This window comes from Schistocerca gregaria, chromosome 5, assembly GCF_023897955.1.
Source record: "Schistocerca gregaria isolate iqSchGreg1 chromosome 5, iqSchGreg1.2, whole genome shotgun sequence".
NCBI lineage: Eukaryota > Metazoa > Arthropoda > Insecta > Orthoptera > Acrididae > Schistocerca > Schistocerca gregaria.
Window position 1 is genome coordinate 442,445,593 of NC_064924.1, and position 288,358 is coordinate 442,733,950.

Here is a 288,358-nt window from a genome sequence, read left to right on the forward strand (position 1 = left end):
ACCAACTCCTGCATTACCCCTATTTGATTTTGTGTTTATAACTCTATAGTCACCTGACCAGAAGTCTTGTTCCTCCTGCCACCAAACTTCACTAATTCCCATTATATTAACTTTAACCTATCCATTTCCCTTTTTAAATTTTCTAACCTACCTGCCCGATTAAGGGATCTGACATTCCACGCTCCGATCCGTAGATCGCCAGTTTTCTTTCTCCTGATAACGACATCCTCTTGAATACTCCCCGCCCGCAAATCGGAATGGGGGACTGTAATAGGAACAAAAAATAAATGTATATTGTTATCCTGGAAACGATCGCATACAGCCTTGAAAATACATATTTGGCACGATTTATAACATCTCAGTTTCTTTACAGCCAGGACATATACTAACTTTATGCTCTCCACGTATAGAACGATTACACTTGCTACAAAAAGCATTCCCCTTCCTATCTTTTGATCTGTGACAAAAAACACATCTTTTCTTTAGTTGCTGTGCTTGGGTAGGCTTGTCTAATTCGATTGGTTCTTTTTCTATAAGTTTTCCAATAGACGAATGGAGCTCACGGGGATGATGTGTGTTATTCAACCTCTTTTGCTTTGGGGTAAATGACACCAAAGTTTATCGTCCTGATACATAATTGTTGAAGAGCATACTGGATCGGAAAGCAGCATTGATGTTGGTATTTGCGGTTTGTTCCTCCTCAATGTACCTACAAATGTGAGCTTATTTTGGAGGAGTGTCAATCACCTCCGGTCAGGAGAACCCCTGATAGATTCCGTCAGGTGCAAAACATACTGGGTAGGTAAAGGCAAATCCCCAGGTCTCCTCTTTATTCTGTTGTACTTGCCAATGTATGGGACGCCACGCAAAAAAATTGGATGTCTTAGCGTCGCATAGTGACATTATTTTCAACCCACATTAGTCGGGTTTCGATGGGATATACGTTTTGAATGGACAGGCACCCCAAAAACTCAGTAGAGTCTCATCTGCTGTGACATATTCAGACTGACTTTAATTTTTTTCGCTGTTAGATTCAAACATGCCCCACACTTCTCTGAAAGCCGCAAATTTGTCATTGATTTTTCTGGCCTCTCTGGTGGTTTTATGATCTAAGCGGAGGTTTTATAGAAGAAATACAAACCTTTCCTAGCACATAGTGGAACGGAATACCGGAGGTCCATAGGTTACTGAGAACATCTCATATACACTGGGTATAGAATTTTTTAGGACACCATTCATGAAGAGAAGGCCCATTAACCCTTTTATTTCAACGCTCTCTGTTGGTGAATGAAACCACCGGACCGTATGGTACTTTTGCCTAGATTTCTCGATTTCAAGATTTGTGTAGAAAACAATTGTTTCTATAATTTTCGTATTTGTAAATAATAAAAATATTTCTAATTCACTAGCGACCCACCTTGCTTCCCCACGTGGACCAGGAAGATGAGTAATAATATTTGGTGTCCTAGAAAATTTGGAATGGATGGGTTTGTTGGTCCATATTGTCTCCAAATCTTTACTTAGCTCACACTTTCTCTCATCATCTACATCTGACTGAGAATTATCACACTTGACTGCTCCTGCCGCACAATGAAATGCATCATCCTCGTCATCAGTATTAGATAATGCATCATGCTCGGTTTCTGAGCAGTTTTCTGCATCGATATTGTCGCCATCCTCTGACTCAGCCTCCTGTCGGAGAAACTCGTTGCCTATATCCTCATGAGTTCTAAGGAGTTGATGCGTCAATTTAGTGCGATACTAGAAGAGAAAACAAAACTTAAATGTAATATAAACATCAATATTGGGTTGAATCCTCCCCACAAAAGAAACTAATAAGTGTGACGTAAACAGTAAGGTGGGGTCGGATGAAAACCCGAGCGCGGGTAATGTAGGTTTCGGATAGAGAGGGTAGCTGCAGGCCACTCACCAGACCTGACGTGGCCTCCTCGGCGTTCTCGGGACTACCGGCTGGTAGGGTATCTGGAACCACAGCGCTCTCAGAATAGGGAGTGGGGAGTTATAAACAAAACAGACTCGCTGGGGTCGGATCCAGCCCCAAGAGGGTTAAGCATATCATTGCCTTTTACTTCCAGTGTACGATAACCCCACTTGGCGAGCGAATATGACGGCTGCACGCCAGGGCTAACGTACGACTTACATATTAAGGTAGTTTTCTGCACTACGCGTTTGCTACAATAAATGTAATGCGATGCTATAATAAACGTACTGTGATGCTTTTGGTCATAGGATCGCCTGATGATGGAACTTTGAACAGAAACCGGGCCCCTAGACAAAATAAAAGAAAACTGCGTGTATAAATTTTTTTTCAAATTGTGTTGGTTACTGTTCCAACCGACAGTACGTCGAGAATATTCTTATTTTATTGATCGTTTGCGCCGCCTCTGTTTTGCGAGCAGTGAACATTTTGGAATTATGGCGATGTGGCTGCAGAGACTGTTTCCAGAAGACGAGTTTGTTTATGCATGCTGATACGGGATATCCAGAGTACAGTGTCGTCTGGAAGCAGCTTTTGTTACAACTATTTAGAAATGGTTCAAATGGCTCTGAGCACTATGCGACTTAACTTCTGAGGTCATCAGTACCGTAGAACTAATTAAACCTAAATAACGTGAGGACATCACACACATCCATGCCCGAGGCAGGATTCGAACCTGCGACCGTAGCGGTCGCCCTGTTCCAGACTGTAGCGCCTAGAACCGCACGGACACTCTGGCCGGCAACTATTTAGAAACTTCGGTACAAAATTATTACAGCATTCACAATAAACGCACCATTTTCTGCATTTTTCTGTCGTTCTTCGTTTACAAATTATTTAATTTTAAAATCAGGAAGACCTTTGTTAACACTCCGATGCTGGCGCCGCTGAACTCACACGGATGCTGGCGCAGGATCTTTGAGATCCATTCACTCAAAGTAACAATACTTTACAAATAAAACGTATGGATGAGCTCCAGGATCGCATAAGGTACTATATTTATTTTTAATAATTTTCCTAGTGAATTACTTCATAAACATAGGCATAAGGAACAACGCTTGGAAAAATTTAATGTTCAGGAAATGTGTCACGTGGTATATACGTCATGCACAGACCTGGAAAGTAACCCACAACTAAAAATATACCAGATAAGAGACGTTTTCATGTTTCTTCTCGAGTAGCACCCGATCCACAACCTACGCGTCAAACAAAATCATAGTTTTGAAGACACAGCTATTGTCCGCACAATTTTCACGAGTATTTCGTCAGTCGTCTTCTACTAGTTGTGAGGAAGGGTTTGCAACGATTCCTTCTTCCTTGATTGGTGTCGGCATTGTCGGCTCTCTCACCAAAAAGACCGAAAGGTCGGCTATTTTGCGGCAGAATTTAAATAATGCGCGTAGTCAAGGTCCGACCTAGGTTGGAAAGCTGGCTTCGTTTTACCAATTGATCTTCCAAGGGATCCCATCCGAGATGACGAAGAAACAACAGTCGGCGGTGACTTTCGTTGCCATTTCCTATATAAATTATCTGGGAATTTATACGAGCAACATTCAGTACCGAATAAAATACGACCATGGCCCATCGTCCTGTACGCCTCTGAACGTTGTAGACAGAGCACAATTTGTCAACCACATCAAGATCAATAAAACATTTCTTCTTGTTTTTTTGTGGGACGATCGCACCTTATTTTCTGTAAGCAAATATGCTATAATTTGCAGCCCTGGTGTTTCAGGGTTCCAACATATGACAGCTGGTGCTTCTCTGACAAATCACGGAGCAGATTTACATCGCTGAACCAGTTGCCAGCACAGACATTGCATCCTGAATTAGTGAGGGGGACCACCAAACGTTCAACCATGTCACTTCTTTTATTACTAAGCTGAAAAGGGTCATCTGGCTGTGTGTCAGCATAGATCTCTATGTTCCAGATGTAAAACAGTTTGGAATCAACTGTAGCAAATATTTTTATTCCATATTTTGCCGGCTTCGACGGTATACATTGGACAAAAGAGCAACGTCCCTCAAGGCCTCCAGTTTCCTGTCAATGGTGACGTTTTGGCCTACAACGTAACAAGATTGGCAGTTATTCACAAACTTTTGTAACAAATCTCTACTACTCTGCGTTCACTAAGTGATTGTCTATCATCAAATCGCAGAACTTCTAACAGGAGATGTGATATATACATTAAAGGCATCTTGCGTAATAATACTACAGGCAACGGTGGTTCTAAATCGGTTCAATCCTTTAAAACTTAACGTTTACATCTGTTTCCAAAATCTTCAAATGAGTGTGTATTCCTAAAGGATCAACTTGCTGAAGTCATTGGTCCCTAGAGGTATACACTACTTAAAGTAACTTATGCTAAGAACAACACACACACACTCATGCCTGAGGGAGGACATGAACCTCCGGCGGGAGGGGCAGCGCAACCCGTGACATGGTGCGTCAAACAACGCAGCCACTCCCTTAACTGTTATTTGTTGTGCGAAATTTCTTCTCGATTTATTTGTAACTCCTTACTGCTTGCTCAGTGTACAGATTGAACACCACTAGGATACGCCACAAAATTTCACTTCCGTAAAAACTACTTTCTGCATTTCATATTTTGCTGCTCTAACGCAGAAAAATGAGGCCTCTGAGGTATTTCACGTAAGTTTTTTGTTTCCACTTTTATTAATAGTGAAGTTACTGAGAAGTGGACGTGTCAGGCAAATACTACATCCAGCCATCGCACTGATGAGTCTACGAAACTGAGCAGCCATGGCGGTAAAGTTAAAAAGCCTCAGAAATATTTCTGAGCTACTGTGAAGCAATACCGCTACAGTTTACGCACATAAATCAGTGATTTAACGGTCTTTCAATAAGGGCATATACTTCGGTTCTCAAGTCTACGTGCCGCCCGAATGTCACTGATCACAGATAAGAATCGATGACACCGTTAAGGGTGCTGAAAATAACGCGATGAATGATTTTCCACTCGTACTGTCGGACTGTCGAATGTCGAGCGAACAATACACTGGGCGAGGTAACACAATCGGAAGACACTGGATTTGGGAGAATGGCGATGCAAAACCCTCTCCACAGATCAAGATTTACGTTTTCCATGATTTCTCTAAATCACTTGACCTCTTCAGTCCTTATGTCTCATATATGCTTCATCCAACTTGCCGTACACCTTAGAGCACGTGTTTTCCGTGCATCAGTTGTTTTCGCATCTGCTGTCTTCGAGAAATGGAGTTAATTTCGGTTTGTTTTGGTAATTCTGAACTAAAATTTGTTTAGAATATGCTGCAATATGCTAATATACCCTTCTTTGTGCAATAAGTGACTGTTTCATGACAGTAATACAGCGATGCACTGTATTCAGATTACCGATTTTCGCAAAATATGTTACTGTTTTGGGATCTTACGCACTAATGTACTTTTATTTTCACAACGATATATTTTGTTCGATATGACACTGGGTCTAAATTGTGCAATAGTTTCGCATGGCAGTGGCATTGTTTTATCTTAATTTTTTGGTGTCCCATGCTGATTTTCCTGAATATTTCATATATTTAAGCTATTTTATAACCCAATTAGTCGAACATGTCCTAAACTGTCGTGAATAACATCATTCATTTTTTAAAGAAAATAAGAATTTTAATCTTATTTCGTGCATGAACAATGTGCTGATTTGTAATATTAACTTCTCATCCATAAAATATAAGTTCAGGATTGAAGAGTTTGAGGCGAATGCTGAGGTCGTATCTAAGAAAGGGCGCTGTCATTTTCCCTGTCCCTCCTCAATAACTTCGTCGTCGACGGACGTAAAAACCTAATGTTTCCTCTATCGAAAGATATTCACCTGCATATGAGAACAGACAAATTAGGTGGAGATTTTTTTTTTAATTTGTTGGTTTTCGGGCCGTGCCCATTCAACCATCCCAGCAGCGTAACGTTAATTATAACGATGTGAGCGCACCACCAAGTCCTAGAGCAGAGAAAATCTCCGACCCGGCTGGGAATCGAACCATGGCCTCTTCGTTTAGCTATTCACAACGTTGACGATGCAGCTAACGAGGCGGACGTAGGTGGAGCTGTAACATAATGTCTTCAGTTAAAGATACGGAAACGCTTACCATGAGCTGCAGTGCCGGCTTGGTAATCAGTTGACTGCCGCTTCATTTGGCTTACCCTTTCTGCTGACAATGCCGGTTCACTCTGGGATGGGCTTTTTATATCATAATGCAGTCAAAAGATTACACGAGGAAAGAAAGAGTTGATAATGTTTTATCTCTCGTACGCTATTAGCCAGAATTTGTTTCTTGAGTACCTAGACGGGGAATATAGCGCAGCTGCGGTTTGGTTAAAGACACGACAGTACAGGCAACGAAGCGAACAACGATAGCACGGCTATCCAGAGACGTTTCCAGCACCTGGGCGGAGGTCGTAACGCGAACGGCCACGGACCGGAACTCTTCAAATACCTGCACCACAATATCGCAGCACGTCACTAGAGAGGCAAAGACAAAAGCAAAACGATACTTTATCAACAGACTGCGCCATTTTGTGGTGCGTCCTCTAGAGACGTGATACGGTACTGTGGTGCGGGGATTTCAATAGGTACCATGACTGCCGACATGTACTTGCGAACGTAAGGTAAATTTTTCGAGGTAATAATTAAAACTTTATGATAGACCTTCGTACGTGCTTTGATCCACAGGAAGTCGAGGTGGTACTCATTTTTATTGGATCACCTTTTCCTTGTTTCGGCGGCACAACTTCTCTTATAAACTCTGTCTTTCAATTCTTTTTCTGCCTTTGTTGATGAAACAAATGATAGAAAATGTGTAACCATGTTATACGAAAATATACTTTAAAATAAATTTTAAAGGTACACAAAATTATCTTATCTAGTCCTGGACTTAGTCCTTTGGTTGTCTACATTATTTCAGTTGGAGTGCCTTCTAACATTTTCTATGGAGTACCTTTCGTCTCGTACGAAGCTATCCTGTGCATAGTCTCCTAATAGGAGGTTCCACGGCTTCCAACACGGTCTACTTTGCACCTCGTGCTACCATATGTTGCCCCAAATTTCTTTCTGTTTACAATGAATAAAATGGCTATAAGATAATTACGAGTGTGATGACACTCCTTCTTCTGTATGGTTAATTCTGAACAGAGACCTTAAGTTGTGACATAGTGTTATTCAGTAGTTTGTATTCAAGTTCATTTTAAAATACGGATTCGTATAGTTCAAGATCGCGTCATCTCGAAAAGTCTAGTGCTTTTATCCAGCAGAAGATATCGAATGGATGATGACGACTATGATGATGATGATAATAATGACAGTAATGTAAGCTAAGGTTGTACAGAGTACGTTCGGTAGGAAATCTGGAGACGCTTGTCACGTACGATAGCGTATCTACACGAAATTCTCAACATAGTGCCACACAGCCTCTAAACTCTGTTGGAATGATTGCTTCCCAACCATTATTAGCAGGGGTTGTGTGGCGTGGGCTGGGCGGTTTTTTAGGTTAGATGGCTTTGGACAAGTACAGAAAGGGCAACAGCCTCAACGGGTGCGGGGCAAAGTCAGGACATGTATGGACCAAGCAGCAATCGGTATTGTAATTGTAAACTGTCGAAGCTGCGTTGGTAAAGTACCGGAACTTCAAGCGCTGATAGAAAGCACCGAAGCTGAAATCGTTATAGGTACAGAAAGATGGCTGATGCCAGAGATAAATTCTGCCGAAATTTTTACAAAGGTACAGACGGTGTTTAGAAAGGATAGATTGCATGCAACCGGTGGTGGAGTGTTAGTCGCTGTTAGTAGTAGTTTATCCTGTAGTGAAGAAGAAGTGGATAGTTCCTGTGAATTATTATGGGTGGATATTACACTCAACAACCGAACTAGGTTAATAATTGGCTCCTTTTACCGACCTCCCGACTCAGCAGCATTAGTGGCAGAACAACTGAGAGAAAATTTGGAATACATTTCACATCAATTTTCTCAGCATTGTATAGTCTTAGGTGGAGATTTCAGTTTACCAGATATAGACTGGGACACTCAGATGTTTAGGACGGGTGGTAGGGACAGAGCATCGAGTGACATTATACTGAGTGCATTATCCGAAAACTATCTCAAGCAATTAAAGAGAGAATCGACTCGTGGAGACAACATCTTGGACCTACTGATAACAAACAGACACGAACTTTTCGACTCTGTAAGTGCAGAACAGGGAATCAGTGATCATAAGGCCGTTGCAGCATCCCTGAATATGGAAGTTAATAGGAATATAAGAAAAGGGAGGAAGGTTTATCTGTTTAGCAAGAGTAATAGAAGGCAGATTTCAAACTACCTAACAGATCAAAACGAAAATTTCTGTTCCGACACTGACAATGTTGAGTGTTTATGGAAAAAGTTCAAGGCAATCGTAAAATGCGTTTTAGACAGGTACGTGCCGAGTAAAACTGTGAGGGACGGGAAAAACCCACCGTGGTACAACAACAAAGTTAGGAAACTACTGCGAAAGCAAAGAGAGCTTCACTCCAAGTTTAAACGCAGCCAAAACCTCTCAGACAAACAGAAGCTAAACTATGTCAAAGTTAGCGTAAGGATGGCTATGCGTGAAGCGTTCAGTGAATTCGAAAGTAAAATTCTATGTACCGACTTGACAGAAAATCCTAGGAAGTTCTGCTCTTGCGTTAAATCAGGAAGTGGCTCGAAATAGCATATCCAGACACTCCGGGATGATGATGGCATTGAAACAGAGGATCACACGCGTAAAGCTGAAATACTAAACTCCTTTTTCCAAAGCTGTTTCACAGAAGAAGACCGCACTGCAGTTCCTTCTCTAAATCCTCGCACAAACGAAAAAATGGCTGACATCGAAATAAGTGTCCAAGGAATAGAGAAGCAACTGGAATCACTCAACAGAGGAAAGTCCACTGGACCTGACGGGATACCAATTCGATTCTACACAGAGTACGCGAAAGAACTTGCCCCCCTTCTAACAGCCGTGTACCGCAGGTCTCTAGAGGAACGGAAGGTTCCAAATGATTGTAAAAGAGTACAGGTAGTCCCAGCCTTCAAGAAGGGTCGTCCAGCAGATGCGCAAAACTATAGACCTATCTCTTTGACGTCGATCTGTTGTAGAATTTTAGAACATGTTTTTGCTCGAGTATCATGTCGTTTTTGGAAACCCAGAATCTACTGTGTAGGAATCAACATGGATTCCGGAAACAGCGATCATGTGAGACCCAACTCGCTTTATTTATTCATGAGACCCAGAAAATATTAGATACAGGCTCCCAGGTAGATGCTATTTTCCTAGACTTCCGGAAGGCGTTCGATACAGTTCCGCTCTGTCGCCTGATAAACAAAGTAAGAGCCTACGGAATACCAGACCAGCTGTGTGGCTGGATTGAAGAGTTTTTAGCAAACAGAACACAGCATGTTGTTATCAATGGAGTGACGTCTACAGACGTTAAAATAACCTCTGGTGGGCCACAGGGGAGTATTATGGGACCATTGCTTTTCACAATATATATAAATGTGTATACAAATGACCTAGTAGATAGTGTCGGAAGTTCCATGCGGCTTTTCGCGGATGATGCTGTAGTATACACAGAAGTTGCAGAATTAGAAAATTGTAGTGAAATGCAGGAGGATCTGCAGCGGATAGGCACTTGGTGCAGGGAGTGGCAACTGACCCTTAACATAGACAAATGTAATGTATTGCGAATACTTAGAAAGAAGGAGCCCTTATTGTATGATTATTTGATAGCGGAACAGACACTGGTAGCACTTACTTCTGTTAAATATGTGGGAGTATGCGTGCGGCACGATTTGAAGTGGAATGATCATATAAAATTAATTGTTGGTAAGGCGGGTACCAGGTTGAGATTGATTGGGAGAGTCCTTAGAAAATGTAGTCCATCAACAAAGGAGGTGGCTTACAAAACACTCGTTCGACCTATACTTGAGTATTGCTCATCAGTGTGGGATCCGTACCTGATCGGGTTGACGGAGGAGATAGAGAAGATCCAAAGAAGAGCGGCGCGTTTCGTCACAGGGTTATTTGGTAACCGTGATAGTGTTACGGAGATGTTTAACAAACTCAAGTGGCAGACTCTGCAAGAGAGGCGCTCTGCATCGCGGTGTAGCTTGCTCGCCAGGTTTCGAGAGGGTGCGTTTCTGGATGAGGTATCGAATATATTGCTTCCCCCTACTTATACCTCCCGAGGAGATCACGAATGTAAAATTACAGAGATTAGAGCGCGCACGGAGGCTTTCAGACAGTCGTTCTTCCCGCGAACCATACGAGACTGGAACAGAAAAGAGAGGTAATGACAGTGGCACGTAAAGTGCCCTCCGCCACACACCGTTGGGTGGCTTGCGGAGTATAAATGTAGATGTAGATGTAGATTATTCACCAGAATTTAGTTATCTGGAGATTCTGCCGTGTATTTCAATCTATCAAACATACGCGGTACTAGAATGCTAAAATTGGTGACATATTTTAGAGCATTCGTCGGTTTTCACCAGAACGCTCTGGAGTCCGCTACGATACGGCGCATGGGTTTCGTACCAAACTGTAATACAAATTTTGTTCCGAAATAATTGTTTCAGGTACTTAGTTGGTGTAGGAAACAAAGACGTTACTCCTTGAACAAGGAAAGCAAACATTTTGATACCATTATTCCTAAATTTTCTAAGTTGTTGACTGTTATGTTAATTATGCAGGTAAAGACGAAGGGAGCTTGTAATTGTGAATAGTATGTATTGCGGCTCCACATAACAGTAATAGTTATATTCAAGGAATAATCTTTGATAAACAATTATGTAAGACTCGAACGTAAGCACTACTCTTTTTAGTCATTCTGATGATTAGTGAAAGTTTCAGTAACATTACGTCGACGTGGAGTTGGAGAGACCCTGGGGAGATTGGCGAACGAACCTGTGAATGGCGACTTTCAACGGACTCAAGAGCAGGCAACAAGAAATCTGCCACAGCATTTTACCAACATATTACCACACGGCAAAACACACACAAGGCGAGTCTAATTTCAAAGGACGCTTCAACAAGGCATTTGAAAACAAAGAATGCATGATAATATTGGCTATAAATCCATAAAATATAGCAAAAATAACAATATATTATCCACAGTTACATGCCTGGATTGGAGCATAGCCTGATTCTTAAAACCTATCAGCGCAGCTCTCACGGTTTCTATTTAAGACTCTTAAACGTTTTTGGTCAGTCATGTCAGATTTATGTTAAAAACTGATTCAAAGCCAGCTGAGTTTTTGAGAGGTACTTAGATTCTTTTTCTCATGAAATATTTTTTTTATACTGGATATTTGGTTGCTAAGTGAAGTAGTAACTTCTGGAATTCTGTGTTCCACACTCATACATTACTTGACCTTTCAGGAGTTGTAGCAGTTCTAGGGCAGCAATGGAGTCACATAAATATGTTTTGATGTATGAATCTCCTACACCAGTACGTTTATAGGACATATTCGTTACCGGAATTTATTTAATTCTAACCATAAGGCAGGCCTTATAGTAAGGGTAACTGATCATTAAATAGTTAAAGATAAAAATAGAGCAGAAAATGCATTAGGAAGTTCATTTTAATACATTACTTTGTTACATGTTGAAAAGAAATTATATTCTTTCCGCCGTCAAAATCACCTAATGTTTCTACTAAAAGAGGGCATTAGGCTTTTGTCTAGACACGTTAGCTGTATGTTGTATTTCTCTGAATAATACAATCATTTGAGACACACAACAAATTCTGCGATTAGTATTTCCATCTAATGGTGCCGTATACTGGCTTAAACCCCTTATCAAAAATATAATAAGAAAATTGTAACCTAGACTGTGATATTAAGATGCTTAACGTATCAGTAAATGTGTGTGGTAGCAGTCTCGAATACTACCGTATTCCTGTGACTCTTCAGGTAAAATATTAAACCCAGATGAAACTACGATCTTCATCATTAACATGCTAGTAAGCAAAATGCGATCCAGAAAGGCTCAGAGTGAATAAAGAATGCGCCATGAAGTAAGCGATCAACCTACAGCCTACAATTTAACATGCTGTAACAGTTAGACGCTAGATAATAACGTAGATAGTAACTGGTGAGAGCGATAGTGTCTGTGAGATAGTTCGAGGAGAAAGTTAAATCAGATGTTCGTTTTCAGAGAAAGGAAGCAAAAGTCAAGTCAAAGTTTTATTTTCTGCTGACCTCAAGAGAAAAAGTTTTCCATTTCCATGAAATTAGAAACGCCAGAGGCAGCGTGCTGCGAGATAAGATCTCGGCTGCCTAACAGATTGTAGTGGCCGTGGCCGCCTTGGCAGCAACGGGCGGAGCCGGTTTTCGGAGAGGCGCCAGGCGTACCCGTAGCAAAGTGTGTGTGTGTTTTTAGTTATGTATATGTGAGCGTGAGCGTGTGCGCGTCTCTCTCTCTCTCTCTCTCTCTCAACAAACACACACACACACAAACACACACACACATACACGCACTATTTCGTGTGTTCATGTGTTTGTGTGCGTGTGTGTGTGTGGACGGGCAAGGTCGGCAGGCACCTTACCGTCCACTGGCCGCCACGGTCAAGGTCTCTTCGTCACGAGTTGCTCTTCTAACCGCGCGTTGGAGTCTCCAGCCAACGCCCCGCCACGGTGAGTTGTAGTGCCATTTTTTAACGCCTCTTCGTACCCGGAGACACAGCGCACTTTCCATCTCAAATATCTTAGCGTGTTACATTTGAGCAGCCTTAGCAAAAACCCACAGCAAGATATTCGTGGCAGGCCTGCTGAGAACTGTAATAAATACCTAAATATGCGGTTCAGCAGGTTTTACGTTATGCAGAGCACTGCTCCCTGCGGTTTCTGCGCACGTAAGCCAGTTACGTAAGTTCTTTTTTTGAATGACTTAAGCCCAGATTACCCAAAAACTTCTAATGAGTCTGTCCATTAAGGCCACATAATAATGAAATTCTATACTGTCCTCAACAAAATCCGGTCAAATGAATGAGATCAATGGGGATGAAGAAAAAGTGATTGCCGTGGAATAAAACCATATTAGCGACCTCGGTTAGATAATGCTTAGCAAGCAATATATATCGACAGTTTCATTCAGTTATAACGACTTATCAGTAAGAAGATAGTCACAATAGTATTTTATTTACATTATATATTGACTAAAACTGTGGATCAGTGACTATAAATAATGAAACAATGCATCTTGCCTGAGTTCATACTGGATGGTTTTCATATCGTCAGTCAATCGAATAGTTTCTTCATCTAAAATTATGTCTCTGTCTACATTGGTATAAATGGCTGTAAAATGTGAGCGAGAGTATACTTTTCATTGTACCGTAGATTAAACTACATATTTCATTATGATGCAAAACGACAGCCAGAGTTGTGAAATAATATATGTTTATTCGATAGCAGGCCAGTTTCGAGTCGATACACAGTTTCGAACCAACCAAAACTTGCAAAGTTAAACATTAATGAAGTTCGTTAACACGAAACCCGGTATCTACTGAATAAACATTGAATTTATTCGCAACTCTGGCTGTTCTTTTGCATCATAATTCAACACCAGTTGCCGTCCCATAACACCCAGGTTGTTGGAAATACAGACACTTACTTCAGTTCTACTTGCGATTGGTTCTCGAAAAGTCCATGGCTCATATGCCTTGAATGCAACTAATCTTCATCGTCTTTACAGAGCACTTTTGCTATGGGCCCAACAATGTGTGTGAATTTCACGCTAACAAATGATTCTTGGAACTTTCCGAGAAAGTTTCCGATAAATAATTTTCTTTCTTCACGTGTTCTTGAGTTCAGACTTTTCAGATTTTTTTACACTCTTCCACAAGGAAAAAACATATGTTTATGTGCAGGCTGTATTTGCAAGGGCTCTATGTGTCCTGTTACTCTCTGTCTCCCTCTTTCTCTTGTATCCCTCTCCCTTCCCCCTTTCTCTCAATATCCCTTCATATTTATCACTCCCTTCATCGCTCCTCCCTCCCTCTGACTCTGCCTCTCCCTCCCTCATCATGCATTTACTTCCCTCCCTCCTTCTCCTTCCCCTCTTTCCCCCCTCCATCTCTCTCCTTCCCTCCCTCTGCCTTTCCCACCCTCCTACTCCCTTCCCCCTTTCCCTCCTGCTGCCGCCTCCCACCCTCCCCCTCCCATTCTCACTCTCTCTCCCTCCTCCCCCTCGACCTCTCCATCTCCCTCTCCAATTTGTCTTGCTCTTTCTCTTCGTTTTCCCCTTCCTCTTTTGGTTCCTCTTCATCTTCGTCTCACTCTCAATATAACTCTTACTCTCTCTCGTCCTCTCCCTATGCTCTCTCTATTTCCTCTCTCTCTCTCTCTCTCTCTCTCTCTCTCTCTTCCTCTCTCGCTCATTTTATCTTATCCCTCTCTTTCCTACTCTCTGTCTCATTCGACATCTCCCTCTCAGCATTTTCAGATAACTTCTGACGTCTCACTGGACAGCAGCTGTACTTGATTTTTGCTTTGGTGATAGGAAAGATATATTTCTTGATGATTTTAGAAGTTTAGAAATCGATCGAAGTTGAATCATCTCTGCCGGACTTGATTAACTCTTAATTTATTCAGCTGTGGTTGCTTTTATTAAAGCCTATTTTTTTTTCAAGATCATTTTATACCAACATCAAGATTAAAAATGTAGACCATTTAATTACTGTGTGATGCAATTTATTTTTTCCTGACGAAGCATGAACATTATATCAGGAAATTGGCAGTATAGGAATTATTTAGGCGTTATCGGAGATTTTTGGAAATCATTGAGTATCAAAATTAGGATAACTCTGTGTTTCAACTAACTCCTCTAAATTTCCAACCCATCTCGCTTCCTGAACTGCTGCCTGGCTCATGCGTGTTGAAGAAAACAACGCTTTCTGTCCGGCCATGTCATCAATATTGGACTGCGTCCCAGTTAGAGATTTAAAACGCGTCTCGTCACATATAATCGAGCCCAACTAGTGACCAACACTTAATGCACTCGGATAGACCTGCCGGATCGGGTGATATGTGGGGACGACGGCGTCGACTGCTGACAGCATCGACGTTTCGGTGGCCATCCGTCTGACAGCTGCGGGGCCGACGAGTGGCTGACATGATGGTCGCCATTTCGGCAGGAGACCGGCCTATCTGCGGCGGAGCGCTCTGCACCATTACTCAGCGCGGAGGGCAGGGAGCGGCCAGGGACGTTGCCGGCAGTCAATTACGAGAGCGGCGTATCGGGCGCGCATTGTTCTCATCTGGTGGCATCCATCAAAACGGCCGGCCGCGAGAGCTACTGGGCGGCCAGCTCCACGGAGCCGGCTGCCGACCCCCAGCAGCTCGGCTGCACCCGTCCACGCGCCCACGTCTAGCTGCTGTCTACACTCGTGTTCCACGGATGTCTCGAAAATGTTTGTTCCGACCAGACCAAACAACCCACACCTACAGGAAGTGAATCCATCAGAAAAATAAGCAGTCCATTACCCGAGGTGGAATGACACGTCCAAGCAGACCAGCGGACAGTTACAAGGGGAGATTTTTTTCCACCGTGTACAAACTCGAGGGACTGATCGATGATAGGATACGGAACAAAAAAGATCTAATGAAGTTGCGTCCGGAAATGCATGTTTTACATGCTAGAGGCCATTTATTCAGTCATACATTGTTACAGAGACTGCGGTATAACACGCACTGTACCATTCAGCCACAGTTATAGTACGTGTTGAAAATGGTTTCCATGTGCCTCAACGCATGCGTGTAGTCGCCGGAGCATGTACTGTCGCAGAGGTTCACATCGCCCAGGTGCATCAGAAGAGTGTCAAAGGCAGCATGAATACGCTGGCCTCGTGCCTCCAAATCTGGAATGGGCTCTGCGTACACTGTACTATTCAGGAGTCCCCATAACCAGAAATCTCACGTGTTGAGCTCAGGTGAACGAGCAAGTCATGCAACTAGACCTCCTTGTCCGATCCATCGACGAGGGAAGACACGATTGAGGAATGTCCGGACGTTAACGGCGAATTGAACTGGGGCACCACCATATAGCAGCCAATTAACCCTTTGAATCATCAATGGAAATTTTCCAACAGGTAAGGCAAAGTCACCCTAATGAAACGCCTATAGTTCCGGCCTCTTAGGCGAAGTGAAAAACTTGTCCCAAAATACGGTCGCCAAATATCCCCGACCCCACATTCCTGCTGCACCGATCTGGTGATTCGATGTCACCGTTCCATGGGGGTTCCGCATACTATCTCACAGATGACTATTAGGAAAGTTGAAAATACCACTCTGCATAAAGGTCGCCTCATCTATGAATAGGATGCATGACACAAATCCCGGAGTCATGGTTGCCTGGTGAAGAAACCAGTAACAAAACTGCTCCCGATGTGACAAGTTTGTCGCTAACAGGACCTACACACGCTTTAAATCGTAAGGGTAGTAACGACCGTCACAGAGAATGTTCCACACGGTCGTCTGGCTTACACTGTATTGGGAGGCCACCGGCTTGGTACTGACAAGGCGGTCGCCTTCCAAAGTCTGGTGTCCGAACATCTCGGGTACGACCTTCATGATTGCCTGCTTCCCGAAACGACCCTCTCTCTGACAAACGGCGAAACACTGTTGCAGACATTGAATGCTGTGGTGATTGTCGGTGGGGATAGGTCTCCTGATACAATCTTGCTGCCCGCCGCACATTGACATTTGCCTTCCCGCAAGTAAACACCATGTAGCAAGCTCTCGGTTCGAACACGGAACCGATGTGTACAGCGCTGTATCATGTCCACTACAAGGTGAGTCAGCAAATGAAATGAATCGGACGCAACATTACCAATTACGATGGCAGGGGAGGGCTCTAGGACACGGCGTATGAGGAACAGTAATACCCTCTAGAAGGAAACCATGCATTCTGTAACTGTGGCTGCATGGTACAGAGCGTAGTAGACAGCAGTCCCTGTAACAAATTATGATGAAATAAATGGTCTCTAGAATGGAAACATGCATTTCCGGGCATATGTTCATTAAATCTCTTTTGTTCCGTATCCTCTTATAGCTCAAACCCTACAATTTGTAGACGGTGGAAAAAGTCATCCTGTATGACGGGAGCCCTTGCTGGACTCAGCAGAGAGTTGTGGAGACTCAGACCTCCAGGTCATTCATGTTTCTAAAACGGATCAAAGGAACAGCTTTACAGCGTTATAGACCAATAACGGCAACCTATATCACTGTTGCATTATCCTAGTGGAGACTTGCGGTTCAAATTTAACGATATGCTGGGAGTGAAAGGAAGCTCTGTCAAGCAACTGACACAATTTCTGGACAAAACAACTGTTCCGGCGTATCGACATGAGCCGGCACGAAGAAGAAAAACGCAAGAGCAAATGAAGGCGGTGAGACGACTTCGGCAAATGGAGCACTGATCTGGACTGCACCACGACAGGAGTGACCTCTAGCCGAAGAGAATATAAGCGCCGCTCCTGCGAGCCACGGTCGGGCAGTATTAGGAGAGCAATATGGTAGCAGTGACGTGTGATCCATATCAATTACTTATATGGACGTTGTATAGAGCAAAGGACTCTGATTGTTTGCATGTTGCACATCGCTTGCGATACCATTGAAAATTTTAAGTATTGTCAATCTTCTTTATTGAAATAAAACTACTACTGTGATTTGCTTGAATTATTGTATAGCATTCCGAGAACTCAGCATCCCTTAGGCACCCTATAAGTGACGAGTGGGCAGGACCCCACAAAACCAGCATGATACACAGAAAACTTCGTACTACCACGATATTTAGAAGTGACAGTGAATATGACACAAAACACCCACCTTGGGTTACCAACAAAATTCGGAAAATGATGTGGAAGCAAAGGATGTTGCACTCTCGGTTCAAAAGAGAACGCTCAAATGACGACAGCCGAAATATAGTAGAGATTCGTGCATCTTCGAAAAGGTCTATGCGCGAAGCATACAACAACTACTGTAAGTAGGCTGTTTACGTTTGTATATTGTTAACGCCACTTAGCGCTCTATACGAAAATCACTGACTATGCTGTGTGAAGTCTGTGGCTTGTTTGCATTGTTGGAATATTTGCTATTGCAGTGTTGGGCAGTTGGATTTGAACAGCGCGTAGCGTTGCGCAGTTGAAAGTAAGACGCCAGCAGTGGTGGACGTGGGGAGAGAGATGGCAGCATTCTGAGAGCGGACCATGTGGACGTGTGTCCATTAGAAAAAGTAAATTTTTAATACTGCATATCATGAACTGATATATATATATATATATACTCCTGGAAATGGAAAACGGAACACATTGACACCGGTGTGTCAGACCCACCATACGTGCTCCGGACACTGCGACAGTGCTGTACAAGCAATGATCACACGAAAGGCACAGCGGACACACCAGGAACCGCGGTGTTGGCAGTCGAATGGCGCTAGCTGCGCAGCATTTGTGCACCGCCGCCGTCAGTGTCAGCCAGATTGCCGTGGCATACGGAGCTCCATCGCAGTCTTTAACACTGGTAGCATGCCGCGACAGCGTGGACGTGAACCGTATGTGCAGTTGACGGACTTTGAGCGAGGGCGTATAGTGGGCATGCGGGAGGCCGGGTGGACGTACCGCCGAATTGGTCAACACGTGGGGCGTGAGGTCTCCACAGTACATCGATGCTGTCGCCAGTGGTCGGCGGAAGGTGCACGTGCCCGTCGACCTGGGACCGGACCGCAGCGACGCACGGATGCACGCCAAGACCGTAGGATCCTACGCAGTGCCGTAGGGGACCGCACCGCCACTTCCCAGCAAATTAAGGACACTGTTGCTCCTGGGGTATCGGCGAGGACCATTCGCAACCGTCTCCATGAAGCTGGGCTACGGTCCCGCACACCGTTAGGCCGTCTTCCGCTCACGCCCCAACATCGTGCAGCCCGCCTCCAGTGGTGTCGCGACAGGCGTGAATGGAGGGACGAATGGAGACGTGTCGTCTTCAGCGATGAGAGTCGCTTCTGCCTTGGTGCCAATGATGGTCGTATGCGTGTTTGGCGCCGTGCAGGTGAGCGCCACAATCAGGACTGCATACGACCGAGGCACACAGGGCCAACACCCGGCATCATGGTGTGGGGAGCGATCTCCTACACTGGCCGTACACCTCTGGTGATCGTCGAGGGGACACTGAATAGTGCACAGTACATCCAAACCGTCATCGAACCCATCGTTCTACTATTCCTAGACCGGCAAGGGAACTTGCTGTTCCAACAGGACAATGCACGTCCGCATGTATCCTGTGCCACCCAACGTGCTCTAGAAGGTGTAAGTCAACTACCCTGGCCAGCAAGATCTCCGGATCTGTCCCCCATTGAGCATGTTTGGGACTGGATGAAGCGTCGTCTCACGCTGTCTGCACGTCCAGCACGAACGCTGGTCCAACTGAGGCGCCAGGTGGAAATGGCATGTCAAGCCGTTCCACAGGACTACATCCAGCATCTCTACGATCGTCTCCATGGGAGAATAGCCGCCTGCATTGCTGAGAAAGGTGGATATACACTGTACTAGTGCCGACATTGTGCATGCTCTGTTGCCTGTGTCTATGTGCCTGTGGTTCTGTCAGTGTGATCATGTGATGTCTCTGACCGCAGGAATGTGTCAATAAATTTTCCCCTTCCTGGGACAATGAATTCACGGTGTTCTGCTAACTATGCCTATCAGTAGTTAGTGCCTTTAGTACTTAGAATCTTTCGTTCAGCTGGCAGAATTGGCGCACGCTGTATTGCAGTAGGTTGAGTAACGAAGATTTTTGTGAGGTAAGTGATTCACGGTTATTGTTAGTCAGGGCCATTATTTTGTAGGGATCTTTGAAAGTCAGGTTATTTGCGCTAAAAATATTGTGTCAGTTTAGTGTTGATCAGAATAAGCAAAGAGAGTAATGTCTGAGTACGTTCAGTTTTGCTCAGCTGTATGAAAATCAAACAACGTAGAAGTTTATCAGCACAGTCATATAAAATTGTTCTAAGTGGTTGCTTCACTACGACTGTTATACCTTTGCACAAAATCTGGTCGAGAACCTGAGACAAATCTGATCCTACGTAAAATCACTAAGCGGATCTAAGGCTTTCATCCAGTCACTCATTTCCCAATCTAGTGCTGCAGTTAGCGAAATGAAATTTGAAGTTAAAAACCCTAGGTTTAAGAAGTCTTTCATGCAGGATAATCGTACAAACATACAGTCGCTTGACCATCGCTTGACGCTGTTCCATAAGGACGATACAGGTATAATCGTCCCTGGCGTGGAGAAACAACTGAAAGAGATGAAAACAAATAAGTCACCAGGTCCGGATGAAATCCCAACTCGCTTTTACAAATAGGACGCTACGGTATTGGCCCCTTACTTACCTTGCATTTATTGCAAATCTCTTACTCAACGCAAATTCCCAAGTCACTGGAAAAAAACGTAAGTGACTGTATAAGGTACCCGCATATTACAGACCAATATCCCTGACATCAGTTTGCTGCAGAATTCTAGACCATATTTTGAGTTCGAATATAATAAATTTCCTAGAGACCGAAAAGCTTATGTCAATGAATCAGCATGGTTCTAGAAAGCATCGTTCGTGTGAAGCTCAACTAGCCCTTTTCTCACATAATATACTGAGAACTATGGATGAAGGTACGAGTCTACGGAATAGATTCCCACATACGTGTTACATGAGTTCTTAAGTAATAGAACCATGGACCTTGCCGTTGGTGGGGAGGCTTGCGTGCCTCAGCGATACAGATGGCCGTACCGTAGGTGCAACCACAACGGAGGGGTATCTGTTGAGAGGCCAGACAAACGTGTGGTTCCTGAAGAGGGGCAGCAGCCTTTTCAGTAGTTGCAGGGGCAACAGTCTGGATGATTGACTGATCTGGCCTTGCAACATTAACCAAAACGGCCTTGCTGTGCTGGTACTGCGAACGGCTGAAAGCAAGGGGAAACTACAGCCGTAATTTTTCCCGAGGACATGCAGCTTTACTGTATGAATAAATGATGATGGCATCCTCTTGGGTAAAATATTCCGGAGGTAAAATAGTCCCCCATTCGGATCTCCGGGCGGGGAGGATGTGGTTATCAGGAGAAAGAAAACTGGCGTTCTACGGATCGGAGCGTGGAATGTCAGATCCCTTAATCGGGCAGGTAGGTTAGAAAATTTAAAAAGGGAAATGGATAGGTTAAAGTTAGATATAGTGGGAATTAGTGAAGTTCGGTGGCAGGAGGAACAAGACTTCTGGTCAGGTGACTACAGGGTTATAAACACAAAATCAAATAGGGGTAATGCAGGAGTAGGTTTAATCATGAATAGGAAAATAGGAATGCGGGTAAGCTACTACAAACAGCATAGTGAACGCATTATTGTGGCCAAGATAGATACGAAGCCCACACCTACTACAGTAGTACAAGTTTATATGCCAACTAGCTCTGCAGATGATGAAGAAATTGAAGAAATGTACGACGAAATAAAAGAAATTATTCAGATAGTGAAGGGAGACGAAACTTTAATAGTAATGGGTGACTGGAATTCGAGTGTAGGAAAAGGGAGAGAAGGAAACATAGTAGGTGAATATGGATTGGGGCTAAGAAATGAAAGAGGAAGCCGCCTAGTAGAATTTTGCACAGAGCACAACTTAATCATAGCTAACACTTGGTTTAAGAATCATGAAAGAAGGTTGTATACGTGGAAGAACCCTGGAGATACTAAAAGGTATCAGATAGATTATATAATGGTAAGACAGAGATTTAGGAACCAGGTTTTAAGTTGTAAGACATTTCCAGGGGCAGATGTGGACTCTGACCACAATCTATTGGTTATGACCTGTAGATTAAAACTGAAGAAACTGCAAAAATGTGGGAAATTAAGGAGATGGGACCTGGATAAACTGAAAGAACCAGAGGTTGTACAGAGTTTCAGGGAGAGCATAAGGGAACAATTGACAGGAATAAGGGAAAGAAATACAGTAGAAGAAGAATGGGTAGCTCTGAGGGATGTAGTAGTGAAGGCAGCAGAGGATAAAGTAGGTACAAAGACGAGGGCTGCTAGAAATCCTTGGGTAACAGAAGAAATATTGAATTTAATTGATGAAAGGAGAAAATATAAAAATGCAGTAAATGAAGCAGGCAAAAAGGAATACAAACGTCTCAAAAATGAGATCGACAGGAAGTGCAAAATGGCTACACAGGGATGGCTAGAGGACAAATGTAAGGATGTAGAAGCTTATCTCACTAGGGGTAAGATAGATACTGCCTACAGGAAAATTAAAGAGACCTTTGGAGAGAAGAGAACCAAGTGTATGAATATCAAGAGCTCAGATGGCAGCCCAGTTCTAAGCAAAGAAGGGAAGGCAGAAAGGTGGATGGAGTATATAGAAGGTTTATACAAGGGCAATGTACTTGAGGACAATATTATGGAAATGGAAGAGGATGTAGATGAAGACGAAATGGGAGATATGATACTGCGTGAAGAGTTTGACAGAGCACTGAAAGACCTGAGTCGAAACAAGGCCCCCGGAGTAGACAACATTCCATTAGAACTACTGACGGCCTTGGGACAACCAGTCCTGAGAAAACTCTACCAGCTGGTGAGCAAGATGTATGAGACAGGCGAAATACCCTCAGACTTCAAGAAGAATATAATAATTCCAATCCCAAAGAAAGCAGGTGCTGACAGATGTGAAAATTACCGAACTATCAGTTTAATAAGCCACGGCTGCAGAATACTAACGCGAATTCTTTACAGACGAATGGAAAAACTGGTAGATGCAGACCTCGGGGAGGATCAGTTTGGATTCCGTCGAAATGTTGGAACACGTGAGGCAATACTGACCTTACGACTTATCTTAGAAGAAAGATTAAGAAAAGGCAAACCTACGTTTCTAGCATTTGTAGACTTAGAGAAAGCTTTTGACAATGTTGACTGGAATACTCTTTTTGAAATTCTAAAGGTGGCAGGGGTAAAATACAGGGAGCGAAAGGCTATTTATAATTTGTACAGAAACCAGATGGCAGTCATAAGAGTCGAGGGGCATGAAAGGGAAGCAGTGGTTGGGAAAGGAGTGAGACAGGGTTGTAGCCTCTCCCCGATGTTATTCAATCTGTATATTGAGCAAGCAGTAAAGGAAACAAAAAAAAAATTGGAGTAGGTATTAAAATTCATGGAGACGAAGTAAAAACTTTGAGGTTCGCCGATGACATTGTAATTCTGTCAGAGACAGCAAAGGACTTGGAAGAGCAGTTGAACGGACTGGACAGTGTCTTGAAAGGAGGATATAAGATGAACATTAACAAAAGCAAAACGAGGATAATGGAATGTAGTCAAATTAAATCGGGTGATGCTGAGGGAATTAGATTAGGAAATGAGACACTTAAAGTAGTAAAGGAGTTTTGCTATTTAGGAAGTAAAATAACTGATGATGGTCGAAGTAGAGAGGATATAAAATGTAGACTGGCAATGGCAAGGAAAGCGTTTGTGAAGAAGAGAAATTTGTTAACATCGAATATAGATTTACGTATCAGGAAGTCGTTTCTGAAAGTATTTGTTTGGAGTGTAGCCATGTATGGAAGTGAAACATGGACGATAACTAGTTTGGACAAGAAGAGAATAGAAGCTTTCGAAATGTGGTGCTACAGAAGAATACTGAAGATAAGGTGGATAGATCACGTAACTAATGAGGAGGTATTGAATAGGATTGGGGAGAAGAGAAGTTTGTGGCACAACTTGACTAGAAGAAGGGATCGGTTGGTAGGACATGTTTTGAGGCATCAAGGGATCACAAATTTAGCATTGGAGGGCAGCGTGGAGGGTAAAAATCGTAGAGGGAGACCGAGGGATGAGTACACTAAGCAGATTCAGAAGGATGTAGGTTGCAGTAGGTACTGGGAGATGAAGCAGCTTGCACAGGATAGAGTAGCATGGAGAGCTGCATCAAACCAGTCTCAGGACTGAAGACAACAACAACAACATGTTGTCCTCGATGGCGAGTATTATAGACTATGGTATCGCCTGAAGTACGCCAGGAATGTTTGATGCAACTTTTATTATTTCGATACACGCATACGTCTAAGGCGCTGCAGTCATGGACTGTGTGGCTGGTCCCGGCGGAGGTTCGAGTCCTCCCTCGGGCATGAGTGTGTGTGTTTGTCCTTAGGATGATTTAGGTTAAGTAGTGTGTAAGCTTAGGGACTGATGACCTTAGCAGTTAAAAAACAAACAAAAAAACACACACACAAACACAAATGATCTGGCGAAAATGGTGGGCACCAGTCTGGCATTGTTTGTTGCGGTGTACGGGGTGACGTTGAAGGTAAGTGACTGTACGACGATACAAGACGACTTCGGACTACAAAGAGTGTTTAAATCATGCTGCTGCAAAAAACTGTAACATCAACTTATCAAATATATTCTACAGAGATTTAATGCTTGGGTTTGCTGTATTTGAATGCGCGTAGTTACTGCCGTACATAAAATAGAGAAGTCAGTGAAGTTACACTGTTACGTAAAATCCAAAATCGAGTGCAGTTATGAGAGCGGAGGCGCCAACAATAACAGTGAAAGCGTTTATACAGAGCAACATTAATATTCATCCAGAGTTGAACTGTCGGTGTGAGAAGAGAGCTCCCATTTATACATCGACTGAAAGGTCTAGTAATTTCCAATTGTCCACAAATAAAGGACAGAATCTTGCGTAATGCACACAAATCAGTTAATAAATAATTGCAGAATGTAGGAATCGGACAGATGAGCGAACACCGCCAGCCAGCGACTGTAAATCAGCCAGCTAGGCCGTGGTGGAAGTCGAGAAACACCGCCAACCTCTCTTCTTCCTCATAAAATAGAGACCAAAGTAGTACCTTCCTCCAAATGGATGTTCTAACTGACCCTAAAAGTATGGGAGTCCTGGAGGATGCCCTCGTTCAGAACGTATTTTCAAATGCTCAGGGCTAATGCGACGATCAAATGGAGTTACTACTTCCGCTGAGACATCGTGATCTTTTTAGGTCTTCACGTTCGGTAACCGAAGCACCCTTCGTCCACCTGCGTATTAAGACCGTGATAGGACCATTTGCATGACATAAATGCATTTTCCACAGTCCTGGGGGTAACAGGTTCAAGTTCGGATGCGGGTAGAGATTTTTCCTCGCACTACTCTCTCCAGGACTGTCGCAGGTCCACTAAGACATCAAATGAGTCTACTGGTGATCCTCCCAGCCGTGAAATGCAGCCAGGCACTGGGCGTACCACGCTCCCCCTCCTTGTGCCACGGCGAAAAAAGCCTGCACATTACCTACAGTCGGGTCAGTGGTCCACTCTTTGGCTTGCACCATAGTTTTACTTTTACATAAGAATACACTGAAGAACCAAAGGAACTGGCACACCTGCCCAATATCGTGTAGGACCCCCGTGAGCACGGAGAAGTGCCGCAAAACCGACGTGGCATGGAGTCGGCTAATGTCTGAAGTAGTGCTGGAAGGAACTGCCACCATGAATCTTGCAGGGCAGTCCATCAATCCGTAAGACTACGAGGGGTATAGACCTCTTCTGAACAGCACGTTGCAAGTCATCCGAGATATGCTCAAGCGCAAGGGTTGAAACTCAGAAGAGTGTTCCTGGAGCCACTCTGTAGCAATTCTGGACGTGTGGGGTGTTCCATTGCCCTGCTGGAATTCATCAAGTCCTTCGGAAGGCATAATGGGCATGAATAGATGCAGGTGATCAGACAGGATGCTTACGTATGAGTCACCTGTCAGAGTCGCATCTAGACGTATCAGGGGTCCCAATCACTCCAACAGCACGCGCCCCTAACCATTACAGAGCCTCCACCAGTCTGAGCAGTGCACTGCTGATATGCAGTGTCCATGGATTCATGAGGTTGTCTCCATACCTGTACGCATCCACTAGCTCGATATAATTTGAAACGAGCCTAGTTCGACCAAGAAACATACTTGGAACCATCATCAGTCCAAAGCCCGTCCAGTCTAACGCACGGCTTTCCGGGCGGGAAGCAGCGCTGGTCCCCGGTACGAATCAGCCCGGAGGATTTGTGTCGTCGGCCAGTTTGTGGTTGGTTTTTAGGCGGTTTTCCATCTGCCTCGGCATATGCGGGCTGGTTCCCCTGATTCCGCCTCAGCTACACTATGTCGGCGATTGCTGCGCAAAGTTCTCACGTACGCGTACACAACCACCATTACTTACCACGCAAAGATAGGGGTTACACTCGTCTGGTGTGAGACGTTCCCTGGGGGGGTCCACCGGGGACTGAACCGCACAATTATCCTAGGTTTGGAGTGGGGGCGGCAGAGGGGTAATGTGGACTGCGGTAGTCGCTGTGGGGTTGCGGACCATCGCGGCTGCGGCGGGGACGGAGCCTCTCCATCGTTTCTTGGTTCCCGGTTAACATAACATAACATCAACAGACCAATGTCTCTTTTGACGGGCATAGGCGGTTCGTAAAGCTTTGTGTTGTGCACTCATGAAGAGTATACGAGTGGGCCATCGGCTCCTAAAGACGGTATCGATAATGTTCGTTGAATGGTTCACGTGCTGGCGCAGCATTGAAATCTGCAGCATTTTACGGAAGGATTGTACTTCTGTCACGTTGAACGATTACCTTCAGTCGTCGTTGGTCCCGCTCTTGCAGGATCTTTGTCTGGCCGGAGTGATGTCGGAGATCGGATGTTTTACCGGATTCCTGATATTCACGACACTCTAGTCGTACGGGAAAATCCCCTTCATGGCTACCTCGGAGATGCTGTTTCCCATCGCTGGTGCGTCGACTATAACACCACGTTCAAATTCACTTAAATCTTGATAACATGCCATATAGCAGCAGTAACAGATCTACCAACTGTGCCAGACACTTGTTGTCTTATACAGGCGTTGCCGACCGCAGCCCCGTATTCTGGTTGTTTACATATCCCTGTATTTGTATACGCACGCATATATCAGTTTCTTTGGCCCTTCAGTGTATAAGCGAAATGTGTTTATTACTGTCATCTATTTTACGGTGTTACTCACAAAACTAGAAACAAGTGAATGGAAACCAACTAATATGTGTACTTCGCGTTGGCGCGGCCACGCAGTGCCGCACCGGACTGGTGGCGGCGGCGCCTGGAGGAGAAACGTGGGGTCGACGGCCTGGCGCAAGGCGCGGTGCGGCGCGGCCGTTGGGAGTCTCCCGATGTCGTGATGTATGGGCGGCGGGGCCGGGCGACGATGCTATCTGGCGCCTGCCTGCCTGCCGTGTCACAGGCGCGCTCCGTCAGCCGGCCGGCTCCGCCGTAGAGCGGCCCGTCCACCCGACCAGGGCCGGCGTCACTGCGTATCGCGGCTCGCTGTCGGCCGCAGCGCTATTACGTTCTCAGCCAAACTGTTGCCTGACGTCACTATGTCCCACCAATAAAAGAGGAGAGAGCTATATAGTTCCTAATAGGGCAACGGAACGTCAGGAATAGTAAGGGTCTTGAGCCGGTTGCACGATCCTAGAGCACAAAAACTTTTGAGTTCCCGAGGAAGAGAAGCTTCTCTCGCAAGGATTCAAAAAATATATCCTAGCTTTTATTTACAGGATTACATTAATTTTGGGGGTTCAGGCTGTTCTGAGGCGATTTGCTGAAGGTATCCAGCACTCCTCCACAGTGCGAACTAACAGCGAAGGTTTTACGAAGTGTCGTCACAGATACTCTACTGCCTGTGAAACAACAGTACAGTATGTTGAACGGCGAATGATCAACGAAAATGAAAGTAATAACGAATGTGCCCCACAGAAGCTTAGTAGGACTTTAATGGACAGTTTATCATATTGGATTAGCAGCTGTTGTCTACAGGGAAGTATCGTCACTGGACAATCGCAATGAATCGCAGATATTCTTGAACATAATTTCCGCCGGTCGCGGTGGTCTAGAGGTTCTAGGCGCTCAGTCCGGAACCACGCGAGTGCTACGGTCGCGGGTTCGAATCCTGCCTGGGGCATGGCTGTGTGTGATGTCCTTAGGTTAGTTACGTTTAAGTAGTTCTAAGTTCTAGGGGACTGATGACCACAGATGTTAAGTTCCATGGTGCTTAGAGCCATAATTTACGCTTAGTGTGTTGAGTACAGTTCTCTTTAAACGGATGTAAATGAAAGATAATGACCTTTACGGTGAGAAAGAGCACACTGGCATCCGATTACAAGATTAGGGGTTAAAATCTGGAGTATGTCACATATATATACTTACGGGTAATACTAAGAAGCTATATGAAATTGACTGAACAAGCAAAACCTTTAATAGACAAGATGATGCAGACTTATATAAGATGATGTATGACATGGACTTGTTAAAAGAGCTGTCAGATACAGCATTACATCTTACACGAAACTGCTTGCAGCAAGGCTTCATACAAGTGTATATAAGACGCTAATGAACTTCCCAAGCGGTTGGAGTAGCCATCAAGCACGCAAGACAGCGCACATCGAATCAGTTCAGAGACGGGCAGCTAGGACCGTAACAGGCCAGTGCAGCTCATACGAATGAATGGTGATCCTGAAACTCAAACGGGGAGCTGTATAAGAAAACCCTGTTTTTCACCAAAAACACTCAACATTAAATGATCATTGAAAGTATCATTAAAATTATTGCAAATAAAAAGTCGATAGTGATGTGCTACCAAAAGCCGTGTAGCGGTATGAAGGCGCTTTATTCGCAAGTACCGGAATAACGTCAGTATAAAAGAACCTTCCGGTTTGTCTGTCAAGAAAAATCACTGAGACAAATTTTATGAATCGAGTGTACTCAATGTTATTTTGACAACCCACCAATCTTGTTTGACTCTTAACGCGGATAACTTTCCGAATGCTGAGACTCCGTAATTGTCCACCTACATTATCAAAATATCGCCATTGTAAATACACGTCACTGTTTCTAGTTGAATGCCAACACTATGGTTCTGCATTCCTACCATTCCATAAAACTTCACATAATGATTTGTATTCTTGGCCAATAAACTTGAAGATACGTCTGCACTGACGTAAACCGTTAGTTACGAGTAAGTCTATGTGACTTTTGGAAGCACCTCATCGTCCTAGACTTTCTCATTGTAATTACTTTTATGATAATGTGAATATTTATTGATTCCTGAGTGTTTGTTATTGTTTTTTATAATGTCCCCTAGCTGTGGTTGCCTTTTCCAGAAAGCTGCTTTTATTTTTAAAAAGGCTGAGAATCTGGATCTGGGGGTTACTGTGTTACACTTCTGCTTCGATCATCGCATTTTTCTACGTTGAGGTCACAGATCTTCGACGCTGTACTTGTCGTCAAATCTTTGGAGTCTTGAGAAGGGCCATTTAATTTGATGTTGCAGTGACCGTGCTTTTTGTGTTGCAGCAGCAGCTAGAAGTAAACCATAGATACTCTTCGAATTTCTAAATTGGAATTGATTTGCTCTACGGCAGAGTACTGTGCTACAGCATGGAAAAACAGTACACATGCCTGCGGAGTTGATGTTAAGCTCAGTCAGGAAATGAGAGCAATTAGTGGCACTACTACCAACACCCCAGTATTGCACGACCATTTATTAGATGAGAAGCAACAAGTGTAAGAGAGTTCTTAAAGTGTGCTACTCACCGCAGCTAATTTCTGTTCAACCGGCTGTGGAATATAACTGCCCACAAACTTCAATCCATAAAACCTCCCTCGCCAACACAAGATGCACCTCTTAAATTCCCTCCAGCATATTTTTTCCTTATTACTGATCCTACAAAACGAGTAAATGGACTTTTTCTACCTAGGAAACTATAGAAAGCTCGGAATCGATTCCATATAGGGTATGGAAGGTGTGGTACCACTTTGTATGAATGGAGGTTCAAGGATTCCCCGACGTGCCACTGTGGGGTCGTTGTGAAAGCTATACAGCACCCCACTGAAGAGTGTTTATTACGAAAATTTCATGGTACACTCGGTGAACTACATCTGGTTAACCAAGATCTGTGATATGTAGAGACCTAGATACTCAGTTATAAAATTTTCGAGTGTTCTTTATGTTATTTGTTTTTACACTATGTAGTTTTATGTCTATTTAATCATTTACATAAGTATATAAAACGTCTATGTAAACCATGCAGTTTTCGGACAGGCATCATGAGCATAAGATAAGAAAAATTAGGATGAGTAACGAGGCAAATAGTAACTCATTTTTTGTCGCCCGTAACGTGAATAGAAAAGACAGATAAAACTTCTTTAGTACGAAGTACTATGGCTTGAGAAATATATAGACTGATTACGGAAACCATAATCACTGCCCACAATGAGATTAAATTCCACCTAGTAGCGTTGACGTTATATGAAGAAGTAAATAATCGGAAGAAAGACGAATGGGGTACCATTTTAGTCACGACACGAGCTGCAATCGGAAAAATCCTTTACATAGCCAACACTGACAAACTGAGATTCTTGCGGGCCGGCACTGAGGAAAGGGCGTCTTGGAAACTGCGAGGCTGGTGAGGTGTGCTACTGTCATAAGCATCTACGAAAAGTGTCTAAGGACCCACATGAATCGCCATGGTAGGTTTGACTACGACACAGGAATTTCCCTGGGAAGCCCTTACACATCCGCCAAACAGTTTCAATCTCTCCTCGTGTGATTTCTATACTTTTTGGAGCCCTGAAGAGAGACGTTCGTGGCAGCAACGTGCTTTGTCCAGAGACATGCACATCTGCTAACAATCATGGTTCCATAGAAAACAACATGCATTTTTCCATACGGCACTGATCGTCTAGCTCACAGTAATATTAACAGTTATAGGGATTACTTTTGAAGTAATGAAAAGTTTACTTATATTTTTCCATAGTCTCGTTTTCATTTGACTACCCCTTGTAAATCTGAGATTCCTGGGAAATTGTCAAAAGTGGCTTGACTACTGACATCTATTGAAAAAGAAACAACAGTTGATGAGTAGAACATTTTTGTTCCCCTATTGGCAAATCTGAAAGCAAATCAGCATATCCGTGTTGTGCTGTCGACCTGAATTCAATACATCGTAGTAAATCGAGAGAAGTAGCATTCAACGCTGCAAAGGTTCAGATGTCCGTTTCGGAACAGTGTTATGCGGTCCAAAGATGACCACTAAGGGTGTGTGGTTTGTGAGGAGAATAAATTAACAAATATAGATATAATCATCAATTTGTTCCACTTCAAATATAATCACAAGAGCTTCCGTCTCGATCAGATTGTAAATTCTTTGTGCCACTGTCGAAATCTTTGAATTAAAGGCATTTGGCCGATCAAAACAATAGTGGCTATGTGACAGAACGGCGTCTAGCCAGAGAGCGTTTTGTATGGATAATACGTCGTAACGGATTTGGCATCAAGTAGAAACTGGTTTAATTTTATTAGATACACGTTGAAATTCACTGTTCCAGTTCCATTTGGTACTTTTACATAACAATTTATGCGATGGTTCACTGATGGAACGTGCATTGGCGAGCCGTTGCCAATAATAATTTATTTGCCCTAATACGGCACCTAGCTGCTTGACGTCGTTGGGAAACAGAAAGATTTTGGTGTTGTCAATAAGTCGCGGCGTCCCCTTCATGTCATGTGCAGATGTACCCTACGTACTGCTGTTAACTTTGAACCAAGATGCACTGGTCGTTGTTGCGTTTAAAATTTGCTGCTTTTAGGATTCTAAAAAAAGATTTAAGGTCCTATGAAAGTTCTGTTGTAGCAGTTTCAGACAGTTCTGTTGTCGAGGTGGTTCACAGCATTCGGACACATCCAACATAATCTCTGCAAATACCACTGAAGCAAACTTGATGCAGTGACTATTCCGAAGAGCAACCATTTGTAATGGTGTGAATCACATGACACTTATATCACCATAAAGCTCTATGCGTCTTCATCTCAATGTATTTGAGAATTGGCTTCTTTCAGATCCAGTTTGGGAAAACGCGCAACACCAACTAATTTTGACATCAGTTCTGGTTTCGTAATGGGATATGGGCCAATAAAAGATTCAATACAAGATCAAAATACTCCTCTCTCCTCTGACTCCTCCTCCCCCTCCTCCATTGTTCCAGGCCAACTGGGTAAATAAAAAATGGCGGCCAAGTCAAACGTCCACTACACTACTAGTTGGAGCAACGATCCCAGCCTGCACGGCTGACAGGTTTTCTTATTTAAACAAAAGAGTCAAGTGATCTATTTTCGAAATGTAAACATTCCCATTAATAATGCAGATGAAATTCCCACTTGTCTGGTGCCTTTATGTGAACAAAACGCCAATCCACTCCTTTGATCTTTATGCAAGCAAGCTATACACACGTGCCCTGAAGTTATGTTCATGCAATTGTAATTTATGTCCCTAATGTAAACAAACTGGACTCTTTCAAGATGCTGCCTCCCACCTCCCGTCGCCCTTTCTCACACTCCTCTTCTCCTGCTGGCAAAAAAATGAAAGGTATTCCAAAGAGCACATTATCTTATAAAATGAAGCGTAGTAACATCCACCAACAATTTATTGCTCAATTAGATAATCGTTACAATTTGTTATCATTGACTTAATTACTATAAATTACACTACTCCACATATCTTAATTAATATAATATATGATGAAAATCAAAATGTGGATACCTGCGTATTTATGTAGCTATTATATTGATTATTATGATTTAATGCCCCAAAAAATTTCAGTCATTTTGTCAGGATCGCGTATGCATGAAAAATGGAGGGGCATTAACGTATCAGTTGATTTACCATACTTTAATGGTGCCACAGGTCGTCAACGACATTTACTGCACAAATATAAACGTCTTGATTTTATGTCTTAAGTTTTGGGGCAATCTGTTTACAGTTTTTCAGATTTTCTCCCAGTATTTAAATGTTGTTGTTGTCTTCAGTCCTGAGACTGGTTTGATGCAGCTCTCCATGCTACTCTATCCTGTGCAAGCTGCTTCATCTCCCAGTACCTACTGCAACCTACATCCTTCTGAATCTGCTTTGTGTACTCATCTCTCGGTCTCCCTCTACGATTTTTACCCTCCACGCTGCCCTCCAATGCTAAATTTGTGATCCCTTGATGCCTCAAAACATGTCCTACCAACCGATCCCTTCTTCTAGTCAAGTTGTGCCACAAACTTCTCTTCTCCCCAATCCTATTCAATACCTCCTCATTAGTTACGTGCTCTATCCACCTTATCTTCAGTATTCTTCTGTAGCACCACATTTCGAAAGCTTCTATTCTCTTCTTGTCCAAACTAGTTATCGTCCATGTTTCACTTCCATACATGGCTACACTCCAAACAAATACTTTCAGAAACGACTTCCTGATACATAAATCTATATTCGATGTTAAGAAATTTCTCTTCTTCACAAACGCTTTCCTTGCCATTGCCAGTCTACATTTTATATCCTCTCTACTTCGACCATCATCAGTTATTTTACTTCCCAAATAGCAAAACTCCTTTACTACTTTAAGTGTCTCATTTCCTAATCTAATTCCCTCAGCATCACCCGATTTAATTTGACTACATTCCATTATCCTCGTTTTGCTTTTGTTAATGTTCATCTTATATCCTCCTTTCAAGACACTGTCCATTCCGTTCAACTGCACTTCCAAGTCCTTTGCCGTCTCTGACAGAATTACAATGTCATCGGCGAACCTCAAAGTTTTTACTTCGTCTCCATGAATTTTAATACCTACTCCAAATTTTTCTTTTGTTTCCTTTACTGCTTGCTCAATATACAAATTGAATAACATCGGGGAGAGGCTACATCCCTGTCTCACTCCTTTCCCAACCACTGCTTCCCTTTCATGACCCTCGACTCTTATGACTGCCATCTGGTTTCTGTACAAATTATAAATAGCCTTTCGCTCCCTGTATCTTACCCCTGCCACCTTTAGAATTTGAAAAAGAGTATTCCAGTCAACATTGTCAAAAGCTTCCTCTAAGTCTACAAATGCTAGAAACGTAGGTTTGCCTTTTCTTAATCTTTCTTCTAAGATAAGTCGTAAGGTCAGTATTGCCTCACGTGTCCCAACATTTCGACGGAATCCAAACTGATCCTCCCCGAGGTCTGCATCTACCAGTTTTTCCATTCGTCTGTAAAGAATTCGCGTTAGTATTTTGCAGCCGTGGCTTATTAAACTGATAGTTCGGTAATTTTCACATCTGTCAGCACCTGCTTTCTTTGGGATTGGAATTATTATATTCTTCTTGAAGTCTAAGGGTATTTCGCCTGTCTCATACATCTTGCACACCAGCTGGTAGAGTTTTGTCAGGACTGGTTGTCCCAAGGCTGTCAGTAGTTCTAATGGAATGTTGTCTACTCCGGGGGCCTTGTTTCGACTCAGGTCTTTCAGTGCTCTGTCAAACTCTTCACGCAGTATCGTATCTCCCATTTCGTCTTCATCTACATCCTCTTCCATTTCCATAATATTGTCCTCAAGTACATCGCCCTTGTATAAACCTTCTATATACTCCTTCCACCTTTCTGCCTTCCCTTCTTTGCTTAGAACTGGGCTGCCATCTGAGCTCTTGATATTCATACACGTGGTTCTCTTCTCTCCAAAGGTCTCTTTAATTTTCCTGTAGGCAGTATCTATCTTACCCCTAGTGAGATAAGCTTCTACATCCTTACATTTGTCCTCTAGCCATCCCTGTTTAGCCATTTTGCACTTCCTGTCGATCTCATTTTTGAGACGTTTGTATTCCTTTTTGCCTGCTTCATTTACTGCATTTTTATATTTTCTCCTTTCATCAATTAAATTCAATATTTCTTCTGTTACCCAAGGATTTCTAGCAGCCCTCGTCTTTGTACCTACTTTATCCTCTGCTGCCTTCACTACTACATCCCTCAGAGCTACCCATTCTTCTTCTACTGTATTTCTTTCCCCTATTCCTGTCAATTGTTCCCTTATGCTCTCCCTGAAACTCTGTACAACCTCTGGTTCTTTCAGTTTACCCAGGTCCCATCTCCTTAATTTCCCACATTTTTGCAGTTTCTTCAGTTTTAATCTACAGGTCATAACCAATAGATTGTGGTCGGAGTCCACATCTGCCCCTGGAAATGTCTTACAACTTAAAACCTGGTTCCTAAATCTCTGTCTTACCATTATATAATCTATCTGATACCTTTTGGTATCTCCGGGGTTCTTCCACGTATACAACCTTCTTTCATGATTCTTAAACCAAGTGTTAGCTATGATTAAGTTGTGCTCTGTGCAAAATTCTACTAGGCGGCTTCCTCTTTCATTTCTTAGCCCCAATCCATATTCACCTACTATGTTTCCTTCTCTCCCTTTTCCTACACTCGAATTCCAGTCACCCATTACTATTAAATTTTCGTCTCCCTTCACTATCTGAATATCGACTTCTAAAGTCTGTCATTCGAACGACACTCATAAATACGAGCTTTTAACTGTTTAACAGTGCATTGTTAAAATAAGTTACACTGATTTCTCACATTTATAATTTTTAGTATTGTTACTACCCTCCAGTCAAATAATTTCGCCCTCCCATTCATTCTGCTACACCACTAGGATAGGAAGAGAAGAGATACACAGTTTACGTACACAAACAAAACACAAGGTGGTCGCACACACCTCTGACAGTGCCGTGTCGATTTGCGTTGCTATCAGCACCAGTCCAGTGTGAAAAAGATGCCCACATTTTGCATCTGAGACACCACCAATAAGTGGTCACCAGTGACAACAGAACTGTAGCGTGAAGCACCCCACCACCCAGCTTCACCCTTCATGAATGGATGATCTCTGTAGTTGTACAGGCAGAGGATCCACTGTATGATCTGCAGATACTTGTCTATGCAACGGCAAACAAGCTCTACAGAGACAAAGAAGTGCATAGTGGACATTGTATGTATGTAGGGAAACTCTAAGAGCTTTTTATATAACTTGTATCTCAGTCGTAGGCATTATTTCCAGAAGTGAGACGTTATAAACATCCCATCTATTCCATCACCCTATCACACTGTCTCGATACCAAGACTTGTACAGTAACCATTTTACACTTAATGGACTGTGCGCTAAAAAACTAGTTATTTTTTATGGAAAACTGATAGAGGGTGTCCCTGTGCAAAGTTGTGTATGGTGTTGCAATACCAAATTGTCAGGTTGTTACCGTTACGAACAAATGATTGTAAAGTGGAATTTCATGTCGTCATTTGACAGAGTGGTAGCAAATTAGTCTGAGAAAAGAAGTATCTGGGTACAAATATGTTATTAATTTTTGAATACACATTTAAACACAGAAAACAACTCGTTCTTTATGTTTGCTTGGTATATTTTTAATTACATCCAGCTCAATGTTTAACTATTTAAATATACATTTCAATCACGTAATTCTTTCTACAACCAGTAATTTGACTAACACAAAGCAAGTACATTATCGAATTCTGGTACATATGTACCTTTATCTGTATACATCTGTATGTATCCCTTTTATCTTAGTCTTATGTTCACTTAACCATGTATACAATGTTGGTGGATGCAACTTCCAATACTATGCACTGCATCACTTATACAAGAAGTTTGAAAATAATTAGTAATGATGCTAAACCAGTATTTGAGAAAAGAAATGTGGTAAGTTTAAAAGAAAACTAAGGAATTAGTCGAGTCATGATGATAGATCAACTTAATTTCATATTTATTATTAAGTGTGTGACAGTTATAGAGAAGATACAGCCTTACACTCTTCATAAAAATCAGCACCAAACTCTTTAGATTGAAAATGAAATACTTCCAGAAAAAATGCCTTTATAGAAATGTTGGCACAAAACAATTATCCACACAGATACATAAAAGAAAATGTCAGGTGTAACATGAACACCTCGTATATTACAGTCCTGAAACAGGAAGAACAAAATATAAATACACACACAACACATGCTAAATGAATTGCACAATGCAATCATGTCTCCAGTTCACACACTACTTGGAGCAGTCATGTTTCAATTTGTGTAGTGGGAGAAGGACCATTTCTTCAGGGGATGACTTGGAGGACAGGATACAAGTCTACCATCATAGTTTCTTGTTGCTTATCAGCAGCAAATTTTGCACCCATCGCGACCATTTTTGCATCTCTTGATATTTTCAAAATACCTTCACTGCATAGGCTGCATTTTCAGCCAGTCACACTTCAGCAGCCCCCATTAGTGAGCATGGGGACTGTATTTAAGTACTGAACTGCATCCACATTAGCAAATTACACCATCTCGCTGATGGGATAAGGTGCTTGAGAAATCAATCATTAATGTATTGTCTTATTTCTCCATGTGACCAAGAACACAACCAATGATTAAGTTTCCAAAATTGGCCGCCAGCACACAGGCTGTGTGGTGTCCACCGGGTACAATTGTTATCATGGGATTTGAAACTCTGCCATGCTTTCAGATTCATGGCACTACTTATATTTGCCGCAGATGTCATGATGTGCTACAATGGAGCTCCAAGGAGGGCGCATTCACACGAATCTGTTTTTGATGTATTGTTGTATAGACGTAAATTTTGCATCTCCCGAAAAATATAAGGTAGTAGCAGACAGTTTCCAATCCTCTGTCGTGACCTGATGATTTGCTTACTCACTGCTCCGCCTTTGGGGTGAATCTATGACCGTAACTCAGCACTATCGAAACACAAAGGGCTTCAAGTTCAGTCAACCACCTTGTTGAAAAACGGTATTAGTACGTTAATGGGATTTCTTGTGCATTTTAGATAACTAATTGATATGCTAATTAAATAATTCATCAATTAATTCCTCTTACCCTAATGACAACATGGGATTTCCATGTCACCCCCTACCACTCCCCTTACTGTATTGTGCCATTTGTCCCCTCTGGCACCACCTTTGACACAGAAGAGAAATAGCTCAAATGCGCTACAAACAGATTGGCTAATTAATTATTGTTCTGTTCCATGGCATCGCTTAACCTATTGTACCACTCCTCCCAATCCCCTTGGTAAATAACTCAGCCTTCTTCCCTGCCTCCACAAACCCTGTGCCATCTTCATATAAGTAAATTGATGATTAATGGGTGATTAATTACATAAATCGATATTTTTCATTTGTGTGTGACAGTTTCATTTCTTTCCTTGTGTTCTATAAATACAGTTAGCTTAAAATCCATACTGCTTGAATCCCACAACCCACAGTTCATATCCACCCATTTCTGGGTAAAAAATATTTATTACTGCAAACAATGTCTTGTTGACTATTTTTCAGAATGTTTAAACACACGACGGGGCCCTGAATCTCAGATACATTGCTTAAAATATATATGCCGAAGTAAAAAACACACCGATAACTACACACTCCACCCCCACCCACTGACAGTGCTGACTGCCAGGCTCTCACCACTGGACCATGTGCCTTCATGAGGCATGAGTGAGGAATGGGGTGGTTGCCATTATTCAGTGCATACAATCTAATTCTGTCACTGGTACTGTTAGGATTGTTCAGGTGCTAGCACATCCAAGAAGTCCTTCTGAGACAAATGACATGACAAAGCATGTAAGTATTGTTCCAATGTAACTGACTGCACCTAACTGATGTTCCTTTCATTTCAGTGCAACATTCCTCCTGAGTAGTAGTTTATGAAACAACCACCCAGAGAGTGCCACCACTCGGACCTGTCCCCCACATCTGCAACTCAAACCTGTAGATTAAAGGTACCCTCATCCTGCCCCTCCCCCCTCTTAACGAAATGGTATCTTCCATTGGCAAGTAGGGTTATGTACATGTGTTTGACAATTGTTTACAAATATTCCTTTGATAGTCCTTTCATGTTGCTGGATTCCGCTCTGCATAATTGACCCAGTATGGTTTCCAGTTTACAGTCATCTCAGATTATTGTTTGAGATCAACAGATTACAAACACATGATACATGACTACTGTTCAGTCACCAGTAACTGTACTCCTTAACAGAAATCTACACAGCGATTGTGGTATCCTTCGCCTCCCATTAAGTTTTCCGTGGTCTTAACCGGCATATATCAGTTCCATATATTACTCAAATTCCCATCTTCAATACCACAATTTTTAAACTGCTTAACTACAGCAACCTCCTGGTTCAGCGAAATATCACTACAAGGACTGACTGACAGGCGCGACCAGCCACCCACTCTGGAACTTACATCCACAACACTTGACATCACTCACTACTTTCCAATCTAGTCATCTGTCATCGCCCAACATAACAACTCCTGTATCTACATTAATGAAAAAAAATCTTTCATTACACAAAAGAGCAAAGCATGTCTATCTCAGACAGGTAGTCACTTCTGTATCACCGCACTAATATGCTCACAATAGTGTGAAAAGTAAATATTCAGTGATTATTCATTATCATTACCTCAGCTGCGAACGACACCTTCAAATTTCGTTTCTTCCAACAGTTCCGCTGGTAGCAGAAACATTATTTTTACCGCCGGCCGCGGTGGTCTCGCGGTTCTAGGTGCTCAGTCCGGAACCGTGCGACTGCGACGGTCGCTGGTTCGAATCCTGCCTCGGGCATGGATGTGTGTGATGTCCTTAGGTTAGTTAGGTTTAAGTAGTTCTAAGTTCTAGGGGACTGATGACCACAGCAGTTGAGTCCCATAGTGCTCAGAGCCATTTGAACCATTTGAACCATTATTTTTACCCAGATCATAATTGACTTTTTGACTCGGTAAGATACTAGGCTAATCTGTTCCCACTTTCCTCACTTGATCCTGTTCGTTCCATACTGTCGTTATTGGTTTCCTGTCTTTGTAAACTTCACTTAATATTGCTCGACATTGTTCCTTAATGAATCCCATCATTGAAACTTTAGAACATAATTAACAGACATGAATAATTATAAACCTAAAATTTATATATACAAAATAATGCACACAAGAGTACTTTAGTCTAGCAGTTGCAAAGTCTAAATGGATCTAATGAAAATCACTTACATATCATCAAGTAAACAATATACTCAAAAGAAAACTCATTGTTTTTACTATAACGTTATTGTGGCAAAATTATGGCACCTTCCAAGCCATACTTGGGACAAACTATTTCACTAATGGTATCGCATGTGATGTATGGAGTGTCTCTCAAATTCGCCATCTACATAATGTCTCCACCTCGGTGGTGTTGGGATTTGGAATTGGGCTGGTTAGAAAGCCCGAAAAAGTTCTTACAGGGTGCACTTTATTTATTAGACAGCTTATACAAAACACAAGAAATCCTAGTCATACATGGAAAACAATATGTGTTTTCCTCTTATGATCAGTGTTCTTCCTCACATCAGCCACTAGGTTCATATTCCGAAGAGCCAGATCGTTAGAGTAAAAGCTCCTTATACCCTGATATTATTTCTTCAGTCACGTTTGTGGGCTCCACATTCTTTAGTGCAAAGTTGGAGGCAGTAAAGTAGACACATTAGTCAACTTGTTCAGGTGTTACAAGACCATTTTTTTCAAAAACTGTTCCATAACTAATACAAAATCAGAGTTAAAAAGACCAATGATATTAGAACAATCATTCCCTACTGAATGAGACGTATATCAATAACTGTGTTTGCCAGCAGCTAAATAATGTACTTCACTTTCTCATACTGTATTAGACGGTTTAAAGTAAATAATAGGCCATTTGAATAGGGAGCAGGCTTGGTTAGGTAGAGCAAGCAGATAGAAGTGGCCTGCCCTGAATGAATGCGTGGAAAGGACCAACCATGAGCCACGCAGGTCAACATCAGTGTGCTGACTAACTTTCCTTTGAGAAGACGGCACAGGGTTTCGGTAACAGTAGTACCTGCTGTAGGGACACCAGAGGAAACTGTTTTAAAAGTCAGATGTGGAATAAGGAGAAACAGCATTTTTTAGGTCTTAATGGACACTTCTGTGAGCAGTGCGCAAGAAACAGGGCTCTCTTCGAGATACTCCGACCCAAGGAGACAAAGATCTAAATTGGGAGGCAAAATCCACAGTCAAGCCACTTCCGTGAGCTTAAGACACTGCCAAACACTGGTACTACAAAAACCTAATGTTCAATATAATGGAAAAATCACCAGGACTTCTTTATGTCAGTGAATTAGGATTTAGAAAGAAAGACACACCTGTGTTAACAAGAACTTACCTCACTGGTCATAGAAAATATACACAATGAGAGAAGAGCGCAGTTTTTTTAGCATCAAATGTTAGAAAACGTTTGACTGGTTAACCACTTGAAGGCAGAGATTGAAAGAGGTTGAAACAAAATTGCTTCATTACCAGATACCACTGCAAGACTTCATCTTCTTCACTAGACGCTCACGACAGACTTCTACTCCACACCACAGCAGCCAAGCAGCCAGGCGACTCTGAGCATATGAGCTGTGGAACTTAAAATATTTTAGACTATGTTGCATTTAGCTTTATGTGCAGATAATTGGTGCGAAACGAACAACTGATTTTGCAGCCCTGCAGCCACTACTTGCAGATAAACATGGTGGGATCTAGCCGCGACAGCGAGGTTTAACGTAGCAACAGTACAATTATTACCACTGATCTGCTGAAACTATACCGTATGCTGTTCGAGTCTGGAGGTAATACCAAGTTGATTTAGGCATGAATGGGAATTTGGATTCTGGTCAGGGTGACGTAGTGATTAGCGCATCTGCCTAGTGAACAGAAGATTATGGTTTGTATCCTGGTCTTGGTACAAATTTTCGTTCGTCGCTTCGGTTTGCATATATACATTATTTACTACTGAGTTTCAGTAATTTTCATGTTTCACTCCGAATACTTTCTTGCAGATTTTTGTGATCAATGTGCTTTTAATTCTGGCCACAGATGCCAACACATACCCTTCTATGGTTCAAATGGCTCTGAGCACTATGGGACTTAACATCTGTGGTCATCAGTCCCCTAGAACTTAGAACTACTTAAACCTAACGAACCTAAGGATATCACACACATCCATGCCCGAGGCAGGATTCGAACCTGCGACCGTAGCAGTCGCGCGGTTCCGCACTGAGCGCCAAGAACCGCTAGATCACCGCTGCCGGCCTATACCCTTCTATAGTGCCATCTATCTTTTAATACTAACATTTCAGCAATCAAGTTAAAAGCTTAGTAATATTGTTGCTTTATATGGAGACACGATTATCAGCATCAGACCCCTGATATTTGGTCCAGATTTGCCAAGTTCATGCTGTCAATATTTATCAGATGACATAACTTGAACTTTTAATGAATTAAGTGTGGTTTCTTCGTTATTTTGGAGAAGCTACGATTTATTTATGTCAGATTAATGGAACCTCTTTTTCACAACTTTATATCAAAAATTCACGCAATACCTAGCACAGGATATCCTGAAATGATTCCAAATACGAATCCTATGTACGGCATCTTCTATGACAGGCTCTTCCAGACTTTGCTCCAAGGGCGCTAGCGCCCCGGGCGAATACGTATGTTGTTGCAGTGGCTGAGCCATGCCGCTTAGCTGACCGAAATTAATTTCCTTTGTACTGCTGTCGAAAATTATGCTAAATGTTTAATATGTCATAAGAACTTCATGTATTTAAAAAAGTACTGGACTGTATTTTAAAAAGTGCTTTAATACGTGTCACAAAGGTCAGTTCGAAATTTTGTCGCATGAGGGGCGCCAGTCAAAGCTTGAAGAACAGAAAGAGAATTTCAAGCAACTATACGGTGAAGTAACTGTTTCCTATCGTATGCCTGTATTATTTATAAAGGTGGTAAATAAAATGGTTTAAATGGGTCTGAGAACTATGGGATTTAACTGCTGAGGTCATCAGTCCCCTAGAATTTAGAACTAATCAAAAGACATTATACACATCCATGCCCGAGGCAGGATTCAAACCTGCGACCGTAGCGGTCGCGCGGTTCCAGACTGTAGGATAAATAAAACTATATTTCGTAATCTGATATGTCACTTATCAATGTGCTAGTTATCTAATATCAGAGTGTCAGCAACAAGGAATATTTATTTTCGGTAGATTTTTACATTTGGGTTGCATTAAATCGCGTCGAACAGACACAAGAAAAAATCCAGGTGCCTTATTTTTTGCCACCCTCTGAAAATCCGTCACGAACGCTCTCTCGGACAACAAAGTGCCATTAAGAGTCATTCTTTGTTTTTGTGTATTTATGTTTTAATGGATGGTAAAATATATGTTTTAGTTTGACATATGTTTTCAATTAATTAAAACGCAGATACTCAAATAGATAAGGATTTATTTTGCGACTACATTTCGCTGTCCTTGTTAGCGACTTTAGCCGCTTTTCCTACTTTTCAGAGGGACTGGGGAAAAACGCACCTAAAACCAATCTTCTTTCTTTGTTAGCTTTTTATCTGAGTCTCAATGAATGAAATAGGTCTACATCTACATATCTAAATATATACTCCGCTAGCCACCAAGCGGAGGGTGCTATTCACTCCAAAGTCATATCCCCCCCCCCCCCCCCCACCCCTCCCTGTAACCCGTCGGTTCCACTCGAGGATTGCCTCAATACGAGATCCCATTTTCCTTATCTTTGAATGGTAATCATTGCTCGATTTGAAACTTGGTATTAATAATATGTGCTCTAGATTCTCGGCGAAGATCGTATTTTGGAATTTAATGAGCAGCCCTTTCCGTTTAGCGCGTCGTCTATCTGGAAGTATGTCCAACTTCAAACTTTCTATGAGATTTCTAACGCTTCCGCGATGGCTAAATGTATCAGTCGAGAATCTCGCCGCTCTTCTTTGGACCTTCTCAATCTCTTGAATCAGAAACTATTGGCAGGGGTCCCAAACAGACGAAGAGTACTCTAAGACTGGACGAACTAACGCATTGTAAGCAATTTCTTTTGTTGAAGGGCTGCATCGCTTCAGCATTCTACCAATAAACCACAATCTAGAGTTAGCCTTACCCATGGCGCTAGCAGTCTTTGGCGCCCTGTAGTGTAAGAACAGAGCCGGAGTTATGGCAGTACCTAGCTTGCGCTTCTATGTGATGGAGACACTTAACATTTATAATGCGATCTCTCTGGGACGCCTATGTGCTACTTACGACAACTTTGTAAGGCCTGCGTGTTATAGGCAACTATTAATATCATCATTATTTGTCTTAATGTTGTAACCTGTATGTGTCCTAAGATCAGATGACAACGGCTTTAGTTTCGCCGAAACCGGTGTTCATGGAATAAAAAAGATTCCTGCTATCATGACTGCCAGTTTATTGTTTTATAGTTACTTTTTTTCTTTATTTATTTATCAGAAAGCACATTGGTGCAAGGCTACTGGCCGTGACATTTAAAGTTAAGAAGTAAATTGTATTGGTTCTATGTAAAAGAATTTAACATTTATTATGTAATGGATATTATTGTTAATTTATTTAGAACGCGAAAGTGGTCAAGCTTTGATTATTTAAATACCTTAAAACCTAAAATAATACAGAATAAGCTGTAGCCGGTCAGATGGACGGCTTCAGGAAGGGGAACTGCGCTAGTCAGTTGAGCGGGGATATCCAGCGCGCGGGAAGCGCGGCCGGGGACGGTCAAAGACAGTGCCGGTGCAGACGCGAAAGCGGGCAGTTGGGCTGCAGGCACCGAAGTGGACAGTTCGGATTGAAACGCGAAAGCGGACAACAGGTCTTCAGGCAGCTATGAAGTGAAACGACAGAAAATTTTGCGTTGTGTATGATCGCGGGACTTAGTCTCTGAGCAGTGAACAGTCGCGTAGTTAATGAGGTGGAGTATTGGACTGGTAATTCGCGATGAGATTGTGATGATCGAACAGTGTCATATGGATAGGCGCTCTAGTTTAATAGTCATTCTAAATACGACCACTTTTTCTATTAGTTTTCTTTTTGAATAAACATGATTCTAACGAAATCGCAACTGTGTAGCCTACATCATTTATGGCTCGTTAATTTAGTTCACGATATTATTATCACTGTTATTATATGTTACATTAACTTTGTGTCATACAGTTTCGAAAATTTGTTATCAGCCAGAAAATTTAACCAAAGGGTCACAAGTGTCTAATTTAGGGCGTGCAATGCAACACATGCCGTTCAAACCCTAGACGAGTTTGAGCCAAGATATTTCGACGAAGAGAAACTCCATGTGACCCCGAACATCTATGGGATGTTAGCTCGCATCTTGTACCTTGTTACACTCAGCGCTGCCTCACCTCCACCCAAGTCCTATAATGCTTAATGGAAATTCAGAAAATAATCACCTAAAGAAAGGAGAAAAATAAAAAGGTATAATTTTTTCTAAGCCTTGTAGTTTTCACCCACTGTTCTAAATTTGGTTCAAAGGTGCCTACAACGCCATTGTGGACGTGTCACACTATGGGCAGTCGGCACACTTCCTCTTACCTACAATTGAGCCCTTCTTTCGAAGCTTCTGCTATGGAAGTCAAACCCAAGAACACAAGGTTTCCTTATGTATGGCCGGAGCAGACATTTCAGTCACACTGTCGCTCAGAATATACACGAAAAGCCCTTAGGATGTGGCAAAAAAAGGGCGTCAATGAAACAACCCCTTCCCTTTGGGCATTCATTCCCACACATCTCATGGTCGGAATTGGAGGTTCATAGTGCTATGAGTAACAGGGCGACGTTCTTGACGGCTTGACACTGCTTGCGCCTCCAGACGTCTCAGTCGTACTCTGATATCGTGAGGCAAATAGTCCCTCTGGAAACTCCATTTCAGCAACACTCTCGGTCTCACCCGCGCATGTTGTTGTGTGTCTTAGAAATATAGCCGTGTGAGAATTCGACACCCATCCAGCTTTCCAGCTGTGCCTAGAAGTTGCTCTAGCGCTTGAGGGCTAGTAACTCCACCTAAGAGATGTGGAGGGTTTGCGCTGAGGTTTGTACATTCCCTAATAAAAAATCTCTGCCCATGAAACAGGTTGGGATGCAGGAAACTCGTCAGTTTCACTCTCTCTATTCTTCCTCTGCTCTCCCGTACGTTCGATCGCACTGGACGTCTCTACATTAATACCATTACTCCACCTCAAACTGAGATCTGAAACCAGTGAACTGGACAGCACTTCTTAAAGACTACTGTCGACTTCGTGGAAGACAACGAGGCCTTTTATAGATAAATGAGAAGGAAGAAGAGTGGTTCTTACTCATTTTGCTGCTGAAATTCTGCTGAAAGATATTACCATTTATGTTTACATCAACGTGCCACAGCCGTGACATGTATTACTAAGTAAAACATATTTAAGGCAGTTAGGTAATTCTTCTCAAGTTGCTGATTTCGTCAAATTGATGTCAGGCAACTCCCTACTTTCTCTGATACTGTTGTTTCCTGCTCAGTTCATTGGAAGAAGTTTTGTAATGGATAGAGTCAGTAATTTAGAAGCTCATCCCAGCAAAATGTAAAAGAAATTCTTAGACACTGGTACAGCATAAGTGTCAGTAAAATATTCTTCAGCAAGTCTTTGAATCTACATGGTTCATTTCACAACCCGGTGGCGGTCCCTTCCGTTATGTGGTAACCGCCACATTTGCGTTTGAATCTAGACTTTGCAAGCTGGCTGAGCCCGTGATTCATTATAGTCTTGAAGCGTTGCCTCCGGTGGGAACCTCAGGCTGAGCTGGGTTCGCGTCCATTGCCAAACCGCGTCGTGGAACCAATGCAACTGCCATCTCGCCCGCACAGATACATACAGTCGCTTCCGTGCCTGGCATACTTCTTCTGTCTCAAAAAGGACGAACTCTCCTTTCGCTTCTCTTCCACCATTCCAGGCCCCATCAAGAAACGCTTCTATTGGCCATCTTCCAACATATTTATTTACGTTAATATTTAGATCCTTTCGTGGTTGAGAATACCACAAAAATATTTTTTACTGTCTACCTTTAACATAAAACATTACACTCTTATCTGGTGATAATGGCAGAAGAGTTTACTGAGTAACATTAAAAGGTGCTGTTTGAATTTGCCTCTCGGCTTTTGCACCAATGACAGGCTTCTTCCATTATCTTATTGACACTCGCCCCTCTGTCTTTGTTGGCTGCGTAAAAGATTATTTGTATCCTTCAAAAGTATTGCACCATATTAAGTAGCTCTGAGGAAAATGTGTGACATCAGTATATATCATAATTGTCACAAGCTTTATTAGCAATAATTAACTTTTACGTCAGATTACATAAGGTGTAACTGAATGTGGAGGAATTGTATGTATGGTACTCGACTCACATTCTGAGGACCGTGGGACCGGGGGCACAGTCGATAAATCCCAGGGGAGTCATCCAAATTTAAGTTTTCTGTGGCTTCCCCAAATCCCTTAAGGTGAATGTTGTGATGTCCCCTTTGGAAAGTACACAGCTGATTTCATTTCCTACCCTACCCTAACGAGTCTGAATTCCATCTCTAGTGACCTCTAAGTAGGCCGAATGTACGACTGCCACGTTTTCAAAACTAAAAATACCAGAAATTTTGGCAATGGTGGCCAAAATAGTCCCATCGTCGCATAATCGACAGGTTTTACCTTTAGAAGGCCGTTACAAACCACTGCTCACAAATAACGTTTCCCGAAAAGTTTACAAGGTGCAATTCCCTTTACAAAACAGGTTGAAAATTGCGTTACTTTCCCTTCCCATAGTTAGTAGATGTTCTAGTTAGCAGATGTTCTAAATACAATACAGACTGCATACTGAGCCGAGATCGAGCTGTGCGTCTAGAAGCTACCGAAACAGAAACAAGAGTTACGTCATGGAAGCTTCAAGATTGTCAACATGAAAAAGAGACAACTCAAAGAAGGTATACCGTAAATATCAATTGTTTATTTGGGAACTATGATCTTTGAATTGCAGGGAAATGTTAGCTTAAAAAAATAAAACTTTATAAACATGGACAGAAAGGTATCAAATATTGTAAATACGAAAGATGGGTAAAGTACTGCAAAACTCTTAAAATAACAGAGATCTGTCGAAAATACGGGAGACAGGAGAAAATATGGGTAAAATACGGGGGAACCCGTTAAATACGGCCTACCCGGCAACCTTAGTGGAATGTTAATCTCTGATCTTCCTCCCTGCATTTCCCTAACGTATGGGTGGGAGAATACTTTCGCATATTACTGAAGCAGCACTCTGCAACAAACGCCTTTAAGTCACAGGAGAGCTTTGGACACAAAACAACTCAGGAACAAACTCAAGTAGTCTTTCATAACGTCACTGCAATAAGAACGCTCAGAACATCTGACAGCCTTCGCTGCCATTGGAAAACTATGGAGAACACTGCCTATGGTTTACCAGCCTGTACTTGTTCAGAAATTTTGCGTACGAAAACATAGCTTGAGACTACTACAGCAACTCGCGGCAATGCAGAATCCACGTTTCTTTTAAAAGCCACAATTCAGTCTTGTCTTTTCATTCCTGTACCGGCTGATAATACTAGCCTAAAGCGACGCTACAATACCTACATGTAGTTGCTGTTACGTGTTGGAGGGCCTGTATGTTTATACTTTGCATACTTCTTGTAGAGGAACTAGTCTACTCCTTACTCCATTCCTCGAGATCTACAATGGACTCGCGCCTCTACGTAGCCGTTACTGGTTCTGAATCCGATGAGTTACGGCAGCAGTGCGTCAGGTGGTGCCTCCAGAACGGTATGTGTGCAGCTGAATAATAAGCCACCAATCAATATTTTCTCGAACATTCCGGAGGGTCGTAACATGAGACATATTTCTGTCACAATAAATGCTCCAACCGTTGGCTTTAAAGTGTATGTTTGTAAAAGCAGGTCCATTAATTTTCACTACCTCTTATGCGTGTGACTCTTGCAGAAGCCGGAGCTTAAACGTACTAACATCACTGTATAAAACCGTTTCATGGCCTTAACATAATGTCGTGAATTATGGTTATGTTCGAGTGTGAAGAGAGCGAAGTGTAAAGAATTTTCCAGATTTTGAAATCAAGCGTAGTCGATTTAAGAAGACGCTTTAAAGAATGCCTGTCGTTGTATATTACACTGATCCTGCAATGCTCTGATTATACAACTTAGTGGGCCGAATCGCAATGTACAGAAGTAAAGACGTGAAATAGTAGCGGCCCAGCGGAGTTCTACCGAAGTTAATAACCTGCAGCATGTTGTAGTGTCCGGGCTATACGTGGCTTCTTCATAAATTACTTGTTTTTTTCCTTTGAATTCGCTTGAGTAAATTGTAGTTTGATTTCTCATGGGGGTAAAATACAGGAGACGCACATTATGACAGTCAACCACGCAACTGAAAAAGATAGCACAACAAGCAAATGTGTAATCTGGACGTTGTACAATCTCAAAGGCATCTGAATATTATATCTTTCCCCTCCATTTGGAATTAATGAGCCATTCTTGATTCTTTTCTATCCATGATTGGTACCAGTAAATTTCATATACCTTTTTCTAATATTATTAGTGATATGCTCGCTCTCGTCCTACCGTTTTTAGATGCCTTTATTTTGGCAGTGTGCATATCTAGTCCCTTGTGTGTAACAGTTTAATGCAGACCATAAATTGAGACAACGTAGTCTGTGGAGAGCAGCCACTTGATGCTATATTTAAGTTAAAGTAAGTAAAAATCGTGGTATCACGTACTGAAAGTACGATCGTGGTTTCACTAGAAATTCGAGAAGCCGCCAGCACCAGCCATAGGGGACCAAAAACCCTGAAGATGGCTTGTACATAAGCCGAATCCGGTTAATAAAGAAATATTATTGCGATCTAGACTGTTCATTTTAACTTAAAGTTTAATGTATCTTTCCGAAGAATGAAGCACCGAGTTTCTTTTGCTAAGGGTGGGAGAGAAGGAAAAGGGCGAAAACAGGTGTTAGTGTACAAGTAACATCTCTCCATCATACGAACCACCACATTCCTTGACTCCATAAGGTACAGGTATATATTAGTCCCATAATATGGGATTTTTTATGTATTTTGGCTTTGGGTCCAACAATATAGAATAAAGTGCTGTGTTACGATACAGAAAGTGGTTACAAGAAATTTTTCACCACTACCCCTCGTTTCCTTGCCAGCCAATTACTACCACTATGATACAAACTGACTACATCCATTGCACAATCACACGTAAACGACGTCTGCTTCGAAAGTCTTACTCAAACAATTCACGCCACATAATTTTCCTCTCTGTACTTCTTATCCCTAAACGGCTTCGGCGTAGGTTTACTGTGAAACTACACCGTACAGTAACATTAACGTAACCACCTACGGAAACCGTGAATAACCATCTTTTACAGCGAGGAAACCTGCGAGATGTAAAGGAAGAGCGTCAATGAGGTACCGGAAGGTACCGACAACTGTGCTTAGGTCTCATGGTCGAGGATCTATGGTGCGATCAACCCGATCGAGGTGGTCCCAGATATTCTCGATTGGGTTTTAACCCGTGCAGCCTGGTGGCAAGGGACGCACAGTGAACTCATGCTGGTGCTCTTCAAACCACGGGCGTTCATTGCGGACTTTATGACACTTTAAATTGTGTTACTGCTGGATGCTATCGTGCTGAAGAAGAACTAATCACATGTAAGGGTGGACATGGTCCCCACTATATATGCACACTTCTGTTGATTCAGTGTGTCTTCCTTAACGTCGAGATCACCCAGAGAATGCCATGTCAACATTTCCCAGACGACTGTTGCAGGGAGTTTGCTTTCAGACGTGTCACGCTGTACACGGCAGCACCCGTCTGGCCGGTGGAGCATAAAATGTGATTCAACTGAAAAGGCCAACTGTCGCCGCTTAGAGGATGTCCGTTTGCGGTACTGGAGTGTAAATTCCAGCCTTTGTCGCCTATGAATAGTAGTCAGCATGGGCGCGTGAACCAGGCGCCAGCTGCGGAGGTCAATATGGAGCATACGGCCGTTGAGAAAACACTTGATAGCCCCTTCGTTCATTTTGGTTGACAGTTGGTCAACAGTTGCATCTCTATTGGTCCATACACACCTCCGCAGCAGTCATTTACACGTATCATCTGTGGCTCGTTGTTCACCACAGTCGACTTGGCGGTGATATTAGATAGCGTCGTTTTGCCATGCGTCATACACAGTGAATTGCCAAAGGAACTGGTACATCTGCCTAACATCGCGAGGGTACCAGCGAGCAAGCGGAAGTCCCACAACACGACGTGGCATGTCTGAAGTAGTGCTAGACGGAACTGACACCATGATTCCTGCAGGGCTGTCCATAAATCCGCAATAGTACGAGGGGGTGGAGATCTGTCTTGAACAGCACGTTGCAAGCGACCCAGAGCTGGTCCGGGAAGTTTGGTGGCCAGTGGAAGTGCTTAAACTCAGGAACGTGTGATGGAACCTCTCTGTAGGAATTCTGTAAGTGTGGAGTGTCACATTGTCCTGCTGGAATAGCCTAAATCCGTTGAAGTGCACAGTGAACACGAAGGGATGGAGGTGATTAGACAGGATGTTTACGTACGTTTCACTTGTCAGAGTCGTATCTAGACATATTAGGGGTCCCATGTCACTCCAACTGCACACGTCACACACAATTAAAGAGCCTCCGCCAGCTTGAACAGTCCCCTACTGACATGCAGGGTCGCTGGATTTATGAGGTTGTCTCCATTTCCATACAAGTCCAACCCCTCGATACAATTTGAAACGAGATTCTCCGACCACGCAACATGTTCCCAGTCATCAACAGTCGAATGTCGGTATTGACGGGTCCAGGTGAGACGTAAAGCTTTGTGACCTGCAGTCTTCAGGGGCTCACGAGTGGGCCTTCAGTTCCGAAAGCCCATATCGACGATGTTTCGTTGAAAGTCTCACACGCTGACACTTGTTGATGGCCCAGCATTGAAATCTGCAGCAATCTGCGAAAGGGTTACACTTCTGTCTTGAGCGAGAAAGTGGGACTGGTTGGGGCACACATTGAGAAAACCAGATGGAGCCAACGAGAAAAAAGCATTGGAATGGAATCCCCAGGGAATAAGGAAGAGAGGAAGACCAAGGGGCACATGGAAGAGGACAGTGGAAGGGTAAGCAAAAGGAGTTGGCAAGACCTGGGCAAAATTGAGGCAAATGGCCAAAGACAGAGACGGATGGCGAGTTCTCCTGGACGCCCTCTGCCCCATAGGGGCCAAAGGAATTAAGTCAAGTCAAGTTAAACTTCTGTCACGCTCAACGACTTTCTTTAGTCTTCGTTGGTCCCGTTCTTGCAGGGTCTTTTTTACTGCAATGCCGATGCTGGAAATTTGATGTTTTAGTGGATTCCAGATATTCACGAATACACTCGTGAAACGTCGTACAGGAAAATCCACATTTCGTCGCTACCTCGGAGTTGCTGTGTACCATTGTTCGTGCACCGACTATAACACCGAATTCAAATGGTTCAAATGGATCTGAGAACTATGGGAGTTAAGTGCTGTGGTCATCAGTCCCCTAGAACTTAGAACTACTTAAACCTAACTAACCTAAGGACATCACACACATCCATGCCCGAGGCAGGATTCGAACCGGCGACCGCATACTATAGCGCCTAGAACCGCTCGGCCACTCTGGCCGGCAACACTGCATTCACTTACACCGTGGTCCGAAAACGCGGCTGCTGCTATGGTCGCAGGTTCGAGTTCGGGCATTGAAGGGTGTGGTGTCCATAGGTTAGTGAGATTTAAGTAGTTCTAAGTCCAGGTGACTGATGACCTCAGATATTAAGTTCCATAGTGCTTACAGCCATTTTGAACTTATATCTTGATAACCGGCCATTGCAGCAGCAGTAACCGATCTAACAACTGCGCTAGACACCTGTTGTCTTACATAGGTGTTGCCGAAAGCAGCGTCATATTCTGACTGTTTACATGTCTCTGCATTTGTAAATGCATGCCTATGCCAGTTTCTCTGGTGCTTCAGTGTACTTTACGGATGGCGGCAAGCGAACTGTTTAAAGACAGCCGTTTCGGACGTGGTTGCTCCCTTGGTCTGAAAGCCAATGATGACGCCTTTTTGGACCGCAGATAAATCGCTAAATCGCTCCGTTTTCGAGTTACGACGAAGACTGTACTGTTTTCCGCGTCCCCCAACAAGCTTTATAAGCGCTCCACTTTGAGTGCTGCCACTTTCCGCCTGAGAATGGTTACTGCACGCGGTGATCGGGCTAATGTGACTGTTCCGTGTGTACTTTCCATTTCAGCAGTCTGATGCTGTTGGGAGTGTAAAGGAAGAGATGAGATCAGTCTGAACTAGGGCAACCGTTCAATGGGCCCGAGCTTACGGTGAAACACTAAATTCTGCAACGGCTCTCACGTGCGTAGTGGAAGCTGTCGATGTGAACGGAAGAGATGACATGTGGGTTTAACGGGTCTACGCTTTATAAGCCTTTCTCGAATTACCCATTGAACTCTCCGAAACGGTCGGGAACAAAAGGAGGATACGGCCACGTGAGAAGCACAATAGGACGTATCGCACAATGTTTAATTAACGCGTGAGAAATGGATTTTAAACGCAGCGTGAGAAGCGGCGCCACGTAGCGTGTGCACGCACAAAACTGACAGACGGAACAGGGGGCGGTGGAGAGCCGGTGCTCACGCGGACAAAGCGAGACAAATGCGAAACGCTTAACACCTGCCGTGAATCACCGGAGCGGAAGGTCGCGGCTGCGGGTGCTGGCGGCGGGAAGCTGTGAGGGGCCCGCGGCTGGCCGGGTTCGCATGGGAGATGCGGGATGCACCAGCAGGGGGGTGCGGGGCTCTCCACGCTCACGCCGGGGCTGCGGCTCTGGCTGCTGGGACACGAGGTCTGCGGATTGCTGCCTCGGTACAAAATTCTCAATAATGTTCTCACAGAATATGGAAGAGTAGTCATCCCAGGAAACACAGTTTAATACTGCATTACATCGTCTCTGGCATAAGATTTTTTTATTTCACAATCACAAGCAGCGACATGGTCGTGAATTGAACAGCACCCCGAAAATGGAATACATTTCCTCTGCTTCGCGTTTATGATCGTAAATTTTTATATAATCAAACAACCGGTTTCGGTCCGTAATGGCCATCTGTAGATCTGTTTCATAAAAGCGTGTCCTAATATACTGGAGCCATAGTGACATTGTCGACTGCTAAACACAAAATCAGCGCCAGCATCGTCAAACATATATAAATAATAGTATTCAAAAGAGACATCTTGTCAGCAGTACTAACGAGCAGCAGTGGTAGAGTCATCTCTAGGTAATTTATATGCTGTTGTTGTTCTTGTGGCCTTCAGTCCTGAGACTGGTTTGATGCAGCTCTCCATGCTACTCTATCCAGTGCACGTTTCTTCATCTCCCAGTACTTACTGCAACCTACATCCTTCTGAATCTGCTTAGTGTATTCATCTCTTGGTCTCCCTCTACGATTTTTACCCTCCACGCTGCCCTCCAATGCTACATTGTGATGCCTTGGTGCCTCGAAACATGTCCTACCAACCGGTCCCTTCTTCTTGTCAAGTTGTGCCACAAACTCCTCTTTTCCCCAATTCTATTCAATACCTCCTCATTAGTTATGTAATCTATCAATCTAATCTTCAGCATTCTTCTGTAGCACCACATTTCAAAAGCTTCTATTCTCTTCTTGTCCAAACTGTTTATCGTCCATGTTTAACTTCAGTACATGGCTGCACTACATACAAATACTTTCAGAAACGACTTCCTGACACTTAAATCTATACTCGATGTTAAAAAATTTCTCATCTTCAAAAACACTTTCCTTGTCATTGCCAGTCTACATTTGATATCCTCGCTACTTCGACCATCATCAGCTATTTTGCTCCCCAAATAGCAAAACTCCTTTGCTACTTTAAGTGTCTCGTTTCCTAATCTAATTCCCTCAGCATCACCGTACTTAATTCGACTACAATCCATTATCTTCGTTTTGTTTTTGTTGATGTTCATCTTATATCCTCCTTTCAAGACACTATCCATTCCGTTCAACTGCTCTTCCAAGTCCTTTGCTGTCTCTGACAGAATTACAATGTCATCGGCGAACCCCAAAGTTTTTATTTCTTCTCCATGGATTCTAATACCTACACCGAATTTTTCTTATGTTTCCTTCATCGCTTGCTCAATACACAGATTGAATAACATCGGGGAGAGGCTACAACCCTGTCTCACTCCCTTCCCAACCACTGCTCCCCTTTCATGTCCCTCGGCTCTATAACTACCATCTGGTTTCTGTACAAATTGTAAATAGCCTTTCGCTCCCTATATGTTTCCCCTGCGACGTTCAGAATTTGAAAGAGAGTTTTCCAGTTAACATCGTCAAAAGCTTCCTCGAAGTCCACAAATGCTAGAAACGTAGGTTTGCCTTTGCTGAATCTAGCTTCTAAGGTAAGTCTTAGGGTCAGTATTGCCTCACGTGTTCCAATATTTCTACAGAATCCATTCGTTTATAAAGAATTCGCATTAGTATTTTGCAGCCGTGACTTATTAAACTGATAGTTCCGTAATTTTCACATCTGTCAACACCTGCTTTCTTTAGGATTGGAATTATTTATTCTTCTTGAAGTCTGACGGCATTTTGCCTGTCTCATACATCTTGCTCACCAGATGGTAGAGTTTTGTCAGGACTGTCTCTCCCAAGGCTGTCAGTAGTTCTAATGTAATGTTGTCTACTCCCGGGGCGTTGTTAGACTCAGGTGTTTCAGTGCTCTGTCAAACTCTTCACGCAGTATCATATTTTCATCCTCATCTGCATCCTCTTCCATTTCCATAATTTTGTTCTCAATTACATCGCCCTTGTATAGACCCTCTATATACTCCTTCCACCTTTCTGCTTTCCCTTCTTTGCTTAGAACTGGGTTTCCATCTGAGCTCTTGATATTCACACATTTCGTTCTCTTTTCTCCAAACGTACTGCAACTTTAAAATCTTTACAGCCAATTCCTGTGATATGTTCTCACAAGGGTGACGATTATGAATCTATATGAAAGAAATGTGAATTAGTTACAAACTACTGCGTGCACACACTTCATTCAACATGTAAACATCACTATAGATATTTGGACTTAGGCTATAACATGTTCGATATGTCTGCCATCGTTGGTTATGATGTGGCGCAGACGAATAGCGAAATCCTGCATCACCCGCTGAAGTGTCGGAACATCTATGCTTTCGAGGACTTCTTGAATGGCAGTTTTCAGCTCATTAGTGGTTTGGCGTTATTACTGTGCTCTATAGATGAGAAAACTCGTTCATCCTTGGGAACTAGTTCACTGGTGATCACTCCTTTTTGGGAACCGTTCATTTTTACTCGTTCACCATTCATTTGTGATTGGTATACGGTTCTTATGAAAAACTTAAAATTTGTATCATAGGTGACTGAAGATAGAAGGCGCCAAGAGGGGGTACTTGCCTCTGCCCTAAAGTACAGACTTTTTGTTCATAACAGAATTCTCACACACTTGTTATTTTCGTGATTTTGCAAAACCCTGCTAGGAGCAGAATAGATAAGCACGTAATAACTAGACAATGAAGGAATAACAAATAAACTAATGCAAACAACAACTTCGAAACAATGGATGACGATTGGTAGATGACAATGAGCAGTCTAGTACTCGGGGACGACTTTTCGTGTGCCACCTTGTACCACTGAAATAATATTGTAGAAGTTATCACATTCTCTTTACAAAATGTGACACCAGACACTCGATTATGGAACGCGGACTTCATTCGGTTGTAAGTCGGTCTGCCTTCCATAGCAATGAACATGTTCTTTTACCTTGGATTTAAAAAAAAAGGGAAAATGGCCACTCGTATGTGCCGTGCCGACTTCCTTTCCATGTCTAATAACATAAAATCTTGCCTTGTTACAAGTATTTCTTCTGCTGTTTATCGAAATAGTGAAGTAAGCTGATATGCCGTTTTTTACATGAAAATATGTATGTATTACATGCGACGTAATTTTATGTAATTTATGTAATTACAAAATACATTTTAATTACCGGTCATGGACGCTGAATACAATACGAAAATAACCAGAAGTTCAGAGTTAAATAAAGGTTTGAAACAAATCTAGAATGGGCGTGCGCAGCGTACGAAACGAAAAACTCTATACTGAACTAGCTATGAGCAGTCGGCAGTGGAACTGCGACGAGTGGCCAGCGAAGAACGACGAATCCGGCCGAGCGAGACCGAGACAGATGGGAACGGGACCGAGGCTGGAACGAGACCGGCCGACGTGCCGTTGCGGGAACAAGACCGACCGTTTCCCGTTCCTTGGAACTATAAGTAGAAAGCCGTGACTGAAATGAACTATAAAAGACCGTTCCTCAGAATTTTTTCTGTGCTGATTTCGTTCATCCTGATGAACCGTTTCTTTGAACCTGTTAGATCGCGAACGACCCATCTCTACTGTGTACTGTGCACCGTGCCTTTAATGTAGCTCCACAAAAAGGAGTCGCATGAGTTCAGATCCAGAGGACAATGTGACAGTCAATCAAGGCCGATGCCAGTGGCCTCTGGGAACCTCAGAGCCAGAATCCGGTCCCCAAATTGCTCCTCCAGGACATAAAATATTCTCCTGCTTCAGTGGGTTCGACTCCGCATTGTATGAACTTGGGATTATGGGATGAAATAATCTTCCAAACCCTTCACGTACCGTTCGGTAGTCACCGTGCCATCACTGAATATCGTACCGATTATTCCGTGACTGGACATTGCACACCACCTTGTCATCCGTTGAGGGTGGAGAGACTTATCGATCGCTAAGTGCGGATTCTCAGTCTCCCAAATAGGCAAGTTTTGCTTATTGCCGTACCCAACCAAATGAAAGTTGGTTTCGTCGGTTAACCAAACCATACAGTGCACACTAATTCCCATCATTCTCCGTGGCCAATTGTGCTGTTTTAACGTCCTAACGCAAACCTTTCAGAAGTTCTGACGATTTTATTTCATATAGTTCAATAACTGTCACGCTTTGTCTCTGTTTTATCAAAAAACTACGAATTTATCTATAAGAGTAGTACATGGCGGCACATTAAAATTGCAAACAACAGGAAGGGTACTAAATAACGAAATTTTCTTATTGGCTTTCACAGTGCAATAGAGCTGATGAATTTTTATGTAATTTGGGTGTATACAGGTAGTAAATTTTAGCACACGTAGCTGTACTTGTGGCGACAACAAGACCTGTCTGGACATCGAGTGTAGCTCTATTTGGATGGCAGGTACGCGTACGTCATTCCGTGCTGCTTACACTCTGTGCTAGATTTCATTAATCGTTGTGGTGGGCAGCTAGTGGAGTGCCAGTCTCTCGGAAACCCATAATCAGTCGTTCTCAGTGGGTGAGAGGTGTGGGAATATGCTGGCCGGAGTAACAGTCGAACTACCTCTGAATCGAAGTGGGTTAAGACAGCACGGGCAACAAGTGGTCTTGCATTATCTTGCTAAAAGATAAGGTCACAGAGACCACGAAAATAAGGCACATCAACTGGCCTTAACACATCGGAAATGTAACGGCCGCTGTACAAATCACTGAGCACGGGAACCATCAGGCAAAGTGAATGATCCATATGACGATGACGTATCCAATCTGGCAACGTTCATTGTCGATACAGAAACGTCTACTGTGATGCTCTGCGCAGAACTGAGACTCATTTGAGCAGACTACACACCACTGTCAGTAGTCTGGGACTTTCTGCTGCCGCGTCAATGGAAACAGCAACAATTTTCACTGTGATGACTGAAACCTGGTAGATAAGGAATGCAGGATTCGGTTAAGATTGTGGACGGGGCCGTAATCAGTACCTATTGGTTGCCTTTTACAGTTACACACTTTTATATTTTAAAACAGTAGTTCCAGACTCAACAATAAGTAAAAAATGTCACACATTATTGAAACAACTGTGTAAATAATATTGTGTTCTGTGCATTACAATTTAGTGAATCACCATAAAATACAGATATAAATAATGTTTTAAGAAAAACAAGCCACTGTGATCACGGCTGAAGGCCTTACACACCAAGAATGGCAATAAATTATGATGTTTAAGAACTCACTGCAATTTACAACTTATGGGCATTGAATTATTAAAAGGTAAGTGGCCACAAACACAGCAGAAGGTATCAGAGGCCTGGTTTGGCAGTAAATAAGGTTTTAAGGCTTACTACTAAAATACAAATACCAAAATATTTTTCTTAAAGCAAACAACCAAAATCACTGTTGAAGGCCCTACACACCAGGAACGACAATTATCTAAATTTAAAAAAAAAACCTGCTGTAAAACAGCCAATACAATAGCAAAGGTTAATTTAAAAGGAGAAGCAACTGATCACCAGCCGGCCGAGGTGGCCGAGCGGTTCTAGGCGCTTCAGTCTGGAACCGTGCGACCGCTACGGTCGCAGGTTCCAATCCTGCCTCGGGCATGGATGTGCGTGATGTCGTTAGGTTAGTTAGGTTTAAGTAGTTCCAAGTTCTAGGGGACTGATGACCTCAGAAGGTAAGCCCCATAGCGCTCAGAGCCATTTGAACTGATCACCAAACGTGTGATGGTAGACTGGTAACACAACCATTTAAAAACCTGCTGTAACGTAAAGAATGATAATTATATTAAAAATTTAAAACCTTGCTGTAACACAGCAAATACAGTGTTGTAGTGGTCTTCAGTCCTGAGACTGGTTTGAAGCAGCTCTGCATGCTACTCTATCCTGTGCAAGCTGCTTCATCTCCCAGTACGTACTGCAGCCTACATCCTTCTGAATCTGCTTAGTGTATTCATCTCTTGGTATCCCTCTACGATTTTTACCGTCCACACTGCCCTCGAATACTAAATTGGTGATCCTTTGATGCCTCAGAACATGTCTTAACAACCGATCCCTTCTTTTAGTCAAGTTGTACCGCAAACTCCTCCCCAATTCTATTCAGTATCTCCTCAGCCGTTATGTGATCTACCCATCTAATCTTCAGCATTCTTCTGTAGCACCACATTTCGATAGCTTCTATTCTCTTCTTGTCCAAACAATTTATCGTCCATGTTTCACTTCAATACATGGCTACACTCCATACAAATACTTTCAGAAACGACTTCCTGACACTTAAATCCACACTTGATGTTAACAAATTTCTCTTCTTCAGAAACGCTTTCTTTGCCATTGCCAGTCTACATTACACATTACAAGAGCAAAGGTTAATTTACAAAGACAAGCAACTGATCACCACGGGGGGAATAAGTTAATAGATAATGAAACACAAGAACCAAGGGGCCACAGACGGTGCTCCAGGAATCGACCTCTAAGAGGATCTGGCAAGAAACTCATTCGCGAGCGATGAGATAGGTGGCAAAGAGGTGCATTCACTTCACAATATGGAAACTCAGACTAGTGGCAACGAATGACTATGACAATCTTACTGAGGCTACCTGACATCCGATAAACTAAATGCAACGATGGAACAATACACTAAAAGCGCTCCACTCGCTGCTCTTCGCCTCGGCGACACTACGAGCAGCATCACGAACCCAAGTCACTGGAGAATCGCGAGATATCACAGTAGTGAAGGTTTCTGTACTTGGATTGAAATGCACTCATCTTAAAGCTTTCTGGATTTGGTTTACCACGAGGTCGTGCTCGCTCGCGACCACAGTCCTTCCATGAGGCAGCCCCTGCGTGCCGCCAGCGGTCCCGTCGTGTTTTGCACACTGAGCAGACCTGGCTCCTCCTGAGTCCCCAATCTAACCACCACATTCACACGACACGGACAAACAACCATGTCACCCCAAAGATACGACAACAGCTACTTTTTATTTTGTTGGTCATCCGTCTACTGACTGGTTTCATGCGGCCCGCCACGAATTCCTTTCCTGTGCTAACCTCTTCATCTCAGAGTAGCACTTGCAACCTACGTCCTCAATTATTTGCTTGACGTATTCCAATCTCTGTCTTCCTCTACAGTTTTTGCCCTCTACTGCTCCCTCTAGTACCATTGAAGTCATTCCCTCATGTCTTAGCACATGTCCTATCATCCTGTCCCTTCACCTTATCAGTGTTTTCCACATATTCCATTCCTCTCCGATTCTGCGTAGAACCACCTCATTCCTTACCTTATCAGTGCACCTAATTTTCAACATTCGTCTATAGCACCACATCTCAAATGCTTCGACTCTCTTCTGTTCCGGTTTTCCCACAGTCCATGTTTCACTACCATACAATGCTGTACTCCAGACGTACATCGTCAGAAATTTCTTCCTCTATTACACATTAATAAATGCTGCTGCTGCCACTGGCGGAATGGCAATGCTTGCGAAACGAGTGGCGCCAGTCAACACGACAAGAAGACAAACAAACGCAACCATGCCAGCTAAACGATACGGTCTGGCCTCCAACAGAGGGCGGAAACCTACCAACAGAACCAAGACGAGCAGCTGCACGACTGTCCGTGCTGCTACAGACATTGTTACGCTGACGGTGTGGATTCCCTTCTTGTTGCAAACATGCGTATTTCCTGACTCGAGATACGTAACGTGGCTGTACGATCCTGCATGTCCGTCCAAAATGTCTGTAGGGCGCTTCCTGCTTGGGGCAGATTAGATGCTGCATAGGTTTGAGTTTGATCATCCTGAAGCCAGAGCTCCCCTATTTTCATGACGGTCGTGGGATCCCGCAACGTGAGCAGCTATATCTCGGGCCAGTAGACTACAGTCTCATAAGCATTCGGCACACGGATCGTCCACTCGAACGTTGGGCTTTGGGTGTGTCGAGTTTTGAACGTCACAGCGTGGAAAATGCATGATGGGGGGTCTCTCCGACAGTGTAGAACAATATCTAGCATGTCATATATTATGGAAGAGAGTTTGAACGTAGACCAAAGAGATGGAAGGACACCAGCAACGCCACATGGCTCCATCTCTCTCCAGTAGAGCACCCTCTTCAGTTTAGTTGAGACCCATACGTTTATAAATACATTTATATGTCGTTTCTAAGCACCAGGAAATTGAGACTCTCTCTAAAACTCGTCGTTAGATGTGAAGTCAAGATTAGGTATTTTGTGTGTGTGATAAATTTATTAAAAATGCAGACCTATGTTTCATTGTGACAATGTATTTAATTCTGTAAACGTTAAAAACTCCTGTTTACTGTAATATATTCCCCTATTTAGACGATCTCCTGACAACTGATCACGGTAGTGAGTATTATATTAAAATGCTCAGCTACGAGAATCATCTCGTTTTTGGGTCTATGGAACGAGAACTGAATCTAATCTAATCTTGTAATAAAATGACAGATAACTTTGTATTGTTTGTTAAAGAGTTATTGTAACTTCTCTATTATGAAAGTATTTCATTTGAAGGGAATGGTACACATAGGATACATCAAAAACCTATTTTTCTCGGTACAATTTGTTATAGTTAAATGTCAATTAATAACATGAAGGATTAGAGTTTTAATGAGATCGTAAGATAGGACGTATTGTTGTAAGTCACTCATGGTCGATGTGGTATGATGAGCACAGATGCAGATCTGGAATGTAGCAGGTGATGTGTTGCTGGATGAAGCCTCACTAGATCTAAATACATATTACTAACACTCGCGTTTTCTATTAGGTTGTCATACATTCTTAATAGGTTACTTGAAGTATATTCTACAACATTTGATGTTATGTAAATACAATTTCGCTCCGTTTCAGGAGTGATTTTATTCGACTGTCTTCGTCTACAGTACAGCTTCAAAGATGTTCAAATGTGTGTGAAATCTTATGGCCTTAACTGCTAAGATTATCAGTCCCTAAGCTTACACACTGCTTAACCTATTCTAAGGGCAAACACACCCACACCCATGCGCGAGGGAGTACTCTAACCTCCGTTGGGACCAGCCGCACAGTCCATGACTGTAGCGTCCCTGACCGCTCGGCTAATCCCGCGTGACATACAATCACGGGAAACCTAAATCACAATGACCGGACGCGGGTTTGAACCGTCGTCCTCCCGATTTCCCAAAAACCGGAATTCTTCTGTTAATACAGAAGACCGTCACTACATACGACACATAGTTCTCCTTAGACGCGCACCAAGAAGCAGCCCACATTCAATCTCTAAGTTCTGACTCTCATATTTGAAGTGTTTTGTCATGAATTCTTTATGTGGTTGGTCTCTCTGTTCGTCATGTAAGTGGGGGTATTAGAAATAAATTTTAAACCTCTATTCGTGAAGAACGCACTACTATGAAACCCAAAACAGACTCTGTTTAGGAAGGGAAAACCTAAGTGCGTGGAGCTAATAAGCACAGTACAGTAGTAACTGTTGCGCTACTCTGAAACATGTTGTGCCCTGTTAAGGAACAGACGATCGAAGAGGAATGCAACTAAGTTGATTCGTATGTACCGTTCTGTGAGCACTATTATGGTGTCGATTCGCACAACTATCTTGTTATTAATTTTTATCAGTTATTTGCTATTTTGGTGGTTCTTTGGTATTTTACAGAAAAATCTGTTTCGTTGCACACAAGATTTTTGTCATTATTTTTATCAATTATTTTCTATTTTCGTGTTTTTGGTATTTACAGAAAAATCTGCCGTCGCTCTCTATTCGCTGTGTGAGAATATAACTTGAAGTACTCATTGCTACGAGGATAATAGTTTGTTAAGCTGCTTCGGTGATGAAGTACTATGTCGAGACACGCTGGTTACCTTTGGGGTGCATTCTGCTGGGACGATGTGCGTAGTCTAGTACACGCATCGGAAGTGCAGGAAACCGATCAGCCGTGCTGCCGGTCGGGAACGGAAACGCTGCGTTCTCCACGGTGCGCTGAGGGCCTGTGATGCTCGCCGCTCCCACCCCACGTGCTGAAGCTGCCCGTCATCGCTTCCTGGAAGCTCGGCCAGGCGGTGGACGGCCGCCACACCAAATATTTTCTGGATCGGCAGCACTGTTTACCATCCCCCTCGTTCTCGTATGGCCAACAACTATACTGGGAAAAAACACAACCCTTATGGAAGTAGCTGATACGACGTAACTGACAATAATTTCAGGTGAATGGCAGTAACCCACCACCTCGCAATCAGTTGTTTAGAAAACAACCCGTGAGATGTCTGCTGCATGTCACCTTAATGGTGTTGTAATTTTAGTGGCTGCAAGTACAGACCTGGTGAAAGACAGCGTTGAGAAATATCCTTCCTCACGTTTCCTGGAACCCTTATCTCGAAAGTTCATAACGATGTCCTGTGTTCCATAAGCATTACTGCATTGCTAAATTATTAATGATGTAACTGAGGCTAAATTATTTAATCGGCATCAGAAACGCAAACGAACAGAGTCCACATAAATGGTCATACGTTGCACTTCAATGTAAACGTGAAAAACATCCACAGTGCGCCTAAACGGCAGTTGTGTCGTTCTTTCGGAGTAAAGATCACTTGCTCCAACACGAGCGCTGCTCATTTTCAGTTTACAGACTACACCTCCGCTCTAGCAGGTGGATGATGGTATAATGGTAGTGTTGGTAAAGAACCATCGAAAATAATCTTTGTAATAGCATTTGCTATGTGTGAGGATATGCAAAGGACTAAATTACAAACTTCCCCCCATTATACATTATACAGAGTAAGTCTAAAAGGAGTTTCCTACTTCGGAGTGGTATAGAAATTTATTGAGAGAATTTACAGAGTCCGTATATGCAATTCTGTGGCAAACAACCTCAAGTTTTACATAAAAGTGTGAAGCGCTTTTTGATTTGATGTGAGTACTGTGGTGTCACCGCCAGACACCACACTTGCTAGGTGGTAGCCTTTAAATCGGCCGCGGCCCGATAGTATACGTCGGACCCACGTGTCGCCACTATCAGTGATTGCAGACCGAACGCCGCCACACGGCAGGTCTAGAGAGACTTCCTAGCACTCGCCCCAGTTGTACAGCCGACTTTGCTAGCGATGGTTCACTGCCTACTTACGTTCTCATTGGCCGAGACGATAGTTTAGCATAGCCTTCACCTACGTCATTTGCTACGACCTAGAAAGGCGCCATATTCAGTTACTATTGATATTGTGAATCATGTACCGTCAAGAGCGACCTTCACCATTAATGGATTCAAGTTAAGTATTCCACCAGCTACGTCCGTTTTTCTAAATTCTAATTTCCTTATCCTGTTCCAGACCTCACGCCAGCCTGCGTGAGCTAAAACGCGTGCATCTCGGCCTCCTCTAGTAACACGGTGTTGGCTCTCCTGCCAACCTCAACAACTACCATATGTGATTCGACAAACATCCTTGCAGTCGTCAATTTCTTCCCACACTCATTGCAGCAAATCAGGCATAACTTGTGCAGAGGCAGCGTAGATTCTACTTCTTCATGTCGACTAAATTGTTTGGTAGGGGTGGACCGTACACACGGCGTTTAATAAAACCGTAGAGAAATAAATCCAGTGGAGCGAAGTCTGAGGAGCGAGGTGGCCATACGTTTGCCCCTCACGGTCAAACACCGACTAGGGAATTCATTGCCGAAGAAACCTCAAACACTCCTAAAGAAATGAAGTGGTGCCCCGTCTTCCTTGTAGTAAGTCATCCCATTTGTCTTCTTCATCGACCTGTGGAATTAAAATGTTTCCGAGCATATCCACATACACATTACCAGTGACAGTTTTCCCCATTAGGAAGAAAGGGTCATCCACTCTGAACTTGCTGAGAGCAAAAAGCACATTAACTTTGGGGCTGTTACGAACGAGTTATAGCATTACATGTGGATTTTCACTGCCCCATATTCTGCAGTTGTAGTTGTTCACCATGCCATTGATATGAAATGTTAACTCATCGCTGAACATTATTGTGTATATTCATCACTAATGTGCTGTGCCATTGTTAATCTGTATGGTTTCAAGAGTAAAACGTCTATGTAACACTCGCCAAATACTCTTGTGAAATGCCAGAATCGCGAGACGCACATCGCGTTGAATTTTTGTCGTCTGCGGGCGAATCTGCCTCCAACCTCGTCGACATAATCACCAACGCGCGGGCCACCTGGTGAATTATCACGTCGTAACAGAGTTCTTGTGCCAAAAACAAATTGTAGGCCTGCGTGGATGATCTGTAGTGTTTTCGGTGCGAGATTTACGCCGAACAATTGTTGCAGAGTTCTTTTCACGAAACCAATCTCACAGCGACCACGCTCCGCACAAGTGAAAGTAGCTCCTGGTGGCGGAATTGGGTACTGCATGCACTACCTGAATCAAACTTGCGGCTGTTTACTACAAAATGACACATCTAATGATACTGTAAGCTATCTCCATAAATTCCTATATCATTCCAAAGTTGTAAAGTCCTTTTTGACTCATCCCGTACATAGTCCAGAATATGGAAGTCTTCGTTTACTGCACTGTGTATAATGAAAAATGTCATACCTTGAGCCAATTATGAGACTTTCACCTCTACATAGCCTTGCAATAGAAGTTTAATATACGTTCTTATTTTATTATAAATTAACGTCACTCACTTTTCATTTCCTGCATTGTTTTTATCTTTTTTTTAAAAAAAAATCTGAGAAATTACCTCGGAAAACTGACGGTTTTCCAAGTGTAAAACATGTTCTCATGTGCTGCAAGGTAATTTAGCTAGAACCAAACATTCAGTTGAAGTTTAAAAGCATTTTTCCAAACGTAAAACATGTTCTCAGGTACCGCTAGGTGATGTAGTTAGAACCACACTTCCAGTTCAAATTTAAAAGCATTGCTATCGAGGGAATCTTACCAGTAGGGTGCCTACTCATTTACATGTTACACCATTACTTTACAACACACCAATAGGCAGCAAGGGAAATTAAATTAAGATAAAGTATTATCAGGTCCCACGCACAAGTTAAATACGTTTTGAATTCGAAGCTGTTGGAAACTAACACAAATTTCCATTTCCAAGAAAGGCAAAATTCGGAAGACAATAACGAAACTCAGTTAATTAGAAATATCCCATCTTAAATGGTAAAAGACCCTGTGTTTCGAGGTACAAAATGATGCAAGAGCGAAGAAGTACAGCTTTAGCTTTACATGACATACAATTAGTTTTTGTGAATATGGGATTTATTTGGCATAAAATTCTGTTATTGAACTTTGATCAGTACATCACAAATAGCTTTAATACACCATACAACATTTAAATGTGTTGAATCCGAAACACAAATATTGCACAAAACACAACCTCATATCTAACAACAACCAAATCCACAGAAACTAGTGGAAAATATTTCTGGCAGTCTGTAGTGCGCATTACTCCATCACTAGACTGATTTATCGACTAAGAAAAATCCTATAGGTACAACAGTCTCCACTATTGCTACGTCTGAGCTGGCACGTTATTCGAATTTTGGCTGGTTTTATATGTATGGAAAAATGCCGCTCGGCTACCTTTGTCCTCCGGAGGTTAGTACCATTGACCTGGTACCATGAAACGACACGCACATTGACTTTTAATAATTTACAATATCAGATGTGCCCTGACAAATTTTTTCGTCCGCAAAGTTTAATATTACAAAGTTGCTATCGGGCACGTTTGGCCTGATACTGTAATGATAAAGTTCCTACATGGAAACCGAAACATTACATGATCGAATTACAGTCGCACAACTGAATTTTTTGGTCTGCCTTTAACCCTGTCTCATCTCACAGTGATGTGAACATTCCCCAGGAATGCATCTTGGTTTTGATACCACGTTAAACTGGTGGTTCCCTTTCCCAAGCAGGACTTGTGGAGCAGGCTAAGGGCTCTTCAGTCGACGAAGTGATATCCAGTTTAAACACCAGCATTCCCTATTGAACCACATGGACCTATTATTATTATTATTATTATTATTATTATTATAATTACTGCTATTAGCTGGCTTGAGGTGTACGCACACTACCTCATACTGGTACATGAAGATCAACGGGATATCCGGCCATTACTCAGATCGAGAAGTACAATCACAGATGCTATTTGACGACCGATATGAACCGCCGGAAAAGTGGTCATCTTTATGGCCACTTGACTAAAATACTCGGACAATCAGACCATATGTTGCAACTGAATTGTGAAGGCATACCTAGATCGAAGGGTGAGTACATTATACGAATTGCTGAGAATGGGTACACCGACACCATCGGCTTCCAATCGCTCCACACAGATAATGCCAATGAGATGAATAACAGGGTAAAAAATTGCGGGTTTCAAGATAGCAACACATGCCTTATCTAGCACACATGGTTCGGCAATCTACGGAAAAGATAGTCTGATTGAATTTTGTGTAGGGTTTGTGCTTTGTACTGAATATGGCCTGGAACTCCAAAACATAAGTTTCCTAATGTAAGTTGACCCGGTAACTTTATCATCACACTGTCTCACCCTGCTGTACGTATATAGGCCACTTCAGCAGCCACCAGTTCTCCTGGGGATACGCATCTAACAACAGAGATGGTGCGACAGTGATAGTACGGGTGGAAGCTAAGAACCAGTATCTACTATTAGACGCTAAAGGCAGCAAAGCTTTCCACGTACCTAGGTGCCAGAAAGACTATAACTCAGACCTCTGTTTCGTCACTAGAGATCCATCTGATAGCCCAATACCCTTTTGCCGCAAAGCGTTGAACAGTTTCCTTAACAGGCAGCATAAGACTCTCTGCCTGAAGATGGGCGTTCAAGTGACACACATTAAAACGGCCAAACTAAAACGATGGAATTATAGAAAACCAAGCAGGGGCCTGTTCCGTAAAGACGTCGAACTGAACATTCAAAATATTACTTCTGTAGTAGAAAACTATAAGAGATTTGTAGCCTTCCTGAAAGATACAACGAAAATAATGTACTTCGAGGTCTTTGTAAGGATTATATACATGATTGTTCGAAAGATACGGAAGTATTGCTAAAGAGATGCAAAGAAACTGGAGATCCGCTGATTAGTAAACAAATAACAGAATTATTAAATTCCACCAGAGCCCAGAGATGGAAAGGGACTACAGAAAAAATAAACTTTACACATTCCAGTAGGAAGGGGGGAGCCTCCTCAGGCAGTGAACAAAGAGCACATAAACCCTAAAAGAATCTGGTGATTATCCGGTGGAAATTTGAAAGTGTTCATCTTTAGACAAGACATTCAGCAGAAAGGAAAAATCTACTATCCATAAAATCTTGTTCACTCACATATGATTCCCAATGGCTGCAATCACTCTTAGTGGAAGATCTAAATTATACTCTGAAACTATCAAAACGTAGAAAGACAGTTAGCCTGGATGGTGCGTTCCCTAAGTTCTTGAAAAACATAGATGGGTCCGAAATACAGTGGCTGCTGATTTTCTACAACGATATCCTTCAGACCGATGACATCCGGCATGATTTTAGGAAATCCAAAATCCTTGCTTTTCTCAAACCGTGAATACTAGCAGATAGTCCATCGATCTATCGGCCCATCGCAGTGCTAAGTATGTGCTATAAACTTCCAGGGAGATTATAATATAACAGAATTTCCCACACTATCGATAAATTAATCACTGCATGGCAGGGAGGCTCTAGAAGTGGCCGAAGCTGTGCTGACCAATTTCTGGCACGAACCTCATTTATAGAAGCTGGTATCCAAAAAGGAATTTAAGCCACATCTGCATTTACAGATTTGCCTCCGGCGTATGACACAGTCTCGAAAAGGGGGATGATATACGAACTACAACACGCAGTTCCATGCAAAAAGATCACCAGATTAATCCAGAATATGCTTAGTAATAGAAGAATCCCAGTATATTTTAATAAGATCGAGTTCTACTCGTACTATCAAAAATTGCCTCCCACAGGGGTCAGTCCTGGCACCGCTTCTTTTTAATATTTATACGAATGACGTACTACATACAACATAAATAAAATTTATCTACGCTAGCTATATGGCACTGGCAACCCAACAACAAACACTTGTTAAAGAAAGTGACCAACTAACAGAAGACCTAGAAATAATGCACAAATACTATACGAAATGGTGCCTCAAACCTAATTCTCAAAAATCAGAAGTAAGCGCTTTCCATCTTAGCAACAGGTTGGCTCACAAAAAGTTTTATATACACTTTGGCGGAGAAAGAGTAGGGCACAATACCTGCCCCACATACCTAGGAGTCACTCGGGACAATCATTGATGTATAAGCAACATGTGACAAAAACTGCCCAGAAAATAAAGTCTAGGAAAACATTCCCAGCAAACTAGCTAAAATCTCGTGGGGAACAAACGGGAAAACATTCAGAAGCGCTGCGCTGGCCTTAACCAACTTCGCCGCAGAACACTGCGCTCCTGTGCGATTACGGGCAGCATGGGGTTCACGCCTGAGCCTCAGGACGTGCGCTAGTAGCGCATGTCGGGTGTTTCAAGCGTCAAATTCACGTCTCAATATCTCGGGATGTAATGGGAATATTGCTATGCAATCAGCGCCATTGTGTATGTGCTATGTCATGCTGTGGATTGCTGAAGAAAAAATATAGCAGGTCCAATAAAAAAAAACATAAGTTTGTTTTACAAAACACACATGCTTTCGTTTTAGAATGTTTCCAAATACGTACATTCATGGGCCCCAGCCCTACATTGATACCGGTGAAACTCGTTTTCCAATAGCTGTTATTGTTCCAGAGATATTTTGGGTCGAAAAGATAGCTGGGACACCCTGTAAATGAATATTCACGAAAGACAATATTACTGGTTTCTATGATATTCACTTAAATGTGCGATCGATGGCAGTGTGCTTTAGGCTCATATGAATCTCATCGCCTCATTTGTATCGTAGTCAAGTGACAATGTTGGTAGACATTTCTACTTGAGCTTAATCATTTCCACAAATGGCAGCTTGTGTTTGGAGTTGGTTTTTTACTGTGCGGTATTTTGCTTTCGTGTGAACTATGTTGAACCTGTTTGAAATACTAACAGAAAAGTAAAGCTGTGAGGATGCGTCATGAGTCGTGCTTGGATATCTAAGTCGATAGAGCATTTTCCCACAAACCGGAAAGGTCCCGAATTCGAGTCTCGGTCTGGCACACAGCTTTCATATCAGCGCACACTCCGATGCAGAGTGCCAATCTCATTCCAGGAACATATCAGGACAAGTTAGCCGTAAAGGAACCAGAAAATAAACATGAAATTAGGGGAGAATGGGAGTGGGTGAAGCATGGAAAAAGCACTTTTCTTACATTTAACAAGAGAATTGTACAGTTAGCACAAGTTGTTGTGCGGTTGCAGCGTAAGAATATCTGATATTCAGCCTAGATGTAAATTAGTGAACTAATAATTTTGTCAGTGATCTTGTACACTTAATCAAAAAATGGGAATGCATGAAAACACCCACTTGCACAACAATACGAAATCGAGAGTTGCAAAAGCTTTCACATTATTTAGTTATTGCCCTAAATTGTATAGAATTATATACAAAACATAAAATTTCACAAATAAAATTCTTTCTTTTGCCAGATAAGTTACGCATCTTATTATTATTATTATTATTATTTTTGAGGGAATTTTTGTTTTATGGTTGCAACTTCAAAAATGCGTAATTTTTTCACCAGACGACTTTCACTTTATTGAGATAAAGTATCATCAGTTATCTGTAATTAAGTTATTCACATTTTGAATTGCTTTTAAATCGAAAAGTAATTCGTTAAGAATAAGTTTATTTGTACTTACGGTGATTTTTCGGCTGATTTCTCGTTTACATCGGGAAATGCCATCTTCTAGCAAATCGTTGTTTTTCTGCGTTAGACATTGGCAACTTTGGTCTAAATTTTAGAGGCACTGCAGCACTACGCATTTCTTTTGTTTTTCACAACACATTCTTATGCAAACCACTGTGTTCTGTTTGCTTTTGTACTTCAAGTATGTGTTGTTGTTTGTGTTTCGTAGTGTTGCCAACATAACCTTTCCTCTATTCTGTCTTTGACCTACAATATAAAAAAATAGATTATTGTTCGTATAATGATATTTAATTATATTTCTGTGTGTAAGTAATGTAAGACTACAGAAGGAATAGCGATGGAGGTTTCTTTTTGGGGTGGGGGAAGGGGGAAACCATGATGACTAAATGTAAGTATATAATAGTGTGATGGAGTGTGAGTTAGAGGAGACGAGGAGTAAGAAGTGAAATGAAACTGTGAGTGGGGAGGAGGGGGTCGGGGAAATTAGAGGAGAATGGGAGTGGGTGAAGGATGGAAAAAGCACTTTTCTTACACGTAATTTCGTAAATTATTCTATAACAGTTGCTCAGTGACTAGATGAATATTGGAAACCAGACTCTATATGTAATGTAAGAGTATATAGAGTCCAATTTCCAATATTTATCTGGTCATTGAGCAACTGTTAGCACAAAACAAACAGTTGCTCAGTGACCATATAAATATTTGAAACCAGACTCTATATAGAATAATTGAGGAAATTACATTAAAAAAAAGAGTCCTTTCTTTCCTTCACCGCCTCCTGTTCTCCCACATCTCCCCCCCCCCCCCCCCCCTCTACCACCCATCCCGACTCTCAACATTTCATTTCACTTCTCGCTCCTCACCTTCTCCTCTAACTCACATTCCATCACACTGCTATATACTTATGTCTACTCATAGTGGTTTCACCCTCCTCTAAAAGAAACCCTCCATCGTTATTCCTTCTCTAGTCTTACAGAAACATAAGCAAACATAATTACACACATACAATAATCTAATTTTGAATAAAAGTTATAGGTCAAGGACAAGGTAGTGGAAAGGTTATGTTTGCAACACTACGAAACACAAAGAACAACACATACTTGAAGTACAAGAACAAACAGAATACAGGGGTGTTTATAAAAGTGTGTTGTGAAAAACATAAGAAATGCATAGTGCTGCAGAACATCTAAATATTAGAAAAAAATTGTCAGTGTCTAACACAGAAGAACAACGCTGTGCTAGCAGACGGCATTTCCCGATGTAAGCGAGAAATCAGCCGAAAAATCACCGCAAGTACAAATCAACCTATTCTTAACGAACTGTTTTTCAGTCCAAAAGCAAATCAAAATGTAAATAACTTAATTACAGACCACTGATGATGCTTTACCTCTATAAACAGAAGGCGCCTGGTGAAAAAATCACGCATTTTTGTAATTGCAACGACAGAACAAAAATTCAATCAAGAATTATAAATCAACTACGGATACTATGTTCACACAAATGAAGAATTTCCTATTATCACTATTATTTTTATTACCGTTGTTATTATAATTGGCAGTGGCTGTACTTGTATAAACTTGTCGGTAAGTATAACTGTTGTACAGCAGATGCTATTAACTCCACACTCTCAAGTTTATCTGAATCTAAAAATTTGCCCAGAATGTATACTCACGAACCGCTACTGCTACAAATTATAAGTAAAAAAGTAAAAGATCTTACCACAGTTGAAAGAAACATGGACGTTTAGTGAAACTAATGGAAAGGATAAGGATAACAGTAAGTTTTCTACGCGCCTCGTGTAATGTCTCCAATTTAAGTTACATGTGACTCGATTTAAAATTGTATCCTGCAAGCATCAAAGGTTCACCAAGAGTGTTAAAGCAAAAACCAGCCTTTTCAAACTTTCCGCTGACAAGATATGATAGGCCGACGCTCCAAAGTACTCTTCGAGACTTTACTGTCATCTCAAAGATGACGCAAGGTGTGTTCTCGACCTAAAGAAAAAGGCATCTTTGGGACTCATTGTGTTCAGGAATGAGAGGAGGCCAAATGGCAACCATAGTTGAAAGTTTCTGACCATAATTTTCAGTGTAGCGTGAGGTGAGAGGGTGAGAAATTTGAAATAGTTAAAGAGCTGATAAATTTAGAATTAGAACAAAGGATTGCCTGATGAGGAAGTGAATGGAGAAATCAAGGACAGAGAACGCTTTATTTGTAGGAGCAAAATTCGATCTTGGAAACTAAAGGAGAAATTAGTGTGAGGCACGAAAGTAATAGTAATAGTGCAGTTTTGACCTATTGGTGGATCGAGGAAAGTAAGAAACCCATAAGCAGGTTTAAGAGAACGAGTCTGTCTATGTAAAGTTATGACGGCAAAACATCCGCTTCTTCTTGTAGATCAGTTACTTTAGCCTGGAGTCTCATTCAGAGTAGCGTGATTAGAAGGCTGGAATTCCCGACGGACGTGTAGTAGTGGCGATCGGCTGTCGTCACCCGTCAAGTCGGAATTCCTGGCTGGGAAACGTGACGGCTATAGGCTCGCGTGCGGCCGCAGTAACGCAATACGACACGGCGCACACTTATTTGCTCGGTGATTAATCAGCCGGGCTCCCTGCACCAGGAGCAAAACGCGGCGCCATTGTTGCGGGCGAGTCGCGTGCTGCGCGGCAGTTCCGCCGGCGCGGCCGGCCTGCCGGCTCTGCTGCGCGGCTCCGGGCTCTCTGCAGGCGCTGCTGAGTCACCGGCACCGGCCGGCGGCGATCAATTCCGCCTAATGTCCCCGGCCGCCTTCTTCCGCGCTCTGAAATACAGCCCGGCCTATCGGCTATTGGATGCGATGTTTCCCACCGGCAGCACGTTCCACTGGAAATTCCTGCTCACTCTCAGCTACAGAAACACTAAATTGTACTGCAGGATTTTTACTGAAAATGTAGGGGGCGTGGAAGTAGGCACGCACGCAACAAGATGAACACGTAAGCACACACACACCAGACACTGGCGTAAAAAGTGAATCGCAGCACCAAAAAATAATTAATATAAAGTAACAAAATTTTGGAAATAAATTTGTCTGGGTAACATATTTAAGTGATTAACATTGCAAGGTCACAAGTTAATGCAGTCTCTCGCCAGACAAGCCACTGCAAATATGAAACGCTGGTACATTAATAATCGGTGCAACGGCCAGAAAGTTGAATACAAACATGCATACGCGAATGTTGTACAAGTGCTGTACATGAATGGCAGCACAACGAGTCGAATCACCAGATTAACGAACAAATGTTGAACTCAAGGTGCGTCGGATAACCACGAGATTGCTCCTGCCTGCTGTATGTCAGTTTGCAGGGTGGAGTTCCATATCTGTTGCACTTGGTCGGTCATTATAGCGACGTTTAATGGTGTCTGTGGTTGACGCTTAAGTTTTCTTTCGATGATGTCCCATTGGTGCTCGATTGAAGACTGATCTGGCGACTGAGCAGGCTAGGGCAATATGTCAATACTCAGTAGAGTAAAAAATCAGAATTATATTAACACCTTCAGCTACTAACGGGCGTTGATATACACTCCTGGAAATGGAAAAAAGAACACATTGACACCGGTGTGTCAGACCCACCATACTTGTTCCGGGCACTGCGAGAGGGCTGTACAAGCAATGATCACACACACGGCACAGCGGACACACCAGGAACCGCGGTATTGGCCGTCGAATGGCGCTAGCTGCGCAGCATTTGTGCACCGCCGCCGTCAGTGTCAGCCAGTTTGCCGTGGCATACGGAGCTCCATCGCAGTCTTTAACACTGGTAGCATGCCGCGACAGCGTGGACGTGAACCGTATGTGCAGTTGACGGACTTCGAGCGAGGGCGTATAGTGGGCATGCGGGAGGCCGGGTGGACGTACTGCCGAATTGCTCAACACGTGGGGCGTGAGGTCTCCACAGTACATCGATGTTGTCGCCAGTGGTCGGCGGAAGGTGCACGTGCCCGTCGACCTGGGACCGGAGCGCAGCGACGCACGGATGCACGCCAAGACCGTAGGATCCTACGCAGTGCCGTAGGGGACCGCACCGCCACTTCCCAGCAAATTAGGGACACTATTGCTCCTAGGGTATCGGCGAGGACCATTCGCAACCGTCTCCATGAAGCTGGGCTACCGTCCTGCACACCGTTAGGCCGTCTTCCGCTCACGCCCCAACATCGTGCAGCCCGCCTCCAGTGGTGTCGCGACAGGCGTGAATGGAGCGACGAATGGAGACGTGTCGTCTTAAGCGATGAGAGTCGCTTCTGCCTTGGTGCCAATGATGGTCGTATGCGTGTTTGGCGCCGTGCAGGTGAGCGCCACAATCAGGACTGCATACGACCGAGGCACACAGGGCCAACACCCGGCATCATGGTGTGGGGAGCGATCTCCTACACTGGCCGTACACCTCTGGTGATCGTCGAGGGGACACTGAATAGTGCACGGTACATCTAAACCGTCATCGAACCCATCGTTCCACCATTCCTAGACCGGCAAGGGAACTTGCTGTTCCAACAGGACAATGCACGTCCGCATGTATCCCGTGCCATCCAACTTGCTCTAGAAGGTGTATGTCAACTACCCTGGCCAGCAAGATCTCCGGATCTGTCCCCAATTGAGCATGTTTGGGACTGGATGAAGCTTCGTCTCACGCGGTCTGCACGTCCAGCACGAACGCTGGTCCATCTGAGGCGCCAGGTGGAAATGGCATGGCAAGCCGTTCCACAGGACTACATCCAGCATCTCTACGATCGTCTCCATGGGAGAATAGCAGCCTGCATTGCTGCGAAAGGTGGATATACACTGTACTAGTGCCGACATTGTGCATGCTCTGTTGCCTGTGTCTATGTGCCTGTGGTTCTGTCAGTGTGATCATGTGATGTATCTGACCCCAGAAATGTGTCAATAAAGTTTCCCCTTCCTGGGACAATGAATTCACGGTGTTCTTATTTCTATTTCCAGGAGTGTATATCAACGGGGACAGGTGTACATGTGTGCTCCGACCGATATCTCCGACCTGGATACTTGAGCCGCCTTTTTGAGTAGCTACAAGAACCGCCACAGCCATCATCATCCTCTTCAATAATCTGAGTGTTGTGTAACTGCATAGATGAGTTACGCGGTTTCTTGTATTGAGCACTCGTATTTTCATAAAATGATAGTTTAAGTTTCACCAAAGAAGAGCTGCAAGAAAATGATTTATAGTGTTTTTTAACGTATCTCTGATTAAAATGCAGTACAGCATATAAATTATTAGCATAAAATTGTGATCAGTCAAAGTAGTAATGACTAGTAAACTTGAAGGGCCAACACAAGGAATAATTATTGTACAGGTTTGTTTAGATTTTCGTTTATACATAGTTAAAAGTGTTTTTCATGTTGTGTATTAACTAAAATTTTCATTTTTCAAATGAATTAGTTTAAAGAATAGTTTCTGGGCCTCCATGAAAATTATTGAGCCAGCTTTGCTTTCCTAATTACAATTACTCTACTAATGAAGTGCAACTGCCAGTTTTATAATATTTGCGGGTGTTACAATAAGTAGCTGGTTACCATTATTAAATCTCCTACAAAGATCCCATGTCTCACGTATGTTCTACACACATCAAAAAAAAGTTTTGCGTCATCTCTATTAAGAAAGTTCCGGAACCTGCATAGAAAATTGGATAGAAATCAACGTAAACTTCATTTTTGGCCTTTTTATTGCTCATGAAAACCACTCATTCCATGTTGTACCGCCATACAGCGAGACCTTCGGAGGCGGTGGTCCAGATTGCTGTACACCGGTACCTCTAATACCCAGTAGCAAGTCCTCTTACATTGATGCATGCCTGTATTCGTCGTGGATTACTATACACAAGTTCATCAAGGCACTTTTGGTCCAGATTATCCCATTTCTCAATGGCTATTCGGCGTTGATCCCGCAGAGTAGTTGGTGGGTCACGACGTTTATAAACAGCCCTTTTCAATCTATCCCAGGCATGTTGGATAACGTTCATGCCAGGAGAACATGGTAGCCACTCTAGTCGAGAGATGTCGCTATCCTGAAGGAAGTCATTCACAAGATGTGCACGATGGGAGCGCAAATTGTCGTCCACGACGACGAATGCCTCGCCAATATGTTGCCGATATGGTTGCACTACCAGTCTGAGGATGGCATTCACGGACCGTACCGCCGTTACGACGACTGCCATGAACACCAACGGTGTATGTCGGCCTCACATAATATCACCCCAAAAGCAGCAGGGAACCTCCACCTTGCTGCATTCGCTGAACAGTGTGTCTAAGGCGTTAAGCCTGACCGGGTTGCCTCCAAACCCGTCTCCGGCGATTGTCTGGTTTAAGGCATGCGCGACACTCATCGGTCAAGAGAACGTGATGCCAATCCTGAGCGGTCCATTCGGCTTGTTGTTGTGCCCATCCGTACCGCGCTGCATAGTGTCGTGGTTGCAAAGATGGACCTCGCCATGGACGTCGGGAGTGATGTTGCGCGTCATGCAGCCCATTGCGCACAGTTCAGGTAGTAACAAAACGTCCTGTGGGTGCACAAAAAGCATTATTCAACATGGTGGCGTTGCTGTCAGGGATCCTCCTAGCCATAATCCGTAGGTAGCGGTAATCCACTGGAGTAGTAGTCCTTGGGCGGCCTGAGAGAGGCATGTCATCGACAGGTCCTGTCTCTGTGTACCTCCTCTATGTCCGAACAACATTGCTTTGGTTCACTCCGAGATGCCTGGATACCCCTCTTGTTGAGAGCCTTTGCTGGCACAGAGTAACAATGCGGACGCGGTGGAACCGCAGTATTGACCGTCTAGACGTGCAGGAACTACGCACAATACGAGCCTTGTACCTCCTTCCCGGTGGAATCACTGGAACTGATCGGTTGTCGGACCTCTCTTTCTAACAGTCGCTGCTCATGCATGGTTGTTTACATATTTGGGCAGGTTTAGTGACATCTCTAAATAGTTAAATGGATCTTGTCTGTGATACAATATCCACAGTCAACGTCTATCTTCAGGAGTTCTGGGAACCATCTTGATGCAAAATGTTAAAAGATCGTATCCATGTTAATAGTGCTCGACCACTAATAACCATTTCAATATAATGACCATTAGTTTTCTGCTACAGTACACACATAGTAAGCCTTTCTGAGAGCCAGTTGTTGCAAAAACGGTTAGTATTCGTTGTCTGCCGGCCGGTGTGGCCGTGCGGTTCTAGGCGCTTCAGTCTGGAACAGCGTGACCGCTACGGTCGCTGGTTCGAATCCTGGCTCGGGCATGGATGTGTGTGATGTCCTTAGGTTAGTTAGGTTTAATTAGTTCTAAGTTCTAGGCCACTGATGACCTCAGAAGTTAAGTCGCATAGTGCTCAGAGCCATTTGAACCATTTTCTTATTCGTTCTCTGTTGTTCATGCCAGCCTATTATCACCTTCTTAAGAGATTTGGACATTGATTGGTATGTAATTTCCAAAACAGAATTTGAGAGTCAACTGAAGTCACTCCCCATAGTTAACTTTCTCGTGTGAACAGTGCCAGTACTTTGTTCAACTTTGCCTGTTTAGACTGGAGGTCGTTTACTTTCGAGTAATTGCCGTTTACTTTGCTACTCATAAAACCATGGTTCGATTCCCATTTATTTTGCTATTTCTTCCTTCCAACAGGTATCTTTAGTGAAACAAAAGCAGTTCGACACTTTACCATTACGCACGATCACGATCAAATTAGAATCCTTACACAGGAGTAACGTTATCGGTGTACTGCTAATTTAGTAGTAGCCGGTAGTGCGTGGTTTCTTACTCTCAGCCGAGACTGAAGTGGACCGAAGAAGAGTGAAGTCGCATGGACCTCTCGGACGAAAGCAGATTCAGTATTATAAGTCTAGACGTACCCTCATGTGGTTGGAGGTGGGAACATGTAATGCACCCAGGAACATTGTCGAAGATGATCGTTTTGATGGTCCAGATGTTATGGTGTTGAGAGGCTCTCAGAATGGCTTACTATGTGTGTACTGACTTCCAAATCTTTGAACACGATGCACTAACCAGTAAACGTTACTGTGACACTGCACTGCTTTCCCAATAGCTTCTTTCCGGGGAACATTCTGCCCTGACTTCATTTTTTTTTTTTTTTTTTTTTTTATAATAATGCGCGACCGCATCGAACAGTGCAGATGAAGGAAGGCTTGTAACCAGAAGATATTTGGCAGGGGGCTGACCTGTCAGTTCTTTTGACTTGAATCCCATCGAGTACATGTGGGATACGGTGTGGAGACTGCACCACGTCCACATGCACCAACCTTGAGCCATTGGTTGTCAACAGCGATGACTGAGGAACGGAACGCCCCACTACAATAACTCCTTACCAGAATTGTGACCAGCATGGGAACACGTTTCTGAGCATGCACTGCAGTCCATGGTGACCAAACACGGTGTTAAGTACCATGCCTGCATTTTTAACGTCTAGGTGACCACAAAAACTCGTGGTGACTTAAGTGAAGTTGAGGCCTTTGAATGAAAGTGTCTCTTCGTTTCTTTTCGCTGGGATTTCTTTCTGTTCCTTTCTGTTCTACATTGTGGCCGTTCTTTCTATGTATGGTCCAATTTTCACAGAGCTATGTGACTTCGTAGTGACACATCACGCAGAAGCTACTTTCATCCTTAAGTTTTGCACATACGTGAATTTCCTTTAATATTCTTTAAATTACTTCTGTACTCAATAGCAGAAATAAATATATTTTAATAAATCAAATGGTTCAAATGGCTCTGAGCATTATGGGACTTAACATCTGAAGTCATCAGTCCCCTAGAAATTAGAACTACTTAAACCTAACTAACCTAAGGAAATCACATATATCCATGCCCGAGGCAGGTTTCGAACCTGCGACCGTAGCGGTAATAAATCATAAATCTGCCTTAAATTACGAAACACGTCAAGAAATAACACACTTAGCCACCGGTACTACTACACTCTTTTCCCCTCAGTACCAGTCTCTGAGTATAAAGTTCCCTACCATAGTACCTCTGCGCAACACTGCCACTTTAATCTACATCTCTACTTTCCAGATACATTATGGAGTATACCACTGTCACTTCCCCCCTTTCCTTTTCCATCCGCTAATGGTCTATGGGAAGAGCGACTGTTAGTGAGCCTCCGTGTCAATTCGAATGCCTCTAATTTTAGCTTGATACTACTCTCACACAATTTTATCAATAACTGAAACAGTTAAGAACAACACCTCTTTTGTACTGTATGCCTCTGGACTTGAATGAGCATCTCCGTGGCACTTTGTACTTACTGAATTATACTGTGACGAAATACTTAGCTGTTCTTTTGATCTTGTCTATTTCTTTTACCTGTCCTATCTACTACAGATCCCAGATTGGCAAGTAAGTTAAACGTACTTAACGAGGGTTTTGCAAGCCACCAAGCGACTTGCGTCGTTGGTGGGTTACATATTCTAAGGATACTTCAAATCAATCTCAGTCTGTCATCAGTGTTACTTACGATTCATTTCGGGTGTCGTTAAACTTTCAATCGCACTGTACGGATACTCTGAGATATGACATCTTCCAGTGATTGTTTTACAGAGGACAACGGTTCTTTCCGCATGTTACGCGCAATACGTTACATTCTGTTTATGTTAAGTGTCAACCGCCAATCCATGCACCAAGTGTGGACCCTCTGCAGGTCTTCCTGCATTTCGCTACAGTTTTTCTTATATTGCGACTTTACTGCGTATAACAATGTCATATGCGGAAAGCCACATGGAACTTCCACCGTCACCCACTAGATCATTTACATACAGGGTAGTGAAACAATCTGAAAGCTCGTATGTTGCAGGGTAAGTTGTGCTGAGAAATAATTGTTGCGCTGCATCCTAGTTAGTTAGCCAATCAGCCATTGCTGCGCGTAAATTCAAGCGATCCGCCAGAGAGTCAGTAATTGTTCTCATAGCGTAAATAACATTGCACGATACTGCTCAGCCTTTGGCTCAGGTTCGATCCTTGCCATCATCCCAATTTTTTTATCGCTTTCTTTTTCGGTGTTAGGAAACCAAATGAATAACAGGTCTGGCCTTACCATCTCTGCCGGGTGGCTTGAATCTGCACGCGCAACGGCCTGATTGGCTAAGCCACTGAACTTTTTTTCTTAACAATTATTTCTCAGCAGAACCTACCCTACAACGTCCTTACAAGCTTTTCACACTGTGTACTGTGAAAAGTAATGCTAATATAACACTCTTCTGGTGCATGCCCGAAGTTAATTTGACGCCTGAAGACATTTCCCCGTTGCGAATGACTTGATGAGTTTTGTTTACTACGAACTCTTCCACCCAATGATATAGTTAATCACTGTTAAAAAGGTCTCTTGTAATTATTACCCCATACATCGCTCTTTTACTGGATGAGTATTGTTGTTTAACAAACTATTAAACGACTACGGTGTTCAGCTTGTATTATCAAATGCAGTAATGTTTAGTACCTCAGCCATCTTTGATTTTCAATCTCCATAGTGATTCTGTTACTGTGGAGGTAAATCCCCCTTTTTGCGCAGCTTCTCCCTGCACAATGGACATGCACTTCCTTGTACACACGCAGTGAATATTAGATTTTACATTAAAATCTAAAGCCATTATCTAAAAAAAAAAATTGTTATGAAGCTTGAGTATCCATCTCTCTCTCTCTCTCTCTCTCTCTCTCCATGTAATACAGAGGTATCAGGATGTAGATTGTTAACTAACTGGTAGCCCTTAAATACCACAAAATCCAGACAGGGCAGGACTCTATTCATGTTGTGTTCCTCCTACTTTCAGCGCAACTACAACCCGACACGACGTTCCGCTAAGCTCTGTGGGTTTAGTACGATAAACGGCTGTAAGCTCACAGCCATACATTGCTATCGCTCCAATATTACCTTCAGAATTAACGGGGATAAGCTCAAGTGATCTCAGTGTTGCTTATTATTTATTTTGCCTTCTGGTTTCCTTGGTAGCCGTTGTACATAGTGCAGTTTAAATTTATTACTGACGTGCGTGCAACGAGAATGTTAAGCCGGCTAGCGGCAATAGTATTACTTGCTGTTTTTTTTGTTTCAGAATATTAAGCCAGTGATCATAAACTATACTTTCCCTGCTTCGTAAAATTTGTGTAAATCTCACGGAACCCGAATTTGTTGCATCTGACTGCGTTTTGAAAGCGGTTACTACTACGAAAAGTGCCTGTTATGTATTGTAGAACTGATTTTCCGGTTGAAACGAGTGAGCATTAGAGATAGCTTACTATCAGTTTGGTTGGACGTGACTTTTTCTAATTGCCCTGCCTCCACGACGAAGTGAACTTTTAACTAATATAATAGCAACTATCTGTATCTTGTTTTAATGAAAATAACAAGTAATGATCACAAATGATGCTTTATTTCATTACTGGTAATCGGTTTCACTCTTAGTAGACCATCTTCAGACCGGAGGACTGTGCGGCTGTTCCCGGAGGAGGTTCGAGTCCTCCCTCTGCCATGGGTGTGTGTATTTGTCCTTAGGATAATTTAGGTTAAGTAGTCAGTAAGCTTAGGGACTGTTGACCTTAGCAGATTTCACACACATTTTGAACAGACCGGAGGATAACAACACTGGTGGCTCGCATAGACATAGAGTGTAGCTGTGGGATTTGCTGGGAGTCACCAGTCTTCAATTACGGAGACTGAAAGCATTCGTTTCAGGACAATTATTCAAACACGTATTTTTATTATATGGAGTTTGTTATTAGTTACAAGAATATGCATATACCCCTTATGTGTGAATACAGTACAAAAAAGAGCCATTTCTTCATTCAAAACATTACTGGAAAATCTGTACACTAATCTTCCATTATAATAAGAAACTTTTGACATATTAGTACAAATAATGCAAATGTAAGGTTGTAAGTAGGCTGTTTAGGTTTTTTTATTGGTAACGCCACGTAGCGCTTTGTAGAAAAATCACTGGCTGTGCTGAGTGCAGTCAATGGCTGGTTGGCATTGTTGTAATACTCGCCATTGTAGTGTTGGGCAGCTAGATGTTAGCGGCGCGTAGCGTTGTGCAGTTGGAGGTGAGCCGCCAGCAGTGGTGGACGTGGGGAGAGAGATGGCAGAGTCTTTAAATTTGTAAGAATTGATGTCATATATATATATATATATATATATATATATATATATATATATATATATATATAATGACTATTAAGGTAAACACATTGTTTGTTCTCTATTAAAATCTTTCATGTTTTAATGATGTATTTTGTACCTTTGTTATTGTATTCTTATGTTATAAAATTGTAATTGACACCAGTTCATCAAATGAAGTAACTTTTAAGTTACATTTCACTGCACACGTTTCTGTTGGCCATAGTATATGGACAATATGTGAGAAGCAGGGACTGAGTGTTTGCACGTGTGTTAATAATTCAGCAAGGGACTGGATAGCAGCATTGCTGGTTCTAAGGACATTTCAAACAAATTATGGTGGTTTATGGACTTGTTATATTCTCTGCAAGACTCTTCAATGGTGATTGTGCACCTGCACACTTGCAACAGATGGCTGCTCGCCGTCTCTACAAGGACTACAGTGGGTCTGCACCTTTGATGACCCACCAATACCATTATTTCTACAAGGACTGCAGTGGATCTGCACCTCTGGTGGCCCACCAATAGTAATCTCTACCAGGACTACAGTGGGTCTGCTCTGTGATGACCTACCTACCAATAGTCTTCAACTTCGACTGACTCTGCTGTGGGTTTGCTCTGTTGTGGCCCATTACCTGTCTGCATGTCAAGAGTCAGCACTGTCTTTCCGTTGGAAGGACAACACTACTTCTTCAAGACTGCTTAGAAATCCACTACTTCCAAGTGCAATTTCTTTTATTGCTGAGACTTTGAAAAAAAAACACTGCAATTTTACTGTGATGAACGATCAGGACTGTCTTTATGGACTGTGAGAAAATTTTAGCTTTTGACCAAGATTGTATCAATAAGTGTGTGCATTTGATATCTTTGTTATTGTAATTATGAAAAAAAATTTCAAATATGTATTGGCCACTGCCCAAAACAATTTGTAAAATTTTTTGTGGGGAGCATGGGGGCTATGTAAGTAGGCTGTTTAGGTTTTTTTTATTGGTAACGCCACATAGCGCTTTGTAGAAAAATCCCTGGCTGTGATGTGTGCAGTCAATGGCTGGTTGCCATTGTTGTAATACTCGCCATATATATATATATATATATTAAGGTAAATACATTGTTTGTTCTCTATTAAAATCTTTCATTTGCTAACTGTGCCTATCAGTAGTTAGTGATTTCCATAGTTTGAATCTTTTAGTTATCTGGCAGTAATGGCGCTCGCTGTATTGCAGTAGTTCGAGTAACGAAGATTTTTGGTGAGGTAAGTGATTTGTGAAAGGTATAGGTTAATGTTAGTCAGGGCCATTCTTTCGTAGGGATTTTTAAAAGTCAGACTGCGTTGCGCTAAAAAATATTGTGTGTCAGTTTAAGCACAGTCATGTATAATTGTTCAAAGGGGACGTTTCAAGGTAAAAATGTATTTTCTAATGACTATAAAGTTACAGTGTCAGATGAGCGACGTTCTTGGCAATGTGTACGAAGTACAGTTGGCTGTGAAGGGTTCCATGAGTTTGAATGATGTTTTCTTTACTACTGCATTTATTTGTTAAGACATTTTGAAGCTTTCCACGTTGGCAGATTTTTACAAGTATTCAGTGTATTATTCCTTGCACGAATGGCCAATTTTTGTCTTACAGGGCATTTTCCGGCGCAGTAGTTGTCGACATGACGTACTGTTATCCCGTTGGTTAACGGCGATTTTGCCGATCTGAAAGCGAGCACAGACCGTGCAAGCGCGAGATCTGAACCAGAAAGCTTGATGAGTGCAGTAATACTCATCTTTAGTACGAATGTCACGTTGTAGGACCCAATATGTGCTCGTCTTCGTTGGCGAATACCAACTCAACTCGAGTGTCCGACAACGTGGCATTAATTATAAAGTTGTCCGCTCCTGATAGCTGAGTGGTCAGCGCGACGGAATGTCAAACCTATCGGCCCGGATTCGATTCCCGGCTGGGTCGGAGATTTTCTCCGCTCAGGGACTGGCTGTTGTATTGTCCTTATCATAATCATTTCATCCCCATCTACACGCCAGTTACAGAAGTGGGATCAACTCGAAAGACTTGCACCAGGCGAACGGTCTACCCCTAGCCACACGGCATGTCCAGTTACAAAGTTGACTATTACTGCACTCAACAAGCTTTCTGGTTCAGTTGTGACGCTTGTGCGTTATGTGCTCACTTTCAGATCCGCTGCATCACTTTTTTTAAAAGTAAAAAAGGTGGCACGCCACTCTCTCACTTTAACAACACTTTCGCTCAGATTAATATTGGTATTTTACGTCATGATCTCCGTATTCCCCAGTGCTATATTTGGTGCATGTGGCTTATGACTTTTCCCATGAGGAAGTTGTGTACAGAATGTTCATGTAACTGCATGAGCAGCCTGTAGAGATGTTGCACCCTAGGGGCTGTAGTGAGGGCGAAAGAGAAAAGGTAGAAAGGTGGATTGCAGGCCATAAATGTTGTGTCCAGTGACCTGGCTCTGTGAGTGATTTGGGGAAGCATCAGTCTGTTAATTGTATCTGCAGAGGGACCTCGGGCTGTGGCACATCACTCTTCCAACTTAGGGTTGGAGCAGGAGGGTGTCGGCTCGTAAGACATTTTAACTGAGCCAGGCGACAGTCCGACGCGAGAGCAGCCAGTTGGCGGAAAAAGGATGGAGGAAGCCATTTAAGAGAGACTGCTGTAATCCGAGTTTTTGTAAAACTGCGGGATGGTCATAAGACTATAAGTATTCTCATATTAGGAACTGGTATGATACGAACGGAGCGGTAGCTGCACGTATTCAGTGGAGGCAAGACTGCAACTGCCCTGACGCCAGGTTCTTTTAGTGTGCGACCAAAACTTTTATCTCAAGGGCACAACTACCTGGCAAGCTTAACAGCCTTCTTTCATAAATTGGAAATGGTCAACCTGGAAAGGTTAGATCCCTCCGTACATGAGGGACTCTGGTCCTGCCTAGGTTCATGTTTTCGGCCGAAACATAGTCATGCTTACTGTGAGAACGGTGCCTACCTAATCTAATATCGTCTTTTTCAGACAAGAGAGTTTTTGAGTCACTGATTGGCCAATCTCAGGATATGCAAAGCGAGGCTCCCCCCCCCCCAACCCCCTTCACCGTTGGAGCGCAGGTGGTGTGTCTGGATTGGTTTCTACGCCAGCAAAACAATCAAGAGGGAAGAATCAATAAGTAGAGGATGGTCTGATTTGTTTGTACAACGGATAGAAGAGTTCTTTGTGCTAATGCGACTCTCTTAGCAAGGCTTGGTAGTAATTGATTGTGATTCTTTGCCTTCTATGTTTTCTGGTCCTCCCCTGGTGGAGAACTTAGGTGTTACCATAGTGGTAGAGACTTGTAGTCTGCAACTTGAGGTTGACTAAGAGCGTTACAGCTGCTGCAGTGCTGCACTCTTCGCCCACAGCATGGCCTTTCTGCTGCCACTTGAATCAAAGTGGAATAAGTATTGGTGCATTGGTGTAGGATTGTTAAATGATATTCACAGCTCCCTGTTCTCCTTAAACTATAGTTTGTGGTGTCTTGGTCATAGTTGATTCCATTTGAATACAATTTGGCCTCATGGTGTGTTCAAATAAAGAAAGTCAGATTGGATTTTAAAGGGGACAAATTCAGGGGAGAATTTGTATTGTTTCCACCCCCAGGAAATATTTTCACAATGAACCTCCCTTTTCTAATTTACGTTTGTAAATTTTTTTGCAAGTTTTATCAACTCGATTGTAGTTATAAAAGGATGAATAAAAAGTTGACATTATTTTTGTAAACGTAATACGCCACTGTTCTCATTCATATTCATCCCACCATCCACAGTTTTTATTTTATTGTAATGATGCATGAATACACCAGAAATTAAAAATGCAATTACACTGAATTAATTAATTCGATGATTAATTTGAGTTCTGAAAGTGACCACAGACACAGGCAACTAAAGTGCACTAAGTAAATTCACTAATTTTAAATATAAAAATTAAACGTGCGGCTCACAATTTGAAGAAAGTAATATTTGTGTTGGGTTGTTTTGAGAGAGGAGACCAGACAGGGAGGTCATCGGTCTCATCGGATTAGGGAAGGACAGGAGAGGGAAGTCGGCCGTGCCCTTTCAAAGGAACCATCCCGGCATTTGAATGGAGTGATTTACGGAAATCACAGATAACCGAAATCGGAATGGCCGGATGCGGGATTAAACCGTCATTCTCCCGACTGCGAATCCGGTGTGTCTACCATTGCGCCACCTCGCTCGGTAAGGTAATAATTGTCTTTATGTAAACAATGGTTCAAATGGCTCTGAGCACTATGGGACTTAACTGCTGAGGTCATCAGTCCCCTATAACTTAGAACTACTTAAGCCTAACTAACCTAAGGACATCACACACATCCATGCCCGAGGCAGGATTCGAACCTGAGACCGTAGCGGTCACGCTGTACCAGACTGTAGCGCCTAGAACCGCTCGGCCACTCCGGCCGGCTTTTATGTAAACATAATAATATTTAAAATCACTTAGAAATATATTTACGGCTAAAGCAACCGACCTCTCGCAAGGATTATTTCACAACTGATCGATACTTGCTGCACTTCAAAATGACCTGTAAGTCCATGTTGGTCGATAGTGCAAGGTAAAACAAACGGAATGCTTAGGAAAAACAGCTGAGGTTGAAAACTGCAAAACGTCCTTTAACTGAATTCTTTGTTATTGACAACAATAATGCATTAATCTGCAGTTTATGTGGGGCATTTGAGATGACTTGAAGGCCTGCCATGCAGCATAACGCGCACACTGTGTTGTGCGGCATGGAGGTAAGCCGAGCCGAATCGAATCCGTTCAACTGATTGGTATGGTACAATGGATAGAGAGTCTCATTTTTAGGCGATTTTTCAACCTTCGTCAAGGCCTATTCTGGGCTGATGATCACTCTACATCTCAGAAAATACTGTAGACAAAGAGCTAATACAGGTAAAACACTAAATAATATTTACACGGTTCACGTTTAGATAGCGGACGTGACCTGTGTGTGTGTGTGCGCGCGCGTGTGTGTAAGTGTGTGTGTGTACCTTCAGCGCCCAAACTCCAAAGAAAAGTGGTCAGAGGTGACGCGATATTTTGAAGGAAGGATAAATTTGCCGTACTGATAGTGGCCTTGGAAGATAAATATGTGGTTGAGCAGTAGTACCCATACAACGGCAGAAGCAGCTAGCTTAGTGTAAGTTGATTTCAGTATAGCAAAACAGAAAAGTACCTCATTATTCTAGTAGTTCTGACTCTCTCCTGATATAACAGTAGGAACAGTCGCAGAAATATTAACTTCCAATGTCAGTAACGTCAACAATTTTACAAATGACATGTATACATAATGTCGACATTTTTACTGCTCTTCTTAAGAAATATTTTTATTCCAAGCTCTAAATGTTTCTAAATAATTTGTAACATAATCGTTTCCTCTTGTGAACAGTGACTTATTGCAGATTATCAATAATAACATAATGGGGTTACACTGGCGCCACTTCTGTAAACAACGAGCCACTTATCTTTGTTGAGTGATATCGACCTCCAGTGTTATACAAGCTTCTAGTTCATCTTTGACATCTGACGGACATAACAACCTCTATGTCTCCATGTAAGCGGCGTACTAATAGGTTATTACAAGCACCAAGAGATTGCACACGTACACAAAGACGCATTTACATTTTTCTAGTGTTTTTGAAGACTTAACAACTGAAACCCAATACAAATAAATTAATACGTATTCTTTTCATATTAATATGCCATACATTTGGTTTCATTAGTAATAAATAGCAATAGCTATAAAACGAACGATGTTATAGAACTAATTATTTCATCAAAACGACGCTGCGGACCTCGGCTAACTAATTACTCTAGATTGTCATGCATTTTATGAAGCTGGCTATAGCATAGATAATAAACCGTTAACGAATATAAACTCATTTATTGACTGGTTAAATTTAAAAGATAAATATTTTTTAATGAAGACTCAAAACGATACGTAAGTCGTTCCCCATTGGCTGATGGTGATGCCTTAGGGTCTGGAGCGCGCTCTCTCTACCCTATATAACTCGTGGCCGCTTAGCCATCACCCATCTAGAAGGTTGGATCCCCACCATCGAAAACGGCAGATTGCAGAGCCTGGGCTACTCTCAGGGTGGAATCTCTGTCTTCGAAGCTTTGTTGCTGTTGGTGTTTCTGTCTGTCTGCCCGTCCGCCAGAGCTGCCACCCGGTGCTCGCTGCCGCTGCTGTGGCCGTCCTTCCGTCCGTCCGTCCGCCTGCCCCTTCGCCGCCGCCGCCGCAGCCCGCGGACTCTGGGCCGCCACCTTCTTGCTGACACCGTCCAGCCACTGCCCGGACGGATTCACCGGACCTCTTTCATCACCTGCCGGAGGGGCTGCCGCCCTCTCGCGCTGCCGACTCCTTCAGCACCGCCACCGTCCTTCGCCATTTCCGCCGTTTCTCGTTTCCTGCCCCCGCCGCCGTCAGCGTCACCGTCATCTTCGTCGCCGTCTTTCCTCCCCCCCCCCCCTCTCGCAAGCTGCCACCATGTGCCATCCCACCATCTCTATCATTTTCACTTCCCCCTCCGCTGCTTCAACCACCATCACATGGAGCTCATCCACCATCCCCATTCCCGTCCTTCCTTCCCTACCTGTCCACCCCACTCCTGCGCCGTTTTCGGATGTATCTACCCTCCCCCTGCAACCCATCCCCAGCCCCTCTCCACCCTGTCCTGTCAACAAAACATTTCAAACGCCCTAATATTGACCCTTCCACTCGCAATCACCACAAGGAAAACCCCTGATCCCCATGACCCACCGACCCCATTGGCGCGACCCCGACCCCCATCGCTGGCACACCTGCCACCCAAACCTTTGTCCTCTCCAATCCTGACCCTCAATCCCTAATGCCCACACCCTCACCCTGTCCATCCCTAATTACTTCCTCAATGTACCTATCTCCCTTCTTATTCCTCTCAAGGACTTGGTCCTCATTATATCCCCCAATGCTTCCTTCCACACCGATCTTCTCTCCCAAATCCCATGTATCCAATTTGGCCAACAAGCCACCCTCATCCATTACCACACCCTGTCCTCTCCCCATCAGCCTCAACCCCCTTGATGTCCGTCAACCTTCACTTCTGTGATCACAAAGCTTAGCCCCGTGGTCATGGAGGCTGAGACGTTGGATGAACTCAACTTCCAGCCCAACATCGAAATCCGAATGATGCCAGGCTGACTTGTCTAATGTGGATATTCACCGAATCCTCCTCCTCCATTGACCACCTCCTTACCGAGGGAGGTCTCATATACAATCACCATCACAAAGGGGACCCTTCCTGTTCTCCAGTCCAATCCTACTGCTGTGAATGCTTCCTCGAGAAAAATGACCATGTTACCTCCACCTGCAAGGACCTCCCTACATGACCCACAGCAAAGCTTCACACTTCTTAAAGAACTATTCCAACCACACCTCTTCCCCCTCCTGCAACATATGTAACAAACCCCATCCTATCTATTCCTCGAACTGTAAAGTGGAACCTCCTCCAGTCCCCCATGAGCTCACTATCCCTGACTCCACCCATCCCAACAACTCGCTTTGCCCTCCCCCTACTGATGAAGACATCATCTGTTTCATCACCATTGTGCTCCAAAACATCCACCCCTTCCAGCCATCCCACACCCATTCCCAAATCACCCTCACTGCGCATTTCATCTTCCATCTTACCACCTATGCCACCTACTCCCACAATCAGGCTCACTTCACCTTCAGCCTCCTCACCACCCTTGTCTAGCTCTCCCCTCCCATGGCATGAAAACACTACAGTATCCTGTACAACAATATCCGCTCCCTGGACACCCACAAACTCCTCATCCTCCGCACCCTCCATCAGCACCATGTAGATGCCTTCATCCTTAGTGAAACCTTCCTTCAACCCTGTATCTCCATTTCCATAGCTCCTTACATGCTTCACCACACTGATAATCCATCACTCTGCTGCCTGGCGGAGTTGCAATAGGCCACCTCAAGCACTTCCCTGTTTGACCCCAAAATTTCCTCAACAATCCTGCCAAGCATCTCTCAGCCTCTTCTTCCCCACCCTTACTGTCACCTGCGCTATCAGTTATGCCTGCCCTCACACCCCCATCCCATACGATTTCCTGGCCCACAGTGACCTAGCCTTCTCTATCTATGTGATTGCCACAGTCCTCAGTATCCATGGCCATGTTCATACCAACATACAGCAGTGGCATCAGTTTATCATCACCCTCCAGTGAGACCTGGTTCCCCTCCCCAAGCACATCTGACCCAAATCCAACACCACTCCCAATGTGATCCTTGAGTTTCCCAACCTCCTTGGGCATGTCACTGCAGATGTTCTTGACCTTATTGGCACTGACCATGCCCCCATTCTCCTTACTATCTCTCATGGTCACCAACCCTGCCCCACTCCTTGCTCTGACATCTCTCCTAAACTTGTCTATGGTTACTTCTGTGCCTAATGGGATGCCTACCGGAACTCCATTTACACCCAGGTCGAAGGCCACGACCTTACCCTCCAGTCTCCTGATGACATCTCCTGCACTGCTGCCTTCCTGCACCAAACCTTGTCTGACGCTGTCGCCACCCATATCCCCAAAGTCATCCACCCTCACTGCCCAACTCTGCCCCCACAGGCTGTCGTTCTCCTTTGTGAATCCTGCCGCCTCTACTGCTATTTCCTCTGCACTCATGACTGGGACACACTCACCCACCACCAGCAATTACAACAACCTGCTTACTGCAAAAAACGCTGTGCATGGCGACAGACAGGTACACAACTCAGCACCATGCTCCCAATAAACTCCTCCAGGTATTGGTCTGCTGTCCACTGCCTTATTGGGAACCTCCCCACACACCAGTACCCTCTCCTCCTTGGTGACTGTCCCTTTTCTGAGAACCTCAGTAAGGCCAACCACATTGCCTCTCACCTATACGATGTATTTTCCATCTCAGTACACCTCCTGCAGTATGCTGATGATACCTTATTCCTTGCACTTGCTCCTACCCTCCAATGGTCCCAACGCCTTTTCCAGAATCACCTTGACCTTTTTGCTGCATGGTCTAACCAGTGGCTCCTAAAATCAATCCTTCCAAGACCCAGGCAATCATCATAAGTCATACCACTCACTCCTTCTAGCTCCTTGATTTCTCCTTTACCATCTACACCCATCCAGTCCACCTCTCCACCATCCTCACCTACCTTGGCCTCTCCATAGACCATCACCTCACCTGGATCCCTCATCTCAACTCCATCTAATCCAAAGCCCACAGCCATCTATGACTCCTCAATCTCCTCTCAGGCTGGACATGGGGGTTGAACTCCTCTACCATCATCCACACGTAAAAATCCTTCATCCTTCCAGTCCTCTGTTATGCCAGTCCCACCTAGATAGCTGCCCCCTCCCAAATTCTATAAGTCCCTCCAAATCCTCGAGCAACATGCACTCTGCCTCATCTTCCATCTATGCATCCCGTCCGCCATGCGGATCCTCTATGATCTGATTCCTTTCCCCCATCTGCTCATATTCCTTGAATATATCCACATACTCTACACCTCCCGCCGCCTTCATCCTCCTCATGCCCTGGTGGCTCCTCTCCTCTTCAACTCCCACCCCCTGCTGTGCCTTCACTGTTGGGTCCCCTCTGCCCCTCATTTCTACATCCATTCTCTTCATTCTGAAGGTGGCTTCTGTCAACTCCCCCTCCTGGGTGATGCCCTCTCTCTCTCAATTTATCCCTCCTATCAACTCTAATCCTTACTTCCCCGACCTTTCCTCTGTCCTTTTCCCAGGCTCCCTCTTCCCCCCTTCCACCCTGTTTTTTCCCCACCTAACCACTCTCTCCCTCCATTCCCCCCCCCCCCCCGAGTCCTTTTGCATTCCCCTCCTCTGCCTTCCCCAACTCCCTCCCGTTTCTGCCCAGCCCCTGCTTCTTATGAGTGCTCGTCCTCTGTTGGTTCCTGACCCCCCTCCCCACACTTCGTTTTATCACTCCTTCCCCCTTTTCTTCCCCATCATCTATCCAGGTTCCACCATCTGCCCTCGGCTGTGGTGTGTCATACTTGTGCTAACTTTTTAGTGCAGTGTTGTGAATCATTTCCAAATGTTACGAACAGAAATCATGCTATCGCCGTGTTTTTTAATTGTCTGTCTATTATTTTACCTGTCTGCTTCCTGTATATTTTATTAGCATCGACAACCCTTTATTTTATGTTTTAAGCTCCACAATTTTCCGCCATTTTACCATCTAAGTCACCGATTTTATCGCCTGCTTTTATTATTTATTATCTTCTTTAAAAAAAAAAATCTGTAGGCTGAAGAGTGGAGTACTAAGCTGCTGCCAGCCCGCCCCCTTCGGGGGCAAACGAATCTCAATAAAGGAAAAAAAAGCCATTAGCATCAGTCGCTGTGACTGAGGCATGCACAGTGGGCGAAGCGCTATCGCCATCATCCGAGTGGGTAAAGATATACCTTTTTAGGGTATACTTTTACAACACTGGCTTCACTGTACAATACAGCACTGTTACTTTTGTTATTACAGTGTAAACTCTGATTACTGCCCGTAATTAAAAAGCCGAAACTGGTCATACGTTATTCCGTTCTCCGACAACATTATATAAATTTACGAAAACTTGCAACTATAATGGATGGTTTACAGTAACAAATAATCGAAGTAAAATTAATTTCAGTTTAACCCAATCTGTTGACACCTAACCACCAAAGGGCGAGCATACAACCATTTATTAAGTAGTGCAGGGGTTTCCAAGCTTTTTCTATGACGGAACACTGTGAGAATGCTGGTACTCTGATGGAACACGGTTACTTTGAAGGTCAATAAAATTTTATAAACTGAATAAAATTTATTTGTTCAGTACTTTCTTCAGTTTTAAATAGGACAGAAATCACAAAAAAGTTAAGAAAGAGCTAGTCTCGCAAAGATTCTCAAAAGACACAATATTATCAAGTTTTTCGCGGAGGACTTTTAACTTATCGTGTGTTCCGCGGGGAATAGTTTGGGAAACAGTGATATAGCGGCTTGACTGCTAACCTAGGGGTTGGCTGTAGATTGTTGCTTTGCGCCCTAATGAAATACTTGAAATCATGAAAGCTCTGAATAAGGAGCAGTCAACGAAACAACTGTAGTACACAAGTAAATGTGAAATATTAAATAAGATGATATGGGAATAAACCTTTAGGGCAAGGATGTACCCTAACAGCAGTGTTTAGAGTTATTTTCAATTTTATTTTATACAAGAAAAGTTACACTGACTAGTGCTTCTACACAGGCTAATTCTGTAGCAAACAATATTTGAGAAAGTGACCTAGCAGAGCGTACACTAGCAACCGATAATGAATCATAACGGTATTGTGAAGCGCACCATATAGATACCGTGGACAAATTCCGAACAGTTAATTAATGTTGACGAATAGTCTCTGAAGTTCTGAAGGTAGCAGGGATAACATACAGGGAGCGAAACGCTATTTACAACTTGTGCAGAAACAAGATGGCAGTCGCAAAAGTCGAGGGACATGAAAAGAAAGCGGTGGTTGAGAAGGGAGTGAGACGTGGCTGTAACCTATCTTCGATGTTATTCAGTGTCTAGGCTAAGCAAGCAGTAAAGGAAACCAAAGAAAAATTTCAACTAACGATTAAAGTCCGCGGAAAAGAAAATAAAATGTTGGGTTTTACCCACACCATAGAAATTCTCTCAGAGACAGCAAAGGACATGGAAGAGCAGTTGAACGGAATGGTCAGGATCCTGAAAAGCAAAGTAATGATAATGGAATTGAGGTGAATTAAATCTGGTGGTGCTGAGGGAATGACATTATGAAACGAGACACTTAAAGTAATAGACAGTTCTCCTATTTGAGTATCACATTAACTAATGATGGTTGAAGTGGAGGAGTAATAAAATGTAGACAAGCAACGGCGAGAAAAGCTTTTCTGAAGAAGCGAAGTTTGTTAACATCGAATATAGATTTAAGTGTCAGGAAGTCTTTTCTCATAGTATTTGTATGGAGTTTAGCCATGTATGGAACTGAAACATGGACGATAAACAGCTTGGACAAGAAAAGGATAGAAGCTTTTTGAATGTGGCGCTACAGAAGAATGCTGAAGGTTAGATGGATAGACCAAGCAACTTACGAGGAGGTACTGAACAAAATTGGAGAGAAAAGAAATTTGTGGCGTAACTCAACCAAAAGACGGGGTGGGTTGGTAGGACACACTCTGAGACATCAACAGACCACCAGTATAGTACGGGATGGGAGTGTGGGTGGTAAAAACCGTAGAGGGAGACCAAGAGACGAACATAGTAAGCAGATTCAGTAGGATGTAGGTTGCGGTCGCTACTCGGAAATGAAGAGGCTTGCACAGGTTAGAGTATCATGGAGAGCTGCATTAAACCAGTATTCGGACTGAAGACCACCACAATATCAACTATAAACTTCACATTATATTTTGTGCATCTCACGAAGCGAACGGCAGTCGCTAGTCACAACTGCAACTTTATCCTCTCTTGCCTGTTCCTCCGTCTAATGTTCAGGTAACTTCTTTACAAACGTTAATTCGAGTACTTCTTATTAAATAAACATAAACAACTAAAGGCAAATCACAAATGATATATGCAGGGGCTTACCTTTTCGTGCAGCTGTTAAGAATGCTTAGTTTTGTCACTCACAAGCAAACCACACGGCAAGGGGATTTTTTAATTTTTGTATTTATGGCACGTGACGTTCAGCACTGAAATATAAATATCCAAGAAAACGTTGAGCGCACCTGCAAAACAAAACAAAAAATTGTCGAGAAAATCAAGTCTGAAGTTGTCCGAGCGTCTTTAATACCCTAATGTAGGTCGATTTTTCAACAAGTTGTATGACCCTCTGGTGGAATTCTTGCATGTCGTCTAGGTGACCTGACTTTCACTCCAGGCAGCGGTGAATATTTAACGAAACGTACACATACCACAAGCATTTCCTTGAAGTGTAAAATACATAAAGATGGAAAGAAGTTCAGTTTCGAATTGTCGATTCGAAAAATCTTTGTTACCAATCTTTTAAAATCCATCGGTAGTTAAGACTGACATTCACAATGAGAACTTTGTTATTAGTGCCGTATGTCATTATAAGTAAGAATATGTGCATTTTCCTAAAAGTTTCAGTTAAACATGTATTAATTAGCATATATTTTATGAGTTTTACATGTAAACGATGTAGATAGTCGAACTAAAAGGAAAAAAGGAACAAATATTGACCGAAACGAGACTCGAACCAGCGTTTACCAACGTCGTGCGCTACTGATTTTTTCCCCGATTGATAATGGTTTAACGCTTCACATAAATTCTCATAGAACACGCATATTTGCTTAAAATTTTGCACCCACTGAGAATCTGACATAGGCTTCAAACGTATTAGTAAAGCATTCCAGCACAATAACACGCTGCGTGCCGAAACAATAATGTTATTTAAGAATTTTAACGACACTCGGGAAAGTTCACCGTCTATTTTGTCGAGAAAATTTGTAGAGCTGCATAGTGTTGCTTTGAGAAACTGACATTCGAGCTATAAACTTAAAAAATTTCAAAAATCTGATTGCCATGTTGTCTCCTTGTCAGTAACACTAATAAAGTATTTTAGTCTTCAAAATTTTGAACATGGCTACGCTTCAGCAATGGTCAGATATCAGTAATTTAAACCAAAGCATTTACCAGTTGCAACGAAATATGAAGAGCATATAAAGGGAAATAATAAAGTGAAGAAAATTCTACGTTTGTCAAACTCTTACTGATTGCTGACTATACCCCGAATAATTTGGAAGACACAGCTACTTTGCACAGAGAACTGAAAGACAAAATTTCGACCTTCGTGAAGAAATAAAGATCTTTAAGCATCTAGAGTTCAGGGTCTGAAATTTAATGAGTAACCAGCTGTGACTTGCTGCAGACAATTATTTAAATGATTCAAACCTATGGTGTCCGGTGTGCATTGTCTGTGAATACGTGTACTTTTCCACCCTTTTATATATTATGAAGACATTGATTTTACTTACATTACTATATGTTTGTCTCTATTCGAAGACTCATGCACTCATCGTTATTATCGTCACGTACGTTTACCACAACGTGTTCACGAATGAATTTTATTACCGTTCCTACGGTAATGTGCTTCTGGACTTATTAAGGGAAGGTCAGCGTATTCTACTTTATAATAGAATCCTTCAACATTCCTTGTTTCTCACTGTCCTGTCGCTCCCCCACAACTCTTCTCTCGGCGTATTTCCACAAAATTGGCCGTTTAGGCCGCAAGAGTGCTTAGATCCTGTCACATCCACGGCTTCCCATGTTTTCTTGGTGTTCACGCTCACCATTTCTTGTGAGTAGGACTTGCAGCTCATAACATGACCTGACATTTCACTTGATTGCTTTTATTTCTGGTTGGTTGGTTGATTTGGGGGACGAGACCAAACAGTGAGGTCATCGCTCCCATCGGATTAGGGAAAGATGGGCAAGGAAATTGGCCGTGACCATTCAAAGGACACATCCCGTCATTTGCCTGAAGCGATTTAGGCAAATCATGGAAAACCTAAAACAGGTTGCCCGGACGCGGATTTAAACCATCGTGCTCCCGAATGCTAGTCCAATGTGCTAACCACTGCGGCACCTCGCTCTTTATTTTCTGTATTTCAGCTGTTACTACCTGATAATTGGAGTCAGCATATGTAAATAATGTATAGATTGATGTGTGCTGAAAGTAAATTTTCACTGGACCCTTGTCAGATCGATTCTTTATCCGGTGTTTCTCCAATGCGAAATTTTAGTTAGTATCAGTTTTCTTTCTTTTGGTTATGTTTTATATGTGACAATCCCACCCCCTTTGTGGAAATCTCGTGTGTGTATGATGTGTACTTTTGACATGAATGTTCCCGGGTTTGTAATTATTGCTGTTCCATTATTTTCAGGTTAGATGTATTTTTCTAAAAAGACGGCTTACATCCATCGAATCCATGGTTTAAGATTCAATAAACCACATTTTTTGCGTATGGTTGGCTTGGGATACGTTCATCCAAATTGTTGGTCCATTTATCGGTAAGTTATGCCCTTATTATAACTGATTTCGATACCTGTTCAATTGCGTAACAGATGCAAGAAACAAGTAATACAGGCGTAATTAGACAAATTTCAAACGGTTGTATAAATATGGTTCTAATTTTATTGAACTCTTCTCTTTGTTTGCTATCTGAATGTTGTCCTCAGAGTATGTATAGCTTTTCTGGAAATGATTTAAGTACTTTTCTTGAACATACAATTTCTCCTAGGAAGAAAGGTCAATATTCAAGGATATGACAGTAACGATCATACGTTGCAAAACCTTTTAGTAAATATGGCCTCTAAAATGCATATGTTAAGAGGTACGAGTACTTCTTCGTCTACAATATTATGAAATAAAGATATTCTACTGCAGGCTCTTTGGTATTCATATTTCTGGAGGAGGCAGTATGGACCAAAACAGGAAAAAATTGGCTAGAAAATAAGGGGTCTAAAATGCACACCTTAACAGGTATGAACAGTTGCTAATCATTGCTACTATTCTAATAAACAGGTACGCATTTCAGAGCTCATGTTCACTAGGCATTTTCTTGTTTTTTTCTTTTGTTTTGTTTTGGTCCGTACTAACTGTTCCCAAAATATAAGAAGCAGTAGAAGATTTGTTTTGCAGTATCTATGATGAGAAAGTTCTCTTAGCCCCTAAGGTAACTTCTCTGTGAACGCCTGGAAAAATAATAATAATTTTCAAGAACTGAAAGTAGGATGAAAACTCTAGGACAGCAAGATTCTCATGTTGACTTTACTGAAATTTTTTTTGCGAAGGTCAGTAAATTATATTTCTATATCCAGGCCCTTATTTGGGATCAGTGCACTGGCTATCTTACTTAGACGCTTGAAAGTTTAAGTAGACATTAACTCTATATCTGTCTAAAAAGTGGTCTGCAATCATGTCATTTAAGCCACAGGTTTTTGTTCTAGAAATGTTTACATCCCATAATCAAAATTTAAGTTACTTTTTCTTAATTAATAAGTATGCATTAATTTTTCTTAATTAATCAATATGCATTTTCCTTCCTGCTGACACTGCGAAACAGATTTTTTGTGTAAAAATAAATATGCCAGAAAATTTAACTCTCAGGAAATTCAGTTCAAAGCTATATTTCATCCATGGCTCACCTCTGTTGCTCCTAATGCTCTGCAGTTGCATACTTTTCTTGGTTTACATTTTCCTAATCTTTTCTTTTCCTTTTCTTATTTCTCCTTCTTCCTCTGGAGCGTTTACTTGCCTCAAGAACCCACATTTCAGCTTCGGTCACCCTCATGGAATCAGTTGCCAACAGGTACTGTCTAAAAATTAAACTCAGTATATATTCCTAGCAACTCTAGATCGTAAACCTGCAAATTGTCCGACATTAAAAAATTACAGACTAATAACTTTAGAGAGTGACAAAATAACATCAACTCAAGCTACAGGAAAGTTTACAAGAAAAGCCACTTTCGAAAACCAAAAATATACACGGGAAACGTAAGAGTATGGCAGAACTATCTTCTAACAGGACTATCAACTTGAAAAACAATTGTATAGAGTATGTTTCTCGAACAGGAGTCTAATGACAACAATGACGTGTGAAACAAACTGGAACAAGGGTGTGGGGCAAACCGAGAGCTCTGTAAGTTGATTTTCAAACAACTTCCTAAAGTTCAGTTCAGTTCTTTTAACAGCCATTTTGTTGAATGAAACTCTACTTGCCGATTCAAGCTGAAAAACAAAAATTCAATTTTTCTCACACAGGTGTTACGTCAGGGCATTTACGAATATTTAGAAATAAGTGTTTACTGGACATTCTTGGTCGAAATTAATGTTCCTGTCATATCCCTGAATACTGACCACTCCTGCTGGGGCAACCTGTGCGAGCTTTAATTTCGACACACTCAGATCGCGCTAGCTGTATAGCGTCCATAACAACGAGGTGACTCGGTTTTATCCCTTGCTCTCCGCGCGGAAACCCAGGCGGCTTCCTCTTACTGTCTCGCTGGAAATCCATCCACCTCCTCGTTCTGCTCGCTGCCGCACGTCCGATTTCTGGATGGCTCCTCCTTACCTGCCTGCCAGGCACGTATCGTTGAACGAAACCTCCCATCCGTTGAGCAATTTATGTACCAGACACACCGTCTGCAACTTCACAATTTGGGCACATGAAATATCCCATAAAGAGTCCTCTTCTTCAATATGTATTCGGCGAAGGCTGTTTCTTTTGTTTAGTTTCATGTTTGTTGTTCCCAGGTTGCTGTTTTCTGTGAGGAACTGTAGCCATAATTTCGTGTTGCTCTGTGTTCATAACCAGCCAAAAACAATGACACGATCAATAATACTGCTCAAATCACATGTGCTTGTCATTAGACCACTCATCCGAAGTGCTAAAGCAAAGTCAAATTTGAATTTGTATGGAAAATTGAATCCCTTAACAGTGAGACATAGTAAAATAAAATACACTCCTGGAAATGGAAAAAAGAACACATTGACACCGGTTTGTCAGACCCAACATACTTGCTCCGGACACTGCGAGAGGGCTGTACAAGCAATGATCACACGCACGGCACAGCGGACACACCAGGAACCGCGGTGTTGGCCGTCGAATGGCGCTAGCTGCGCAGCATTTGTGCACCGCCGCCGTCAGTGTCAGCCAGTTTGCCGTGGCATACGGAGCTCCATCGCAGTGTTTAACACTGGTAGCATGCCGCGACAGCGTGGACGTGAACCGTATGTGCAGTTGACGGACTTTGAGCGAGGGCGTATAGTGGGCATGCGGAAGGCCGGGTGGTCGTACCGCCGAATTGCTCAACACGTGGGGCGTGAGGTCTCCACAGTACATCGATGTTGTCGCCGATGGTCGGCGGAAGGTGCACGTGCCCGTTGACCTGGGACCGGACCGCAGCGACGCACGGATGCACGCCAAGACCGTAGGATCCTACGCAGTGCCGTAGGGGACCGCACCGCCACTTCCCAGCAAATTAGGGACACTGTTGCTCCTGGGGTATCGGCGAGGACCATTCGCAACCGTCTCCATGAAGCTGGGTTACGGTCCCGCACACCGTTAGGCAGTCTTCCGCTCACGCCCCAACATCGTGCAGCCCGCCTCCAGTGGTGTCGCGACAGGCGTGAATGGAGGGACGAATGGAGACGTGTCGTCTTCAGCGATGAGAGTCGCTTCTGCCTTGGTGCCAATGATGGTCGTATGCGTGTTTGGCGCCGTGCAGGTGAGCGCCACAATCAGGACTGCATACGACCGAGGCACACAGGGCCAACACCCGGCATCATGGTGTGGGGAGCGATCTCCTGCACTGGCCGTACACCTCTGGTGATCGTCGAGGGGACACTGAATAGTGCACGGTACATCCAAACCGTCATCGAACCCATCGTTTTACCATTCCTAGACCGGCAAGGGAACTTGCTGTTCCAACAGGACAATGCACGTCCGCATGTATCCCGTGCCACCCAACGTGCTCTAGAAGGTGTAAGTCAACTACCCTGGCCAGCAATATCTCCGGATCTGTCCCCCATTGAGCATGTTTGGGACTGGATGAAGCGTCGTCTCACGCGGTCTGCACGTCCAGCACGAACGCTGGTCCAACTGAGGCGCCAGGTGGAAATGGCATGGCAAGTCGTTCCACAGGACTACATCCAGCATCTCTACGATCGTCTCCATGGGAGAATAGCAGCCTGCATTGCTGCGAAAGGTGGATATACACTGTACTAGTGCCGACATTGTGCATGCTCTGTTGCCTGTGTCTATGTGCCTGTGGTTCTGTCAGTGTGATCATGTGATGTATCTGACCCCAGGAATGTGTCAATAAAGTTTCTCCTTCCTGGGACAATGAATTCACGGTGTTCTTATTTCAATTTCCAGGAGTGTAGTAAACGAAGAGCACTGTTGCACGTGGCTCCCTGTCCGGGATCGGGAGACTCCTGTCGTGTTGCTGTGTACGGTCGATCATGCGCACATACCTCGGGCATCCGTGATTCTGCGCCATTACGTTCGCCCTCTTGTCTCGGCGTGCAAATGCATGGACCTAGTACGCATAGGGTTACACAGGTGTAAACACCTCTTAACACTTAATTAAAACCTCTACGTTTAGCGATAACAGTGCAAAATCCCATGGTTCAGTGTAAGTTCCGGTTACAGATGGGAAAAAACGACCGTTCGTTCTGAATAATTGGTTTTTAGGTATTTCAAAAAATTTTCAAATGGCTCTGAGCGCTATGGGACATAACATATGAGGTCATCAGTCCAATAGAACTTAGAACTGTTTAAACCTAACTAAGCGAAGGACATCACTCACATCCATGCACGAGGCAGGATTCGAACCTGCGGCAGTAGCGGTCGCACGGTTCCAGACTCAAGCGCCTAGAACCGTTCGGCCACACCGGCCGGCTACTTTCAGTATTTGTTTGGACTCAGTTATAACAGGTGTTTTCTTATTTTTTTGCAAATAACCGGGTAAAATATTTGAAATATCAATTAGCCATAGGAGCAGTATTAACGTTTTGGTTTCTAAATAATCCTTTTTAAGAAAACGAGTAATTTTACGCGTAAAATTTCCATTGCTATGAAATACTGCATTATAATAGAAAATGGGGAAAGCAGTCAGTGCTGTTTTAATAAAAATGCAGCAGTAACGAGTACCAAAAACGTGCCACAAGAAATGCTACAGCGTTGCACAAACAATAACATACCTGTTATTATGTGGTATGGCCTATTATAGAGAACGCATGTAATGGCAGTGCGCAAGACTTACCCCATTTGGTCTACATGGCAGTTTCTCTCAGTCGCCGTTGGACATTACTTGTATTCTAAAATGGCAATACTCGGAAGCGTTTTATGAAGTACGGTATCAGTGAAGTGGAATACTCCATTTTCTTTGCAGATTTAAAAATGGATGTGGCACAACAAACTTGCATCATCGTATGAGAAGAAAACTTAAAACTTAGCAGTTCATTCATAGTTTACCCTAAAAACAGAAAGTAGCTAATCTGCTGCCTGTGTCTACATAATAGGTTTTATCTGCTTGTACCCCTTAAAAACGAATAAATTAACACGAAAGACAACCTTAATTCCACCCTTCAGCGTTGAGCATTTGTAATGCCCAAATAGTGGTATGACGCTCGATTAAAACACAAATTTTGTGAAAACATTCAGAAAATAAGAATCAATAAGAGAGTACAGGTCATTTTTTGCAGTATTCAAGTACTGCCTTTGAGAAGGGCAACGACTCGTGGACGGACTAAGTTTCCTTTTCCTTGCTTACTTAATTTAATATTTTAATTCTCTTACTTAATTTAATATTTTAATTCTGTGCATCCCCAAAATGAGATAGTCAAAATATTTCCACCCCCTTTGTATTTCTGTGTTTCTTACGTGAGGTATTACGAATAAAGTAACAGAAAGTCGGTTATTTCAGAAATCTGTTATTTCTCGGGGTTTCAACAACAGACACGTTAAACTGGCGTCGCAGAAAAAAAAAATAACGAAACCGATTGTTTCAGCGATAGCAGGCATTCCGGGTTCCTTCTCTGTAGACCCATTGTGAATACAGGACAGCGGGAAATCGCCAAACAGCAGCATGTTTTGGGAACGTCTTTTACTTAGACGATCTGTTTTGCCACCTCATTAATGCTATATTCGGAACCCTATACACTCCATGTATTGACAATCAGATATATCGACACGTCCGTAAGTGGAGCCATCAATATCTGGATCCTGTGAATTTGTTTTCGAGTGTTTAATTCGAAGTAAATACTCCTAAACGATAATGATGGGAGCAGTAGAGGGGTACCAGCAGATAGAGGCATATTATGTAGACACCGGCATCAGATCAGCTACCTCCTGTTTTTATCGTAAACTATGAATGAACTGTTAAGTTTTAAGTTTTCTCTGCATATGATGATGCAAGTTTGTAATGCCTGATATATTTTTATATCTGCAAAGAAAATGGACTATTGCACATCATTGATATTATGCTTCATAAAATACACTACTGGCCATTAAAATTGCTACACCAAGAAAAAATGCTGATGATAAACGGGTATTCATTGGACAAATATATTATACTAGAACTGACGTGTGATTACATTTTTTAGAAATTTGGGTGCATAGATCCTGAGAAATCAGCACCCAGAAAAACCACCACTGGCCGTAATAACGGCCTTGATGCGCGTGGGTATTGAGTCAAACAGAGCTTGGATGGCGTGTACAGGTACAGCTGCCCATGCAGTTTCAACACCATACCACAGTTCATCAAAAGTAAATACTGGCGTATTGTGACGAGGCAGTTGCTCGGTCACCATTGACCATACGTTTGCAATTGGTGAGAGATCTGGAGAATGTGCTGGCCAGGGACACAGTCGAACATTTTCTGTATTTAGAAAGGCCCGTACAGGACCTGCAACATACGGTCGTGCATTATCCTGCTGAAATGTAGAGTTTTGCAGCGATCGAATGAAGGGTCGTAACACATCTGAAATGTAACGTTCACTGTTCAAATTGCCGTCAATGCGAACAAGAGGTGACCGAGACGTGTAACCAATGGCTCCCCATACCACCACGCCAGTTGATATGCCAATATGGGGATGACGAATACACGCTTCCAATGTGCGTTCACTGCGACGTCTCCAAACACGGATGTGACCATCATGATGTTGTGAACAGAACCTCGATTCATCTGAAAAAATGACGTTTTGCCATTCGTGTACCCAAGTTCGTCGTTGAGTACACCATCGCAGGCGCTCCTGTCTGTGAGGTAGGATCAAGAGCAACGACAGCCATGGTCTCCGATCTGATAGTCCCTGCTGGTGCAAACGTCCTCGAACTGTTCGTGTAGATGGTTGTCGTATTTCAAACGTCCCCATCTGTTGACTCAGGGATCGAGACGTGGGTGCCGCGCGGGATTAGCCGAGCGGTCTTGGCGCTGCAGTCATGGACTGTGCGGCTGGTCCCGGCGGAGGTTCGAGTTCTACGTCGGGTTTGTCCTTAGGATAATTTAGTTTAAGGAGAGTGTAAGCTTAGGGACTGATGACCTTCGCAGTTAAGTCCCATAAGATTTCACACACATTTGAGACGTGGCTGCACGATCCGTTACAGCCATGCAGATAAGATGCCTGTCTTCTGGACTGCTCATGATACGAGGCCGTTGGGACCGAGCACGGCGTTCAGTATTACCCTCCTGAACCCATCGATTCCATATTATGGTAACAGTCGTTGTATCTCGACTAACGCGAACAGCAATCTCGCGATACGATAAACCGTAATCGCGATAGGCTACAATCCGACCTTATCAAAGTCGCCTTCCCTTACACGAGGCATCACAACAACGTTTCACCAGGCAACGCCGGTCAACTGCTGTTTGTGTTTGAAAAATCGGTTTGAAACTCATGTCAGCACGTTGCATGTGTCGCCACTGGCGCCTGTCGTGTGTGAATGCTCTGAAAAGCTAATCATTTGCATATCACAGCATCTTCTTGCTGTCGGTTAAATTTCGCGTCTGTAGTACATCATTTTCGTGGTGTACCAATTTTAATGGCCAGTAGTGTACTTTTGGAGTGGTGCCATTCTAGAATTATAAAAGCTCCTAAACGAATTCACAGAATACGGATACTGACAGATCTTTTTTTTTTCCTTTATTGAATTTCGATTCCGCCCTGAGAGGGCGGGCTGGCAGCCGTTTAGTACGCTGCTCTGCACCCTATAGACTTTCTAAAACGCAAGAAGAAATTAAGAAACAATAAAAGCAGGCGATAAAACGGTGACTTAAATTGTAAAATGGCGGAAAATTGTGGAAAGTTAAAACATATAACAAAAGGTTGGCAATGCCAAAAAAATACACAGGAAGCAACAGGTAAAACAGTAGACAGACAATTAAAAAAGATAGCGACAGTCTGGTTTCTGTTCGCAAGAGACAGCGAGAGTATGATTTCCGTTCGCAGCACTTCGGGAAAGATACACAACACTGAACACTCACTGTAAACACTGAAATAGAAAGTCGGCACAAAGAGGACACACCATAGCCAAGGGCAGATGGGGCGGGGGGGATTCTGGAAAGATGAGGGGAAAACAAGGAGGGAGGAGAGGAAAAACGGAAGGGGGGGGGGGGAGCCAAAGGAGTTAGAGGACTCATAAGGTGTGGGGGGGGGGGCTGGGCAGACGCGAGAGGGAATGTGAAAAGGCAGAGGAGGGAAATGCAAATCCTACTCTGTAGCAATCATCCGGAAACAGCGATCGTGTGAGACCCAACTCGCTTTATTTGTTCATGAGACCCAGAAAATATTAGATACAGGCTCCCAGGTAGATGATATTTTCCTTGACTTCCGGAAGGCGTTCGATACAGTTCCGCACTGTCGACTGATAAACAAAGTAAGATCCTACGGAATCAGAACAGCTGTGTGGCTGGATCGAAGAGTTTTTAGCAAACAGAACACAACATGTTTTTATCAATGGAGAGACGTCTACAGACGTTAAAGTAACCTCTGGCGTGCCACAGGGGAGTGTTATGGGACCATTGCTTTTCACAATATATATAAATGACCTAGTAGATAGTGTTGGAAGTTCATGGGGCTTTTCGCGGATGATGCTGTAGTATACAGAGAAGTTGCAGCATTAGAAAATTGTAGCGAAATGCAGGCAGATCTGCAGCGGATAGACACTTTGTGCAGGGAGTGACAACTGACCCTTAACATAGACAAATGTAATGTATTGCAAATACATAGAAAGAAGGATCCTTTATTGTATGTTTATATGATAGTGGGACAAACACTGATAGCAGTTACTTCTGTAAAATATCTGGGTATACGCGTGCGGAACGATTTGAAGTGGAATGATCACATAAACTTAATTGTTCGTAAGGCGTGTACCAGGTTGAGATTCATTGGGAGAGTCCTTAGAAAATGTAGTCCATCAACAAAGGAGGTGGCTTACAAAATACTCGTTCGACCTATACTTGAGTATTGCTCATCAGTGTGGGATCCGTACAAGATCGGGTTGACGGAGGAGATAGAGAAGATCCAAAGAAGAGCGGCGCGTTTCGTCACAGGGTCATATGGTAACCGTGATAGCGTTACGGAGATGTTTAGCAAACTCAAGTGGCAGACTCTGCAAGAGAGACGCTCTTCATCGCGGTGTAGCTTGCTCGCCAGGTTTCGAGAGGGTGCTTTTCTGGATGAGGTATCGAATATATTGCTTCCCCCTACTGATACCTCCCGAGGAGATCACGAATGTAAAATTAGAAAGATTCGAGCGCGTATGGAGGCTTTCAGACAGTCGTTCTTACCACGAACCATACACGATTGGAACAGGAAAGGGAGGTAATGACAGTGGTACATAAAGTGCCCTCCGCCACACACCGTTGGGTGGCTCGCGGAGTATAAATGTAGATGTAGATGTAGACTTGAGGGAGAGAAGGGGGAGAGAGGGGGTAGGTGGGGAAAAAAGAAGATGGAAGGGGGGGAGAGGGAGCCCAAGAAAAGGACGGAGGAAGGAGATGAAGGGTGCAGAGATAGAGGGTAGGGGGGGGGGGGGACACAACAGTGAAGACGTTTCAGGGGGCGGGGATGGAAGAGGAGCAACCAGGGGGTGAAGGGAATCAAGGCGGCGGGAGGCTTAGAGTATGCGAATATGTTCGAGGAATAGGAGCAGATGCGGTAAAGGAATGAGGTGAAAGAGGATCCGTGTGGGGGACGGGAGGCGTATATGGAATGCGAGGCGGAGTGCATGACGCTCAATGATTTGGAGGGAGTTAGAGAATTTGAGGGGGGGGGGGGGGGGGGCATAGCCATGGGTGATTGGCATAACAGAGGATGGGACGGAACTGACGGATCCAGTTATGCAAGTATTCATATATCTTACTATCTACACATGGAGTGCATAGGGGTTTGAATAAACATTAATAAGACGCTGAAACTGACTGTCCAAATACAGTATCTTCTCAAACTGTACAGCTGTTTGGCGATTTTCCTTGTTAAATAAAATAAATTTCTCGTTTTGGTCGCACGCAGAGTTGTCGTCGGAATGGAGACCTTCTGCGACTGCCGGCGGCTGTCAGCAGGTGACAGGGCGGCGCAGATGGGGCGGAGGATAAGGCGGCGGCGGCGGCGGCGGCGGCGGCGGCGGCGGCGCCACCTGCGGGTCGCGACAGGACAGCTGTTGCGGGCAGCCAGAGGGCCGGCCGGCCGCGACCCGGCCGCGACCCGCCGTCTGCAGCCTTCCCTTATGCGGCCGTTCCCGGCCCGGACTAGTTATGTAAATTATAATGATACGCTCGTCAGCCTGAATTAGTGGCCGGTCCGCGGCCAACGCGGGCGGCAATAAGCCCCGAGAACTCATACGGCACACACTCACACACGTGTGGAAACGAAAAAGCGAGAGGGAGGGAGGACAGACAAGTCGCGCACAACCAAACAGACCGGTCCTAGAGCTGCCATTACCTCTGCCGATTCGAACAGCACCTGTGTGTGTGTGTGTGTGTGTGTGTGTGAGAGAGAGAGAGAGAGAGAGAGAGAGAGAGAGAGAGAGGGTGAGAGACCACTTTAGTACGACAGCGTCCGGTTTTTTTCATAACTCGCTGTTCTCCTTCAATGAAATGCCACGCCTTGGACGGGGTAAATTAGGGCGTGATTTATTGCTCCCTTTTGTAAGTCATTAAAAAGTGTGCTGACCGGCAGCGCCTCCGGACAGTGGCACGCCTGACGAGATCACAGCTCAGGCGCCAAACGCCTGCGTTCGGCAGCTCGGCCGTACTAAACGCCGGCCGGCAGTCGGCGCAGAGGCGACCCCGATTCGGCTGTCAGTTGCGTTTTGGCTAATCCGAGTGCGACCTGACACAGTAAATAAGCCGGCCATTATGCGTAGATTAGTTATGACTTGTGTCAAGGCTAGGTATCTGTGGTCGGAACTGGAGGGCGCAGCTGCTTGTCTTGCCAATAGGAAACATTTATTTAAAACTAGTATAATTTGCTGTTTTACATGCGTACACACATACGCACTTGAAAGTCGCAGGTCACAGACTCTGAAGATCATGCGCCAGTGTTCCACAATAGAGGACGATTTTGTCCACTGTGTATCTAGTTCGTATGGACACCCAGCCGCTGAAGGACTTCATACAGTTCATGCTCCCATCACTTCCTTGGTCTTCAGAATGAAAGAGTTCAATTAGATTTTCCCTTAAGCACAGCTTTGGTCCGGTAACTATCCACCCACCTGCCAGTGATTCCTAGTAGTCTTGTACATCGCACCTTCATTTGCTTATTTCATCAAGTCGTACAGTTCCTGGTTCTTTCTGTCTCTTCGGGGTTTTATCCAAAGAACTTTCTCATTAAACTCCTGGAGAGATTAAAACTGTTTGCCGGACCGAGACTAGAATTCAGGATCTTTGTCTTTCTCAGGCAAGTGGTCTATCAACAGATCTATCCAAGTAAGAGGGTGAGTTGTTTGAGGGAGGAGACCATACAGCGAAGTCATCGGCCTCATAGAGTTAGGGAAGAACGTTGAAGGAAGTCGGCCATGCCCTTCCATACTAAGCCGAGGTCATCGGTCTCAACGAATTAGGGAAGGACGTGGAAGGAAGTCGGCCGTGCCCTTTCATAGGATGCATCGCGGCATTTACCCGGAGCGATTTAGGGAAATCACGGAAAACCTAAATAAGGATGCCCGTGCGCGGAATTGAACCGTCATCCTCCCAAATGCGAGTCCAGTGAGCTAGCCACTGCGCCACCTGGCTCGGTATATCCAAATATGACTGACGACCCTTCCTCACAGCTCCGCCAGTTCCTCGTCCGCTACCTTCCAAACTTAACAGACGTTCTTCTGCAAACCTGACAAGACTAGCTCTCGTAGAAGAAAGGATATTGGTGAGACATGGCTTAATCACAGCCTGGGGTATGTTTCCAGAGTGAAATGTTCATTCTGCAGCTGAGTGTGCGCTGACGAAACTTCCCGGCAGAGGTCGAGTCTCGATCCGGTACGCTATTTTAATCTATCAAGAAATTTTATATCAGCGCACACTCCTCTGGAGAGTGATCTCACTCTGGATATTTCTCGTGATTTGCCGTTTAATTACCGGCACTATCAGTGCATAACAGGCTTTAAGTCTGATCTTAACTGACAGACTTTTTGATGACATTATCTACTTCAGACTGAAATAAATTTTGGACGTACTGACTGTGACTATATTGATTACCAGTTTCAGCTCACTGAAGAGCCGTCTTCAGGTCAGCAAAAATTATTACTTGATTCTATGTGTATCAGCCATGAAGCATTATGAATAAATCGTAAACTGTTGAGTTGAATCGCTCTTGTTCCCATGTACACACTGAAGCTGCTCATTATGGTTACATAATATACATCGTTGGCCGCATGGGTCTCCAGTGTTCTTACTGCCACACTTATGTTTAAAAGCAAGCTGAATGATAGTAGCAACTGCAATATAGTCCGTACATAGATGCAAATGCGGCGCATCGCTCAAATATGGTTCAAATGGCTCTGAGCACTGTGGGACTTCTGAGGTCATCAGTCTCCTAGAACTAAGAACTACTTAAACCTAACTAACCTAAGAGCATCACACACACATCCATGCCCGAGGCAGGATTAGAATCTGTGACCGTAGCGGTCGCGCGGCTACACACTGTAGCGCCTAGAATCGCTCGGCCACCTCGGCCGGTAGCAGATCGCTCAATAGGAACAAGGAAGTCGCTGTGTTACGGCTATCGTACAATTCTTGTACCTGCACTGGAACACTATTAGGGTTCTGTGTGCGTACTTCTACCATTTCAGTCTTCTTTGTGGTAATCTTCAGTGCAATCATACTGGAATTCTTTGCTATGTTCGCTACGGTTTCTGCCAGCTCTTCCTCTGACTTCGCTATGGCTGCAATGTCGTCTGCTTATCCCAATGACAGTGTTCCTCCATTTAGCTTCACCCATTGCCTTCTCTTTTCATTTATCGAATTATTTTCTCCAGAACCAAATGAAAATTGTGTCATTCTTATCTATGCTGAATTCCCTGGGTACCTCCCCCAGGTATTTCATTCTGGCTTTGGTCTCCGTTGTACACACCCCCACCCAGTTAATGAACATCCTTCAGAAGGTTCAAATGGCTCTGAGCACTATGCGACTTGACTTCTGAGGCCATCAGTCGCCTATAACTTAGAACTACTTAAACCTAACTAACCTAAGGACATCACACACATCCATGCCCGAAGCAATATTCGAACCTGCGACCGGAGCGGTCGCTCGGCTCCAGACTGCAGCGCCACTCCGGCCGGCTCCTTGAGATGCAAAGCTCCCTCAAGATGATGTGAATATCTAATCTGTGTATACTGTCTTAAGCCTTTGAGAAACCTACAAATGCCACCAAGCACTTACGACTGAATACCCAGGATTTCTTCCAGAATTTTCTAATGGTGTAAATCCTTCCTGACAACCTGCCTAGAACTCACTAACAATATCTTCAGCAAGAGACTTTAGTTTTCAAGAATCATTAATGATAAGACTTTGTACGTTAAGCTTAGTAGAGAGTTTCTCTTTTTATGTTTTAACTACTTTTTGCTTTTCTGCACGATATCTACACAGTGTTATCGTTTCTCTTGCACTCTTTCTGACCTTCGAAATTTGTTTACCGTAACACCGAACCATTTTTTCTTAGTTGTTTGCTTCATATCTCCTAGAATTTCCTTTGCTTTTTCAACAGCAGTGGTACTTTTGTCTCCCCATTGATCTTCAACATTTCTTTCCTTTGTATGGTTTGATGCCAAGACTTCAGATTTGTTATGTACTATGAAGTAATACAGGTGACACAATTGATGTTTTACTGTGTCATTTTTCCATGAATTATGTGATGTTTCTACGTCCCCTCCTTGTACAACATTCGTACCCGGTGTTTGGAAACAGAAGACGCAACGTAAGAAACTAGGCGACTGTTGTACGCTTCTCCAACTTTTCCTGATTAATGAACCCTACGGCACAACATAAGTGAAATCTTGTCATTGTCGTGTCACTTCCAGTCACCATGTGATCTAAAGCATTTATAGACTCCTCCGCCTGAGAATCAGTGGTGGCGGAATGTCCTGGTCTTGTTATAGTATTACGTGGAGGTTTCAACTTACCATACACACTCTACAAAACTCAGAGGATTGAGACGGGTAGTAGCGACAGCACTTCAAGTAAAACTGTTATAAATGCCTTATTCGCATAATTAAGTTATCAGATAATCAGAGAACCGACTGGAGAACATAACACAATAGATCTCCTGGCTACCAAAAGGCCAGAACTTTCCCGCTCATCATCACCGAATTTACTTTTAAACAGGAATATAAGGAAAGATAGGACAATATTTCGGTTTATGAAGAGCGACAATCATCAGATTTCATATTACCTAAGCAGTCATGAAAATTACATCTCCAGCACTGACGATGTTAAGTATCAACGGACCAAGTTCAAGATACTTACGTGTCCAGCGAAGTTGTGACGGATAAGAAAGACACGTGGTGGTTCAACATCCGTGTTAGATAGCTACTACGAAAACAGAAACTTCACTGCAAATTTAAACGTAACCAAAGCCTCGAACAAACAAAACTTGACCGAATTCAAAATTAGCGTAGAGAGAGTCACGCGTGAAGCTTTCATCGAAATTATATGTAATATTCTCATTTGATAGGAAATTCTAAAGAGTTTTGGTCTTATGGTAAATCAGTACATTGATGGATGCCGTCTGTCCAGACAGTCTGCGACAGTAATCTCATCGAAACGGAGGGCGACACAAAGAAGGCTGAAATACTAAAGTTTTCCGTATGTGTTTCACTGAAGAAGAACGCACGGTAGTCCTTTCCTTAAACAGTTGCATGAAGGTCAAAAGACAGGCACCGAAATAATTGATCTTAGGAAGCAGTCACATCCTTAAAATATCTAGGAGGAGCAGTTTAACGTGAAAAACCGTTTCGGATACGACTGGCAGAGGAAATGGAGAAGACCCAAGTAAAGCAACACATTTCGTTACAGATTCATTTAGTGAGCCCAAAGCGTTTAGGAGGTTCTCAACCAGCTCCAGTAACATACATTACAAGATAAATGTTCTGCAAGACAATTTGTTTTGCTAGTATAGTTCCATATGTTCCTCGAGGAAACTAATACATTGCTTTCTTTTTTTCCTTCAGCTTATTTTCTCTCATCCTTTTGGTTGTTTATGTCCCAGCGTGAGGTTTGAACTCCACTTCTAAATTTGCTGTTTTTAGTGTGAGCCATTTGGGAAGGAATTCCATAGCGTTTACGACGTAAATTCCTCTCCCCCCTTCCTTCCCCTCTTCCTTCCAGACTGTAGCTCCTCTCTACCCTTCTAGGTCACCAGCACGTGTAGCCAGTCTGTGTGTACCCATCTGGCTGAACCCCCCACAACAGAGGTATCACACTACTGATGTCTGAGCTGTTCCTTCCCCAAGTATGTAAACGAGTGGCTGCTTGTCTTCCGGGAGCATCGGATCTCCCGGCAAAGCCATTGTCTCTTTGTGGAGAATATCAAGGACAAGTTTCGTGAAGTGAACTCTCTCAGTGATAGGCGATCGGGGTCCCTGTTGATCAAGGATTCTTGTGCCACACAATCTGCAGCTCGTCGTGCTTGTAATCGTCTTAGCAATGTCCCAGTGTCTATTATCCCTCGCCAATCTCTGAATATGGTTCAGGGACTGATTTTTCATTGGGACCTCGTCCTGCAAGCTGCTGAGGAACTATTGGTTAATCTGAATCAAAGTGGCGTTCTTTTTGTTTGATGTGTGCAGAAGGGCCGCATAGACAACCGCAGCAATACTGGTGCCTTCATTCTGGTTTTTGAGGAGGATACCCTCCCAGAGACGGTAAAGGTTATGTGCTACAGATGTGATGTGAAGCCATACATCCCACCACCTATGAGGTGCCTTCGGTGCTTGCATTTTGGACATTTGTCTTCCTGCTGTATGGCGGACTCTGTGGGTGATTGAGGACACCCACTCCTTCAGGAATCCCCCTGTGTTCCGCCATCTGTGTATGTCAATTTCCAAGACCATCACCCCCCTCTCTCACCAGATTGTCCATCCTACAAGAGAGAAGGGATTATCCAAGAGTACAGGTCTCTGGATCGGCTGTCTCACGCTGAGGCCACAAAAGTATGAGAGACTCCATCCAGTGTCACTTTCTTCAATTTCTGCCTCCGTTACATCCTTTGCCTCTCCTGCCTGTTCCTTTCCCCAGCCCTGTCCCCCTCTCCCCTCCCCCTACCCTGCAATTTCCACGATTACCCTTCCTGGCCTAAAAAGTGCCCCTCTACCACAGCATCTACCGATGACGGATCTCCCCTCCCCCCCACCACAACCCCTCTGGGACTCCTCTCCCCGGCGTCTCTTAGTACAGAAGCCTATTACCACAACTCGGCCATGAGATACACCATCTATGTGCTCCAAGGTAGCCCACTCTCTTTTGGGTCCAGATCTTGCAGATGCCTGTGTTCTCTCTGTGCCCTGCCCTCCTCCATTTCTGAAATAGAAGACGAAGACGAACTCCCCCGCCCCTGGTGTCCCTGGTTCCCCCCTTGCAAACTGAGTCTTACTTCTTATTTATGGGTGTCATCCGATGATTGTTGGTGATCACTGACAGTGTGACATGACCTCCTCTCGGCTTCTTTGTGTCTCACCTGTGCTCTTGCCACACAGTCATATAGTGGAAATGCAGCAGATACTATTGTTACCTGCTGGAAATACGATGTCTTGTTTCCTCCTATTCTGCGTTCTGTATTGCTCTTCAAGAACACTTCTGTGTTGACCACTCTCCAATGTTCTGCGGTTATCAGGCGTTCTGTCAGAACGATGCTGGCCCTGGGGTAGCATTTGGCTGGGTCTCCACTTTGGTTCACTCCAATATCATTAGTGACTGGATGCCTCCTCATACCAACGTGGAAGCAATAGTCATTCGAGTGCTAACGACTCTGGCAAACACCGTTTGCAACATCTACCTACCTCCAGGTAGACCACTTCCTTATGGTGAATTATCTGCCTTCATACACGAACTTCCGCTCCCATTTCTCCTCCTCAGGGCCTTTAGTGCCCACCACCCACTGTGGTAGAGGTTTACTATTTGACCAACTTATTAAAGACTTCAATTCGTGTGTCCACATTGACGGTTCTCCTACCCACTTCAGTGCAACTCATAGCACATTTACTAATATCGATCTCACAATATTTTCCCCTGTTCTCATGGCTTCCCTACATTGGTCTGCCCATGATGATCTTTGTGACATTGACTATTTTTCGGTGATTCTATCATTCCCCTGCTACCCCACAAGACAAGCCCCACTTTGGTAATTCCACATTACCAATGGGCTTTTATATAATCTGCTGAGCTCTTCAACATTTCGACACATCTCTCTCAAATTGCACTGATGCGGTTGTGCAGGGCGTCTCTGCCACTATTCTTCATGCTGCTGGTACTGCTGTCCCCCGATGCACAGCTCACCACGTCCTTGACTGGTACCGTGGTGGACCAAGGATGTAGCAGTCGCTGTCCAGGGCCACCGACAGGCGCTGCAGCTGTTTAAAAGACACCCTACACAGACAACCTCCTCTCTTTTAAGCTTTCCCATGTTAAGGCTCGTTACCTTATTAAGCAGAGTAAGAAGAGCTACTGGGATCTCTATGCTTCCTCCCTGGAGACGTATGCTTCTTCATTGCAAGTATGGTCGAAGCTGCATGTGCTTTCTCGACCACCAGCAACAATCAACTGTCCAGGCTCTTAACCTCCAAAGTGCTCTGTGCACTGATCCATTGGTTCTTGCAGAACATTTCACGACACACTCTGTGATGGCATTTGCGTCCTCCTCGTATCCCACTGCATTTCTCTGGCAGAAACTCCGAATTGAGTAGACTCCCTCTGTTCCAGCCTGCACCACTCTGAACCGTATAATGAACCCTTCACTGAATGGGAGTTCTTGCAGGCTCTTATCTCTTCATGTGACACAGCCCACAACCAGATGATCCAACACTTGGAAGCTGTTTAGAGGCAGCATCTCCTCAGGATCTCCCACTGCATTTAGCTCATGGGTGCTTTCCCATTGCAATAGCGAAACAGTACAGCTATCCCCATCCTTAAGCTGGGCAAGAGCCCAGCGTCTCTCGACATATACCACCCAATTAGACTGAAAAATGTACTTTGTAAACTGCTCAAGAGGATGGTTAGCTTGAGATCATGTTGGGTACTCGGATCTTTGGGCCTTATGTCCCCACATCAGTGTGGCTTCTGGGAAGGATGATGTCTAGGTGGCCATTTACTCAGACTGGAAACAGCAATCCAACAGGCTTTTACTAACTGCCAGCACCTTGTCATAGTCTTCTTTCATCTACATAAGATATACGAGATGGCTTGACACCATCAAATTTTGGTTACCCTCAATGACTGGAGTTTCAGTGCCTCCCTTCCGAGTTTTATCCACGAGTTTTTATATCTCCAGCTCTTCCAGGATCGAGTTTGCAATTCACTCAGCGCCCCTCAGTTTCAGGAGAACGACATCCCACAGGGTTCTGTGTTAAGTGCCACACCCTTCCTCATAGCCGTTAAAGGGCGTCTAAACTCTGTTGGGCCTGTGGTTACCCCGCGTTGTATGTCAACGATTTTTGCGTCTGGTGCAGCTCCCACTCGGCAGCTTCTTCTGAGCGCCGGCTCCATGGCACCATCCAAAGGCCCTCTGCGAGGGACATCTCCAATGGCTTATAGTTTTCTCCTTCTAAAACGTGGGTTATTCATTTTTGTCGTTGACCCTCAGTACACCCTAATCCAGAAATTTATTTAGGCGACCAGCTCATTGATGCTCTAGCTCAGACCCGTGTCATAGGCCTTTTTTTAATAAGAAGTTGACGTGGCTGCCCCATATTCATCACCTACAGACTACATACATGCGGGAGCTTAATTTTTTCCACCTCCTGGCCCACACATCTTGGGGTACAGACTGTGCCACCCTTCTCCGTGTTTACTGTGCTCTGGTCTTGCCCAGAATAGATTATGGTGATCATTTTTATGGCTCAGCAGCTCCTTCCAGTGTGAAAATACTTGACCCTGTTCAACATTGTGGGGTGCATCTGGTTACTGATGCCTTTAGCACTAGTCCTGTTGACAGTGGGGATTCTCAGAAGTGGGTATTCCTTCTCTGCAAATAAGAGGGATTCAGCTCCTGGTTTCTTCCGCAATCGCCATTTGCACAATTCCCTGACCATCCCCTGTACCCTGTACTCTTTGCAGACGAGGGATGTTTCCTCCTGATAACCACCGACAGGTGGGACTGCCAGTTGGAATGCATCTCACTTCTCTCTGTCGGGATCTCCATCTCCACTCACTGGAATGCGCCCCTTGTATTTCCTCCCACACCGCTCCTTGGATGGTGCCTAGACCACAGATTAAAACTGACCTGTTATAGGGTCCTATGGTCTCTGTCGCTCCTATGGTTTTCTGGCGTCTTGTATATGCCATCCATGCTGTTTCAGGGTGCCAGCATCTTCTACACTGATGGTTCTAAGACAATAGGTCAGGTGGGAGACACTTTCATGTCGCCTACTGGCTTGGAACACTAGTTACTGCTGGGATCATGCAGTGTGTTAACAGCAGAGCACCTAGACATTCACAGACACCTCGCATTGTATCTCAGGCCTCCCTCCACAGAGTTCTAAATTATACCGGCTTCAGCCTGTGGGCTATTGACTGGTGCTACTCCTGTCACCCTTTGCTCTCTTCTATAAATGACCATCTCTCTGCCCTTCTCTCTGCTCAGTTGTTTTCCTCTGCGTCCCTAGTCATGTGGGCATCCCAGGGAATGAGCTTTCTGACCATTTGGCTGAGTAAGCAGATACTTATCCCTTTCGTGATTATAGCTACGGATCTACATAAAATCTCTCAATGCCTAATAGTGAAATGACATCAGGTGCGCTACTGCTCACAGTCATAACCTCCGTACAATCAAGGAGTCTTCGGTGGTTTGGCGCTCTTCCTTCCACTTCTTTTGGAGGGAGTCCACTTTCTTATAGCTGTCAGCCAGACTGACAATATCCCATATAATGGTGGAATGTCCCCTTCGTACTAAGTATAGTCTTCCATATTCCTTAAATTTAATATTGGCAGACGATTCGTAGATTGTTGAACTGGTCCTCAGTTTCCTCCGTGAAAGTGATTTGATTTTCAGGTATAATGTTTTGCTTTAATCTTGGAGCATGCGCAGAGTGTTTGTGGTTGAGGCTTCTTTTCATGTTTTCTCTGTCTGGGATCCATAGCCACTCCCCCTTGCAAGGACCGCTCTTCCATCCCTGTGTTTTTCTAGTGTTTAGATTTGGGCTACCCTTACATACCTTCTACTGTGTGTGTTTTAATTTCTTCGTTTTATTGTTTGACTCCTCTCCACTTTTAGCGGACCCTCTCCCTTCCGTGTGTAACTTTGGAATCGCGGGACTGAGGACGTCCCTGTTTAGTGCCATACCCCTTCAATCAATCAACCAAGAACCACATTTTTCCACCAGAATGTATATAATTTTTCTGTTTATCACAATACCAGTTTCGCACATTGCCGATTCTCAAGTGCGTCTCTAGTAACATACGTGGCTACGTCGTCGTCATTCATTTGAAATCACGTGCCATGCGTAATTCTGCAAAGCAAAGACGTCAAACGTTCTCATCTTGCAAATATTTCCTTCCAGACACCATGTCAGGGGCTTGAAAATGGCGTAGTGTAACGTTGAAACTGATTGCCACATAAAATAAGGTTGCAAATTCGACGGCTGAACTATGGTGTAAATGGCCGCCAAGCCATCATCTAGTAATCTCTAAATAGTATCAAACAGTAAAGTACTACAGAATTAGTCAAATAGTAGAAATAAGCATCCTCAGCAACACTTCAAATACGTAAATGTTCAGAACAGTTCGTCCACAGACTTCATAAAAGCAATAAACGAACACAATATAGTACGATGTCGGCTATTATTAAAATGGATATATGTAATGTGCATTAAATAATAATGACAGGCAACTTGTCAACGAACATAATAAAAACACAATAGTAACATAAATATCTGCTACAATCTAGGAAAGCGACATAAATCTCCTGAATTCACGTATGGCGCATCCTGAGAGGGCAGAGAACGACTGCTGAGACATATATATATATAGTGTTACTTGATGTCTGGTCACCGTTGGTGATTTGTACTTCTGTAATGTATGGTGTGCACTCACTTGGGTCCATGAACCTGCTGTTGTTTTATTTTTGTTTTTTCGTACGACTAGATTTGCAGGATTCACAATCTCTCTTCTTTTTGGTTTACTGGAGACTGAACACTACTGACTTGAAAACTACGTACATGTTCCTTCGTGTGGGTTATGTATTGTGCCTAATAAACCTATTTGAAGTACTGTGTCTCGAAGGACGTCGTGTTTGTCGGCGTCTTTGTAGGCTTGTCTTTCACTTTTTCTTCAAAGTTATTCTCGCCGACTTTACGGTGAAGATCTCTCGGTTTCTCATTCACCAGGGAGCTCCTGTGACCCAAGTCAAATATCGATTTTGAAAGTAGTTTCTTGTAGTTTGTTTTCACACATTTTTCCCCACGATGTTGACCTGTAAAAATAAAGCCGGCTTTACCGAGGCTTGGTGAAATTTTAGTTTTGAACGCTGATTCAGATCTGTGCTGTTCAGGAAATGGATTAGTATGCCCATCATTCTCAGTCCAGTTGTCTTCTTCTATCGAATGTGTGTTAAGTGTAGCAGCTCCTTGTCGAGATGGGCACCAAGGTATTTCATAGTGTTGGACCATGGATCTAGTTGCCCGGAGTACGTGAGCCTGTCTTTAATGGTACATCTCCTCTTCGTAAATATGACAATCTTCGTCTTGTTCGGGTTCACTTGTATTTTTTTGTCATACGTCCATTGCTCCATGACACATAGTTGGAGTTGCATACATGCTAGAAGTGAATCAGGCTTCCTTCTAGTAGTTAAGAAAGCCGTGTCGCCGGCCGGAGTGGCCGTGCGGGTCTAGGCGCTACAGTCTGGAGCCAAGCGCTCGCTACGGTCACAGGTTCGAATCCTGCCTCGGGCATGGATGTGTGTGATGTCCTTAGGTTAGTTAGGTTTAATTAGTTCTAAGTTCTAGGCGACTGATGACCTCAGAAGTTAAGTCGCATAGTGGTCCGATTCATCTTGACCACCATAAATAACTGTTTGTTCAGATTCAAATTACAAAATGTTTCAAGCAAATATTCTTTAGCTGTCAGGGAGCCATCAATCAGCATGATTGTCTTCGTTGTAACTTTGTTTTTTACAAAGATATGAACAGCGGCACGACTTTTTAAATGGCACTCTGTATTTTTTATTCGGTAATTCATTTCCTCTCCTAAAGACCTATTCAAAAATGTATCGCAGTGTACCATTTACTGAAACGCAACGTTATTAATTACATAAGACAACATTGACGTTGTGCTCCCAGCGCTTAGAGCAGGTAGTCGGGGTAATGGAACACATCCACGTGCTGATGTTGACTGATGACAAATGTAAACATAAGTAGAATGTACATCCGTCCTTCCGTCAACCATCGTCAGATGACAAGTTACGTGAGTAGAATGTACACCAACGACGAGAAGATAGAAATGCTACTCATTTATTGGGAATGTAAGTTAGCAGAACAGTATCTGCAATACTGTTTTCTTATGTACGGGTACCTTTAGTACAGTAGTTTAGTCCTTTTAAATGCTGTTGTGCAGAGTAGGCATACAGTAAAGGCTGTCCTTCCCATAAAACTGCATCGGCATAGCTTTTCTTTTATTGTTGCTGTTGTTGAAAGTAGGCGAAATGCTGCGCAGGCAGCGGAACTGTGCAAAGAGCGATATCCTGACAAGAACCAACCTTCCCGACGGATGTTTTCTCTTCTTGTTGCAACGTTTCAGGAAACGGGAAGTATCAACCCAGGTCAACGCAATTGTCGTAACACTCGCACAGACGCTGCCGATGTTATTGTTCTCGCTTCCGTTGCTGTGAATCCACATATGAGCACACGACAGCTTGATCACGAGATTGGCATCCCTAAAACCAGTGTACATCGTATTCTTACACGTCACCGGTTCCATCCTTACCATCTACACCTATATCAAGAACTGCATGGGAATGATTTCCAGAATCGTGTACAGTTCTGTCACTGGGCACAGCAGAAAATCCTCGCCAACCCGAACTTCTTCTCTAATGTTCTACACTCCTGGAAATTGAAATAAGAACACCGTGAATTCATTGTCCCAGGAAGGGGAAACTTTATTGACACATTCCAAAGGTCAGATACATCACAGGATCACACTGACAGAACCACAGGCACATAGACACAGGCAACAGAGCATGCACAATGTCGGAACAAGTACAGTATATATCCACCTTTCGCAGCAATGCAGGCTGCTATTCTCCCATGCAGACGATCGTAGAGATGCTGGACGTAGTCCTGTGGAACGGCTTGCCATGCCATTTCCACCTGGCGCCTCAGTTGGACCAGCGTTCGTGCTGGACGTGCAGACCGCGTGAGACGACGCTTCATCCAGTCCCAAACATGCTCAACGGGGGACAGATCCGGAGATCTTGCTGGCCAGGGTAGTTGACTTACACCTTCTAGAGCACGTTGGGTGGCACGGGATACATGCGGACGTGCATTGTCCTGTTGGAACAGCAAGTTCCCTTGCCGGTCTAGGAATGGTAGAACGATGGGTTCGATCACGGTTTGGATGTACCGTGCACTATTCAGTGTCCCCTCGACGATCACCAGAGGTTTACGGCCAGTGTAGGAGATCGCTCCCCACACCATGATGCTGGGTGTTGGCCCTGTGTGCCTCGGTCGTATGCAGTCCTGATTGTGGCGCTCACCTGCACGGCGCCAAACACGCATACGACCATCATTGGCACCAAGGCAGAAGCGACTCTCATCGCTGAAGACGACACGTCTCCATTCGTCCCTCCATTCACGCCTGTCGCGACACCACTGGAGGCGGGCTGCACGATGTTGGGGCGTGAGCGGAAGACGGCCTAACGGTGTGTGGGACCGTAGCCCAGCTTCATGGAGACGGTTGCGAATGGTCCTCGTCGATACCCCAGGAGCAACAGTGTCCCTAATTTGCTGGGAAGTGGCGGTGCGGTCCCCTACGGCACTGCGTAGGTTCCTACGGTCTTGGCGTGCATCCGTGCGTCGCTGCGGTCCGGTCCCAGGTCGACGGGCACGTGCACCTTCCGCGGACCACTGGCAACAACATCGATGTACTGTGGCGACCTCACGCCCCACGTGTTGAGCAATTCGGCGGTACGTCCACTCGGCCTCCCGCATGCCCGCTATACGCCCTCGCTCAAAGTCCGTCAACTGCACATACGGTTCACGTCCACGCTGTCACGGCATGCTACCAGTGTTAAAGACTGCGATGGAGCTCCGTATGCCACGGCAAACTGGCTGACACTGACGGCGGGGGTGCACAAATGCTGCGCAGCTAGCGCCATTCGACGGCCAACACCGCGGTTCCTGGTGTGTCCGCTGTGCCGTGCGTGTGATCATTGCTTGTACAGCCCTCTCGCAGTGTCCGGAGCAAGTATGGTGGGTCTGACACACCGGTGTCAATGTGTTCTTTTTTCTATTTCCAGGAGTGTATTTAACGATGAATGTTCCTTCTCAAACAAAGGGCAGGTATATACAAGGAACATGCATTATTGGTCCAGCGACAACCCACGATGGCTTAGACAGGTGTAACGTCAGCGTCAGTTAAGGTCTTGTGTGGGATGCTTAGTACTACAATTATTGGCCCTTATTTCATCAATGGTAGTTTAAACGGCACAGTGTATGCCAATTTTCTCAGACCACTTCTTCCTCCTCTTCTGGATGAAGTGCCGCTAAGAATGTTCATGTGGTATGTCCAGCACATAATGCCTTGCGTGCACGTCGTGTTCTGAACCGAAGGTATCCTGCCAGATAGACTGGTCGAGAAGGAAAAGTTACTTAGCCTGCTAGGTCTCCTGATTTAAATCCATTAAACTTTTTCTTTCGGTATGCGTTAAAGACATTGTCTATCGATATATTCCAGCAAGTATAGAGGACTTACAGGAACGTATCGTGCTTGCTTGGTATTCTCTTCGGCAGGCAATAATGGAAGCAGTAAATAATTCTTTAATTCAACGAGTGCACCAGTGTATCGGTGTCCCGGGTCATCACTTTGAGCTTCTTTGAATGCTCTACTCCTGGGCAGTGATACAGGAGAGTCAAAGTAAATTTTGTGTTATGGTTTTACTTGGTTTTCATTTGTTTTCTCACAACTCCAGGAAGTGGACGAGTTTGTGATTCCGGTCTCAAAGTCAGTGTTCTGTCATTTAATTAATAACCTTGGGTTTCGTGAATGCTGCACTGTGATGCATGTTTGAATAGGTGTTTAGGAGAGGAAATGAATTACCGAATAAAAAATAGAGGGTGTCATTTAAAAAGTCATACTGCTGTTCATATCTTTGTAAAAAAAAGCAAAAAAAAAAAAAAGAAAGAAAGCTACAGCTAAGGCAATCATGCTGATTGATGTCCCAATGACGGCTAAGGAACATTTGCAAGAAAATTTTCTAATTTGCATCTGGACAGTTATTTAGGGTGGTCAAGATAAATGGGACGCCCTGTATATGCTATAAATCAGTAAGAAGATAACTGAGCCTTGATTCCCGTGGCAACAGGTCGAGTTGTTGAGTTTTGATCGTCGATGCGGACATATAGACTTTTGTGTTCGAGAATGTTGTTTATTATCTTGAGGTAATAGTCCGAAAGTGGCGTGTTTTGTCGTAAACTGATTGTGGTATCTAATTCTGTCGCATGCTTCTTCTACGTCCAGGAAAACTCCGATGATCGAGTTCTTCTTATCGACATTTTCCTGTACCATTTCGGCTAATCGCTGCAGCTGCAATTCTGCTGACAAGTTTTCCTGAAAGCCACACTTTTCGGGTCGTATAACCTCGTAATTGATAGGGAAATCCTGGTTCCGCCTTAAATTCACCCCGTTATAGTATGCAAAGGGCGGTCTTGAGCTGGAAAGCTTCGCATTATATCCCATTTGCTTATGAACTCGGCTTCGGTGCGGCGTAGCTGGTTGTCGTCGGACATCTTCTCCTGGTACGTTTCAGCGTAGAGCTCCGCCTGGGCGAACTAGTCGAAAACGAGGCCATCCGGTCCTAGAATCGCCCTATCCGCCATTCATCTTTCATTCGTAGCAGAAGTTCTGTCATCCTGTCCTCCCAGGATTGTTGTTTCAACTCCTTGACCCTTTTTTGGAGTTCACGGGTCAGTCTGTGAGACTTTCTCCTGTCTCTTGGGATACGAAAGCGACGCCATCGTTTGCGAGTTCTGTTTCGTTGTATCTTCTGTTCCTGAATTAGGGAGAGGAGGAGATTAGTGTTTAACGTCCTGAACTAGGGGTGCGAATTAGCCGAAGTCGGTGTCCGGGAAAAAGTTCTGCATTGCTGCTCTTTGTTTTTCTTTTTTAATTTCCTTTGTCAATGTTTGGACTGCGATATCGCCGGCCTCTTTGCAGGACGTGTCCTGTGTCGGGCACTGTTGTTGTTTAAGTAAGCCTAATATTGCAACCAGTCGACGACACCTGCGTTCTCGTTCGATTTTAAACCTTTCCTGAGTTGCGGATGAGGGACACTATTCTTACTTTTAAAGACACGGTGAGGTTACTGAGGCCCATTTTTGACTCGAAGCTCACGAGGTTACCTCATCTTAAAGACCTGAAACGGCGGTCACTTAAGGCCTTAAGGATTTTAAAATGTCTTAGCCACAGTACATGGGGAGCTGACGGGACTTGTCTGCTCCAGTTTTACAGGGCGTTTGTGAGATCTCGGCTCGATTATAGGTGCACGGTGTATGGGTCTGCGAGGCCTTCTTACTTAAAGATGTTGGACGTTATGCACCATGAAAGGCTTCGGTTTGCCACTGGGGCATTCCGAACTAGCCCCATACCAAGCCTCTGTGCAGAGGCTGATGAACCGCCACTTTCTATGCAGCGACGGCTACTTACAGTGCGCCAGGCGTATAAAACTTTGTCCACACCATACACCCCTACATACCCTGCCATTGCTCAGCCTCCTCTGGCACAGTTATTTCATAACCGGCAACGTGCGACGCAGCCCTATGGGATTCGCGCACAGGATTGCCTCGCTGCGATGTCTATGGCTGGTCTTAGAGTTTTGGTCGCGGTTGGAGCAGATCTTCACCTTGGCTCCTCCGGAGACCCAAACTTACTTTAGATTTGACTAATTTTAAGAAAGATCGCACACCAGATTTTACATTTCAATCCCTGTTTTTTAACATTTTAGATGTGCATCACGGTTTCACTGTCGTTTACACTGATGGCTCCAAACAGAAGAATTTCCTTGGCTATTCTGTAGTGTTCCCTGATCAAGTTACCCGGATTCGCCTGCCTGCTGAATATACCGTTTTCGCAGCGGAGCTCCACGCGATCCTGAAGGCAATGGAGCAGATGAATCGTGTTCGGTGCGATCGATTTCTTCTGTGCTCCGATTCTCTTAGTGCCTTACAATCACTGCAGAACGTGTATCCGACTGAGGAGATGGTCCAGCTGATACATGACGAACTGTACTTGCTCCAACGGCGGGGTATAGAAGTATCCTTCTGCTGGGTGCCTGGTCATGTCGGCATATGGGGCAATGAACAGGCCGATCGGGCTGCCAAGGAGGCCTGTAGAGAGAAGGATGTGGTCCAATGTCCTATTCCCTTGCAGTCAGTCATCGCTGCACTCCAAAGGAAATGCATGGAGTTGTGGGAGGTCGAATGGCTGGCGGTGACGGCCAATAAACTGCGGTTGATAAAGTCAACCACTCGGCAGTGGCGTTCCTCCTGCCGGTTGTTCAGGTGGCCCTCACACGTCCTCGGATCAGGCACTGTCCTCTCACACATAGCTTACGGCAGGAGGATCCTCCGTTTTGTGATGCTTGTGGTGTGCACATCTCTGTCCGGCACATTTTAACAGACTGCATTTTATACCATGATGCACAGGCAGAAGCACAAGTTGATGGGGATCTGCCTTCTGTTTTAGCTGGACTCTGGCCTAAACTTTTAGGCTGGAGGCTTTAGTGTATTGCAGAGTGGCTGACTCCTCCCCTTTTTCCTTGCGGTCAGCCAGCCACTTCCATGTGCTACATTGTTTTAGCTCCCTCTATCATTTTCTTCCTGTGTTGTCCATGTTTTACTGCTGACGCTCTGCTTCACCCCACGCTTTTGAGTGGGTGAACACATGTTTTTCAACGATTGTTACCCATGTTTTCTGTTTCGTTTTATATTCCTGTTCCGGGATTTTTCTTGACACCCTTCTCACTATGCTACTGAACGGGCGCTGAAGACCTTTCTGTCGTGCGCCCAAAACCCCTCTACTACTACTACCACTACTACTCTAGCGTCGCCATTTCTTTGAGTCAAAGGACTGGCTTTTCATCAGAGGTCAACTGCAAGTTAGGATTAATGTGTTTAACGACTGCAACCTCCAGCACAGATGTTAACACAGCCCACAACCTTATGGAGCCACAACCACCTTGCACAGTGCCTTGTTGACAACTTGGGTCTGTGTCTTCGTGGCCACACTCGAACTTTACCATAAGCTCTTACCAACTGAAATGCGAATTCATCTGACCAGGCCACAGTTTTCCAGTCGTCTAGGGTCCAACAGACACGGTCACGAGCCCAGGAGAGGCGCTGCACGCGATATCGCGCTACTAGCAAAGGCACTCGCGTCGATCGCCTGGTGCCATAGCCCATTAACGCCACTTTCTCCATACTATCCTAACAGGTACGTTCTTCGTATGTCGCACATTGATTTCTGCAGTTGTTTCACGCAGTGTTGCTTGTGTGTTAGCAATGACAACTCTTCGAGAAACACCGCTGCTCTTAGTCGTTAAGTGAAGGCCGTCGGCCACTGCGTTGTCCACAGTGAGAGGCAGTGCATGAAATTTGGTATTCCCGCCAGACTTTTGACGCTGTGGTTCTCGGAATACTAAATTCCATAATTTTTTTCGAAATGGAGCGTCCTATGCATCCAGATTCGACTACTATTCAGCGTTCAAAGTTTGTTTATTTCCGTCGTGCGCCCATAATCGAGTCGGAAAACTTTTCTCATGCATCGCATGAGTACAAATGACAGCTCCACCAAGGTACTACTCTTCCATACATCGTGTAAGCAACACTACCGCCAGCTGTATATTTACATATCAATATCCCATGACTTTTGTCGCCTGAAAGACATATAGCTTACGAAGAGCGATAAGGGAATTAAAGGAAAATCTAGTGTTGAGGTTTTAGTGCGCTCTTTCAATGTCTAAGGATATGAATTATCTTGTATCACTGCTTTCTTATTGTGCCCAGGAGTTTTCAATTTCTTTATGACGAAAAAGACCGCAGTTCTGAGATTCGACGATGTTTTTTTATGTTTAAAGCAACCATTACTTTCCATCCTCCAGATGATGAAAATTGTTCCGATATTGTCAGAATATTCATTCTTCTTCATGAGACCAAACTGCGACAGAAAAATGTAACGGATCGAAACAAATACTTTAATATCTTGTAGTTTGGGTACTGTATGTATTTGTTCTGAACTTCAGGAAAATCAGACGTCCCACATACAGCGCAGTTCGAGCACCGCGTCCGTCCAGCAACAGGCTTTCGCCATTCGCCCACATCGCCTCATTGTTTCCCCCCGATCTTTGATTGGCGGCGCTAATGGCGACGTGTAATGCCCGAGAGTAGCTCACGCGTGAGGTCACCACGTGGAGGTCAGGAGCCAGAGAGAACAAACGATGTTTGACATGTGATTGAAATAAGGCGCCACTCTTTTTCTCGGCGCAGTAACGAGCTACAAAACAAAACACTCGTTATGCCCCTTCGAACTTTTGTTTTATGTTTACGTTCAAGGTTGCAATACAAAACAAATTCTTCTCGTGGGTGTCTAGTTGTGCACTCACGGAAGTAATTTTCTGCTTTGCGTCACTGTGAAACGACGGACGTATTGGCAGATGTGGGCTGTGGCTACAAGAGAGATCACTTTCGCAATAGCATATTCAGTAGCAACGACCGTGTAATGTTACTGTGTATAAAATTGCCGTGTTAAATTGCATCCCGATGTCTGACTGTGAATAACAATTGATTCTAAGTGTGTATCAAGGTCCATAGACAATCAAGATGCAATAATAAAACGGACTGCTGTATGACACAAAGAGATTAGCCACAAACTGATGGATATTTCTTTTTCTTTTTTAGCGTGAAGGCAAAAATGTCTAATGACGATAAAAGCAAAGAGAACATATCAAGAACACAGGGAAAAAGACCGTTCACAATCAAATAAATCTACTAGTATTAAACGTGGGCCTTAATTTGAGTAGGAAATTTCTGAGTACATACTTGTTGAAAACAGCGTGGTATGAAAGCGAGTCGTGTTTTGCGGAAAAGCACAAAAAAACAACGAATCGATTTTATCGAAATGTGACGTTACAGAAGTATGCTAGAAAGTAAGATGAGAAGAATCAGTGAGGAGAGGAATATATTTAAAAATACTGACTAGAAGAAGGCGCAGTATGACACGACATAAGTTAAGACATAGAGGAATGAACAAATTAGATGCTGATAATGGTACAAGTAAAACGCAAACACTGAAAGGGAAACCCCTAATAGAGATATTCGTGGTGCTTTGGAAGAAACAGTATTGTAGGGGCGGCATATAGCCTGATTAGAATAAAATATTCCATGTAACATGTGTCAACTTCTACTGTTTTCCCAAATACAGCTGTCAGAATATAACCCATACAAAAACTCACACAAGGTATTAAACAAAGGAAATTGATAAATCTAGGTCAATTTTCATAAATTCCACCTCCGACTTCAACGGACTTTCCAATTCTCTTGAAAACACGTCTTGATGATCTCTTCTAATATCGTTGCTAAATGGTTGGGCTGGGGGGTCTTTCGGAAGTCTATATGTGCAGAGTTTCCTTATATCTCAATATTGGCTTTGCTTACGTAAGCAGTCTATTTAAGTTTACCCAGTTTTTTCCAGAAACGTGTCATCTGTATAAATTTAGAGCGTCCCTTCGACACAACAATGCTTTCCTCCGCCCAGCGTATTAGTAATGTTTCAGTTTTCTGAACAAAGGGTTTATTTTTTGGGATGGATACCGTTCAGCTTTTTCAATACAAGCAATAAAATTCAAGTAAACTGATCTGTGCGCCACAATCTGAAAACTTCTGTATCTTCAGCTAAAGCGCTGAGTTGTACTGACTTCAGTCTTCATCTCGAACGTTCCACTTGTAGTCTGGGCATATGACACCAAGTACCTCTCTTGCGTCACATCTGTGGAAGGTGGGCAGATGATCAGATGCAAAGGCGCTATTTGATACCTCCCATGCAAGTCGATTGCTAAAGTTGATGACTCCAAACATACAATATATCTACGCCGCTCAGTCATTGGTGTGGTGCATTTGTGGTTGTCGGGGAATCAGACCTGAAACCATCAATTACGTTACATTCGTCGACAATATCTGATGTCATTTTGCCGACGCTGTATTTTCGCTATGAGTCCGAAGTAGAAGGATGACCATCAAAATCACCTACCATTATCTTCGGATGCGATACCTAATTATCCAACATCGTCGGTCATACAGTTATGGTCTCCCACTGGCTCTGTACCCGATATTATATTCATTTCATTCCCGCTCGTGATAATGTAGCTGCAGCAGCTTGAAGTGTCCCTCCTATCTCTCTGTTTTACTCTCTATTTATTTTCTTAACAAATTTTATCGTTGTGCAGTCTCATACTCTTATCGTTTCTGAGATGAATTCTTTTATGTTATTGTTGTTTGATGGATATTCGATATGTAGGCCACTCATCATATCTCTTGGAGCATTAATTATCATCTTGTAAATAATTTTGCAGTTTGGGCAGCAAAATAACAGATGATGGCCCAAGTAGAGAGGATATAAAATATAGACTGTCAACGGCAAGAAAAGCATATCTGAACAACAGAAATTTGCTATCATCGAAAAAAGATTTAAGTTTTTGGAAGTCTCTTCTGAATATATTTGTCCAAAATGTAGCCATTTATGGAAATGGAACATGGACGATAAACGGTTTAGACAAGAAGAGAAGAGAGGATTTTGAAATGTGGTGCTACAGAAGAATGCTGAAGATTAGATGGATAAATCAAGTAGCTAATGACGAGATACTGAGTAGAAATGGGGAGACTTGAAATTTATGTAACAACTTGACTGAAAGTGTAAATCGGTTGATAGGACATATTCTGAGACACCAAGGGATCAGCAATTTAGTATTGATGGGATGTGTGTACGGTAAAAATCATAGAGCGAGACCAAGAGATGAACACAATAAGCAGATTCAGAAGGATGTAGGTAGCAGTTACTCGGAGAGGAAGAGGCTTGCGCTGGATAGATTAGAATGGATAGCTACAACATACCAGTCTTCTCACTAAGCAACAACAAAAACAACAACGATAACCTTCTATGAAGAATTTGGCCCTCCTAAAACCTGTGGTACTATGGTGGATATGGGTTGCTCCCACAGGAAATGCGCCATGCGTGAGGTCCTGTATGACATCCATAGCCTTTCGTAGGATTATCTGGTACCAAATGCACTCTTTAGGCAGTATTATTGTTGAGCCGCTGCTGCCTCCGCCTGAATGAACTCCATTTGTTACATTATGCTTCTCAAATTCTTAAAAATGGGATTCCGTTCATCAGTATGGCGTCGTAGGTATATTTGGTGGCTGTCGGAGTGGCTGACTTTCGGAGCAAGTATTCGTTCTACACATATCAAAAACCATTTTACATCATCCCGGTTCCCAGAAATCCTAAAGACAGACTTTGACTGTGGATATTGTATCACAGACACAGTCCCTTTGACTGTTCAGAGATGTCACTAAACCAGCCCAAAGATGTAAAGAACCATGCATGAGCAGCACCTATAAAACGAAGAGGGTCCGATGAGTTCCAGTCATTCCACCAGGAAGGAAGTATACGGCTCATGTTGTCTGTAGTTCAACCATACCTAGACGGTCAATACCGCGGTTCGATGTCGCCGGCGTTGTTACTTTGTGCCATTAAGGTTCTCAAAAAGGGAAATGTCCAGGCGTCTCGGAATGAACCAAAGCGATGTTGTTCGGACGTAGAGGAGACTGGAAATATCGACGACATGCTTCGTTCAGGCCGCCCAATAGCTACTACTGCAGTGGATGACAGCTGCCTGGCTCTGAGGAACCACGACAGCAATGCCACCATGTTGAATAATTCTTTTCGTGTAGCCACATGATGTCGTGTCATAAGTCAAAATATGCGCAATAGTCTGCATGATGCGCAACTTCACTCCCAAAGTCCATGGCGAGGTCCATCTTTGCAGCCACGACGTCATGCAGCGCGGTACAGATGGGTCCCAACAATGTTCCGAATGGGCCGCTCAGGACTGGCATCACATTCTCTTCACCGATGAGTGTCGCATATGCCTTCAACCCAGGCAACCCAGTCAGGCTGAACGCCTTAGACACACTACGCAGCGAGTGAAGTAAGGGCAGGTTCGCTGCTGTTTTGGAGTGAAATTATGTGAAACCGACGTACGCCGCTGGTGGTCATGGAAGGCGCCGTAATGGCTGTACGATACGTCTCGCTGTATGGTGGTACAACATGCAATGTGTGGTTTTCATGAGCAATAAAAAGGGCGGAAATGATGTTTATGTTGATCTTCATTCCAATATCCAGTACTATTTCCGGACCTCTTGGTACGGAGGTGATGTAAAACATTTTTTATGTGCGTATTTTGTCATTTCGTGTTATATGGATGTGTTGAGTGACCAACTGTATCAGGCACAGAGCTTACACAGGTCCGTAAAGGCGCCAACTTTCTGTGACCATTTCTGCATACATCATGAAGTTTACTTGTGAGTCTGCCTGCCGTGTGTTATGCCTTCTAACACCATAAATCGTTAATTTCCCTACGTCAATCGTATTTCGGATACTCTCTGGAAGTAGATCGATGCCCTCCTGACCATCATACGCCAATAGTAACTGTTTGTCACACTTGGTAATGGCATGCGGCCCAGTGTACGATGCGTATTATTTCGAACTACGACATTGTATACGAAGAAGACCCCCACCGGAGGCAACTAAAGTATTGCAGAAACGGTCTCAAGTATGGCACAAAACAAGAGCACACACCATATATACTGACGGAAGAAGTCGCAACACGAAGGAGAATTTGTGCCACATAAACAAAAGATGGTATAGATTTTTCTACATCTCAAAGACGATGTTTACTCAAATTTCGAGCCAGACTCTAGTAGCGCTACTGGAGGATGAAAACCGTATTTCCTTTTAATACACGATGTAACTGCTGTGAGAATTAGTAGCCTTTGAGACTGGACGTGGCGAGTTGATGTTCCTCAAGAATGCCTTTAAGGCAACAAAAACAGCATTATCAACACCTCACCGAGTCTGAATGAGGTACTGTAACAGGGCTACGAGAAGGTGCATGTTCCTTCTGCGATATTGCATAAAGACTTGGGAGGGATGGAGCCACTATATACGATTCACGAGAGTATACGGTGGTAAGCAGACCGCGCTCCGGGCTGCCACTTGGCACTCTAGAGGGAAGCCCATCACGTTTGGTGTATGGCTGTGGCGCATCGTACTACATCTGCAGCAGCAGTTTGAGCAATAGTTGGTACCAAAGTAATACAAAACTGTTAAAAATGTGTTACTTCAATGGCAGGTCCGAGCCAAACGCCCTATAGCGTGCATTCCACTGACCCCAAACCGCCACCATTTGCGACTTCAGTTGACTCAAGCGAGAGATCATTGGAGAGCAAGGTGGAGGTTTGTTGTGTTTCCTTATGAAACGCTATTCTGCCTCGATGCCAGTGACGGCCGTGTGTTGGTAAGAAGGAGGACAGGTAAGGGTCTGCAACCACACTGTCTGCGTGCTAGACACCCTGGACCTATAGCCGACTGCTGTGGCCGAGCAGTTCTAGGCGCTTCAGTCCAGAATCGCACTGCTGCTACGGTCGCAGGTTAGTTAGGTTTAAGTAGTTCTAAGTGTAGGGGACTGGTGATATCAAATGTGAAATCCTATAGTGCTTGGAGCCATTTGAACCATTTTTGAACTGACCTACACCAGGAGTTACCGTCTGGGGTGGGATTTCGAGTGACAGCAGGGACAGTCTCGTGGTTATCCCATACACCTTGACTTCAAATTTGTACGTCGATATGGCGATTCGACCTGTAGTGCTGTCATTCACTAACAGTATCCTAGCTGGTGTATTCCAACAGGATAATTTTCACCCACATACCGCTGTTGTAACCCAACATACTCCACATAGTATCGACATACGGCTTTCTCCTGAAAGATCACCAGATCTGTCTCCAGTCAAGCACTTGCGGAACACAATCGGACGATAGCTCCGACGTCATCCACAAACATTGTTAACCATCACTGTATTTATCGACCGGCACTGTATTGACCAGACAAGTGCAACAGGCATGGAACTCCATCCCAGAAACTGAAATCCAGCACCTGTGCAACACAATGCATGGACGTTTTCATTATTGCATTCAACATTCTGGAGGTTACACAAGTTATGCTCGCACCTGCATGTCATATTAGCAATAGCTTCTCTGGCGCTTACACTAACCTGTGATCTTGAAATGTTATTCACATAAATTTATTACTTAGGCAGATATATTCTTGAAATTTCACTATTCTACGTTAACTGCTTTTTGGTGTTGTGATTTTTGTTACACCAACATGTATTGTTACATCAATATATATTCGAAGTCAATTCGTTTCAGCGCTGTAAAGGTACAAAAGACACATTGGCTGCGACGTTTCCTTATGTGACCATTATCTTTACTTTCTTAAAATATCAGTGAAGCACTCGGTACTGAAACTGAATTACTGCCGTTATTTATTCTTCATACAATTGTGTCTTACATTCCTTTGTTTGGTAAAGAAACTTGGTATATTTACTTCAAGTCCCTGTGACATAAATCGTGCTTTTCGTATATCCGAAAACTATTGCGACCAGTCGAGTGATTCCAAATCGATTGCTTTATATGAGAAAACTTTGTTTCGTTGTAACCTAAAATCTGCGCGGTAAAAGTTGGTTCTTACGTAATATAATAGACGCTTTCGGCCACAATTTGAAGTTATCCATCCCTCTCCATGTAACTCATTTTACTTAAATTTACTCCATCGGCTTTCGTCGTGTATTTGAAGTTCAAAATGGATCAAATGGCTCTGAGTACTATGAGACTTAATATCTGAGGTCATCAGTCCCCTAGAACTTAGAACTACACATCGGCCGGCGTATTTCTAGTCTTGGTATTTTTTTTTTTTCTCTTTTACAAACTGTCCGCATCTTCAGCAATGTGTATTGGAAGTTAGAACCACCTTTTTCTCGACGTTATGTCATGGGTTTTGTGAGAGATAGTTTCCATCAGCTAGTCCTACAAATATGGTAACAGAACACTTCATTTTAATATTTTATATTTTTTTGGAAAAGATATTTTTCAACAACAAATATATTGTAATTGGAGCAGGAGATAAAATAACTAGCTTCTGACAACTACTTTCAGTTAAATATGACGTTTTAATAATCAATAACTAATTAAAACATCTATAAAGGCATATTAATACCTGTCATAAAATTTCGTCTGCATTAATTCTAACAACAGTCTTGTAATGCTCTAATAAAATGTTATCGTTTGACATACATCACTATTCTGTTTCAGTATTGTTTGAATTTTTTCTAGTGATCTTAATTTTCATATAATTTTAGCCCTTTCCACCCTTTTGAGACCAGTTCGCTCACAACATCATAAAAAACGTTCAGCATGTGAACAAAACTGGCAATTTGTAACGGACTGCCAATGCCTTTTGGGTGCACTGAAACTGAACTACCTTTGGTATTAACGACCGTAATACATTTACAGGATACTTAACTTAAATAATTACACACATAGTAATTTTGAGGAAGGGGTTATCTGAAACCATGGGAATGGCATAAAAGAACCACTAGAATTAAATCAGCAGTAGCAGTTGTGGGGGCAGTTGTTGTGGTGATAGCCTTGGTAGACGCTTTGGCATACATCAGATGTTTTTGTGTTTCCCAGACGGCGTTGCATTATTTTTGACTGGCGTGGATGTGGCTATAGTTAATCACTGAACCAGTGATATATTTAAATGCATTGATCTCGTTTTGTTGCCGTTGGAGACCAACCATACAACAACAAAGAGTGGTTATTCGAAGTCTTTATCATTCATGAAGTTGAAAGATTGCTTCAAAGATGAATACTGAGCGGTCGACTTGCAATCCTAGACAATAAACGACTATAAGATAAGTAGACAATCACGGGAGTCGTGTATTTGGGAATTTGCTTTATTAATGGTTTTACAACAAACTATAATTGGATCTTGACCATTATACTGTGGGGCAGTGGGAATCTACACTCCTGGAAATGGAAAAAAGAACACATTGACACCGGTGTGTCAGACCCACCATACTTGCTCCGGACACTGCGAGAGGGATGTACAAGCAATGATCACACGCACGGCACAGCGGACACACCAGGAACCGCGGGGTTGGCCGTCGAATGGCGCTAGCTGCGCAGCATTTGTGCACCGCCGCCGTCAGTGTCAGCTAGTTTGCCGTGGCATACGGAGCTCCATCGCAGTCTTTAACACTGGTAGCATGCCGCGACAGCGTGGACGTGAACCGTATGTGCAGTTGACGGACTTTGAGCGAGGGCGTATAGTGGGCATGCGGGAGGCCGGGTGGACGTACCGCCGAATTGCTCAACACGTGGGGCGTGAGGTCTCCTCAGTACATCGATGTTGTTGCCAGTGGTCGGCGGAATGTGCACGTGCCCGTTGACCTGGGACCGGACCGCAGCGACGCACGGATGCACGCCAAGACCGTAGGATCCTACGCAGTGCCGTAGGGGACCGCACCGCCACTTCCCAGTAAATTAGGGACACTGTTGCTCCTGGGGTATCGGCGAGGACCATTCGCAACCGTCTCCATGAAGCTGGGCTACGGTCCCGCACACCGTTAGGCCGTCTTCCGCTCACGCCCCAACATCGTGCAGCCCGCCTCCAGTGGTGTCGCGACAGGCGTGAATGGAGGGACGAATGGAGACGTGTCGTCTTCAGCGATGAGAGTCGCTTCTGCCTTGGTGCCAATGATGGTCGTCTGCGTGTTTGGCGCCGTGCAGGTGAGCGCCACAATCAGGACTGCATACGACGGAGGCACACAGGGCCAACACCTGGCATCATGGTGTGGGGAGCGATCTCCTACACTGGCCGTACACCTCTGGTGATCGTCGAGGGGACACTGAATAGTGCACGGTACATCCAAACCGTCATCGAACCCATCGTTCTACCATTCCTAGACCGGCAAAGGAACTTGCTGTTCCAACAGGACAATGCACGTCCGCATGTATCTCGTGCCACACAACGTGCTCTAGAAGGTGTAAGTCAACTACCCTGGCCAGCAAGATCTCCGGATCTGTCCCCCATTGAGCATGTTTGGGACTTGATGAAGCGTCGTCTCACGCGGTCTGCACGTCCAGCACGAACGCTGGTCCAGCTGAGGCGCCAGGTGGAAATGGCATGGCAAGCCGTTCCACAGGACTACATCCAGCATCTCTACGATCGTCTGCATGGGAGAATAGCAGCCTGCATTTCTGCGAAAGGTGGATATACACTGTACTAGTGCCGACATTGTGCATGCTCTGTTGCCTGTGTGTATGTGCCTGTGGTTCTGTCAGTGTGATCATGTGATGTATCTGACCCCAGGAATGTGTCAATAAAGTTTCCCCTTCCTGGGACAATGAATTCACGGTGTTCTTATTTCAATTTCCAGGAGTGTATTTTAGCCGGTCACAAGAGCCTCAAACCTATTTTTTCGGTCAGCCAGAAAGCGATGGAGAACACAGTGACCATAATTTCCAGTCTGTAAGTCGACATTACTCATTGTCATTACTGAAAGAAAAAGTTTCTTCTCGCTATTCACTTAGCGAGATCAGGAAATATAACTATAAATAAAAGTTTCTAGATTTAACTAACGGATATATTCAGCAGAAGTTCACACGCACAAAACATAATAATATTCATAATAATAATAATAACGTTCCTTTCGGAAACTAATGTCCCTTTCGGAAACAGCACTATTAAACGTTTAGAGTCGACCTCTACGGGAAGTTTCAGGTAAAATAGTATATCACCCTGATTTATAATCAACAACAGTTGATTGCTCGTCTTAAAAGAGGAAAATATTGTCATCACTTGCCACGTAATTTTGTCAAAACTACGGGCAGCACATAAATAATTGCTTACATGAAAACAAAGCGACCCGGGACTATGTACAGTTCTCGTGAGTTCAGTTCCTACTTTTACGGAAAACACTTTCACTTTTCAGTGACGTCATCCGACGAACAGAGCACACAGACGTTAGACTGATGAGAATAGATTGATATCTCATTGTGAGTGTCTCTTGCACTGCCTCCCTGGCTGTATTTATGTATGGGTACAGCAGACCACCGAATGGAATATCGGCTATCAATCACTGTAGGCACGAGTAGCAGCATTTAAATGGCTCCTTTCTCGGACATATTTTAATTAAGAACTGTGTCGTTTAACCATTTACAGTATTCTCAGTTTTTATACGAGTGTAGTTAACCTGCTTGAGTTTAGCTTGAGTTTTAGCTCGATTGCATTCAATCTTTGCGAGCTACAATTTTTAGAACGGAGCAGACAGTGGAGCATGACTTCTGAACTGTCTCTCTTGCTTTCCTTGAAATGATTTTTATTTGTTATAAAGTCTTGAAACTTAGTACAGGTGCATTATTTAAAGAATGTAATCAAGGGTTGTTATTAGAACTTTCAATTACAAATAAAATGGTACATAATCTATTATGAATAAGGATGTTTTCTATCAAATTTAGTTTTTGTAAATTAACTGAAAACTAGAAGAGGTAGCCTAATGGAGTCACCTAGTTTATTTTTTTATACTAAACTGAGGCTACATACGGATTTTCATCCTTCTAAGTCTAATATTTCACGTCTTCAAACTTTCTTAAAAACGCTAATTTTGACCAAAATATTGCCGCAGTCAAGTTGAGACTTATAGCTTTTGATTGTGACATACACTCCTGGAAATGGAAAAAAGAACACATTGACACCGGTGTGTCAGAGCCACCATACTTGCTCCGGACACTGCGAGAGGGCTGTACAAGCAATGATCACACGCACGGCACAGCGGACACACCAGGAACCGCGGTGTTGGCCGACGAATGGCGCTAGCTGCGCAGCATTTGTGCACCGCCGCCGTCAGTGTCAGCTAGTTTGCCGTGGCATACGGAGCTCCATCGCAGTCTTTAACACTGGCAGCATGCCGCGACAGCGTGGACGTGAACCGTATGTGCAGTTGACGGACTTTGAGCCAGGGCGTATAGTGGACTTGCGGGAGGCCAGGTGGACGTACCGCCGAATTGCTCTACACGTGGGGCGTGAGGTCTCCACAGTACATCGATGTTGTCGCCAGTGGTCGGCGGAAGGTGCACGTGCCCGTCGACCTGGGACCGGACCGGAGCGACGCACGGATGCACGCCAAGATCGTAGGATCGTACGCAGTGCCGTAGGGGACCGCACCGCCACTTCCCAGCAAATTAGGGACACTGTTGCTCCTGGGGTATCGGCGAGGACCATTCGCAACCGTCTCCATGAAGCTGGGCTACGGTCCCGCACACCGTTAGGCCGTCTTCCGCTCACGCCCCAACATCGTGCAGCCCGCCTCCAGTGGTGTCGCGACAGGCGTGAATGGAGGGACGAATGGAGACGTGTCGTCTTCAGCGATGAGAGTCGCTTCTGCCTTGGTGCCAATGATGGTCGTCTGCGTGTTTGGCGCCGTGCAGGTGAGCGCCACAATCAGGACTGCATACGACCGAGGCACACAGGGCCAACACCCGGCATCATGGTGTGGGGAGCGATCTCCTACACTGGCCGTACACTTCTGGTGATCGTCGAGGGGACACTGAATAGTGCACGGTACATCCAAACCGTCATCGAACCCATCGTTCTACCGTTCCTAGACCGGCAAGGGAACTTGCTGTTCCAACAGGACAATGCACGTCCGCATGTATCCCGTGCCATCCAACGTGCTCTAGAAGGTGTAAGTCAACTACCCTGGCCAGCAAGATCTCCGGATCTGTCCCCCATTGAGCATGTTTGGGACTTGATGAAGCGTCGTCTCACGCGGTCTGCACGTCCAGCACGAACGCTGGTCCAACTGAGGCGCCAGGTGAAAATGGTATGGCAAGCCGTTCCACAGGACTACATCCAGCATCTCTACGATCGTCTCCATGGGAGAATAGCAGCGTGCATTTCTGCGAAAGGTGGATATACACTGTACTAGTGCCGACATTGTGCATGCTCTGTTGCCTGTGTCTATGTGCCTGTGGTTCTGTCAGTGTGATCATGTGATGTATCTGACCCCAGGAATGTGTCAATAAAGTTTCCCCTTCCTGGGACAATGAATTCACGGTGTTCTTATTTCAATTTCCAGGAGTGTACATTTGCACAGTCTGAATAATTTTTACCTTTCTAACTTCATCAGTTAGCGCCGCTTACGTTTTTCTTAAAATAATATACTTTGGCAAATATATTTATCATAACATTCTGAGAGTTCACAGTGTTAACATTAACACACTGAAGCATACACTAACAAAGTTTGGTAAAGCTATTTTAGTTATTAATTTCAATCGTAAATTCTGGTTAATTTTTTGTACTCTAAGCACAGGCGCATTATGATGACGCGCTAGTAGCAGTGTCAGCGTCGGCACACTGATGCAGAGCTTGTTCGCCACAATACACTAAAACAGTATTTTCAACCATATAAATGGCAGCCGCTGCTGTCTACAGTTCGAGTTGCAGTTGTATTCAGAGGGCGCAGATTTGGCAAATATATTTATCATAACATTCTGAGAGTTCACAGTGTTAACATTAACACACTGAAGCATACACTAACAAAGTTTGGTAAAGCTATTTTAGTTATTAATTTCAATCGTAAATTCTGGTTAATTCTTTGTACTCTAAGCACAGGCGCATTATGATGACGCGCTAGTAGCAGTGTCAGCGCCGGCACACTGATGCAGAGCTTGTTCGCCACAATACACTAAAACAGTATTTTCAACCATATAAATGGCAGCCGCTGCTGTCTACAGTTCGAGTTGCAGTTGTATTCAGAGGGCGCAGATTGGGTAATGTTGTTAGTGGTCTCCAAAGCTAGGTTATATATCAGCCGACCTATAGACATCAGCTGAAGTCTCACTGTACCTCTCTGTTTTGCACAGTTCCAGTAAATTCATCGTATAGAACATCATTATATTGTTTATAGAAAATTCCAGCACTACTTTACACCTTTTACAGTTGATGTTTACATTATTATAGTCGATTTATGTTATTATAGTTTTGTATGGATGCCACTGGGGCTCCACTCCCTGCTTGGTATGGATCTTCCTCAATACACTCGGTCTTCTTCGTAAGTCTGTGAGTGCTGCTCCGTCCATCTTCATGATTCTTTATGCGGTTCTGGGCTAAACCTTTTGATGGAACTGTGTCGACGGTTTCCATATTCTGACTGGAGAGTTTGCCTTCTTCTGTCATTTCAACGATACCTGTTTCCCGGTGTAACATTCGTATGGCATCAGCCACTACATCGCTTGCTGAACTACAACTATGTCTACATTCCTACTCCGCAAGCCAACCTATAGTGCATGGCGGAGGTTACCTTGCACCACTACTAGTTGTTTCCTTTCCTGTTCCACTCGCAAACAGCTCTGGGGAAAAACGTCCCGCTATAATCCTCGGTACGAACTCCCCATTCTCTTATCTTCATGATCTTTACGACAAATGGCGACTACAGACTCGTCCTGCAGTTAACTTCAAATGTGTTCCTTGAAAAGAACGTCGCCTCCCCCGCCCCCCCCCCCCAACTATCACCGTAATGCAGGCATGTCGTGCGATCCTGCCAGTGAGAAATGTAGCAGTTCCAGCAGTTTCAACCAACTTGGTGCGGAGCCCAAACACATCAGGAGTACTCATGAACGGGCAGCACGGGTGTCCTATGTGCGGTCTCCTTTACTGGGTTATCACACTTTGCTAAAATTCTCCCAATAAATCGAAGCCGTTCCATTTCAAATGGCTTTTCAACTTTGCACCCTGATATTTAATCGATTTGTTGATGTCAAGCAGCTCACTACTAAAGACGTATTCGAAATTTGCGGGATAGTTTTTCCTATTCATTTGCGTTAACTTACATTTTTCTACATTTAGAGCTAGCTACAGTTGATAACACTAACTATAAGTTTTGTCTATGTCCGATTGTGTCCTCCTACAACCACTCAGCAATGACACCTTCCCTTACAACACAGCATCACCAGCGAATGGCTGTAATTTTCGGCTCACCCTGTCCACAAGATCGTTTATGTATACAGAAAATAAATGCGGTTCTATCTGTAGTGTCCTCGTGGCCACTGTAGAGTCTTGTGCCGCTAAGAATCAAGGGAGAGGATGTTGTTATTTGTGGGCGGAATCCTCTTTCTACACACAATTGCACACGTGAATTAAAACATTTCTTTATTTAAAGTGCTGTCACTTAATCTGAATAGAATGTTGCGATACGATCTCATCAGTGATAGTCCTCTTGCACACGATATCTTGCTATTAAAAACTTTAGTCTCGGTATAATCAAAATTCTGGTGGCTATGCACTGTCGTAGACTGAGTGAGTCAGTGAGAACCACCGCTGCTGCTGCTGCATGACAGAAGTGTCCGTGTTGTTCGGTGGAATCCAAGCGGTAGTGCTATGCCTCCAAACTGACGAATGTTGGGGCGGATGGTGCGATCCTGGCATCGTGATTGTATCTTATCGGTCGGTGTATGATTCTTTAATCCTGCAAATAACTGGACTGACGTGATACGTGTAGAGCAGGGAGTTCATAGACAGCAGTTAATCGAAGACCTGTGAGTTAGTAAGAGTTTTAATTTTTGATTACTGCTTGGCAGAATATGACCTCCTTCAAAAGTAGGTAGCAGTGTTACTAAAATAATTGCGTTTTCTGTGCAAGAAACACTAAAGTAGCTCAGCTCTTATTTTAGAAACTTGTGTTATTTTATTGCTATGTCAAATTACAGAGAAGAACTCCTTTGTGGAGCATCCTCTTTTGCTCCCAAAGTAACTTCTTCTACAAAGACAAACAGCCAACATCGCACGTATACCATAAATTAATTTTAAAATGAAATGCAGTCTGATAATGAATATGTTGCTTCGAAACCGGTAACTGAGCTATTTGGTCCTAATAAAAATGATTCAAATGGATCTGAGCACTATGCGACTTAACTTCTGAGGTCATCAGTCGCCTAGAACTTAGGACTAATTAAACCTAACGAACCTAAGGACATCACACACGTCCATGCCCGAGGAAGGATTCGAAACTGCTACCGTAGAGGTTCCAGACTGAAGCTCCTAGAACCGCACGGCCACACCGACCGGCCTTTGGTCCTAATACATAGAATTACTAACCATATTGCTGGGCTTTACATCCAGTGTTCACTTTTGTGCTAGTTTGTGAATTAAATCTGGTTTCTAAACTCCCCGATCTGAAAAACACAATGCATTCATTTTTTATATAGTCATACATACGCAAAGATTTCTCTACCTTTTTCCGTAAATCTTTCACTGTAGTTCTTAACAGGCCAATAGCGTCTCTTGTTCCTTTTCCATTTTTAAATCCGAACTGCTCCTCTGCAATCCCTCTATCCAACTGCAATCACTTTATCCGGCTTGTCATATAGCCTTCTATTGAACACTCTCAGCAAGACTTTAGCTGCATGAGAAATTAGACTGGTGGTCCTATGCTCTTAACGTTTTTTTAGTGTTTCTCTTTTTCTCTAGAGTTATGATACCAATAGAGGAAAAGAGAAAGATTAAAAACTGCGAAGAGCGTAGAACCATCAGTCTAGTTTCTCATGCAGCTAAAGTCTTGCAGAGAGTGTTGAACAGAAGGCTATATGACAAGCCGGATAAAGTGATTGCAGAGGAGCAGTTCGGGTTTAGAAGATGAAAGGGAACAAGAGATGCTACTGGTCTCTTAAGAACTACACTCCTGGAAATTGGAATAAGAACACCGTGAATTCATTGTCCCAGGAAGGGGAAACTTTATTGACACATTCCTGGGGTCAGATACATCACATGATCACACTGACAGAACCACAGGCACATAGACACAGGCAACAGAGCATGCACAATGTCGGCACTAGTACAGTGTATATCCACCTTTCGCAGAAATGCACGCTGCTATTCTCCCATGGAGACGATCGTAGAGATGCTGGATGTAGTCCTGTGGAACGGCTTGCCATACCATTTCCACCTGGCGCCTCAGTTGGACCAGCGTTCGTGCTGGACGTGCAGACCGCGTGAGACGACGCTTCATCCAGTCCCAAACATGCTCAATGGGGGACAGATCCGGAGATCTTGCTGGCCAGGGTAGTTGACTTACACCTTCTAGAGCACGTTGGATGGCACGGGATACATACGGACGTGCATTGTCCTGTTGGAACAGCAAGTTCCCTTGCCGGTCTAGGAATGGTAGAACGATGGGTTCGATGACGGTTTGGATGTACCGTGCACTATTCAGTGTCCCCTCGACGATCACCAGAAGTGTACGGCCAGTGTAGGAGATCGCTCCCCACACCATGATGCCGGGTGTTGGCCCTGTGTGCCTCGGTCGTATGCAGTCCTGATTGTGGCGCTCACCTGCACGGCGCCAAACACGCATACGACCATCATTGGCAGAAGCGACTCTCGTCGCTGAAGACGACACGTCTCCATTCGTCCCTCCATTCGCGCCTGTCGCGACACCACTGGAGGCGGGCTGCACGATGTTGGGGCGTGAGCGGAAGACGGCCTAACGGTGTGCGGGACCGTAGCCCAGCTTCATGGAGACGGTTGCGAATGGTCCTCGCCGATACCCCAGGAGCAACAGTGTCCCTAATTTGCTGGGAAGTGGCGGTGCGGTCCCCTACGGCACTGCGTAGGATCTTACGGTCTTGGCGTGCATCCGTGCGTCGCATCGGTCCGGTCACAGGTCGACGAACACATGCACCTTCCGCCGACCACTGGCGACAACATCGATGTACTGTGGAGACCTCACGCCCCACGTGTTGAACAATTCGGCGGTACGTCAACCCGGGCTCACGCATGCCCACTATACGCCCTCGCTCAAAGTCCGTCAACTGCACATACGGTTCACGTCCACGCTGTCCCGGCATGCTACCAGTGTTAAAGACTGCGATGGAGGTCCGTATGCCACGGCAAACTGGCTGACACTGACGGCGGCGGTGCACAAATGCTGCGCAGCTAGCGCCATTCGACGCCAACACCGCGGTTCCTGGTGTGTCCGCTGTGCCGTGCGTGTGATCATTGCTTGTACAGCCCTCTCGCAGTGTCCGGAGCAAGTATGGTGGGTCTGACACACCGGTGTCAATGTGTTCTGTTTTCCATTTCCAGGAGTGTATAAGGGAAATATATATGGAAAAACGTAGAGAAAACTTTGCTGTTTTTATAGATTTAGAAAAGGTTTTGACAGAGTTCAGTGGAACAAGCTGATGCATATTTTGAAGAGGAAAGGAGCGGATGGGCAAGAAAAACGACTGATACAGAATCTATATTTACACCAGAAAGTAAGGATAAGGATTGGAAATGAAATGTCAGAAGGTATCAGCACTGGATGAGGTGTTGTGGATGACACGCGGTCAAACGAGGGAACTGCATAAATGCGAGCCAAACTTTATAAAGTCGTTTTCACAGTTCGTTCAGTATCAGATGAGCAATCAGAACAAGTTAAAATCCAAATGCTATTGTCAGGCTTAAATCAGGAAAAGCAATCTTGAACCTTGTATAATACTTTTATTCAAGAAAATCTAAATCCACACATGACGAAAATTACTTATAGGAACCTAAGGGCAGGCCGGTGTGGCCGAGCGGTTCGAGGTGCTTCAGTCTGGAACCGCGCTGCTGCTACGGTCGCAGGTTCGAATCCTGCGTCGGGCATGTATGTGTGTGATGTCCTTAGGTTAGTTAGGTTTAAGCACTTCTAAGTTCTAGGAGACTGATGACCTCAGATGTTAAGTACCATAGTGCTCAGAGCCATTTGAACCTAAGGTAAACAGGAAAAAGAAATTGAGTATTTGGGGGGTAAAAGCGCGCAATATTGTACTAAATATTTACAAAAACTTGGAGATTGTTATACCAGTTACGCGTGCAGCATCTAGTTTGACGTCTTAGTGACATTATGTAGAATTTTAATTGCCATCCAGTTATTATTAGTGGAGTAATAAAAGTTTTCATAATACATACTTTTGCGTACTCTTGGGAAATGCTGTGGGGAAAATGTACACGGGCTTGGGGACAAAGTAGACAGTCCTTACTTAATACCCAAGTGAAGGAAATTAAAAAGAGTACAAAGAAACACATGGAAAAAGAAATTCTTAGTTATCGTCGAATTTAAAAAGTAGTGTCGTAATGGTAGAATAGTAAGGCAGAAAATACGTTTATGAAGGGAAATGCAGTGGTGTACTATTGGTTGCCCTTCCTCCAGTGACGGTCTTTGTGAATTGGTAAAGGTGCTAGCTGTCTTATCCGGTTTTAAAACTTTTCTTAAGTCAGCCTCTGAAAACCGAATAGCTTTGGCTACTTGCCGTAATTAGGTCTCATTTTCAATAAGATCATGAGTTTCATGGTATAGCGGATGTTAGTGGCTGTCGAGTAGATGTTCTCGGTCGGTTTATGAAAAATAAATAACTCTAAGGAAGACGTGATTATATTTGAAGTGTGTCTGAGAGGCAGATAGGTTTGAAATAACTACTGCTCAAAGAAAGAAGAACTACAGAAAAGCAAAATTAATTCAAGTTCTCTAAGGTGAGTAATGAGGCATTTAAGAAAACAAAAAATAGAGTTTGAATACTCCAGGAGAGAAAACATAAGTCGAAGTACAGGTTACGAAGTGAAAGTTCGGAAACAGTTTCTAGGTGGGTAAAAGTACGCCCTACGAGTTTCTACCCCAACAGACCTGTGTACTTTTATCCCACTCCCCTATTTTTTAAAAATATTTCTAACTTTTTATTGTAGTTAACAGATAACGAAAAATGGGTCTGAGCACTATGGGACTTAACTGCTGAGGTTATCAGTCCCCTAGAATTTAGAACGACTTAAACCTAACACATGGACGACTCACACATCCATGCCCAAGGCAGGACTGGAACCTGCGACCGTAGCGGTCACGCGGTTCCAGACTGTAGCGCCCGGAACCGCTCGGCCACCGCGGCCGGTGACAGATGACACACACAACTAAAGTCTTAGGGATTAAGGAGGATACTGGAGGCTTACAGCAGCCAGAATGTTAAACAGATTGAGGTTAACCTAACACCCAATAAAAACTACAAAAATTTTACAATGAAACCGTAAATGAGTGACTTACTGTATTTTCTCGAACAGTAAATTTCCAGTGCCATGAGGTTCCAGAAGAGAACTGAGATGGTGACGTACAGTGTGACTGCCTGGTGGGAGAATGGATAACTTCTTCTCTACAGACCTGAGAACTTGATGTCTACTCTTCCCCCACGCATACTTTAACCCTCACCAACCATAAATTCTGCTTGTAGGAGATGGAGATTAAGAATCCAAAACTATTTTAACAGTGGGTTTTTTGCTGTTTTTCCTTCATGGAAAAAGTAATCTGTATTTGTGTTCAGCCCGCCATGTTAATTTTCGATTTAGTAAGTAGCATTAGTCGCTATTCCGAGACGTCAGCAAGACCTCTGCCGTTTTAGCATATAGCACATGCCTGCCACGCAAACCACAACACCTGAAGAATCTGAGGAGAGGACCCTCTCAACATCAAGAAGCACTTCTCTAGCGGCCCTAGAAAGTGGCTTGCCGTTTATTCATAGCGGTGGCTCTGAGCACCCACTAAGACACCTTCCCGCCAGCCGAAATGCTGAAGTGCGAGGACCAGCGAATCTGCCACTGCTCTGGCGGACTCCTCTCGTCTGGACGGCTAATAAGGTGTTATTTTCGTGCCAGAGTGCCGTCCGCCCTGACGCGGTGCAGAGCGTCGAGATGAGGTGAGATGACTCAACGCGTGCATTACGTGAGTCACACGCGCGCTCGCAAGCGAGCGAGTGAACGGCCGTTGCGCAACCCACCTGGCCGCACCCGCCGAGCGGTTCTTCTTAATGACAGCCCCTCATCCCAGAAACAATTCGATACGCTTTCCCAATTTGCAGGGGCGCCCTCGCCGCGGCCACCTGCCTTATTACCCACCACCAGATCGGCCATCTCCGGCGCCCCGCCCCTCAGCTCATCTGTCACGTACAGAGAGGACGAATCCGGCCGTTCAGCTGCGTCTGACGGCAAGCTCTTTCTCTCTCTCTCTGTCTCTCTCTCTCTCTCTCTCTCTCTCTCTCTCTCTCTCTCTCTCTCTATCCTTCTCTCCCATCCAATCCCTCTCTTTCCAACGTTGCTCTACTGCGCGGCACAAACGCACTGTTCAACTACCAACTTCGGCCCAACTTGCTCCAATATTTCGGCGCGCAGTGCTGTGCCCGAGGCAACCGGAATCACGGTTCGCTTTTCGATTTTATACGGACCGTTGCTAAGCACAGGGGCGAGCCGCCGTTAAGTACCGGCCACGGCAGGTTGGCAGTGATACAGGTATTATATAGCAGAGATAGGTCCGCGACCAGTTGCGCAGTCCTCTTGCTTTCACTCGCAATGCTGACCTCGTTTCAATCACTTGTCCCGAAGCGTCGATAGGAGCTGGTCCTTATTTTGTTCGTCCAGCCAAATGGAAACTGGAAATATAGACTGTCCCACCTGCTACATGTGTCATATCATTTTATTGACAGGCTGGATGGAGCAATAAGGGTGATATCTGCGTCATTTAATTACATTTGTAATGGGACTTTGGCAGGAAGAAAGAGAGATGAATAGAGATTAAGTTCATATTGACGTCTACGTCTTTGGAGGGGGGAAGGAAGAGAGACTCTGCGGAAGTTGAGGAAAGAAATCGGACGTAACGTTTCAGAGGAACCATCCTGGCAATGACCTTCAGCGATTAAGAGAAATCATGTGAAACGTATACCAGGATGGTTGTGAACGTAAATTTGAAACCCAAGCATCCCTAACAGGAACCCAATTATTTCGAGCAGTTAGTCCACGAACCCACGCGAATTTTAAATGGTTGCGAAAACACACTTGACCTCTTAGCCACAAACAGTCCAGAGCTGATAGAGAGCATCATCACTGATACAGGGATTAGTGATCACAAGGTCGTTGTAGCTAGGCTCAATACCATTTCTTCCAAATCCATCAGAAACAAACGCAAAATAATTTTATTTAAAAAAGCGCATAAAGTGTCACTAGAAGCCTTCCTAAAAGACAATTTCCATTCCTTCCGAACTGACTATGCGAATGCAGACAAGATGTGGCTCAAATTCAAAGATATAGTAGCAACAGCAATTGAGATATTCATACCTCATAAATTGGTAAGAGATGGAACGGATCCCCAGTGGTACACAAAAAAGGTCCGAACGCTGTTGCAGAGGCAACGGAAAAAGCATGCGAAGTTCAGAAAAACGCGAAATCCCGAAGATTGGCTAAAATTTACAGACGCGCGAAATTTGGCACGTACTTCGATGCGAGATGCCTTTAATAGATTCCACAACGAAACATTGTCTCGAAATTTGGTAGAAAATCCGAAGAAATTCTGGTCGTATGTAAAGTACACAAGCGGCAAGACGCAGTCAATACCTTCGCTGCGCAGTGCCGATGGTACTGTTACCACGACTGTGCCGCTAAAGCGGAGTTATTGAACGCAGTTTTCCGAAATTCCTTCACCAGGGAAGACGAATGGAATATTCCAGAATTTGAAATACGAACATCTGCTAGCATGAGTGTCTTAGAAGTAGATACCCTAGGGGTTGCGAAGCAACTCAAATCGCTTGATACGGGCAAGTCTTCAGGTCCAGATTGTATACCGATTAGGTTCCTTTCAGATTACGCTGATACTATAGCTCCCTACTTAGCACTCATATACAACAGCTCGCTCACCGGTAGATCTGTGCCTACAGATTGGAAAATTGCGCAGGTCGCACCAGTGTTTGAGAAGGGTAGTAGGAGTAATCCATTTAACTACAGACCTACATCATTGACGTCGGTCTGCAGTAGGGTTTTGGAGCATATACTATATTCAAACATTATGAATCACCTCGAAGGGAACGGTCTATTGACACGTAATCAGCATGGCTTCAGAAAACATCGCTCTTGTGCAACGCAGCTAGCTCTTTATTCGCACGAAGTAATGGCCGCTATCGACAGGGGATCTCAAGTTGATTCCGTATTTCTAGATTTCCGGAAAGCTTTTGAGACCGTTCCTCACAAGCGACTTCTAATCAAGCTGCGGAGCTATGGGGTATCGTCTCAGTTGTGCGACTGGATTCGTGATTTCCTGACAGGAAGGTCGCAGTTCGTAGTAATAGACGGCAAATCATCGAGTAAAACTGAAGTGATATCAGGTGTTCCCCAGGGAAGCGTCCTGGGACCTCTGCTGTTCCTGATCTATATAAATGACCTGGGTGACAATCTGAGCAGTTGCACGGAGTCCGTCACTTGTCCTCGTATGACGAGTATGGTTTTTCCTATTCAAACGATTTATCCATTTTCACATATAGTTCGGAGACATTCGTTCATACTTCGAGATTATAGATACAATATTTTGTGTGTCTCCTCTCGTGGCCGGCCGATGTGGCCGAGCGGTTCTAGGCGCTGCAGTCTGGAACCGCGAGACCGCTACGGTCGCAAGTTCGAATCCTGCCTCGGGCATGCATGTGTGTGATGTCCGTAGGTTAGTTAGGTTTAAGTAGTTCTAAGTTGTAGGGGACTGATGACCTCAGATGTTAAGTCCCATAGTGCTCAGAGCCATTTGAACCATTTTTGAACCTCTCGTGTAACGCAGTATTTGAAAAAGGTTTTAATTGTTGTGATTTACACGTACATTCGTTCCAGAAACTCCCTATGTTGTCTAGAAGACAGCACAACGGCATCGAGAGAGCTGATCCCGCTAAAATCGTTCTTCTCCAAAACGTTACACTTACCAGTGATGCTCTTATTTTCTTCTGAAAAACTCGAGAAAACAATTGAACTAGCAACTCACACTGAAGCCAACATCAGTATTTCTGCATCACAGATAAACAAATGTTAGAAAGCAGTCAAGGTATGATCTCCAAAATCTCCTGCCATCCCTGACAAAAGCGGAAAATATATTAGTCATTACTAATAGAATATACCGCAGCATACAGGACCACGAAAACTTCGCTCCAGCAATAAAATGGAAGATGTGTAAGGTAAGACAAGTAATGCTAAATTTTACAACTGATCATACATACTGAACATACTTAAATCATTCGTGTCAGTAAATGATTTGATGATAGATTTCCTTTTAAAATAAAAGCAAAAAGAGTAAGTGCCTACCCCTCCCAGTATGTTGTTCCATAGAGACTCAGTTAATATGCAGCAGTGGGCTTGATGTATGACTAGTGATTGGGAACTGTTAAATTGTGTGATGTACTAATCTCTATCTTCGCTTGGTCAGGTGCTCCATCGATACCTCAAGCTCAACAAGGCGTGAAGTGGTAAAAAGTATTTGTTTCCCGAAATAGTTTCTATATTTGCAATTTGATCGTAGCACAGAATTGCAAAAATAAAATTCTCCTCAAACCATAATTCTTTAAACTGCAAATTGGCTTAACAGAGAGGAATAAAATAGAGTTTAGTAGATGGGAAAGTACGTGGTACCCAACGATACATAGATCAATGATGACAGGAAGTGATTAGCGTGACGGGAATGAATGTAAGTCATTGGAGTCGTATGGTCTCGTTCATCTCGTAACGAATGACCATGTAAGTGTCCAGCGTAGTTCGACCCAATACACTGCGCTTCACCGCAAAAGAGAGCTGCTATACCATTGCCTGGTAAGGGCGGCACCCATCAGTGCACCGCTATCTGCTCTTACTGCGATTTTTGGAGTGATCAGTGGTACAGAGTCGATAAATGTAGGAAACGATAAATGACAGATGAATATCTTTCGATGAATCCACCAGGGTAATTAGCAGAGATTTCATAATCATCATACGTAGCCTCAAAAGATATTCCAAGGTAAGCTTTCGAACCTCTCGCCTTTCAAAGGCCCATGAAGGAAACCAGTAGATATGAAAATAAATTGCACCGTACGTTAGAGAATCTCATAGAATTATGTTCCCGCATCAGCCGTGCCAAGTGTGGTCGTCAGAGTGTACTATGGTAGCGTGATGTGAGAACAGCGACTCCAAAGCAGCGTGCACAAGCGGTAGTGTGGTTTGGAGAAACGAAACCGCTGATCACTGTGCAAAGAAGTTATCATAGGTTGCATGGACGTGAATCACCGAATTTGAATACAGTTAAGAAATGTAGAAAGTTTCTGACAACGGGAAGTGTTCTGAAACATTCTGGCAGTGCACGTCATAGTGTTTCCCAAGAGACAGAAGAGGACATCAGACAAGCGTTTCTGAGAAGCCCACGTAACTCATTTCGGCAGGCATACTTAACGTACCCTGAGCAACACTGTACCGTGTAGTATAGCAGCTTTTTCGTTTGTATGCTTCCAAAGTGCAAATTCTTCTCCATCTAATGCTGAACGACACATCATGGCGACAACGATTTCTTATGGATATGCTGCAGCGTTTAGGCATGAATGCCAGCTTCCTGGAAAGATGTTTATTATCAGATGAGGCACGCTTTCACGTTTCGGAAACGGGTAATCGACATAACGTTCGGATTTCAATCTCAGATCATCGAACGCTATCATCGAACATGTTGGTGGTAGTTGGGGTTGGGTTGGGTTGTTTGGGGAACGAGACCAGACAGCGAGATCATCGGTCTTATCGGATTAGAGAAGGACGGGGAAGGAGGTCGGCCGTGCCCTTTCAAAGGAACCATTCCGGCATTTTTCTGGAGCGATTTAGAGAAATCACGGAAAACCTAAATCAGGATGGCCGGGCGCGGGATTGAACCGTCGTCCTCCCGAATGCGAATCCAGTGTCTAACCATTGCGCCACCTCGCTCGGTTTGGTGGTAGTCCTAAACTGAAAGCCTGGTGTGGGCTAATGCACAACGGGATTGTTGGAGCGTTGTTCTTTGCAGAGAACACAATGAATGAATCGATGTATCTGGATATGTTGCAGCAATCTGTATAACCTCAAGCATCATTTCAACAAGATGTAACCCCTCCGCATTTGTCTATGGCTATTCGCAAGCTCCTAGATGCAAGATTTTCCAGTCGCTAGATTGCTGGCCATCGCGTCCCACCGAGATTACCCTGCTGGATTTCTACTTGTGAGGGTTCGTAAACAGCCCCGTGTATGCTACCAAAATGTACAATATTCCTACGTTAAGGCAGTGACAGACGACCTGTTACGAAGAACATGACAAAAAACTGAAAGAGAGTAGATATTTGTGATGCTAAAAAGCTGAAGATGAAGAGGTAGAGAAAGTATATGAAGTTATTGAGAGAGTAATACAGTACATAAAGGGCGACGAAAATCTAATAGTCATATAGGAGTGGAATGCAGTTGTAGAAGAAGGGATAGGTTACAGGAGATATGGGCTTGGTGGTGGAGGTGGTAGCAAGTTCCTATAGGACCAAATTGCTGAGGTCATAGGTCCCTAGGCTCACGCACTACTTAATCGAACTACATACGCTAAGGACAACACATACAGGCATGCCCGAGGGAGGCCTCGAACCTCCGACGGGGGTAGCAGCGCGAACCGTGACAAGGCGCTTATGGGCTTGTGACAAGGAATGAGAGGGGACGAAGACTAACTTCTGTAATGAACTTCAGCTACTTATGCAGACTACTCTGTTCAAGAATCACAGGTGTCGGAAGTATACTTGGAAAACTCCGGGTGATATGGGAAGATTTCATATTACATCGTGATTAGACAGAGATTCTTAACTCAGATACTGGATTGTAAGGTATACCCAGGAGCAGATATTGGCTCAGATCACAATTTAGTAGCGATGAAGAGTGGGCTGAAGTTTAAGACATTAGTCAGGAATAATGAATATGCAAAGAAGGGTGATACGGAAGTACTAAGGAATGACGGTCGAAGAAGAATGAACATCTCTAAAAAGCGTTATCACAGATGTTGAAAAGGAAGACATTGATACAAAGAAGGTAACCGAGACGAAACCATTGAACGACAGAAGAAATACTTCAGTTGATCGATGAAAGGAGGAATACAAAAATGCTCAGTAAAATTCAGTAATACAGAAATACAAGTCGCTGGGCATGAAATAACTAGGAAGTACAGGGAAGCTAAGACGAAATGGCTGCGTGAAAAATGTGAAGAAATCTAAAAAGAAATGATTGTCGGAAGGACTGACTCGGCAAACTGTAATGTCAAAACAACTTTCGGCGACATTAAAAGCAAGGGTGGTAACATTAGGAGTACAACGGGAAATCCAGTGTTAAATGATGAGGAGAAAGCCGATAGATGGAAAGAGTACATTTAAAAGCTCTATGAGGGGAAGGAAAGGAAACAGAAGAAAAATTCGGAGTAGGTATTAAAGTCCATGGAGAAGAAATAAAAACTTTGAGGTTCGCCGATGACATTGTAATTCTGTTAGAGACAGCAAAGGACTTGGAAGAGCAGTTGAATGGAATAGACAGTGTCTTGAAAGGAGGATACAAGATGAACATCAACAAAAGCAAAACGAGGATAATGGAATGTAATCGAATTAAGTCGGATGATGCTGAGGGAATTAGATTAGGAAATGAGACACTTAAAGTAGTAAAGGAGTTTTGCTATTTGGGGAGCAAAATAACTGATGATGGTCGAAGTAGGGAGGATATAAAATGTAGACTGGCAATGGCAAGGAAAGCGTTTCTGAAGAAGAGAAATTTGTTAACATCGAGTATTGATTTAAGTGTGAGGATGTCATTTCTGAAAGTATTTGTATGGAGTGTAGCCATGTATGGAAGTGAAACATGGATGATAACTAGTTTGGACAAGAAGAGAATAGAAGCTTTCGAAATGTGGTGCTACAGAAGAATGCTGAAGATCAGATGGGTAGATCACATAACTAATGAGGAAGTATTGAATAGGATTGGGGAGAAGAGAAGTTTGTGGCACAACTTGACCAGAAGAAGGGATCGGTTGGTAGGACATGTTCTGAGGCATCAAGGGATAACCAATGTAGTATTGGAGGGCAGCGTGGAGGGTAAAAATCGTACAGGGAGACCAAGAGATGAATGCACTAAGCAGATTCAGAAGGATGTAAGTTGCAGTAGGTACTGGGAGATGAAGAAGCTTGCACAGGATAGAGTAGCATGGAGAGCTGCATCAAACCAGTCTCAGGACTGAAGATCACAACAACAACAATGAGGGGAAGATTTGTCTGATGTGATACAAGAAGAAACAGGACTTTATTTAGAAGAGGTACGGGATCCAGTATTAGAGTCAGAATTTAAAATAGCTTTGGACTACTTGAGATAAAGTAAGACTGAAGGGACTATATTTCATCTCAATTTATAAGATCCAGTATTAGAATCAGAATCTGAAACAGCTTTGGAGAACTTGAGATCAAATAAAGCAGTAGGGATAGATAGCATTCTATCATAATTTCTATAATCATTGGGGGAAGTGGCAACAGAACGATTATTCACCGTTGGTGGGTAGAATGTATGAGTCTAGTGACATACCATCTGACTTTCGGAAAATATCATCCACACAATATTGAAACCCCAAGAGATGAAAAGGGCTACAATTATCGCACAAACAGCTTAACAGCTCCTGCATCCAATATGCTGACAAGAATAATGTACAGAAGAATGGAAAAGAAAATTGAGGATGTGCTGGATGACGATCAGTTTGGGTTCAGAAAAGACAAAGGCACGAAGAGGCAATTCTGTCCTTTCTGTTGGTAATGGAAACAAGACTAAAGAAAAATCAAGACACGTTCATAGGATCTGGAGAAAACGTTCGACAATGTAAAATGGTTGCAAGATGTCAGAAATTCTGAGAAAAATAGGAGTAAGCTATACGGAAAGATGAGTAATACACAAAATGTGCAAGAGCCAAGAGGGAATAATGAGAGTGGACCACCAAAAACGAAGCGCTCGGATTAAAATGGGTGTAAGAAACAGATGTAGTTTTTGGGCTCTACTGTTCAATCCGTACATCGAAGAATCACTGAATGAAATAAAAGAAAGTTCTGAAGTGGAATTAAAATTCAGTGTGAAAGAAAATCAATGATACGATTCGCTGATGAGCCAACTATCCTCAGTGAAACTGAAGAGCAATTACACGATCTGCTAAATTTAATAAAAAATCTTAGTACAGAATACGGATTGAGAATAAACCGAAGAGAGACTAATGCAATGAGTAGTATTAGAAACGAGAATAGCGAGAAACTTAACGTAAGGATTAATGGTCACGAATAGATGAGGTTAAGAATTTTGCTACCTAGGCAGTAAAATATCCTATGACGGGCGGAGCAAGGAGGACATCGAAATCAATTAGCACTGGCAAAAAGGACATTCCTGACCAAGAAAAGTCTACTAATATCAAACAAAGGTCTTAATTTGAGGAAGAGCTTTCGAGAACGTATGTCTGGAGTACAGTGTTGTAAGATAGTGAAACATGGATTGTGGGAAAATCTGGACAGAAGAATCGAAGCATTTGAGATGTGATGCTACAGACGAGCGTTGAAACATACGTGGACTAATAATGTAAGGGATGAGGAGATTCTGCGCAGTATCGAAGGGGAAAGGAATATGTGAAAAACAGCGACGAGGAGAAGGGACGGGATGATAGGACATCTGTTAAGACATCCCTAGAGGGGAAAATATGTAGAGGAAGACAGAGGAGAATATATCCAGCAAACAGTTCAGCATGTAGATTCCAAAGTGCTACTCTGAAATGAAGAGGTTGGCACAGGAGAGGAATTCGTCTCGGGGCGTATCAAACGAGTCAGAAAAAAAATCTACTGTAATTGTTTCTTTCTTTCTTTTATCCTCTCCTTGACCTTAGAAGCCTAGAAGGTTTGAAAGGGAACTGTTTACTTTACGGTTGGCATTGTTTCTATTGAATTATTTCCAGATGCATAATCTAATATTAACTAATTTTTAGCCTATTTATGTATAAAACATAGCATACAACAGTCAATTGCCAATCCCTACACAAGACAACTATCTTCCGTACGATAGCCTGCATTTCAGTACCGTCTTCTGGAGATTCTGTATACAACAGCTACATCCGCAAACGGCCTCAAGGAGCTTCTGACGTTAGCCGTCCAGTAATTTATGTACATGATGAATAGGAATGAACGTATATCACTATACGTATATCACTTATATTTACGTCTATTTCTAACCTACCTGTTACTTACAGTGAACTACGTTCTTTGTTCTAGGAATGAAGCATTAGCAATGTATGTAAGAGACCCTCTGTGGCGTTTTGGAAGCTGGACACAGTTACAGGCAAACAGAGTCCCTGAGCCGGAATGTCAAAAGCGCTGGAATATAGAGATTCGTTATAGCTATGGCTGCAAAAGGTGCAAGTGTGTACGAATCCTACCTTTCAAAGCGTTGGCTGATTTTAATTCATTCTGGCCGTCGTGTGACTTGAGTAATACACTTGCAATTGGAACTTAAGTGGAGCGCCTCCGCAGGGTTACGCGTGCTCACCACTGAGACAACAAAGGAGCTCATTTTAAACCTAGAAAAAATAAAAATATGTGTAGTGTACAGAGAAGGACAATAAAAGTCAAGCGTGTTCAAATGTCCAGTTGCCACAAGAAATTATTTTGTCCCATCTGTATCAGTCGTACCTTCAGCGTCAATATTCTTCTAATTGGAGTATGAGTTTCATGAAGCTGAACGGTTTGAAGTAGTTTTATTTGGATTCAAAATTTCAAGAAAACTAGCTCCTCATTTTGTAATGTATCAACTTCTTTCTGATAAGTTCTTGCAATGTAATTTTGGAAACTGCACTCATGTATATACTTACGACCAGGAGTATCTGGCTAAACAAACAATACTACCATCACCATGATGCTGCTATGGCAGCCTTTTTATTTCGTCACGACATTAGGAGGGGGTGGAGGGGAGGGGCTCTCCCCAGCCACCTGTTACGCTCCATCCCCGGTACTCATTTTGATACCCAGTTGAAAGAAATTGGGGCCGTCGCGGAGGAACTGGAACGAGAAAAAGTCCTTGTTCCTATCTGGTATTGAACAGAACCAGTGTGTAGTGCATTGCTCCCCAGACTACAACAGCCATCTATGAAAAGTTTTTTTAAGTATATGCGGACTGTGTTACATCACCTCACAAAGTACAGTGTGGTTTTCCCAGTAAGTTCCGTTCTATTTTTCTAGACGCCTCCTGTTTCGTCATATTATGATGACGTCTGAGATTAACTTGTCATAAACAGAATTCACTGCGTTTATTTTCAATGAACTGCTCTATATAGTATTTTCGACTTGGTGTCGCTATGTCGTTTATTACCTGCGCACCCACAGCTACTTATCTAAACAGTCTGCACCGCACTCACATACCGTTTCGTTGTACTACCGGGATGTCGAGCTCCAGATGTCTTAGCGTGCCTTTCAAAAATGTTAGATTTTAAAATTTCATTTTTGTGGGGTTAACAGCCTCAACGTGTTTTGTGAATGAAAACATGGTCCAGGGAGGTTCCACGTTGTTTTCTTCATTATTATTATTTTATTATTATTATTATTATTACCTATACGACTGCCACCTTAGACCTTTGATCAGCGTCCATGTTCATTTTACATTATAATTCAACGCTAGAATTTGTAGACAGGAATACATCTTACGACTATTCGCCGACTTAACCATCTACAACAGTATATTGTCAACATATCGACATGTAACAGTGATATATTATAACGTGAAATGAAGCTGGAGGCTCCAGATACGTGCTTGAAAATGACTGAAAGTCGAAATTGGCCAATCACATAGAAAATTAGAAAAAAAACGATAGAAAGAAACGATACAGCCTACGTGGATCATGCTTTCATCACGAAATACTTCAATTTGTTTCTTTTCTAACTGCAGCACAGCTGAAACGAAATGTCACTGGAACCCAAACAGAAAATCCTTCTCTTCTGTAACCAAATCAGCCTGTAACGTCGAATGTTGTCGTAGTATACAAAACCATGGACAAATAAACAGATGCGTGTGATTAGCCGAGCGGTCTGGGGCGCTGCAGTCATGGACTGGGCGGCTAGTATCGGCGGAGGTTCGAGTCCTCCCTCGGGCATGGGTGTGTGTGTTTGTCCTTAGGATAATTTAGGTTAAGTAGTGTGTAAGCTTAGGAACTGATCACCTTAGCAGTTGAGTCCCACCATATTTCACATATATTTGAATTTGAACAAACAACAATTCTTTGCCGCTTACAGTCCGATGAAAGTTTTACGTCGGCGTACAACATGATGGACGATGCAGACGACTGAAAGATGCAGGCTCGCCGAAGTTCTGTGCTCGGAAACCAGAGTTCTACATACCGGTGTAGTTAAGACCAGCGGAGGTATACTCCTCTACAGTTTTATGATACTCATGTTATAGCCTAATTTCGTAGGTGAGCTTCAACTGGAAGATTAGGTAGGATTGAACCTGTGTGGCGGGCTTTTTACACTGCTTTTGCGTACCTCAACGAGCCTTTATTTTCAGTCTAACTGCATCGCTTCAGATCTCACTCTCTCTATATCGCTTGATGCTGTTTTGACTGTAATTACCTGGAAATGTTATGGAACTATCCAAGTGCTTCCCGCGATTTGGTCGAGAAAACGGCATAAATTCAAGACTAGGACGACGGGACGTGAGTCTGAATCACGCTCGTCTCCATAGCATAATCACTGCTGCCTCCATCTGAATCGCTTATCATGAGCTGTTGCTAGAAAAATATTGATTCAATAATAAATTACATCTTGCGAACGGAAAGATGGGGGCCGGGCAGAGTAACAAAAAGCCGATGACAGAGTTTAGACAGTCACGCGCCTTACGCTGAGTGCCACCTGCTGCAAATTACGCCCGAGCCGGCACTCTACAAATAAAGACGTAACCACACGTTGCGGCGGGCCGCAGCACGGTGGCGGCGGCGCGCCGTCGTGACCGCCGGATATCTGAGCAAGCACTCACAAAAATGAATAATGCATGCCACGGCCGGCTGATGACAGGCTCCGCTACCAGCGGAATATTGTTGTGAATGTATCATTAGCCGCCGGCCGCTGCCACGACGTACTTGAACGCGAATTGATGGAGTTTAAATGAACTCGACAGCATCCGCATTGCAACTGCGACCTGTGGGAAGTCCCGCGAGGCGTGAAGCCAGGGGATGACATGACACGGAGCGCTGATCACGGTTGCTCGCACTAAGACCTCCCCCCTCAGAAACGTCACTAACTGGGCAAGTGCACCAGCTAAAACCGAATAAAATTTTAAAATACAAAGATGTTACGGTATGATGATAATTTTTACTTTTGGACCATCTAATTACAACTGAATGGAACACAATTTTCGTGCCATACGCGTTTCGCCTTTATTCTTTGCAAGGCATCTTCAGTGGTCTCGAATGCGTACATACACTACTGGCCATTAAAACTGCTATACCTAGAAGAAATGCAAATGATAAACGGGTGTTCATTGGACAAATATATTATACTAGAACTGATATGTGATTTCATTTTCACACAATTTGGGTGCATAGATCCTGACAAATCAGTACACTCCTAAACGATAATGATCGAAGCAGAAGAGGGGTCCAAGCAGATAAAGGCATGCTATGTAGACACCGGCAGCAGGTAAGCTACCTTCTGTTTTTATCGCAAACTAGGAATGAACTGTTAAGTTTTACGTTTTCTCTCCTTATGATGATGCAAGTTTGTTGTGCCTAATCCATTTTCTAATGTGAAAAGAAAATGAAGTATTGCACTTCATTGATACCATACTTCATAAAATAAACTACTGGCCATTTAAAATTGCTACACCAAGAAGAAATGCTGATGATAAACGGGTATTCATTGGACAAATATATTATACTAGAACTGACATGTGATTAAATTCCACGCAGTTTGGGTGCATAAATTCTGAGAAATCAGTACCCATAAGAACCACATCTGGCCGTAATAACGGCCTTCATACGCCTGGGCATGGAGTCAGAGCTTGGATGGCGTGTACAGGTACAGCTGCCCATGCAGCTTCAACACGATGAAGAGTCGTGACTGGCGTATTGTGACGAGCCACTTGCTCGGCCACCATTGACCATACGTTTCCAATTGGTGAGAGATCTGGAGAATATGCTGGCTAGGGCGGTAGTCGAACATTTTTTGTATTCAGAAAGGCCCGTACAGGACCTGCAACTTGCGGTCGTGCATTATCCTGCTGAAATGTAGGGTTTTGCAGGGATCGAATGACGGGTAGAGCCACGGGTCGTAACAAAACTGAAATGTAACGTCCACTGTTCAAAATGCCGTCAATGCGAAAAAGAGGTGACCGACACGTGTAACCATGGCACCCATACAATCATGCCGGGTGATACGCCAGTATGTCGATGACGAATACACGCTTCCAAAGTGCTTTCACTGCGACGTCGCGAAACTCGGATGTGAGGATCATGATGCTGTAAACAGAACCTAGATTCATCCAGAAAAATGACATTTTACCATTCGTCCACCCAAGTTCGTCGTTGAGTACACCATCGAGGTGCTCCTGTCTGTGATGCAGCGTCAAGGGTAACCGCAGACATGGTCTCCGAGCTGATAGTCCATGCTGCTGCAAACGTCGTCGAACTGTTGGTGCAGATGGTTGTTGTCTTGCAAACGTCCCCATCTGTTGACTCAGGGATCGAGACGTGACTGCACGATCCGTTACAGCCATGCGGATAAGATGCCTGTCATCTCGACTGATAGTGATACGAGGTCGTTGGGATCTAGCAAGGCGTTCCGTATTACCCTCCTGAACCCACCGATTCCATATTCTGCTAACAGCCATTGGAACTCGACCAACGCGAGCAGCAATGTCACGATACAATAAACCGCAATCGTGATAGGCTACAATCCGACCTTTATCCAAATCGGAAACGTGATGGTACGCATTTCTCCTCCTTACACGAGGCATCACAACAATGTTTCACCAGGCAACGGAATTCGATTACTCGATGAATAGTACAATTCTCGAGGCTGTCAATTCAATAAGTACCTGGGTGTTAAAATTACGAACAACTTCAGTTGGAAACACCACATAGATAATGTTGTGGGGAAGGCGAGCCAAAGGTTGCGTTTCATTGGCAGGAGACTTAGAAGAGACAACAAGTCCACTAAAGAGACAGCTTACACTACACTCGTTCGTCCTCTGTTAGAATATTGCTGCGCAGTGTGGGATCCTTACTAGGTGAGATTGACGGAGGACATCAAAAGGGTGCAAAATGGGGCAGCTCGTTCTGTATTATCACGTAATAGGGTAGAGAGTATGGCAGATATGATACGCGAATTGGGATGGAAGTCATTACAGCAAAGACGTTTTTCGTCGCAGCGAGATCTTTTTACGAAATTTCAGTCACCAGCTTTTTCTTCCGAATGCGAAAATATTTTGTTGAGCCCAACCTACATAGGTAGGAATGATCATCAAAATAAAATAAGAGAAATCAGAGCTCGATCAGAAAGATTTAGTTGTTCGTTTTTCCCGCGCGCTGTTAGGGAGTGGAATAGTAGAGAGATAGTATGATTGTGGTTCGATGAACCCTCTGCCAAGCACTTAAATGTGAATTGCAGAGTAGTCATGTAGATGTATAAGTAGATGTAGTAGGTGAATTGTGCTGCTACCTACTGCCACGTACTACATTCAGCGACCGCAGTTGTCATAAGACATCATGAGAGAGCATGGAACTCACGGACTTCGAACGTGATCAGGTGATTGGGAGTCACTTGTGTGATACGCCTGTACACGAGACTTCCACACTCCTAAACTTCCCTAGGTCCACTGTTTCCGATGTTATAGTGAAGTGGAATCGTGAAGGAATAAGTACAGTACAAAAGCGTACAACCCGACCTGAGTGACAGGGACCGCCGACAGTTGAAAACGGTCTTAATGCGTAATAGATAGACGTGTATTCAGACCATCACACAGGAATTCCAAACTGTATCAGGATATACTGCAAGTACTGTGAAAGGTAGGTGGGAGGTGAGAAAACTTGGACTTCATGGTAGAGCGGCTGCTCATAAGCCACACATCACGTCGGTAAATGCCAAACGACGCCTGGCTTGTTGTAAGGAGCGTAAACTCTGGACGATTAAACAGTGGAAAAACGTTGTGTGGAATGACGAATCATGGTACACAATGTGGCAATCTGATAGCAGAGTGTGCGTATGGCGATTGCCCGGTGAACGTCATCTGCCAATGTGTGTAATGCCAACAGTAAAATTCGGAGGCGATGGTGCTATGGTGTGGTCGTGTTTTCATGGAGGGGGCTTGTACCTCTTGTTGTTTTGCGTCGCATTGTCACAGCACAGCGAAGTTTTAAGCATCTTATTGCTTCCCACTGTAGAAGAGCAATTCGGGGATGGCGATTACATTTTCAAACACGATCGAGCACATGTTCATAATGCACGGCCTGTGGCGGAGCGATTACACGACAATAACATCCTTGTAATGGACTGGTCTGCACAGAGTCCTAACCTGAATCCTACATGACACCTTACAGATGTTTTGGAACGCCGACTTCGTTCCAGGCCTCACCGACCGACACAGATACCTCTCTTCCGTAATGAACTCCGTGAAGAATGTGCTGTCATTGCTCAAGAAATCTTTAGCCACCTGACCTGCGAGAATGGAAGCTGTCATCAAGGACAAGGGTGGGCCAACACCATACTCAATTCCAGCAATGGAGGGCGCCACGAGCTTGTAAATCATTTACAGACAGATGTCCAAATACTTTTGATAACAGAATGAAATAGCTTTAATATTTGGGAATAAGACATTTTTTGTGGCATCAGCTTTCGAACCGTTTTGGTGCGGCCCGTCGCGAAGTCCACTCCTGTGCCAACCTCTTCCTCTCAGAGTTGCAGTTCCGACTTATTTCCTGGCTGTATTCAATCTCTGTCCTCCTCTACAGTTTTTACTCACTACAGCTGCCTCTAGTGGAATGTAAGATATTCCCTGGTGTCTTCAAGGATTTCCTGTTATCTCGTCCCTTATTACTGTTAGTGTTTTACATATTTTCCTTTCTTCTCCGATTCTCCGCCGAACCTCCTCATTTCTTACCTTATCGAAGTGTTCAAACGTGTGTTAGTTCCTAATGAACCAAACTGCTTAGGTTTTGGGTCCCTAGACTTACACATTACTTAAACTAACTTATGCTAACAACACACACGCCCATGCCACAGGGAGGACTCGGTCCTCCGGCGGGCGGCTTACCTTATCAGGTCCACCTAATTTTCCACATTTATCTGTAGCACCACATATCAAATGCTTCGATTCTCTTCTGTTCCGGGTTCCCCACACTCCATGTTTCACAACTATACAATGCTGTGCTCCAAACGTACATTCTCAGAAAATTATTCTTCAAATGAAGGCATATGTTTGATACTAGTAGATTTCTTTTGGCCAGAAATGCCGTTTTTGCCAGTGCTAGTCTGCTTTCGAAGTCCGTCAGTGGTTACTTCCTCAGCCAAGGAAGCAGAATTTCTTAATTTCATCTACTTCATGACTGTAAAACCTGATGTTAAGTTTTTCTCTTTTGTCTTTTCCGCTACTGCTCATTACTTTCGTCTTTCTTCGATTTATTTTCAACCCATATTCTGTACTCATGAGACTATTCATTTCATTCACTAGACCATTTATTTCTTCTTCACTATCATTGAGGATACCGACGACTTCAGCGAATCTTGTAATTGGTTTCCTTTTGCCTTGAATTTTAATTTCACTCCTGTACCTTTCTTTAATATCCACCACTACTTCTTCGATGTGTAGGTTGAATAGCAGGAGCAAATGCTACTTCCCTGTCTTACACCCTTTTTAATTCGAAGACTTCTTTCTTGATCTTCCTCTCTTACTCTCTTAGTATTCCCCCTTGGCTCTTCTACGTTTTGTATATTAGGCGATTTTTCCCTATAGCTTACTCCTGTTTTCTTCAGAATTTGGAACATCTTGCACCATTTTAGATCGCCGAAATCTTTTCCCTGGTCGACAAATCCTTGGACATGTCTTGATTTGTGTTTACTCTCGCTTCCATTACCAACTCCAACATGAGAATTGCCCTCAGCTGCCTTTACCTTTCCTAGAGCCAAACTGATCGTCATGTAACACATCCTCAGTTTTCTTTTCCGTTCTTCTGTATATTGTTCTTTAAAGCAACTTGGATGTATGAGCTGTTAAGCTGAGGGTGCGATAATTGTCGCACTTATCAGCTCTTGCAGTCCTCGGAACTATGGGTATGATATTTTTCCGAAAGGTAGATATTACATCGCCAGTCTCATACACTCTACACCAACGAGAATAGTATTTTGTTGCTATTTCCGTCAATGCTTTTAGATATTCTGATGGAATGTTATCTACAACTTCCGCTTTATTTGATTGTAAGTCTTCCATAGCGCCTTTAAATTGTGGTTCTAAATCTCGATCCCTATCTTTTCTGTAACGACTCCTGTTTCTTCTTCTATTGCGTCATCAGACGCGTCCTCCCGTCACAGGGGCCTTAAGTGTACTCTTTCCACCTATCCGCTTTCTCCTCTTCATTTAAAAATGGACTTCTTGTTGAACTCTAAATGTTACCACCCTTGCTTTTAATTTCACCGATGGTTGCTTTGATTTTCCTAAGACCTGAACCAGTCCCTCCGACAAACATTTTTTTCGATTTCTTAGCATTTTTCATGGAGCATTTCGTCTGGCTACCCTGCGATTTCTATTTATTTCATTCCTAAGCGACATCTATTTCTGATTTTCTGAATGTCCCTGAACATTTTTGTAATTTCTTCTTTCGTTGATCAGATGGGGTATTTCTTCTTTTTTGGCAGTTACTTTCTTTGTCCCAATGTTTTCTTTCCTACTTCTGTGACTGTCCTTTTTAGGGAATCCTTTCCCTCTTCAACTGTACTCTTGTACTATTCCTTACTGCAGTGTTTATAGCCTTAGAGAGCTTCAAGCATATCTCTTCATTCCTTAGTACTTCTGTATCCCTCTTTTTTGCGTATTGAGTCTTCATGACTAATGTCTTCAATTTCTGCCTACTCTTCATCACTATGAAACTGTGATCTGAGTCGTTATCTTCTCCTGGCTACTCTTTGTAATCCAGCCTCTAATTTCTAAATCTCTGCCTGACCATGATATAATCTAACTGAAACCTTCCCGTATCTACTGGCCTTTTCCAACTGCACCCCTTCTCTTGTAATTCTTGAACAGAGTATTCGCTTTTACCGGATGTAATTTATTACAGAACTTAGTCTTTTTTCTCTCTCATTCCTAGCACCAGGAATATTTTCTCGCGCGAACCCCATGATCTTCATCTTCCTTTACGTAGTGCATTACCCCTTCACTACGCTCATATACTTTATCTTCAGCTTGCGACGTCGGCCTGTATACCTAAACTGTCGCTGTCGGTGAACGACATGATTATTGTGAATAATAGCCAGATACCCTGCTTACATAACAGTATAGCTGGCTATTATTCATAACAGTCGTGTCATTCAAAGACATATTTTGCACTGCGGGTCCCAAAAAACAAAAGTTATCGTTGTTGGCTTCGGTTTGCTGTCGATTCAGATGAGAAAAACCCTGTCATTGAACTGTTCATAGTAACACAGCCCTGCCCTACCCTCCTATTCGTAACGATTCCTACTCCTGTTACATCATTCTGTGCTGCTGTTGATAGTATCCTATATTTATCTGATCATAAGTGCTTCTCTACTTTCCATTTCAGTTCACTGACCCAGATAACATCTAGGCTGAGTCTCTGCATTTAACTTTTCAGATTTTCTATCTTCCATACTATGTTCTAGCTTCTCACATTCCACGCCCTGTCTGGTAGAACGTTATCCGGTCGTTGGTTATTCAGTCTCTTTCTCATGGTCGCCTCCTCCTTAGCAGCCCCCTACCGGTGTCTGAATGGGAGACTGTTGTGGAAGCTACTATTGTGGAATCTTTTGCCAATGGAGATATCATCCTGAAATTTTACCAATCCGGGCCACACTTTAAGCAATCCATTTGTTATGATATATTGCTTCAGGCAATTGTTTAGCCTTATTATGTATATGATTTAAATTTAGGTCCACCTTTGCGCAACTGGTTACATCGAAATTTTATCATCACATACACGTTTCGTCTTTAACTTTTGTAAAGCGTAATCAGTGACATATTTATGTGTACCTATTTTGTTTTACATACTAGACACCGTATATTAAGTCAGAAACAATTCTGGAACTTTCTAAGTTACTGTAACGTAAGAATAGTCCAAATTTCTACATTCACTTACCTGGTTGTCAGCCTCTGAGGTGTAGTGCGCACCCGTTTAGGGGGGATTCTAAAATTGTCATCCCTATAGCGCAAGTTTGGGAAGACACTGTCTAGATTGTCACAAAACTTTCGAAGTCCTGGTTCAAAGCGTCCACACGACTCATAATCAGGATGCCACGATTACTATTGAACACAACGCCACAAACTGCGAGCACTACTACAGTTGGTGGCACACTATTTCCTCAGTGGCTGCCGAAATAGGCCTTTCGACATGTTGGAAGAGCCCCCAAGGCTTACACACCTGGTGTTCTTTCCATTCCCTAGCTGCCATTAGTATCTGGGGTACCATTACTCGCCGAAGGTTACTCAACCACTTCCTTTTTGGATTTGTCTTCTCCTGACACAGGACAGAGGTTCCTTGACAGGTGAAGTCGGTCTCAGTGGCTCAGTTTTCAGTGGAAGACAGCACCTAAAACTTGTAGTTTATGGGGCTGATTAGAACACCTGAATTAACCCTGATCCAGGCCTCTCCCCAATAGGGTGCCAAATCCCACCATTGACACGAGTAGGCCCCGTACTTCCTATAGTGGAGACAATTCGTAAAAGAGAATAATATTTGAGGTAAGTACCTATGGTACCTGTGCTACGTGATTCTCGAGATCCCTCCCAGCACACGCATTCACAGCATTTTCCAATCTTTGACACTACTCAGAGTTTTCTGATACTCTTTTAGTTTCTGAATTTGTTAAGTTAAAATTCACTTTAGGAACTGAAGCAATTATTACTCAGAACGATTTATTCCGTCATCAGAAAAACCTGGGATAAAAGTCATTGATTTCTTAAACTATTATTAGGTTATAGCCCCCAAGAAACTGTAAAATAGCGTTAAGATAAATGCAAAAAATACACACTTCTCTTGAAATAGAAAACTAAATAAACACGAGATGTTGGTTATAATTCGTGTAAGAAACTCAGAAATGCTGGTTTATGCCAAAGGACGTTACGCAGAACACTCGTAGCTTCAGAAAATTCACTAGAATATACAAGTTTTCACATTTATGTGCAATGAAATTCTAGATGAACAATTCTTTGAGCGAGGATACTACTGATAAAAACGTGTAAAGGACAGATGTTTATTGCAACTGATGCTGTGGCAGGACTCAAGCTACGAAAATACACAGTATATCACTGGTTTTGATACGATCAACACGAAAAACGCGTTTAAAATTTACGTGAAGTACCTGAACGTAATTTTTAGAGACGAATTTATCTGAAACCCCTAATTTTATTCAGTCACAAAGGATACAGTTGAAGTCTTATAAGTAAATAAAAGTTAATAAAGGTGAAAATTTCACTAATTTTGCAACGTCCTTTTGGAACGGTACAACCGATTTCCTTCGCCGTCTACGAAAAAATCCGACTTGTGCTCCGCTTCTAATAGTCTAGACGTCGACGGAATGTTAATCTTCCTCTCTTCGGTTAATTGTTTATCGTTCTGAACAAAGCTTAACAGTTTACTCGACTTCAGTTGGTGATAGTGATCATTTTGCGACATGGCGGCAGAAGAATAGCGCCAGGTATATGGCAAGATTCATGGAAGTTTCCCCTCCTCCCCAATGTGTTGCGTAAATCTGAAGCATTCACCCTCTGATTTGTTTTCCCTCAGATGAATAGTATCCTGTTCCATTCAGATTCCAGAATATATCTATATTTTTATTACTAGTAAATCTCTTTCTTGTTAGTGTTGCGTAGTTCTACGACCTTTTCCCAATATTCAGAGAAATCAAAGTCCCCTGGTAGCACGAATGTAGTTCATTCCTCACATGGTTGTACGCTGAATAGGAGGTCAGCCTGAAATTTCAAGGGACTGTTAATGTTTATCTCTCTTGCAAACTCGGCTACCTACGTTGCCTGGGATTACGAGAGCTGTGACAGACAGGTAAGGTGTAGTAGCGCAGTGCCCAATGCTGTAGGCATGCAGGACTCACTTACGGCCCAAGCGACACAATCCATAGCCGGCCTTGGTGGCCGATTGGTTCTAGGCGCTACAGTCTGGAACCGCGCGATTGCTACAGTCGCAGGTTCGAATCCTGCATCGGGCATGAATGTGTATGATGTCGTTGGGTTAGTTAGGTTTAATTAGTTCTAAGTTCTAGGGGACTGATGACCTTAGCAGTTGTCCCGTAGTACTCAGAGCCAGTTTTTTGGCACGATCCACAGCTTGGTCCGCAAGCTGAGACGGGCGCAAGAGGTATGATTTCTACCCAGAACATATCACAATTAGTAGCGGCCGTTTGGAGGCACCAAGCTGCGAGGGGCGTCCAAGTGCTACTTTTGTATGTAGTGTGTGTCACAATTAGTAGCGAAAACTGGCACTGGTGTACAAGAGAAATGTTCAAGTGGCTGCTATGACTGAATTTTTACTACAGTCGCAAAGTTGAGTCGTTTTTACTACAGTAGCAATGTTTAGCAGAAGGAGAACACTAGAAAGAAGTTAAACAGAGCCAAGTAATGGACCGATGCACTTACTAAATTTCTTGAAAGACTTCTTCAAAAGATGTGGCATCGAAGATACTAGTGCCACTATTTCAAAACTACCATTCAAAAGCCTGACGTCCTTATCAACGGCACATGACAGCAAATATCCCAATATAAAGGTCGTTGTAGCCGTATAATAGTGAGACAGGAATGCTCAGAGAACTTAGATGTGAATCTGTGGAAGAAAGAAGCCGTTGATGCGTTAAACCCTACTGGGGATATTTAAAAAGAAGGGGATGGTGGGGGGGGGGGGGGAGTGGGCGAACAAAAAGTTTCTTTTTGAGGGCGTTGCTGCAGCGTATTTGCAACTTAGCGCAATTCCGTTGGTGGTATACAAGCATCAATATGTAGGCAAGGGATTAGTGTCTTTCCAACGTGCATTGTGTAAAAGCCGAAACGTTAACTATGGCGACGTTATTACCAACTGCGTCCAAAGAGGACCAACGCCCTGTTTTTCTTTTCTAGGCTGCCGAAGTACTAACACCCGATAGTGACAGAGTGTCTGTCAAAAACCATCGTTGTGGAACGGTGCACGAATCTCTGTGCTTGTCGAGACTTGACATAAGATGGGAGGCCAACCTCATTCATTACGCCAAGTGGGGGACACTCGAGCACCCGCCTTATAATCCTGAACTCTCCTTACGCAGTTATCACGCCATTGGTCCCTTAAAAAAGGCCTTGAAAGGTCGACTATTCCTTTCGGTCGATGGTGTGCTGCAGGGAACTACGAACTTTTTCACACATTAGGACACGGTGTTTTACGCAACAGGTGTCTTCAACCTGGAGCATCGGTGGGAAAATGGCCTACGAGATCGCCATGAGTTTATGTGACTGACATGCCGATTCCGGACTGTAACGCCGTCGAACGGAAACTTGCTGATGGCCCTTAATAGAAAATCAGTACTGTAGGAAGACTGTACTTTTTCCACAGGCCCACACTATGTGATCGAAAGTGTCGGGACACGTGACTGAAAATGACTTACAAGTTCGTAGAGCCCTCCATCGGCAAAGCTGGAATTCAATATGACGTTGGCCCAAGCTTAGCCTTGACAACAGCTTACACTATCGCAGACGTACGTTCTGTCAGATGCTGGACGGTTTCTTGGGGAATGGCAGCCCATTCTTCACGGAGCGCTGCACTGAGGAGAGGTATCGATGTCGATCGGTGAAGCCTGGCACGAAGTCGGCATTTCAAAACATACCAAAGGTGTTTTGTAGGATTCAGGTCAGTAATCTGTGCAGGCCAGTCCACTACAGGGATGTAATTGTCATGTTACCACCCCTCCACAGGCTCCAAACTGAGTTAGGCATTGTGATGGCGAGAAGTTGACTCTTTACATCAGCCTGTGAGCCAAGTTTTAGCAACAGTCCCAACACTGGCGAGTGTATAAACACTCCTTTTCACAAGTTTTCAACAAAACCAAATATATGCATTCTTAGAGCTACAACAAAGGTGTACAAATGCAATCACATTACTCTCAAATGTTAGCACTCTTTCCATAGCAAGCAGCCGGCATTAAGGGAGTAGTTTGGCGCGCCAGGTTACTGTGTCATGTTATTATCGCAACAGTATTTTCTGGCGAGAATAGTATTGCAATCAGATTTCATTCTTGTGGTGGTGGAGGATATACAGACAATAATAGCACACTAAATGTAGGGATGAAGTAGGACGGAAACTCGATAATATCCGCAGATATTATAAAATGGATGTGCTGTTGAATGTATGTATTTTCCGATCTCCTGCTAAACCACTGGACCGATTTCAATGAAACTTGTTACACATATCACATACTGTTTAGAAAAAGAAATCAGTGTTACAGCGGCAATGACATAACTGTCAAAGGGGTGGGGATGGAGGTGTAGCCCATGGCGCGTGAATGCCCATACCTTAGTCACCCAGTATTTGAGAATGAGAGCTCGTAGACTTGGAACAAACATTGCACACAATTTTAAAGCTTTACAACCCTTTTCGCTTTCGAATCCGGTTAAATAATGAAAAAAATGTTTATCAATTATCACATTCTTGCTGTTCTTGCAGTAAAACGGTAGCATATTACTTGTTTACACTAACTGTATTCGCAGCACTTTCGCAGACAGTATTCACATATTCCACTGAATGTGGCATCAAAATTATATGAATGTGCGACATTTATTTCAGGCGATATGACGTGATAAACTCTGGTGCGTGAAAAACTTTCGCCTCCAAGAAGCTTAAATTTATTACTTCTTTGCTCTTGACTGAATTCATACCGCATTTTCCCGGCTATCGACTTATACCACTGTACGTACCTGTAAAGTTATATTACTGTACAGCACATAGTTCGCAAGAAAAGACGTCATAAACATTGAACTAGGCGAAAATGGAACTGCAGGGTAAAATTCACTGGAGATATAGATGAAATATGTGTACAAATACGTGTGAAACGTGTGAAGTACGTGTATAGTATATGCGACATGTGCGTATGCGGACGAAGCCAAAGATAAAACGCTCATCCTAAATCCCTGGGATGATTTCAACCAAATCTGGAACAGAAGTTAGTTATTTAAAACTAAACTCCGTCCAAGCAGGTCTTGAAGGCCCACCGGTACCGACCTCCGAGTCATCCTCAAGCTCACAGGTGTCACTGGACGTGCCAACAGCGCTCGGCAGACAGGACGGTCACCACCCAAATGTTAGCCCAGACCGATAGTGCTTGGTGATCTGACAAGAAACAGGGTTGCCACTGTGGCAAGGCCGCTGCCAAATTCATTATTTATCAATAATTAATTACCATGTTGGGTGAGCATGATAACCTGTAGAGAGAATGGGGAGTAGGTGATGGACAAAGATGGACAAGGAGGAGATCGACACAGATAGGGAGGAGGAGGAGAAGGTGGACAGAAAAATGATGAAGGAGAAGTGGAGAGAGAAAGGGGGGAGAGGAGACGAACAGAGAAAGGAAAGGAGATGGACAATGACAGATTGAGGCAGAGATTGTTGGAAACAGGGGGAGGAGGAGATGAACAACACAGAGACAGGGAGGAGATAATGGGCAGAGAAAGGGATAAGGAGGAGATGGACAGACAGGAGGTGGAAAGGAAAGAGGAACGGATGAACAGCGAGAGGAGCGACCAGGGGTTAGGGAGAGTGGGAGGGGGGTGGGGGAAGCATAGATGAACAGACAGAGGGGCAAGAGGAGAAGGACAGGCATGGGTGGGAGGAGGTGGATAGAGAGAATAGTTGAAGGACATTGAGGGGATGAAGGAGAAAGCCAGCGGAAAGAGGAGATAGTCTAACAGAAGATTGGAATAAATATATACCCGCGGAACTCCGGGTACTCAGCTAGTAGTACTGCGGAGCACCTTCTAACACTCGCTAAACAGCGATTGACGAAGCGTGTAGGTATTCGTACACCTGGAGAGCTAGTGCATAATTGTGACAGTGCTGTTACAAAAAGAATAGAAAGCCGACATCAGTTCCTGAAATTTCGGTTGAGAAAACCCGTAGGAATTATTGGGCAGCCCCGTGCAGTAACCTGCTAATGAGCTCGCGAGCTCCGCAGAATCAACAGTGAACGCCTTGTTTCTCGCACAATGTAAATTGCCGCCGGCCGATTGCCCGCCGCATAACAATGCACACTGCGAAAAAAATGTGTAGTGTGGCGGGAGAGGAGATGGAGAGCAGGGCAGAGGAAAATGCGCGCTGCCCCCGCTGGTTAGGGCCGGCGCCGATCTGCGGCCGGCATTAGCCATTCAAATTGGAATCTGGCGGGCATCGGCTGCCGTGTGGCTCATACATCACGGCTCGCCGCAATTACCAGAGGCGGGCAGCAAGTGCGCGCCCGCAGAGCCGGCTGGCACAGCGGCGGACCGCATACAGGATTTCCTCTCCGGCGCTAAAACGCTGCAGGGCCAGAAGAGACCGTAGTTGCCCTCCCGAAAACGCGGTCCGTGGTCGCACGTGTCAGCCCCTGACGTCTCACACCGCTTCTCCCCTAGTCCTGCATTGTTGCCTGTAATGGATCTTTATTTACGTGACCATTACGGCACTCCAACCCCAGTTCTCGATACCAATAATATCGTACTACTTTTCTGCGAAGTAACAGACATATTTTTGTGACAATTTATACATTTAGTTTTATTAATGTACAGGCACTCCAATGTATCGAAATATTACAGTGATATGGTTCTTGTGTGTATTCATTTCTTTGAGACTGTCGTAATCTTTGACTTACTTGTAACCGTTTTGGCACGAATGCGCACGGAGCAGTCTTTGTTTCACTTTTTAGAAGTGAAGTTTTTATTTCGCTTGGTAAAAGTACAGTCAAGCCTTGTGTTTGGTTAAAGTGGAAAATAAATATATGAAGATTGATGCAAAACAGTTTTCCTGATGATGTTACAATTAAGAAGAAGTATATGTGAGTTTACAAGAAGTTTAATAAAAAATGTGGATCGTGAACACCAAGTCAAAAATTATTTGTACCATACCATTGTTCTGATCTGGGACTGTTTGATCATTAAGAATATCCTGAAAAACGCATTTTTTAGGTCTTCAAATATTGCTAAAATACGGATATGGACCTTCTAGCAGTCAAAGTGGAATCACCCTAGAATAAACAAGATCAGCCATAACAACTTCGACGAAATCTACGTGGGAATCCATTCAAGATAAGTCCGAAAATTAATGACTTTTTTACAGTGACTTCATTATTTCCATTCTGACGATACCATCCACAGTCAATAACTGTGTTGTTACAGTATAAAGTGATCATATGCTGCGTGAGCAACATTATTAATCTGATTTCTAACCTACTTTGCAAGTGGTAGTATTGTTAGATGCCGTGTAAGGTACCGGCTGAAGAGTTGTCACGATCAGGTTTCACTGGGTTCCGTGAACTACTTTACTAATAGTTATGAATGATACTGTAGAGCAACTCTACGTGCGTAGTATAGTCTCTTGAGAGTGTACACAGGGACAGAATTGTCATTAGAAAACCAAAAAGTGTAGTAACTTCCGTCTTAAAATTTTTCACCGAACTTGCTCATGACTAACGGTTAATTTAAAAACTAACGCTCAAGAAATATTCGAGAAAATTATCTTTTTTCTCTCATATCTGTATAAAAATGTCACAACCTTTAACATAAACTGACGGAAGAAAGGCAACACCAAGATGTAGTTGTGCAATATAAATGAAAGTTGGTAGGCGTTTTTCTACATCTTAAAGATGATGGTCATTCAGAGCTGGCTCTAGTCGCATGAAGCGGCGCTAGTAGCACTACTACGAGGATGCAGAACAGCTTTGCCTTACATCCATGCTTTAATGGTCATGAGCGTTACTTACCGTTGAGATTCTGTGTGTTGAGTTGATGTTAGTCGAGAACGTATTTAAGGCTCCAAAGACGCCATTATCAACACCTGACTGAGTTTGAAGTCTGTCGTCTAATAGAAGCTGGATGTTCTACATGACTACTCTGCAATTCACATTTAAGTGCTTGGCAGAGGGTTCATCGAACTACAATCATACTATCTCTCTACTATTCCACTCCCGAACAGCGAGCGGGAAAAACGAACACCTAAACCTTTCTGTTCGAGCTCTGATTTCTCTTAATTTATTTTGATGATCATTCCTACCTGTGTAGGTTGGGCTCAACAAAATATTTTCGCATTCGGAAGAGAAAGTTGGTGACTGAAATTTCGTAAAAAGGTCTCGCCGCGACGAAAAACGTCTATGCTGTAATGACTTCCATCCCAACTCGTGTATCATATCTGCCACACGCTCTCCCCTATAACGTGATAATACATAACGAGCTGCCCTTTTTTGCACCCTTTCGATGTCCTCCGTCAATCCCACCTGGTAAGGATCCCACACCGCGCAGCAATATCCTAACAGAGGACGAACGAGTGTAGTGTAAGCTGTCTCTTTAGTGGACTTGTTGCATCTTCCAAGTGTCCTGCCAATGAAACGCAACCTTTGGCTCGCTTTCCCGACAATATTATCTATGTGGTCCTTCCAACTGAAGTTGTTCGTAATTTTAACACCCAGGTACTTAGTTGAATTGACAGCCTTGAGAATTGTACTATTTATCGAGTAATCGAATTCCAACGGATTTCTTTTGGAACTCATGTGGATCATCTCACACTTTTCGTTATTTAGCGTCAACTGCCACCTGACACACCATACAGCAATCTTTTCTAAATCGCTTTGCAACTGATACTGGTCTTCGGATGACCTTACTAGACGGTAAATTACGTCATCATCTGCGAACAATCTAAGAGAACTGCTCACATTGTCACCCGGGTCATTTATATAGATCAGGAACAGCAGAGGTCCCAGGACGCTTCCCTGGGGAACACCTGATATCACTTCAGTTTTACTCGATGATTTGCCGTCTATTACTACGAACTGCGACCTTCCTGACAGGAAATCACGAATCCAGTCGCACAACTGAGACGATACCCCATAGCTCCGCAGCTTGATTAGAAGTCGCTTGTGAGGAACGGTCTCAAAAGCTTTCCGGAAATCTAGAAATACGGAATCAACTTGAGATCCCCTGTCGATAGCGGCCATTACTTCGTGCGAATAAAGAGCTAGCTGCGTTGCACAAGAGCGATGTTTTCTGAAGCGATGCTGATTACGTGTCAATAGACCGTTCCCTTCGAGGTGATTCATGATGTTTGAATACAGTATATGCTCCAAAACCCTACTGCAGACCGACGTCAATGATATAGGTCTGTAGTTAAATGGATTACTCCTACTACCCTTCTTGAACACTGGTGCGACCTGCGCAATTTTCCAATCTGTAGGCACAGATCTATCGGTGAGCGAGCGGTTGTATATGAGTGCTAAGTAGGGAGCTATAGTATCAGCGTAATCTGAAAGGAACCTAATCGGTATACAATCTGGACCTGAAGACTTGCCCGTGTCAAGCGATTTGAGTTGCTTCGCAACCCCTAGGGTATCTACTTCTAAGAAACTCATGCTAGCAGATGTTCGTATTTCAAATTCTGGAATATTCCATTCGTCTTCCCTGGTGAAGGAATTTCGGAAAACTGCGTTCAATAACTCCGCTTTAGCGGCACAGTCGTCGATAACAGTACCATCGGCACTGCGCAGCGAAGGTATTGATTGCGTCTTGCCGCTTGTATACTATACATACGACCAGAATTTCTTCGGATTTTCTACCAAATTTCGAGACAATGAATGTTTCGTTGTGGAACCTATTAAAGGCATCTCGCATCGAAGTACGTGCCAAATTTCGCGCGTCTGTAAGTTTTAGCCCATCTTCGGGATTTCGCGTTCTTCTGAACTTCGCATTCTTTTTCCTTTGCCTCTGCAACAGCGTTCGGACCTTTTTTGTGTACCACGGGGGATCCATTCCATCTCTTACCAATTTATGAGGTATGAATATCTCAATTGCTGTTGCTACTATATCTTTGAATTTGAGCCACATCTCTCTGCGATATTGCAGAAAGACGTAGCACGAACGTATTCACTGTACGTTATTACCGGCAGCGGTGGTCACGGGAAGGGCTCCGGAAGGCAAGGTGGCTCTATCGAGAGGGTAGACCATTGTGTTCGATGTGTGACTGTCACATCGTACTGCATCCCCAGTAACTATTGGAGTAACAATTGGGACCACAGTGACACAGCGAACTGTTACTAATAGGTTACTTCAAGGACAGTTCTGAGCCAAACGCCCTGTAGCGTGCAGTTCAGTGACCCCAAACCACCACCACTTGCGACTTCAGCGGTGACAAGCGAGAGCAGGGTGGAAATTGACTGTGTTTCCTGCTGAAGGCTGGTTCTGCTTCGGTGCCAGTGATGGCCGTGTAGTGGATAGGAGGGCAGCTGAGAGCCTGCAACCGAAGTGGCTAAGAGGTGGATCTAAACCAGGAGTTACGGTCTGGGGTGCTATTTCGTATGCCAACAGGAGCACTATCCCGCTTATGACACGTATCCTGACTGAAAATTTGTACGTCAATCTGGTGATTCCACCTGTTGTGCTGCCATTCATGAACAGCATTCCGAGGGGCGTTTTTCCAATAGGATTACGCTCGCCAATGTACCGAAGTTGTACCCCAACATGTTCTACAGAGTGTCGACATGTTGCCGTGGTCTGCTCGATCACCATATCTGTCTCCAAGCGAGTACATATAGGACAGAACCAGACAACTCCAGCGTCATCCAAAAACAGCATTAACCTCCACGTATTGACCGACCAAGTGCAACAGGCATGGAACTCCATAGCTCGAACGGCCATTTGGTTTCTGTACAGCACAGTGCATGCACGTTTGCATGTTCACATTCAACATTCTGGTGGTTACACCGGTTATTATTGTACCAACATTTCACATTGGCAATGGTTTACCTCGTGATTACATTAACTGATGATCTTGCAATTATAATCACCTAGATGAACGTACTCCAGAAATTTCATTAGTCTACATTCATTTCTTAATGTATTTGAACTGGAAAACATGTATGAACATTCTCACAGATACACACGATAATATTTTATCCGTAAAATATAAAAGTATTTTCAAATAAGAAATAAAATACCATACGAAGTGTGAGACAGTTTCTATATATAACGCAATATAATGAATTTGAACGTTTCTCCCCATGCATTCGAAAGCTTCCAGTAAAAAGAAACTTATTCTCAACTTTTCTAATCCTTCTAAAACACTCACAAATGAGTAAACTTTGAGAATTTCTTCATCCAAATGTATAAAAAGAACTCCCAACGGAAGCAGAGGGCAGTCAGTTCAACTCATCTTTTAAAATTATCGTGCTTTCTGCCCAGCCAGGGAAAGTAGGAATGCCACCCATAACTGTAACGGTCGTCACGAAAGTAAGTGGATCAAGGTACTTTGAACTTCTAGAGAATCGACAGTTTTAATTTCAGATTTAGTAAATATTCCGAAGTGATTATTACACGACAATTTTTAGTCCATAGTATGATGGAGTACTTTCCCAAAGTAAATACGGGAAGATTCTTTCTAGTCCTCAAGAAATAAAAAAAAACCTCGACTCTTCCCAAGCACAAGAACTGAATGCAAAAGGAAAAGAGACGTGAATATGATTACCTGAATACCGAACTACCTCACTGTTTGACTGGACGTGCTTCTCATCATGACTCACCTATTCTTCGGTGGTCCCCACGGTCTTTTAGGGCTATGTCAAAGATCTTGTGTTCCTGCCTCCACTGCCACTTAATGTGGAAGAGTTGCAAGGAGGGATAATTAATGCGGTCGCTGACAACGTAGAGCGTACAGCAAGAAATGTGGTTCAAATGGTTCTGAGCACTATGGGACTTAACTTCCGAGGTCATCAGTCCCCTAGAACTCAGAACTACTTAAACCTAACTAACCTAAGGACATCACACACATCCATGTCCGAGGCAGGATTCGAACCTTCGACCGTAGCGATCGTGCGGTTCCAGACTGAAGCGCCTAGAACCGCTCGGCCACTTCGGCCGGCTGTACAGCAAGGATTTCATTGTCGTACTGACGTTCATAGCGTCACAAACAATGTTTTAACTGAGCTCCTATAGTATGACTAACTAGGAGATACGTGTCTATTATTTGTATGTCTTGTGGTAAAGCCGGCCAGGATGGTCGAGCGGTTCAAGGCGCTACAGTCTGGAGCCGCGCGACCGCTACGGTCGCAGGTTCGAATCCTGCCTCGGGCTTGGATGTGTGTGATGTCCTTAGGTTTGTTAGGTTTAAGTACTTCTAAGTTCAAGGGGACTGATAGCCTCAGAAGTTAAGCCCCATAGTGCTCAGAGCCATTTGAACCATTTCTTGTGGTAATTACGTAGTCGTCTCCTGAAACCCTGAAGGTACTTATGACTAACCTTCTATAAGCGGAGGGTAGACCCGTGGTCTAGGGATAACGTCGTTGATTAGTAATCTAATCATTCTCTTTCCCGGGTTCGAAACCCGCCACCGCTTAAAACTTGATTAATGATCATCATTGGCGGCCGAAGACTTCCAGCGTAAGAAGTCACCCTCATTCTGCCGACGGCCTTGCCAAAGAGGGTGGAGGAGCCGACAGAGTTACAGGGCACTCTCTTGTCCTTGGGGTGGGAAACTTCCCGTAAAGCCGAGAAAATCAGCAATGGTCAATGGCATGAGGATTCAAAAGGCAATGGAAGCCACTACACTAAAGACACAAAACGTGTATCCACAGTGCATGTGGCCTGTGATTGAAAAGTGTCATGATGATCTCTTCATTGGAAAAAGATTGTGGAGTAGTCTGTCATTCGGATATCCGACAGCGGATTGCCAAGGGGGAGGTGACCATGAGAAAAAGATCGAAAACCAAAGACAGAGTAACGTTCTAGGAGTCGGAGTCTGGAATTTCAGAAGATTTAACGTGGTAGGGAAACTAAAAAGTCTGGAAAGGGAAATGCAAAGGCTAGCTGTAGGTAGCAGGGGTCACTTAAGAGAAATAGAAAAAAAGCAAGGATTTCTGATCAGATGAGTACAGGGTAATATAAACAGCAGCAGAAAATGGTATAACGGCAGTAGGATTCGTTATAAATTGGAAAGTGGGGCAGAGAGTGTGTTACTGTGAGCAGTTCAGTGATAGGGTGGCTCTTACCAGAATCGGCAGAAAACCGGTACCGAGAACCATAGTTCAGGTATACATGCCGACGTTGCAAGCTGAAGACGAAGAGATAGAGAAAGTATATGGCGATATTGAAAGGGTAAAACAGTATGTAAAGCGGGATGAAGACAGGAGAATATGGGCTTGGGACAATTAATGAGAGAATAGAAAGACTAATTGAGTTTTGTTATAAATTAAAGCTGGCAATTACGAGAGGAGCTATACTTTGAAAAGGCTAGGTGGCTCTGGGAAGATTTCGGGTCATGGTCAGACTGGTTCCGAAATCAGATACTGGATTGTAAGGCGTATCCAGGAGCAGAAATAGTCTGAGATCACAATTTAGTAGTGATGAAGAATGATTGAAGTTTAAGAGGTTAGTCAGGAGGAATCAACATGAAAGAAGTGGGATACAGAGGTACTAAGGCATGACGAGATACGCTTGAAGTTATCAAAGGCTATAGGTACAGCAATAATGAATAGCTCAGTAGGCAGTACAGTTGAAGAGGAATGGACAAAGAAGGTAACTACGAAAAAACCACGGTTTACATAAGAAAAACTTCAGTTGATCGGTAAAAGAAGGAAGTACAAAAATGTTCAGGGAAATTGGCAAACACAGAAATACAAGTCGCTGTGGAATGAAATAAACAGAAAGCTCAGGGAAAGTAAGACGGAATGGCTGCTTGAAAAATGTGAAAAAATCGAAATAGAAACGATTGTCGGAAGGACTGATTCAGCATATAGGAAAGTCAAAAGCAATTGTGCTAACATTAAGACTGCAACGGGAATTCCAATTTTAAATGCCCAGGAGAGAGCGGGTAGGTGGAAAGAGGACACTAAAGGTCTCTATGAATGAGAAGATTTTTTTCTGACGTGATAGAAGAAGAAACAGAAGTCGATTTAGAAGAGATGTAAGATCCAGTATTACGAAGTTAAGAGTTCTTTCGAGGCGTTAAGATCAAATAAGGCAGAAGGGGTGATAACATTCCATTAGAATTTCTAAAATCATTGGGGGGCAGTGGCAAAAAAGTGACGATTCACGTTTGTGTGCAGAGCGTATGTGTCTGGGGAAATACCATCTGACTTTAGGAAAATATCATCCAAACAATTCCGAAGACTGCAAGAGCTGAGTAGTGCGTAAGTTATCGCAGAATCAGCTTAACAGCTTATGATCTCAAGTTGCTGACAAGAATAATATACGGAAGAATGGTAAAGAAGATGACGATCAGTTTGGCTTTAGGAAAGGCAAAGTCGCCAAAGAGGCAATTCTGACACTGCTGTTGATAATAGAAGCAAGACTAAAGAAAAATCAAGACACGGTCATAGGATCTGGAGAAAGCTATCTGTTCATCGAAAAAGCAATGAAGGAAATAAAGGAAAGGTTCAAAGTGGAATTAAAATTCAAGGTGGGAGGATATCAGTGATACTGTTCGCTGATGATATTGGTATTCTGAGTGAAAGTAATGAAGATTTACAGAATTTGCTGAATGGAATGGGTAGTGTAATGAGTACAGAATCGAATTAAGAATAAATCGAAGAAAGACGAAAGTAATGAGAAGTCGCAGAACCTAGAACAACGAGAAATTTAATATCACGATTGATGGTCACGAAGTAGGTAAAGTTAAGGACTTCGACGACCTAGGCAGCGGAACAATTAATTACAGACCGATCAAGGAGGACATCAAAAGAAGACGAGCGCTAAAAAAGGGCCTTCCTGGCCATGAGAAGTCTTCTAGTATCACACATAGGCCTTACTCTGAGGTAGGAATTTCTGCGAATGTACGTTTGGAGCGCAGAGTTGTATGACAGTGAAACGTGGACAGTGGGAAAACCTGAACAGAAGAGAATCTAAGCACTTGAGATGTGGAGCTGCAGAAGAATGTTGAAAATTACGTGACTGATAAAGTAAGAAATGAGGAGGTTCTACTCAGAATCGGAGGGAAAAGTAACACGTGGAAAACGCTGACAAGGAGGTGGGACAGGAAGGTATCAAGAAATTACTTCCGCGGTACTAGAGTGAGATACAGAGGGCAGAAACCGTAAAGGAAGAGAGAGAGAGATTGGAATAAATTCAGCAAATAATTCAGTACGCAGTTGCGAGTTCTACTCTGAGGTCAAGAGACTGCCACATGAGAGGAATTTACAGCGGGCCGCATCAAACTAGTCACATGACTGAGGACTGAAAAAAATAAAATGTGGAGAAGAGACGAATAACTACGGGTCCCATATTGGGGAATCTGCTGAGATAAGCGACTTATCGAACTTACATTATGCTGGAATGGATGTGGGTCTGCAACTTGTGTCAACAATCAGCACAACGAAAAAACTAGTTCAAAGTAGCAAATTTCACTTTTTTTTCCTCACTGGATAACTAGTTTGGTCCGGGACTTATTTTCAAATCATCGTAACATATTCAAAATTGGTATTTCCGAAAATGGAAAAACCATGTCAAGAATGTGCAAATGACAGTTACTGCGCATGCAGACAACTGTAATAACAGAGAAAACGCGCTGTAACTGCCGTTTGCACATTTTTAACATGGTTTTTGCACTTTCGTAAATATCAATTGTGGCTGTGTTCCGATTATTTGAAAACGGGTCCCGAATCGAAACTAGACATCAACTGTACAAACAAAACGTGAAATGTGCAACTTTCGACGCGTTCTTTCGTTCTACTGACAAGCGACTTTGGCAAAGGGCAGGTAGTTGTTGACCAGTACCTGGTAAACGGAAAGGGGGAAACTGATCGTAAATTTGCATGCTGCTGTTAAGAGCATCTGCTGAAAGTGATTGGAGGACGGTGAAGCTACGAGCATCTGACAAGGTGTTTGATGTCAAAGCCTCGTTACATGATATGGAGGTCGAAGACTCTCCCGCTCTGTAACGCAGAGTAGATGGCAAACTGCGGCTGATCTCACGACACAATACAACGCAGGTGCCGATACAATTTGTTTTGGAGCACTCTCTTCAGTGCACATTGTTGAACATAGAGCTCCGCAGCAGATTCCTAAGTACAATTAAAGCAATAAAAGCCCTCGGTAACAAAAATGAAGCCTTTTGACGTAGGTTTCGGCAACTACTGAGAGTGCCTCCATCAGAAGTAAAACATTCAAAGTGGCCTATTAAGTACAAAATTTTAGGAAAAAAAGATTTTTAAAGTGTAAGTACTCAATAGCAGTACAAAAAGAAAAGAAGCAGTACTTACATGCCACGTATGAAATAAATATCAAACGATAAAGCTTCAGTCACAAAATTTTAAAATAGACAACATAGAATGCAAGCCACTATGGTCCGCTCACACATGTCGAGCTTCGGTGGCTCGAGACTGTGGCACCAGCGTCAGAAATTGCGGGCAGTTGAACATTACAAAGGTGCCCTAGTAGCCGAAGGTACAAACATCCTACTTAACATTCAAAATATAGACAGACGAATATTATGATGAACATTTTTAATGCATGAAGTAAGAGGTAATATTTTATCTGAGAGCAGCAGACACGGTAACAATTTGTCTACATAAGAACTTAGAAGCACAGTTTAAAGGTTGAAAACGCCATTAAAGAATTACAAAAGGAGCTGAATAGCTCAGCGAGTAGAAAAACGGTACAACATGAATTCTTTTTCCTAAAATTTTGTACTATTGTTATAGGCCAGTTTGAATGTTTTACTTCTCATGAAGGCACCCTTATTAGTTGCCGAAACCTAGGCCAAAAAACTTCATTTTTGTGAGTGAGGAATGTTATTGCTTTAATTTTGCTTTGTAAACGGTCACTGACAACGCAGCCATGTTCAAAACTTTAAGATCGCTTAGTATTTCCATGGAGGCCCGACGACATTTTCAAGACTGCATTTCGCACGACATCGTCGCGACTGGACGAGGAATTTGAGCAGTTCGATAGCCTTGTGTTTGGATACGCCTTCTTGCAGGCGAGCGGCTGTTCGGTACGTGCACTGTACCACGGACGCAAGTGCATTGTGGCACGGACGCAGTCTGACAAGGGCAGCATTTGCCGGAGGGGACAATCACCTGGACTCTCATGGGGCCTGTTTCAGTAAGCGAACGCTCAAAAATGGTTCAAATGGCTCTGAGCACTATGGGAATTAATATCTGAGGTCATCGTCCCCTAGAACGTAGAACTACTTAAGCCTAACTAACTTAAGGACATCACATACATCCATGCTCGAGGCAGGATTCGAACCTGCGACCGTAGCGGTCGAGAGGTTCCAGGCTGAAGCGCCTAGAACCGCTCGGCCACATTGGCCGGCCTAAGCGACAGCACCGTAACACCTGTGGACTACGTGAATATTGAGCACTTGCATCCTTTTATGCTTCGTGTTTTCCTCCATATTGGTGGCATCTTCAACAGGATAACTGCCCATGTCGTAAGGCCACAATCATGCTACAGTGGTTTGAAGAGCGTGATAGTGATGTCATGTTACCACATTCACCTAATCCCAAGCCGATGGAACATTTCTGGGATACGTTCAGGCGTCAGTTCTACGCCCACCAACCACCTGACCGGATGTACGGGAATCGGGCTAGCTTGACGAGGGCAGGCGGTACCATATACGTCCGGACCTGTCAAGGACTAATGGAATGTACTGCGTGAAGAACCGTAATTATATTGGGTTTCAAATGTCGACCAACATAATGTTAAACAGATGGTCATAAGGTTTTGACCCATCAGTGTATGTTTTGTGATTTCAAACGCTTAAGTATTCCTTGAGCAAACGCTGGTCTATGTGTGACGTGAAGTCCAGCAGAGCACACAGTGAGAAAGCCCTGAACCCTAAAATTACCTCTGGTTCACCAAAGGTAATTAATCTCAATCAATACACAAAATGTAAAGTGGAAGTAGGTGCCAAGCAACAACTGGTGAAATTATACACAATTTTCAATAACACTCTTTATTCAATTTGGAGCAAGACTTTACTATAAAAAACAACAATCGCTTAACAAATAAGTCACTATTTACGATAGGAAAGTACTTTTAAATTTTTAAATTATTATAAAAAATTTCACGCCAGTAAAAGGCAAGTACAGGCAAGCAATTTAACGTATACAACGCGACGCTGTATAATATTTCTAGGTCAGCTCAATTACGGGTGAATTTCACTCCATTCATTAAATGGCGCAGAATCTAACTTGTGTGCGACATATAAAGAAAATCTTGTTTACAAAAGTGCTCAAAATAGAAAAACCAAAACGTATGAGTCATGCACACGACACATAGACACACACACACACACACACACACACACACACACACACACACACACACACACACACACACACAAACAGTTAATAACATTAACATTTCCAAAATATATAAAAAACAAATTTACAATTTTCTGCGAGTTACCTTACAGCAAACATACACGCTCGCCAGGTAGAACTTTCACAACATTCTCTTTTCAAGGCAACACTTTCTACCCGTAATGTAATGCCAAACATTTGCATTGCAATAAAACGTACTAATAACCAACTACCTGTATAAAACACATAAGCACGTTGAGTAAAAGCCTTAAAAGGTATTGCATTGGGAAAACACACAACAGTTTTGCTGACTAGGGACAATATATAAAATCGACTAAGGTGTACATTAAAAACCTTGCTTGATTATATCCAAATATACATAAACACAAATTTACGTAAGTTACAGCTTCCAGATGAGCACGAATTCGTTATGCAATTGACTAGTTCTTACCACGAGGCTAAAGGAATGTTTCTCCTTTCTTAGAGTACCTTTTACACGTGAGTCTAGTAATACTAGTTATGGCAGGCGAGAGAATGGATCAGGTCTCAGTGCCTTGCATTTTAAACAGTACGGTCATTGGTGCCTTAGACTTTGACAGACATGGCGGAGGCTAACAGTCGAATAAACCCGTAGGTAAGCTGGGAGAGGAAAGAAGCAATCCGAACCACAGATTTACTCCTCAAAAGGGGACCCTTTCTAATATTACCACCTTCCCGCGGGTGGGCAGACGAGGATGAATGGCGGGAAAGCCCCCCCCCCCTCCCTCGCCCCCTCAAAAAAAAGGCTGGTATAATTAACAAGAATAAGTGAATAAGTAAATTGAATTCAATTAAACTTCATAAAATCTGTTAACAATCAATACTCAACTTCTGGTACGTTACGACTCCCAGGACTGAACCAACTCAGCACCTCCAAATGCTCTGGCGAGCCGCTCGTTGCCAGCCGTTTCAACGGACGCAGGAATGCGCGCCGATTTTCAGAACCTCCTCGCCGGGCGACAGCATACGGCCGAACTGCAGATTCGGCCCCTTGCGGACCCACGCTCAGGAAGATTCCCTTCGCGACCAGCAGTTAGCACCCCGTACCACGGAGCCGCTGCTCGCTTCGCTTACGCTGATGCCGCGGTCTCAGTGCTGTCCCTCTAGCACCGGCAGAGAAGTCGCTTCTTGATGCCCCGACTGCCAACTTTTCACCAGAGCCCATACAGCCACTTCTTAATACCTCGCGAACAGCCCACTTTTCCCCTTTCCCGCTAGATGGAGACACCGAAGCCTTTAATTGCGACAGCGGCGCCACCACCAGAAAACGACAGTACTAGTCAGGCAGCGTCCCACAGACAGTCACGAAATCCTGTGTCGATTCCTTTGATGAGGCAAGTCCACAAAAAACACCAATATGTGTTGCAGCCTACGGCAAGTTTAGGTTTTCATTCTTTGCAACCGTGTATTGCTGCAGCATCTGCCCAGACTTCCACGTCGGTGCTTTAGCAATAACATTGCTTGCGGTCGTCATAAAGTTTTAGTTATCGCATCGAAAAAGGACGTCTCGCCATCAGTTCCCCTTTTGTTTGCAGATCATGTCCTAATATATTTTTAAATCCCCACTTCACAGTACCTTAGTAAGCCGCTAAAGTAGACTAAAGAAATCGGCATAGCCCATTAAAAATATTCATCGTATTGCAGTAATTTGATTTTTGCATTTGAAGCGTCACGAATAGCTATCCAATGGGATGTTCGCTCCTCGACAACGCTCCTACTCATTCTGCACAGGGCACAGCTACACTCATGTTTCTTCCCTGTGTTACAAAATTATGGCTTTTCCCAGGTTTCTCCTGACCTTGCATACAGTGGCTTCTTTCTCTTTCCTCACATAAAGGAAACATTAAGTGGTAGACATTACAGAAGCTGATTTTCGAGATGGAACGTTTAATGTTCGCAAATTGATTTTTTCACAGTGATATTTAAGATTTATTTCTTAAAAAGAGAAATTTCTTTCAAATCTGGTATGAACTTAAATACACTGCTCAATAAAAGTCTGTAATACTACCATAAAATGCATTATACAGTAAGAGCCCATATACTAGAAAATGTTTATTACTGGCATAGTTTGTGGCCATTTCCCAGTTATGTAAACACACCTCTGCTGCAGCGGCACAACGCGAGCTGTCTAGTATCAACAACACCTTCATTGAGTCTGTGCTCAGTACCGTAGTAACAGGCCACGAGAAGCATGCAACAGTTTGATAGAGTCGTGACAGTAGTTTACTTTCAGCAGATCGTATACAGCAAGATGCTTCCGATCAGTTTCATTTCACTGAGAGTGGTGTGCCGTGGAAACCGAGCAAGATGGCGCAGCGGTAGGAACGTTGCACTCGCATGCGGGAGGACGACGGTTCAAACCTGCGTCCGGCCATCCTGATTAGGTTTTCCGTGATTTCTCTAAATCGCTTGAGGCAAATGCCAGGACGGTTCATTTGAAAGGGCACGGCTGACTTCCTTCCCCATCCTTCCCTAATCCTATGGGACAGATGACCTCACTGTTTGGTCCCTCCCTCAAATCAACCATTCAACCAACAAGCCTAAGATTTGGAGAAAGAACAGAAAGACGAGAAATGTGAACGATACACCTCGCAGTGGTCGTCCTTGTACGACAACACCAGTGCATGATCGTTTCCTCCAACTGTCAGCGGCCAGCATCAAGTGCCAGAAGGAAATGACTATTCCTGGGCAACAGGGATTCATATCTCAGACCAAAAATTGCGTAGAAGACTGAATCAGGGTGATCTTCTTTCCAGAAGACCAACTACAAGTTTTGCACTGAACCAAACGAGCCGGCCGGTGTGGCCCATCGGTTCTAGGCGCTTCAGTCTGGAACCGCGCGACCGCTACGGTCGCAGATTCGGATCCTGCCTCGAGCATGGATGTGTTTGATGTCCTTAGGTTTACGTAGTTCTAAGTTCTAGTGGCCTGATCACCTCAGATGTTAAGTCCCATAGTGCTCAGAGCCATTTGAACGATGAACCAGATGTTAAGTCCCATAGTGCTCAGAGCCATTTGAACGATGAACCAACGGAACCGACACAGTCGATCGACATGGGCTGTCGCAAATCAAAACTGGACCATTGCACAATGGAGTGATGTCGTGTTTGGTGATGAGACCAGGACTGGTTTGCGACCGGACACAAGATGTTTTAAGGTTTGGATAAACGCTAACCGACACCAGAAACGCCGACAAGTCCAGGGAGACCATCCATTTGCAGATGAAAGTGTAATGTTCTGCCCGGCTACAATGATGGACTGGCGGACTCCTCTAATTTCCGTTCACGACAATTTCACTGGTCCCAGATACCTCCTAGAGGTCATAAAGACGATAGTAAAGCCCTGCAGACGTGAAGTCGGTGATAGCTTCATCGTAGTCGATGACATGGCAAGTTCTCGGTATCTTGAAAGATGCAACATCAGCGGAATGCGTTAACCAGCATAGTCCCCAGCCATGAGTGCAATTCATCATGCATGGGACCTGCTGAAGGAGGCCACTGGACAAACTAGCTGACACTCTTCAGGACCTCATTGAACCTGCCATTGAGGAGTGGGACCTCCTAAGCCTGATCAAATGGTCTCGTCCAGAACATGCCTCGCGCAGTGGAGAATCTCATTCGTCTGTAGTGAGTACATAATCACTACTAAAGACTGATTATCATTATAACAAGACAAACATTTTCTTTGTTTTTCTTTTCGATACGTAAACTTAAGAGGTTGCTTTGTTTTGCAATGATTTTCTGTAGATAATCAAAATCGTTCGTTTTTAGAAGTAATTATGTTTATCTTATTAATAACGGAATATACAAACCTGAATGGGTATACTAAAGAAGTCACTGTAGTAAACTCTAAGATATTCCAAACATTTGTTGAGTTGTGAATTACGAAGTCTTTTCTGACGGTATCAGTCTGGTATGTATCTTGTACGGAAGTGAAACTTGGACGATAAGCTGTTCGGAGAGCAGATGCTTTGTTAGTGTGGTGCAATAGGAGAATGCTGAAAATTAGGTGGGTAGATTGAGAAAGAAACAAATGAGGAGTACTGAGGAGAGGAAAAAAAATAAATTTATTAGCTTCGGGGCGCGGCCATTCATCGATCTCAGTAATGTAAAGACGATACGATAGCGGTTTGGAGACGATTTTCTTGTAAGTCCTTACGACAAAATACCCCGTCTCCCAGCGGGGAAAATCTCGACCAGGCCGGTAGCCGAAACCAGGCCCGTCAGACTAAAAAGGAAATTCACTGTAAACTTGTCGAAAAGAGGGACCGGTTGAGAGAACGCTTCCTGAGGCATCAAGGTATTGTCAGTTTGGTAATGGAAGGAAATGTAGGGGGTAAGAGTTGTAGAGGGGAACGCTTGCTTGAATACATTAACCAGGTTCAGAGGGACGCAGTCTGCAATGATTACGCAGAGATGACGTTGTTTGCACAGGATAAACTGACATGAAGTGTCACATAAAACCAGCCTGATGACTGAATACCACAATATTTAACACTTTATAACGGCCGATCATGTATCGCGTGAATCACACACAATCTGTGTTATTTTCAGTCATCTCGGTCAATCCACTCATCACACAGCTGACCTATACATCAATGTCTCATGGATTTCCATACTCGCTTATTTGTATTTTTCCTCAACATACACGTACAAGATTCTAACTTTTCCACAGCGCGGTTCCTGCATTCACTGTTTACAACTCAAAACATCATCGCATATTAGAGAAATGCTGTAAACACCACCATAAACTTAGAACTGCCCCCCCCCTCACACACACACACACATATGTACAACGACTTAAATAATGATGGAAATAAACAAAGGTGACCCCCATGCGTTGGGAAGTGCGTACGGAGCGAGATGGCGAATGGCGAGACACTGCTCCCGCATTCGGAAGGCCGGATGTTAGAATTCCAGTCCACTTCCCAGACTTTGACCTTCCACGGTTCCCATAAATTGCTTAAGCCGAATGCCGAAACTGTTTCTCTCAAGGGCGTGGCCGACTTCCTTCACCACTCACACTTAAGGCTCTGTCTTTAATGATCTCTGCGAAGATGGGATTTTAAAGATCCACCGTCCAGATTTACGCACGAACCTCCCTTTTAAGCTTGCCACATAACAGTTGTAGAGCGTACCTTACGAGCATAACAGGGCGACTTCCGTACCCAAGGCAGCAAACAGCTAGTCGCCTTGGAGGACACGTTGATAACACCGGCATTATCACAATAGGGCTGTTTCACTTACGACAGTTTACAACACATCAAATAAGTCTTAAACCTCAGTATAGTTTGCACAACGCAGTGAATGAAAAGGGTTTGTTCTGAACAGAGTTACTTGTTTTACGTGAGTTTACCTTTGGGACCCTGGCCTTAGTGGTGTAGCTCATCAGTTGGTGCACTGTTACAGCACACTTCCACCAACTCGTGAAGGTTGAATGTGGAAGGGGCAGAAAGGAAAGGAAAGTGAAGGAACTATTGATACCTGCTGCATCAGGAGTTTATCCGGTATCAGCGGCGACGAATAAAAATGTGTGGTGGAGTGGGATCTCTTTCATATTAGGCAGATGCGTTAACCACTGCGGCATCTGGAGGCAGTGTGTTTACAGTAATTGAGCGGACTATCTCGGTACCCCTTCCGACCGAACCACATTCCTACATAGCACCATCTATCCGAGTGCCTGTTCATGTCCAGCATGCTCGCTGCTTTGAGGTTCGCGTATCAGTCAAACGTAATTGTCCAGCAGCACTGAAGGTGGTGAATTCATTGCCCACAGACGCGAATCAGTTTTATGAACATGTCCGAAAAAACAGACATCACACATTCATATAATTACATATAGTCGTCAAGGACTGTTGCAGCTTCATTCCTCTTCAAGGTCAGAAACCGATTTACCGGGTAATTGTATTGTATTGTATGTATTGTATGTTAGCCCGGAACCTAGAAACGACAGAGAGGCTCCGTCCCCGCCGCAGCCGCAGTGGTCCACAACCCTATGATGACCGCCGCAGTCCACTTCACCCCTCCGCCGCCCCACACCGAACCCAGGTTTTTGTGCGGTTCGGGCCCCGGTGGACCCCCAGGGAACGTCTCACACCAGGCGAGTGTATTCCCTATGTTTGCGTGGTAGAGTAATGGTGGTGTACGAGTACGTGGGGAACTTGTTTGCGCAGCAATGGCCGACACAGTGTAACTGAGGCGGAATAAGAGGAATCTGCCCGCATTCGCAGAGGCAGATGGAAAACCGCCTAAAAACCATCCACAGACTGGCTGGTTCACCGGACCTCGATACAAATCCGCCGGGAGGATTCGTGCCGGAGACCAGGCGCTCCTTTCCGCCCGGAAAGCCGCACAGCCAACCAGAAGAGGTACCGGATGATACTCCACTTCATCTAGGGGCTGCACAGTTTTGGCTCGTCTAGCAGCTAGGTGCGGCATTGCGGCACTGGGTTTTCACTGTATCTTACTCTCTGGAATACTCTCTTTCAAATTCTGAACGTGGCAGGGCTAAAATACAGGAAGCGAAAGGCTATTTACAATTTGTACAGAAACCAGATGGCAGTTATAAGAGTCGAGGGGCACGAAACGGAAACAGTGGTTGGGATGGGCGTGAGACAGGGTTGTAGCCTATCCCCGATGTTATTCAATCTGTATATTGAGTTAGCAGTGAAGGAAACAAAAGAAAAACTCGGAGTAGGTATTATAATCCATGGTGAAGAAACAAAAACTTTGAGGTTCCCGATGACATTGTAAATCTGTCAGAGACAGCAAATGATTTGGAAGAGCAGTTGAACGGAATGGACAGTGTCATGAAAGGAGGGTATAAGATGAACATCACCAAAAGCAAAACGAGGATAATGGAATGTAGTCGAATTCAGTCGGGTGATGCAGAGGGAATTGGATCAGGAAATGAGACACTTAAAGTAGTAAAGGAGTTTTGCTATTTGGGGAGCAAAATAACTGATGATGGTCGAAGTAGAGAGGATATCAACTGTAGACTGGCAAATGGCAAGGAAAGCGTTTCTGAAGAAGAGAAATTTGTTAACATCGAGTATAGAGTTAAGTGACAGGAAGTTGTTTCAGAAAGTATTTGTATAAAGCGTTGCCATGTATGGAAGTGAAACATGGACGATAACTAGTTTGGACAAGAAGAGAATAGAAGGTTTCGAAATGTGGTGCTACAGAAGAATGCTGAAGATTAGATGGGTAGATCATATAACTAATGAGGAGGTATTGGCTCTGAGCACTATGGGACTTAACATCTATGGTCATTAGTCCCCTAGAACTTATAACTACTTAAACCTAACCTAAGGACAACACACAACACCCAGGAATAACGAGGCAGAGAAATTCCCTGACCCCGCCGGGAATCGAACCTGGGAATCCGGGCGTGGGAAGCGAGACCGCTACCACACGACCACGAGATGCGGGCGAGGAGGTATTGAATAGGATTGCGGAGAAGAGAAGTTTGTGGCACAACTGGACTAGAAGAGGGGATCGGTTGGTGGGACATGTTCTGAGGCATCGAGGGATTACCAATTTAGTATTGGAGGGCACCGTGGAGGGTAAAAATCGTAGAGGGAGACCAAGAGATGAATACACTAAACAGATTCAGAAGGATATAGGTTGTAGTAGGTACTGGGAGATGAGGAACCTTGCACAGAATAGAGTAGCATGGCGGGCTGCATCAAACCAGTCTCAGGACTGAAGACCACAACAACTACAACAACGAGGACAGCAGACGAGTGCCTACAAACAAACGAACTAGTAAGTTCATTACGTAACCTTTTTTTTCTCATAGGTGAACTGAAAACTCTGTGACCACCTCTCGTATGCATGATTAGTCCTGGAGCACTTGGATTAGCGGTCGTTTCTTGTTGTGGATAGTCGATCACAAGAGTACCGTCTCCAGCTTTCCACAGCTGCCAGCAGCGTCGTTCGGCGGAGGCGGCTGCGTGCCTGTCTGGAGCGCGCGGACCGGTTGCTGGCCCCGGACCACTCTGCGGGCGGGTCCCGCTCCTCGGCGCCCGGGCCGGCCATAGCGCACGCGCCGCTGGACGCCGGCCGCCACGTGCGCCGCAACCTGCCGCCCCGCGTAATTACGCGATTTATCAGTGGGCCGGCCGCCGCCTTCGACAAGGGATTTGCATTATTCCAGAGGCGGGCAGCGGCCAGCGGGCAGCGACCGTGTCCGTCCGCTGCGGCCGGTCCTGTTCTGCTCTCTGTCCGGTCCGGCGTCTGCCAGCGCCATTAGGTCCAGCCTAATGGTCCAGCCGCTATTTATACGAGCCGACTACTGAAAGCCTCCTTTATCTCACGTAACCCCTGCCATTGGCTCCGAGTAAAGACGTATAGTCTTCTCATTCAGCAATTCCGACCATAGCTCAGGGATTACCGTAAGTGCCGACCGCGGTGGCCGAGCAGTTCTGGGCGCTTCAGTCCGGAACCGCGCGACTGCTACGGCCGCAGGTTGGAACCTGCCTCGGGCATGGATGTGTGTGATGTCATTAGGTTAGTTAGGTTTAAGTAGTTCTAAGTTCTAGGGGACTGATGACCTCAGAAGTTAAGTCCCATAGTGCTCAGAGCCAATTGAACCATTTTTGATTACCATAAAAGTACGTCTGAAGTTTGCATTGTATTAAGACACCCGTGTTACGCAAACTGCATATACAAATTGAAATGAAGCCATACTTCAATCACGAAGCGAAATTATAGACGCCTTCTCATCCTTGCATCATGCAATAAAAAAAGAAAGCTTCATTCCACTTTTCAATGTTTACGTAAGGTATGAGTGTCTGGGATTTTGGACCACCGCACAGCCTATATCGGACAGAAGAGTGAGAGATACTTTTAATTTATTTCTGGGGCAAGGTGGTCGGATCAAAAATACATTCACGTTCAGAGAAAAACAGAACACTTGGACTACTGTAGGTAGAACGTTCATATTCACACGACACGTATTTTAGTATGTTTTTCAGAAATGATTAGCATGTGAACCATGTTGGCCACCTGGTTAAAGGTCAACATTGATATCGCGGCGCCACACCACCTACAGATAACACGTGCCTGCGTCTCTCGTTGTCGCTATAAACCGAAGATGATGGATCACTTGAACCACCATGCAGGATGACTCGCAGACGTATGCGTCTGCGAGCTTGCGAGTTCGAAAGAGGGCCGATTATTCGCATGAGAGGCTGGGATGCATCCATCCCGGAAAATGCTCCTGGTGTTGGACTAAGAGTTTCGTCAGTGTAACTGGTGTTTTCTGAATGGTTTATAGAACGACGTAGAACACGACGAGATGGGTCAGGTCGCCTCTTCCGACTGGCGCTTCAGGACAGATCTGCGTCCTCCTTCGCTCTGGCGCAACTGAGGATTTGTAACACATCGTACAATATCAGGGTTGACAGTCCACTGCCGTTTATTTTGGCAAAGGTTAGTGCGCGTCGTTCACTTCTCCTCCGGCAATGGTGTATGAAACGATGCCAGTGGTGACAGGAATGGCATCAAATAGAGTTTTCGGCTCTGTCTGAAAACAATGGCCGCATTTTTGTTCGCCGCAGACAAAAACTGAAAAAATAAAACGTAGTAGTAAGCGCACCCTCTCATCACAGTGACCACATACACACAAGACATACAGCGCCAGCTCAAGGCCTTATGGTGTGGGGTGCTATTGGATACAGCCACAATTCACAGATGGTGTGTGTGTGCAGGACACTGTGACTGGTGTGACCTACGTGATTGACGTCTTGCGCTCCGTAATCATACCCTCTCTGCACAACACCCCAGACGCCATTTTTCAGAAAGGCAATGCAAGACCAAATGTTGCTACACGAACACACGTCAACCTTTTACTCTGGCCCGACAGATCACCAGATTTTTCGCCAATCGATAATGTGTGGGATATGATGGAACGGCGGGTGCAGCGCTGTCACCCAATGCGAACCTCCACAGGTGAACTTTGAAACCAGGTGAATGGAGCATGGTTGGATATACCACAGGATGCCATTCGCACCTTAAACGTATAAGGAACAAGCTAGCAGTTTCCAAGACGGACACTGTGGCTACTACGCAACAGGACACATGCTGAACCGACATGAGTGAAATGCTAATCATTTCCACGTAACATACTAATGTACATGTCCTGCCAATATGAACGTCCTATCTCTAGTCGATCAACGTGTCCTGTTTTTGATGAACAAGAATATATGAGAGCCTACGGCATATACATACTGCACAAGAATGTGAGTTAAGACGCGGTTCATTCTGAGGCGATACGATGCATGATTTACTGTAGTAAAGTTCGCCCGACGCGACACTAATTCGTGCGAACTCTCGTTCCCACTGGGACGTCACGACATGCGATTCGATACGGGACGCGACCTGCGTTTCGACAAACATCATGACAGCACCAATCACGCTTCTGACTCAGCTGAAAAGGGAAACGCAAAGGCACGATCGATATTGTAGCGGTCAGCGAAGTGAAATCGAAACAAGACAAGTATTTCTGGTCAGTTGACTATGGGCTAATCTCAAGCGCAGCAGTAAGCGGTATAACGGAACTAGGATTCGATATGAATAGGAAGGTATCGCAGAGAGTGTGTTACAGCAAACAGTTCAGTTATAAGGTTGTTTCCGTCAGAATCGACAGCAAACCACTAGCGACAACGATAGTTCAGGTATACATGCCGATAACGCAAGCTGAAGTTGAAGAGATAGGGAAAGTATATGTCGATAATGAACGGGTAACACAGTACGTGAAGGGAGATGAAAATCTAATAGTCACTGGGGGACTGACATCTTCTGAAACGGACTTTATTGCGGCTTATCAGTATTTAAAGCTCCGACAACTGAAAAAAAGGAAGTTTCGGGCGCACCCACACTATGCTATTAGTATCAAGCACAGCCTGGCTGGGGCCCCTCGCGAGCTCCCACAACGTGAAGAAGAATCCCTCGAATACTACAGAATCCGTCCAGGCACTTTCCACTCCTTGGAGCAACTAAGACACAAATTTTCGATTTGCTACTTCTCTTGATAACCTATTCATTGCAAAAGGTAAGTTCCTATGAGTGTCTGAGTGGCGCTAAACATGCCACTATGAAAGGCTTATTTTTAATAAAAACACATAGTATGGTACTTTATTCAGTGTAGATCACATATAAATAATGATTACAAATTAATAAAACTAGGATAGCATTTGTATAACTATTCAGTTTCTCAAAATAGTATATAATTCAGCTTGAGTAGTTCTGAGAACAAAAATGTTGCCAGATTTGCAGTAGATCAGTCAGCATCATTACCATAGAAGTCGGTGGTAACTCTGTGTAGGATTAGTTGGTTCAAATGGCTCTGGGCACTATAGGACCTAACTTCTAAGGTCATTCGTCCCCTAGAACTCAGAACTACGTAAACCTAACTAACCTAAGGACATCACACACATCCATGTCCGAGGCAGTACTCGAACCTGCGACCGTAGCGGTCGCGCAGTTCCAGACTGTAGCGCCTAGAACCGCTCGGCCATCGGGACTGGCAGTAAGATTAGGCAATGTGTTTCAAGAAATGGCAGAAGGCTGTAATGATAACAAAAATCCCGGCTTGTCCTTCTCGGATTCGTCTAGCTGCTCATTCAGAAGTAACAAGAATTTAGCTTTCAGATCTCTTTCACACTTGTCACAAGGATTCCTGACGTCAGGAAGCATAGACTGAAAAAACATCCAGTCAGCATCATCAGCTGATGAGAGCCAATGTCTTTGCATTTCAGTAAAGTTTTAATTCTAGCTTCTATTTTGCAGCACACGGAAAATGCACACACAAGAGAACTCCGTGTAGCAGGTGGTAATAGCCTCGTTTGTAGCGCTTAGCTACCGGTCTCGTTGTGGACAACCTCTAACATATCTCACGTATTTTTTCGTAGGTCTACCTCCATGGACAAAAACAATTAAGAGAGTTTAGCTGTATTTCATTTGCAGTAGCATCTGTCACAAAACGCACCAAACGTAAGCTGCTCAGCGATTGCATATTTCACTGCATACTTTTCAAAATATGCTCTGTGTTTTACTTTATTTCGAAGTATCACAGAAGCTATGGGCAATAAGGAGTTGTGATGTGTGGCTATAAGATACACAAAAATAATTTTTTAACGGGTGGTTTCTTAAGGATCGAATGAGAAGGAATGTGTAGCGGGGAAACGCGTTAATCTCAAAGAAGGGATTTTTATTTGTTTTTTTTTTTTTCGATTTTTCGAGAAACTAGCTACAGAGAAGGATTCAGCTTTGTTTCATTTCCATAGTATTTTTTTTAGGCATATCGGATGGTAGGTGCGGAAGAGGAGTGATAAGGAACCAAGCCACTTTCCACACATATCTTAAAAACAGAATTATTGTTAGTCTCTTCAAAACCTTAAACACTTGAACACAGTTGGTCATATCAGAAAACTTTAAACAGACTCTGATAACCAGAATTAAGGAACTTATTAACTTTACAACTCCGATTGATCACAATAAAATAATATTGACAGTAAACAATATGTACAAAGAACTCCAAGAATCTCGAAGTATGACCTTTCTCCTTAAAACAAATAACAGCAACTCATAACTTTACAAGCAGTTGAGTCCAGATATCACTGAAGACAATCAGTTAAATAACAGATACAGTCCATGAGAACCCATCGACGATGAAGGGAGTAAGGAGCGTGTCAGAACTCTGCATTACGTTGAAAACAATATAGTCAACGCTATTATTTGCATTGTGTAAGCACTCAGATACCGATAGCAACAATCTGAAGGCGAAACACGGGAGCGCGATTCTAAGCATTGTCCTGAGACGAGGTCTGTCTGCAAGAGTGGAAGTAGTAAAGTGGTCGAGAGCTCGAAGGCAGAGGACGTGTCACGCTGTCCTCACGTCTTTCATGGCAGATCTTACCACACTCAAAGCCTGATTTTTTTTATATAGTCATGAGGGATTTAGATGGCTTAACTATGCTTGAAAATGGAGTTCAAGGTAAAATTCGCAAGCATAGCGCAAAATCAATTGCAGGGTTGAGCTTGTGATTGCTAGTCGGAGTATGCAATAATACCATGTTTTGCTTTCCATTTAAAGAAGCCGCCTTATCCCCCAAATAATAATATTTATTCTCCACATCTAAATAATGGGCTGTGGTTATTAAATGTTAATGTAACTTTGAAACTGAAATAGTTTGTTAATCTGGCACTCAGCCATGATTGATACCTATGTCACTTCATTGTCATTGTCATTGTCTATTATTTCTGAAGTTTTAAACAGACTTAATTTATGAAATTCCTTCTCACAATTTATTTACCAGTTAACAGGACCCAAGAAAACTCCTTTTTATTACATTCATTTTTAGTAACAACGACCTTTTGCCGCCGCTGCTGCATGCTCCTACGAATTGCTGTAAACCACGTGGAAAAAGGCAGTCATCTAAAGAGGTGAGTGCAAAACCTAGGGTCAAAACAGAGACACTGACACACCACAGCATATCATGTACTCTAATCCAGTAAATTCCATTGCACAAGTCAGATTCTGTATCACTTGTAAATTCTTGTTCAAAAACGCAGTCAGATAGCTTAGGTATTCATTGTTACAGGTTCATGGGTTCCTGAAGTGGTTCAAGGGCTCTGAGATCTATGGGACTTAACGTCGGAGGTCATCAGTCCCTAGAAATTAGAACTAGTTAAACCTAACTAACCTAAGGACATCACACACATCCATGCCCGAGGCACGATACGAACCTGCGACCGAAGCAGTCGCGCGGTTCCGGACTGAAGCGCCTAGAACCGCTCGGCCACCGAGGCCGGCAGGTCCTGTAGTTTTTCATATTCAAATACGCAGTCAGATAGCTTATCCGAATATTAGTTTTAAGTTTTTCCTGTAACGATCCGTTGAGGGCTTAAATGACAATGAAACGGACACTCATACAACACGCACACCGTGTTACACAGGTTAGATTCCGAATACTGATAGCTCAGGTTGCTTATCGAGTCCATTTTCACTGACCAACATAGGCATATACGTTACAAGGGAAAAACAAGAGTACTTTTGCGTGCTTGTGAGGCGGGTGCGGAGTTATGCGCCATAGTCGGTGTTATATTTACAAATGTTTCAAAATACTTGCAGGCCTCTCTTTACAATAGTCCACGTCTTGACTCTTTTGGTTAAAATAACTTACAATACAAGGTAACATTTATTGAACGATATGAAAAAACACGTAAATTAGCTAGAAACTACGGGTTGCAGACACTTTACTGAATATGTAAACGTCACTACATATATTGGGATTTAGGTTACGACATGTTCGATATGCTTGCCACCACTGGTGATGATGTGGTGGAGGGAATAGCGAAATTCTGCATGACCCGCAGAAGTGTCAGAAAATCGATTATGTCGATGACCTCCTGAATAGCAGTTGACAGCTCAGCAATGGTTTCTGTGCTATTGCGGTACACCATGTCTTTAATACAGCCCCACAAAAAGGGGTCGTATGTGTTCAGATCCGTAGAATGTAGCGTCCGATCGAGGCCCATGCCAGCAGACTCTGGGTACCGCAGAATGTGGTCCCCAAGTGCTCCACCAGGACATTAAAAACTCTCCTGCTTACATGGGGTCGAGCTCTGTCTTGTATGAACCACATCTTGTCGTAATCAGGATCACTTTGGATAATGGAGCTGAAATCATTTTCCAAAACCTTCATGTACCGTTCGGTAGATACCGTGCGATAAAGAATATCGATTATTCTGTAACTGAACATTGCACACTACACAATCACCGGTTGAGAGTAAAGGGACTTCTCGAACGCGAAATGCGGATTCCCAGTCCCCAAAACGCCTCAGTTTTGCTTATTGACGAATCTCTGCAAATGAAGGTGAGCTTCGTCGCTAAAGGAAACCACGCATGCGCACACTAATTCCCACCATGCCCCGTCGTCTACCATGCTGTTTGAACTTCCTAACGCCCTCCGTTCAGAAGTTACGACGATTTTATTTCATGTAATTCACTACTTGTCACCCTGAACCAGTAACAGAAACTTGTTAGCACCAGGAGTGGACAAGAAGTCACAGTGGTTAATTAAGATGTTTAATAATGGCAACAAACATAAGTAACCCCAAGCATGCAGACACAGAAAATTTCCAGTGAAAAGCAATTACAAGTATTAGAATTATCCCTTGGCGTTAAATTCCACAAACCCATTTCATTTTAACCTTTTAATTTACCCTTCTGTGAGTTAAGCCAATAGATGATTGCTCCCTCTCATACTAACTTAATAAACCGTTTATCTGAATGACTTCCAGGGACTTGAAGTAAGAAGTAACTATTTGACCATTTGCAAACAAGAGCACTTGACTTTACGAAACAATTCCGTATCAACAACAGCGCAAACAATTTAACCCAGTTATTCGTATTCCACACGCACTCAGTTTGCAGCTAGTTGACAAAATCTCCTGGGTTTACGAGAATCAATAGCGTAAGCCCACTTAATCGTACTAGAATTATAGACAATTCAGTGATCATCCACACAGCTAAATTTGCGCAATGGTTTTGTAAAAGAACGTCACTTTAACGCGCAAAATATATGAAGTCCTGTGGAATAACAACAACAGCACATGATGGTTCTATAAAAATGAACACCGTGCTAAATTATTGCCAAATGAAATTAAGACATTTCTTAACAGACGAAAGAAACTTGAACAGTAGAACGTGGGCAAATTACTGATATCAGATCTCTTAGATCAATCAACTGTTTCATAACATATACGCTCAGTAGTACCATCCGGTCACAGTATGGTATACGAGTATAATAGCGAAACTGTACTCGTTCTTCGATCGTAAACAGGTGTGCGACTCACTAATGCTTCATAAAGCCTTTTAGCCATCAAACCAACCAACGGCGACCGCCGTTTGTGAACACCAGTGCACATTGTCCCCTCAGACTCGAATACAGTACTCTTTTACGACTTGTTCTCAGCGACAACGCCGGCTCCTCACAATCACAACGGACAACACACCCCCCACTGCACCACCCACTCGTTCTCTCACTGTACGAGCAGCCGAGTGACCTGCCAGCTCGTGGAGTATCCTCGCACCACAGCCGAAGTAAACTTGAAAGACTAGAGGGCAACCGAAACGCCGTGCACTCTTAAATAGTCCTACAGTCAAAGAACCTCGGACCAAAGTCTCTGATCGAAAGACTGAAACATTGACGACCACCGATAACCTGAGAGGCACTACTTTGGCCGCGAAGCCAGCACACACGGCTCAGATACCATATAACTTGAAATATCACTCCCTCCTTGTCAAATGATACGAGTTGCATGGAGCGTCCTGCAGTCCTTTTTGCGCTGGGCGATACGGTTACGAATGGCTGTCATATCAGTGCGAATTATTAAGCCTCTTCCATTCGGTGCACGTATCACCTCGGTGTGAACTGCAGCTAACAGTCAGTCAATAACTTACTTAGCATGTAATTGACAGGGAATTCACTTGGGTTACGTCGAAGGAACTGTGAATGCTTGACGGTGGGAGAAATGGAATTAGACCGCCGTTCCTTTTCAGTATGGGGATGGCGCGCTAACCACCGTGTAACATTTTCATTGAAAACAAGATAAATGCCCTTCCTAAAGGAAACCTGTAACTGTAGAAAGACCCTTCGTGATTATGCATTCTTCCACGATGCCAGCGAACCGCAAGAGCGAATCATGCAAGCTCTAGCTGGGGCATATTGCTCTGTCTGACCAGATGCGGGTCATACCCTAGGCGTCTACAGCTTGTGGACATCGGTCAGGAAGCAGACTGTCCGTGCAAGGGAAGGGAAGTCTCGGGTACACATAGCTTTACTGCGACCTTTGATCGCAGGTGAGACGATTGTCACATTAACACCGCGAAACCACACAACGAGAGACCCGAGCGAATGGCTTACCTAAAGGAGAAAGCAAACAAAACATATAAAGATATCGGTGAAGTGTACGGAGCACAAAGTGTTCAGCGTATAATAGGCTGTTCAGACGACAATAAGGAGAAAGGCACCAGTGGCAGTGAAAGCAGTTCAGAAGACTACAACACAAACTGCAACGATCACCCACTCGCGGAATTAGAATGAATGCCAGAGTTCGGGAATATTTGTTTTGAAAAGTAGGAGTTGCAACTCTAAATGTATTGGGGCGATTCCAAGAAATCGTAATATTAGGTAAAAGGAGCAAAGAAGGACACAGAAAAGTGGACGATCCCACTCCTTACAAGCAGTATATCTAAAAAAGAAAATCATGAGTACAGTGGGATGAAGACAGACAAGCACTCTTATAAAGGGAGACCATGGTTAAGGTGAGGGGCGATTCTCACGAGAAAGAAAAAACAAAACATAGTTGGGTGTTTTTCTTTCAAGAAAACGATTTAAAAGTCAGTTTTACGTAGGTTTTTAACGGGATCTGAAACTTTTCTGTGTCTATTTAAAAATCGCCTTCGTCTACTTAGAAATCGCCTTTCGTCTTCTAGCATATATAAAAAAATAAATCGCCCATATTTTTTCCTCCCTCCCCTTCAGCCTATCTTTTGGGTGCTCTTGAGTCTTATGCCGTAACAGATGAAAGGAATGGTCTCTCTCTAGTAATAGATTTTCGAAGAAATAGTCAGTGACAAAAGGGAAAGACAATATTCTCATTGATTTGTTGCTTACCACAAAGCCGTAAACATACTAATTTAATAAAAACTTAAGAAAAAACTATTTTTAAGAAATTGAAAACTTAACGAAAGGGTATTTTAAAAATTAAAATATAAAGATAATAAATAAGTGGAACTTAAAACGCAGGCGCGCAAGCACACGCACACACATACACAAAAACACACGAGTGACCCCTCCACCTACCCTCTCTTGATTCCGAAGCGAATGCACTATTCCATCATCGCCCTCAACCACTCCCACAGTACCTCAATCAACCCTACTGCAAGTGAGAAAGGCCGCCTGCAGCATGCGATACGGAAGGTCACGTGTAGGAAAAGTTCAGATGTCACCAACTATCGACTGGGAACCGTTAGTACTGGGTCAATCTAGTGCCTAAAGAAGAATCAATCGACACATTGAACTAATAGACAAATTAAAGTAAGAGACAGACAATAACCATTTATTTATAAATAGTTGTATAATTTTAATATGCCGCTGGGAAAAACTTCATATCTCCTAACAAAACAAGCATAATTAAATAATTTTCTCTTGTATTATAGGCCACTGAAGATGCCTAGTGTGAACAGATGTAACACATACGATTAAAAACACAATAAACGTCCAATTTGCAAAAGACAGAATTATTCTTGTCTATACGATAAACGACGTTTAAATAGAAAATATCCGATATGCCCGAAACGCTAGGTTGAAAGTCAGTATGTATTACGAGTTACGGCTTATGACAGGGAGATATTGACTATTAACATCCATAAACAGAGTATTTTCCACTGACGAGTGGATAAATGGTAATTGGTAACTTTTAGGTGAGGCAGGCAAATAGATTGTGTATCTGTAAACCGACAGGTGTGGAAGACGTGATTATGACCGAAATGAAAGTAAAACGGTATAGGGCAGGATACACAACTGTAAAAAATATTTTCTGAATGAAAATGAAAACGAGAAAAAGGTCACACGATGGCCTAGAGACTGATGTCGACGACATTAGAAGATACGCAGTAACGACGTACATGCGTGGCATATACACTCCTGGAAATGGAAAAAAGAACACATTGACACCGATGTGTCAGACCCACCATACTTGCTCCGGACACTGCGAGAGGGCTGTACAAGCAATGATCACACGCACGGCACAGCGGACTCACCAGGAACCGCGGTGTTGGCCGTCGAATGGCGCTAGCTGCGCAGCATTTGTGCACCGCCGCCGTCAGTGTCAGCCAGTTTGCCGTGGCATACGGAGCTCCATCGCAGTCTTTAACACTGGTAGCATGCCGCGACAGCGTGGACGTGAACCGTATGTGCAGTTGACGGACTTTGAGCGAGGGCGTATAGTGGGCATGCGGGCGCCGCCGAATTGCTCAACACGTGGGGCGTGAGGTCTCCACAGTACATCGATGCTGTCGCCAGTGGTCGGCGGAAGGTGCACGTGCCCGTCGACCTGGGATCGGACCGCAGCGACGCACGGATGCACGCCAAGACCGTAGGATCCTACGCAGTGCCGTAGGGGACCGCACCGCCACTTCCCAGCAAATTAGGAACACTGTTGCTCCTGGGGTATCGGCGAGGACCATTCGCAACCGTCTCCATGAAGCTGGGCTACGGTCCCGCACACCGTTAGGCCGTCTTCCGCTCACGCCCCAGCATCGTGCAGCCCGCCTCCAGTGGTATCGCGACAGGCGTGAATGGAGGGACGAATGGAGACGTGTCGTCTTCAGCGATGAGAGTCGCTTCTGCCTTGGTGCCAATGATGGTCGTATTCGTGTTTGGCGCCGTGCAGGTAAGCGCCACAATCAGGACTGCATACGACCGAGGCACACAGGGCCAACACCCGGCATCATGGTGTGGGGAGCGATCTCCTACACTGGCCGTACACCTCTGGTGATCGTCGAGGGGACACTGAATAGTGCACGGTACATCCAAACCGTCATCGAACCCATCGTTCTACCATTCCTAGACCGGCAAGGGAACTTGCTGTTCTAACAGGACAATGCACCTTCGCATGCATCCCGTGCCACCCAACGTGCTCTAGAAGGTGTACGTCAACTACCCTGGCCAGCAAGATCTCCGGATCTGTCCCCCATTGAGCATGTTTGGGACTGGACGAAGCGTCGTCTCACGTGGTCTGCACGTCCAGCACGAACGCTGGTCCAACTGAGGCGCCAGCTGGAAATGGCATGACAAGCCGTTCCACAGGACTACATCCAGCATCTCTACGATCGTCTCCATGGGAGAATAGCAGCCTGCATTGCTGCGAAAGGTGGATATACACTGTACAAGTGCCGACATTGTGCATGCTCTGTTGCCTGTGTCTATGTGCCTGTGGTTCTGTCAGTGTGATCATGTGATGTATCTAACCCCAGGAATGTGTCAATAAAGTTTCCCCTTCCTGGGACAATGAATTCACGGTGTTCTTATTTCAATTTCCAGGAGTGTAGACGAGATCGCAGTCCAACGAAATGTTTTACTGAGGTCTTCATCCGTCACAGGATGCCTTGAAGCTACTTTTATAATATCATGTGGAACTGTGCTCATCATCATCATCATCATCATTTAAGACTGATTATGCCTTTCAGTGTTCAGTCTGGAGCATAGCCCCCTTATAAAATTCCTCCACAATCCCCTATTCAGTGCTAACTTTGGTGCCTGTTCTGAAGTTAAACCTATTACTTCAAAATCATTTTTAACCGAATTCAGGTACCTTCTCCTCGGTCTGCCCCGACTCCTACCCTCTACTGCTGAACCCACGAGTCTCTTGGGTAACCTTGCTTCTCCAATGCGTGGAACATGACCCCACCATCTAAGCCTGTTCGCCCTGACTGCTACATCTATAGAGTTCATTCCCAGTTTTCCTTTGATTTCCTCATTGTGGACACCCTCCTGCCATTGTTCCCGTCTACTAGTACCTGCAATCATCCTAGCTACTTTCATATCCGTAACCTGAATCCACCCAGCTTTCGTTTTTCTTTGATTTCCTCATTGTGGACACCCTCCTGCCATTGTTCCCATCTACTAGTACCTGCAATCATCCTAGCTACTTTCATATCCGTAACCTCCGCCTTGTTGATAAGGTAACCTGAATCCACCCGGCTTTCGCTCCCAAACAGTTGGTCGAAAGATTGAACAGTGCTCAGATAACTTAGTCTTGGTACTGTCTTCCTTCTTGCAGAAGAGAGTAGATCGTAGCTGATCGCTCACTGCACTAGCTTTGCTACACCTCGCTTCCAGTTCTTTCACAATGTTGCCATCCTGTGAGAATATGCATCCTAAGTACTTGAAACCGTCCACCTGTTCTAACTTTGTTCCTCCTATTTGGCACTCAATCCGTTTATATTTCTTTCCCACTGACATTACTTTCGTTTTGGAGATGCTAATCTTCATACCACATTTCTGATCTAGCTCTGAAATATTACTTTGCAAACTTTCAATCGAATCTGCCATCACAACTAAGTCATCCGCATATGCAAGACTGCTTATTTTGTGTTCACATATAATAACAGATCAGGAATAAAGGAAGGCTGTTAGGGACACAGCCAGTCTATTGTTTTCAACATAAGATCCATAAATAATATGAACAACAGTGGAGACAGGTTGCAGCATTTTCTTTCCCCTGAAACTACTCTGACCCATGAACTCAAGTTAGCGTCAACTCTAACTGCTGCCTGACTATCCATGTAAAGACCTTTAATTGCTTGCAAAAGTTTGCCTCCTATTGCATAATATCGTAGAACAGACAATAACTTCCTCCTAGGAACCCGGTCATATGCCTTTTCTAGATCTATAAAGCATAGATACAATTTCCTGTTCCACTTCTCCATTGTTTGCCGTAAGCTAAAGATCTGGTCCTGACAACCTCTAAGAGGCCTAAACCCACACTGATTTTCATCCAATTGGTCTTCACCTAATACTCGCACTTTCCTTTCAACAATACCTGAGAAGATTTTATCCACAACGCTGATTAAAGAGATATCTCTGTAGTTGTTACAATCTTTTCTGTTTCCATGTTTAAAGATTGGTGTGATTACTGCTTTTGTCCAGTCTGATTGAACCTGTCCCGACTCCCAGGCCAATTCAATTATCCTGTGTAGCCATTTAAGACCTGACATTCCACTGTATTTGATAAGTTCCGACTTAATTTCATCCACCCCCAAGCTGCTTTATTGCACTGCAATCTATTGACCATTTTCTCCACTTCCTCAAATGTGATTATATTTCCATCATCATTCCTATCTCATTCTACCTCGAAATCTGAAACATTACTGATCGTATTTTCACCTACATTGAGCAACTCTTCAAAATATTCTCTCCATCTGCCCAAAGCATCCACAGGATTCACCAGCAGTTTTCCTGACCTGTCCAAAATACTTGTCATTTCCTTCTTACCTCCATTTCGAAGATTGCTAATTACACTCCAGAATGGTTTTCCAGCAGCTTGGCCCATAGTCTCCAACCTGTTTCTAAAGTCTTCCCAAGATTTCTTCTTGGATGCTTCAATTATTGTTTGGCTTTGTTTCTTTCTTCAACATAACTTTCCCTGTCTACCTGAGTTCTAGTATGCAGCCATTTTTGATACGACTTCTTTTACCTTTTACAGGCTGCCTTGACTGTGCCATTCCACCAAACTGTTTTCTTCATCCTACTTTTACACACTACTGTTCCAAGACATTCTTTAGCCACTTCTAGTACTGTGTCCCTGTACCTTGTCCATTCCTTTTCCAATGACTGTAATTGACTACATTCAACTAACTGGTACCTTTCTGAGATCGCTGTTATGTACTTGTGCCTGATTTCCTTATCCTGAAGTTTCTCCACTCTTATCCTCCTACATATGGACCTCCTGCACTTTCAGTCTCACAATCCCAATTTCACTGCAGATTAAATAATGATCAGTGTCGTCAAAGAATCCCCTGAATACACGTGTGTCCCTAACAGCCCTCCTTTATTCCTGATCTCTTATTATATAGTCAATGACAGATCTGGTTCCCCTGCCTTTCCAAGTATACCGATGAATGCTCTTATGTTCAAAAAAGGAATTTGTGATTACTAAGCCCATACTGGCACAGAAATCCAAGACTTGTTTCCCGTTCCTGTTGGCCTCCATATCCTCCCCAAATTTACCCATAACCTTTTCATACCCTTCTGTTCGATTTCCAATCCTGGCGTTAAAATCACCCATGAGCAGAACACTGTCCTTGTCCTTTATTCTAACAGCTACATCACTGAGTGCCTCATAAAAAATATCCATCTTATCTTGATTTGTCCCTTCACAATGCGAATATACTGACACAATCCTAATTTTCTTGCTAGACACTGTCAAATCTATCCACATGAGTCGTTCGTTTACATACCTTATTGCAACTACGCTGGGTTCCATTTCTTTCCGGATGTAAAGCCCTACACCCCATTGTGCTATTCCTGCTTTGACTCCTGACAGGTAGACCTTGTATTCTCCCACTTCATCTTCTTTCTCACCCCTTACCCGAATGTTACTAACAGCTAAAACGTCCCGCCCCATCTTACTTGCAGCCTCTGCCAGTTCTACCTTCTTCCCAGAGTAGCCCCCATTGATATTAATAGCTCCCCATCTCATTACCATTTGTTTGCCAAGTCGTATCTTACGAGTCACTGGTTTGTCAGTTAGAGGTGAGACTCCGTCATCTCCAAAGGTCCGAGGCATTTTGCTCTGAGTATTGCCAGCGTCATATTTACAGTACCAGGGAAGCAGGTTGCTAGCCTTACTTTCCCGGAGTCCCATTGGGTTTTACCCCTGACGGATGAGGGACTAACCGGTGTATTTGGTAGTCTTTGCCGTATGAGCACAAAGGTGACCACGACTCAGAATATGTCCGAGATGCCCAGCCTTATTCCAAAGTAACTGGTATCCCGACTGTCGGGACCACTTACTTGGCCACTCATACGTTGCCCGTGGTTCATGAACTAGGACATGACTACAGGAACCTACACCACGAACCACTGTGCTAAATATATTAAATTTGACCAGTGTGCAAGAAATCTCCATCAGGGCACTGTAGATCTGGAATATATTGTACGTGGTAACTTCACAGCAGACGATCGTAAAAACAATCTAGTTTGTTCTCTTATGATTCGAGCCTTACAGTTTCTTGCTTCGCTTTTCATTGGTAACATTTTTTTTTGTCTGTGGAATTTAAATATATCCTACTCACATCACTTCTCAAACTTCTCTTCTGAGACTGTCATTGTATTCGTTTATCTTTCGTAATACTGCAAACAGACAAGAAAGACTTTTGAGGTCTGTTCCTAAAATCTTAACCTTTTTCATTTCAAGAAATCCTGTAGCATCAAACGACAACCCTGGTATACTCGTAATGTTTTACTCCATCCACTAACGACATGGATTAAAGCATGGCCTCAGTTATTTTATCCTCATTTCCACTCTTCCACATTCTTAGGCTGCACCACATTTCAAAAGCACCTATTCTCTTCTTGTCTGATCTGCTTCACATACCACCTAAGCACAAGGCTATAAACCAGACAAATGTCTTCAGAAAAGACTTCGTAACAGTTAAACTGACATTCGATGTTAGTAAATAACTGTTTTTTTAGAAACACTGTTCTTGCTAAGCACTATGGGATTTAACTTCTGAGGTCATCAGTCCCCTAGAACTTAGAATTACTTAAACGTAACTAACCTAAGGACGTCACACACATCCATGCCTGACGCAGGATTCGAACCTGCGACCGTAGTGTTCACGCGGTTCCAGACTGCAGCGCCTAGAACCGCTCGGACACCCCGGCGGCCGCAAATAGCTGATCTCATCTATTTCTTTTTGTGTCTCATTTCCTAACCTAACTCCCTCAGCGTCGCCTCACTTTACTCGACGACATTCTATTACGTTTGTTGATGTTTACCTTATGGTATCCTTCTAACACACTGTTTTGGTTGTTTCACTGCTCTCACAAATCATTTTGCCATCTCTGACAGAACTGCAAGCAAAACTTTTATTTCATCTCCTTGTACTTAATTTCTCTTTTCAGATTTATTCATGGTTTCCTTTACTGTTCGCTCAATGTACGAAGTAAATAACATTTGGAACTGTCTACAATCCTTTCTCATTCACCTCTCAAATGCTGCCCACTTTTCATGATCTTCGACTCTTACAACTGCAGTCAGGTTTCGATATAAGCTGTATATACTGTGTCGCTCCCTGCATTTTATTCCTATGTTCACAACCTTAGAGAGTATATCCCCAGCAACATTGTTTCTGTAAATCTGCTTAGCTACGTCAGAGAGGTTCCGCATTGCGTCTTGTACGTGCGGGGCCTGTGACTTAAGTAATAAAAAAGCTGCCCGCAAAATGGAAAACGGACAACCGTGTCTCAGCTGCAGTGTGGAAGGGCCGATAGCGTGTGGTGCATCTCCCGGAGTGTCCGTGCGCCGATATTGAGGGCTTATGATGTGGAAGGCTCCGTAGTGTTCTAGGGATCGAATGGTGCTGTGTTGGAATCAGGACTTGAGTGCCAAATAGGAGGAGCAAAGTTAGAACAGGTGGACGGTTTCAAGTACTTAGGATGCATATTCTCACAGGATGGCAACATTGTGAAAGAACTGGAAGCGAGGTGTAGCAAAGCTAGTGCAGTGAGCGATCAGCTACGATCTACTCTCTTCTGCAAGAAGGAAGACAGTACCAAGACTAAGTTATCTGTGCACTGTTCAATCTTTCGACCAATTTTGTTGTGTGCGAGTGAAACCTGGGTGGATTCAGGTTACGGATATGAAAGTAGCTAGGATGATTGCAGGTACTAGTAGACGGGAACAATGGCAGGAGGGTGTCCACAATGAGGAAATCAAAGAAAAACTGGGAATGAACTCTATAGATGTAGCAGTCAGGGCGAACAGGCTTAGATGGTGGGGTCATGTTACACGCATGGGAGAAACAAGGTTACCCAAGAGACTCGTGGGTTCAGCAGTAGAGGGTAGGAGGAGTCGGGGCAGACCAAGGAGAAGGTACCTGGTTTCGGTTAAGAATGATTTTGAAGTGATAGATTTAACATCAGAACAGGCACCAATGTTAGCACTGAATAGGGGATTGTGGAGGAATTTTATAAGGGGGCTATGCTCCAGACTGAACGCTGAAAGGCATAATCAGTCTTAAATTATGATGATGATGATGATGATGATGATGATGTAGAAGAGGGATTAAATTTATTCTTGCTATCTGTTATAGTGGGTCCGCAGCTCGTGGTCGTGCGGTAGCGTTCTCGCTTCCCACGCCCGGGTTCCCGGGTTCGATTCCCGTCGTTGTCTTGGATTTTCTCTGCCTCGTGCTGGCTGGGTGTTGTGTGATGTCCTTAGGTTAGTTAGGTTTAAGTAGTTCTAAGTTCTAGGGGACTGATGACCTCAGATCTTAAGTCCCATAGTGCTCAGAGCCATTTGAAACATTTTGTTCTAGTGGTGAGTTTGGCACTAGTAGTGAGAATGTCGTACTTGAGGTTAGAACTGTTTTACTGACGTACGCTTGAGAATTAAAGGATCAATGAGACACGTTCGCCAGTCATATTTTGAGGCCTGTAAAACGTGTTTCTTTAACGGGATTATGAGCCAGGGTTAAATGCAGAGGGGAGAGCGTATGGGTGGAAAGAGTACATTGAATACCTCTATGACGGAGAAGACTCATCTGATGTGATAGAAGAAGCGACAGGCCATACAAAAATGATAGGGGAGCCAATATTAGAATCAGAATTTAAAACAGCCTGGAAAGACTGAAGATCAAATAAAGCAGAAGGGATAGATAACATTCTACCAGAATTTCTCAAATTATTGGGGATAGGAAACAGTGACTACTCACGTTGGTGTGTAAAATGTATGAATCCGACTTTCTGAAAAATATTATCCATACAATTCCGAAGACTGCAAGAGCTGACAAGTCCGCGAACAACTCATACATCCAAGCTGATGACAAGAATAGTATGCAGAAGAATGGAAAAGAAAACTGAGGATGCGCTGAAAGGCAAAGGCACAAGAGAGTCAATTCTGACGTTGCCGTTTATAATGGAAGCAAGAAGAAAAATTGAGACTCGCTCATAGGACTCGCCGGAATGGAAAAAGCGTTCGACAGCGTAAAATCGTGCCAGACGTTCGAAATTCTGAGAAACATTGGGCTAAGCTACAGATAGAGACGGGTAATATACAACATGTAAAAGAACCAAGAGGAAATAATGTGAGTGGGCGACCAAGAACGAAGCGCTAGGATTAAAAAGAGTGTAAGACAGGAATGTAGTATTTCGCCCCTATTTTTAATCGTTACATCGAAGAAGCAACAATAGAAACAAAAAAAGGTTCAGTAATGGAATTAAAATTCACTGTTAAAGCTATCAGTGATGGGATTTGCTGATGACATTGCTGTTCTGAGTGAAAGGGAAGAAAAATTACATGATCTGCTGAATGGAATTGACAGTCAAATAAGTGCAGAATATGGATAGAGAGTAAATCGAAGGAAGACGATAGTAAACAGAAGTAGCAGAAATTAAAACAACGAGAAACTGAACATCAGGATTGGCGGTCACGAAGTAGGTGAAGTTAAGGAATTTTGCTACCTAGACAACGAAAGAACCAACAACGGGCGGAGGAAGGACATAAAAGCAGACAAACACTGGTGAAAGGGCATTCCTGGCCAAGACAGGTATGCATATGCCTTAATTTAAGAAAGAAATTTTTGAGAATATGCGTTTAGAGTACAGCATTGTATGGTACTCAAACATAGACTGTGGAAAACCGGAACAAAAGATAATCGAATCATTTTAAATTTGGTGCTACAAACTAATGTTGAAAATTAGGTACGTAGGAAATGAGGAGGTTCTGCGCACAATCGGAAAGGAAAGGAATATGTGGAAAACACCAACATAGAGAAGGGTCAGGACGATAGGTCATCTGTTAAGACATCAGGGAATGACTTCCATGGTACTAGAGGAAGTTGTAGAGGGAAGAAACTGTAGAGGAAGACAGAGATTGGAATACATCCAGAAAATAATTTAGGACAAAGGTTGTAAGTGCTACTCTGAGATGAAGAGGTTGGCACAGGATAGGAATTCCTGAAGCGCCGCATCAAACCAGTCAGAAGACTGATGACGAAAAGAGAATAAAATTTTAAGAAAAAAGTGCCAGGATTGATGCTGCTAAGCGGTTTGTTAAATTATATTGCGTGTGTTACTACCATGCTCTTTTTCTTGTCGTAGAACCTTGTTATGTTAATTCAATCTGGTGTGTGTAGGTGTGCCTATGGGGTCGCAATTTTATGGTACTTGGCATTGTCAGTTCTGAAGGACCAGAACAGGCGACCAGATCGAATACATAAATTATTATTTTCGTAATAGTGTTTCAAAGTGTAAATTCACATACTTAGTAGTGTAAATTTCAAGCCTCTGGTTGTTTTGAACGTACATAGCAGTCGTTCATATCGCATTGTGAATAATTCAAACAGACTGTCTTTTCTTGTTCGTCTGCTTTATGTTTACCTGACGGCTGAAGCTGGAAGTTCTGTCCATTTCTCTGCAATTTGAATTGGATCTGAAACCAGACATCTGCCACTGATTTGTCCCGAAGGCTTTTACGTTGAAAACTTAATGGTTCGCTAGTCAAGAAATCTTAGCTGACATGTAAGAATGCTTTTTGAATATTTGATTCAACTTGTTGCCTTACCCGTGTGTTGACAGCTGACATTTGCATAAATGGCCTTCATCAAATTCTATGTCAATGAAACTGACAGTTAAACCTTTTTTTAATGTATTTTCTTTTTAATGGAGTGCAGTAATTGTAGAGATAGATATTGGGAATGTCACATGGGTTACTACATCCATGTACGCCCAATACAGCCATCAAATACAGCCGTACGCATACCACATCAGAGACCTAGTAATGAGTGCCAGAGGGAAAAAATTAGTGATAAGTGCTGACATTAATTCCAGATCGACTTTCTGGGACTCAGACAGAACAGATGACAGAGGACGCATAATCACCAACGTAATACAAGAAAATTAGTTACATGTAATGAGCATGGATGGACCTACACCAACATATACAGGGTTCGATGGTACGAGCAGTAATATCGACTTCACTCTAGCAAATATTGCAGCAGTGGCAAACGTAACAAACTGGATGTAGACGACAACATACCAAGTAGTTATCACCATGTCATAACATAGACTAACTCACTCTTAGGACACAACAACCAAATCACACACCAGACACTTACTATTGCACAAATCAGACTGGAACAAATTAACGGAAATTATCCAATAACACGATCTAAAAAACATCAATGGAGGTATCGATTATAGAGCACACAAGTTAACACAGGTAATACTACATGCACAAAACACTTCAATACCGACAACAAAGAACACAAAACGCTCACCAGTACCATGGACCAACGAACTCACGAGACTCAAATAAGATGCCGAACGCAAACGATAATTATATCAAATTTAGGGACAGATGCATAGGAATGAAGGATGCACAAGACTTATGCAGACAGACTCTGTACAACACTCGTAGACAGCAATGGGAGCTATTTATAAGCACAAGACTTATGCAGACAGACTCTGTACAACACTCGTAGACAGCAATGGGAGCTATTTATAACAACACAAACAGAGCAAAATATTTGGGGGGAACCATAAAAAATACTGACTGAGGAGGGAACGCTAAGGCAGGATGACGAGGGCTTGGAGGAATACAGCGGAGTTTCTGCTGTACGAACTGCCTCCTGGCGACGTTGTCGACACAGACACACAATATCATACAACACTAACAGAAAGAACTACACACATCACACAACACTGCAACTGTCACCTGCCCTTTTGCGCAAGAAGAGGTTGCGCTAGCAATCTCAGAACTTAGAAACAAGGAAGCACATGGACCAGATGGTATACACTCGGAAATACTGAAAAAAAGTAGCACCGTAGATCACCCCGTTCCTAACAACGTTACTGATCGATATCTTACGGCTGGACAGGGTACCTAAAGCATGGAAAACCTCCAAAGTAGTCATTATTAAGAAATCAGCGGACAGGGATCCTTCAGATCCAAAGGCTTGCAGGCCAATATGCCTGATAAACACCCTAGCATAGACTCAGGACAAGCTACTGTGCAAGGGCCTGCAAACACACAGAGCTCTCAGGGGTATGAGCCGAAACCAGTTCGGCTTCAGAACTGGCAGATCAATAGATGATGCCCTCATCCAGGCCCTACACATAGTTAGTACTACGAAATAGAAACCCGCCATGGCGATAATGGCTGACGTTGCAGGAGCATTCGGTAATCTCTGGTGCCCCGCACTGTTTCACAGGTTCAGAAAATTGAAGGTACCGCATTCACTGTACAGCAGTTCCCTAGGCTACTGTAAAGGCCGAGTAGTCGAATTCAGATGGACAGCCAGAACGTAATTAAAAGAATTATCAAAGGCTGTCCTCAAGGGTCGGCACAACTTCTGGGACATAACAATCGAACCCCTCCTATGGGGATGACAGGTCACACGGAATTGTCGCCTACGCAGATGACCTATTAGTGGTAATGTCTACAAACAACAGAGTCCAGTTACAAGTGAAAGCTAATGGAATACTACAAACAATGACACAATGGTGTCATAACAGTAAACTCAGGATAGCCTAAAGCAAACCAGCATGCACATTACTGAAAGGATCTCTCAAAAGGAATCCTTTGGTTAAAATTGGGGACACAAATATCAAATGAGCATACGTTACGCACTATCTTGGGGTACACATAGATGAAAAATTGAATTTCCACAAACACAAAAGGCTAACAACAGCAAAAAAAAAAAAAAAAATGCTACACAAACTGGTGGGGCTAAATTCAAAACAGTACAGATTACCTCTACCAGTCATACGGACATACCACTGTGCGCTCTTCGAATCGGTACACAGCTTCGCAGCTAGCACTTGGGCACATAGTCTGAACGTGATCACCAGCAAAGCATCGGTCAGACGAGGGCAGAGAAGTGTCCTACTAAGGCTATCTGGAGCCTTCGGCACCACGTCAGCGAATGCACTGTGTGTGGTGCTCGGAATATGCCCCACAGATATCACGATCAAATACAGAGCTAGAAGGTACTGGTTAAAGATGCGGAGACTAGATCAGGTACACACAATAACTGGTGTGCCGATAGAGACGATGCGTCACCGTAAAAGTTGGCGTTTGGATACATGGCAAGGAGAGTGGAATTAAGTGATACGGGACGTAGACTGCACACAGCACGTTGTTATCAATGGAGAGACGTCTACAGACGTTAAAGTAACCTCTGACGTGCCACAGGGGAGTGTTATAGGACCATTGCTTTTCACAATATATATAAATGACCTAGTAGATAGTGGCGGAAGTTCCATGCGGCTTTTTGCGGATGATGCTGTAGTATACAGAGAAGTTGCAGCATTAGAAAATTGTAGCGAAATACAGGAAGATCTGCAGCGGATAGGCACTTGGTGCAGGGAGTGGCAACTGACCCTTAACATAGACAAATGTAATGTATTGCGAATACATGGAAAGAAGGATCCTTTATTGTATGATTATATGATAGCGGAACAAACACTGGTAGCAGTTACTTCTGTAAAATATCTGGGAGCATGCGTGAGGAACGATTTGAAGTGGATTAATTGTTGGTAAGGCGGGTACCAGGTTGAGATTCATTGGGAGAGTCCTTACAGAATGTAGTCCATCAACAAAGGAGGTGGTTTACAAAACACTCGTTCGACCTATACTTGAGTATTTCTCATCAGTGTGCGATCCGTACCAGTTCGGGTTGACGGAGGAGATAGGGAAGATCCAAAGAAGAGCGGCGCGTTTCGTCACATGGTTATTTGGTAACCGTGATAGCGTTACGGAGATGTTTAGAAAACTCAAGTGGCAGACTCTGCAAGAGAGGCGCTCTGCACCACGGTGTAGTTTGCTCGCCAGGTTTCGAGAGGGTGCGTTTCTGGATGTAGTATCCAATATATTGCTTCCCCCTACTTATACCTCCCGAGGAGATCACGAATATAAAATTAGAGAGAATAGAGCGCGCACGGATGCTTTCAGACAGTCGTTCTTCCCACGAACCATACGCGACTGGAACAGGAAAGGGAGGTAATGACAGTGGCACTTAAAGTGTCCTCCGCCACCCTCCGTTGGGTGGCTTGCGGAGTATAAATGTAGATGTAGATGGATGTAGACTACGTTGAGAATGAAACATATCGATTCCAGTCGCGGTATGGTACATTTCTTCACCGGACACGGACCTTATCCCACGCACTTAAACTGCGCTAGTCTGAGGCACACACCTACATGTGTCAATATTACCGCTTCATCAGTATATTGATACGATCATTACCTCGGTAGGTTTCAGACGAGTGAAGGAACACTTGAAACAACACCGACCCTACGACTTATAGATACATTCAAGAATGGCAAACTTATGTTAATAGCTGAACACACTGTCTTTTTCTGCGGGCAATACGCGAACAATAGATATACACTACACTTAGACTACACAGATACAGACATACATATATACACAGCCATAAGAGACGAAGAACAATGGCACAAGCAAACGTATGGAAAAACAGAATTTGAAAAACAACACATGAAGAGTACATGCGGACACGACTTAACAGACACGCCTATGTGCAACGGAACAAACAATCTCCAGTGGGTGGACAGCGATACCTACCGTGGCGAAAACAGTGACAATTAGGAGGAACAGAAGGAGGAAGCGGAGATGTGACAGTAAATAAGCATGATGTGCTGGTGGTCCAGCCAAGAAATCATCAAATTCTGTACACGAATGGGCATCTAAAGCTAATAAACAGGTTTAGTAAGAAACAATAAGCGATACTATTTCTCTACTAACAACAATTTGCGTATATATATATATATATATATATATATATATATATATATATATATATATATATATTTGTGTGTGTGTGTGTGTGTGTGTCTGTGTGGGCGCTCCCGTGTGTATCTGTGTGTTTCTGAGACTGGCGGTCAACGGCTCGAAGAAATCATTCCGAGGTATTCACCGTCAGTCACATTCGATGATTCTTATTTATATTCTTCTTAAAGACAACAAAATTTTATTTATATTTCAACCTTAAATTTTTGTTATTTTGAAAAGTATTATTCTTTGTAAATGTTGTAGATAAAACAAAAGAAAAGAAAACTACAAAAAGATGAAAAACGAGAATTGTAAGATGTACGATCTGTTTTCAAAAATCAGGTCTATAATTTGGTAATAAATAAATCTTTCAAATCTTTGTAAATCTTTTCCTTTTGAAATTCTTTCAACTAAGATTTCTAGATTAGTTCTGAATGAAAGCAGTCCTGGTTATCTCTTGGTGTTTAAAAATGATAATAATGCTTCTTCTTTTAATTTTATTTAACTGCTCGTGTGAGGAGCGTTATCCATGTATAACTAAAGGACATTTGCTGAAGTTCTAATAAAATTGCTCGTGGCTGTCATTGGTTGACAGGCGGCAATAATTCTGTGTACAGGGCCCACGCCCATGGATTATCTATGGTTTACTTTCCTAGAAAAAAAATTATATGTTTAACTGTTGTTCACCTTGTTGTGTCTTGTAGTGTATCATGTGTCCGCTTTTGTTAAAATATTTTACCAGTACCAATGCTAAAACTGTCGTTGTTGTTTAATAGACTGTTAAATAAATTGCAGAATACGTCCTTAGTGGCTTACCACTCAAGGAGTAAATACCTAACTCCAGCCTCCTCAAAGGCTTCCCCATCCCCGTCCTTAGATTCTGTATCAGCTATTAACATAAGTTTGCCATTCTTGAGTGTATCTGCCAAGGTAAGTCGTAGGGTCGATGTTTTTTTATGTGTTCCTTCATTCGTCTGAAACCTACCAAGGTAATGATCGTATCAATATACTGATGAAGCGGTAATATTGACACGTGTCAGCACTTGGCTTCTTTGAAACTGGATTTGTAACAGTCTTATTTAAGTCTGGCTCGGGGGGGGGGGGGGGGGGAGGGGTGCCTGTCTCTTTTATTTTGCATATCAGGTAGAGTAGTTGTACTCTGGTTGGTTCCCCAAAAGTTCGGAGGAGATGTTGTTTACTCTAGATGCCTTGCTTTGACAGTTCTTTCAGCCTTCTGCTAAATTCCTCTCTCAGTATCATATCTGGTAGATACGACCTTCATTTCTTCCTTTTCCTCTGCCATAATATCGTCTTTAAGTGTTTTTTTTCTTACTATATCTCTTTTCTGTACTCCTTTCACTTTCCAGCCTTCTCATCTTTCGTTAGTACCGGGTTTCTACGGAAACTATTGACATTCTTAGAGCTCCTACTCTTTTCTACAAACGTTTCTTTAACTGCCAGTAGGTGTCATCTGTTTCTTCCACAGTCGTCCAAGCTTCAACAGCGTTTGTCGTGTACCCATTCCTTGTCTGCTCTTATGCATTTTCTGTACGTCTCATAATTCAAACGTCTGTATCCTTTTGTCTGCTTCATTTTTTGCAGATTTACATTTTCTTCTTTCGCCAATTAAATTCAACGACTCATGTGTTAGCCAGAAGTTTCTGTTGGGCCCTTACTTTTCACCTGTTTGATCCTCTGTTGCAGTCACTAATCAATCTCTGGAAGCTTACCATTCATCTTCTATTGCTCATATGTTCCTTTCCTCTGTTCCAGTTAATAGTTGTGTAATGCTGTCTTTGAAACTTTCCACAATTAACATTTCTTTTAATTTATCCACGTCTTATATCCTAGATTTCTTTACTTTCCGAAATTGTTCACTTCTAATCTGCAGCTCATAACCAATGAATAGTTCATATCTGGCTTTGGCAGTATTGCCTATTTTAAAATCTGGCCTCTAAATCTCTGACTTACTGTTATATAAGGGGCGATCATAACGTTTCCGTTCGAAAGGCACACTAACCGCTGGTCGACATGTCGGTGCTTATACACCCGTATCGGAGTCCCGGTGGGTTGAATATACGCTGCAGCAACGCCCCGAAACAGAAAGTTTCTAATCGCCCCTTATATAATGTGAAACTTTCCGGTGGCCGCAGGCCTTCCCCATGCACAAAACTTTCTTTAATTACCCTTAAACTAAGTGTTTGTAATGGTCAAACTTTGCTTTGTACAAGACTCCACCGGATCATTTGATTGCAAGGCTCCTCCGGTTCATTTGATCTTTCATTCTTTTCCTCCAGTCCATGTACTCCTTATTTTTTCCTTCTCTTTTTTTTCATATTATCGAATCCCATCGATCCACCAAATCTAATTTTTTGGATTTCCTTGGTTCTGCATAATGCGATCGGTATCTCAAACGATAATAAAGATACTTAATTACTGTAGGGTCACTGTATGTGTCTCCAGATTATTTTTTAATTTTTAATTTTTTATGCTATAAAAATGTTCCTACCACAAAATTTCTTCAGAATTTTTGTTACTCTATGCCTTTGACGTTGCGTAATTCACAATGCAATTTACACTCTAGTCTTTACGCAGGCGGCGGTGAAGTAGTGCCATCGCAAGCTAGTGTATCTTAAACGAACGAAAAATACCCTAATGTACCCAAAAAATCTGTTTCATTAAAAAAATCTTACTCCGTCACTGTAAGTATCAAATCCTCACTTTTGATACTGTAGATAAGAGGCGATCCTGAATATGTGATTCACATCCACAATGTAATGTAGACTTTCTAGCAGCACTGTAGAGTTCAAATGCTGAAAAGTGTACAATACGAAATTCCCGTCATCGATTTCATTCATATTGACAGGATGTGTAGGATAGATTAGGATTTCACCATATGTAAACAGGAAGACGCAACTTACAACCGTTCTCGAGAAAATCGAATTTGAAAATTTCACTTGTGCTTGTATACTTTCTATGGTCACTAGTATTCAAGGAGTCCGCAGCTGGCGAGTAAGCGCGTAGTTTCAAAGCACTCGACGTCCTTTGGTCCAATATCCCTGAAAGGACCTTGTTTTTATTCCCATGTGACTACAGAAACAGATTTGTTATGACTATGCAAGTTATCAGTATAAAAAAATTATTTTTAAAATTTTATCCCGAAAAAAGGAGAAAAATGTCGTCAGGGGTTCGGAAATAAAACAAGAATACATAAAGATATTTGATCAAACCAATTACAGTCATTATATTTATGTTATTGTATCTATGTTAACAGTGACAAGTGTAATTTGCAATGTATGGAGTACTGCACGAATCAGGACGGTACTGATCACGTAAACACGGAAAAAAATAATTACTCGGACAGACAACAATTGCAATGAACGCCGAACTGCAGAATTTTTTTCAAACGGTTTTTGGTGATCACCCAGTTACGTGGCGTATCTTGTTAGAATTGCGTGAGAATGAAAATAAAAATAGGGGTAGCGAGATACAAACCACAGATCTCGAGCTTGTGAAACTATAACATGTTGGTGAGGGGAAATTCGTACGGTCCTTTTGTGAGAATAACGGAGTGAGATGAATCAATGGTAATTTGTGTTAATTTTGAACACGCATTGAGCTGTCAGTAAATAATGGCATCGAGACCGCAAATTCGGCTCTCCTAAACTGTCCCAGTGATACAGTTTCTAAGCTAAAAAAAAAAAAAAAAAAAAAAAAAAAAAAAAAATATTGCTTTTGTTTCCCTTGTGTCAAAACTTCTTGACTTCATGTCTGGAGGTCACATTTCAAATCTATGTTGGAGTAAGATAAACAAAGGTGTAAAAGCTAAAAGCAAAAGAAACTACATTATAATAGTTTTGCTAAAATTTAACGTTTCGAATTACAGCATTTCAGTTCTGAGATACTGGAATGATTTCTTAAAATGTAATTAAGATGCTATCTGGCAGAAAGTAGCCATGTAAACACGGTTCGTTAGCGAATTTTCCCCCAGAAACACTGTTGGCATTTTTTAATGTGTTTATATTGTACCCGTCAGTTTCAGCTACTTATCTGTGCCCCACATCAGGTCGCAATAGCTCCCTCTGAACCAGAAACATTTCAATTAAGCGAAAGCGCACAAGTAGAAGTAACATGTTTATTCGTGAATAGCGTCTTACTAGCAAGAATTAACATTATGTTTCCACTCCGCCAGATACAGGGGCTACAGCAATCGAGTTTCTGTAATGGCACACTGTGAGAGGTTGTGATACGGAACGGAGTCCAATTTAACTACTCAAGGACCCATTCCGCATGAAAATGAGACCGCTAGGAATTTTTGCATACATTAACTGCTCGGAACTCTCTCGGACCGCAGAGAGCAAAGCTATTTCCTCCAGCCTCTGAGGCCGACTTGTGTCATTCACACATGAGGACCGTTATGCACTTACGAGGACACCAAGGCGGAACATTCTCGGACTGGCATGGAGGTATCGTCGATATCAATAACTGTGTTTTCAATTTCTTTGGTACATACTGTGCAAGAATGTAATTCAGTTGTTAGTTTGGCTTACAGAAATATTTGCCTTATACGGCTTTTTAAAAATGATTCTTTTGTGCGTTGTATTCATGCTGCCGAACTGGACACTTAGCTGTCATAAAATGCCTTATCTCGTAAGGTTTACAGTCAACGAAAGTTAATGAAGGCTTGCAATGATTCTGTGTGACACTCGACAGTTCAGTTTCCAACACAATTATCGAAAATGAAACGACTGTGTCAAATCAAGCATACAGGGTGAGCATTAATAATACCGACAAACTGCAGGCACGGATTCCTGACCGGAAATGGAGGGAATAAGAACCAATAAACATGTGTCCGGAAATGGACGGTGTGCGTGCAATGACAACTAATCGTCCCGGAACATACTGTAGAGCTGCATCGCATCCATGTCACAACAGATGTTCAAAGTGACCCCCATGGGATGCAATGCACGCACTCACACGTCGTGTCATGGACTGCCACATTTTTTCACACGGTCCAACTTCTCTCCGAATAGAGTCATAGGCGTCGTGAACATACTGTAGAATGTTCTGCCGATCAAGAACTGGTTCAGCATACACAACGCTTTTCAGAGATAAAAATCCCGGGGATTAGGTCCGGTGGTCTAGCAGGCCATTTTACAGGGCCTCCGCGTCCCATTCAACGTCCGGGGAAAATGTTGTTGACGTGTCGGCGAATTGTAGCGCGGAAGTAGGGTCGTGCTGCGTCCTGGATAAACCACATAAACTGTCGTATCACGAAAGGCACATTCTCAAGAAGCTCACAGAGTATTCCGCAGGAGGTCCAGGGACTTTCCTCCTTCGAGGCATTGTGGAATAACAACTGGTCCAAGAAAGTGGTCACCAAGAATACATGTCCACACATGGATGCTGAGCCAATGCTGATTAGACGCCTCAACCGTTCCCCGAGGATTGTATACAGCCCACGTATGACGATTATACAGATTGGTGTTGCCAGTTCTGATGAAGCGTGCTTCGCCAGTAAAAAGGGCTGATGACAAATATCCCATAACTGTGATGTTATAGTGCAAAAACCGTTGACGAAATCCTTCCCACAGAGAGTAATCTGCTGCTGATAATCTCTGTACTCGGTGACGGTTGTCATGCACGATACACACAATCTAATTTTGGCTTATGCCATGTTGGGGGGCCACTTGCCTGTGGCTTATACTGGAATTCGTCTCAGTATGCTATAGAACCCTGGTGTACGCACAGTCCGTCGCCTCGCTGAAAGTTCGTCTGTCTGAGAGGACCCGTTATCGCACAAAGGCCCACAAAGGGCTTTACATATTGTGTGACGTCGTTGGTGTCTCTGAGGGTACTTATTTTGGTATAGCCGTGCTGCCTCTCGACCGTCCCCATCTGCTTGGCCTTACCCAAACAGCATCCCGGCCTGTACCAGACACGAACAGCGGAACATTCTGCTGCTTACAGTACGCTGCGTCCATCACACAGCCCGTAACGCAAAACGAACACAAGGCACGTGGTTAGAGGAGCGTCCATTCGTAGGCGCCGTCTACCACGGCTATGTCGCTTTTCCAGACTCATGTTCATTGGACATTTTCTCCTAACTGGGAATTAACCGATGCAGTTTGTCGGTTTTATTGATGTTCACCCTGTATAAGTACTTCTCTCGATGTCACAAATCTGCACACACAAAAGAAAGCATCTCGAAAATGGATAATATACTACTGACAATACACAGCTGCTGGCGAATGAGGTAGTTGACATGACAGGTACATCGGAAAAATCTGTGCGGTGCAAGTAACATGAGCAATTAACTATTGAAAAACATTGTGTTATGTGGGTGACGTATTTATTGAATGCTATTTAAAACTTAATTCTTCAGAAATATAAAAAAGCATGCGTTTCTGAACGCCGAAATTCGCTTCGCGCTTGATACAGCGTTTAAGTCGTTCTGCGATGCGAAAGTGGTTGTTTTTTATTGAATACACTGCTGTACTTAAAACAATAACTATCACTAAGACGCCAGGCTTCTGGATCAGTTACATAAATAAATCGATGAGCAGATCTCTTCAGTAATTAAAAGAGAAAAGTCATGCTTCACTATGAATCTTCTTCGCTCCAAAAAAGCGTATCGGCAATGATAAAAATTTAAGTTATTGGAAAGAGACCAGTGCATTTGTTTTGCAATGAACAGGTTAAAAGCTTCCCAACATACTTTTATATAACAGCGTTAGATGGTAGCAAGCAAAGCGAGAACAGATATTAACATTTTTTTAAAAAAATTAACATACAGCCATTTTACTGTATCGTTGTTTATTTAATTAACACCTTCGTTTCGATCTTTTATGCCATTTTCTAGTGATTGAAAATGACATATTCATGAGGTATGGTCTATTTAAATAGGCGTTAAAGGTCGAAACCTAGGTCGTAGTTAAATAAACAACAATATAGTCAATTGGTTGTGTGTTCATTTAAAAATTATTGTATGACTGTTGCTCAGCAACATCAAAGACATTAACGTCCTTGGAAGATTTATATCACTAAAGACAGTGCACTATCGCAGTCAGACAGGACAGTACGCGAAAATACCCGTGGTGTATTAAAATGGCACACATGATATTTGTGTGACGTGAACGGGAGTGCCTGGATGGGACTTCATCTCCAGCTCACCGAACGATGGTCAAATGTCTTAACCATTGCTCCAACTCACTTCGTGTAGACAATGCAATGCGGTATGAGCACATTTAAATACGCAGTTTCTTAAAAACAACATAAAAAATTATGAAAATTTGAAACATATGCGTGTGAAATACCTACGCGAAAACTGTGTTTCTTGTTACAAGCAAAGCGGTTTTAAATGAGAAATTTAACTCTCCATTCTATAGAGAATATTTTTTCTGGTAGCATCTAACGGGAATGACAATAGTCAGTAACTTCAATAATTGTTCTTCACTAATAGGTGTAAACAATATGAGTGCCCATTTACAGTCTGTAATTAACGAGTGAGACAACAGTGAGCCTATAAATGAGTCGAATATTAAGCGCTGTTTAGTCACTCTAAACTGTCGAGAATTCTTTGTCCTGTAAGAATGATAGATGCCAAGCTTTGCACAAGGCACTGATCATCTGGAAACGTCATTTTATAATAAATTTCTAACGATGTTATCTCCACGTACACGACTGCGTAATCAGCGGACTTTATTACACCGTAGATTTCATTCGTCTGTGTATCATTCACAGCGTGTTCGAAAATTCCCGTTACGAGCTTCTAAAACTTTTAGAGGAGAGTGAGTATGTAATATTTTGAATAGGAAACTATGTCCGGAAACGTACCATTTCCGTTCTACGACGATTTCGTTTCAGATGTGTTTTGCTTCTACGTCTGCTGAGGGAAGGAGTTGCTTCTCCTGGTATGCAGTAAAATAGACAGGATAGCGTCTACTACCTCAGACGGTCAGCTGATCTCACTTGACGTCTGGTTGCATCAGTACGGTATGCTGCGTTCTTTGTTGTTTCGGAATAATGTAAACACGTAATGTTTAAGTGTTAATTCAATCAAATGTGCTTAAGTGATAAATGGATGTTTCGTTATGTTTTCTTTCGAATTTTTACCTAACAATTGTATTGCGTTGCCCCTACTTCAGAGTGGTAGTGTTGGTGCTGGATTACTGGTTATTCCTCTTTTTTCAGTTACGCTATTAAAGCGTATCAATAACATAAATATAACACTACACGAATCTGGAACTAAATTCCTTATTTAAAACGATTTTGCCTTTAACGATGAACAAATCGACGCATTCATTGATAACGGGTGTAGCTTGAAACTTGTGATGGAGCACTATTTGTCTGGGCCGACTCCATCTACAGCTTGCAGAAACGAAATTACTGAAATTTGCAGAAAGACCATAGAAAATCCTCGTGACGACTCTTTGATCAAGAGAGACATCTGGTATGCACACTGGCGTCCAAAATTAAAGTAACAAACGGAAATTTTGCAATGTTGCGTTTATTTTACTACAAAACCGTATAAACAGGTGACAGTAAAGTAGAAACAATGTAAAGAATACAAAATGTAAACGACTCTAAAGTAGTCAAAAATGTTCTTCGTTTCTTCCGACTTAACAGATTTGCACACACATTCGGACAACTGGTTACTTTGCTCAGTAGGGTTTTTACCGTCTCTGGGAGTAATACAGTTCTGACAACGAAGGGGCATAATGTGTATGATATTATTACTCTAATGTTGAGGTAATACCGCCCATTCTTCTTGCAGAGCTGCTCGCAAGTCTTGAGTAGTGGTCAGCGGATACTGGCGTAATGCAACCCGTCTCCATAGTGCATCCCAGATATACGCTATGGTATTCAAATCGGAAGAGCGAGCAGGCATGTTATGCGTGCTACATCTTCTGTTTCCAAGAAAACGTCAACAACCTGTGTTCTATGATCTCGCCCATTACTGTCCATCAGAACGAAGTCTGGGCCCACAGCACATCACAACAACCGCACATGGGGTCTGTAGATCACCTCACATACCTGACAGCAGTTAAAACTTGTCGATTCACCCGTAAAATTTCGTGAATATTTGTTCGAGTAGTCAACGTAATCCCTACCAAGACCATTAGGGATCCTCCTCAATATGTTTGCGTCCCAAAATCATTTTCCACGTTCCCTACAGATGCGAATCCGTCGAGAATCACTCTCCAGACCAAATCGGAACTCATTCGGAAAAAGAACCAGGTGATATATTGACGACCGAAATCTAGGCTTTTCCCTCTGTGAAGACGCCTTAGAGGTACACATACAGCAAGTGTCCGACAGTAAATATACATAATACGTCCAGTGGATGCTGCGCGGTCAGGTGCCAGTTGCTGTGCAGTACTAAGGCGGTATCCTCGTGCCTTTATAGCCAAATAACGATCCTCTCTTTCTGACGACACACGCCGTCAACCCTGCCCTGTTCTTTGGATACAGTTTCGGTTTCTACAAACTGTCACCACATCCGGGAAGTAAGAGGACGATTCACATTTAGCCATCGGGACACATCAATTTGCGACCGCCCAGCTTCCATTCTTCCTAGGGCTCTCCCCTGCAGAGAGTCTGACAGGCGTCTTCTCTGTGCTGTACTACTCCGTCTATGACTGTGCACAGACCGATTGTGGATGTGTGAGCACCCGAAAAATACTACGCCGATTGATGGGTGCCCTGACGTCATCGCTGGAGTGGTTGTCCGCTGACCGGAATGCCATCTTCCGTGCAGAACTCGTTACTTACGGCATCTGTTGGCAGTTGGTGTGAATATATGGTTACCGACACAGGACAAGGAAATAGCGGTGTGTTGCTTTAATTTTGGACACCAGTTTATATATAGGATGAGTTCGTGACGATGTAGCAAACTGTCAGGCATGATGGACAAGGGTACATATATCAATTTGAGGTAAGAAACCTTGGTCCGGAGACGAGAGAGTCGAAAATCGGTTTGATACCTCTGACAGCGGACACCTTCTACCACAACTTATCTGCTTTCTGTATTTTGGGAGCAGTTAGTGTGGACCAAAACAGTGAACATGGACTCTAAAATGAATACCATAAGAAGCATTAGCAGTTCATCACTGCTACTTTGGAACATATCTCGTCTGGTGAACAAGTGCTCATAGCTCTTAAGGTATGCATTTTAGAGCCCATGTTTACTTCAGTACTTTTTCTTGTTTCGATCCATGCTACCTTCTCCACAAATATGGAAACATAGAGCCTGCAGTACAAGACATCCGCTGTCAGAGGTATCAAAACATTTTTCGCTAGTATCTTTCGAGTCGGCCGTTTCCAGATCAGGATCCGTTAGTTCATATTGATACTTTACCCTTTATCATCATCCCAGAAAGGTTGCAACATTACCACGGAATCACCTCATATATGGCACACTGATCTGAATTACGACGGACGCAACGAATTCACGATGCTACTGGATAAAGAACGACATACTGCATTCTCTTCGCAGGAAGGTCTTCAGTGCGATCTTAAGTCTCTTTGTGTATCTATCGTATTAAATCTGTTTGGATATTCAGCTTATACGTGTTTTGCCTATATGGCGATACTGTGGAATTGTATAAACGCCTTTTTGGATGTCAAGAATCACAAGTGGACCTGAGCTTTGTTACGTACTGCCTTTGCGATCTTCCGTCGCACATTGGAAACATGTTTCCAAACGATCAACGCTTTTGGAGACAATCACGGTTCCTTAACAGGATCTGTTCAGTTTCCAGAAAAGACACTGATTTCCTCAACATTCGATAGTCTTCGCCTTCCTCGTGACCACTGTGCCTACATAAAAGCATAATAAGGGTACCGGTGTTTTTGTGAGCTCTTCGAAACGTACTAAATCGTGCGCAAGACGACGATAACGATTTTAACCGCCCCTTCGTCTAAGAATGTGCAGAATATCTCTCACTTGTATGTCCATTTCTGTAACGCTCCCTTCGAAGGTTCGTTTGAACTCTCCCCCTAAGCCTCCCTGCCCACTCCTGCTTCCTCCCTGACTCTGCTGATGAATGTTGACATACAGCAGCGATTAAAGGAATATTTCCTATCTAGGTTACTTGGCTACAGACGGAGAATTCCCTGCTACTAAACCCCTCGGATATTTACTACGTTACGTAGTCTCGAATTTCGTCTACAGTTGAGTCAAACTCCAGAGTTACTGCAATAAGAGGTTGTCTTTGTGGAAATTAGTATGAAGACTCGTTTGATGTACCTCTCAACATCAGTATATCCATCGCAATCTTTTTCATAACTGTTACAGTCTAATTCCTTTCAAAGTCAAATATTGTAGTCAAGAATTCCTCTCCGTCTACAAAAATGGTTCAAATGACTGGTGAAACGTTGTTGTGATGCCACGTGTAAGGAGGAGAAATGTGTACCATCACGTTTCCGACTTTGATAAAGGTCGGCTTGTAGCCTATCGCGATTTCAGTTTATCGTATCGCGACATTGCTGCTCGCGTTGGTCGAGATCCAATGACTGTTAGCAGAATATGGAATCGGTGGGTTCGTCACACTACGCCATTCACTACTCTTGACGAATTGTGGTATCGTGTTGAAGCTGCATGGGTAGCTGTTCAAATGGCTCTGAGCACTATGGGACTAAACTGCTGTGGTCATCAGTCCTCTAGAACTTAGAACTACTTAAACCTAACTAACCTAAGGACATCACACACATCCATGCCAGAGGCAGGATTCGAACCTGCGGCCGTAGCAGTCACACGGTTCCGGACTGCGCGCCTAGAACCGCGAGACCACCGCGGCCGGCCCTCTCCGTCTACGATTTTATTCCCCACCCCTCTTCTTCATTTACCACATTCCCGATTCCTTAATGCCTCATGTCGTGTTCCACAGGTAACATAAACTTCTTTTCTCCCCATTTCGATTCAGTACTTCCTCATCAGTCATCCAATGTACCAAGGCAATCTTCGGCATTAGCCTGCAACACCAGGGCCTATTATACGGAGGGAGTCCGACAGCCGATCAGTTCCAGTTATTCAACCAGGAGGGAGGTATACGGCTCGTGTTGTCTGTAGTTCAAACATGTCTAGACGCTCAATACCGCGAGTCTATCGCGTCCGCATTGTTTCTTTGTGGCAAGAAGGTCTCTCAACAAGGGAAGTGTCCAGGTGTCTCGTAGTGAAACAAAGCGATGTTGTACGAACGTGGAGGAGATACAGAGAGACAGGAACTGTCGATGACATACTTCGCTCAGTCCGCCCAAAGCCTACTACGGCAGTGAATGGCCGCTACCCACATAATGAACTTCTAGTTGGCTGAACTTTCTGAAGAAATTTACAAAATAGCTTGTTATTTCTTATGTGGAAAGAATAATTCAAAATATGTATCTTTCATGTGAAACATCAATGTCTTCAGAATTCAGCCAAGTTGTCAAAATACTCAGTTCTTCAGTCTTCCAATAACATACTTAAATTATTAAAGTGAAACATGTTCTGAGTAGTGGTGAAAAACAATGTAGATTCCGGGAGTGAATATCAATTTCGCAGACTTTCTTTATCTACCTGTTAAGTGCAAAGTCATGTGCGAGTTTCAGCCATGGAATTTAGTTCTATGTAAAAGTTTACGTGATATAAATATACTATAATATCTCAGGATATAACTTTCAGTTCGCTAACAGTTCGTGTGCACTATAAAAACACTTAAAAATATGTGATTTTGTGTAGTAGAAGGTGAAATACTTCAAGATTTAATTATTGAAATAAAATCACGAAGGAGAATTCAAAAAAACCTAGATAGCTATAAATATGCATGTTAATTAACTTAAGGCTTTAGATATCGGTATGAGCTGGGTGTCTAAGAGTCACAGTAATTTAGAGAAGAGTCACCTTGTTAGTTGAGCTGTTCGTATATACCTTCAACTGCCCTTTAATATCCTTTTCCGTCCTTGACAGGATTACAACAGCATCGGAAAACATGAGCCATTAAATATTCCTTTGGCTGCTTCCCTTTTTTCCGGAGGTTTCCCCATATTTTGCTCTGCAGCGACATCTGTCTTCTCCACAGCCAGGCAGAACTAACACAAATGAGAAATAGCCAACAATTCTGCACACTTTGTGTCGAGTTCCTCCAGTTCCCTTACAGTATATATAGAAGAGAAGAGCCTGAGAGGACACAGTAAAAGTTTTAGATTCAACTTACACATTAGTTAACGTCAATGTGGAAGTCTGGGACGATTAATTGGTACATGGAAAATGCTGCCATTATCATGGGTATCCATTCGTTACGATTATTACATAAAAGTGATGAGTGTTCATGGGCAGGAAGACAGCATAGGAGTATTAGCAAGAGGCATAGTTTATGAGCAACAGGTATTACTCGTATTTTTCCTAGCATGTGCAAGACAACTGGCATTTTATAACTATATTCAAAGAAATCTGATTCTTGGTTTGTTGCTATGCTACCATCAATGAGATCCGGTGTTTACGAACATACAACAGGAATAGTGACACTCGCTTCAATATGATGAAAGATTGAGCAGTTCTCTGATAACTAATTTCAAGAAACGAATTACTATGGTTTAATGTCGCGGCCATGACGAGGCACTTAGAGATGGAGCTCAAGCTCACATGAGGGAATGATGCGGGTCGAATATGGCAGTGTTCCTTTTCAAAGGAGCCGTCTCGGCACTGTCATTATCTACTTCAAAAAAACCACGTATCATTTAGTCCCGTAATGCCGCGCGGGATTTATATCAAAAACCTCATTATTCGACTGCAATAGTTTAACGACAGTGAACAAATTAAGGCAACATAAATTCCATTGAGTTGACACTTTCGGAGTGAGTAACAGAGTACCTTTATGTATGAGCTGCCACGTAGCGCAGTGAAGCGATCCACGGAATGTTGATTTTAATTATCTTTTAATTCCAGTGCCTGATCTCAAACGTACCTTAGTTTGTTGCCGATTTAGGTCTGAGGCCATCTTCAGATGTGAATGTGATCAGTTAAAAAAACTGAAACAAAAACAGTTACATGTATATGGGGTGTCTGTTGTATCAGACACGTCCGAAAGAACGGACGCCATTTTTTGATTCAGCAGCCATTGTGAATTGAGACGAAACGCAATTACAGACACTTCCTGCAAAGCGAGCATTGATTGAAATCAATGGGGCAGGTTGGAAATTATTGCTGGACCGGAATTCCAGCCTTTGGCCTCCTGCTTACTAGGCAGATGCGCTGACCACTGCGCCATCCGGACACAGTGCTCACCACAACCGCGCGTCAGACCAAAATTCTCAACTTGCACCGCACACTACTGATATAGTGCTCCTGATTATTAGCCTCATTAATCGTGCTATCTCGCCGATTACCGTTAGATTTCGAGGATCTGCACTGAAGGGATACTGGCTGTCTTCACATTATACACTCCTGGAAATAGAAATAAGAACACCGTGAATTCATTGTCCCAGGAAGGGGAAACTTTATTGACACATTCCTCCGGTCAGATACATCACATGATCACACTGACAGAACCACAGGCACATAGACACAGGCAACAGAGCATGCACAATGTCGGCACTACTACAGTGTATATCCACCTTTCGCAGCAATGCAGGCTGCTATTCTCCCATGGAGACGATCGTAGAGATGCTGAATGTAGTCCTGTGGAACGGCTTGACATGCCATTTCCACCTGGCGCCTCAGTTGGACCAGAGTTCGTGCTGGACGTGCAGACCGCGTGAGACGACGCTTCATCCAGTCCCAAACATGCTCAATGGGGGACAGATCCGGTGATCTTGCTGGCCAGGGTAGTTGACTTACACCTTCTAGAGCACGTTGGGTGGCACGGGATACATGCGGACGTGCATTGTCCTGTTGGAACAGCAAGTTCCCTTGCCGGTCTAGGAATGGTAGAACGATGGGTTCGATGACGGTTTGGATGTACCGTGCACTATTCAGTGTCCCCTCGACGATCACAAGAGGTGTACGGCCAGTGTAGGAGATCGCTCCCCACACCATGATGCCGGGTGTTGGCCTTGTGTGCCTCGGTCGTATGCAGTCCTGATTGTGGCGCTCACCTGCACGGCGCCAAACACGCATACGGCCATCATTGGCACCAAGGCAGAAGCGACTCTCATCGCTGAAGACGACACGTCTCCATTCGTCCCTCCATTCACGTCTGTCGCGACACCACTGGAGGCGGGCTGCACGATGTTGGGGCGTGAGCGGAAGACGGCCTAACGGTGTTGCGGGACCGTAGCCCAGCTTCATGGAGACGGTTGCGAATGGTCCTCGCCGATACCCCAGGAACAACAGTGTCCCTAATTTTCTGGGAAGTGGCGGTGCGGTCCCCTACGGCACTGCGTAGGATCCTACGGTCTTGGCGTGCATCCGTGCGTCGCTGCGGTCCGGTCCCAGGTCGACGGGCACGTGCACCTTCCGCCGACGACCACTGGCGACAACATCGATGTACTGTGGAGACCTCACGCCCCACGTGTTGAGCAATTCGGCGGTACGTCCACCCGGCCTCCCGCTTACCCACTATACGCCCTCGCTCAAAGTCCGTCAACTGCTCATACGGTTCACGTCCACGCTGTCGCGGCATGCTACCAGTGTTAAAGACTGCGATGGAGCTCCGTATGCCACAGCAAACTGGCTGACACTGACGGCGGCGGTGCACAAATGCTGCGCAGCTAGCGCCATTTGACGGCCAACATCGCGGTTCCTGGTGTGTCCGCTGTGCCGTGCGTGTGATCATTACTTGTACAGCCCTCTCGCAGTGTCCGGAGCAAGTATGGTGGGTCTGACACACCGGTGTCAATGTGTTCTTTTTTTTCCATTTCCAGGAGTGTATATCTGGTGTCTGTTATTTTTGGATGTCTGACCATTATGCCATCCCGGCACCAGATGGTAATGATCAGGGACAGTGCATTAGTAGTATGTGAGTAGATGTGGTGTAAGATGAGATCTGAATCTTAGAGAAGGAGAGCTAGTGTAGTCCACGCGGTTCTGGTGACCACTGTGTCTCAGTGGTCAGTCTGTCTTCCTTCCTAGTAAGCAGGTGACACTGGTCGTATCCCAGTCCGGCACAAATTTTTAACACGCCCCATTGATATAAATCAATGCCCACTGACAGCCAATGTATTTATTATCTTTGAGTCTTAAAACAATTACGGCAACAGGAAAATTTCGATTAAATTCAAATGCGAAAAATTTCTCGAACTGCTGGATATATTCCTAATTTCATTTTAATTGACACCACCGATGGTATAATTTGCTTTTGTATCGCGGACTTTTTTACATATTCTCATTCAGATCTGAGATAGTCGCCACAGTCTGAAATCGTCAACAATTTTATCGCAAGCTTTCCATAAGGCATTCAGGTAAAAGAGAAATTTAGAAATCAGAATATCATGAATGCAATCTTTCAAAATTTTACTTCTTTGAATCTATGAAGTCTCTTAATACAAATATAGAAAGAAGGGGTTGCGTTTCTAGCCATTGTTCGACGGGTAAAAACTGTGTCGTAGAGAAATTATCGTTTGAAACGCGCCAGTAGTTCGGTTCAGCAGAGCACGAAAGCATTTCTGAGATCCCCTCGAAACATTAAGCGGAGCGAGTAAGCATTTTCTCCCGGAGAAGAAATCCGACTTGGTTTCCGGAGATCCGCCACAAGTTAATCCAGATCGGGTAATTGTCGGTTTTGTGTTGTGCGCGGGCGGCACGTCGTTAAGATCTGCATCGTGATACTCAAGTGGAAGAGGGGGGGAGGTGGGAGGGGGTAGCTCTGGCCGCTCTGCCGTGACCCGCGCGGCTGTGAGCGGTGCGCGGCCGTCAGTCACGGAGGCCGCCGCCGACCGCCGATCCGGCGATTGCCACCACAGCACCACGCGAGCACCGCAGCACCACGCCAGCCGGCACCAGCGCCGCCACTTAATTAGAGCGCGAGGCACTGCCGCCGCCTCCGCCGCCGGACTTTCTCCAGATAAAACAGCTGCACGCGGCCACGCCCCCCGGGAGCGGCCGCACGACGCGATAATCGACCGCCGCTTCCGACCCGCTGCCTGGACACCTGCTCCGATCGAGAGCTCTCACACTGGTTCTTCCTGGTTGGCCAGGCTGTGCAAGCTTTCTTCTCGTCCCTCCGTTTGTTCTCCTGTCTCCTACAACTCGCATCCGCATATTTAGAATTTCAGCCTCTCCTTCCGTTTACATTCTCTACAACGCCATCAGGCTAAATCACAACCCAGTTCTCCCCCTACAGTACACGAATGACAATTAGATTTCCCCTCTATCTCACACTGTAAAGAGTCCAAATGGTCTCTCCGTGTTAGTCAGACTTTCGTAAATGGGAAGTGTTACACCACAAAGCATTTACCAAACATTGTGCAGGTTTTCATAGCATAATGATAAATAAATGATTAATCGCCCGCCCGGTTGGCCGTGCGATCTAACGCACGGCTTTCCGGGCGAGTAGGAGCGCTTGGTCCCCGGCACGAATCCGCCCGGCGCATTTGTGTCGAGGTCCGGTGAACTGGCCAATCTGTGGATGGTTTTTAGGCGGTTTTACATCTGCCTCGTCAAATGCGAGCTGGTTCCCCTTATTCCGCCTCAGTTACACTATGTCGGCGATTGCTGCGCAAACAAGTTCTCCATGTACGCGTACACCACCATTAATCTACCACGCAAACATAGGGGTTTCACTCGTCTGGTGTGAGACATTCCCGGTGGGGGGGGGGGGGGGGGGGGTGTCCACCGGGAGCGGAACCGCACAAAAACGCTGGGTTCCGTGTGGGGCGGCGGAAGGGTGAAGTGGACTGCGGTAGTCGTCGTGCGGTTGTGGACCACTGCGGCTGCGGCGGGGACGGAGCCTCTCCGTTGTTTCTAGGTCCCCGGTTAACATACAGTACATACAAAATGATTAATCCATTATTCAGTGTGGAACTCGTGTCCACCATCAGCTTCAGTAAGACGTATGACACTCTGACTCGAATACGCTCTTGTACGAGTGGCGTTGTGCAAGTAATGCGGCACATTTTCTTCAGAAAGCAGGGTTTTATTCAGGTTTCCCGTACACCATATTATTCCCCATTCGTTTGGCTACAAAACCCTATTTTTCAACATTATCTCCATTCAATAGGACGAATCTCCGTTCAAGAGGACGGCCTTACGTCGTCTTATTGAGTGAACCTCTTTGTCCTTGTGCAATCACTCTACTGGTCGACGCCGGAGCCAACGTCTTGCTGCATCAGTAAGCTCCCCATCATCAAAGTACTGCTTTCATAGAGTGCATCCTTCACTGGGCCAAATACATGGATGTCTGAAGTTTAGAGATACGGGTGAAAGGGTGGATGAGGAAGACCAGTCCTATTAAGTTTTGTTTTCTCCTCTATGGTTCGCAGACTTGCGTGAGGTCTTGCGTTGTCATGGAGAAGAAGTGGTTCGTTTGCATTTTTGTGTCGACCAATACATTATAGGAGTCACAGTTGAGGTACGGTCAGCCGGCACGCGGGAGATTGGAGAGGTTTGAGCAGTCTACCTGCGATAATGACAGACGCCTCACCTAACGATTCGCCGTGTTTGTGTTCACTGTCAGGTCTCCACAGACATTTTGCAAGCTGCTGTGAATGTCTGTGATACTCTGGTTTTTCAGCAAAAGAAACTGGCAACTCTTCTTGAAAAGCACATCCGTAAAAGACGCCATTTTGAAGGCTATCTATAGCTGCACCACCTATCGGAACTTCATGAAAGTACAGCGCCTCAAGCGGGAATATTCCACGATGTCCCACAACAAAATCCTCATTTTTTTCATCCGAATTTGACTGACAAAATATGCGTTGCATGACGTATTCCTTTTGTTATGGAAGCAAATAATCCCAGAATGAATCCTGAGAAATTACTTGCCTTTCCTGAGAAACCTGCTGTGTCAGGTTTTGAAGAATGCTAGCTGGACTGGCGTGAAACTATGTGTTCTCATAGCGTCATAAACAAGCTCTGTGGGTGGCAAATTGGCATACTGGGCAGGCTAATCGTTCCTGAAGGCGTTTCTGTAATAAGCTGTGTAGGGTATTGCATTATTCTTCTGGAAACTGCCACTTAGCACTCTTGTCTTGCTGAGTATGACAACGTACCGGTGAGCATTCAGCCTATATTAAATGCTAAACAAATCATCTTTTGCCATAACTAACAGCTACCCAAATAATGGTTCCAGGAGTTGTCGAGGTGTGGCTCTCTAAACTCCTGTCATTTCACCATTGGCATCGGTCTAAAAACCATAAACAGAACTACATATACTAAGTCACTTAGTATCCTTAACTTTTTCCCGACCGTTCGTGGTGGCACTCTGGATGTAGCCTTAGCCTGTATTTCGGCTCTTGTCATTCCTCCAAACGTCACAGACCCTCCGACCCTCCTAAAAAATGAAATTCGCCCTGACATTTATCCTTCCTTTCAGACCCTACACATTCTTCCATTATTTCGCATCAGTGTCCTCTACCACTCTCATTCTTTCATCCCTAGCCCTGACTCTTACTTAACTTTGTACCTTCTTTACCCTTTACTGGTGCAGATCCCACAGTGAAGCGCAGTGGAACAAAGCGTTTCTTATACAAAGTACCATTAGTTATTTTATTTATTTATGTATCTAACCTGATATGATCAGCCCTATCAGGATCCCCTCTCTTACACTGGATCAGGAATTCACACATCCTAATACATTACACAATAGTTTTTACATAATAGCTACCTAAGCAATAACAATGTTAGCCAGCCACAGTGGCCGAGCGGTTCTAGGCGCTTCGGTCTGCAACTGCGCCACTGGTACGGTCGCAGGTCCGTATCCTGCCTCGGGCATGGACGTGTGTGATGTACTTAGGTTAGTTAGTTTTAAGTAGTTCTAAGTTCTAGGGGACTGATGACCTCAGAAGTTAAGTCCCATAGTGCTCAGAGCCATTTGAACCAATAACAATGTTACTATGGCAAATAGTATTAAAATCATTTCAGTGACTATAAAGACAACGTGAGCAAATAAAAATTGACTATGAAGTGATAAAAGTAATATTGGCAGTGCTCCTTCTATTGCTGCTACTGCCAATAATAATAACAATAATAATAATGGTAGTGGCAGGTATAGAAATAATTTATTGATGTACAGGAAAGATGTTTTCTGATACAGCTTGGTCTGGAAAAGGGAATTTAAGGAGGCTGCGCCAGTTCAGAATACAGGAAAAGGAGGAAGTTTGATTGGAAAAAAGGATGTACAACGTTAATGAGTGCGTACAGGGACAACGGTAGTCATTATCGCTGCTCTAGTAGAGATGTCATTAACCGTCATTTGAAGTTGCAGGTGTTATTCAGTTCTCTAATGTAATGCCTGAGGTTGCTGCAAAGTTGAGTTTCTGCTACTGAGAAGGACTTCCAGATGGTGTCTGAACGATGGACTAGGACGGAAAGGGCTTTCCTGTAATGAGAACCCGTGTCTCTGCACTCTTGTTGTTGAGACAAGAGCCTTAAGGTTGATGAGAGACATGGGGGACGGTATAGAAACGGAGGGTATGGAAACCTCTGCACTTGTCTGCACGCAGCCAAGGTACGTGTGGTATAATGTTGAAATACGACGAAATAGTTGATATCACAGATGTATGGGACACAGGCATACGTAACCGGTTCCAGGCACTGTGAACGTATAAATATTTGTGCAAGTGTAAAAGTGTTTGTAGAAGTTTCTTTTTCACGTCAAGAGGGAAGAGATCCTTTATATTTGTGTATGGCATGAAGAGGTACTGATGTCTTCTTGCATACTGTAGTTACGTGCTCAGTCTAAGATTTTCATTTGTTATTACTCCTATAGATCAGTCGGTGAGCTGATGCCTGACAGTTGCTGCGGACTGGGTGCCGCAGCTTCACGCACCCCCTCAACGAGTAACGTAATGCGATTTTGTAAACACTTCTACGGCAACGCCTCATTGTCGTCACAGCTCTCTAGACGGCTATCGTATTTGCCTGCAGCCATCTGCACTTAGCAGTTGAAAGCTGAGAACAGCATCGAGAGCTGTCAGGAATTATGCCGCACCGACTATAGACTCTTTGCTAAGGGAGAGTAGTTTATATTTGTCCTGTTTAAAATTAAATATGGTACGTATTTCCGATATTTCATGCTAATGAGCTCAGAAAGGCCAGTCAGCACCGCTTGGGTTTGGGTTACGTTTGAGCTCCAACCCCGTATTCTGTGCCCATTTGGATTGTGCACATAGGTCAGTATTGAGATTCTAGATACCTGTCTTCAAGTTTCTTTTTTTTTTTTTTTTGCTTTAGCACTTAGATAAAACTGGAGATCAAAAATATATACGTGGTATTTGCATTGGGACAAAAGTGATGATCCGTCATTGACGTATAATGAAAAGAATGTAGCACCTAATACCGAGCAGTGGGACGCATGATACTGCCTGCCTCCATTTTGACTTTATGGTGTCGGTTCTGAATGTGTATTAAGAAATTAAAACAGCTTCTATTTTATGTTGCCCGTGTGCAATAGTCAGTATTAACAATTTTGAAACCATTCAAATGTTTCAAATCTTCTCAGTATTTTAAATCTATCCTTGATGTTTTTATAAGAATTCTCAGCTAAAGAGCGGAACTATTTCGCTTCTAGAAAAAGCAGTATAAAAGTTGAGTTCCACTGGTGTGTTGCCAAATGACAGGGTAAAACTAGACTCGTGTGGTTCAGTGGTTCACAGAATGTGTGGCAAACGCCATCGAACTCCACAATGTATCCAACTGAAGAAAGTCGTCGCTGTCATCTGAGAGACAGGGTTAGCTAATCTTCAGCCCTGCATTAGTGACTGAGAATGCTTTTACTTGACTGTACTGAGAAAACCACTGACCTGAAAATCAGACCGCAAGTTACATGGTACTTTCCGCCTCCACGTAACCCCTTGTTGCGTTCAACAAAAATATTCGAGAGTAGAGCGTGCAGTATCAGGAAAATGCTCAAAAGACAAGTATCCATTCACGCGCAAACGTAAACATATTAATTTATACAGAAAAATAAGTGTTATTGTCACTTTAGTGATCAATAGCAACGTTCGTAGGAGATACAACTATATCGATTTCATCAAATTTTTATCAACGGATGATCAATATCAAGCACTGGACTGAGTGTAATCTACTGCTTCAAGCAGAAAGATCTGTGTTCCTCATAACATATATTTGCACATAACTGAACGTGGTTCTAGAGTGATATAACACAGGCTGTCCAATACAATACAGAACTGTTAGAAATTCGCCACGAGTTATAAAATCAACTGTTCTGCTTAAGTCTACTCCATCAGTTGTAATTGCTTATTTCAAATCTTCGGTTTTGGTTTCATTTTTCAGAAATTATGCGTGACATCACTGAAATTTATTGAAGGTCAATATCAGCTCTCTTTTTATTTTTTGCGAGGCAATTGGTTTCATATGCAATAGCTTCCATGAATAAGACGTATTGAAACGTCCCCTTATAAGAATTATACAAGACTGAGCTTAAACTGACACACAATATTTTTAGCGCAACGCAGTCAGACTTTCAATAATCCCTACAAAAGAATGTGCACTATACCATTCACAAATCACTCACCTCACAAAAATCTTCGTTACTCGAACTACTGCAATACAGCGAGCGCCACTACTGCCAGCTAAATAAAAGATTCAAACTACGGAAGGCCCTAACTACTGACAGACATAGTTAGCAAATGAAAGATTTTGATAGAGAACAAACACAGTATTTACCTTAATAGTGGTCAAAACTCATATTTTTGAACACTATTAAGGTATATATATATATATATATATATATATATATATATATATATATATATATATATCAGTTCATGACATCCAGTCTTACAAATTTCTAAACTCCGCCATTTCTCTCCTCACATCCACCACTGCTGGCTACTCGCCTCCAACTGCGCAACGCTACGCGCTGTTCACATCCAGCTGCCGCTGCCCAACACTACAATGGCAGACAACAATGCAAACCAGCCACAGACTGCACACAGCACAGCCAGTGATTTTCTTACAGAGCGCTACGTGGCGGCGGCGTTACCAATATAAGAACCTAAACAGCCTACTTACACTATAAAGGTTGATCCAGTAGCACTATTCAACTTATTTCTTGCAACGTCTTTTAAAAGCTTTTGTAAGGAACTGAAGTGCCCCAGTCGAAGCAGGAAGTCCTAATGTTTCGATTCAGACAAATAATTTCAGTTGATAATCATACAATTTAAGTTACTTGATTACCACAACATATAGATTTCATTGATGCTGTTGAACGTATATTGCCTGGATAACATCATATGTACTCATCAAAAGAAACACTATTATTCGATACACTTAATAATGACATTCTGTCCAAGTATTATTTTCAAAAATTTATAGTGTTTTGCAGTTACGGGTGCTTTCAGTCCTTTCGTGGCATGAATCCTGTTTAATCAATCCTTTACAATAAACTTAGTTGTATGTGAACAGACACAGCAGTTTTGTGATAAACACCAGTTTTTATTATGATAAGCTGTCCGCCCCCGGTAACTGAGCAGTCAGCGCGGCAGAATGTGAATACTTAGGACCCGGGTTCGATTCCCGACTGGACCGCCGGAGTGGCGTCAAATCGAAAGACTTGCACCCGGCGAACGGTCTACTTGACGGGAGGCCCCTTTCACACGACACATTATGATAGCTGAATTTGCATACAACTGATCTTTAGCTCAGTTTAAAAACACGTAAACATAATTTGAATAAAAACAAATTCGGTTATAATACACACATCGGTTTATGCCGTGCTAATATGTCATAATCCATGGTCGCAATGGAAGCTGCTTCAGCTTGTTATGGGTCAGTTTTTCCTAAAACTGTTCCTTAACTTACTTAATAATCAACTGTTTCGAATTAGACTACCAAGTCAATTCAAATTACTAGTGATACATGAATGTACGGATTTTACGGATTGGGAATACTAATAAATAATTCTTCACTTCATGTGAATATGGTGAAGGACATGTGTAATGTTTTTCTGTATTGTGGGTGCACTGACTGACTGTGGGAATGGGAAGGCCCGAGGCGTACACCTGGATGTGAGTTCATAAAACTGTTTTTCGTTCAAAGGCACACTGAGCGGACGGGCATAGTGAGGGACTGCACCCGTGTTCCATTAGGAGCTTCACAGAGGACAGGGGACAGCATTCAGCAGGCTGTAAACTTGCATTGAGAGACGCAATGTAAGGAATACTTTCTATAAAGCAAGCTATCTGCTGGGGAATGGGAAAACGTGAGACATTAAAACGAGAAAAATCTGTTGCACTCAAAGGTCATCCGTATTTCATTTTAAATGATGTAAGGAATCCCTGGATTGATTCACTAAAATTATATATGTAGCGTGGATGAATACATGTGAGCGTGTGTATATGCACCCGCTGTTATTAGCCTAAATGTGAAATCACCCACGTAGTGGGAGAAATTTCTGCTTTCTGCCCCACTCTTAACAACTAGTGTGTATTACTGGTGCGTCACAGCATATTCCTTAGGAGACGGAAGATTGTTATAAATTTTTGATTAGTCAGAACTACAAAGGCATCTACAGCAATCACCTAACAAGAATCTGGTGCTGACAGAAGCAGCAAGATTTTGAAAATGAGAGAAGATAGACAGTCGATGTTGGATCGTCGAAGGGAGAGATGTCATCGCCTTAGAACTGCAAACGGGGATGGTTTAGTCCTAGAGCTGATCATAGATGACAAGATTTAACTTTTAACTGCCAGCTGTCATTGCAGCCATGCTCTGCCCTTGGCTTTAGAACCATGACAAGCATGAGACACATTTACATATGTCGTGATGAGAGGACTGTGAGGCGAGTTTTCTTTTTCTGAATCAATTAACGTAGTCAGTTAGTTGAATTAAAAAATATTCATGTAAGGGAACTGATGATTATATGTACTTCTCTGGGTCTTTTCTTAACCTGTTAATTAATTCAGCAATAATTGGTGGTCTATAGCTAACTGTATCATTTCATTTCCAATTCCACCCACCTATGCTAAGGTATCATTGCACATGTTCAGTGATTCATTTGAACTTTTGAACATTTTATATCTGTCTGTACTATCTGTTCAATCATTGATGTCAATGTAGCTTAGTAATTGTGACGTTTAGTTTCATTCCGTAGTCCGATGAAAGCCATTTTCATAATATCGGTGTGAACTGTGTTAGACATATTTCGTGTTTCATTGGGCCACCCCTATTTAAATTCAGATGTTCATTACTTTACATTGTGTGATTTTGTCTTAATACTTCACATGATTTTATGGAGAGTGGTCCGTTCACTGTGTAGATTATTGGATTCAGATCTTGTTAGTATCACAAGGGTATGTCAAATGCTGAACTGTAAAGTCACAAGCTGAATGCAGCCAGTAGCTGATTTGTCAGTAACAACTGGCAGTGGACATACGTTTTTTTAAATGTGTGTGTGTGTGTGTGTGTGTGTGTGTGTGTGTGTGTGTGTGTGTGTGTGTGTGTGTGTTTATTACAGCTGAGACTGCAGTTTCATTGGAAATAATTGTATGGTGGCAACGCTTACAGCACCCATATTGGTATTCAAACTTGTTTGTGATTCAAGCGTATGAATTTACGAGGGTTGTCCAGAAACAAAGTTCTGATCGGTTCTGAAATGGACACCATAGTGAAAACCCGATGAAGCTTTGCACTGATGTGTCTCTAGTATGACCGTCGATAACATGAAGACGCTCTTTTCAGTTGTGAGCGCACTGTGAGCGAATAAACGTACCTAGAACAAAGATGTCTCCTGCCAAGTAAGAGGGCCCGCTGAGAGGCTTCGCCTTAATGAATGCAGCCGACCTAACACAACTGCCACACACTTCCTACTCCTCGGCAATTCTCAGCCGCACTCTGCAGGGGCAGTGAAGACCCTCCATCAGCCTTTTCGATGGGAAGTGTTCATCAACCACAACACAGCTCTAATTGCCTCGTTCTGAGTATCTCTGTACACATGAAATGCAGGATACAAAGACAACACTTTGAAGCAGGCTACATGCTATAAACCAGCGTAGAGAATTATCGGAAAGCACAGGCGTCTACCTTCTATGACGATGGTGTTGGAAATTTGGTATAACGCTCCGACAAATGTAGAGAAGTATTTGGAAAGTGTAGCTAACTCTTTCAAATAAAATGTTTCTGATTTTCACTGTTGTTTCCATTTAGTAACAGATCGGAACTTACTTTCTGGACAACTTCGTATTTCCACTGGAAGTGAAATGAATAAACGGACATTCCGTATTTTTTTTCCCTCTTACTAAACCCACAATATCAGACGCAAAGCGGCACCAAGGAAGATGCATATATCCACGGGAGTTGTGGATCTCGGTATCCACTGCTGTAAATTTGCAGGGGGCTCTTGACATTGTCCAAAGAAGCATTAGATAGATCGTAAATATCTTGTACCAAAGACTTTTTAGCTAGGTATCAGCTCCACAACTTTAGACAGGGTTCCGACCAAAAAAGACCGAACTTTTAACGGAAGCACAGACCGAAATTCAGTTAAAGCTGTAACTTCTTAGACAAACTTTACAGCGCACACAAAACGCAAACTGGACTCCTTGGTTTACCTTGCCCTAAACAATTCCGGAAATTGTTCAGTGTGCGGCCTTCGAACCGATCAGTGGGTAAGTGATGACTTTTATCTCCATAACGAACATTCCTATTTATCATGCTTCTTTTCCTCATAAAAATATTATAATCACGTAAAGATCAGAAAATTCCCTCCTTTACAGAATATATACTGACAATTAGGGGAGCACACAACCGTATTTAAAAGCATTCAGTCTGGACTTGGAAACTTCAAAGAACCAAGTAGTCGTCACCTTAGTGAATTTAGTTATCCGTGTATAGTTTCCAGAAGAAGTATTTACTCTTGCGATTGGATCGGATGCAAGGATGGGCCATCGGTAACTTACTGTAGTCGCAGGAAAAAGAGAATACGCCTATGCAACACCGACCTCACATGACCACAGACTGTCGAACTTCGTTCCTACTACATAACAGCATTACACATAACTACATTGTCGCTTTACCTTATAATTACAGTAAAGCATAGTTAAGGTATTTGAGGTGCATTCGGTATAACAGAGTCTCAATCCCCACCAGCTATCCAGGTTTAGACTTTCTGTGTTTTTTCTCTTACGTTCAGGCAGAGTCGGAATGGGATGATGACGGGACGGTTCCTTAAAAAAACCTTAAAACCTTCCTTCCCGTATGTTGTGCTACAGCTCTTTCTCAACTAACGTAAGTATCAAGAGATTCTCTCGTGCTCCATTTTACTGGCTTCCCATTAAGTGCTAAATTATGTTGTGGTTGGATTTGTCAGCCCTACGCTGAGTGTCATTGTGGTCGCCCTCCAGGTCTATCAGCAATTTGAAGTTTTGTGGGTGGTCGCAGGTTGAAAACAAAAATCCAACGAAGGTCAAATTTATACTGTGGATCTGGAAAATGATTAACTGAAGTAAATGTCGTTAACTTTACCGAAACAAGCAAACGCTTCGCTGAATGGTATTTTCACTCGGAGATCATACAATAGCCCAGTACATGTGCGAGAGGTTGGCCACGGCAAAAGATAAATTTATTATGTATCAACACTCGATGTCGTCCCATCATTGAAATGTGTGATATATTATAAATTTTCTTGAAGCAACTGATTGAGTCGTCGTCCCAAAATAGCCAGGTTAGTCAACAGAGTTGGATGGGGAGAGTCCTTCGCGGGGCAGTGCAGCGGATGGAAGGTCCCTGTAGAATTTTCAGTCAGAGTGTACTCGCTACTCAGCATCTCAATATCATGCTCGCTTATTCATCATTGCAGCACGTAATGCAGAGAATGATGTGACGAAAATCAGCAATGAGCGGCCTCAGAAAGATGATATGATAAATTATTATGTTAACATCCCTTCTTAATTCTTTGATCTCCCTTTTTTTTTGTTTACCTTTAAGGACACCACTTTCTCTTCTGTTTGTGTCTTTGGTCAGGAGCAATATTCTGTTTCGTTGGAAGCTGGTTCTGCTCATTCACGCTTATCAGTTGCTCGAAGTTTATCAGAGATTCTCTTCCGCCTCCACGATTCGTTAAATTTCATGTGGGCGCCTAAAAAGAACAAAACAACTTAAAAGGGACACCATAGATACACTGTGACCAAGGTATGGTGAAGAATCAGATCCTTCTCAAGCCTTCCACAGTTGGAGTTTACGTGGGTTTGCCAAATCGCCTAAGGAAAATGCCACTTGGTGCCACTGACAATGTATGGCGGATTTCATTTTTCAACTCTCTGTAGTACTACATGTTGTTCCATCTTTGATAACTCGTCGTCAGAGAGACGTTAAACCACATTTATCTTTTACTCTTCAGGGCTAATCTTAAGGTTTCGAGTATGATGGATATGGCTGAAAAGAATTTCGGACAAGACGATCAGCTTCTCGTCAACTGATCTGCAAATATGGTACTCCAGAATAATTATGTGCAGTAAAGGGTTCTGAAGATATTATGTGTGACAGACTACTCTTCTTCTCTGTCGGCCATAATAACAACATAGAAAAGCTTATTATTTAGTACTCAGAATCATGAAAATATTTTTAGCATCTTAAAAGGAAAAATTTTGAATTACAAAACAGTAACAAAATCCAACCAAGTGTGCGATATGCAATTTGTTAACAAACTCTCTCAGCGTTGTATATACTCCACTTCAACTATCAGCTACATTTTAAATGGTGTAGGTCAGAGTTTGTCCTTCACCATTAATAAGGATATTATTGCAATTATTCAGTTTTAGGGCTACTACAATAGACAACTAGTGGAATCACATAGATTTTTGCAGGAAAAGAAGATGCTCTTAGTGTTTGGTATAAATCTATTAAATAGAGTTGCCTAGGAGGGGAGGACTAGGCGCAAGTAATGGTTGACATCATTGCTGAGCAATATATTTTTTTTCAAAATCGTGTTCTTAAAGGATCAATCAGATTAACTAAGAAAAATTTACTTGTAAGCTTTCAACATTTAATTAAAAAACACGTTAAGAACGACAACGATAAGTCTAAAGAGTATTTCATAAATATATACGTTCTCGAACATGTGCCGCAGTGTTTACTTTGCATTCAAGTAAAGCTTTAATACATTGTCAACTGACCCACATTATACTGCAAAAAGAGCGAAATCGAAAATGTTGTACATGGTTATGAAAAATCTATGTTGAAAGACAACACATACGTTTTGCACTGAACTATCACAGTTATGGAAGCAAATACTTTCGGCAACGCACATCACAGAGGCCAGGAAATTCGTTGCAGATCCTTGATATTTAATTACTTATCACTGAGTTTGAATTACTATAATTAGTACAATGTACTACCAGGAAATCAAAGCAATTTTGCACGAGCTAATGTCACAGAGGAACGATACAACAGTTTGATACAGTATTTAGGCTTCAACAAGACAGCCACAAGTAGAAGAATGTGTGTGACGAATAATTTAGTAACTCACCTTATTGTATTTCCTGACATTTTTTAATTTTCTTGGTATCTGAGAATGTTCCAGAACACAAATGACCAAGAGAATGAAAACTTACTAAAGCAATGACCTTAAAATATACTTTCAGCCTCGCATAGCTGAGTTAAATTATTCGTATCAAAAATTCTTATTGTAGCTGTCGTGTTGAAGCTTAGATACTGTATCAAATGTTTGCATCATTCATCTGTCACATTATCTTGCGTTAAGAATTTTTGGTGTCCTAATAATACATGGTATTATTAATTACAGAAATTCACAAAGTGACTGGTGGTACAATATGCATTTGCTATAAACACGTACAGGCTTCTTGAACTCGCAATCAACGTAGCCACGACCAGGGCAGTAGGAAGACGAGCCAGTATTTTTAGAGTTATAACAGTCGGCACACTGGCGAAGACTATATAAAGGAACATTTAGCGAATTCCACGCTGTTCCAAAATTCACTCAACAGAAGTTAGGTACGTCACCATAGTTCTAAGACGCCACGCTTTCTTCTGAAGCGAGGCGCCACAACCGCGGACTCCCGCAGTAGGAATAACTTGGGCCGCCTCGGTCTTCCAGAGTCGCCAGGACGAAAACTTATTCTTGGACACGCGGCCCCTGGCAGAATACTAAAGTCCAGTCTTCCGAAAGTCAAATTGCACCACTGAAATCACAACACTCAGTGACCGAACGGCACTTCCTGCTCCGTCGCTTGCCGCCGTGCGACTCTCTTCTCACGCTGCCACTTGCTTACGTGAAAGCGACTCGCCCTCAGTTAGAGGCAAAGATGGCATGTGGCAGACGTACCGCGACCTATCGACACGGTACGGATCAGTTCGTCCTCTTAACACCACGAACGCATGAGCGATAGTGGAAGACCGATGTGGTGTTGATGTTTTATAATGCAGCTGTAATTTGTTATGCATATACCGTGAGTGTTTGTTCGGTTTCAGTTATTTGTGAGAAAGCCTGACCATCAAGTGGTGGACTCCTGGCTCTGTATGCTCATATGAATGCGTAATTTCTTATTTAGGCTTCCTGTCCGGTGTCTTCAGTTATAACACCATGCTAATATAGGAGACACCAGATATCACGGTTCGACTAGATAAATGTATTTCATCGATATTACCGTGAAGATGGCAGCATCCTTGACGCATGGCCATTCTTATAAATAGTCGCAATGGCACCAGGCAGTTACACAAACAGGAAAGTCCATAACACTAGTTCGTGTCTTATACAAAACGGAAAGACTCCTAACACAAACAGAACATGGTTTGGGCAGTTTCTGATAGGGAATTCTGGTAGAAGCGAAATATTATTATTATAAGGTGACCAGAAGTCTGTGAATATGAAATTCTGTCGTAAAAGTATCAGATTCAGAATTCTTTACCCTAATAATAATATCCTAAACTACTGAACCGTGAAACCTGTTTTGCATTGTATATTTTCACTCTATTATAACATATGGAATCCGAATATTCAGTATGGTTCAAACAACTCTGAGCACTATGGCACTTAACCTCTGAGGTCACCAGTCCCATACAACTTAGAACTACTTAAACCTAACTAACCTAAGGACATCAGACTCATCCATGCCCGAGGCAGGATTCGAATCTGCGACCGTAGCGGTCGCGCGGTTCCAGACTGAAACGCGTAGAACCGCTCGACCACAACGGCCGGCGAATTTTCTGTATGTTCTTAGCGCAGAAAAGTATGGTCGGAATGGTGTGGGCTGTCGGTTTGTTAAAGGTGTCTAGCGATGTTAACTGTGCCATCACTGTACACATACTTCTTCATGGGATTAGTGGTTTAATTGTTTAATAACTAGACGAAACTCTGTGGAATACAAGGTGCACTAGGATAGCAATTGTTTAATCTTTGTAGATTAAAAGAAGTGCACAATTCTGTATGATTCATTTTCGAAAAGTTTCCAGGAGAGCTGAAAATTTTTAATGATAAACTCAAGATTTTCATACACACGTCGAAAACGTTCCTTGTGACAGGCGCTGTTATCCTGTGTGGATGCTTCTCGTATTGCATTGCACTCCGACGTGTTTCTTGCTATATACATTACAACACATAATAAACTAAAAGTGAAATAAAAACTGTCTCGCCGGCCGAAGTGGCCGAGCGGTTCTAGGCTCTTCAGTCTGGAACCGCGCGACCGCTACGGTCGCAATTTCGAATCCTGCCTCGGGCATGGATGTGTGTGATGTCGTTATTTTAGTTAGGTTTAAGTAGTTCTAAGTTCTGGGGGACTTATGACCTCAGATTTTGAGTCCCATAGTGCTCAGAGCCATTTGAACCAAAACAGTATCGATCGCGTTTACTGACTTCTTATTTGTTAGCAACCGGTTTCGGCCCTTTCCTCAGACGATCTTCAGGCTTTTCAGCGCCATTATGACTCCTGGTGGCGTCAGACGGAGCGGGATGCGTAGGATTGCGGTTGTCACTGCTGTTTTATTGAACATACTTTACACATCGAGCACGTCATCGAGTTAGTACACACCCGAACAGTACCCATTCATGTACATCAGAGTTCATGCTTTTGTCTGGGATATATCATCACAGAATTAAGTTACATATGTTTCCCATATCTCGGTTCTGAACAAGGCTTCTGGAGGCTTCCCTTGGTTGTAAGGCAAATTCCAGAACTTGAATTGCTCTCTAAAACGTTGCAAGTTAGGATTCCCTTTGCCCCACTACCAGTTCACCTGGAAACTGGCTGCTAAGTCTCTGACTCATCAACAGATCATTACTCGAACAGTCAGCTTTAGCTATGGGGTTGGGGATGCAAAAAGGACACGAAAAAAGACATTTTTCTGTGTGCGTTTCTTACATTTTTGTAGCCTTATTTTTTTGTTTTCAAATTTTCTAATCATATTTCATTGCATTATGTCGTGACAGGAACACTTCGGTGACACGGGACGAGCAAGCCTGATGAATTACAGGAAATAAAATTAAAAGTAATTTCATCAGTTTTTCTTCCTCATGGCATAGTTAGGGCAAGGTGACCCATGGAACCTCATATTTAAGCACATAGCGAGGTGACAAAAGTTGTGGGGTATCTCCTACTATCGTGTCGGAACTATTGTTTTTCGGCGTAGTGCAGAAACTCCACATGGCATGGACTCAACAAGGCGTTGGACGACCCATGCACGAATATTGAGCCACTCTGCCTCTACAGCCGTCCATAGTTCTGAAAGCGTTGCCGATACAGGATTTGGAGCATCTGCATCTACATCTACATTCATACTCCGCTATCCACCATACTGTGCGTGGCGGAGGGTATCTCGTACCACAACCAGTATATTCTCTCCCTGTTCCATTCCCAAACAGAACGAGGGAAAAATGACTGCCTATATGCCTCTGTATGAGCCCTAATCCCTCTTATCTTATCTTTGTGGTCTTCCCCCGAAATTTAAGTTCGCGGCAGTAAAACTGTACTGCAGTCAGCCTCAAATACTGGTTCTCTAAATTTCCTCAGTAGCGATTCACGGGAAGAACGCCTCCTTTCCACTACAAACTCCCACCCGAGTTCCCGAAACATTTCTGTAACACTGGCGTGATGATCAAACCTACCAGAAACTAATCTACCAGCCCGCCTCTGAACTGCTTGTACGTCCTCCCTCAATCCGACCTGATAGGGATCCCAAACAATCGAGCAGTACTCCAGAATAGGTCATATTAGTGTTTTATAAGCGGTCTCCTTTACAGCACGAGCTGACCTTTCGATTATGCCCCATAAATGTTTTATAGGATTCACGTTGGGCGATGTGGCTGGCGAAAACAATCCCTCGAACTGTTCAGAATGTTCTTCAACCCAGTCGTGATCAATTGGGGCCTATTGACATGTCGCACAGTCAGCCGTACAATTCCATCGTTGTCTGGGAACATGACGTCCCTGAATGATTTAAAATGATCTTCTAGTAGCAGAAGACCTATAGAACCCAGTGCATTCCACTTAAACACAGCCCACACCGCCGGCCACTGTGGCCGAGCGGTTCTAGGTGCTTCAATCCGGAATCCTTCTGTTAAATAGGTTTAAGTAATTCTAAGTCTAGGGGACTGATGACCTCAGATGTTAAGTCCCATAGTGTTTAGAACCATTTGAACCATTTTCGAACAGCCCACACCATTACGGAGACGCTACCAGTTTGCACAGTACCTTGTTGAGAACTTGTTTCCATGGCTTCGTTGGGTCTGCGCCACACCCACGCATTACCACCCCCATCTGCATATGTGCTTATCGCTATCGCATGGCTTCTGTCAGTTCTATGTAGTTCACCGGGTAAGTAGCTGATAGGTCTCTGACTCTTAAATAGATAAATACTCGAACAACCCGCTCTGGCTTTGGGGGCAATGGATACAAAAGGGACGTGGAAAAAGGTGTGTTTTTCCTGTTTCTTTCTTAAATCCAGTAGTCTTGTATTTGTTTGTCAAACTTTTCAGTCGTATTTCATTGAATTATGTCTGATACGTAGCCTTAGCTAGTACCTGACGTGTTGCATGAAATTAAATTAAACACTATATTCATCAGTTTTCCGACGTTCTCTTCTGTTCAGATTGTGATTTTAGATGAATTCTCCGAATTCATTTTTAAACGTGAGGAGGGCGATATATGTTGTTTTGAGCATCAGCCGCAACTTTTCTAAGTGTTGGGAGAAAATACTCTCAATTCGTACGACGTAACACTCTGAAAAAATACGTGACCGACAAAGCAGAAGTAATTAACGTGCTGGAGTTCAGCCAGACCCTCTGTGAAGGCTTCCGACAAAGCAGCAGAGCTAATTACGACGCCTTTTGTTGCATGCGGGCTTCCGTACCGCTGCCCGGCCGCCGGCGGTGGGGACCGTTCCCGCAAAACTCGGTCGTTGATCCGCAGGCTAGCAGCTAACGAGGCTCATTGAAATGTTTTGAGAGGCGCATCTCGCTGTGAGGGGCACGCCGCTGCGGCAAGCACCGGCCGCGAGCCCCGGGCCTTCCATTCGGCGCTGGCAGGTGGCGCTCCCAACCGACACAGCCGGACAGCCTCTCGAAAGGACGGCCAAGTGTTTACTTGTCCGCTCGTCTTCTTTCCTTCTTTTTCTCGGTCTGACGCCGTACCAAGTGCACTTTCATCTCCAAGGGGCTTACATACAAGTCTACACAAAGAAAGGTTTGCGTAACGACTAAAAAGACCAGAAATCCTTAGTGAAGCGATGTTCATTCAAAAACATATTTATAGCACTTGCTGTCCATCATATAAAAGATAATTGCCTCTTAACAAGGTCCCAGTTGATATTTCATAGTTGCATCTTCCCATGCATTAATAATAATCACGAAGACAAGCGCTTTTGTGTCCAGATTGTTTAATGTAGGGGAGTTTCAGTCTTTCCCACTGAATACTCTACAAGAAAAGTGTAGAAAGCCGGCCGGGGTGGCCGAGAGGTTCTAGGCGCTACAGTCTTGATCCGCACGACCGCTACGGTCGCAGGTTCGAATCCTGCCTCGGGCATGGATGTGTGTGACGTCCTTAGGTTGGTTAGGTATAAGTAGTTCTAAGTTCTAGGGAACTGATGACCTCAGAAGTTTAGTTCCATAGTGTTCAGAGTCATTTGAATCAAAAGTGTTGAAAAATAAATGGGCCGCGCGGGATTAGCCGAGCGGTCTCGGGCGCTGCAGTCATGGACTGTGCGGCTGGTCCCGGCGGAGGTTCGAGTCCTCCCTCGGGCATGGGTGTTTGTGTTTGTCCTTAGGATAATTTAGGTAAAGTAGTGTGTAAGCTTAGGCACTGATGACCTTAGCAGTTAAGTCCCGTAAGATTTTACACACATTTGAACAAAAATAAATGAGACTGAAATAAGTTTTCATAGCAGTTTCCCGCCCACGATGACTTCCGTACAAATGGGGTGTAGTATCCCGTTTCTGGATCAAAAAACCGTTTTGAAAAGTACATGTTCCTTAATCGATGTCCGAGAAAAGGCAAAAATCAGTTCAGTAGACTTCCTTGTGGACTCTTGATACCGGTCGGGAAAAACCAAATAATTCTCTGAGACGTCACTTTTACTTTGTTTTAAGGTGACTAATGTTCTAGAACCTTTTTGACTGAGTAAGACACCGTAGGGCCCGCGCTGATTCTCTAAGGCGGATTTTGCACTGGCCCGGCAGCCGTGGCAGGCGCAGTGTAGGCGGCGGATTCACATCAGTCCTGCTACTGCTGTGCACAGGACTGCTCGGCGTAACACCTCACCTCCTTGCACTTTGTCCCGTCCCACTTCTCTCACTACAGTCCCAGCGAAATCGAAAGCGAAAAAATGTTGTCATTGGTTTTAGTTTATCGTCGCTGAAAAATAAGGAGATACAACAGTTGCAGGACATAAAAACACAATCTTGTTTGCGTATGTTTTCATTTTCAAATGTCGGTGACGCGTTTTGCCTGTGGTAGGAATCTTCAGATTATCTACAATGCAAAAAATTATATAAATTGGTACAAGGATACGTTCTGACCCCACTACCTGCAAAATCGTAGCCTACGGGAAAAGTTTTTGAGCAAATTTAAGGAAACTATGATTGACTGAATGTTAGAGAAGCTCAATAGTTGCAGACAAACAGGTACTAAATGTATTTTGCTGCATTTCTTCCAAATGACTCGTTTAGGACTCTGCCCGTTGTCAGATTTCCTGGTGTAAACAATGTAAGAAATAAATAGCTACACATTTTTTAAACACCAAATGTTAAAAAGAAAGCGAAAACTCGAACTATGTGTCAGAACCAATACATAACATTTCATACATTTCATATCAAAGACAACTTTGGCAGCTTGTTGCTTACTCACATAGGCCGGCCGGTGTAGCCGAGCGGTTCTAGGCGCTTCAGTCTGGAACCGTGCGACCGCTACGGTCGCAGATTCGAATCCTACCTCGGGCATGGATGTGTGTGATGTCCTTAGGTTAGTTAGGTTAAGTAGTTCTAAGTTCTAGGTGACTGATGACCTCAGCTGTTAAGTCCCATAGTGCTCAGAGCCATTTTTTATTACTCAAATATTCACGAACCAGAAGGTGTTAGACATAACTTAAACTTAGAGAATGGGAATGTTGGTCGTGAGAAGGACTTCGAAAAACTGTTACTTCAGTGCATCGCACTTGATAGGTGAACCACCCGGAGCAAGAGGGCACCACCTTACCGTACTACAGCTGCGCAAATTCAAAATTGAAACAGTAGCCAATAACAAACTTAGGAGTTGTGTGCTTTTATATCTGCAGATTAAAACACACTTCGCAGTAGCACAAAATAAATTACAAAATTGTAGAAACAGTATTTTGTCTTAGAAAGACATGTGTTGTTGAAGATTACAAAAGGATTTGTTTAGATTGGAAATTATACTTTTTGACTATTCTTAAAACGTAAAATCTGAAGATCTTTGTCCGATCCCGGGGTTTTATACAGCGGCTACCCATATGCCGAAATATTTACTGGCCGTTATAAGACACATGGGCAAAATGCAACTAGGATAAAAAAAGTTGAAAATCCATAACGCTTCTAAATTGGGTTCTTGAAAAGAAACGGAACGACGAAAAATTGCAGCGAAAAAGTTTTAATTGTTTGATAAACTGGAAATAATCATGTTTGAAAAGTGCGGCAAAGGATGCCTTGAAAGTTAACAATGAAAATTCATTGAATAGCCTTACTCGTAGCCATGCGTAAAGGACGTCGCACAAATTAGGAACAAATGTATACCAGAGCACAACATGTATGAGCGGCCCTCCTGTAAATATAGTCTGCGGAGAAATGTGGCTTGGAGTGCTAGAATTTCAGTAGAATCAGATGGCTTAAGCTAATCTATGCATTATCCATTGCGTAGAACCGTATTGCGTTATAGTTAATCTGAACATAACTACCAAAGGTGAAACGCGTCGGCGAAATCTGAAAATAAAGTTCTCCGTAATTAAAACCGTATTTTTATCTCAAATCTTACACTGGTTGCTATATCAGCCGTAGTGATGGAATGGTCAGTCGATTCATACGGTTAATTTAAAAAGTAATGATTGAGGGGCCGTTCACGTTCTGTTTCCAGAGCTCCGTAGCGATCCTGAGAAAAATTCTTCAGCACTTTCGAGTGAGTATCAACCTTAAATGAACCACAAGGGCAACTGAAAGACTCTTTACAGAGCAGAAACATTCTTCGGGGAATTGATCAGCCTATTCAGATGTTGGCGGCCACATTACGTAAATGAAATAAAACTATTATACCAGCTTACGGCAAGCTCTTAATAACTGATACTCATTGGAGAGCTACTGCAGGAAAGAAAAAATTTAAGAAACGTGTAATTCAAAGATTTCAAATGTAATTTATTCATTTATTTATACAAAATATTGTTAAAAAAAGAGGGGCCTTTAAAAATTCAAAGATTTAAATAAAATTCAGATTTTTTGTTTGTAGATCATCAGATTTGTTGTCTGTCAAGATGCTAAGCACGCTTCGTTGGAAAAGCAGTATCTCATCATAGTAGAATGTCTCTATTGGCAGAATAGTGCCCCTGAATAAAATATCTGACACGATTTTCGATTTCGTTTTTCTTATAACACTAATCAGCGCCAGTAACACTGTCTCCAGTTTGTGCTTTCTCTTCTTTTCAACTGGTTTCTTGAGTTGATCATCTCCTTTGCGACAGTCAGTGCCACAGCATTACCGACTGGTACGCTGTCTTTGGTAGAGCTTCTGCCAACTTCATTCTGCAAAATTGTAATTGTTTTCCATAAATCTGTAATGCATTTGCCTGTCTTCCATTCCCCGACTGAAAATAAGTCTAACACTTCCTTTCAGTTTTGTGAAGAGTATCTCGAACATTTGCCCACTTCATAACACCTGTGCCTGAAAGGAACAGAGTGGAAGTTGACTTTACATCGGTATGTTACATCTACCGATTTCGGTCTTATTCAGATAATTCCTTCATGGTGCGTCGTTCTCTTTTGTTTTGAGTGTAATTTGGTCTGGAGCATATGAGCAAAATTAAACACATAAGACTTTTTTAATGTTTCATAACAGCGATTGTCGTCTATAGCTCATATCATATACTCATCTGCAAACAAATTTCGTTGTACTTCTTTAACACACATTTCTGCTCCGTTTCTGTCATTGTTAAAGGGGACACGTCAAAACTATGTGGAACATGTGCGACGAAACTTAGCCGTGGCACTCTCGTGTGAACTAAAGTTTGCCTTATTTGCTTAATTCGAATGTATACGCAGCGCAGCCGTTAACGATAGCTTTTAGCTCAGCTCTCTTTAGTCACCTTTGAAGAGAAAAGTCTTTGACCCCTCTGACTTTCGAAATGCTTGCTACAAAACGAACACGCTATTGCATGTTGCACGAGGTAAGTCGTATTCGCCTAGCACGTCGTAGCAAAACGTCGGGTGCAAACTGCGGGTATAGTGCATGCAAACTAGCGCATACGGCCGTCACGACGAGCCCGGGAGCGGCTGCGCAGGTGAACGTCAGTGTCATTAGGGGCGTCGGCCTCCAGGGGCCGCTACTCAGTCCGTCACGCGCGCTGCGATGTCGGAGGTGGCTGGGAACCAGGGCAGTGCAGCGCGCAGCGCGGAGGACGGCCCCACCTCCTGGCAGGGGCCGCGGGGCGCAGTCCGTGCCCTCCGTGCGACCGCTACTTCACATCCCGTGGCTTCCAGAACTTGTTTCACTTGATAACGAACCACTTACTCTGCAAGCACCAAGCGGAGTCGAGGTACAGTGCGGTCATTTTCTGTGACGCTGAGAATATTTAGCTCAAGGTCAGCAATTTTACACTACTGGCCATTAAAATTGCTACACCACGAAGATGATGTGCTACCGACGCGAAATTTAACCGACAGGAAGAAGATGCTGTGATACGCAAATTCTAAGCTTTTCAGAGCATTCACACAAGGTTGGCGCCGGTGGCGACACCTACAACGTGTTCACATGAGGAAAGTTTCCAATCGATTTGTCAAACACAAACAGCAGTTGACCGGCGTTGCCTGGTGAAACGTTGTTGTGATGCCACGTGTAAGGAGAAGAAATGCGTACCATCACGTTTTCGACTTTGATAAAGGTCGGATTGTAGCCTATGGCGATTGCAGTTTACCGTATCGCGACATTGCTGCTCGCGTTGGTCGAGATCCAATGACTGTTAGCAGAATATGGAATCCGTGGGTTCTGGAGGGTAATACGGAACGCCGTGCTGGATCCCAACGGCCTCGTATCACTAGCAGTCGAGATGACAGGCATCTTATCCGCATGGCTGTAGCGGATCGTGCAGCCACGTCTCGATCCCTGAGTCAACAGATGGGGACGTTTGCAAGATAACAACCATCTGCACGAACAGTTCTACGACGTTTGCAGCAGCATGGACTAACAGCTCGGAGACCATGGCTACGGTTACCGTTGACGCTGCATCACAGACAGGAGCTCCTGCGATGGTGTACTCAACGACGAACCTGGGTGCACGAATGGCAAAATGTCGTTTTCTCGGATGAATCCACGTTCCGATTACGCCATCATAATGGTCGCATCCGGGTTTGGCGACATCACGGTGAATGCATTTTGGAAGCGTGTATTCGCCATCGCCATACTAGCGTATCACCCCGCGTGATGCTATGGGGTGCCATTGGTTACACGGCACGGTCACCTCTTGTTCGCTTTGACGGACTTTGAACAGTGGACGTTACATTTGAAATGTGTTACGACCCGTGGCTCTACTCTTCGACTGCTGTCCTGGCCAGCACATTCTCCAGATCTCTCACCAATTGAAAATGTCTGGTCAATGGTGACCGAGCAACTGGCTCGTCACACTACGCCATTCACTATTCTTGACGAACTGTGGTATGGTGTTGAAACTGCAAGGGCAGCTGTACCTTTACACGCCATCCAAGCTCTGTTTCACTCAATGCCCAGGCGTATCAAGGCCGTTATCATGGCCAGAGGTGGTTGTTCTGGGTACTGATTTCTCAGGATTTATGAACCCAAATTGCGTGGAAATGTAATTACATGTCGTTCTACAATAATATATTTGTCCAATGAATACCCGTTTATCATCTGCATTTCTTCTTGATGTAGCAGTTTTAATGGCCAGTAGCGTAGTTGCAATAGGACATTATTTTACCACTACGACTGTTCAGTGACTAATGCAAAAAATTTTTGTTCCCTAAATCAGGTGGTTTTATTCAGGTTTTCAATAAATCATATTATTCCCCACTCTTTCGACTGTAACCTACTGTTTTTAACGTAATGTCCTTTTAATGCGGCTGCCTTTTGCGACCTTACTTAGAGGGGTTGTGTACCCAAACTGTACCATTCTACTGGTCGACGTCGGTGCCAACGTCTTGCTACATCAGTAACCTATCTTCATCCATATACTGATTTCCGCGGGGTGCATGCTTCGTTGAGCCAAACAGATGGAAGTCGAAAGGTACGGGTTTCTGGTAGGCGGTAAGGAACCCAGCGGACTCACACCTTTGAGTATGTCAACTGGTGGGCGGGAATATCAACACTACCAACGGAGACGTTAATTTGAGATTCCCCGCACGTTCCAGAGCTGCAGGAGTCAGAGCTGTGTGCGGCCGGGCGGCACACAGGAGATCGGATAGGTTTTCGCGACCTTGTTTTCACTTGTTGGAGGAGGCTGGTGTTTAACATCCCGTCGACGACGAGGTCATGAGTGACGGAGCGCGGGCTTGGATTACAGAAGGATGGGGACTGAAATCGGCCGTGCGCTTTCAAAGCAACCATCCCTGCATTTGTCTGAAACCATTTATTGAAATCACGGGAAACTTAAATGACGATGGCTGTACGTGGATTTGAACCGGAGGTCTCCCGAATGCTAGTCCAGTGTGCTTACAACTACCCCTCCTCGCTCGGTCTTCTTATGATGAAGATGATCACAGACTCTTCGCCCAACGACTCACCTTGATTTTGTTCACTGTCAGGTATTTTGCAATTGGCTGCGATACTCTGGTTTTGCGCCAAAAGAAACTCGACGACAGGCCTGTGCTTCGAATGCACCTCCTCAACAAATGCCGGTTCGAAGGTTACGTACAGCGCCATCACCTATCGGAACATTATGAAACTACAGCGGCTAAAGCGGGAATATCTTACAGCGTCCCACAACAGATATAGGATTTTTTCAAGCGAAATGGGTCGAGAACAAAAATTTCTTGCACTACTGTCTGAGCCCCCCCCCCTTTAAATCTGATCTACTTCGCTATTGCCCAAATTCAGTGCAAATTCAGGTAAAGAGGAAAAAGGAAACGGAAAAGGGGAATGTTTACTGGAATTGACCTTGAGGACTTTGCTACAAAGCAGAATTTTTCTTTGCGATAAAATATTTTGTTCCCGTTGTAGTATTCTGCCCAGGAGCTGTCAGAAAAGCAGCGAGAGAGCTCTCCGTCACTGAGACACAAAGAGTAGGCAACCCGTGAGCTCCCGTCAATGGCTTCGTACAGATTTCCTCCAGGAAAGCGTCTGATTATGAACTAAACTCACAGGTGACATGACATGTGTCGTATACGAGTGACAGTGCACTCAAACAGAGCCTCTAAAGCAGGGATTCCCAAAGTGGTCGATATCGACCCCTTGGGGTCGATATCGGTTTCCTAGGGGTCGACATAAACGAAAACTGATTTTGGGGGACGATGACTTAAGATAGGCCCCTTATTCATAATGGTCTGCTAACTTAAAGCATTGCTAATTCTCACTCTGTCTTCTTCTATTGACCTCACACTCTGTAGCAGCGGTTTTAAGTTAGCGGACCATTATGAATAAGGGGGTTGATCTTAAAAGTAGGTAATTTGGCCATAGGGGTCGGAGGTAACAGTTCATTTTGGAAAAGGGGTCACTTGTCCAAAATAGTTTGGGGATCCCTGCTCTAAAGGAATGCATTCAACACAGTGAACGAGTTTGGTTCGGTAGAAAAAGTTAACACATTAAAACTTATTCATCTGTTTCCTAACTTCGCAAAGGTTTCTACCAGTTATGCGAAAACTTACAAACACAACGTCTGTATGGAAAAGAGCTCTCTGGTGTGGCTGCAAGTCGGCTTAAAGGCACGCACAATCACTCTTTGACTCACAACCACCTGTTACGTTCGGCGAGTCGGCGCATTCAGCGACGCTGAAGCATGTAAAACATACCTATTTCGATTTAAGTTTTACATCTCAATGAAGCGTCCTGCTTGTGACATATTCGTACACTAGGAATGAAATTTCAGGATGTATTTTTGAGACTTTGCGTCGTTCAATTACGTTGGTATATGTAAGTTTTATGTCCGTAATCAAAGCGATATGTACGTCTCCCCAGAATTGAAAGACTTTTCAAGGCAGCCACTAATTCGAGTAATGATCTTCCCAAAGGACCCTACGAGATCATGACCAAAGTGGGAGATTAATCATCCAGGCTAGCGTTACTCACACAGCTTCAACGACTCCCGTGCAAAATACGAGAGGCTTTGTACACGAAACGTACGTGACACAGTTCACAAAAATATTTTCTACGTCTGTCACAATGACCCACTCCATGGCGACCATAAGGCCATGAGCGTTTATCTGAAACAACACTGAGAAATTTCGCAGCAGGATAACTTTCCAGTACATTGAAGTCTAACGACGCAGTTGACCGGCGTAAGCTTTGTTCATTTGATCTAACCACATTCAAGTATGTGAATTATTGTAAGAATTCAAAACAAAACTCTAATTCCCCACTCGAAATCACTACCTACGTGACTATACATATTTCACATGTCAATATCAATTATCTACTACTACAGCCTATTGCGGCCCTGAAATTCTACCGTCGTCACCAGCATGATAGGCGCTCTGTCAGCTCTCGTCATAATCTGCCTAAAGCAAGGGATCTGTAAACTTTTCCCCATCTATGACGTCAGGTACGTTAATTTTCATAGCAACTGTGACAGACACTTACATCCTCTCATTGTTAGGAAATGGAACGCCTACAGCCTCCTTGTGATTCTATTTATTTTGTAGCTATCAGTTTCGGCTCTTCAATGTGCCATCTTCAGGGATGTTTGAATAAAACAGTAACGGTAGCAGTATCAACTTATCAATCGTTCAACATAAAGACACATTAAAAACAGATTGAGAATCAAAGACAAAACTCTACAAGTGAATTAACAGCAAAAATTTCATCCGTTTTCACGTACCTAAATTATTCCATTCCATATAACCTATGACCTACATGTCGTGTCAAAGTATATATATATACTTCTGATCTAAATATTTCATCATTATATATATAGACTTCGTGTCTCCTCATTTCAAGGACTTCCCTGAGCACAAGGGCTGTCTCTTCTCCCAAACTGCATCCTTTTGGTGTCATTGGTAGTGCATTCACATGTAAACCTTCTAGAAGGACTAAGAAGTCACTTTAGCATCTCCGTATAACACAACCTCCGCCACCGTCAGCGTCTCCGCTGCTCGCTTGTCCGTTTCTCCTCTCACTTTTCCGAACAGCGACAAACATGGTTATTTCTCATTCACTGCATTTTACCGCTGTTTTTAAAATAGCACAGACATCAAATCATAAACGTGATTCACTGCCGATTGCACCGATCAGGTTCTACACAGTAATCTTTCCTTCATATTAACTTAAGTTATTGTGTAATCTTGGTTTAAGTTATGACCAAGCGTACGGAAATGGAATATCACTGCCATATCTTAGCCTGTAAACAACAATAAAATAAACCTGTAATTTTTCAACAGGTTTCTGCAATACAGTGCTTTATACGGGAAAATATCTGCAGCGCTTTAAACAGGATAGTGCTACATTCAGGATGCTATCCTAATTACAGTTTCCCGTGAATTCCTTAAATGCCGGAGTGTTTCTTAGTATAAATAGACTACCTGCCCCTTATCAAGTTAGACCTGTGAGTGAGTAAATGTTTGTACACATGACTTTCGTCGTCTTTTCTTGCACTACCTGTCACGTTCATAGAGTACTAGACCCAAGTCGTGCAATTCCTAGGTTAGTCCTAGGTAGAAGGAAGTTTCCTAATTCCGATACCTCCTGGGCGGTTCCATGCCCAGTAAGCCATTTGCCAAATTGAGTACCATAGATATTTGCCGTGGGTAAAAGCTGGTCACAACTCCTATTGTCGTGGTGAACGTGAGGCTGAACTCTACGTCCAGGCAGACCAGAACCCGGTTCACGGTTCTAGAGTGCCATACACTTTTTCTATTCTTAAACTATAACATCCTAACCTCTCCAATACCCTTGTAAAAATGATCTACGGATGAATAAAACTATGCTACTAGTAACTCTGGAAGCCTTGTCTGCTACTATCTTCTTTTTTTGTGGAAGTGATTTGCGTGTATCGATTCTTCTTTGAGGGTCTATCTTTGGAGAGTCTATCCTAGTTGTCAGAACTTTTTTAATTATGTTTCCCTCGTAATTTAAGAGACGTCTTCTCATTAAATTTTACCATTTTATTTACGCTCACAACATTCTGCTCGGCAGAGGAGGTCTGCTACCTTTACCAAAGTTAACTCTTCAACAGTACAGTAGTAGCTGATACACATTACTTCTAAATCTTCAGTTTCTTTTCACTTATTGTGTCGTGTCACCGATAAATGTTTCTATGCGAGTTTGCTGTTTACTACACTATATCGGGGAGGGATTCGCCTTTCTATTACGGATCACAGAATTAAACAGTAAACTGATTACACTGATGAGCAGTGGTTTTGATTCCTATATGGAGGAACAACTATTAACTAAATTCGGTATGCTGATTTTAAAAATACCAATAAAAATTACTACTTAGATCCAGTTTCTGAGATACTCTTAAAATGAAACGCCAATTTTTTTTATTATTATACAAATGAAATCTTTTTTTCACGTTTGCGTCATTCCCTGTGAGCCAATGGTTAGTTTTACAATAAAATTCCGTGCTCGTGTGTGAACAATAGTGACAATTTCTGCTACATTTGTGGCGAGTTCGTACTTACTACACAAAATAGGAAGTTCAAAGCTGTTTGCAAAGCTTATCAATTGTAGTTTGGGTGCAAGGTGGGTGACCAGTAAAAAGGGTGGGTTCCCTCATTTCTGCTGTAATATTTGTGCTGTGCGTCTAAAGGAATGGCGAAATTGGGAGCAAACATCTCTGAGATTTACAGTGCCCATGGTTTGACGAGAACCAAAGAACCCTAATGACTGTTATTTTTGGGCAACACCATCAGCAAAAGGCAAAGAAAAGGAGGATGGTGTGTTCCAAATTACCAGCAGCACTTCGGCCTATTCCCCACAGCCGAGAGGTGCCTGTACCTAAGCCCCCTTTACGTTGAGCTATCGACGAAGAAAAACATTTATTATATCCTGATGAACTTAAGAAACAAGATGAAAATTTTACAGTTTATGAATCAGAGATTCGTCCATCGTCCTACACGCAAAGAACTCGATAATCTTATTCGGGGTCTTGAACTTAGCACGGACAAAGTAGAACTTTTGGGTTTCCGATAGAAAGAGTGGAGTGTATTTCCTACTGGTGTTACCACCGCTTATCGACGGCGTCACAAGGCATTTGTAGACTTTTTTCGATGGGTGAAACCGTATGTTTTTGCAAAAATATTGATGCGCGACAGGCACCATTGGAAACTGAACACAATCCACAGGAATGGAGGCTTTTTATCGATGCCTCACAGCCAAGTCTGAAATATGTCCTTCTCCGATGGGAACGAGAAAAGCTCCATTCCAGTTGTGCATACTCTACATGTGAAAGAGGCATACAACTCACTCAAGCGTATTCTACAATATCTACATCACCCTACCTGTAAGTGGAAAATTTATGCTAATTTAAGGTTGTTGCGCTCCTCCTAGGTATGCAATTACGATATACCAAATACTCATGTTTCAATTGCAAATGGGAGAAACATTACAGTGTGGAGCGAAGCAAGGCAGCGCCGGGGAAGAAGAATGTATTGTGTAATCCTCTTGTCGATAGGGAACAGATTCTGCTGCATCCACTCAACATCAGACTCGGTCTGTCGCAGATTTCCGTAAGGGTCCTGAACAGGGAGAGCGCAGTACATGAGTGCCCTCAAGAAATGTTTCCTCAAATGTCAGCTGACAAGCTCAAGGAAGATGTATTTATCTGTCCGTAAATTAGGACAGTCATGAAGAGCGATAATGTCAATAAACTACTGGACGAAAAAAAGAAAAAAAAAACAGCCTGGTGCTCTTTCAAATATTGAACCTCAGTTTTCTTTGAAAAAAGAAAGCAGAAAATTATGTGGAATAGGCGGGGAGTGTGGTGGCATGTTTTCAAAACAAGGGGTGCCACATGTCTCTTAAATTACTCACTTTCACGCCCACTGAAATTCTTTCCAGAGTCTCTCGGTGCTTCGGTGCTGTTAGTGATGAACATGGGGAGAGGTTCCATCAGTAGATTGCAACGATGGGAAAGCGTTACCAGGGAAAATGGAATCATGACTACTGCTGGACAATCAACAGAAAAATTTCGAGTATTTTGTTGCGCTCATATATATACAAGTATATATACAGGGTGCCCCAAAATAATGTATGCAATCTTTGAAACAGAATATCTCTTTAATTAAAGGAGACAGAAATAGAGTTTTATGGGTAATAATTTAGAAGACAGTGGGAACATAACAATGTTTTCTTTTCTTTCAGGGTGGTCAGAAAAAATGGCGTTATCGTTTGAACAACGGAAATGGGTGCTAAAGTGTTCAGAGGATGTGAGTGCGGTACGCCGACGTTGGAGAGTTGAATTTGGAACACCACCACCGACAAGAGTATCAATTACAATAAACAGAGATGAGTTTGAAGTCGAAGGTACGTTGCACGATATGAAGAGGGGACATAGCGGACGAAAGAGAAGTTCAACAGATAATGAGTGTGTTGTTGCAGTAATACAGGCATACACACGATCCCTGAAGAAATCTGTGAGGCAATGCTCTCGTGAGACTGGGATCTGCAGAAGCAGTGTTCATAGAATTTTGCGGTCTCAGAACTTCAAGCGTTACATTCTAAGACTTATCAATGCTCTTAACGTGGGTGATCCTGACAGGCGAAGCGAATTTTGTGAGTGGTTCATAAACAGATGTTAAGAAGACCAACGTTTCCAAGATCGAATTCTTAGGTCAGATGAAGCGACGTTTAAACATGACGAAACAATTAACCGCCATAATTGCGTGTACTGAGCCAGGGAGAATCCATAAGTAGCAGAGCAAAGGCACTGTCAAGTACACTGTTTACGCTGCGGGACCACACACGCTGGATGATCTTTGACAGCAAATTGAGCAAGCTTGTGATGCTGTTCCGTTGGAAACAATAAAGTTGGCTTGCCGCTCAGTCGTAAGTTGTTGCCGACGGTGTATTGCGAAGGACGGACACCAGTTTGAGCACTTGCCACCTCAAGTGAAGCACCAAACACCACTGAAATTGTCCAACACCACTGAAATTGTATTTCTAGCCTCTTTCATAGTTTCAAAAGGTGCATGCTTTATATATATATATATATATATATATATATATATATATATATATATATATATATATATGTGTGTGTGTGTGTGTGTGTGTGTGTGTGTGGTTTGTAAATGTGCACAGATGTATACGGGAATAACGTTTGTAATAAATATACCGAAGTTATGTGTATATACACAGACAGATGGAAATGCCATATACAGTAAACAAACATAATAGTGGTTATTACACGTATACAGTATGTGTATACAGTTTCAATAAAATTACTGTATCACAAAAATAAGAGCCAACTAAACAGTTATACTGCTGTTTTCGTGTTGAGTGAAGTACACCCCATCGAATATAGTTTGTTTTATACGGGAACCTGACAAAAAATTTTATTTGTTGACTAGTTTTATCGATCTAAATTAACAGTATATACAATATTAAAATGAGCATTCCGTCTACATTGTGAAATAATTTGCGTATTGTCCCTTTATTACATGTTTAAGATCATATCAGATACTGAAGTAAACATTTTAACTTCAAAGTATAGTTAAATTAGTGACGACGCACAACAACAGTGATTCCATTTTGTGATCTAGAATTACATGTCTTTTTACATTATGTTCGTGGACTTGTACAATGAATTTCTTCCCTTCATTAACAGTAAGCAAAACGTTAAATCAGTATCGTGACTAGTTTACAAGTTGGTCCCGTCCGCTTCCTACACCAACTGCGTCATCAGTTCTTACAGGAAGACTTTTTTCTTCATAATTTTGCTACTTATATTTCTTTTGTTGTTTTAGTGGTCTTCAGTCCCAAGGCTAGATTTGATGCAGCTCTCAACACTACTCTATCCTGTGCATGTCTCTTCATGTACGACAAACTACTGGAGCTTAGATCTTCTGAATCTGCTGGCTGTGTTTATCTCTTAGTCTCCCTCTACACTTACCTCCACATTTCCCCCCTAGCACTGAACTGGTGATCCCTTAATGCCTCAGAATGTGTCCTGTCAATCGATCCCTTCTTCTAGTTTGGCTGAGCAAAAAAATTTCTTTCCTCCCCAATTAAATTCCGTATTCCCTCATCAGTTACGTGATCTACCCCACTAGTCTTCAGCATTCTTCTATAATGCCACATTTATAAACCTTCTCTTCTTGTCTAAACTGTTTTTCGTCCATGTTTCACTTCTATACGTGGCTACACTCCATGGAAATACTTTCAGAAAAGGCTTCCTAAGAAATAAATCTATATTCGATTTTAACAAATTTATCTTTTTCAGAAACGCTGTTCTTGCTATTGCCAGTCTACATTTTATATATTGTCTACTTAGGCCATCATCATTTATTTTGATTCCCAAACAGCAAATCTCATTTATTACTCTAAGGTCTTGTCTCCTAATCTAATTCCCTAAGCATCACCTGATTTAATTCGACTACCTCCTACATCCTTGTTTTGCTGTTGTTGATGTTCATCTTATATCCTCCTTTCAAGACACTGCCTATTCCGCTCAATTGCTCTTCCAAGTCATTTGCTTTCTCTGACGGAGTTACAATGTAAGTGACAAACGTCACAGTTTTTATTTTTGCTCCTTGGACTTTAATTCCTACTACAAATTCTTCTTTCGTTTCCTTTCTGCTTGTTCAGTGTACAAATAGAATAACATCGGGAATAGGCTACAACCCTGTCTTACTCCCTTCATCTGCATCTACATACATAACCTGCAAGCCACCGTATGGTGCTTGGTGGAGGGTACTCTGTACCACTACTTGATGTTTCCATTCCTGTTCTACTCGCAGATAGACCGAGGAAAAAACGACAGAGGTACATTTGTGTAGATACTTCCACATCAGCCCAAATTTCTCACATCTTGACTTCGTGGTCCTGATGCGAAATATCTGCTGGTGGCAGTAGAATTGTTCTGCAGTCGACAGATTCCTATTTGAATTCCCGAAACATATCCGTAACACGTTCGTTGTTTTCGAACCTACTGCTAACAATTAAAGTAGCCCGCTTCTGAATTAATTCGATGTTTTCCTTTAATGCCACCTAGTGCGGATGCCAAACATACGAGCAGCATTGAGGAACATGTCGCTCCAACGTTCTATACGCTTTCTCCTTTAAAGATGAACCACACTCCTCTAAAATTCTCTCAAAGTCGACCATTCACCTGTTCTACCACAATCCTCACATGCTCGTTCCGTTCCATCCGTACTTTACACCCAGATTTTTAAACAACATGACTATTTGAACAAGGCCACTAAGACTGGTGTATTCGAACATTACGGGCTTGCTCTTCCTACTCATCAGCACTAACTTAAATTTTTCTATATTAAAATATGATTACCATTCATCAAGCTAACTAGAATTTTTGTGTAATTCATGTTGTATCATACTGTAGTCACTCAGCTTCCCGTAGACCACAGCATCATCAGCAAACAAACTCATGTTGCTCCCCATCTCGTCCACCAGATCATTCATGTCTTCAGAAAATAACAGCAGCCCTATAACAATTCCCTTAGGATCATCTGACGACACCCTTGTGTCTGGTGAAGACTCACTGTGGAGCACAACATATTGGGTTCTGTTACTCAAGAAGACTTCGAGCCACTCATATAGCTGCAACCATGTACCTTATACTTGTGCTTTGTCTCTGCAGTGGGGTGGGTGGATTCTAAGCCACTGTTTCCTTTTCATGCCCCTCGACAATTATAACTGCTGTCTGGTTTCTGCACAGCTTACAAACAGCCTTTCGCTCCATGCATTTTACCTCTCCTACCAACAAAATTTCAAAGAGAATATTCGAGTCGACGCTTTCAAAGGCTTTCCCTAAGTCTACAAACGCAGTAAACGTTGATTTCCCTTTTCTTAATCTATCTTCTGGGAGAAGTCATAGGGCCAATATTGCCTCGCGTGTTCCAACATTTCTCCGGAATACAAAATGGTCTTCTTTGAAGTCGGCTTCTACCAGTTCTTCCATTCTTCTTCTGTAAAGCATTCGAGTTACTATTTACCAATAATGGCGTATTAAACTGACTTTGGACTTTCAATTGCTGTGTTGTTTCTGAAGTCTGAGGTTGTGTTACCTGTCTGATACATCTTGCACACCAGATGGAAGAGGTTTGGAACTGCTGGCTCCCCAAAAGCTTTCGAAATTTCCTTAGGTCTTTCATTGCCCTTCAAATCCTTCTCCAAATGTCATATCTCTCATCTCTTTTACATTTATGTCCTCTTCCGTTTCTTTATTATCACCTTCAAGTACATCTTCCAACTATAGGCCCCGTATATACTACTTCCACCTTCCAGCTTTTCCCTCTTTACTTAAGACTGGTTTTCCATCTCAGCTCTTAATATAACTGCTTCTGTTCTCTGCAATTGCATCTTTACTTTCCCTGTAGGTGGTATCTTTCTTTCCCCAGTCATGTAGGCTTAGAAATCCTTACATCTGCTCCACAGCTATTCCTTCAGATCCATTCTGTACTTCCTAGCAATCGCATTTCTTCGGCGTTTGTATTCCCATTCTCCTGTTCCATTTACTGCATTTTTATATTTTCTCCTGTCACCAGTTAAATTCACAGGCACCGGCGACACGTCAGCAGCGCACCTGCCGCTGTCCAGATTACTATCTACCCGAACCAAAGGAGATCCTGTTGTGCATCAATGGCACCCCATCACATCACTTGCTGGGCCAAATATTTAAAGCGTTCTGAATGAGAAATCCGGTGCGTAATCTTTTCTTTCAAGTGTATAGCACTACTGCTACTTATTTTTGGTTGAAATGTTAATAATTTGCAAATCCAAGCACGTAGTAAATTCCGCGCTAGTTTTATTTTGCTGTATGCCGCCTTCATTGTGTTGCATTTTTAATATCCATCACACTATTTCACTTTATTTTCAAGTGCAGCATTATAAATGGTCAGTCCCTTTACAACATCACAATATAACTCAACAGTACCTTCTTAATCAACACAGAAGTTTCTAATGTAAACGTTGTGACATTTTTGCATGCGTCGTTAGTAAGTACCACTTGAGCAGCAATACAAAAGTGTGGCATTAAAGAGCGTACACTTCCTGCCGACTTTAATTCATTCTCATTGCCGTTATAATGACGACTTCATAGTAGTGTTTTCCTAGATCCTTTCGTTTCTTTCCCTTTCTATCGAAGTAATTTTCAACTTTTCCTTCAAACTTAATTACCTGCGTGGAAACCCTGTCATCACTTGGTACGTAGAAATAAATTTAGGGATATCTGGCTTACTTATTCCATAATGCCATTATTTTAGTTTTCTCTGTGTTCTGATTAATTTTGTAACTCTTTACCTACCACCGGGCCTCAGAGGTTTGTCCATGATGTGTAATATCTGTTCTATTAGTAACATTTTATTTTAATGAAATTGTATGATTTTTCCTAATTTGTCAAGTTACTCAAAATTTTGGCAACAGTTATAAAAATTTATTTATAGCTTTGTGTTAAAGTGTTGGAGCATGTTTTTCTCCAGTACGGGCCTCGCACGCTCGAGCGGTTAGAAACAATTTTTCAACAACCAGCTCAGCATCTGTTACGTCATTTGCTATTGTTGACTCGAGATGTTATCTTTCAGTGTTCAACAGCCCTCTTATGTTCCTAAGAAAAAGAATGTTTTTACCTTCCTTAGCTCTCTCATTATCAACCAAAGGTGTCATCACGATAAGTAATAAAGCCTGACGTTATAATGACATACAATGCCACAAAGGATGGCGTTGACACCATGGACCACTAGACGCGATGCTACAGTGTCAAGAGAAGAACAAGGGGCTGGCGTTTGGTGATTCTCTCCAACATGATCGATGTAAGTGTAATGAATGCATACATAATCTGGATGATGATGGCTACCTGCAAAAACTTGGATGTCGGATTTTCAACCTCGATTTGGGAAATCAGCTAGCAGCGGTAAAGAAGTCAAAGAATTCATTAATAGCACTGGCTCAGGGAAAGGCAGTAAAACAACCAGTTAACAAAAGGAGAAGATGTGCGTATTGTTTACAGAAGAAATATGGGAAGAAATTTATATGTTATAGGTGCACCAAACCGGTACGATCGGAACAGTCTGCTACACTGTCTGTGCATCCTGAGCAAATTTGCGATAAGAATAAATGGCTCTGAGCACTATGGCACTTAACATCTATGGTCATCAGTCCCCTAGAACTTCGAACTACTTAAACCTAACTAACCTAAGGACATCACAAGGCAGAGAAAATCCCTGACCCCGCCGGGAATCGAACCCGGGAACCCGGGCGTGGGAGTGATAAGAATAAAAGCCACCAGAAAAGTGTACAAAATGTGTTTTTTTAAACGTAAACCTTAAATAAATAAGAAATTTTAGAAGTATTTATACCTCAAAAGTGTTTCACATCACAATTATTCTAAATACTGACAATTTAAACAACACTGTCCTCAGAAGCCCGACTGGTAGGCGAAACTACACAGCTTTTTTGTTAAGGGGAAGGTTAAACTACGAAACGCTTAAACATAATTTTTGAATACCAACTTGTTGTTATATTCTAGATCATATGACACATAAACTTGTAAAATATACCGCCTCATTGGTTTGCTCTTTGGTTTTCTTGATACCATTATGCCTTAATGAGGCTTTTCTTCAAGGCTCCATTCGTATGTGAAGCTGTCGTCAACAGGCAGGTTGGTTTAAAGCTCACAGTGTTGTACAGTTTAACACTCAGTAATGAAAGCAATATTTCGTCAGTGCAGAAAGTGGCTATATTGTAGCAATCTCATGAACAGATTAATGTGGATTTTTTTAAAATTTTTTGTTTCATATAGAGGCTGCTCTGGATGTAAGTCAAGAACATTGTGTTACATCTTCACCATAGACTTTAAGGACCCAATATTTGGAGTAATGTTGCGAACTGTTGTATATATTGAGTTAAATCTGAGACCAAATGAACTACCATATGGATACCTTCCATATGTCACAGGCTCTTAAATGTAACACCAATTGAATATTGCATGCCTGATGAATAAAAATAGTGCTTTTAGGTGAGCATGATCATGAATTCTATAGATATCTATAAAACAAAGAATGAGAGCTTCGGTCATTGCTTGGATCCAAAACTGTCCTCTAGTTAACACACCACAGTGTTTTACTGGGCAAGGTTCTGTAGCAGATTACATGTCCTTTCTTCCTCCGAACTTTCAACTGCCAGTGCAGTGCCAGTAAACAGGACATACACTTTAATGTAGAATAAAAATCAATGTGCAACTTCTCATTTTTCCCATTAACGAATCATTCCCGGACGTGAAAGAAACGATAAGTGACACGAAAAGTTGTAGGACCGGCCAGGGGTTGAACTTAGGAACACAGGATTTGCTGCGGGTCTCCTACCTGCAGAGGCAACGAGCCATACGTATACTTCTTTAATGATGTATAGTTTTAAACGAAAAGCGTTATTTTAAACCATTGAATATTTCACATTATATCTTGTGTTCTTTCAGAACTTCTTAGCAGTTGAAATTGAGTGTCGTCACATGTCACTGATACAATAACGCAGTACGACTTTTAGTAACTCTGACTACTACAAAAATACGAAATGAAGCAAGGTCTAAAAGTAGAAGTAACATACTTCAAAACGCTACCGTTTTAATGAAGCATTTATTCAGGTTACCAGTTTCCGTAAGCTATGTTGCCATCTTGGGATCTGCAACTCATAGACAGAGTAGCACAAAAACTGGATGTGAGTTATCTACATAATATTTTAGTGTAATATAGATCCATATCGTACCTTATGAAGTACACTTCAAGACATCTGGTGCATATGTGCAATAATTTGTGCCACATAATAAGTAGGCATTCCAAGAACATGCATGGTGTAGTGCGTCGCCATGTCAATGGTAAAACAAACATATAAAACATCACACATTGTACACCGAATACACATGGTCATACTCGCTTAACCACATACAGAGATGGGGTAGTATACATAGTAGATATTATCATCAGCCACCATGTGGAACCATAGTTATACAAAACTGAACATAAACCCATGTACCTGATTACAATGAAGATATACCTTGAGTGGTAAAAATCAGAGTATCAAAATTAACAATTTTTGGGTTTAAAAAGCAGCTTCTTAAAATAGTGTTTTTATTATAAAACACTTAACTTAATAATTCTTTGTTATCCATAATTATCATTCACTATTTATTTTTATTTAAATGTAATACAGAATTGTGGTCATGAGAGGCTCATGTTCTCCTTTTTTTTAAATTTCTTCTTGACTATTTCTTTATTTTTTCTTAATAATATTGTGATTTTGTAAATAATTCACTATATCTGCTAATTAAGAATTGATTTAATTTCATATCTTTAAGTAGTAAGCCATATGGTATTCCATAGCAAATATATCAACGAACAAGTCGTCATAGCACCATTTCAGGTGTTTTTATAGAAAGGAAACATAAAAAGTTTTTACAATTGTTATCTTAGCCTCTCTATGTAAAGAATCCATACTGTAAAAAAACAACAATAAAGTTGAAAATTCTAAAACAACGAAAGCTATTGTTCGATGTGTAGATGAATGTAATCGAAATATAGACACTGAAAAGGAGACGCATTGATCCACTATGTAACATATGAACATATGAATGCAACGTAGTCAGTAGTTTATAATATTTTATCCTACAACCATTACAAATACCTTACATCAGTGAGCTCAAAGATTAGATACTGGGTTGATCCATGAGGTCTAGGTACAGTAAGAGGAGATAAGGTGGCAACAGTAACCACTATTAAACCGTAGTACGCAATAAACTATAAGTGTATCACTACATATGGTCGAATTTTAAATTATCAGTTACTTCCAGATGGTCACTCATGGATTAACAACAGTGATGTAGATTCATGCTACACAGTATATAAGTGTGGGAAGCGACGTACTGAAAATTAACTGTTAGATTGTGGTTGTGGTTGCGTTGTATTTGTGGCGCTAATCCTCAGTCTGAAGACTGGTCTGGCGCAGTTCTAAACGCTAGTCCATGCTGCGCAAGTCCTTTCATCTCTGCGTAACTACTGCCGCCTACACCCATTTCATCCTTCTTTCTGTAATCAAGCTCTGATCTACGTCTATAATTTTACCTTCCACTTTAAGCCTCTCCCCTTTGCTACCAGTCTGACGATTTGTTAATGGCTCATGATCTCAGGTTGCATCCTATTAACGGATCCCTTCTTTTAATCGAGTTTTGTTGTAAATTATTTCTTCTCAGTTCAGTTAGTACCTGTCCATTAGTTGCGCTATACACTCAGCTAACCTTTAGTGCTGTTGGGTAGCACCACATTTCAAAAGCTCTAATCTTCTCTTGTCTGACTGTTTATTGTTCACGTCTCACTTGCTTATAAGGCTACACCCCACATAAACACCTTCAGAATAGGTAGGCCTCCTACCAAATGTGTGTGTGATATTAACAAATATCTCCATTTTCCTAAAACTATTTTTTTTCTCTTACGAGTTGCCATTTGTATCTTTCCTGCTTCTGCTACTGGAAATTATCTTTATCTCGAAATAGCAAAAGTCATCTTCTGCTTTTAGTGACCAATTTGAAACTACCCCCAGCATCGCCTGATTTAGTACTTCTACATTGCTCTACACTTTACTTACTTTTCTTGTTTGCGTCTCATTTTAAGACACTATACATTCCGTTTAACCTATTTTTGAAGTTATTTATCTTCTCTGATAGAATTATCGTTTCACTGGCAGTTTTCAAAGTTTTCAGTTCTTCACCCTGAACTTCGAAAACTTTCCAAATTTTTATTTCGTTTCCTTATGAACGTTAGGGCCTAAGATTCAATCGATGACAGGACCGTTATGAATGTAGCTGAAATCCGATTGGGGAATTATGGAAAGGAAAATATCTGCGCTCAATGGACGCGTCTGAGTAGTTTCTAAAGCGATTTATGGGAACCTCAAAAAGCCTAAATCTAGATGGCCAGATGGAGTCTACAATCGCGGTGCTGGATAATGAAAGTACAGCGCTTAACCACTTTTTGTTTTAACGACGACTGAAAAATCCGTGATACAAAATCTTTTGCTTGTTTGTTTGTGAAAATATGGCTCTGAGCACTATGGGACTCAACTGCTGTGGTCATTAGTCCCCTAGAACTTAGAACTACTTAAACCTAACTAACCTAAGGACATCACACACATCCATGCCCGAGGCAGGATTCGAAACTGCGACCGTAGCAGTCGCATGGTTCCGGACTGCGCGCCTAGAACCGCGAGAGCACCGCGGCCGGCTGTGAAAATATAACTAGATAAGCATATTGCACAATTTCAGGACTCAAAAGAAAGCAAACGTTTTCTCTAGTATGAACACAACGAGAGAAGGCTCCAGAAATAGGGGAAAACAACAAGAATTACGTAATACCTTGACGAGGGAAAATGGAAAAGTCCGGACTGGGAAGAAGTACAATAGAGAGAGCGTAAGGAAAGGTAGTTGTCGGCGATTTCAGTGCCAATATTCTCGTCCGCAAGAGACCAGCCTGTGTGGTAAAGTACCAGGTCTAATATGTATTGCAAAGACCAGTTGGAGTAAGATTAATGCGATGGGGGCGGTAGTCGAGATCAGATCGTAAAAAACGACTTCCATCAATATGGTAGGAAGAATAATGTGAAACCACACTGTTTTCTAGGATATCAGAGGCGCGGCCATTTCAACGTCGGAAAGAGACGACTGTCGTCCCCAAACAGAAAACAAAGATCTGGTGGTACTGTGTGTCAGTCAATGATAAAATGTTGACTTCCAGGAAACTTATAATAATATAAAATTCAAGTATGTGCTGCCATTAGGAGCTGATCCGACATCTGGTAGAGAAGGGGGGGGGGGGGGGGGGGTGCAAGTAAAGCCTCTGTGCACTAAGGGACTTAACTGCTGAGGTCATCATTCCCCTAGAACTTAGAACTACTTAAACCTGAATAATCTAAGGACATCACACACATCCATGCCCGAGGCAGGATTCGAACCTGCGACCGTAACGGTCTTGCGGGTCCAGACTGTAGCGCCTACAACCGCTCGGCCATTACGGTTTGGGTGAGGGGGGGCGGGGGGGGGGCGGGGGGGAAATAAGACTGGCCGGTCGAGGATACGAAATAAGCGAAATGAAATGAGCATCTCGAGTACATGTTAAAACTTTAAGCTGTATAAACAATATTGAAACGTTTACTTCGATATTGGAATGTCCCCAACCCTCCAATGGGAAGGGTCGTCGCTACCACGTCATACTGGAGTGGAAAAATATGACTTTTCCTTGGTAAAAGACGGGATAATCGCATTAACTTGTATGCCGTCATCGCGGGGAGCGTAATATTAATGTAACATAAACCACTATATTGAAAATTAAGGAATCTAAGAACCGTACTTTGAATGGAAGGCTAAGGAACCGGCGTTTCTTGTTCACGAATCGCTCCCTGAATTCGATCCACCATCTCTCGGCAACTGAGTGCAGCCACTTTTATCGGGCAGCAATCCACTGTAATCCCCAACTGCTTCTGGCGAGCAAACACCGTTGCCCATGGAATGACAATTTGATGAAAACTCCGTAAGGGTAATGGGGTGCGTTTTCGTTCATTAGGACCAGAATTTACTCCGGTTCTCTGGGAGAGTCCCAGAGAGGCCACTGGCGCCACGTTAGCACTGGGACCAGTTGGCGGGGTGCGGCCGGCAGGTGAAGAAGTCCTGCCGCGGCGCCAGGCGGCCGCCGGGCGTCCAGTTTTTTGCCGGGAGCCGGCGGTCGGCGGCGCACGCGGCGCCTCCTACCCGTCCGCCGTGTTTGCGGTCGGCAGACCGGCTGTATACTTCATTAGCCGTGTTAGCGGCGCCGCCAATTACAAGCCCGCCAGTGGCGGTCTGGACGCGCGGATCCGCAGCGGGCAGCCAAGTGCGTCGTTTCCAGCGCTCCGACTCCCTCTCAGAAGCCAGGACTGTGACCCCCAATTCCGAATGGTGGTCACCTGCTCTCAGTGGTCACATTTTTGTGGCGCCAATAGCTTTAAGAAATGAAAAAAACGCTCCACAGTCATACACATTCTGATATACTCCTCATAAAACCACCGCTTACGAGTCAGAGGTAAAAAAAAAAAAAAAAAAAACACTAATCGGGCCGAACTCTCGTTGACAAGTCTGGTGTCGCAGCAGAAGACATCTAAAGGAGACCTGAACTTTGAAATGTCGCTTTTAAGAAATAACTTACGTTGAAGGATCGTAGAAACATACCGTCATTTACAAGTCGCAGATACTACCGTGTGGAGGACAAAATAGCAGGCATCCATGTAGTCGAGATGGAGCTGAAACAGTTGAAAACAAATAAATCACCTGTGGAACCGTAATTCAGTTTCACATAGAGTACACTACGGCACTGGTGCCTTACCCTTCTTATACCAAGAAGTCACCTGCTCTTTCTTCCAGTCGCTTGGGATTTTGGGCTGGGGGAGAGATTCGCTATGAATGCAATCTTGAATTTATCGCGCGTCTCTCGCCCAGCGGAAAGTCCCAAGCGACTGGCAAAAGCACAGGTGGCTCCTGTATGTAATAAGGGCAAAAGAACGGATTCGCAAAATTACAGACCAGTGTCCCTAACACCCCATTGCTGACGATTGTTGAACATCTTTTCAGTTCTAATAAGCCTATAATAAATTTCCTTGAGACAAAAGAGCTTCTGTCCACAAATCAGCATGGATGTAGAGAGCGTCGCTCGTGGGAAACACACCTTGCCCTTTTCTCACACGATATCCTGCGAAACGTGGATACGGGCAACAGGTAGATTCCATATTTCCAGATTTCCGGACAGCGTTTGACATAGACTCACCCCGTAGACTGATAACGAAGGTACGAGCTTATCGAACAGGCTCCCAGGTATGTGAGTGGCTTGAGGGCTTTTTAAAAAACAGAACCTAGTACGTTGTCCTCGAGGGCGAGTGTTCATCAGAGGCGTATCGACAGAAGTGCCCCAACGAAATTTTATAGGACCGCTGTTATTTTCTACATACGTCAATGATCTGAAGGACAGGGTGAGGAGCAATCTGCGTGCTGCTTGATACAGTCACATCGATTGTGGTTGCAACGTAACAAAGTGAAATGAAATAGAACGACCAAGTAAGATCCTTATTAGGAAAAATGAAAGGTAAGCTTCTGTTCATTGGGAGAATAATAGTGCGCTTCATCTGTTTAGAATACGCTGTATGGAACACTAGTGTAACACATTCTCACATTCTTAGGTACTTCTCCAGTGTTTGCCATCCACACCAGGTCTGATTAAAGGAAGCCATCGAAAGAATTGAGAGGCGGGCTGCAAGATTTGTTATCGATAAAGTCGAATAACACGCGAGGGTTACGGAGACGCTTCGTGAACTCAGGTCAGAATCATTGTGTACTCGCGATACACTTCTGAAAAAATTTAGAGAACCGGAATTTGAAGTTGCCTGAGTACCACGAAAAGAAGAGAAATAATTTCTCGTTCGGAGGGATGTAGATAGTTGTTTTTCAAATGGTTCAAATGGCTCTAAGCACTGTGAGACTTAACATCTGAGATCATCAGTCCCCTAGACTTAGAACTACTTAAACCTAACTAACCTAAGGACACCACACACATCTATGCTCGAGGCAGGATTCGAACCTCCGACCGTAGCAACAGCGCGGTTCAGGACTGAAGAGCCTAGAACCACTCGGCCACAGCCCACAGCGGCCGACAGTCGCTTTTCCTTCGCTTTGTTTGTGACTGGCAAGGAAAGGAAATGATTAATAGTGGTGGAAGGTACCCTACGCCACACTCATTATGGTGGCTTGGGGTACATATACGAAGATTAAGACTTCAGGAATAGTTTCAGATTAAATCTCTTTGTTTTCTAGACATAAAATTTTAGATTTTAAAAATAACATAACATTCTCTTTCGGCTACAAAATAAAATCATTGAGACATCTTGTTAATTTTCATTATAATCACTTTTATGTACAGCCGCTGGGAAGGTTAGGAGCACGAGTTGGTCGTAGGCTGCTAAACTCTGCGCGTTGCCTTCATCGCCAAACAGTCCTTGTACGAGCGGGCTTGAAACTATAGGTTACACGTTACTATGGTAGGCCAAAAGGCCGTTAATGAATTGTACATCACATTTCCTTTTCAATACATTCACCAAGTTTCAGTGAACAACGATCGAAAATTTCTGCCAGTCGTTCAATTCCTCGAAGATAGAAACCCACTTCCTACTCAGGAAGCCATCCAGAAGCGGTGTGAGAACATTATTGGAAAATGGCTCTTTCTCACATGTTCCTTCAGCTTGACGAAAGGATGGAAATCATGTGTTGCACAATCTGGAGTTCCCGGTCAGATCCACTGAGGTCTATGCTCTACTCCGCTGTAAAACTACATCATTCTCTTGAAATTCTTAGAATAAATCTTCACCGAGTCCTATTTTTGATGAATCAGCTGATGCCATAAATATCACATGAGTGAGACGCTGGTTAACGTAATACCAAATATATGTTTGCAGAGAATATATATTTCTTCAGTTATAACCATAATCAAAAGTAAATAGCTGATGTCCTCAGTTACTTAGGATGTGTTATACAGATATATAGGCAGTACAGAAGAAAGTATTTACAGTACAGAAATTTGCTGGTAGGCTGACTTGCACAGGGTAGAAAAGTGGAAATACAAAGCACAAAATTGTATTCACAGTGTTTCTGTGTGTCTGTTTTCATTAGCTAACCAATTACAGATTTCACTGAATGCGAAGAAATTTTATCATTTAAAGTATCATATAAAGACGCAGATAATGGGAGACTCAGCGAGGAATGTCTTTGCTCAGCTGGCACCCACTAATAGTAATTGTGATGCACGTTATAAAGTAGATTATAGTACTAGGAGGAGACTTATGGAAACTGAAATCAATAAATTGTTTCGAAGTCACTAAATGATCGAAGACAGTCGACGTTTCATCATGTACAGTTTAATGTGGACATTGAGAAGTTTATAGTTTGTTGCGTGCTTGTGCTACTCATCTCTGGCAATCTCTAGTCAGAAAATGTTGTAATACAACACAAGAAAGTGACGTGGTGGATACATTTTAAATCAGTAGTGTACATCAAGAATTCAATAATTATACATATGGGATAAGTAGTTGTGTGTCTGGAAACCTAAGCGTATAACATTACGATTCTGTAGAGTCCTATGTTTATGAACAAGAGTAGGTGTGCAATAAAGAATTACAGAAAAATAAGACAGGCAAAGCATGTGGAACAGTATACAGTAATGAGTATGATAAGAGGCAAACGTTTCATGTGTAAATAATAACTTGACCAAAACACAGAATCTATCCAAATACGCATGTAACTTTTCATTAAGTAAATGCTAACACACAAAAGAAAAGGGAATGAGACGGAAGTAAGCGCGTAAGAACAACAAACACGCAGTGATGAGGGGAACCCAAGCATACAGCTAGGAAAGTTTGGGTTAGATGAGATTTCGTTGTTATTTTCTGTCTAACGTGCAGCTTTTCGATATTTACTTTCTCATGTAGTGATTTCTTTCTTCTTTCTGCAGCTTTTTTATATTATTTAGTGCTAATCCTGCTACCTACTTGTGACGTGGAAATGATGTTAACACTTTGACACGTTCTAATGGTTGTTGGTTCTTGAGTCAAGTAATGGAGATAGTTTTGTATAATCGTGTGGTTATTCACTGAGAATCTCTTGAACGGTGTGAATGTGTTTCTTCCCAGTACGGTCTGACGACAGTATAATCTGCAAAGCCTGTCGATTTCCCGCAATATATGTCCTGAAGGTATAGTTGGGGCCAATAACGTGAAATGAAAACGGATTTGATTTTGTGGCGTTGTATAGTACGTGACTAAATATTTGAGCAATATTGTGGACCATTATCGGAAATTACCTTATCGTTGAAAATTATAGAGAAAAGCTTTGGATCCTTTTTGGAGTGTGCTTACGTAAAGGAGTGAATGAAACAAATTTAGAATGAATTCAGGAGCAAAACAATGTATGAGAATCTGTTCTGTGATGTGACAAATAGACCTAACAGGTCTACTGCAGCTAACTCTTTTAGTTTAGAAGGGATTATAAGAAGTAATTGTGCACAATGTGTGATGCTTTGGCTTTCTGACACAATCTGCATTTTTCTAAAACTTTCTGTTTCCTTTTTTGCGTCTTGTTAAAGTATCTAGGTATACGAAGTTTGTGAAAGCATTTTCTGGAACCTAAGTCTGCATAACTAAGATGTATTTAGCAAAGAAGATGATTTACAAAGTCATCAGGTATGCACAAGAGCCAAAGGGAGTCATTGACTGTACAGCACCTGAAAAAAAAAATTATTGCCCGCCAAATAAAGGCGTCCTATTGTGATGTTTATTTTGTCATGGCATTTACGTTTTACATCTTTCCAGATAGGGTTTTTGTCTTAGCCGCGCGGAGTGGCCACGTGGTTTGAGGCGCCATGTCACGGACTGCGCGGCCCCTCCCGCCGGAGGTTCGAGACGTCCCTCGGGCATGGGTCTGTGTGTTGTTCTTAGCATAAGGTAGTTTAAGCTAGTTTACGCAGTTTGTAAGTCTAGGGACCGGTGACCTTAACAGTTTGGACCCTTCGGAATTCACACACATTTGAACGTTTGAACATTTTTGTCTTGCTCCTGAGCAATGTGTCTTAAAGAGAAGAAAGAAAGTTTCCAAAGGCTGCCTTTATTGTATACTACAAGGTTGTTGTTGTTGTCTTCAGTCCTGAGACTGGTTTGATGCAGCTCTCCATGCTACTCTATCCTGTGCAAGTTGCTTCATCTCCCAGTACCTACTGCAACCTACATCCTTCTGAATCTGCTTAGTGTACTCATCTCTCGGTCTCCCTCTACGATTTTTACCCTCCACGCTGCCCTCCAATGCTAAATTTGTGATCCCTTGATGCCTCAAAACATGTCCTACCAACCGATCCCTTCTTCTAGTCAAGTTGTGCCACAAACTTCTCTTCTCCCCAATCCTATTCAATACCTCCTCATTAGTTACGTGCTCTATCCACCTTATCTTCAGTATTCTTCTGTAGCACCACATTTCGAAAGCTTCTATTCTCTTCTTGTCCAAACTAGTTATCGTCCATGTTTCACTTCCATACATGGCTACACTCCAAACAAATACTTTCAGAAACGACTTCCTGATACATAAATCTATATTCGATGTTAAGGTAAAGCTTTTTTATTATTATTTTCAATAGTATTTTTGGCAAAACCGACAGGAGCATGCGATAAAGTACCAGAAATAACATTTAGAGTAGCAGGAATATGAACAATGGTGAAGATAAGATCTTGTAAATAGAGAGCCCATCGTTTCAATGGATCATGATTTAGTTTAGATTACATTAACAATTAGAGTGCTCATTGATTAGTGTAAACTTTGTGTGTTTCCCAAGCAACAAGTTTAGAAAATGCCCAAATGATTGATAATGCTTCCGACTCGATGACGGAATAATTTCTCTCAGATTTAGACAAGACACGACTGGCAAAAGCTCTACTTTTTTGAAGAATCAGCTGATAAGAAAAAAATCTTGTGTTAAACATGTGTAAGTGTCGTAACGCTAATAACTGCATCTTTAAAACTTCGATCTCTAATTGTGCATATTCATTCCAGTGCCGTGTAGTATATTTCGCAGTAAGTGAAAATAATTTAGGGCTGCCAAGAATTTTCATGTTTAAAAACGGCGATAGAAGTTTATTAAACCGAGGAAACTTCGAAACTGACGTGTTGTGGTAGAAGAGGCAATTACTCTAATTGCTTCAAGTTATTCCGGTCTTGTTTTATAGCTCTTAACGGAATCATATGTCCGAGAAATTTCATCCTTGTTTTACCAAACACTGATTTTTCTAAATCGACTGCGATTACAGAATCCACAAAAACGTGCAAAAAAAATTCTCAAAACATTGTTACGCTTTGACCAAGACTTATCTGATATTAGCTTCAGTCTGGAACCGCGCGACCGCTACGGAAGCAGGTTCGAATCCTGCCTCGGTCGTCGATGTGTGTGATATCCTTAAGTTAGTTAGGGTTAAGTAGTTCTAAGTTCTTGGGGACTGACGACCTCAAATGTTAAGTCCCATAGTGCTCAGAGCCATTATCTGATATTAGTATATCTGCAAAGCAAGGTTTTATATGTCTGTTCAAGTAACAAGATAAAATAGTGTTCAAACGATGAACGAAGGCAGCTGACGAGATGTTTATGCCTAAGAGTAATTTACGAAACTGCTAGCATACTCCGAAACACAAGAATGCAGTGTTTTTTGTACAATCTAGGTGTAAGTCCGTTTGCCAAAAACTTATACGCGGATCCACACAATAAAGTAATTTTACTCCATAAAAATTTTGCACAAGTTCATTTTATATATGAGGTTATTGTGTTTCCGTTGAAATAATAGTGTATTTACCCTGAATCCAGTATTACTCTAATCGAGCCATCTTTTTTCTTCACAGTGTGCAATGGGCTGTTATATAAACTGACTGCAGGTTCTATGATTCCTTGTTCTAAGATGGACTTCGTTTCTGCTTTCAGTTATTCTCTGTAATAAGTTGGAATGATGTAAGCTTAACCACTAACCCAGAAACCTTGAACAGTCCCCTGCACGATGTCTAAAAATGACTCAATGTGTGGACAGAATGTCAAAAAGTTCCTTTTTCTCTGTCTCGGTGCAGTGCTCTACTCTATCTACTTTTTCTCTATCGAACTGTGTTTGTTAGTTTCCTGATCAATACCATCGTAAAAGGTACGTGGACAACGTGCGTCAATACGAAAGTACTCTGGTAAGTAATGCGATGCACCGTCAAGAGATATAAACAATTAGTTGCTCTTCCGATCCTGAAATCTTGTCTTGAAATATTAGAGAAGCAGTCTTACCTTCAGCTTCCAAACCTGCTTCACCGTCCTTAAAATTCCAGAAAATTTATTTATACAGAAAATCTACACCTAATATTATTTCTGTGAGCAAAAGAGAAACAATCAAGAAATTCATCCGAAACTCAATGCCCTGACATATGAAATTTAAATAGGTCTGATGCTTCACATCTACACTTTTTCCATAAATCGCACCTTGTATTTTAATCTTTCGTAATGGTAAAGTCGGTCAATATATTGTTTTCACACATTTGTGGAATGCAGTGCCACTGACCAAAAATACACGGCTACCAGAATCAAGAACAGCGGAAACGAAACTGTTACCTATCGAAATAGTTATTGTGGGATGTATTACAGAATTTTGTTTATTGTCTGTCTCTTCCAGTAGAATGTCTCTTATGTCTTCAAAACGTAGAAAGTTTCAAATTTCCGCAGTGGCGTGTTTCGTGTGATGTACAGTACTCTTTGCTGCTGGATCTGCGATTAATTGCTCTGTATGACTGTCTCCTCGTTCATTATGTTGTGGATTTGGTAATTTAACTTTAGTTACATGTACCTGATGCGGTGGGCTAGACCTTCCAGATTTTTACCAATGTGAAGGTGGATATAAGGCCTGTTATGGTTTCGACTGCTCTGATTCCTGCTTGCATAATTGTTATTATGCCGTGTATTTTGCGGGCTACATCTGCATGAATTGTGTCCATTAGAATTCGCATGTTGACCATTTGAATTTGAGTGCCGTCCCCCTAGCTTTCAGCCATACAACAGATCCATCTTGAATGAAATTTTCACTCTGGAGTGGAATGTGCGCAGATATGAAATTTCCTGGCAGTTTAAAACTGTGTGCCAGACCGAAACTCAAACTCGGGACAAGTGGACAGGTGCTCCACCAACTGAGCCCAGTTGCTCAGTTGGTGGAGCACTTGCCCAAGTAAGGCAAAGGTCCCGAGTTCGAGTCTCAGTCCAGCACACAGCTTTAATCTGGCAGGAAGTTTCAAATTCATCTTACCTGGTACCAGTACTGGGTGGCCGGTTAGCTCGCCTAACTAGCGTAATGTAGCACTTGCCCGAACTACCTCCACTGTGTGCTGGTACAGGAGAACCAAAGTGACTTTTAAATTACGTTAATAATAATGTAATTTTTACGAGAATGGCACATTATGATAAGTTCCAGAAGAAGTATTGAAGAAAGGAAGTGGATTACGGAATTAAAAATATTGGGTACTATTTAAATGAAAGCCGTACTGCTATTCATAACGTCGTAATGAACGCCGTTAAAAGAAAGACTATCTTGCCATTTAATGTTCCCTTGGTAGCTATGTATCACTCCATACATTTCTTAGGTTTCTTCTGGACAAATGTTGTTTGAAGTGGTTATTATAAATGGGTCGCCCTGTATATCAGAAAACTACTTCTATCGGGAATTAATGTGTCGAATCTACCGAACCACTTGCGAACTTTTCCGCATGTGTAGTGAGCATTTGACAGGAGTAGCATAGTTCTGGATTCTAGAACAGACGATTGTTGTGGTGTTGTCATTTTCTTTACTAAATTTCCGCTCTTATGTTTCATATATTGAAATACGTATACATTCAGAGGAATGAGAGTTCTTGAATTCTTTTAAGAAATTCTTGGTAGGTAATATGATACATATCGTATCAACTACTGAAATGTGATGTCTATACAACGCTAAGTTTCTGTAATGTTTTCTTGATCGTCTCATGAATTAAGACTCCATTAACATTGCATAATTTTAGACACAGTGACTCATGTCATTTGTTTACTGACATAAACGGAAAGTTGTACACCATGAGGCATCAGTCCGATATTAACCGAATTTTGTGAAGATTTTGGATATGTAAAAGGTTTAAAACCACTGAACATTCATTCCGTTTAGAAATGATGTCCATCAACTTCGATGTGCATTGTAAACCCATCAGCATGATTGCTCATATTCGTTGTCATATGGAATCAAACATCATCAAAATGTCGGCTTGAGAACTTTCTTGCCATGCTGTGTCAGTTAACTACTGGCCGCTATGAAAGCATACACCTTCCCATCGCGTCTCAGAAATGCTTTACGCGTAACAGATAACGGGATTCATCAGAACAGTTAAGGATCCGTTACTTCCCCTAGGCATTTGTGGAGTGAACTGCAGAGTGTGCGTGCATGTGCGTGTGCTAGCATGCGTGTGCGTGCTTGCGTGTGTGTGTGGTTTACAGGTGCTCAACGTTAAGGTTATCAGCGCCCTTACAAATGGTAAAGGTAACCAATGTGGTTAAAATGTCGTAATGCTTCACTTGCGGTCATCCGTATATTGACACTAGCAGACATTCATTGAACGGCATGAAAGTGAGCAGGTGTTCCAAACGCGGTTAAAATAGAATTAAGATAAGAAAAAAGCCATAACAGAAAAGAGAAATTTGGCTGGCGGATCACTATCAGAAACATGGGTCAGCAGGCCACCATGAAGACATTTTAAAAACTTCTCCATAAAATTTTAGGAACCAATTTGGACATTTCACAAAACTTTAAAAATCGTACCCCATTCGTTTTATTGTCAGTTAAAATAGGTGACAAATCCGTCGCCAAATGAGCTGCTGCTCCCTTCTCTCAATATAAAAACAGTCCACTAAAAATGTGGCGCAACGTGGTCTATACGTCGTTCACTGAAGGGACCGCTCACGGGAGCAGGAAGCCTTGCGTCACGCGGCCATGCCCGTGGAGGACTAGAGGTACCGGCCTGGCCACTGGAAGCCCTCATGTTTCTCACGTAGGCAGAGTACCCGCATGCGTCGTGATGTGTTGCTCAGCACGTTGACCTTTGTGCTCAAGTACTTCATAAATGCTAATATAAGTATTTTTTGCGACTAATTAAGAAGCAGAGAACATTTGCGTATGATTCACAGGTAGCAGGCCAGAGTGGCCGTGCGGTTCTAGGCGCTACTGCCTGGAACCACGTGACCGCTGCGGTCGCAGGTTCGAATCCTGCCTCGGGCATGGATGTGTGTGACGTCCTTAGGTTATTCAGGTTTAAGTAGTTCTAACTTCTAGGGGACTGATGACCTCAGAAGTTAAGTCCCATAGTGCTCAGAGCCATTTGATTCACAGGTTATGCCAAAACCTCTATTGTAAACTAACTAAATGTATAAAGATACGTTTTATATACTACAAAAGCCAAGATGAATTTCCGTTCTCAGATACCGGTACTAAAAACGCTCTAGTGGGGCTGGATGTAAAAGTAGTAACAGATCTCAGAACGAATCTGTCAATTCATTTTTTTTTTTTAACCAAGCACTGAAGAACTAAAGAAAAAGGTGCTAAGGAAAATTTCCATGGATTTCTCAAAGCTAAAGAAACTTGTATTGTGCGTAAAACATTTTACTGAAGACTGCGTAATCAAGGAAGAGAAGTTTGTAGTTGATGGAGAAATAAAGACATTGGAAGAAGATATCCCAAGCTGAAACCAAATGCAATGCCTTCAGTTTTTCCAAATTTACCAGAATACTTGACAACAGCTCGACCATCATGTAAAATATTATGTGATGTAGAAATTGACAATCTTGAGAAATCAGTGGCAAGAACTTTGTAAGACTACAGACAACATCGCTATAAAAAATTTGGGGAAAATATGCGATCACTTTTCAAGTGCAACCCATATCAACAAGCAAATGTGGTTCACTATCGAGTGTGAACAGAGTGTGCTGTATTTTATTGATGTCGTTAGTGAATTACCAGCTATTTTAGGTTCTGTAACTATCAATACCGATTTAAAT